The 276,046-nt window shown below is 40.5% G+C and overlaps 3 protein-coding genes across 10 annotated transcripts; 1 reads left to right on the top strand and 2 right to left on the bottom strand.

Annotated features, from left to right (window-relative positions):
* Positions 1 to 1,140: 1,140 nt before the first annotated feature.
* On the bottom strand, positions 1,141 to 38,891 carry REEP3 (receptor accessory protein 3). Its single transcript, XM_086752549.1, has 8 exons — positions 38,824 to 38,891; positions 20,616 to 20,688; positions 16,071 to 16,147; positions 15,437 to 15,557; positions 13,994 to 14,107; positions 6,639 to 6,786; positions 4,570 to 4,721; positions 1,141 to 3,780 (listed from the first exon to the last, which is right to left on the bottom strand). Exons 1-8 carry the CDS (start codon positions 38,853 to 38,855, stop codon positions 3,724 to 3,726), a joined length of 774 nt encoding a protein of 257 aa, XP_086608675.1. The 5' UTR covers positions 38,856 to 38,891; the 3' UTR covers positions 1,141 to 3,723.
* Positions 38,892 to 57,866: 18,975 nt separating this feature from the next.
* Positions 57,867 to 225,232, top strand: JMJD1C (jumonji domain containing 1C). 7 transcript variants are annotated; one of them, XM_086752792.1, is made up of 27 exons: positions 57,867 to 58,019; positions 113,664 to 113,828; positions 167,571 to 167,684; positions 184,996 to 185,101; positions 189,921 to 190,045; positions 191,288 to 191,431; positions 191,550 to 191,742; positions 191,830 to 192,788; positions 193,407 to 193,505; positions 196,269 to 196,441; positions 196,772 to 198,981; positions 201,947 to 202,148; positions 203,640 to 203,854; positions 204,879 to 205,031; positions 207,860 to 207,949; positions 209,111 to 209,238; positions 209,420 to 209,633; positions 210,118 to 210,332; positions 210,781 to 211,059; positions 211,440 to 211,608; positions 212,028 to 212,118; positions 212,224 to 212,354; positions 214,701 to 214,823; positions 215,862 to 216,001; positions 218,299 to 218,475; positions 223,837 to 223,968; positions 224,328 to 225,232. In XM_086752792.1, the coding sequence occupies exons 1-27, from the start codon at positions 57,867 to 57,869 to the stop codon at positions 224,415 to 224,417; spliced, it is 6,990 nt and encodes a 2,329-aa protein (XP_086608918.1). In that variant the 3' UTR covers positions 224,418 to 225,232. The 7 variants fall into 7 exon arrangements, with proteins under 7 accessions (XP_086608918.1, XP_086608913.1, XP_086608916.1 ...); XM_086752787.1 differs by having other exon boundaries at positions 191,830 to 193,505; XM_086752790.1 differs by lacking the exons at positions 57,867 to 58,019; positions 113,664 to 113,828 and adding an exon at positions 162,277 to 162,533 and having other exon boundaries at positions 191,830 to 193,505.
* Positions 225,233 to 232,835: 7,603 nt separating this feature from the next.
* Positions 232,836 to 249,336, bottom strand: NRBF2 (nuclear receptor binding factor 2). 2 transcript variants are annotated; one of them, XM_086752122.1, is made up of 5 exons: positions 249,159 to 249,266; positions 245,928 to 245,982; positions 237,105 to 237,189; positions 235,486 to 235,526; positions 232,836 to 234,376 (listed from the first exon to the last, which is right to left on the bottom strand). In XM_086752122.1, exons 4-5 carry the CDS (start codon positions 235,507 to 235,509, stop codon positions 233,663 to 233,665), a joined length of 738 nt encoding a protein of 245 aa, XP_086608248.1. In that variant the 5' UTR covers positions 235,510 to 235,526; positions 237,105 to 237,189; positions 245,928 to 245,982; positions 249,159 to 249,266; the 3' UTR covers positions 232,836 to 233,662. The 2 variants fall into 2 exon arrangements, with proteins under 2 accessions (XP_086608248.1, XP_086608247.1); XM_086752121.1 differs by lacking the exon at positions 245,928 to 245,982 and having other exon boundaries at positions 249,159 to 249,336.
* Positions 249,337 to 276,046: the final 26,710 nt, after the last annotated feature.

Here is a 276,046-nt window from a genome sequence, read left to right as displayed (position 1 = left end):
TTAAAAATACGAGTTCTGGAAAAATGTTAAAGGATTGCATTTGCACATACACATTTTTGTAGAAAAATACTTAAAAATACCAGCTTCCCATTAATAAAAGCAACACCAAAAATAAAACATCTTTTGTCATGAATAGTGTGTTAAATGCATCCAGCATTCACTCCACCATTCCGTTTAACCAAATTATCTTCTGCTCATTTTAAAATTCATTAGAGTTTGCAAAAAGTATCTTAGGTAACATTCAGTTACTTTCACATAGCAAAGCAATCAGCATTAAGTAGCTAACAGTGGCAATTACCTTGTAATCAGAGTCTGGCCTAACTTTATTTGCAACTGAGGCCATCAGTTTAATCCTGATCTCAAAACATGTACAGTAGCCTCTTGCTAAGAGCTCTGAGTCAGTTCAGATATATTTTGGAGAAGCTTGAAACCTCTGCGTGATGTAACAAGAAATACATACTCTCTTTTAAAGTACCTTGAACCTCTAAGTTTTTCTTCAACTATTAGCAGTCCTGGTGGTAGCAGTCAGTCAATTCTCAGGAAACACTGTTCATAAGATCATATAATTAGACCTGAACTACACTTTACACTCCAAAACCAGAAAGAATATAAAGTTAAATTTTGAGTTTTGTTTGACATTTTTCCAAGAAGTTTACTGGCAAGAGCTAGACAGATCACTTTCGCAGTTGCTAAGGCAGAAAAGTTTGAAAATTCCCTGTACACCAAGTTTAAAAGATTGTGTAGTATTTCAAAACCAAATTAAAATCAACAAGCAGAGAGAAATACATATGATTGTGCTGAAAGCTAATCATGCCATTGTGCCCTGCCAAGCATCAGTCGACAATGAACAGCAAGAAAAAAAATTAAGATAATAGAGTGAACCAGTTTCAGGATGAATTCAAGAAGCAAAATCAAGCTGTCAAGAAAAGAATTTTGCAGTAGGATATCAGACTAAAGAAACCAGCTAGAAAAACACTGGAAATTTTACCACTTAAGACAGTATCTGAGAGAACACAAGTATACCTGTATGCAAAGAATAATGAATATGAATAATACTGCCAGCTTTCCTAGTTCCATGCATAGTTCAGAAAAAGGAGAGTTTATTTAACTTGCTAATGAAGTAGTGGCAAAGGCTAAGTCTGCCAGAAGTTACAGCCTCAAGTACATAATGACACTAAGAGCAACTTGAGGACCATGAGTGTGGTAGAGCCTAAACTACTCCGATGATCTCTAGCCCTGGAAGCGTGAAAAGAACACAATCCCTGAAACCGGCTCTACATGAACCTGTAACAGGAACTGTAATTCTGAAAGAAGGGCTTTCCCTGCTCCTTCATGCAGCATTCTGATTTGTATAAAGATGACAATTTTATTGCTATGTTCACTGATAAAACAAACATGATGAGTTAAAGCAAGTGGCAGCAAGTGCTCAAAAAGGATGCTCAACTGGAGAGTAAGAGTTAGACATTCCACCCAAGGCCCAAGTTAATCTCATTTTCAGAGAAGGGAGAGATGAAAATACAAAAGCCTCAGTTGCCTCTAACATCTCACATACCTTAACAGACAGACAGCCTTTCCCTACACCCAGGGAAACAGATAAACACAAACATTCCTGGGGCACAAGTGATGAACCACAGCCCATGGAGGCTGCCTTTCTGACCACTGCTTCCCCCCCAGACAACAGCTCCTTATAAAAACTAGATCACAAGTTGCAGTTTTGGTTATAGGATGGGATTTTAGCACTGTACTCATTTGGGGGAGAGCAGCCTTCCTGTCTTCTGGTACGAAACTGTATCTTCAAGTAATGCAAGCTTCAGCCTTTTAATCACATAAGGACTGTTGCAACTTCTTCCTACAAACATTTAAGTTCCTCAGAGATGCTAAAAGCACTGCGTCATCAGTATTGCTGTATTTGACCAACGCTTTGCACTTGACTTACAAGTGCCTACAATACCAAGTGAGTAACGCAATGCCAATACAGTCCAGCTGCATTGCTATGCATATAGTTCACAGCCTGGCCCGAAGCCTACAGAAGACTACTGAAAACACCAGTATACGTTAACCAGCTCCTAAGCGCCTACCAGCAGTGAACCCACTACAGCTGTAACATAAAGAACTGCAGGAGGCCCAAACCTTAAGAACATGCTTAAAAGCGCTGCAGTAGACTTGCAGATGACTGTCATACTTGGGGGACAGTCTAAGGATTGGAGTCCAAGATCCAAGGATAAGAAGGATCACATGCCACGTTGTCTTCAAGAGAAGTAACGCCACTCCAAGTTATAAAATACAAGTGGGTGTTTCTGTCCCTGAATCCACAGTAGAAATGTAGTCACATAAAAAACTAAAATCAGCCCCATTCTGAGAACTGCAGAAAACAGAGCCAAAGGAGACATCAAAAGTCATTTTGACAAGTCCCTGCCTTGAATGACATTCCCAAGTTAATCTCTGCGCAAACAGTTATGCCATGGGACTCCAGGTTATAAAATCGCTGACTAAATCAGCTAGACTTTTAGAAAAAGCTATTTGTACATAAATATTTTAGTAGTAACTTTTGCAATAAAAGAAAGTACTACACAAACCATCTTAGAACCCACATATGATATGAAATATATACACACACACACATATATATATTCATTCTTAAAGCAATGTAGGGAAAAACCAAACCAGGGCCTGAATAATGTATCATACATGCCTTCCTGTCAGCATGATTTGTCATACACAGCTGAGGGGCTGATCAGATCCTGAGGCCTATCACTGGAATGGCTATGTGTTTCACTTACCACAATTTTAACCAAAGACTGACTTAAATTATGTTACATCTCTTTAGGTGAAGGAGGAAGACAGACACAAACAAAATAACAAAAGAAAAAAAAACCCTCCACACAAACAAAAAACCACATAGCCTTGTAATACATAGAAAGGCACCTGATAATATTGTTAAGTGTTAGCAGGAGTTATCTACAGCATCCTAAGTGTACTCAAGCTATCAAGATGAATTAAAAAAAGATCATGAAATACAAGAATTGCTGGCATTCAAAAGATAAGTCTAACTAACCTAAGAAGTTACTAAAATGACATGTGCAGCTGTAAATCAGTAGGAGTGTGCAAAACTATACACAGTTCTGCATAAAGTGCTAAATGTACCCCCTCAGTTTGCACCTATTAGTATTACAGAAGTTTAAGCTTGGCAATATTATGCAAGGACGACCGTATCTACCTCATCTTTCCTTTTCCTTCCCCACCGTCATCCACTGTCCGTTGAACTGTACATTTTTAAAATTACATAAAGGCCTTTTCAGGAATTGTAGTTCAGAAAAATATTTCAAGCATACCTGTCCTTCCATGTAAACTTGGGGACACTGTGGGTTCAATTTTCACAAGTTTCAAATACTTACAACTTCTGCTAATTCAATTGGAGTTGTAATTATTTCTGTCTGTTCAGTACCTCTGGAAAAAGGCTGTTTCCTGTTACTCATTTAACTCCCATTTAAGGAGTGCTGAAAGTCCTACTATAACTTGTCCAGATTTAAGCCTAAACAATACGCAATTACAGAAAAGCAGAGTAATACTTTATCCAACCATCTAGGTTCATAAAACCAAGTCCTACCACATCTATTCATACATACACATTATAGAAATTACACACAGATCTTTAACACTTGACGCACTGAATTCAAGTTATTATAATACAGCAGTTTGTCTTGCAGGCATTGTGCAATACACCTAGAAGTACACAGCGGGTCTCTTCTTTACTCTGTATTTCAGTGATCCATACCGTATCTGAGAGAAAAAAAAAAAGAAATTATAACTTAACAAAAAGCTGAGATCTATTCAGGCAAAAATACTATTTACCTTTCCACTAATCCAATCTAGTAATCATCTTTAAGTGTGCTTTGGACACTCCACAGATTCAGTAAGATAATCTCCCTACGACCGAACGAGATACAGTTTCAACAGAACTCAGCAAGAAGGGCAAGTCTCAACTGTTTTCCCAGAACTACCCAAACACTTTTGAGATTTCCGTAAACATTTATCCTGAAGTATCTTTAAATTTTGTGATACATTCAAATATAAAACGCTTTGAATCCTACATAGTATCTTCTCCTTGTGGGTTACAAGTCAAAGGCAGCCATATGTTTATGAGAACTAAAAAGTTACTCTGAATCTTCTTTAATCCATTAAACAGCAGATGTTTAAGTTTGGAAACCAAGACACTCAAATGCAGACAACAATATCACTATCTACACCCCTTCCAGGTGAGCAGTTCCTGGAATCTGGGCCTGATGGTATCAGAATTAGCATTACAAGCACAGAGTCTATTTCACCTCCTCCTCCCTTTTTCCTCACTTGGTTCTTTTCATTAATCTATTTCCCTTAAAAACCCCAAAGTACAACAGCTCAAAGCTTAAATATTGTTACCACATACTTCCTTCTCCATTTAGCATTCTATAACCCAGCTGTCATTGATAACCTCTCTAGGATTAAAGAAAAAACCAAATTTCTGCATTACTAAAAATGTCAACCTACATTGTAAAAACAAACTCAATGCTTAACAAAAATTATACTTGCCTCTTTACGGCCTTTAATCGTTTTCACAGATTTCATGCTCTGAGTTCTTCGAAGGCCTCTCTTAGCAAACATTTCATCCTCTGAATGTGTTCCCTCCATCTCTTCATCTGTTTTATCATCTCCAGGATTTTTTTCCAGTGGAGTTTTGTAACCTTTAAAAAAGTTTTATAAAAATGTCTAATAAGAAGTAGCTATAAGTTTTAAGTTTTCAAGAAAGGTACGAGTTTCACCTTTTACATGTATCCTTTATTCTTTTAAATATTATCAGTCTGCCAGCTGTTTCAAAACAGCAAAACATCTAGTCTGCCAGGAGCTTGTTACTTATAATTCTGCCATTTTTAAGTAACAAGCCATTTCATTCCATAGATGTGTAATGCAGTGGTCTCTTAATTGTCAAAAGTTAAACCATCAGTCTGCTACCATCTCCTGCTTTACAAGGAACTGCAAAAGCCTCAGTGGTCATCTTGAAAAAGTACTTAAGATTTTCAGCCACAAACCCCACAGAAGAAGGGGGCTGAACTAGATGACCTTTAAAGGTCCCTTCAAACCTAAACCATTCTATGATTCATAGGATCTTTCTTCATACTTGCATACCTCTCTTCATATTTAATACCAAAGTTCCCTTTAAGATCGACACATGTCTAAAGTACTGTTAAGGCTTGTTTTGCATCCAGCAAAAACAGGATCAAGATTATTACCAAATATTCTCACTAGAGGGCGCAAATGGCTTAAAAACACACACTGAAAAAATCCTTGGGGTCCAGAAAGCCTCAATCTCCTTACAGACATAGCAGAACACCCTGGTTTGTTCTTTTTTTTTTTTTTATTCTCTAATGCTGAAGAAACTTCAAAGAACACAGAAGAAGTGTACACTAGATTTGGGTCCCAGAGTAGAAACAATTAAGTTCAACCAGCTCTAAGAAAGCATTTTGATATGTGAGACCGAATCTCAAAATCAGGAGTTATTTACAGAATGTAATTTGTACTTAAGTAATTTTTTTTAAATTGAATTTTGAGCATTGTCAAGCTATTTTAGGTAGATAATTAATACTCTCTTACTGAGAAATAGCCCCTGTACAACACCTACCCTAACATCATCCCTAAGGCAACTCTTGAGGAGTTAGTTCCCAGCTTTCTCTCTGAGCAGTACTCCCTATCTTTACACCGACCTGCCCTGGCTACCTTCTGGGCTCCATTAGCAATTCAGCTTAAGGCCATTGAGGTGGCCATTTATTCCTCAGAAACACCATGGGCTACCACGCAATTCCTGGAATTCCTTGTATTCCCCAAGCACCAGCCCTCCCTGAAATGGAGGGATAAGAATAAATGACAGGCTTGGGTGAAAAGGCAAGAAACAGACCAGAGCTATTCATTTAGTGTGAAATATTCACCACTCTACATTGCAGCCTAACCACTCCAAAAGGTGCGACTGACAGCCTGCCACTGAAACCTTCCTTCAAGCATCATAGGCCCAACAGCAAAGTGATTATAGTAATAATTAAGAATATTACATATAATGAGACTACTACTAATAAAATATCTCTGAAAAACATTTATTGGTCACTGCTCACCATCTTTTAAGTGTTGATGTGCATCAGCACATTATGACAACTTAATGCCTTCACTATTCCTATCACAAGCAATTTCACATTTTGAACTACCATTACAGATCTACTGAACTCATTTCCATTAATTTTCTCTTCCTATTTATTGAGCTTCCATAAATTTTCATGTTTAACTTCTTGTACATTTGTCACAGAAAACACCACTTAATCACATTTTTTTACTTTCAATTAACCTTCACTTTGGCAAGTAATTCTCATTCCTAATTGGGAAAGATAGCAGCAATGAGTACAGTATGACTACACAGCTAGTGGCTGCAAGAAAAGAATTCAGAGACCATTTCTCAACTGTCGTGATGTATTTTGCTCATGTCAACCCTGATCAAGTGCACTGGAATTCTTTGAGGCCTTGTCCATTTCTAAATGGGGTAAATGTGTTCCTGCTTTCTCACTTTTGTCTTCAGTGAACTGTTCTTTTAGCTAGAAAAAAAAAAAACAGACACTTACCTGAAGATTCACTTGCAGACGCTCTGGTTTTCTTTTTTGCTTCTGGTAATGTCTGATAGGGTCTCTGTCCCACTGGCTCATCTCCTTGTATACTAGTCAAGTCATGCATACTGAAACTTCTCAGTTTCTCAGTTATCGCACCTTGACTCTGAAATACAACAACAGTATCTTTCAGAACAAAGCAGAGGTTTAGCTTTCCTGTTCAAGTTGGGTTAAGATGTTTAAGCCCATGCTTTCTTGTTGCACCACAAAATTCATAGAACATAAGCATGCGGTAGGTTTACATCTGCTTTAAGTACTGCTTTTACTCAAGCTTAACTGTATCCTGGACAAAAGAAGTATAGATAATCTAACAATTTCATTACAAGTGTCTCATTTTGCTCCTTTAATCTGAGCAAATAAAGGCTTTTTGGGTGAGGGGAAGTGTTTAAAAGAAAACACATCAGAAATGCTCCATTCACTTCAAACGCAATACTTCTCTAGCAGTGCTAAGTAGTATGACAGTGACTTTAACACTTCTGTTTTAAAAAGAGTAAATAAGTTCTCAGTTATTTTGTATTTTACCCTCTACAAATTTGAATATGCATAAGAAAGGGAAAAAAAAAAGTGTTAAAATACACTCTGTAACATTACCTCAGGTAACCCAGAAACTGGCAGCACTACAAAAGCTCTAGTTGACAGAAACTTGAAACCAGAAATGATTGAGGTCCTGCCTGGACTACAGACTAGCAAGTTCACTTACTAATGTAGCTTTACTGACATAATACCAACCTAAAAATCTAATTCTTTCTATATGGGACATAGAGAAAGTTCCCCTTTGGAAAGAAGGGTCATCAAGCAGCTCTTTCATCTTACACTAGATGATGATATTATTAAAGAATTAAAGCTTAATTTATTGTATAAGCAACTAAAAGGGCAAGCACATTACTCAATGTCATGTTAAAATAACATAATTCTTCCCTCTCTGGCAAGTGAGGCAAAAAAATAACCGTTTCAGAGGAACACTCACAAACCTGTGCATGAATCACACTCCAAGCAAGGATTCAAGATTTTGTTTCATTCTTACAAATGAAGCTTTTAAGTGAAATTCCTCATTTGAGCATTATGTTAACTAGCAGTAACAGAAATCTGGGGACTATTTCACACACCTTTCTCCGCAACATCACCAGCCTAAGGCAGTTCTTGTACCACTGGCCACAGCCATTTGTTCCCACTCTTGTGACAACAACTGTTTGGAGACGGCAGACCAGCACACTAAATTATTCCATGTTAAAAATAGCCATGTAAAGTGAAGAGACAGTAGAGTGATACTCCTTAAGCTTGCATCGCCACCAAAGTGGGGGGAAGTGGCTGAACCCTAATATTAGTTTTTTAATGACTTAATACATTAATGCATTAATACAGCATATTAAGCTAAGAAAGTGTGCTAGACAGGCAAGAATGTATTTTACCAATTTTTACACCACCATTCATATATTGTCACTAAAAAATAACAAAGAAACTATTTCCTATGAGAGAAGCAGAAGCCTTTACTGTTCTAGCTCTTCCTACACATATGTAGCATGACTGACAGTTCTCAAGAACACAACTACAGCTTGCCTTTGAGTTGAAATGTACTACTGACACTGTACAGTCTGTATAAATTGTTGTAAAAAATTCTGAAGTTAATTTTATTCCCTAAAATGGCTTATTTAAGTCAGGTCTGTCCTCCCTTAAGGCAGGAATCCTGTCCTTCCACTACTTCAGTTCTTGCTTTTAAAACATTTGCACAGTAAACCACATCAGGAACCAGCTATGCCTGAGAACTAACAGTCAGCTGTCAGGACACTAGAGAAGAGAACTGGAGAGACAGGACTGCTTCTTTTGACAAGAAACAGCTCACAGAATCTGCTATAACGTGTAAGACCGTAAATGAGTCTGCATCCACTGCTTGAAGAGCTGCAACTGGACACAGGTCTCAACCACTGAACACTGATGAATGCAAAAAATGGACCCAGTTGGTTCTCAGCAGAATCCTTATGAATTCAGCACAACTCCACTCACTAAGTGTGGACATACCTACCATAAAACAGTGACAGAAGCTGGATTTGGCCAGAAACAAAAGTATAGAAAGACACACTTGTGTAACAGTTGCACAGCAAGTTCATTCATCATGTGATGTACTACAAAAAGACATTTTGAAATTGTACAAGATAAATTAATTAAGATTATAATTAATAACATGCTAAGAAGCATTCACATCACAAGCTTCTATCTCCCCTTCCTCTGTAGATATGGAGGACTAGATCCAAGCTGGGAGCAGTCAGCCTTATTTTTCAGTGCAGCTTTTGGATACAGAGTTTTATTTTTCAATGGGGAAAAAAGTCCAACTATGTGCCATAAAGTAACATTGTGCCCTTAGCCAAACTGCACACTTGATGAGGTTAGAGCTCCCGTGGAGCGCGGCCTCATTCAGCGAGGACATAACGGATTCATACAATGGGCCCTTCTTTCCAAAAGTACTTGCCAAGATGGAAAGTTTCACTCAAGTTACACACAGCAAACATTAAGAAGTTTGAAAGGATACATATACAAAGAAGAGATGCAGCACACATGCCTGAGGGTCACAGTAGGAATGGAGGCTGCAGAACCACTGCTGTACTGAACGGTCATGGTCACACATTATACTTCATCCTATGCAGGTCCTCCCCACAGTCTCCCCCCCAGTCTCCTGTCTGAATGCGGTCTCCATCCCACCCCTAGGAAGGTCCAGTCTCACTAAATCAAGATTGATTTCTACTTATACCACTGCATAGGACCAATTTCAGAGTGTTTGGTGTGGGTGTGAGGTTTTAGAATTAAAAAAAACACCCACACACCACTGTGCTCATACAGCACTTAAATTTTAGGAAGATTCTTCCACCTCCCATGCCCAGAAGCAGGAGATAATTGCTTTCTGTCAAAACAAAGCATTTCCTGAGGACGTGTGTTACTATCAGCTCAGAATGAATGTCTGGCAGAAAAATACTAAATACTCTCTACTGCAGGAAATGCAAGAGCAACATTCATATTTACAATATTAATGCATTAAAAGCTTTGATATCCTTTTTGTAAGTTCAGAGAATTACTAGCCACAGCTTCAAAGAAAGGTGTGTGCCCACAAAACAAAAGGCAACAATGCAATTGCAGGTAGAGCTGAATGGGGATCTCCTGCTTCCACGCTCACGCCACGGGTACAGCAGCAGCCATCACCTCGTGAGCTGCTTCTTGGGGCTGTGTGTGTAGCTGGGGAGAGAAAACAGCAGAGCAGTTGCCACCCCTGCAGTGCTGTCCCATTATCTCAACAGTTCCTACCAGTAAGGAAGAAAGAGTGGGCTGCGTCCAGCCCAGAGGCTGCCAACTAAACCACACCACAAAAGACTGAGGCACACATTTCCAATTACAATGCAGGCAAAAAAGCAGAGAACAACTTCAGTGCTCAAATTTCTATGTAACAAACATTAAAGAGATGAACTGTGAAGTTCATGTTGTCTTAAACAAAACACAAGTCTTGAAGAATGATTCTGCTTATTTCTTCAATAGCATTTCCTGAAACATATTAAATGCTTTTTGGAGACCACATCCATTACCAGTGACCAACGTGAAGCACTAATGTAAGCTGTAATGGGTTTCTAAATCTAGGTTTTGATAAATATAGCCTACTTAAGGGACTCCTCTTGAGACTACTTACTCTAGTAAGCCATTAGTATGCTGTTTCATCAGCTGACCGTCATATATGAAATGCCCTTCTCTATTTTGTTATGGAGCATGTATTTTTATAGTATATGTACTTAACCCAGGGAAGCTGCTGTGAACAGGCACCACAAGATATGTCTGCCTCAGGGACTCTTTTTTGGTTTTGTTGTTTAAATTGGACTTGCACCTCCCTCAGTGGTGGCTTGCCTTCATTGGACAAGTTCTCAATGGACTCTGCATCCACAGAGCTGCTCGGAGCTTTGTGGCTGCAGAGCTGCCGTGTGCAGCACCCACATTCCCAGCTGTTCTCTCCCCGATCTGATCCAGGCTGACAGGGAATGACTTCTGTTCCCTCTCAACCTGGAGAGGGACTGCTGTCCTGTGAATGACCTCTGCAGCGTGCCAGGCAGTCCCAGCAGGGAGGAGGAATGAAAGCAATATCGCTGGTGAGCTGAGCTGCTCATAGTGATACTGGCTGCACACCATCGCTGGCTGCAAGATAACCTCCTTCCTCTGCCATGCCCTGAGTGGGAAGAAGGGGAAGTCTAAGCAAGCCCATTAGAATAATATTCAACCAGCAAAAAGACAGCAGATTCGGGATAACTGAAAGGCATGCATGAGACAGCCCTCAAAATGTAATTTTTTAACTAATACTTTACAAATGAACAACAACTGTGTGATCTCATAAAGAAGGACAGGGCATTTCACAGCTTAATTAGCAGCTGTCCCACACAAAGTGATATAGAAACCAGTTTTCGCTACTAGCTAGAGAAATCAGAACTGATATGTCGGTAAAAATTGGAACATACAAGTAAATGGCATCTCAGAAGCTCTGGAAAGCAGATGCATCCAAATACAAGATACACAGGTGGAACTTAGTGTTGTGGACAAAATTTCCACAAATCCATATACTGCTGAGCTTAAAGAGCTCCAACAGCTTTCTTATCATTAAAGGCACCTTGTTGCTGATTCTTTTATACTCTGAAGAAAATATTTATTAGTAAACTGTAAAAGTCAGCCTAGACCATATTTCATCTCTGAGTCTCCTGAAATCAGGATTTTTACAAATATTTGTTTTCCTAAATTAACATGACCATAATACAATTCCTTTTTCTAATGTTTGCTATTTAGCAGGTTTTGAAACACTGAATTTTGTACAAACAGTGGCTAACTGGTACCAGCTAAAAATATCACTACAGGAATGTAAGCTGTATGCCATTACTCCTATCAACTACATTTTAACTTAACTACAGTGGAGCAGGTTTCTATCTGTGTCAAATTTCGGAAGACTGACCTAGCTGGCTGCTCCAGCCTCCCCTACACAGTCAACTAGTCTTTCAGTACTAATCCTCTATTGCTTTGACAGCACTTGGAGAACACTGCTCTTTCCCACACTTCATCTTGAAAATATTCCAGAGAGATCCCAAGCATATTTACCACCCTCCTAAAGTCAGCATAAGCAGACACTGTACATCTTGGACACTTTAGTGAACAGAAGCTGTCTTTGGACCTCCTCTTGTGTTTAATCTCCCACATTCTCTACTCCTTATTTGAGATCCGGTATGTCAGAATAAGTATGTCTGCTCCTAAAAAAAAAAAAAGGAGGGAGGGAGGGTGATGAAAGTGTGTCTCCTTCCCATCAAAACTGATCCCACTAATAGGATTCCATTCCTGAAATCCTATAGCATGCTCCACTAGCTCATGCTGAAGGGATAATCTTTTCACCTGCTGGAGGCAGCAGTCAACTCTTGAAAAACAGGGAACAAAATCAAGAACACATGCATTGTCTCCATTTGCTTGGATGGAGCAGTCACACTCAGCTTTTTGGAATGACAAACTGAAGAGAGCTTTAACATGCCAAAATAAAGATTTTCAGAGAGTTTCCTCTTTCATACCATTTAAAAATCATGTCTATTTTAGGCCTTTGGTATGGTGATGGTTGTTTTGCCCAATCATCTCATCTGCACTGAACTAATTCTGTACAAATATTCATGAGCATGTTCAACAAGTTTTAACAAATAGAGCAGGCATCTTGCCAGTCACAGCTGAATGGCAATGAAATCTAAACACAGACATTTAGGAAAAAGTTATTCATTATTTCAGAAGAAAGTGGGTGGAGGTATTTGTAGGTTGGGGATTATTTTTGCAATATTTCTCTAACACCATAAGGATTAACGAGGAAATACCCAACTTTAGCCAGACATTCAGACATAAGGAAAACACATAGAGCATGAGTATCGTTACAGGTGCACGTTGCAATAAATTACGACTTGCTGTTTGGCAAAGAATTTGAATTTTAGCATTTAGCATAGTTCTTAAATTTTTCCCCAGTAGAGTACTTAGAGGCTTGGCTTGTTGAATTTGTTTATTTTTTTTAAATAACCTATTTTCACTCTGGACACTTTTGTTCCGTTAGAGGTGTACTCTATTTCATACAAAGTTATCATTTCATGCCTCAAGGCAACACTAAGAATTTGAACAACAAGAAGAGAACTAGTGATCCAACTGCATCACATTCTCAATATTTTAGGCTCATTACATCCATGTTTTAAAACAAAAAGTGGTATTTTTACACTACCATCCACATACATCCTTAAAAAGAGCGAGACTAAACAAAAAAGATATGCATTACTGTTTTTTCAAATCTTTTTGAGACAGCATTTGAAAATGTAGTTTTTCAAAGTGCCTTTGATTTATCAAGCAAGATATTCACATACAAGCACAGAAATTGGAATGCTAGCTGTACCTATTTAACTTTACAGCTAGGGATCTCTACATTGTTTTCTGTTATCTACTTACAGTGTTTAGGTTTTCAATCCTGTTACTATGAACACAGCAGTTTCATTTATTCCCAGGGAGACATTAATCCTGATCACCTGAAAACTGTCGTTTAACTAGGACATACACATCTTACCTTCCATACTTTTTTTTGTGTTTTGGTTTAAGTGACTATTAAGTAGGATACACGTTGCTTGAAGTTATACTCCTTTTCATGGGCCACAGGTTGCTTACAATCTTACTTAAAAGCTTGTATTTTTTTTCCTAGACCTAGAACCCTGTGAAATTCAACTGAAGGTCGTGAGTTTCGTAGGAATGTAATTCGGGAACAACCAGAGATTACTTTATGATTTAATGGAAATTACATGACAAAGCAGGAGTATGCTAAACAGCGATATGCAAGCATATGCTTAGTATATTAATTTAATAATTCAATCAACAAGTTGCAAACAAGTTAATTGTGTCAAGCTAACTTTTATCTGTGGTAGTAATCTTTCATGCCTTACTTCATATGTGGAGTTACCTCAAGTTGATTGGAGAGAAACAGCAGAAAAGCCAGAAATCCTTTAAATAGTTTGTTTACCAACAAGAAAGCACAGCAGAGACAGAAAAGAAACAATGGTCATCTCTACCAAAAGCCGGCACAGAAAACTGCATGGTATCTTTTGAATTACAGTAAATTGATCCACATAATTCAAGAAAAGCCATCTTAAACAAACATAGTATGAGAAGGACTTAAAATTTGTTCCAGGTTTTCAATACATATGCAGAATTTATCTTGTTGTTTAGGAATGGTAAATGTTCAGTATAATTACACTGCTCTATATCAAGGACAAAAGCAATTAATGCAAGCAGAAAGTTACCTTTACAGCTGCTGTCACTGCAGCAGTTGCTGCCAAATTCAACCCTTGCCTTCCAAAATTAACCATGGTCTCATAGCCTCTTTCTTTGGCTTGTACGATGTACTCGTCAATCTCCTAAAAGGAAAACATAGTTAAATTTTAGAGGGCTGTGCATACAAGAATCACGTTACCCCACAGCATTATCTTTCCATCAACAAAAGAAGACGAAAATATTTAAGAAAATATTTTATGGGACAATTACTCTTGCCTTTGTATACTTATGTTTCATTCACTTATACTCTCTCATTTTTTAATAAATTGTCTGGTCAAACACGAAGATAAAATAGATCTCTGTTGTCCCACTCAGAAACATTGCAGCTACATAGCAAGTTCCTTACAGAGAACAAGTTTGACTTGTCAGACATAAGTTGTTCAAGAAATAACACACGAAGATGAAATCAGAGCACTCCTTAGAAATGTAGAGTCAGCTCAGAAAGAACTTCTGAAGCCAGAGCTTTGACATAGTTAAGTACCAAGGACAATACAGTCATGACATTTATTCCCAGCTGTGGTAAATGCCTGGAGCTGGAGATAAAGGCTTCAACGTAGTCCACAACAGCGAGCAGACCATGGGGAAAAAAATCCCTTTAGCTTATGAAATTGCATACGGTTTATAGTTCAACCTTCAGAAGGCCAAGACGACCTTACTGTTCATATGAGCAGCAGTCATGCCTGCTACTTGTTTTGCTTAGTAAAGGCAAAGCCCAGCACTGACCCTTATGAGTCCTATTTTCTGTACTATGAGATTTTTCAGCTGTAGCCTTCACACATCTTTGCTAATTGCTCTCTCTGCACATCCAAACAGAACACTGAAAAAGAGCTAAGGAGATCTGTGGCCCTGTCATACTTTGGCTGAAGTTAAATATCCTTTAGCTATGTACTGTTCAGGTATTTTCTGTTGCAGACTGCTCTTCCATTAAACCGCAGTAGAAAATCCCTCCTGTCTTCTCAGTTTGCACACCAGATAAGTCATTGATGTCACTTGTCCTGAGAGGTTTTATTACTAGGTTATGCTAGAAAAAAAAATAGTAACATGAAGAGCTGCTGCTAAAACTGCATTCATGCTTCTGCGCAGAGTGTATTGCACGTGTTCTTCCAGTAGAAAGTCAAGCTGCATCACTTCCACTAAACTGTGCTCTCCAAGGTGCACCAGGTAGACTGGAGAACACCAGGCTCCCTCATGTTCATAGGAAGCAGCACATTGTCTGCTCATGCAAGTTAAGAGAACCATCTATATATATACATGGACAGTCATATGTATTTGCCTCTTCTAGTCCAAGTTCATGCTGCCTGGCAGACTGGTAACACACTGATCTGCTTTCATCGTGTATCTAGCAACAGTTAGTATTTCAGCACATGGTATTTCCATACTGGGCATTAAAAATATGCGAAGTTATGTCTTACCCTTTCTTTAGAAGAAAGAAGTGGGTGGAGAAGTTTTCTGTAGATTAAACTTGCCCCTCTAGTATATGGGGAAAGCAGCCAAATAACAAAAGCTATCTTCAGTTCATAGTATAGTGGAAACCTACAAGTTAAAGGTTGCATGAAATCAACAACTGCAGTAAGAAAATGCACAGTAATTTATCATCACGAAGAGATCTCTTGAAAAAGCACAATTACATATTAGCATATGAGATTCTTCACATACAAAAGTTATATTAGACAAAAATTAAATGAGTTACAGATCTACTGATTTAACATTTTAATTGACTGTATGGTCATTTAATGGAAACAGTTAATAAATGTGCTTTGCACTGTACATTGCTGCACAGAGAAATCAGTCCTTTTAAAAGAGTTCCATTCCCCTGTTCAGTTTCTACAGCAAAGGTGGAAGTTTCATAGCCCATACTTCCAGTGACAGTGGACAGCAAGCTTGAAAATAAATGTTATTTGTCACATACACTCAGATCTTTTCCTGAAAAAAAAAAAAAAGCTATTGACAAGCACAACTTCTTTATAAAAATTAAATCATTACAAATCAAAGAACATCAGAAACAAATATAATTTCATTCAGACTTCATAAGAAGCAGGGTCTTACCAAGAGACTGTTAGGTCAGTTACTGTTTCAGAAACTGTATAAAGAGCAAACACAATCCAATACATCATCCAGCGAACCTGAAAAATAAAACATCATCTTGAGTAACAATTTTGATTTCACCTTTCACAGAATACACTATACACTGTACAGTCAGTTCAGAGCTGACAAAGCAAGACATTCAACAGCATCTTGGTCTGCATCAACCAGGTTTCAAATGGCATTATATGAAGGTCCGAAGGGTTTTCTGTTCATATGTAGAACTGGTGGCAGCTGCAACAAACTAAGTGAAACGGCTGGGTCACAGCCTCACCTAGGCTGACTTCACAGACTTGATTCTGCCCCTACAAAGCTTTAGTGATAAGAAGAAAAAAAAAAACAAACACTGCAAAGAGTCAGCAGATTACTGTAAATATAAAAAGCAATTCCCCCTATAGCACTAAAGGATATTTCACTCTTCCACACTCATCCATATGTTTACACCACACACACAGAAGTGAGCGTTAGTAAAACAGGTAGCCCGTGCTTTCATTTCACAACATAGAGTACTCAGCTATACTCTGCAGTCTAGTTCTACATGTGCGCTTAGCATTATGGTATTAACAGTAGGACAAGGCAGGAAAAAAAAAAATCATTTACATGGAAATTTAATTCTACTCATATGCCAAGAGCCATGAAATTCTTGTTAATAAAAGAGCTCACATGTAAGCATCTTAATGATTCAGGGTTTTATATCTATATAGGCTTTTTTGGTTTGGTTTTTTGTTTGTTTGTTTTGTTTTGGGGTTTTTTGGTGGTTTTTTTTTTTTAAGATTTACACTATATAATTGTTTTGAAATGAGACAGTGCTCTTAAAATACAAGTTTTAGTTCTGTTTTCTAATAGTTAACCAAATCTCTCATTTATCTCGAACATTTGTTCAGATTTGGTTGTCTAAACTGATTACCTCTTTCAGAATAAATATTATAGAAGTGGTTCCATGGGTGTCTTCTCTACAATACACTGCATTTGGCCACTGATATTTCCAAAATAGGTCAGTGCAAACCACCACTGGTTATTCATACTAACTTAACGCCCACATGTTCTTTAAATTCCAACATTATCTATGCTAGAAAAAAAAAACAAAAAAGTTTAAAAAAAAAAAAAAAGAAAGAAAGAAAACAGAAGAAAAGCAATACCTGCAACCAAATGCAGTAACCTCACGTCATTTGCAATATACAGACTCCTAACTCTTCTGGTATACCCACAAAGCATTAAACACCACCTTTGTTAGACACTAGTTCAAGTCCTAAATTCATAGCACCCTCTTTCAAAAGAAGAAATATATATTCCTTCCTACCAAGTATGTGGCTCAATTTAATCTTCACTTTTAAAGCAAACTTTTTTTGAAGTGGACTTAAGTATTCAAAACCTAATGCTACACTGCTGCCTATCTCGTAGCTGTGCATTATGCTTTAAAATCACTTCCTTTGTCACAACTTGAGACCCATTTATCTTAAACGCTTTTCTGCATTTCAATTTGAAAAGAAACTCAGTCATGTGATGACATTCTTCACTTCAGTCTCTCAGAGGATTTAGATATTTCAGGCTTGAATAAGCTAAAACAAACCTACACAACAGCTGAAGTCATCTCTGGCAGGCCATGTGACACTTAGACTGGTGACCCTTCCATGAACCAGAGTCAACACCTGCATAAAAATAAAATTGACTTCCACCTTTGCCCCATCAATCTAAGCATGATGTAACGCAATTTTTAACATGCCATGCAAGATTGAATTTTTTCCCCAATATATTTTACCCAGGTTATTAATTCTTTAATCAACATCTATTTATCCAATTAGGAACAACAATAGAAGTGGAGTTTCTCTTGGGCTGTTAGCAACAGTAAGAAATGCTCTGCAGAAGGGCACATGAGATCTGCCAGGAGTCCTGCTGAGGCCTGGGCAAAGATTCCCAAAAAACACACATCAAATCATATTGTACTACAACTAATGCATTATGTATCAAAAGCATCCCTGACAAATGAACCTGAGTGTCTTACAGTTGTTTTCATCCCAGGAAAAAAAAAAAAAGCACACACACACAAAAAACAAAAAAAAACCCAGAAGGTCATATTTGACACTGCCCAGAAGACTATCATCTACTTAACTCTTAAAGATGAAGTTACAGAAGCTTTGATTGAGTTTTGTGGGGTTGTTTTTTTTTTTTTTATGTTAAAAGGGTGATTACAGATTTGTTTTCTTGAGCTTTTTTTCTGCCATCCAAGCATTAAGCTCATCTTTGTTGGCTTTGGCTGAAGCACATCCTTTCAAGTTAGGATTTAGAAGCTGTAATTTGAGAATATTGGTTGTTCAAACTTCTTAACTATGTTTCTGATGCTTATTACAAGCACTTTGGTGTAACACAGTGAAAAAAACTCCTCAAAGATCTCAGTCAACTCCATTAAACCAGGGTAATTACAAGAACAAATAAATCGCCTCAAAGGCACAGATCCTAATTTCTAGAACTAAAGTGTTTAAGTCTTTTAAATCACCAAAACCAGCAACACTTCCCCCCTCGAGATAATATCTGAACAATTTGCAGCATTGTGACCGTCACAGCAAGTCAAGACGTCTGTACTTTTTGCTTGTTTTTTAATGGTGGAAGCAGCAGCTAAGTTAAAAACTTGACTGGTATAAAGCTCCTGCAATCCAGGAGACAGAAACAGATGGCTCCTGAGCCACACATAAGCCTGGAAGGAAGGTGTGTTTGGGCCATAACGTGACTGGCAGCAGAGATGTGCCAGTTAAACCTTCACCCTCTCTGTGAAAGAAAATGACCCAGCTGGGAAGATGAAAGCCACGAATCGTCCCTAAAACCTATCTGGACACTCAACCCAAGCAGCAATGGAGCAGCAATTCACTGACTAAATAGCGTCATTCCCTGCCCATGAAAAAGTGACTGTGATGAGTCTCATTCATCTCAGCCTCCTGAACATTTTGTATGCAACTGCAAATTCAGGGACTGGTCAAAGACCACAGGTGACTGAAAAGCAGTGTTTTCAAACTAAATGGAAATACGCAGCTGGAAAAATACAGTTCCAGGTACTACTAAAGGTTGTGTAAGTAACAGGCTTCTCTAAAAAAGGATGCCCAAGACAGACAGCTAGGTCATAGCTAACTGGACAACTGAGATAAGAGTCAAAATCTCAGCATTCTACAGACATTACTTTTATTTTTCTAGACAACATATTGCAAGACACAATGGTTACCTCTTCAAGTGATTTCTTGGATTAGAGTTCAAAACAGCTATCCTCTACTTAGCCTGTAGATCCCTTTTGAGGGAGCAGGGAGGAAAAGCGGATTATAAATTCTTTGCATTATACACTTTCCTGACATGGTAAAGTAAGCACGAGACAGGAAATTCTTCTCTTATTTTTGATTATTATTCCTCCCAGAAGCTTAACTCTAGCAGGCACTACCTGTACGTGTACAAAAAAAAGCTCTAATCAGCTTGTACATAGAAACCAAAACAAGTATGAATATGAGGTCCACTTTGGAGCCTTGATGGAGTGATCAGGCTAAATGCAAGGCATACAACGGGAGAAACAACATCTACTGCAGTCTGCTGCTACAACCAAGTATAAAGTGGGGCCATCGTACCTCCAGACAGCAGCATTAGGTCACAGCCACAGCAGCATTAGGTCACAGCCACGGCTGCCGAGTTAAAGTAACCGGTGGCACTGACTCCATCCTGAGTCAGGCAGCCAAGTTAAGAACAAGGTTCAGGACACAATATAGCTTAGTTGCCAAAATCAAGTCAGGCTGCCTCTTAAAACAGGGAAGTAGCTCAGTGACCTAAGCTCCTTGTGACTGCAACTGGGTAACATTCTTGTGGTAATGCTCATTGCTCACATTGAAAAGTAAATAATTTAACAGATGAATTCTAAACTGCAGTAACTACAGTAATTAATGTTTTTCTCCATCTTACTGTTCTGTTCTGCTTCTTTCTTCCACATCGTCTTAGTCAAATCTTTTCCTTCCCTGGTTACATTTTTCCTCCTCTTTGAAGAACAATAGATTAACCAGAGCTACCCTTTTCTCAGGTAGATTTTTAATCCCCTGTTGAATTCCATACAGTGACAATTAAACTGCTGCTACTGTGCAAGCAGCCACTGATAATCAATTTGTCATTGTTTATACTACAGGTGTTGGAACAATTAAGAAACCTTTTTTCTACCCCTCGCCCAAAAGGGCATTATTTTGGGCACTTTGCCAAAATGCAGACAATATTTTAATACTTATGTTTAAAAGTACTCCTAAAAATATCTATATACAACATAGCGTGTTGGACATGTTTCATTCAAGTCCACGAAAAGTCTGAGAAACCTTAATTTTATCTCTCCAAGCAAAATCACAGGATTACCACTACATTCACTCAGGTTTTGTACCTAATACTCAGATAAATGAATCAAACTTGCATAGTATTTATTGCACTCCATAATGAAAATTTCACAGTTGTATGTCAGAAGAGCCATTTAATTAAGCAATTAAAAGGAAGGCAACTTACATACTCCTTCACATTTTTTGTCTTCACAGCTTTGTATGAGTAATATGCAGGATACAGCATCCCAAACACCAGCCTATTGGAAAATAAAAAGAGCTTTAAGAATCTGTTATACTATATATGACAAAACAGTGACAGTATATCATTAGAGTAATGCAGCCAACTTAATATAAAAAAATCCAAATCTCTAGCTTGTAAAAAAAACCCACCAAACCTCACAATGTTATAGGTTACTTGGAGGAAGTTTAACAATACTCAAAAAATAGAGCAGCATGAACAGAAAAGGCTGTATGCCCTGAAGAGAACAAACAGTAGAACTGCCTCTAACAGATAATGGTAAACTAGTAGCTCTTCTGGTTCAGCTACAAGTAAAACCAGTCCTGCGGTCTGTCCATACCAAACGACTGTTTCCACATTGGCAGTGCTATCACACTTAGAGAACCTCTACCAACAGCAGGTAATCGGAATCATCTACTTTCATCAGATTACTAGAAGATCCTTCAAGAGCAATTCTAAGACAGCAAGATGAGTTACATCATTTCATCTCCTTTAGCTAGAACTCTGCAACAGCAACACATGGAAATGGAGGCAAGTGGGAATTAATCCAGTTTTGCTCAGACAGACAATTTCTGCTAAAATTCATCAGCAGTAAAGTGCAAGCAGGGTGAGAGGGTGCCAAGCGATCCACGCTGAGAGCAGGATCAGAAAAGAGATCTGCTTTAACACAAGTTTGTTACAGCACAACATTTTCTAGTAAGAGTCTTGGCCACAGCCTAGTACAACAGTTCTTTATGAGAAACTGAGCAGCACTAGCTGCTATCTCCTTGACAAATGCAAGGGCTCCATACTTTTATTTCACCAGCTTTTTACAAGTCAAGCAATTGCCTGCCCTTCGTTCCAGCTGGCGAAAAGCAACAATTACAGAGAAGTCTGGCTACATCTCTGCAGCACCACTTACAACCGGGTCAGGACCGTTACATGGGGGAACTTCATACTTTTAAGGATATCCATAGATCTTCTAAGAAAGTTCTGAACTCTGAAGTAATCTAGCTTCTCACAGTTACGCAACAGAAGATGCATCACATGTTTTTTTTAAGTAACAGTCCACTGGGGAGAGATCTGGCATGTAAGATTTCAACTCAAGTGCTTGAAGTTTACCGAAGTAAAAAATAAACTCAAATTAAAGGCCTTACAATTGTGTCAGGTAGCTTTATATAAGTGGTTCTACTTACAGAGCCACTGCAGAAGACTGCATGACGCTATCAAGCTTTACTGTTAGACTCAGGAAAGAATACTAAGAACTTGTAGTCCAATTTACTTTTTTTTTTTTTCAGGCAACTACTCCAAGAGCCTTCCTCTTCTGCAAGACATTATTTACAAAGACTACCACAAAACTCCCCTAGTACACAAGACAACAATGTAAGTTTGAATTCAATCAGTTCGATAAAAGACCACCTTCTGAGCACCACTGATACGTAGGCAGAAGTCTTCTGCTTGGTAGGAAGCCAATTTAGAGTACGACAGTAATCTCCAACAGTTAGCATATAGCACATAAATGAAAAAAAAAAAGAATTGTTAATAGCAAGGTGAGATACTTTCTTCGACATCACACATGCGGGAGGGTTTCTTCATCTCTGTTGTAAGACACAAACACACAGTTACTCATGGAAGGAAGCCTGTTGCAGGGGCAGGGTGATATTGGCAGCAATACTAATGTTAAGGTATAAATATTGAAATGAAAAAGTGTAACTGGTGTACCATAGCAGCAGTTTAAAATCTGCATGCTCAGAATTTTACAATTCATGCTATACTGGAGTTTACAGAAGACTGATCCTGAAGCTCCTTAATATGTATAGGCAAGCTGCTACTCCACTGCAGCAGAGCTTATGTACATGTTTCAGATGTTGAAATGCCTTTTGAAAGAGTCCAGATTACTTGAATTCCAGTTCATTATACTAATCTATAGAAGCCTATCTAAATACAGCTCTCCTACAATCCAGAGACCTTTCATCCTAAGGCCAAGAAAGGCAACAGCCAAAAACCCATCAATGGTTTTATTCCTCCTAACTAGGGGAAAAGCCTGACAACACTTCACCTAAACATGAGATCCGGAAACAGAAGGAATATGAGACCAAACACCCTTCATTTTTATTGAATTCTGTAAATTTTATAAAAATAGCTCCTCCTCTCATTTTTGTCCCTGTGGAAAACTGTTTAGTATCTCATCTGCTCTAATGGTTCTCACCTTTCCTCGTTCTTCTGGCTGAAATTACAAACATTAAGTATCAGAGATAAGGAAAGCCTTGTTAATTCTATAACATAACACAGACTTTATAAGGGCAGAAATTTCTTTGTTCCAGAAAACACACAAAAGAGGTTCCCGAACATCATAATCGCTACCAACTGCCAGACAGCTGCATAATTACATGTCAGTTGTTACTGGTCATCTATGCACCTCTCCCAAATTCTCAAAAAAATAGTCCCAAGTTATTTAAATAGTTACTAGTAAGTAGCCTGCATGTGTAAGTTTAATGCTATGAAGCATATGAAAAAGAAAATTTGAGCACCTGAAATATTTTTCGTCTATACTTTTCCACTCCCTTTACTGCCAAGTAGCACCACTTCTATTAAAAAAAAAAAAAAGACCTATTTTAAAATTTAAGCAGCAATTTATCCTCTGAATAGATCATCCTCTAAAATCTGGTAGAAACAAGAATTGGGACAGAACAGAATTTTGAGAACACTGCTTCGGAAACAAATGATCTTCAAGCAGAAAGCTTATTACAGTAACAGTAAGAAGATCATAAAGCTAAGCTCAAGATAGCCTCAAGTCAAATGAGAACACTTGCACAAGACAAATAGAGTAAAGGTAGCCAGTCTTCCCCTGCTAGCAAATATTCATGTTACTCAATAATGGTCCAACTGAGAGTCAGACCAATCCCTATTTCAGTACTCACTTTTTTATTTTGAAGATTCTTTTTCTAGAAGTCACTTTTGAAGCCAAAGAACAAGAAACTTAACACCACAATGTATCATTACTAGTGTTCAATACTGGTGTAACTTGTTCACTAGAAGTGAGTAGGTAGGACTAAAATGAAAGACATCAGCACATTTAGCCATTAATAATAGAAACCAGTACTGTGAAGTTTTTATCTCCTTGCAGCCAGAGCTGACATTTCGAGTACAGCATGATGTTGCTGCCAGCTCTGGCATCACTACCTCCTTCACACTGGCAAAGTCATCTAGCTTTAGTTCAAACTAACAGGCAATTTAACAGTAGAAAAGCCAACTTGTCGGCAGTGAGTGTAGTTGAAGGTCAGCAAATTCACTTTTACCCTTGATCTATACATGACAGATTAGTATACGGGCAAACAAGGGACTGCTCCAGCTGACTGAAGCAGAAACACACAGAACAAGAGCAGCAGGGAGCCTGGGCACAATCGGTATCATGGACACAGATAGCTACAAAAGCCGAGCATTTTCTAATAGTTTTCCTGTTGGCATCAATACCCCCTAAAATCTCGAAGTTGTTAGCAACACCTACTGCTATGCTTTAGTGCATCCCTCCTCTGGTGTTTCTACAGTAACTGTACCAGACACTTCAAGGATGCGTCCAATTATTCCAAGGCTTTGCAAATTCAAAAGCTTATGTGTTATTTTTAAAAGTGCGGTTTGTATTTCACACTAGGTATCAGCACACTGCACTAATGTAGTGGACAAAAATAAAGCCAGCTTCCACAGATGGAAACAGATTTCAGCCGAGTGCGATGTCATTTATTTTACTGGTAGATATATGGATAATCCTGCTTACCAATGTAATTTCACTGCCAGTTGCACGCCCAGCTATTTCAGTTTTTCAGCTGTACTCAGCAACTAACGTAGCATTCCTTTTTTGGTACAGCCACTTCCTCCACAGACATTTTGCTCATTTAAAGAGAGAAGTTTGTCAAATATACTAGGAGATTAAGATCAAAAAACAAAGCAAAAAAAATAATCAAGAAGCCTTGAAATTTGAATAAAACAACGTACTTGTGTATCCATATAGCTGTACTAAAACAAACATAACCTGCTGCCTGTATTATCACATAATCTACAGTCTTACAGTTTAAATAGCTTTAAAGCACATAACTATTTGAAAAATTCATTTCCGAAGCAAAGCAATTGAGTCTCCATTTGACTGACAGCTGAAAAATCAGCCGCCTGTACACACATTGCTCTGGCACTGAGCACATTTAACCTGGATAGTAAACAACTCTAAACGTAACTTTAAAAAAAATAAAATAAACAAAAAACTCCAAACAAATGAAAGCCACCAAGTTGCTCAAAAACACTACTTCCATCCAGATTCCCAGAACACTAAGCCATTAAACCAACAGTGCATTTAAGACTTCAGCCTGTTCACATTGCCAAAGAATTGCCCGAAGCAAGGAATAGTGTTTGGCACACTTTGTTCTTTTGTTCCCCTGAAATGCAGAAAGACAAGAGCCACAGGTGTTGCCTTACAGTAAAAGCCATTCAGGAAACTCGTTCAGTTCGAGATACCCGGGAGACAATGCCATTTGCTAAGCTCCCTTTCCTTAACAAGTTTGATAACCGAGATGGCACCGATTTGTCCGCCCACTGACAGATGGACGATCTTGGCAGAGCCTGATACAGAGTCAGGCATTTAATGCGTGCATCTACAGTGGAAACATGCACCTACATCCTGAAGGACTACTTGACAGCATTTGGCAGGCTGGAGAATAAAAGAATCCCCTCCATCTCCACAAAACCAGGGAAGCAAATACAAGTCTCTCATATACTTCCTAACTTTGTTGGCCATGCAGTCCCCCTTCCCAATACTAGTCCTTACCTGCAAGTTATGACACGAGCATCTTCCATTCCTGCCATACACACACACAAGCTTTTCTAAGAGCTGGTCAGACAGCATGGAAATACCAGCAGCAACGCAGATCATTCCCAGCTCTGTGTCTGGTATGAAAGCCTTACCTGTACTGCAGCATCTATGCATAAACTCAGTCTGATGTTGTCAGTATTACTTTGCTTCTTTATGAACTGTGATTACTATTCCATGTTATGGTTAGCGAGTTTAGTTTAAGCAACATCTCTTTTGAAAGGGAAGTTTGCTAATGGAAACTAAATAGCAGAATGAAATCTAGTCTGACGAACAATGCTCAAGTCTTCAGCTGGCTGTTCTTGGCTTCAGAAAGGAAGATGCAGCCATACTTCTTAACAATGCATCCACTGACATTTTAATCAGCACATACTGGAAAAGCATAAACATTAGATTGTATGCTACTCATACTTGTAAGCCACTCCCATAAAATATAAGCATTTTTTTTCTATAAAGCAGTAAGTCTAATCAGTTATGCACTAAATTATAACTGCTATGCATCTCTGTGTGGTACCCTCAAGCTCTAAGTAAGACATAAGGAGTATCTGTAAGAACCCTATTCAGGAAAAAGAAAACCCTGCAATTAAATGGAAAAAGCAAGACCCTCAGTCATGCCTGCCAACACCCCGAGGGTTACAACTGGGTAGTAAGTCCTACACAAAGCCAGCAATCTCCTAGTTTTTTTCATGTCCAAACAAACAAAAGCTCACCCTGGCATTTTTGTCCTCAATGTTTTTGAAAGGCACTACACTAAACAAAGTCCTTCTCTTCAGCACCTACCAGAATTTAGTTCCATTTTGTTACAGGACAACATTTAGATATACAATACTACTTGTAACAATCTACATTAAAAGACTGTGTATTCAAGTAATTACAAAGAATACACTTTGACCAAAATGCCAGTCTGCTACAGAACAGGGGAGCAAGAGGATAAGCTGGAATACTGCTTTGACTTACCCCAAAACAGGGAACCTGTTGCCAGATACTCTTCAAGTTCTCTCAATATGGAATATAGCCCTGCCTGAAGCTTGAAATAAGTCTAAAAAGAGCAGACCAAAAAATTAGGGGGGAAAAAAAAAAAAATCTTCTGTAAGGGATGTTCTGTACTGGAATCTGTGCAGAAGTACTGAGGTACTTATGGCCAAGATATATCAGTAAGACTGATCGCTTATTCATAGACTCACCAGGTTTCTCTCAGAGAAAACGAAATTTAGATGCCACGAAAACATCCAAATCTTAAACTCATTTTCTCTGCAGAGACATTTCTTTGAGTCCAAAACAAGAATTCTTGTTTCCTGCCGTTACCTTAAGCAAAATTCACCTATAAATGCATCCTCCTAAGAATTCCCATGTCTTCCCCATATTCTCAAAAAGTGTTTAAAGTACTGGAAACTTTCATTGCATTTTCTAGGTTGCCTGTTACTCATTCTACTTGCTACTACAAAACCCTAAATAACACAACAAAGATCAGAGAGTCATCTTAATTAACAATTAACTTGATACCTGCACACAGATTAGATCAGCTATCTTCTTCAGCGAGAACTAACTTTGAATTTCCAACTGACAGCCTACGAACGGCTTATAGTCTATTAGTCTAGTTCAGTCAGCCAGCAATATACCCCAAACAAAGTCCTTTGAGTCTCACTCTCCCAGAAACAAACCTAGTGCATGTGTGTTCTAACAGCCCTCTCTCAGGGGTGTGTGGTAGTCTGGAACAAGGTACTGCTAAAGAGCAACTCCCAAAGCAAAATCCAAGTTATTTCCTCTAAGGAGTCAGCCTGGAAACTGTCTTTCACGTGGACAAGCTGCATCAGTGCTCTAAGACCACAGCTTTCCCAGTCACACTCTTCTCAGAATTGACATGTTATTACTGGTACACAAACCCTTTGAAACAACTCACCTGTAGGTCACATACAGTGCCGAAGTACCTGGGGAGAGGCTATTGTGCATCAATGTCACTAGAAGAATCTATGTCTATGTCTGGAGATGCTATCTAAAACTTGTCTCCAGGACTGACCAATTTTTCTTGTGCTGTTGGATACCGCAACCACATTTTAACAGAAATGTATAAGCCTGGAGATACCATCACCACGTCATTAAAAACAAAAACCCACCAGAAACCTCCCAGCTCTCAAATTCTGTTCAAAACATACACTAAAAACGCCCAAACCCAGTTGTACAGAAAACTCCAAAAATCTAGTACTGGAAAGCAAAATAGAAAACATAGCAGGAACAGAAATAATTACAAAACTCTTAGTCAGTTCTCTGCATGCCTATCTATTCATCACTTGATTTTAACATGTTGGACCACTATTGTAATAGCATCCTGACCATCCCTGTACTATTTCCTGTTTACGGACTTAGTAAGCTCCACCACATGCACAGAACAGTCAGCAGGTGAGCTCATAACTTCCAAGCACCCACATCGAGGAACTGAAACAAGATGCATCTATCACACTTCCACACAATAAAGAGCAAACACTGAACACCTTCAATACAGAGTAACCGCAGGGAACTTACATCTTTCACCTAGCTCTTACCTCAAGCTAATCCAACCCTGCTGCAAGGAGCAGGGACATCTCCAACCAGATCAGGTGGCTCAAAGCCCTGTCCAATCTGGCCTTGAATGTTTCCAGGGATGGGGCGTCCACCACCTCTGCAGGCCAGTGTTCCACCACCCTCAGTGTAAACAGTTTTTTCCTTATATCCAGTCTGAATCTGCCTCCTATTTTAAAACCATTACCCTTCAACCTGTCACAACAGGCCCTGCTAAAGAGTTTCTCCTCATCTTTCCTATCAGACCCCTTTAAGTACTGGAAGGCCACTGTAAGGTCTCTCCAGAGCCTACTCTTCTCCAGGCTGAACAGCCCCAACTGTCTCAGCCTGTCCTCATAGGAGAGGCAGTCCAGCCCTCTGATCATCTCCATGGCCCTCCTCTGGACTCACTCCAACAGGTCCACATCCTTTTTATGTTGGGCGCTCCAACTGGACGCAGTACTCCAGGTGGGGCCTCATGAGAGCAGAGTAGAGGGAGAGACTCACCTCCCTTGACCTCTGGCTACGCTCCTCTTGATGCAGCCTAGGATGCGGTGGGCTTTCTGGGCTGCAAGTGCACATTGACAGCTCATCTTGAGCTTCTGAATAAGTCATCTTCCTTCAAATCTACCTTAAATAGTCCGTGATTTCCCCCTGTTGCTGTGACTGTTTACCACTGGAAGCAAAGTATTTGTGGCTTCACAGCAGCCACCTGTGGCATCAAGCAGGAGCACAACTAAACACTGAGAACTAGCCAATAATTCAGAACAACTGCATCTACATTGTATGCAGCTCTTAAGAGAACCTGGCATGACTTCGTTCGAAGAAAAAGATGTGTCCTTGTACTGAACTGTGCTTTTCTTGCAATGATTAGCAAGGACTGACAGCTGGATTAAAGACATCAGTCTAGAACAGACCACTTGACTAATTTGGGTTGGTTTTTTTTTTTTAGGTTTTTTTGTTTGTTTGTTTGTTTTTTTTAAAAAAAGGTCAAACTAGCTCCAGTTTTCAGCAGATATTTCCTATTTTTATTTAGTACATGCATGAGTAAGCTTACTCCATGGAGCAGGTGAGCAATAACACAATTAAGACCACAATAATTTTTTTGAGTTTAAAGTTGATACATACATGGATGTTCAAAGAAACTGTAGCATAGCATAAACTATTTTAGGTGGCTAGGCTTTAAAAGTTTACATAATAAAGGTGATTGACAGATAAATATATTTATGAGCTTCCTTGTTTTTGAAAAAGTGCTTTATACTTACTACTCTCAGAGGTTCTACAACCTACACATAGTTTTCATGAGCAACGTGATCCTCTCAAGTTAGGACACTTCTGATGAGCTCCTGAAAGACAGCCCTAATTTAATGCAGATGAAGTGCTGACCAAGATTAACAAACATTACAAATTCAAGAATGAATGTTTAACTTTGTCAGGAGGTTTAAAGTCACATATGCATTTGTTACTTAGTTTCTTGGCTTTGATAAATTGAAGTAAAAAATCAGCAGCTCTCTTACTTACCTACCTACTACTCTTAGATTTGTGTCCAGTGCTTTCAAAATAATTTTGTAAGCTTCACAATTTTTTATTTAGGTCTTAACTTCTGTATAATAATATGAAGTCCTTCATATCAAGGATACTCTACAAGAATCTGGGAGAGACCTTGCAAACACCTTCCATTTTAATCTAACCACTACGCTGACAAGTTGTTCATTACAATAACTTCAACTTACTCACGTGAAGTCAGTGATCACGTCTTTTCAAAGGTTTCTATACTCCATGCCACAGTAAATTTTGAAACAAGCAAAGACAGATGGATCTTTGGAGAGCCAAAGCTAGCATAAAAGAATAAAGCAAATACTGTCATCTCAATATTGACAACTCCTACACATTTTTAAACACATTTAACAGTCTTAAAGCTTCAGTTCTTGGAGATCTCAAGATCTCAACCCTGGTGAAATGACCAGGTAAAAATCAGATTTGCAGATGAAGATCTTTTATCCAGTACAAAACTGGAACAGAAGCAGTAACTTAGCATAACTGAAGAACAGTAATACTAATTAAGTGATAAAAGTTCTGCAGTTGATAGAAACAAACGCTGACAAAAATACACGACCCCACCTGCAGAATAAAACCCAAAAACCCCCAACAAAATACATTCTCATCACAGCAACCATATTTAATGTTTAAAGTAGCCTCACTCATTAATGCATCTAAGTCCCAAAGCAAGATAACTCAGTATTTTAAGTGGCAATTACCTCTTTCAGTGATAGGAGAAAATATTTTTTTTTTTGTTGCCTGAAAGGATCCAGGGCCAGCTTTTTCTTTCTTAGCACTAACCTGGGCATATTTACCATAAGTTACATCATCTTCAATTGAGCTATGGAAGTCATGATGGGAAGCCCGTGCATAATTGCACAATATAACATCCAAGCCTCAACTGCATGAGATGGGGAGATATTCTTCGTATTAAAGTGTTCAAGTTTATTTTCTCTATTGTCTCAGCAGCTGCATAAAGAAAAAGTGACCTGACATACCCAACATGTGAACTATGGAAGTTTAGTTATCTACTAAATCTGTTATTACTGTCTATGTTGGAGGAAAAACAGTTTATACCCTCTCAAGTTAAGACTATAAAGTCATGCTCATTCTCAACCACTTCTAGAATCTAAAGCTTTCTTCAGCTTTGGAAAATGGCTTTAAAGCAAACTACTGCACTGAGGTTTCTCATTCTGGCCTCTGCCATCACTTACAGTCTAGCCTCATTCCCTCCAATACCTCAGAATACCATACAGTTAACAAAAAATGGATTTCTACTTGGATTCTTACCTTGTCAACTTTGCTTTTCTACCTTACATCAGTCTGCTAGAGACTTTGGAGAATCTCACAATTTAAAATCCACACTCATGCCATTGCTTGCTGCTCTAAGGGAGTTATCTTCTCTCAACATTTCTGGAGCACCATCAACATCAAAGTAACTGGCTATAGGAAACTAACATTTAACATAGGAGTGGTCCCAACTAAGAATTGCTTCTCCTTGTTGCAAGGAAAACCACATTTTATTTTGGGTCAATTTTAAGTGGAAGACAAACCACACTGCACATAACCATACATTCATCCTATGGGTTGCTTTTTTTTTTTTTTTTTTACTAAAAAAAGTCCAACACTGCTACAGGCCACACTATGTGGACTATTAATCTGGCTAGCTGGTTTTAGAGAAGAAAGTGAAGTTCATAACCAAAAGGCCCTGAGAGCTCCTACTTAATTGTTACAGATCGTAGAACCGAAGGGTGTTGTCACATAACAGCCTCAAGGTTCTGCCTCTTCCAAGAAAATGGTACAAAAAGACAAAAAGTTGAGCAAAGACAAAAGTGTAACCACACAACATGAACTCTTGAAGTAAAAATTAGCCTGTCCTACCTCTTCACCAGACAGCTACTTTTTTTGCTTTTGATCATCCTAAGTTATTTACACCTCAAATTTTGCCTTAAGGTCCCTGATTTCAAACAATTCTGTTAATCTTATGACCCAGAAGATTATTTCTGAAGCCTCTTAGAGCATTCAAAAATCAAGCTTCCCAATGTACACAGGAAAAGGCTGCTTCTATGAAATCTGTATTTGGCCAGTACTGTTGACATAACATCTGGACTTGTCATTCCAAAGTATATATGTTTCCTCAATTATAACCAGTACTCAGAGAACTCTGAATACACTGTTAGACACCAAGGCAAGAAGTGACAACATGCAGAATCTCCAACAAACTTATCCATGTAGTTGTCTTAGTAACTTAACCTTAATGTCAAAAATACCACGCTAAAAGATACCTTAATTCCCTCCCTTCTGAACCTCAATAATTTACTGGTCATCTTTAGAGACTAATGCATTAATAAAGTAGTTTGAGGGGTAAGTATAAAAAAAAAAAAGATAACGCATACTATGTTAATTAACCAAAGGTACATTTTAGAGAGAAGAATTCCACTAACGTAAATGTGCTTGATCAGTAACATGTGAACAGGTTAAATACCAGGAGATAGAGAGGAAGTACAAGGGTGCCTTTTCACAAGTGTCATTTGCCAAATGGAAATGGAAGGTAATTTGCCTGATTCACATTATCCTCGTTACACAAATGTAAATTCCATTTTGTCTCAAGCATTCAAGGTTAACTTTTATTCAAGAAAAACTACCACTCAAAGTCCCATATGTAGACTAGTAAAACCTACACTCCTTATATTGTATCTATGGCAAACTAGTGACTGCCAAAGCAGTCATTTAAAACACATATTTTATGTTTCTGTGGATATATTGTCTTCCCAGTAAACTTTAACCTGTTTGCTGCTGAAAAAGGTGAATAGGCCAGCTTCTTCTCTGGCTTCTAAAACAGTCTAATAGTAAATACACTTCAGCTGAGTAATACTAGACACGCCTTTAGACATAAGGGAAACCACGTGTTATAGAAAAAAAGTCTTGGTCTGGGAAAAGAGATTAGCAGATGAAAGTCAATAATAAGAGCACAAAGCCAAAGAATTAACTTTTTTTTTTTAAAAGAAAACATTGTAGTTTGAGGTAGTGCTACTATATTATCAAAACATCTTTAAGCTAGCAAGCACTTCCCTCAGTCTCCTTTCCATGGTTTTGATAAATGAGTTATAAAATGGGATGGGATATAAAATGGGATAACAAAACCAGACACTGGTAGGAAGGCACAAGCACAAACTGTTTTATGGTTTTCCCCTTCCAGCACTGCAAGTTCCAACAGCTTTATTAGCAGAAGAAAGCAAAGCATTATGTTAGACTTCTCACTTCAGGAAAAATTCTGCTTTGTGAATGCTTGCATTTAAATGCTGGGTTAAAGGCTTTTCAAAGAAATTGCACTTAGTTTTCAACATCAAATGCAAGTCCCATCTGTCTTCAGGATATGTGAGCAATATTTCAAAGATGATAAAAGAGGGAAAACATTCATCTAGTTAAACCCACTTCCATGTCCACACTTGCAGACTAGCTATAAAACACAACACAAACAGAAGTAACGCCCTATTATTCTGTCAGTGATAAATTAAACTGGAAAGTAACAGTGATGGCTGACAAAAGCCTCAACACAGAGTTTGCCACTATGGGGCGTTTTATTTCCCCCTATGTCCAAAAGTGTCTCATCAGACCAGCTATTCAGTGCCACTGAGCGCAGTCACGTTTAAAGTCAGGCTGGTGAGCAAAAAACCTGCAATAATCTTTCCTACCTAGACTCCTATACACCTTGTCTCATTTGTCCAGTCGTAAATGGTTACAATCTAGTTTCCAAGTCTTCAAAATCTTAAAATATTCACAACAGAGAGGTCATATTATTTTCAGCTGCAATATTTTCTCCTCTAAAAATCTAATACTTCTAACAGTACAGGTTTTGAAATTCGAAATTTCAAAAGCAGAATAAAAAGGATCAAAAAGCTTAGAGAAAGTCTCTTTACACATGAAGCACCAGAATGGGAGTTTTTGCCAGACATGTTTTTACATACATTTGAAAATAATTTCTTATCAAAGATTAAAAGTATTGAGCCAAAGTAACTCCCCTGCCCCAAATATCAGAATGTGGCTTGGGGTCTTCCCCAGCCTTCCACGAGTGTATCAGGATCTGGCTCTACATACAAAATAACCAAGACAGACAAGCCGTTCCATCCAGGTTGCGGAAACGCTCAAGAGCCTAAAATACGCTCGGTAAAAGCAGAGATTGGTCTGTGGAACACGCAAGAGGGGAGGTTGTTTGTTTTAATCAGAAACATCCTTGCGTGCTAGATCATGCAGTTCTTGGTATTTCTTTATCTACAATGCACAGGACACAGATGTGGATTTCAGCACGCTTTGTAACAGAGTACATGCCAAGATCATTAATTAAGAACATCAAGCTCCACAGTACACCTCTGTTTTTAGCAAGCTTAAGTCCACCTGCCTGCCATAGGCTGTGAGCACTGACCACACATGCTCTGCAACCTGCACAATCCCATAAACATAGGAGAGAAAAGAGCAGGTATACTGTGTAGAAAACATTAATTTAAGGAAAGGTGTGCCAGGAAGCAGTGGGGACACTTATTTCCAAGAAATTGTCAGAGCTAGTCATTTTGAATTGCACTAACTTAGAGAACAGGTATGACGAGTTGTTTAGTGAGCAGACGCTTTTTGCTGTACATATTAGGATTGCTTAGCTGAGAAGCCAAACTATTGGAGAGAAGTGCTCCGATGAGTTCATTGCTCAATTATGTAAATGATTTTAAGCTTTCACACAGACAATACACTTAATCCGTAGACTTATATATGCTCTATGGATTTCAACCTATAAAATTTAAGACCCTTTAAAAAATTTGACACCTTGTTCGATTAGAACAGCTGCACTGTTATTACTAGAAGTAGTTTCACTACAAGAAAGAATAGGCAGCAATGTGCAAGTGAAGAATGTAGTTTCAGAGTATGCTTTAACCAGTCTAGTCACATGCTGATGCCAAAAGCAATGCTGGTTTCATCCTGTGACTTTTCATTCTTAACACAGCACTTACATAGCAACTACATGACAGCTGCATGAGCTGGTGCAGTTTGCTGCAACTAACAGATTAACCTCTTCTAAGCCTATTCTCACTTGACTTGACAAAACAACCAGACTCACCCTGTGGCGGCACAACCTTTGGATCCTGTGGAAAGCGAAGAACGAGGAGAGGGTGAAGGGCAGGCTGGCCCCCTCCCAGCAACAGGACAGTGAGAGCTGTTTAAGCATAGCAGGAAGTGCCAAAGTTAACTGATACATCGTGACTGATTCTTTGGCCTTCTGTAGCGAGGCAGACGTTTCAGCACATCTCTCCATCTCAGTCACTCAGACTGGGTCAGCGACTCCTTTTTCCCCACAGGTGCAGAAGCAATTTATAGGCCTTTAATCTGGAAGGATACCAGTAACAATACTATTGCCTACCTTCAGGTCACCTCCTGTGTGCCCCAAACAGTCTTTGTTCAGCTTAATGTAGTTACAATTATTATGTAATATCAGAATCAGTAATGCTTGTTGATTCTTTTACTTGTACACCTTTTGCTCCTTGCAAGGCTCTAAAATGGGAATAGGCATAAGTACAAGTAGACAGAAAAGTAACTACTAGTACCCAAGACAAGGAAATCCTCTGGACCATTACAACTCTCCCTTCCAACGGTCATGACAGCTGACCAACTTCACAGAAAACAAAAACAAACATGAGGGTAGAGAGAGCATTGCAAAGCAACACAGATGGGGGAACTTTCATTTTTAAGTGAGGAGGGGGGAAAAGTTAACAGATTACAGCAGACTGCCTGCTTTAACAGATTGCAAGAACAAAATGGCCATCTACTTTGTATTTAGGATGCTTCGCATCTTTCCTTGGCACAAGAGGATAGTCTGATCTCATCCATACCAGGCTGTGACTGACAAGTACTCAGCGTGTTTACTGTTAAATACTGTTTCAGCAACTGATGTGTACACAATTGCTCAGACCTTACAAGCGAGAGAATGAGCAATCAAAGCAGACTCAAAGTCAGGCACAGGCTCTATTAGAAGTTAACAAGATGGGCAGCCACAAATTGAAAAAGCTATTCCCACTGTTGAAGACTAAGAACTTGCCAAGGTGTACCACTTTGAGAAGTTTTCTAAAACTCTGAAAGAAATTACTGTCTTCTTGTTGGTTTTGGAAGTGAAAAGAAGGAAAAATCTTGCAGTAGGCATTCCAAAAACTGCTGCAACATCCAGTGTATTTTAGGATTAATAATGACCTATACTTACTACAGCAGCACCTCACAGACACAAAACTTTAAAATGAAAAGATGTTTTAATTCTGTGCTTCAAGTCTTCTGCTTCTTGACAAAAAGGAAGACATGTAATTAGTATAAGGTACTTCACATGTCTAGATGCCAAGGTATAATAGCATTTATAGACCAAAGGCAAAAGATTTCATTAAAACAAAGTTTTGCCAAAAGATTATTTCGTGGAGAACTGAATCTGAACCACTCCTTGTTTCCTGTACATGACTCTGAGACAATTAATGTGTGAATTCTAATTCTCTACCAGCTCCATGCCCTAGTTCCTTAAAGCTTTAACCAAACTATTTTAGTGGAGTTGATTAGCCCCAAATTCCAGACTCTGAAACTGAATCAGGAATCAGTTTGCTTGGGACATACGTGTCAAAACAAGTCCTCCATGTCAAAAGTCAGCAGAGGGCACTGTGACACACCTACAAATTAATACTTTGCTGCTCTTTTAGCCCTGAGAAAGAGTAGATCAGTCAGGAGAGGAGAATTCTGCTGCAGCCAAAACTGCTGCTCCTTCCAATCACCAGTCAAGACAAAACGTACGCCTGATGGGTCCCCCCACACAACAACAAGGCTTCCTGGACTTGCTACAGACAGCACAGGACATCCATAGCCCTCATACACAACAGGAAGTCACCATACCAAAATTAAAACACTACATAAGTAAGAGAACCTCAGATCTTAGCAGCTACGTGGTGCTTAAATATATTTTAATCTTTCCTGTGGCGTTTAAGGACAAGGTAGTATACGCCTTCCGAACTCATGACACACAAGTCAAAGAAACAAAGCCACTGGAACAGGTATGTCTGGAAAGAGACCAGGAAGGAAAATAGATCAAATAGAGGAAGATAGCATAATAGACACTGAGAAAAGAGGACAAGGACAGTCTCAAGACCACTGAAATTAACACCTCTTATATCACACCACATCTACTTCTGTGCTGCTTCCCACCTTCCTTTTCCACACAAATGTTGCTCTATAGAGTAAAGTTTAGTCTTGAAGCTGCCCAAGTCCTCACTGAACACTTTTTCCCTTCCTGGGAAGTTGAACACCAGCAAACTAGTTAAGCCTCACAGCTAAGAAACAAGGACATAAGAAGGTAGAGAGGATTTATAGATAATATTAAGGACTTTCTTTTTTTTGCAAAAATAATTAGGGCACATAATTGAGTGACCAATGGCAACCAGAAAACCAAACTACACAGAACTGCACAATATGTTGTCCTTTACTGCCTCTTGCAATAAATCTGTGGATAGCAGTAGTTACTCTTTTCATTCCCTGGGCTATTGGTTAGGCCCATAGAGGACTTAATCCTCAAAAGGCAAACAACTCTTAGCAATTCATTTCCGGGAAAAAACAACTAACTTCACAAGAATCCGGCCATTAGAAATTGAGGTGCTCAGCATCGCTGATACTACCCTTACAACCGATGCAGTCTAAGTTGTTTTAAAATAAGAATGTTCTGATTGGTGCTTTTATGTAACAAAGTAGAAACAGGTTCAGCAGCTACATTTGATGTTCAGAAAGTAAGTGTATGCCTCTTCCCTCTACTGCTGTGTATTGCCCATGGAAAGACGACATCGACGAAGTGCACAAACAGCAATTCTTCCTACAGCCTCTCTCTTCCAAACCAATGTCATCCTTCGCCAGTCCTGGAACGTGATGCTCTATTTCACAAGTTTCAGTTATCTCAGGGATAATAAGTCTCAGGGAGGGCAGGGAGAAGGATAAGGACTGCTCTTATCGAGGTGATTAGACTGCAGCAGGAAAACGTACGTGTATGAGAAGGCTTCCTGACAACAAGTTTTCAGATGAAATTATACCAGAAAGCTTAAGGGGGATGCTTGTCACCAACAAAACAGGGAAATCCTATTACGCCTTACTTTGTGTCATACACTCCTGCTACATACTTTGCACTAATTCAGATGTTTGTTGGACAGCTTTCTGAGCACATTCACTTCACTTGCCTGGCAAAAAGTCACATACAGCAAATCTCGGCTCAAGTGACCCAGTAAACACTTGGGCCCCCACAGTCACAGAGCTACTCAGCAAGGAACACGAGGAAGACTTAGTTGCTCAAATATCACTCAACATTTACTAGGGAATATTATTCAAATGAACAAAATAACCCATCAGTTTCATGAAGGAACAGTACAATGCCTAAGAGAAAAAGACCAGAGGTTGCAGTGTTTATACTCTTTCTCAAAAAGAACTTGGACAACATGTAAGACGATGCCTCTCTGGTTGCCAAAAACTCAACTTTACAAAGACCTGTACACAACAGCACCTACAGTTTCTCTCTTCATCAGCTGATGACCTATACTCACCACAGACCCGCATTTCACTCTCCCAAGTGCTCTCCTAGCCCTTTCAGCTCTGCCACAAGAAGCTAAAAAGGAAAGCAGTTACCAGACTTTATACGTTAATTTGGATCGATTTAGAGACAATGGCACCAGTGGACTTGGCTCCTTAACTCTACAGCCCTGGCAAAGCTGGAGTTACAGCGGGAGACACACCGTGTGACCGGGAGGGACGGCCTGCGCCCACCTGGAGCCCGGCGCCACTTTTGCGGGCGCTTCTGGGAACACCGGGACCGGACAGCTCAACGGCCCCAGCCTAGTGTCCCTGTTGGGCAGAACCGTTCCCTTTCGAGGGGGAGGAAGCGCCGTGAACTCATTAAATTCCTCAGAGTGGAGCGGTTTGGTTTAACACAGCACTTCGGCCCAGCCGCCCCCCCCCGCGCCACCTGCGCCGGGAGCGGCGAGGCCCTTGGCCTACGAGCGGCTCCAGGGGCGCGCAGAGCACCCACCCGAGGGGGACAGGGCGGGACGGGGCGCCGCCTCCCTCCCGCTGCCCCCCCGCCCCACGAAGCCCCTGAACCGCCCAAACTTCGGGCGACGAGCCGCTTCCCCCCGCCGCCGCCGCCGCCGCCGCCGAGGGCCAGCACTGCCCTCTCCCCCCAGGCCCAGCACTCACACAACGGCCCGCGAAATCATCCAGGAGACCATCGCGGCAGCGGCGGTGGCCGCAGCGGCGGCAGCGCGTCCCCCTCAGCCAGCCGGACCCCGAATGGCTGCGGCCCCGCCTCCCTCCCGCCCCATTGGCGCGGCGGCTGCGCGCATGCGCCCTGGCGGTGGCGCGGGCACGGGCGAGGCGGGAAGGAGGAGGCGGGAGCGGGCGCGCGCCCGGGGGCGGGAGGGAGAAATGGAGGTGGCCACCGCACCCCGGCCCGGCCCGGCCCGGCCCCACCGCCGTGCAGCAGTGCTGGCTGTTTTCAGAGTGACAGGTGATGACAGCCTTTGCGTCGGGCCGGAGATGAGAGGAGAGGAGAGGGAGGAGGAGAAGAGGGAAGGAGACAGGAACAGGTATAATTAATTAAGAATGCAGCAAGGCACCCTTTCTCCCCTTCTCTCCCTTCCCTTCGAAGCACAGCGACCAAGTCTAGCGAGAAAGGCAGGTTGGGACGCTTCACCCCTCGCCTGTGCCTTCTCCTCACGTTCCCTACGCGCCTGGGTCCTCTTTGCTGTAGGACCGGGCAAAACATTCGCTTCCCACTTCCAGGTGGCCTAACTTGGGCCTTGCTGGCCCGGAGGGTGCTGGAGGGGTAAGACGAGGGCCCAGGGCTTCAGCCAGCTGACAGGGCCCGAAGCCCTTCCCCTCAGAGCAGAGCTCCCCAGGGCTCGGCACCCCGCGGCAAGGTGCTTCTCCTCCAGACTTGTTTACTTGGCGCCAGAGGCGGTCTAAGGACGCGTCGCTACCTGGGCCACGCAGACTGCTACGTGCAGTTGATCCAAAACTTCAGCTGACCAGGAGGATACACGTGGGAAGGATTAGTGCCCCTGTGCCCTGTTATCTTTGTTTCTTCCCTAGACACCTTGTTATCAGCCGCTGCCCAAGGCAGGACACTGGGCAAGGTGATGCACAGCGTGACCCAGTCCAGAGACTCTTGATGAGCTCATGGTCTGGCAGGTCTAGACATGCAGGAGAAGCTGACTGCTTGCGGATACCTTAGCTAACCCGTTGCAATCCATCTCTGCATACTAGCTTTACACTTCATGCAGAACTGTTTGTACCCATAAAAGGGCAATATTTTACTGAAGCAGACTGCTTTGACTTTTCTCAGAAAAGGAGGTTGTAGGAAGTTCTGCCCATACCATCATGGGTAACATTCAACTTTACTTTTCTGATACTGACAAACATAACAGACTGATACTCGAAACAGTAGATGCCGATGTTACTGAACGTGCCGCTCGGCAGTTAAGGCAGAGAAAGAGGAGGTTACTATTTTCCACGCCATTACTTCTGACTCTCATGGTGAATGACATGCCAAGGTCAGCATTACAATCTGTAGGAGAAATTAGTTCTTATTCAGATGAGAGGTGAGAGGTGAGTGCAGGATGGTTTCTGTTCCACAGGGAAGTGCCAGAATTCCTCATCTCCTTGAACCGGTAAAACTCAGCTACAGGCATTTTCACTCCTCTGGAGCCTTCAAACACCACACATACAGTCAAAAGGCTAGAGGTGACTTGAGACAAAAAGAAAAGGTTAAATAAACAAACATGGAACATTTCAACAATGACAGTGTTTGAAAACTGTCACTATAGTTATATACTGTGAAATTCGATGCTTAAAATGGGAAAGTATACAGTAAAAATAAACTTTATTTTTACCACACAGGGATTTGGGTCTTGAAAATAATGATATTGGCCATCTTGAGTCCCTCCTCACCTTGACCTCTGTAGGGGTAACCGATGCAGAAAGAGGTAGAGAGGAATTTGTTTGTGGGCAATTTAAACTACACCACTCAATGTTATTTTTGAAACAGGACTAACCTGAATGCATTCTTCATTGCATTCAATGAAGGGAGAAATCTGAACCACTGCTTATATGCCCCTTGAATAACAAATCTCTCCAGTGGTAGACTGTACAATGCAAACTTCCACAGCAAAGCATTCGAAATATAAATTTCTTGGAAGAGATTACATTTTGGACTCCAGTTCTGTAAACTCCCGGGCACAGGCAGATCCTGCTGCCTGCATAACACTCCACTGAGGTTCGTAGCATTCCAGTCCATCTAGAGCAAACTGCAAGATGAGAGCTCTAGTTTATAGCATATTAAATAAGCATACAATGGATTTCTTTACTGCAAGCAATTGTGTTTGATACTGTCTCAGAGAACCATTCCAGGAAAAGACTAATACTTTTCTTTTTTTTTAACTGTCCAACATGGTATATACATTAATTCCATAGCTGCGTATTTTGTTTCATATGGAGTATGTTTAAGAGAAAAACCACTCTTTATTTTGTGTAAAGACATTTATTTTTCTTGCATTTGTTGCTATGGCAATACTGTCTCTGGTGGAAAGCTAAATTTACATTTAAAGAGGCATTTTTTAAAAGGTAAAGGCAGACGGCTCCTAAGAGTAATTTATCTTGCTAAGAAGATTACATTTTATTTCATATAATGTTTTGAGACTTAATTCAGTGCAAGAAGCTGGGTGGCATTTGCTGGGCCCCCAGGAGACAGGCACAAGGATGCCACATGGACTTCCCTGTGTTCCAGTTCACACAGAATGATAATCCACACTCCCGCATGGCAGAAACACAGGGAGCGGCGTGGCCATTGAATCCATGCCATGTACTTATTCAAACCTGGGGTGTCTTACTCATATGTCTGTCTATTTTTACGTAAGGAAGAGACTTAGAGCTATCTCATTATAGGATATTTTTAAGCCCCCCACAAAAGCCACTTAATGTAGTTAAAAGTTGCTTTAAATAGTTTTAACTGTTTGGAAAATCACTTGTAAATGTCACCTGCCCTCAGTTTTCTTTGGTGTAATACAATGTAATGTATACAAACATTAATGTTTAACTTTCACCTCCTTTACAGATAAACAAACGTTTTTTTTTCTACTTTGCAGCTGTGAAAACAGCAATTGAGCAACATTTAGGAAGAAGACAGCTAGCTTCTGACAAAGCTTTTGATGCTGACTGTGGGATTTGTGGGATTCAGTCCCCTGCATTAGGAGGATGAGCTCCCCAAAACCAGCACCACTTTCATGCAGCTCCCAAAAATGCACACATGTTAATCACTGTGCTGGGTTTTTCTTAACTTTGCTGTTTTAGATTAATATATTCTAAATAAGTCTCAAATATAGAAGAATTTGGAATTAGAAAAAAATTACAGAATTATTTCAGTTACTGAATCATTAACAGAGATGTTTGCCATTTTGGAGCCAGAATACCGTACAGATGTGTCGTAGTTCAGCCCCAACGGGGACCAGACTACGCAGTCTCTCTCTCACTCCCCCCACTCTCCAAGAGAATAGGAGGAGATTTGACAAACAAAAGAAAACCAGGAAAAAAAAAACCAAACACGCGGGTTGAGATTGAACAAAAAGTAAATTTAACAGTAATGACAGAAGAAAACAAGAGAGTGATGGAACACAAATACAGTATAATAGCTCACAACAGATCTCCACATCCAGTCTCTTCCAACTAGGAGGGCCTCCCTTCAGCACCCTCCTCACTTATATACTGAGCATGATGTCAGATGGGATGGAATAGCCCTTTGGCTAATTTGGGTAAATTAACCCCAGCTGTTAGCTAATTAGTTAACTATCCCAGCCATAGGGGCTACCAGCTTCAGTTCTCCACCCAGCTCAGGTAAATATTAACTCTATCCTGGCCAGAACCAGGACAAGATGATACCAGTTTATTTGTTGAAACAACAGGATACAGAATGGGTGAAGACGACTGTTTCTTAGAATACTCTAAGCTGGTGTGATTCCTGTAACTGATTATTGATGAATGTGGTTGAAATTTACCTTCAAATTGAAATTATCTTCAAATATTTTGACTCTTCATGTATCTTTCCCATCTACAAAGTGACAAAGGTAGGCTCTGATCACCAAACAGCCCAGTAGTTTACTGCCTCAATGGGATTTCATCTGAGAGTGATCATTGGACAATACTGTGGACATTTTATGAAATCAAAGCAGCTGAAACTTTTGCGCAAAATTCTGCACATGCCACCTCTTGCTCATGTATGTGTTCCAGCCTCCCAGTGCAGCTTCTTACTGGGAAACGTGGCAAAGCTAGCTGGTGTCTAACACAGCTGTATCTGAAGTAATTTTTTACAGTATAGAGACAGACAGTACATCAAGAGGCTGTAAGTTTTTTTTTTTCAGAAATATGTTTATGTGAAATTTATTAACATTCCAAATTAGGAACGTGTAGCATCCAAATTAATGAAAAATGGAAAAGTAAAAAGTTTAAAATGGGTATTTTGCTTTTTTTTTTTTTTCTGGTAAGTTTAACCACTGTTTTTTCTCACCGTTTTATTACACACACTCTGACATTCCTTTTAAAGCTTTTGCTTCTATATTAATGAGTAAAATTCTTAGGTTTTCTTCCCCTCTTGTTAGCCGATATATCTACAAAGGCAAAGCCCGAGAACTCAAACAGCAACACAATGTTTAATTAATGGTTTGGGGGGTTTCTTCAAGTCAGTTTCCTGACTTGTGCGGCCCCGAATTTTAAGCAATACAGAACTTGTAGTTAGAAAAAAGGCATCTAGCTGGGGTGGTAGGTTGACTGAACTGCATAGTAGAAGGAAATCTTTGCAAGTCGAGAAGTTAACAAATACAAGAACAGGCCCAGAGGTTTTTTTTTTAAGAGTACAAAAGAATGACGTCTAGCATTTTTCATGCAGTGAGCTATAGGTTAGGGAAAGCAGATAAGGCCAAGACAGCACTGAAAGAAATCCAGAACAGCTCTCCTGTAAATATAAAGCCAAACCATTTTCATCACACTAGCACTAGTGTGTTTTGAGTGCAGCAGAGTATAACATAGCCGGGCAATTTGGGCAGATCTGATTGATCTCATTAAAAGTATAAATATTAAAAAGGTACTCTGCTTTTTTTTCTTTAAAGAAAATTCATCATACTGTGAAAAGGCTTATTGCGCAACTGCTGATGGGTTGTATTAGTTTTTAAAGACTGGATGCAATGGGTTAAATGGCTCTGGTTCCTTGTTTCATAGCAGAAGCATAAGAGCACCCATTAGAATTTTTTTTTTCTTAAGGGAAACGTGATCTAAAGAGGAAGGGGAAAGTTCAGAGTGACTCCATCTGAGACTTGTTCACCTGGCAGCAGTCGTATGGCCATCCTACCTTATTGCTTCTGTTTGGAGTGGAAAGCATATGAGATGCAGCCCCGCAAGGGCAAGCAGCAGCAAGAGAGGAGCTGATTTCCAGAGCATCATCAGGAGTACCTGAGAGACTCTCACAAAGCAGCAGTGCCATACCTATCCCTTCTCTGCTTCTGTATTGATAACCTATAGATAGAAAGGCTTTTTGACATGTATTGCACATGGACCTGCAAACATTATTCTGTAGACAAGTGTAACCACACACCAGGGACATAGACCAGTGCGTCTCAGCAGGGCAGTCCACTGGACAGATTTGAATAGTTTATTTTCCCTCTGTTCCCAAGTAGAGTGGCATTAAAGCTGTTAACTTGTTCAAAAGCTGCAGCTGAATGTTACAGTAAATATATGGCTCTCCCATGAGAGCGAACCCATTTTAAATGATGGGCTACACATACTCTGGTATCTGATGATCCACCCTCTCTCTGTGTTTTGAAATCTATGTACAGAGACAAAGACCAAAGCTGTATTATCCCTTCCTGTCTGGGTAATACAATCTCAGCGATATTCCATCACTGCTTGTGATGCATCACATTTAATAATTATAGCAATCTGTTGGGAGATATTTTTTTTCTAAATACACTTTCTGCTTTTGATGTTTCTGATCACTATAGAAAGCTTATGCTATTTTATAGTCTGCTGACTAGGCTCATATGCACACCAGCTGCATTTTATCAGGGAACAATGTTTGCCTTTTGAACTGGCTGATAGATTTTACTTAAAATAAAGAGGAGATATACATTCTTTGGCAACACTTAGAACCTTGTTCAGCACAATATCCATTGCAGCAAGTCATAGCCTCCAGCTAAACAGGGCACCAGCCCATAGCCATCAGCCCAAGAAAGGCAGATAAAAAAAAATCTTATTAAACAGAAAGGACAGCAAGTTTATCTGCTGCATAATAAAACCAGGATCAGCCCATGTCATTTGGGCTAATGTTTTGTCCTACCTCTTCCTGAAGCCTTTCAGCAATAGAGATTGCACACCTTTTCTAGGCTACTAGTCCTTCATTATCCTGCTAGGAAGCTTTTCCTAGTGACAGAGTTAAGCTGAGTCAAGGGGTATTCAGGATGTTTTATCCAGTCTCCCCCAAGCATGGAAGGAAACTTGTTAATTTTCTTTTGCAGCAAATTCAAAATGCAAACCCAGTACTTAAGCTATGACATCTTCCCTTGAAGAAGCAATCCCAAGTATCCAACCACTTATGGCACATTTTATGGACCTTTAGATTCCCTTTATTACATCTAACTCATTGCTAAATTGCAGAGCCCAAACCCACACACACAGAGCTCCAGGGGAGCCTAATCAGTACCAAGAACTGAAGGGCCACATCATCTGTTATCCAGCAAGTCAAAAGGCTGCCAGCAAAGGACATGGAGCTATCAGGTTTCCCTTTCCTTCTTCGCCAGGCCAACACAGCATGATTAGCTGGGAGAGCAACTCAGCTGGACCACGGCCATGAGCCAGGACAGCAATTCCTACGTACAACCAAAAGTTTGTCTTCTGCCACTTGGCTTCATTATGCCTTCCCCATTCATCCTAAGACAGGTCTAAGTCAAAACTACTGACTACCAAGTGCATTTAAGGAAGCTGTTTTATTATATAATATCCTGATTTTCTTTTTTTTTTCTTGGAGCAATGTGTTCTGTCTTTTTCTCCCAAGAATTGTCCTCTGTCTGCATTCTCCCCTAAATTGGGGAAGAGATCTCTTTTCATAGATCTTAAAACTGGAAGGGAGTATCAAATAATTTCATCTGACTTAAACCCAAGACAGAAATCATTCAGTCATGTATTGTGTCACATAACCATTGTTTTCTAGAAGGGGTGCTGCCAACAAAGGATATTGATTTGAAGGCATCAGAACACTAATTTCTTTTTTTAATTTTAATAAGTAAATTGTTTTTCCCTATATGAAACTGGGCACGTGCTTTTAAACTTTGAATTTGCCTTTAGTTTCCAGTCATTGGTTCTTGCTGTGCTCTAAGTGATAGATTAAAGAGTTCTTTCACACTCATTATCTTTCCATGAGGATTTATGCATGCTTAACTCAACTTTCAATCTCTTGACAAATTAAACTGCAAACTTCTTTAAATTACTTTTTCTAGTCCCTAAATGCTTTATGGTAGATTTCTAGCTCTATCCCAAATTTTCTCCAGCACTTTCTTATACTGACATTGTGACGTGATTTCTGTTCATTCTGCATGACTTTGAATGGCAGAAGATAATAAATTTGCCCACTACCTTTTAGTCTCATTAATAGAGGTAACAAAGTGTTATCCTTTTAGCCACTCTGTCATATTGGGTGCTCACATTCAGTTTTTTGTCCTCTTTGATCCAGGCATCTTTCTTGTGTGCCGCTTCTCAATACCCTGGCTACCAGTCTGAAGGCTTTCTTGATGTCTATGTTTAATACAGCAAAATCTACTTTGCTTTGAAGAGCCCAGGTTATTAAGGATGCTGTTCTCCCTTGCTGGAAGTTAAGAGGGTTAGGATAAGGCTCCCCAGGAATCTTCAGCCACCCAGGAAAGGGAAATCTGGGACAAATCCCAAAGGCATGGCTGGATAGAAGCACCCTTGTGTCCTCACTCCTGCAAGCAGCATGAGGATTCAGCAGCCCACCCTGTGCAGGCTGACTGCCCTCCCTTATACTCCCCACCTCGGATGAAGACTCTCAGGCTTATCCTGGGGTCTGAAATCAAAGCTTAAGGTTTCTGTGACATATAGCATAATCTGTGACATATAGCACAATCATACAGAGCGTGCAGGTAGATTAACAGCATCAGGACCATCAGCTCTTATATTGTACTCGACTTCCAGTTTACAAAGCTTCTGGAGGCAACTTTCATTTCCACCCTGCAGGAAAAACATACTTGCTTCTTACTATAGTGTGACTGAAGACAGCACTGCAAGGAAAAAGTTTGGCTTTTTTGTTTGCTTGCTTGTTTAGCATTAGTAAAATTAGCAGATATGCACAGCAAAATATTTCCATTGGTCCACAGGTCCCATACTTTAAATGGAAACCATTTGTTTCTGCCTCAAAAAGAGCTTTCCCACCTTCTGTGGCAATGAAGTTACCCTTCAGTCCTTTCCTCTGATATTTAAAGAGGACAGGACCAGCTAACAGGGTACAGTTCTATGTAGTCGTGTATCCTTAGAATACAAGTGCAAGCTGTTTAAGACATTAGCAATAATTTTCAAAGGCCTGAAGCCTCTCTGGGGAGCAGGGAGAGGCTTGTGCAGGAATTTTGCGTACTGCTAGAAATCCCTACGAGAGTACGTTACACTGTACTCGCTTCAAGAAGGCAGCCTGAAGATGCATCTCCTACTAGGAACTCTGCCACCTTCTCTTTCCAAACAGCATTTTGGTTGTTAGAAAAGTTGACTCCGAAATGGAGCACAGACAGTCTTTCAGCTTGTCTAGACATTCCGAGTGCTGAATGTTTAATGTCCTGGTATAACATAGCTGGACTATAGCAGTGGAAAGTGATGAAGGCAGGAAAAACAATAGGCAGAACTTCTGGTTTAACAGGCATAAATACACTGCTGCTGTAGCTGCTCTGAGCTGGTAGTCTGCAGGAGGCTAGAGAGCAATTATCTACATTATGCCGAGGGAGCTCTGTCTAGACAAATCAAACCTCCTTCCCACAGAGGTTTACCTTTTTTTTTGCATACCCCTTGTCTCCCAGAAAATGCTAGAAAGAACTGTTAGCCATCAAAAATTGACACTGAAAAGCACCATCCAACAAGCCGAAGATGGGAATCAGCAGCAGGTATGTTATAGCTTCCTTTCCCACCATATTCCTGTACGGACACAGTTCTCCCGCATGCTCTTTTTTCATCCTGTCTCCCACATTTTGGAAAACAATCCACCAAGATACAGGAAACCAGGAGTAACACACAGGAAAAAAACCCAACCAAAACCCAAAACTGAAGTTCAATCCAAAATTCAGGAACCTCAGCAGCTGGTCTCTGAAGTACTTTGGACCACTAACTCCACAAATGATGGACGTTCAGCAGTTAAGTGTGTTGATCAGCTGAATTAAAAAACATGAAGTCACCTTTATGGTTTTGAGTAGCTGTGAAGTTTGCATGGCTGACCCACTGGGTTCTCAGATACAAATCAAGTACCCAAGTTCCATCATCTTTGGCACAGAACAAGCCAATACAGCTAATGCAAACACCAGAAGGAAGATATTAGTATCTTCCCTTACTCAATTTCCCTGTGGATGAATTGCATCACAACTGTAACTGCCACTAAAATCCCTGTATCATTGACTTCAGTCTTCAATTGGATTAGTGGTTACCACCAAATGTGTGCTTTCGGAGCCTTTTTTGTGTGAAAAAAAGTTTACTTAAACAACATGAAACGTAAGTGTTAAACTGCTGGGACAGAACTTGGAGCATTCAAAGCAAGCTAAGACATAAGAAAACTGGAGTCATCTTGAGGCTCTGAGGTGGTGTTTATTATAACCATTTCCTTGAACTTCCATTTCATCCTTCTGTTGTCAGTAATTTCAGATGAGAAAGGCAGTGGATTTGCATTACATCCGGGCATGTGATAATCCTAAATTACGGGTTTAATAAGAGCCACTGGAGGCCTCTTCCTGTAAAGGGAACATCATTCTCCAGCCCAGGACATCAGTGCGGACACACAGGCTGGCTCACTACCCGCCCTGGACCTTGACCTTTCTGAATCATCTCAGAGTTCTGTGCAGTCATCTAAAGTCTACTTCAGGTAAACAACATCACCAGGATTACAAAGCCAGCAGAAATGACTTGCTGGCCTTTTCTGAAGTCCAGGTTACACGTAGTGCTTTTAGATACAGACTGGCTTGTGCTGGGGTAGCTTCTGCACACTGTATTCTCTCGTTGCAGTGAAGATTGCAACTTGGATGTTTTATAATTTGAAGACATCTTTCTTTAGGTGTGGTCAAATAATAACTATTCCCATATAGTTATTGCTGCAACTCAGTAGTACCAGAGCAAAGTTCTATGGAAATGGCATTTTGATTAGAAGTAAAAAGATGACAGAGAGCAGCAAAATAGAGGACCCAGACATGAAACTTTATCTTCAATTACTATTCCTCCTTTTGCCTCCCTTCAGGTATTTCCAATAGGAGAGCTAACTAGTATTTTGGCCTATTGCTCTTAAAGCATAACCAGAATCTAAATATGGAAAGGGGAATACAGGACTCCCTCTGGCACCCGTTGGATTCTTGGATTTAGGACCTGATAGGGAGAGCAAGCGCATCTTCAGAGCGCTCACTGAAAGGAGGCAGGTCTCCTGCAGACCTGGACAGTCTGTGTCCTGCATGCAACCACCTCCACACACCTTACCAAGATTTCCTTTGGCAGGTGCTGCATTAAGTGCATTTTTGAACGTTACAAATCTGTACATCCTAAAGCAGATTGTTCATAAGGATTCTTGCATATTGTCCTATAAAATATATGGGATAGGACCAGATAAGTGTTTGTACAGATAAAAATTTGAAGAGACTATTTTATTAGATTTATAGAAATTTCAGGTCCAGAAGTCATGTGCAACGGGAAAATAACAATACAAAGAAGTGTGAATGAGCATCGGCTGCACTGGGAATAACAGCACTACCCACGACTACCGAGAGCTGAGTACATCTTTCTCCACTAATCCTTCTTACCAAGAATGTTTTTACCATCTCAGTCATGTTTACTATCAGGCAGTGCTTCAGCTACAGCTTCTCTAAGTTTTGGACCTTTACCTGCAGTTAGGACTTATCTCAGGGAGAGGGGTAACTCCCTGGTTGGTACACTAGAGCAGCTGGTCTGTGCTTGCGTCCACAGAGCTGATTTGCTGAAGGCAAGAGAGATACCTGCTGGCTGAACTTCAGTGAAGTAGACTGTGAGAGCCAATTTCTGCTTCTGCCTTTTCCAGTCTAGGGTCAAGAGCACTATGGGAGCGCAAGACACATCCTGAACAGCGGCAAGGATGCAGACGTAGTGAGCAGGTAACACTGCTGGGACAGGAACCCAAGGAAGGTATCTCTGGACAGAGAAGTGGATGCCTTTGGCACCACAAAGTCAATAATGAGTGTATAATATAGACTTGGTAATAATCAAGGTGTTATTAATACAAATAAGAGTGGCTGCTGGAATATTTTCTGAAGATGGAATAGAGAAGAAGGAGCCAGTTTCTTCTCAATAGTGCCCAGTAAAAGCACAAGAGGCAGTGGGCACAAAATGAAACACAGTAAATGCCATTTAAACTTCAGAAAAGTCTTTTTCCACTGTGACACTGAACACTGGAACAGTTTGCCCAGAAAGACTGTGAAGTCTCGAGTCTTGGAGATGTTCAGATCTTGACTGAACATGGCCCTGAGCAGCCTGCTCTGAGCAGGAGGGTCAGAGTGGACAATCTCCAGAGGTCCCGTCCAACCTCAACCAGTCAGTGACTCCAAGACAATCTCTTCATTCAATTAAGTGGCTCAGCAACAGGCAAACACAATCTTCTGTTCCTAAGTCTAAGAAGATGAGCAAGTCTCTTTTTGTCTCTCTGCTTATGTAGGTCTGCACCTTTTCAAATTGCCATTATAAGATGTTTCATTAGAGTTCTTGTAGTAAGGGCAGACTTAAATCAATTCCCTTTCCAGGATCAATTTTGAGCACAGCCTGAGCAAATGTGACAGACAGACAGACCCTGTAACGCTCCTAATGAGAACAGTAAATTAATCGAAGTCGTTACTGGTTCAGTAGAAAATTTGTGATAGTTTTAATTGGGATAACAGTGCCAGGGAAAATAAGAAAGTCATGTTGCTTGATCAGCACAAAATCAATAACGTCATTTGTTTACATCCTGTGCCATACAACACTATGAAATATTAAGACAATCCTTACCAAAGAGGTAAATATGGTTAAGTAATAGCTATTACTGAATTGCAGGACACAATTAACACTAATTTGTTAGCCTTTCCTGACACAGAAACTCAACAAGACGGGCAGCTGGAATACAGGAAGGAAACCCTTGTATGGTTTTTAATCCAATTTGGAGCCAGTTTGGTGGCAGGAGGAAATAAGAACGAGCGTCACACAAAAATTGCCAGCAGAAAAGTTTGTTAAAGGATAGTTACAGGTTTAGACAAAGCTGATATCAAACAATTATGCTTAATGATATGAAGATATAGGGAAAGTACTACAGTTAGATTAAGAAAATGCAAAGGAATTTGGATAGCAGGGTAGTAGAAGAGTGAGGCTAAGACAGATGGAAAGAAGTAGTCGAGGAGAATGGATATTACAGAAACTTATGAAAAGAAAAGTTAGCAAAAATAGCTTTTTAAAAAGTGATTATGAGCTTTCCTTTCTACCTCAGTTTCAGAAAGACTCAACCACCTTTCTGGTTGTTTTTTTTTTTTTTTCCCAGACAAGGATGTAGCCGTAAGTAATGTTGTCAAGCAATTTTCCCTACCTAATGCATAGTTTAATGATAGCTAAACTCTGCTGCTTCTCACCTCAGCTTTAGAGTTTTTCTAGACCCCGAAGCTTCCCATCAAGGTTTTGTGTATCACGTAGCAGCATGCCAAGCCATTTCCTTAGCATCACCATCACCTGTTTTAGTTACGTTGAGATAAGTATTGCCAACATCCAAGTGGTTTCTGTCTAAAGCTGCTGTCAGCAAGAGCCCCTGCTTCTGAAGAGGTCACAACCCCAACACAACACGTACAGAAACCAGAGGTTCAGGAGGCAGAAACTTACCTGGATGACAGCAACAATACCAGGTCTTTGTAGTGATTTCTTAAAGATGCATAAGAAGCTTTGAGATAAACATTGAGAAAGTTATGGACAGAGCACTAACAACGTTATAAGACTTCTGGCTCCTGAGCTGGAGTTGTTACAGGTGCTCATGGCCCCCACACCTTTCCCTATTTTAATCTTTACTGCACAACACACTAGTGATTTGCAGTGATGATAAAATGCCTGATCCACCTCTCGGTTAATTCAAAGAAGATCTATACATTTATTTCAGTGCTAAATATATCCCATTCTTTTCATCAGTAAACGTATCTACTAAGGAAGATATCTACGTAAATATCTTCCATCCCACACAGACGGAAAGTCGTCTACAACATTCTGGGAGACTAGCACATCTGAAAACTAAGATAACAGTCTGCCATAGACAAAATAACTGCCTTCACAGGGGAATTAGTGGTTTTGGGGATTTGGGAGGTGGGTGCGTTTTTTTTTTTTTTTTTTTAAGCTGTTGTTCTGCTGCTAATCTTAGAAACCTACGAAATGTAAAAGCCCAGGATAGGAGGGGCTGGACTGAGCTGGGCTGGGCTGGACTGGGCTGGGCTGGACTGGGCTGGGCTAGGCTAAGTTGTCGTGGGTTGGGCTAAACTGGGCTGGGCTATTTTGGGCTTGGCTGCGTTATGCTGGGTTGGGCTGGGCTGGGCTTGGATGGGCTGGGCTAGGTTGGGCTACGTGGGGCTGGACTGGGGTGGGCTAGAGTGGGCTCGGCTGGGCTGGGTTTAGACTGGGCAGGGCTGGGCTGGCTTGCGCTCTGCTGGGATGGGCTGGGCTGGGCTAGGCTAGGCTGGGTTGGGCTAGACTGGGCTGAGCTGGGCTAGACTGGGCTGAGCTGGGCTGGGCTTGGCTGGGGCAGGGCTAGGCTGGACTATGCTGGGCTGGGCTATGCTAGGGTAGGCTGGGCTAGCATGAGTTATGCTAGGCTGGGCTGGGCTAGGCGACTGTGTATTTAAAACAGATACGGGGTGCTCATGAGGTCTGTTTTGCTGGCTCAAGTGTAAGACAAGGTTAGATTTTTGTGAGTGACAAGAAGGAAGGGAAGAATATGGATGTGTTAATATCTTAGGATGTCAGCAGGCTTCTGAGGAAGGAAATGTACAAAAGGCCATATTTATTCAATTTGTTCAGTCATCTTTTGGTGCTACCTCTTTAACTGGAACAGAAAGAAATGTTCCAATTGGAGTGTGCTGTGAGTATTCATCTGTTCTAGGCTACAAATTCACTGTGAAACATCAGACAGAGGCTCAGTAGTGCTCCTTCCTGTTGTCAGCATTGATGGAGTGGCACCCTGTGAACTATGGTGTTTTGTAGTGCAGATATGGCTGAAGTAATTCACAACTGCGGGAAACTTAAATCTCCCTCCTTTATGTGATGTAACAACAGCCGGGATGGTATCGAGGAAGCACTGAAGGCAATACCTGGGCACGGTGGGGTGCTGCATTCACCTGTAGTGGAAATACTGCAGTAAATTTGCAGCTGTTCTACCAGTGAGAAAGCCAAGACGCAGGAAAAGATGAGGAGTGGTCAGTCAACAGCCCCAGACAGAGTTGTGGCTGGAGACAGTCAGTGATATAAGTAACAATAAATCACTGTATGGGATGTTAGTGGTAGAGCTGGGGAGGTAATCCCATGAACCGCAGCTCTAACTGTCTTGCACCTTTCCACCTATGAGCATCAACCCTTGCTGTCATGCACCTTTGCAACTGCATTAAATAGCTGTATTGAAATAATCATATTTTCCTGCTGACCCAGTGCTCAAGGACTGCCTCACCACTCAAAGGATTATGTTTTCAAGGAAGATGTTTTTCATAGGATGCATTCAGGAAAGCCCTTGGACTCTGTGTAGAAGATAAGGTAAGACAGTTGGAAATAAGAAGTTAGCTTTGTAGTAAAAATAACTGATGTTTGAGGAAAAAAAGATTATCTCTTGGCTATGAATTTTGAAGTTAGGAAACTTTTAAACCAAATGATGCAAGATTCTATTAAATAGAGATTATTAATTTTCTGATGCTGAACCCTGGAAAACATTAAATGTGACTTTCCAAATTTCTGAGGAATTATGAGTTCAGAGGAAACTGATACTTGCTATCTCCCAAGGAAAGATAAAATAGATCTAAAAGTATACAGCACAGAATTTTAGGAAGAACTGGTTCAATATTCATCTTGCTTAAGAGTTGTGACAGATCATTTTGCATTCCTCTCTCAATTTTCCTTCCTGCAAAGTGGAAATAACCATTTCTAAACGTAGTATTTATCTGTATGGAGAAGGTGCAATTACTGCCAATACAGGCTGTGCTATAGTTCACCCTGGAAGTTAGGAATAGCTCTCAGTACAGATCTTCATTTTGCAATTGACCAATATGTATACTTTCAGGGAAGTGGGACTGAAAATATTTGTGAAAAAAAACCCCCACCTTTATTTATCAATCTGTGTGATTTAAAGGATACTGTTAATAAACTATATGCACGACAGCCTTTTCAGGTGATGAAATGCCCAGCTGAAGTGGGGTATATAGCCATAGAAGCCATTTTTTGATGGTATAAACAGCACCATCAATATTTTTTCAAATATAGCGAAAGATGGAAGATGTAGTGATGTTCTTGAAATCGTGGAAATAGCTTTTCTTGCTGCTTGAAGGTTCAGAAAGCTGAGTCTTGTTTCTTCCATCTTCCTATTCCCATGCCTTTGTGGCAGGACCTGGTTGGCTCTTTCAGGTGGTTAACGTTGGTTCAGTGTGCAATTTGAGGGAAAGAGGATGTACCCAGCAGGTCATATCTAGTGCCAGTGTTGTTTTTCCTTTGTTAGGATGGCTGAACGTTTTTACTTTGCCTGTACATCTTGGTAACTGAACTGATCAGTCATTGTATATGCTGCCAGAGCTGCACTGTGGCCATGCAGGAATGCAATGGGGGAGTTTGCCAGCTGTTCGTTTCCCAGGAAAAGCCGTCCTTCCCTGGGGCTCAGACTAAAGGCATTTTGCTTTGTTTGTTTTTTTATTATTATTATTATGGACTTCACCAGCCTGAAAGTGTCAGCTGTGTTTTGTTGTTGCCCAGGGACACCCGTCTGACCATTGCTTCTGAGGTCCAGGAGAATGATTCCTCTGGCCTTCTTGGAGTAATACATGAAAAGAGGCTTCCTTATTGTCACTTTCTTCAGAAGATGCATCAATTCATGCCATCCCTAATCCTTTCGATCCTGCCAATTTTGGTGCTTTGAATTTTCAGTTCAAGTATTGCATAATATTTACCATGAAATAGAGGAGGCGTTCCTTTGAAAAGGGAGTTCATGTATTGGTTTGACACCTGCAAAGGCTTCTGAGAAAGGAGTCCTGCTGAAGTGTGATAGAGCACAGACTGCCTAAAAGTTAGTCTCTAGGCTATATTCAGGCCTTGGGCCACAGCACCATTGCTTTATGTTCTGTTGCAGCCGAAGGCTCTGAGTTGACTTATCCACATCCTGAGCGTTTAGTGCTTTCCCAACTTCCAGCACTTTACAGAGAAACAAGGAGAGAAGGAGGAAAAGAAGAAGGAATGGGTAAGTCAACAGAGGCCAATAAAATAAGCTACTGAATACTGGAAAACGTGTTCAGGGTCTCTTGTACACTGAGCCACCTGAGCGTAGTAATTTTGATCTTCCTAAAGCACATACGGGTAACAAAAGCTGTTCAAAGCTGAATAACTGAAAAAGAGAGGAGAGCCGAGATGTGGGGTGACTGGGGAGTGAAGCTGCCCTGCTGATATGCCAAGGCTCTCCCTTAAGATCTCTTCTGGTCTACATGAAAAGCTGTCTGGGAGCAGCGCTGTGCTCGGTGGTGTGGTGGGGAGCTGGGCAGAGGTCCTGCCCTTCTCACTTGGCATCTGAGAACCTGCAGCTGACCACGGGAATTAATGCCTAAACATTGATGTTACTTGATTTTACTGATATTTTCAGGTGATAACAACTGTAAAAGGATACAGCATTGAACAACAGTCTTTAGTGAATTCTAATCTATACTAGAACATAATTTTGGTGTCAGGACTTTGTGATACAAATTTTTGGAAGAAATTAAAAACTTGATTTCTAATATTTTGGTATTCTGTGATAAATTCACAAGTCCAGTCTATTAGAACCATGTAACTTGAGTTTTTTTGTCATGTTTTATGGTTTGTTGCACACTAATGTGATCTATTTAAGTGTACAATTCAGTAGTAATCTGAAATTACTCTTTGGCTAAACAAGAGGGAATCTTATAAAATGATAAAGAGCTTTGATATGATTATTATTGATTTAGTTGTCCTTGTCACTTTTCTATACTCCTTATGAATAACTTCTCTGTACTTACATAATTTTTGCTCATTCTGCAGGACTGCAGGATTGTTTTGTCGGTGGTAGCCTTACCTTGAAACGCAGATGAAGATCTCATTTAGCTCAAACGCACTGTGGTTTCCTCTACAGCTTCGAAGGAGCACACCTCCGTGCATCCCAGTCTGCTGCCAAAGGGGTGCTAGGCAGCTGTAGGTTCTTATATAAATGTTATGTCTCCTAGGTTATTCTAACGCTATGAACAAACTTGTCATGGTGAATGATGAATTGATTGTGTTTTTAAAATTTCTGTTAATTAACTTGCTGTACTAAAGTTATTTGTTCCACTGAAATACACGGGAATGCGCTAAGTTGGTACTCTTCATTTACTGCTTTTGCCTCATGGTCTATTTTTCAAAAACACGCTATTCAAATTTGCTTTCTAGTGCTAGATGAGAGATCATTAACCCGCCCTCTTGAAAGCAAGTAAAGAAAGGCAGGAGTTCATGAAAGCTGCACCTCTAGATAACATGAAGGAAAAGCTCTTAAAGCACAAACGTGGCATTACTACAGCATGACTGCAGGCGATTGCAGGCTTCATGGAAGATGAAACAATAGACCGATAGCAACTGCTGGAGAACACGGCTTTGTTATGGGTTACCGCCAAGCTGTCGATGGACGTGCAGGTGAGTCTCTGAGCCAAGTGCTCCAGAACTCTCTGTTCTCTGCATTCAGTGGCATCACGTTGTGTCTTCTAGGTGTGAAACTTACCCCTGCAAGAGCCGACGAGGACTCAGGACATGGTGCATTCCCACAGGGCTCAGGACATGGTGCATTCCCACAGGGCTCTCTGGCCGTGCTGGGGAAGATGGATGGTTGTCTTTGGCCAACGAGAAGGTAAATGAGAAGGAGAAGGCCCTGCAGGTGGACAGGCCTATTCCCAACCAACCTGTGGAGGTTTGGGAGCGCAGGGCTGCCGCTGCCGGGCTCCTCCAGCGGTCCCCCCAGCCCGGGGGCTCTGCACCGTGCACCTTCAATAGGGTGCGGGAGGGGCAGCCACTTGTCGAACGGAGGGGCAATGGCCCAGCGGGGCTGCGCCTGAAACCCCGCCGTCGGACGGGCGTGAGAGGGGCGGCAAGCTCTCGGGGCCGGATCGCCCGGGGCCTTCGCCGCGCCTCCCGCAGGCCGGGGCGGGGGGTGCAGCCCGTCTGGCGGGGCGGGCAGAGGCGGCCGGCAGGTGAGGGCCCTGCTCCGGGCGGGGGGCGGCGGTGGGAGGAGCAGCCCACCGCGCGCTCCTGGCGCCACCGCCGGACTCTTTGCCGCGCGGCGGGGGCGGCCGCTCACGCCGCTCTCCCCCCGTATCCCGCGCGCGGCTGCCTGGCGGAGGGAGACGGCGCGTGGCGCCGGTCGCCATGGCAGTGGGCTGCGTGGGCGGAGTGGTCGGGGCCGCAGCGCGGCGGTGAGGGAGCGCGCGAGCGAGCGCGTGCGGGAGGCGGGAGGGAGGGAGCGCGCGCCCCCGGCCCTCCCCCTCCCCCCGCCCTTCGGTGTTTGTGTCAGGCGGCTGCTGGCGGCGGAGCGGCCCCCGCGGCGCCGGCCCGGCCGAGGGGCGCCGACCCAGCTCCGCCGCTGAAGCCGGAGAGCCCCGCGCCTGCCTCTGCCCCTGCTCCCGCGCCCTGCTCCCGCCATGGGCGGCCCGTAGAGGAGCGGGCTCGGCGGCTGGTGCGGTGCCTGCGCGGCGGCGGCGGCGGCCATGGCGGTGGCGGTGGAGACGCGGCCGGAGCTGGTGGGGAAGCGGTTCCTGTGCGTCGGCGGCGGCGGTGAGGAGCCTCCGGAGAGCGGGCGCTGGCGGGCCGGGGTCATCCGCGCCGTTTCGCAGCGGGACTCCCAGAGCCCGGACCTGGCGGTAAGAGCTGCGCGCGTCCCGGGCCGGGGTTGAGGGGGGTGGGCTGCGGCGGGGCCGAGGCGGCGGCGCGGGGCCTGCGGCGGCGGGGGGCCGCGGGCGGGCCCGGCGTGACACAGCCCTTCGCCTGGGGGATGGTGTGGGGGGGTGCGTGTCAGCGCCCCGGGGGCGGCGGGGGCGGCTGGCGGGGAAGCCGGCGCGGTCGGGGGTCGAGGCGCCGTTCGCCTCGGCGTGCGGCGACGAGGACCCAGGCCCCCTCCCAGCCCCTCGCAGCGGAGGCGCGGATGCGGCTCCCGGCCTTGCAGCCCAGGAGAGGGCCAGTACCCGGCCTGGCTACCGAGGGAAAACCGCTCTGCCCCGGGAGCAGCGGAGCCCGGGCCGGAGGTGGATGCGGCTGTGCTGGGGGAGCGCAGGAACCGCCGTGGTGTAGCACCAACTGACCGGCTCTGAGGAACTGGACGCGGTGGCGAAGGCGGTCATTGAAAGAATGTCATTGTTTCCCCTCCTTTTATGTGTGCTGTCACTGTTTTCCTGAGGGGTGTAGGAATGCGCGGAGGAGCTAGGGTACGTTCTGCTGGGCTCAGACGCGCTCTCACTGCGGGGGGACCACGACCAGGATTTCCCTGCGTTAGTGCTCTGAGCGCATCGTCTGTAAAATGGAGTTTTATTGTACTCCCTGGACTTGGTCGTTGTTTTATTTGCGAATTCTGTCGTCCGATAGAATTACGTTACTGCTGCGGTTGTCTCTCCTTCCATGCTTTTGTGTTATTTGCTGCTTCTGAAAGCACATTTAAAAATATCAGGACTATGTAAATGGGTATTACGTAGGCTGAAAAAAAGGGATCACTGAACTGCGCTGGGCAATCCATATTGCTGCTGGGAAGGGGCAGGCATTCACAGCCAAACATGTTTTGGGGTGGAATGTTGCTTTTTTTTTTTTTTTTTTTTTTTTTTAACTCGTCAGACAAACCGTTGCCTGGTTTCAGAGGTTATTGATCGCTTGGTGTGAGAAGTGTGATTCACAAAATTATGAATTCTTGCTTTCATGCGTCTCAGGCTTTAAGCTGTGTTTCAGAAACAGAATGTAAGTGACACTTGAAATGCTACTTTTTTACTATATCATGGGTTGGCTTTTTTCCACTCTCCAGCTATAATTCCAGTACGTGCCATTCATCCCCTTCTTTATGAAATGGCCTGTGTTTTCAACCTTTGGTTATATGTGAGAATCGTCTAGAATGTTGTATTTTTAGAACCTATTTTGGATGTTATTCTTTCAGGGTAGTATTCTCCAGAATCTATATACAATTATGGAAACACTGAGTAACCTTTAAGGAGATATTTACGAACATTTACAAGTGAGAGCCATAATTTGTAAACTCTGGGGGCAGAGCTGACATAAAGAGAGAAAGGGTGCTAAACGAGGCGTTTCAGGGGTTGTATCTGTTATGTTAAAGAGGTAATGTATACTGCCTATTGTAAGTACTCGCGCCTCTTCCTAACTTTAGTATCTGAGTGTTTTTTCTCTTGAGATACTCTTTCATTACAATTCTTGATAATTTAAGGAAGAACTGTCATGTTGTGGCTGGTTTCTGAGGCAGGATGACTAAGGGTATGCCTAACGTGTGTTGTGGTGGAGTGGTGTTTGGCTAGACCCAAATTACCTGAGAAGCAGGATGGGTGCTCCAGCCTACACTTCAGCCTGGGTGCAGTGCAGTGCTAATGTGGCTATGTTCCTTCTGGTGTTCGAGGTAGCTACCCAGCACTGCATTATGCTGTGTAGATACATTCCTGATCACCTGGGAGTGCTGGAAGCCTGGGAGGGTTTTGGAAGTACTGTCTAGGTCTAACGAGTCCCAGACTAGTCCTTAGCTAATGGAACGTCGTTCGCCCTCTAAGTGCAATATGTGCTTTTTGTGTTATGTGTTCTTTGTCTCCAAAGCACAAGCAAGTATAAATCACAAAGGGAGTGAGTAGAGGAAGAAGAGATAAGGTTTCTATTAGCAACAGGTAGTTTCTGTGGGTTAGGCTCTCTCTTTGTGTTTCTAATTAACAGTAACCTCTGGTTGGTATTTGCTAACATGGGTATCCTCTTTCCGTGCCCCTAGTGAAGGACAGGGACATTTTTCTGTTAGCCCTGGTTCCACATGTACTGTCTGAGATGGAGCAAGTGCTGCTCCTATCCTTCCATGGCTTTCATTTTGAGGTGGCCATCCCTATTAATAGCTCCAGACCCCTTCTGCTGCTTGTCAGTAGAGTGAAATTGTAATTCTTGTTGACAGTTTCATTGCTGCCCACTGGGTGCAGCAGAAAAATGTTGGAATTGAGTTTTTGTCAGTTTTGTGTGTTTCTGGTCCCTCTGAGTGGGATGGATGTTGCAGAAATACTGAAGATGCCCTCAGCCGCAGGCAGGGAGGAGGGCAGTAGTGGGCATTTTCACAATGCTTTGCAAAAGACCAGAACTGAGTTGCCTTTTAATCTTGGCTTCGGAAAGAAGTATCATTTACATTACTTTTGTGTCTTCTCTACCTTAACAAGTGTGAACCCTTCCCAGTCAGTTTCAACCATTTTAAGAGCAGGGAGAGATCTGAGAAAAACTGTTTCCCCCCAGTCTGTGAAAGCTGATATCTGAGGGACTGGGAGAGCCCTCCTCCCAAAAAAAACCCATAAGGGCAAGGAAGTCACAGCATTTTGTGTGCTCCTCCTGGAAGGAAAGAGGTGATCTCCAGCTGGCCAGCCAGCATGAACTGAGCTTCAAAACAGCTACAGCGTGTGCTGCCTCTTGCTTAGCACCATGCAGACATCGGTAGGTGATGTGGGATAGAGCTGATGGTACGTGGGTTTAAGGGTACAAGAAAGAGTTGAGCATTAACAAAAGCATGAGAGCAAGCGTGAGCATTTAGATATGGGAATATAGGGACAAATGGAGAGTTTTATGAGGTGAAGGATCTTAGGGAGACATGGGCAAGCTTAGAGGCAACTGACGTAATTAATGTTAAGTGGCCACAGGGCTTGTAGAAGCAAATCTGCAGGAAGCCAAGCTTCATTAGTTCTGCTGTAAACAGAACTACTCATTAAATCAGGAACTCCAGACCTGGAGGCTGGACTAGATGCTCTCCACTGGTGAGCAGACAAAGGAAGACTCCAGTTTTCATATGCTGCTGAGTTAGTTTCTTTATTGTATTTTCATAACTAAATTAATGAATATTTTCAGAGTTGAACTTATTATCCTGCTAAGAAAATGAAGGAAAGAATTTAGTTATCCGGTAGCATCTTCCTGATAGGTCTCTCCTACTCCATGAAAGTCGGTTAAGTTGCTCTTTCCTTATGCTTTTCATGATTGCAGGGTGCCTGATACACAGTCTCTGGGTTTTTTTTTTTTTCCATAAAATGGGTTGGTTTATTTATTTTTTCCAACAAAGAAAGAGAACAGTATCGACATGTCTTTTCTCTCACTATTTTATCCAAACTTTGCCGCCTTCTGCTCTCCTATTAATTTATCGCTAGTGGGGAATATGGTGAAAACAACTGGCCCTGGTTGCAGGTACTGTTGGATTTGTGGAGGATGAATGCTCTTGCCGTTACATGCAGATCTTTCTTCCCGGGATTTGGAATCCCTGGCTCTTTCCTTAGTCATCCTGTAATGTTTACCAATGTTTAAAACGCCTGCTATACAGGTACAATGTGTACCTGCAGTTTATTCCAGTAGCTTTCTTGATGATTTTCTGAGTCACAACTTGATGATTAGACCTCTTGATCTTTCATTCTTGAACATTCCTGTTGCATGAAAAGTGTTTATTTAAAAACAAAAATACAAACAAAAAAACCTTCATGTATCTATTTGTGTGTGTGTATGTGCCTGTGTTTGACTAGTCATTGAGAGAATGTGGCTTTCTGCTTAAGTAACAGTGGGTGCTATAAGAGGAAGCTGGGAACTCTATTTTTCCTTACTGCTAACTGCCTGGAAAAGCCTGTGTGCTGCTCTGATTGCAGTGATAACTTTGGGCAAATAAAGAAACGGCAGGGAGGAAAGAGGTGGAGTCAATGCCATACGATATTCCTGGTCTTTGCTGTCCCGTAAGAATTGCTTTCTGGGCCACAGGTTGCAAAATGTCCATTTAGTTGCTACTGCCAAGTTTTGACGTGGTGCTGGTAGAGGTGTTTGCCTATATTGTGCCTAAAAAGTCATTATTTAGGTGAGTAAATTTTTAAAAATATAAATCAGATTATTAAAGTTGTTTCACTTACAGAGTTCTGTGAATTTTCATTGTCCCGCAGAAGTATATTGAATACAGTCATATATTCTACTGTGTATTTTCTCCACATGAAAGAGAAAATGGAAATAAGCTTTTAAACACATGATGTACAGGCCTTAATAAAAAGTATGGTTAAAAATTGCAGTGATTGATAATTGCGTATTTACTGATGTGTGACTTTTGCTGCCATGATGTCCACGGATTGGAATACAAAATTAGGAATTGAGTACTTTGGTCGTCTTTAATGTATTACGATAGGGAGATGCAACATTTAGTCGTACGTAGGGAAATAAATTATGGCAATAAATTACAGTGGTGGATATCCTTCATAAAAACCTAAATATTAGTGATAGTTTGAAGCAGTTGTTTGATTTTTATTTGTGTTAAAATTAATAAGATATAGTTGGGGAAATAATACATATATAGTTTCGGTAAATTGTCTGTTTTTGTTACCTCATCTTTGGTAATTTGCAAACAAGGAATTGTTAAAAATTCACTGTGTCTGGTAAAACCATTTGAAGAGAACACTGGCAAACTGTGTGTCTCTTAACTGAATTTGCCCTTGCTTAACAGTAAATTGGAAGTTCACAGAACGTGATGGAAAATAATGAGTACTGTAATAATAATAATTGTAAATAATTGCTGATAATTTGAAAATAAAATATTATTTGATCTGCTGAGAGTTTTTCCCTAGAAGATGAAGTTACATTTGCCTTTACTGTGTGTGGAGCTGCCTTTACCCAGTGTTTTTATGACCTGTAATTGTTTTAATCTTCCTGTTTCTGCATTCCCAAACTTTCTAAATGTGGTGTGGCTTTGTCATACAGGCACAGAATTGCACTTCAGTCGGTTATGTTTATTTTCTGGCATAAATGGATTTTTAGTTCAGTGTTTTGCATTGTCTTCTGTTTTCCTTTTACTAAGCTGGTTTATAAGGAGAAACTGAGTGTATGAATTTTTTACATGAATTTGATCTGATCTGTTTAAAATAGATTTTTTTTTTTTCACTCCTTATTTTAGAAGTACATGCTCTGCAGCTTTTACTTGTTAACCCTGAAATAAGCTGGAAGATGCAGAAATATGCTTTAAGCTAGTTGTGCATAGCTTGTTGGTGGTTAGTGCAATTTAAAAATACTACACATTTCTATACCAACATCTGGGCTAAAGATGAAGAGCAAACTGTTGGTGAGGAGCCTGTCGCGTTCTTTACTCCAGCTATTGGAGATGATGCTAAAAACACGCCAAAGTTTATCATGTCACTACTACCTCTGGATCAAGACAAGGAGTGGAGTTGTAGGAGAATTTTGTGTGTGTTTTGAAGTTGGTTTGAAAGGAGTGGGAGAAGCTCAAAATGCCACTGGAATTTAGACTACTTTCAGTTGTTTCTACTGTTCTGTGTCAGTATTGAAGGCAACAAGAGTTTTGTAAGTTTTGGTGCATATCAGCCGGGCAATCTTTTCTTGGCTGAGCAGTAAAAAAACCTTCCTGTTTCCTTTCTGTGTTTCTAATAAGATTGAGCTTGTCATCCTGTGCCTGTGAATGTCACCTCATCTGTCTTCTAGAGTCAGTTCAGTTGGTGTTCAGGAAGGAGTATCTCTTTCATAGTAACTTGACAAAAAGATCAAACACAGGGATGTTCCTATGAAACTGACTGCAAGGATTTGATGCTTTATATTCTGCCCTTCCCTCCTCTTTGCTTTTGTACTAATAGAAACTGGAATATGATGTAGATCAACAAGTAAATAGACTTACACTGATGGATTTTGAGGAACATTTATTTGATTGTCAAGATTGCAAACAGAATTTAAGTGTCCCGAGCAAGGGATTAATCAGTTTATTAATTTGCTGCATAGTTGCAAAGTATGCAGCAGTGAACGAAATAGGGAAGAAGGAAGGTTTGATCCTAAATGTAAATCTTTCAGGAGGTTTTAAGATATATCAGGTATTTTCTTAATCAGAAAAGCATCTGCTATTGCCTTTTATGTGCCAAGCATACAAATAATGTATTAATTCCACAGTTGCATTACATGAAATGTTTCTTGTTCCAGAACTATATGTGACTCTTGGGAGGTGTCTCAAAAAAAACAAGGCATAGACATCTTAGAGTTTTAAGGAATGAGTAGTAATTTTATAGCAAGCCGTTCCTTCTATGCACATGGCAACATCTCAAAACCCACTTGAGAACAGCAGAACTGTTCTTTAATGTCAGATTGAGCAAATTTTAAAAGTGATTCTTCTAAAATTTAGCTAAAAATAAGCTCAGCCTTCTTCGGATCCTACTGTCGGTGAATTGTAGAGATGCTTGGTTCCATCGGTGATCTTGAATTTCTGCTGGGATCAGACTTGACCTTCACTACTGCCTTTCAGAAGGGCTCAGTAAGCTGCTTGTGCTGGAAGAAAGTAAGTATTGGTCAACTGAGAAGTTTACCTGAAGTTGGCAACAAGGTGGTTGTCTTGGAAGAGATACTCTTATTGCCCCCGTTCCTGCTTTGAGGACTGACATTCGGTATTGCTGCAGGGATTATTTCCCTCCTTGCCCTACTAGGTAGGGACTGAGGCCTCTTCTGCTCGTAACCAGCTTGTTCTTTGAAGCTGGTGGAGAATTCTAAGCTAAACTAATGCTGTGTTGCTTCATTACACTGACTCATCTGGAGAGTTATTGTTGTTAGTTGATGTTATTCCCATGTACTACTAACTTGCATGTTACAAGACAGAGTGAGAGCAGGGGAACCAGAAGAACCTTGGGGTGTGTTTTGCTTTCTAGTCATTTTCTTAAAAATATATTCTTTGATTACTTAAATTATTTTACTTTTACTTTAAACATCTGTTACTGCTTTTCAGAATTAAGTCGAATGGAGCAACTTAATCTGCTCATGAGGAAGTTGCCTCTGTGTACATAGAGAAACTGAGTTTGAAGTAATTTGTGTACCATTCAGAGCTTCATGGGCACAAAAGAAACAGGGTAAACATTAAGGCTTTTAGCTTGACCCTCCCATGGCAACATTTTTAGAAGTTTTGGAGACTGTGGTTCCACAGACATTTCTCTTGGTGGCAGTGCTGGCTTAATTTTTTTAACCCTGAGCAGTTTCCTGATCCCTTCACCATATGGCACCTCAAGCAGTTGTACTGAGGCTGAGGAGGTGGTATGAGATCGATCAGAGGCAAATGGCTGAAGGTAGGAGCGGCTTAAGCTGGCATCGCTTCCAGGATAAATATCTCTGCACCACGGCCTGAATTAAGAAGTTGGAAACTAGCTTGAATGTCTTTGAGAGTTGCAGTTACTCACTGTAACTAGTAAATGTGTCCTAACCTGCTCAGCTGTAATGCAGGCATTTTGTACTGCAGATGAATTAATGATATTTATTCAGTCAGTATGAATTTATTCTTTCACTTGAATAAGAACATATGTGTTCAAAGTAACTCGTAACATGGTCATTTGATGCCTGTTGATGCTGTACTTACTTGCAAAGGCAAGTTTTGGAAGTATAGATGCGAAATCAAATGCTTTGAGGGAAACTTAAGCATCTCTATGTTAAAATGCATGCACCTCTGTTGCCTCAGTAACATATTGCTTAAAGTATTTCTGCATAAATATGATGATCTTCTTGAGTGTTCTAACAGCTCTGTAGTTAATGTAGGTGTTGAAACGACTGCAGTTAGGCTTCACTGCCAGTGACTTCCTCAAGTAGACACTCAAGTAGACACTGGAGTTAGTAGTTGAGCTGACTCACCAAGATTCTTCTTTTTTTGGCGAAGGGAGCAGTGCTCTTCAGTAAAACGATGGTTTAAAATCTGGAGTACGATTGCTCTGTGAAAGAGAGCACTTGCGGAGTCACTGCCAGGTGGCCCAAGTCAAGTCTCTTTAGTCCAGTATTTCTGGCGAGGAGTGACTGGAAAGCAGTATTTTGGAGGAGTGTTGACAAAGATGGTTTGTTTTGAAATGGTCCTCCAGTCTGTGTCCTTATTTTTTTGCTCTTCTTGACTTCTCTTCTTTCCTGAAACATACAATGTAAATTTACTACCTTTCAAAAACAAACGTAACAACCCAAAAGCCAATATTGAATGGACAAAGAAACTTGTTTGGATAGTAAGGTGAAATATGTGATCTAAACTGTTCAATTAGTATAGAAAAATCTTGGAGAAGGTGCAATGGGAAATCAGTAGTGAATTGTTAGTCTGCAGTTTGTCATTCATCTGTAGTAGTTCTTGCATCCTAATTTTTCCTGAAGCAAAATGCAAAGACTTCAGTTTCGCAGCCTCGGTCATCATCAAAGGCAGGAGCAAATACACGCAAGCAAGGTTTAGTGTGAGCAGTTTGTAGAGGAGAGATTAATGACTTTTGGGCTATAGACCCACGGTGATCTTTAAAGAATTAGGAGCTAGCGGTGGTTTAGTGCCGACATTACAGTCAGAAATACAGAAGGTGATGTAGTTAAAGACCGAGTGTGAGTTAGGTACTGTGGTCTAAAGAACTGTTATCATGACACTTTGTGATCGTACCTCTAAAATTATGGCACATAGCTGTACTTCCGCAGTGTTTCCTTACGGTGATTTGGAGCTCAGGGACTTCATCCAGCAGAGGTCTTTGGGTTGTGTAGCCCTTGCTGGATTTTTCCTAAATGAATTTGTGGGAAACTTTTTTGAATCCCTGTGAACTTTTCAACATCCTGTGACAAAGAAGGGTCAGGCTTTAACTGTGTGTTAAAGCAAGATTGCTTGCTGTTGTTTCAGACATACTTTGGCTCCAGTGTGAGGTACAAGTCAACAGTCACCCCTTGTTTGCAATTTACATACCTCTCATGATTTTATTAGCTCTCTTGGAGCATATAAATGTGGCAATTTTCCCTTACTGTTTCTTAACCTGAGGGACTCGGAGGTATCTGTTCTGTCAGTCCCTACCAATCCTGTCCAAATAAATATCTGCTTAAGCCAGATTATTCCCAAGAGCATGCAGTTTGTTATCATATCTTGAATGGCTATGTACACTGAGATGCCTGTCTTCACATTGTTTCCTTTCTGCAGGTTTGTCTGGATAGATTTAATTTAATACTGTCAACTTGAGTTTTAATTTTTTTTCCGGAAATAAGTAACATTTGAAATGAATTTTAAATTGTAAAAATTTATTTCTCCGCTGTTGTATATTGATGGCTTTTTGTTTATTTCAGTTATGGTAACCAAATTATCTATTGAAGGTGCATTTTTATTTAGTATACCCAAGTGTTGGTCAGACCTTGGTGGTGATGTATTTAGTAACAGTTAGGCAGTGAGTAAAGCTTTAAAAAAAAGAGCAAGGGGAGTAGTATTGTAATACTTCTGGCTTGCTAACTATTAATCCAGGTGGTCTGTCCTATACATACCTTATCCTTCTGTATGCTGTTATATTTTAAAATTTGTATGTAGGTCAGAACATGACGTGAATATTTTTAGACATTGTCTTGCCCACTTCTTAGTTTGATGGGTAGATTTTCTGTATAATGAAGTACTTAGGTCCTTCTGCATGATTTTTAGGAGATAATAAATTTTTACTCATTGAAAGAAATTTCAATATCTTTGTATAAATGTAAAATATTTTAAGCACTTTGTTACTTTGTACCATATTTTTCCTTTAGAAATTTGTAGTCTAGATTAATCTGTTCCTTTTATTACCTATAGCCTTTTACAAAACTTCAGGTTAGTGAGAGTCAAGCTTAAGACTACATAAAATGTAAAATGAAAAATCTTGTTTGATAAATTATTCATTGACTTACTTTCTAATTCCATCAGATGGTTTCTTTTGAAACAGAATGTATTACTTTCATAAGGCATTGTAAAGATTTTTATGTTTTAAAATGGAAAGACTTGGCTTTCTGTTGACACTTGGAAAAATGGTTTGCTGACACAACTTTTTTTTTTTTTTTTTTTTTTTTTTTTTTAGTTCTGTAATAGTTTCTTGTCCAGGTGAAGTGAGATGTGTATGTACACTTCAGAATATTCTTTTCCTCTGTCAATTTTTTTTGACATTGCATGGATTTTCTGTTATCTAATTTTGATTATTTAAAACAATATTTTTAGCTTTCAGGTACATTTGAGCATGGCTCACGTTTCAATAACTTGGTAAAGTTGGCTCACGGACTGTTTTCAAATGTGGTAAACAATAGAGATTAAGTCTTAAGTTTGCCCATGTGTTACTTTTCTGCTAAAATAATAAGCGTTAAAGAGCTAAGTAATGACAGAACTTAATAGGGCTCTTCAGTTGATACCTTTGAAATGGATGAAGTCGGTATCTCCAGAGGGATCTTAGGTTTGTTTGCTGAGGTAAAAGGATTGCATTCAATATCCTTCAATGTTTTTTTTCTAAGATGTGTTTTGTGTCATGGTAGTCTACCCATTTCTAGGTACTTGGAACTTCACTAGTGTTTCTGTTCAGGAGTGTTTACTGGTATATTTGAAATAGTTTAGTGCTTCAATGGAAATGAGCAATTAGTTCTGTGTCTCTGTTTTTCCTTCCTTTCTTACAGAAGTCTGGTTTTGATCTAGAGTTTAGCATGCCTAAGCTTTAAGAAATGTGTCTTCGGTTGAGAAGAGGACAATGTAAGGATGTGTAGAATGGCCCTTAGGGATATTAGGACTGACTTGGCCAGTATTTGGTGGGGAGGAAGAATGGAATAGTGCATACTTTAATTTGTTGGGTGGGTTTTTTTTGTGGGTTTTTTTTTGTGGGTTTTTTTTTTTTTTTCAACCCAGAAAACCTTTTGGTTGATTCTTGAGCTTTTTGTGATCAGTGCTTCTCATGGAACTGTATGGGTCAGTCAGCAGAGGAGGCAAGGAAAGAAGAGAGGACCATAGTGATTTAGAGGTAGAAACCTATGCACAGTTTGATATAAACTGACAAAAGGAAAGCTCTTTCTGTCTGCACAAAAGCCAGCATCCCTTTCTGTGAGGCTTCTGGCTACTGAAGCAGTGGATCTGTTCTCTAACACAAGGAAATATTAAGAAATTTGTGAAGAAAAAAATGGTTAAGTTGAACACCTGAATTGACAGTTCACTCAAAGCTAATGGTTCCATAAACTCAGAAAAACAAAATCTCAAAAAGCATTGATTATTTTAAGTCAGAAAGCAGAGGTGAAGCTGGTATTGCTGTTCCACTAATCATAGCTTGGGCCGTGTGCAATTCTTGTTACTAAGGCTGTCAGTTTGGCATTTCTCAGGGCAGTTGTAGAACTGAGCTTTTTTGCGGTTCTTCCTAATTGCTTTGTTTCCTTCCCTTCCCAGGACTTAGGGGCATCTACTTGTTACTTGTCAGATTTTCACGGTAAGGGAGACTCATTTGTAAAGTAGCAGGCATGTGCTGCTCTTCCATTGGACTGCACATACAGAACAGAGAGCGTGAACTCAAACCTTACTTTATAGCAAGGTAGCTGGGGTAGATAACTGCAGACTGACAGTCTAAGTACTGTGGAGAGTAACACAGCAGTGTAATTCTGGGAATTGGGAAGTTAGGTCTTACAAACTGCTTCCTTAATACGTATTGTGGTGGAGGGAGATGTTGCCTGATACTGTGGTAGGTTTGGACTACCTGTAGGTCACAGAAGAGTGGTTCTGAGTGTGTCTGAGCTAATGCAGTCAAATTGTCTAAGAATATCTGCTGCTTGGTTGGCTGCCCTTTCAGCAGATTTTTAACTAAGGCTGCTGTTGAATTCTGTTATGAGAGCTCAAACAGGCAGGTAGCCTTGATGGGTATTAATTTATCAGATGTCTAGTAAAGTGCAAACTCAGACTGCAGCTTTATCCACCCTCAGGCTATTCAGACTCTCTCTACAGTGTGATCTTATTGTCTGACCAGTGGAGCTACAGAATTAACCTTTTCCTTCGCTGTGAAAGGGTTGTTTTTTTTTCCTTTGGGGCTTAGAAGACAATGGTGTCTAATATGTGAATGTGGCAGGAAAACTACTTATAATTAATACCAGGTACTTTCTTCACTGCATCACTTGGCTTTGCCTACATCCTGTACCTTTCTTTTTTGGGCCTGTCAGCTGGGCAGTGGGAGCACAAGGTTTGGAACTGCAAATGTGCTGATTAGGCAAGCAGCTGGCTCACCGTCAGTTAAGTGTATGGATTTGTTTTGCAAGCCTCTTGTAAGACCTTCATGGGTGGACAGAAACTTTGAGATCTTAGGAAGTTTGGCAGTAGCATAAAGTTAAGAGGGAATCCTGACTGGAAAACATGCTTGAAAAAATACAAAAAAAAAAAAAAAAAACAACCCAAAAAAGCACAACCCTTAGAGACAGTCGTAGAAAGTAATTAAAAAAAAAAAGATATTGTCTACTAGTATTGACATTTATGGTGATAAAAAAATAGAGGTATTTCATAAGAAAATGAATATATCCACTACAGAACTTGAAAATTGCTGTTGTAGTACTTGGACTGTGGAGTACAGAGGACTTCACCTCTGCTATGTTTTGCTGGTATTGTTGGTTGGGAGAAGAGAGCTAGAGTTGTGGGTTCTATGGTGTACAGCACTTGTAGTGGTGAAGGCTGTTAGGGTGAGTGGTAATGATGGACTGAGGGTAGTAGATGCTGTAAATTGTGCTTTGAAGTATTTTTCTGTTTCTGTATTGGTAGCTTGTTTGTAGTCCTTTTAACTGTTTCACAAGACTTTACTAAAATTATTTAAAATGAAAATACTTGCTCAGATATTCTAATGAAAGATTTTACTAACAATCTGGAAGAAAATGAAATCCTGTTTCAGCAGAGTCATGCCAAATGGGTTAACAGTTTGAAGGGTGGTTAGCCCGTGACATTGGGTCAGACTTGCAGTGGTTTATAACTTAAAGTTGGTGTGCTTTATGGGAAATGCACAACTAGGGAGGAAAAGAGACAACAAAAATTTTTCTACGGATTGTAATATATAAAAATAAATTACAAAGAAATCTTTGAACATTTTCACAGAGCAGTTAATATCATGGGCATTCCAATTAAAAGGCATTGTGGAGGTGCTGTGAAATGAATGCTGTAAAATAACATCCCTATGCCCCTCACTGTGTTCTGTGTTTTTTCCTACCTTCTAATGTTAGACATAACAAATAACCAAGGTAGCCAGTATGAGAAGATTGGCAGTCGTAAGTGTTATGCAGGGAGAAGATGGCTTACTGTCATGTAAGTATAGACAGGAGAAGATAAGACTTTTCTTTCTGAATGCGTGAGTTAAAATTATTGACACTGCTTTTAATCTTTTCTCATCCTGTGCAAAACTCTCCATCTGATGTTGTCTTAGTCGTGTTTAGCATTTCCTGTTCCCTACTTACCCCACTGATGAGCTGTGTTTTAATTTCTCCATACATCATAGAATCATAGCATGATTTGGGTTGGAAGGGACCTTTAAAGGCCATGCAGTCCAAACCCACCTTGCAAGGAGCAGGGACATCTCCAACCAGATCAGGTTGCTCAGAGCCCAGTCCAACCTGGCCTTGAATGTTTCCAAGGATGGGGCATCCAACACCTCTCTGAGCAACTTGTTCCAGTGTTCCACCACTCTCGGTGTAAAAAATGCCTGCCTTGTGTCCAGTCTGAATCTACCTCCCTCTAGTTTAAACCCATTACTCCTTGTCCTATTGCTACAGGTCTTGCTAAAGAGTTTCCCCCCGTCTTTCCTGTAGCCCCCTTTAGGTACTGGAAGGCCACTATAAGGTCCCCCTGGAGCCTTCTCTTCTCTGGACTGAACAGCCCCAGGTCTCTCAGCCTGTCCTCATAGGAGATCACATCTTTTATTGCATCTTTCTGTGGTCAGAGTACTTCAGGCTTCTCATAAACATCTTGTCCTGTCCTCACAGCTGGAAGACTTCCAGTAAACCTCCCTTGTCTCAGGCAATAAGATATTGTCCCTAACTAATAACTTCCGCTTTAAATGTGAAGCTCAAACTACTGAATCTTAAAAAAGACATCAAGGCTACTTCTGTTAGCAGCAGGTGGTTACACTGGTCTGTTTGCTGTTTGGTTCTTAAGGTGATAAATGGAGCAAAGATTTAGTAGTGGTGTGTTTTTGCTGAAGGTGATCTGAAAGATTGTGAGGGTTAACTTTAGGAATGAGTTTGTCTGTAAGTGATTCTGTTTGTCTGAAGGTAAGACTGGGATGTTCTCGGGTAAATAGACTGTGAATTGCATGATAAACTTCTGCCAAATCTCAGTGCTGGAACTGCTGAGATTACAGTTTCTGTGTGTTTCTGTGTCCATGCAACTCTGTTTACTTTGTAGGACACTTTTGACCAAGACCTCACTGTGGTAGGTGCTGTGCAAACACAGAGCTAAAATTGTCTGTGCCTCAGAGTTTATGAAATCCGGAAGGACAGGGAGCTGAAATGAGGCTGTAATGGTGTGTTGTTTGTGTACAGCAGCCTAACCTTTGGGAAATCTTGTGACAGAGGAAAGGTAGGAGAGCTTTTTGAGGCATATAACAAAGTAGCTCTACCACTGTTTCTTGGTTGTGTGTGTCACACATGAAGGATAGTGTCCTCGTTCTGGCTAGGATAGAGTTAATATTCACCTGAGCTGGGTGGAGAACTGAAGCTGGTAGCCCCTATGGCTGGGATAATTAACTAATTAGCTAACAGCTGGGGTTAATTTACCCAAATCAGCCCAAGGGCTGTTCCATCCCATCTGACATCATGCTCAGTATGTAAGTGAGGAGGGTGCTGAGGGGAGCCTCCTGCTGCTTGGAAGAAACTAGGTGTGGAGATTTGTTGTAAGCCATTATACTGTATTTGTATTCCATCACTCTCTTGTTTTCTTCCCTCATTACTGTTAAATTTACTTTTTGTTCAATCTCAACCCACGTGTTTGGTTTTTTTCTGGTTTTCTTTTGTTTACCAATTCTCCCCCTATTCTCTCGGAGGGTGGGGGGAGTGGGAGAGAGCCTGTGTAGTCTGGTCCCGATCCGGACTGAACAATGACAGATAGCCAGGGGTAAAACTCAAAGGTTGAAACATTTGGTGTGGAGGTTTTTTTGGTGGTTTTTGGTTGTTGGTTTGTTTTTTTTTTTTTTTTAATTTAAAGAAGCCAGTGACAGAGGTTTTGATCAAGTATGGATCAGAAGCAGGACTTGGCATTTTGTAGTTTAGTCTGAATACGCTGAAACCAAACCCCAGTTTGGTTTCTGTTCATAGAGAAAGGAGGCAAAATGATGTAGAAAAGACAGATGCTGTCATTGTGACATAGTAGAATGATTGTTGTGTAGCAGCATTGTGAGAGGCTGTGTGCAGAGCAGTGTTCTATGAAGTCCAAAGGAAAAAAACTATGTAATAAGTGAGGTGAGAACCGAGGTATAACTTAAACATAGGTCTGAGGGTAAGGACCTCGGAGCTGATAGAAACAGTATTGAGACGAACACTGAAAGCTTTGTCTTAGCCACATTGTGCTTGAGGGTGCAAACTAGGCAAGTTAGTGTCAGCGAGTGAGTTTAAATGGTTTTTGTGACCCTAACCATAGGGTTGTTATAAGTAGTCTGATTCAGCTCCTATTTTAAGTACATTCCGAGTTTTTTTTTCACTCGGCACAAAGAATGTATTTTTCATTTCTATCACACATGTTCTCTTTTTGTGGTATGAACTTGGGAAATCATTTTAAAAATGGATTACACTAGTGACTTTTAAATGTGTGCAGACCATTTGTGGTCTAGGAAACTAAGTGGTAAGTGGAATCAGGGTGCCTCGATAGTATTTCTAGTGAAAGTTTAACTGAATACTGATCTCAAAGTTTGAATGCTAACAATAGCATTTTAGTTCTAAAGGCTTTGGAGTCGCTTTATTTGAATGTTTTTCTGATTATTTAGTAGGCCTACAGTCCTTGACAGCTTGATGACAAGGGTTGGTGGCAACTTCAGTTGCCAGAAAGCTTTTTCATATATCACTTGTGATGTGAGTTGTGTTTTATGTTATAGATGTGGCAAAGGCCTCTTATTTTACACCTTATTTTGGAGGTTTGAATAATTGAGAATGACAGAGGAGTTGAGTAATAATCAAATTAACCTGAATTGCCTAAATATGTAATAGCTGAGATTCTTTTCTGTGAGGAACTGACCAATTTGTCAAGATGTCAAATTGGTCACAAGCCAAGCTAATCGCTTCTGTGGGTTGCATCAAGAAAGACAGAAGAAATGCTCCATATGTTCTGATTTATATTCATTCAGTTTTGCCTAACAAAATTTTAGGTGTTAAGTAGGGTTTGTGACACCTTCTTGTTTTAACATCTCCAGCCTGTGAAAGTGGTAAAACATGATGAAATCAGGACCATGCTATTGTTAAATGCCCTCATGATTTAGTTCTTAATTCTTCCACAGGAGGACAGCCTTAGAGTTGCCAGGGGAGGCAAAAGTGTTGGTGTGCTTGCAGTCCTCTGAGGTTTAATGCCCCTTGAATTGGGAGGGAATGATTATCTTAATTTGATAGATTTGGAGCTACTATGAATATTTTATATTGACCAAGTTATGGGAATGCTTAGCTGTGTGAACATATTGGTTTAGTTTAATGGGGAAGAGGAGGTGGAGATGTCTGGGGAAAATAGGCAGGAACAGAAAGAATTCTGTGTCTTGGCAGAGAATTTGAGTGCTGTTAAGCCAGTGACTCTGTCATCCATTTTTTTTTTTTTGTTTGCTTTTTTTTTGACTGCTTTTGTTTTTAATGAAGCCTACAGGACTGGTGTTGTTCAGAAGAACCAAAGCTGGATATGTAAAAGACTTTTTTTTTTTTTCATTTTCAACTCCCACTCGCAAGAGTGGGTTGTAATAACTGAAGGATTCAGATTAAGATGTAGGAGTCCTTAAAATGGGTGTGCCTGAAAAAATCTAGATAGCCTTAAGCATCATCACCATATGTTAAAAGAGTTTCTCTAGACTTCTCAATTTTTCTCTCTTCTCTGTGCTTAAATAAAAATAGGAAATCAGTTTGGTCACGGGTTCCTATAAAAATCATCTAAAGTATCAAAGCCAGTAAAAAATGTAGGTCCGCTAGGTGATGAAGGGTACTAATGGTGCTTCTCACAGGGTTGTGTCAAAGAGCACAGTCAGAGGAACGGATGTATGGATATGTTCTGTTGCAGCACCTGGGTCCATGGAGGTGGATGTGCTGAACTGTGAGTGGGAGTGAAAGCTTAGTTCCGTAACGAAACCCAAATTCTGTTTTTCTTCAATTCACTACTCAGAGAACCAGTGAAGTTTTTGTGCCTTATCTTGCTGTGATGGGAGGGAATCCGCCTTCGTAAGGGAAAGTCTTCATGAACTGGATTTGTGGTGGCTTTTATATCCTCTGTTTATGGTATGTGTATATGTAGTAGGCTGCCAGTTAGAAGGGCGACTGAGAAGTGAGATCATCTATATTTGGCAAATGTGAAGAAAAAATAGCAGCCATTGAAAGATGGACATTGTTGTGTGACTGTATTAGAGTGTAGACAAACCAAATTTCAAAGGTAGAGAAAGTATTATTAAATATTTTGGTGTAGGAGGGGAAGAAACTAGGACAAGCTTTTCGACATCTAAATCTTTGTCTTTGAAGTGGAAACGACGGGGATGAGGGGATGGGAAGAGGGAGTGAAAAAAGAGCTAAAATAAGTTTATTTTCCAAGGAAAGAAAAAGAATGTAGTTTAATGCCTGGGAGATGAAGAGGTGAATGGAGGGAAGTAAAATTACTGAGTTTATGGCACTTGATATCTACTGAGTTCATGGTTTTTTGATATTCAGTGAAGTTGGTTCCCAGGCTCATTTTTTTGGAATAAGTTTTGTGGGTTTCCCTTGTGGATCAGGGCAGTGAGCGCAGAGGTGGTTATTTTTTGAGTGATGTCCCACCCTGGCAGCTGGCTATTTCTGGCCTTTGTAAATGTCTCTTTAATAAGCTTCACTGTTACAGCGGCTGCTTAGCTTCCATTAGGCACGTAGTATATTGGATGAGGAATGTTGTGTTCTGGAAAGTGCAGGTGCAAGATCCCAGGATTTTGATGTCTGTGTTGCAGAATGTGTTTACTGTGGTGGCATTAGATGTGCTGGCAAGTCATTGTCTGGCGCTAATGTAGCTGCTAAGCTCTGGGACAGCAGCCAGCTTAGTGTTTTGTGAAAAAGAGAACTCTCTAAAATAAAAACAAAAACATAAACTGATTTATGATCTTTTGTACTAAGTACTGATCTTTATTATCACCATCAATCCTGCTCACAGTTTAATCATTTGTCATCTGTTGACTGAGAATTTTAACAAGCCATAGTTTGCAGTAACTTGCAGGTTTGAATGCTCAGGAGCTGCTTGTATTTCTGTTCACAGGTCACTATGTCCAGCTCCTTTTTAATGTTTTCTTAGCTAGTCTTTGCATACCTTTCTTCCAGGGTTGGTTTTGCTTATGTAGCACTCTAGGCTAATAAATCTGTTGCCAGTTGAGTACCAAAACTCTTGAGTTTACGAAGGCAAATGAGCTGCTGCACTGCAGATGCAAGGCAACTGCAGATCCCATGTAACTGGTGTTTACTGGTTTATTCTGTTCTGGTTTATTGATGAAACTAATCATAAAAAGGAAAATCTAAGGGGTTTTTTTTGTGTTAGAAATGTCTATTTACTCATCGATGCAGGGTGTAGCACAGTGAAGTCCAAAGCCATAATCGGTGTTCAGCGCTGCGGACAATGCAAATAATCACTTCAGGTGATTTAGTAATAACCATCTTTTGAATAATGGAGGTTATGAAGCTTTTTCCTGTAGGTTGTCTTGCTGGGTTTTCAATATACATTTAATGCAAATGTGTTTTCTAGACAAGGCATTTAGGCTTGATTTGAAGGTTCTCAGTAGTGAATCCATCTTCCATTGTTAGTGATTAATCATTGTTATTAAAACAGCATTGTATTTCCAATTGAGAAGCACAACAGAGAATTTGAAGTCCTGTGATTCCCCTCTCACTGCTCTATTGCATGCTACCAAGTCTCTGTCTAACGTTATTGTGAGTCTCGCTTTTAGTACTTCAGCCAAAAGCCTTATGATTTATGGATGGAAAAGTCCATGAGATCTTGGAATCCTTCAGTGCTGTCCAGAGGCAGGCTTTCAATACAAAAGAGATGCAGCTGAATTTTAAAGTGAATCACTTTTTGTTAAAGTACAGAGGTTTTTGAAAGAAACAAAGCATCAATGATAACTGCTAGTGCTGGATTTGGTTTTCAGAGTCTGCTGTGCTTAATGCCGCTGAGAACTAATGGAACAGTATTGCAGCCTGTTAGAAAGGAACGCAGTTGCTCAGTTCATCTGGCACTGTCTTCCCTAAACTGGAGCTCATAATGGGGCAAAACATCTTTATCGAAATAGAATGTACATGTTTGCTGTTAAGACTGACTCTTGTCCCAGAGCCTTTGTAATTAATTACTTGAGGATATCAAGTTATTAGCATTCTGCTAATGAAAAGCTGTCTGATGTAGCATTAGGTTTTTGTCGTGTGAAGATGCTCTCTAGAAAAAGTCTGAGGTGCTGGTGGCTCAGTATTATCACTCCTCTTCTCAGCAGATGATTTGTTTGGATCATGAAAATACATCTTAACTTCACAAACAGCAAAGACAACAAGAATTGCACACCCATTTCATGGAAAACTTAAGTATCTATGTGTATATATATAACTTGGGGACTACTGACTGTGCAGACATTTTAATGCTGATAAGACAAAGCTTCCTTTTAGTTTTAGGTAGAGAATAAAGATCAGTGGAAAAAAAAAAAGAAAAAATTGGAAGGAGCCTCAGTCATGACTTTGTAGTAGTAGTCTATTTCTGTCTGATGTTTTCATGTGAAGTATTTCCTGGTAATATTTGTAAGCTCAAGTCATATTTCTTTCTCTTTGTTAGTAATTTGAGTATATAGTACTCAACAGATTTTCCTGCCTATTTTCAGTGACTTTTCAGCACTCTTCTGCATCCTCCTCCATTTTTAGCATGTTTTTAAAAGTGTGGATATCGGAGATGGATGCAGTACTTCAGCTTTGGTTGCAAAACATATGTTGGATAAAGTAATTTTGTCTTCTGTTTCTGATGTTCCCCAAGTTTCATTAATTTGGCATTGCATTACTCAGAGGAGTGCTGCCCTGCTACAATCAACTGTATAGGTCATGATCAGGACTATTCATGATCATAAACCATTTATCCACTCCCAACATGAAATTTTTCCTGTGTTTTTCCATAATTATCTCCTGTAGTCTAAATACAACCTTTCTTGTGTTTGGATCCATGACTGCACTTCTCTATTGTGGGTGCGTTAAAATTTTGACAAACAGTCCCTGAATGCGAGGACCAAACATCAAGCTTGATCCTCCCAGAGGGAGCCTGCAAGCCCTGATGTGGAAAATTCTGTGTTCCAGCAAACATGGACTTGTGAGCAGTGGGTCGTATCTTCTAGTGGAAACAACTCTGGGGTCCCAATTTGGACTGAACCTCTCTGAAAATATCTGAGCACCCACTGTTAGTCAGCCATAAGGGCTGAAAATTGCCTCCTTGTTTCTGCTGAACCCCAGACTGGCAGAGCTCAGAGCAAAGAGTAATTATCAACTGTCTCTCACTAAGGCAAGATGTTGTAAATGGTTGTTGTCTTTTCCTATGTCTGTGAAAGTTGGGCTACAGGCTCCTGCCGAGTTCCAAGTTCAATGGGAATGGGAAGACAGGAGGAAAAATGTTACCAGAATGCTTAACTTCAAGTGTAAGGGAAAAAATAACACTATCCCAAACACTTTGAGAAGTTGCCAGCTTCTGTTCTAGAAAAAGAAATGGAACAGTGAGCTATGCTCGTTTCTCAGGCCTGAGAAGGAAGGGGGTTTTCTGAGATTTGCTAACATTTACTTTTTTTTTCCAGGGTTTTTACTTTTACTCCCAGAGGTAGTGAATTGCTACATTGAAATACCCAAATAAAATAAAACACCAGAAAGAAGCAAGCTAATACTTAAGCACATGCAGCATTTTTTTTGATGTGGTTGTAACTCCAGATTTATTATCTTTTTTGTTCCACTTCTGTTCCAGTAAGTGGACCACCCTCCTACTATCTGCAGTTTTTGTTGTAGAACTGTCCCGCTTGGCTTTCCACGCTGACATTTCTTGGTGTGGCTCTGGACGCTCTTACAAAGTTCTCTACGTATGTTTTTTATTTCTCCATCTCCAATGTATTTGTTGTATGGTTACTTTGGAACCCTCTTGTTAATGTCTAAGTTATTTTTTAACTTAAGAATGTCACTAAAAATCTTTTGTTAATGGTTCTTTACCTTGTTATTTTCTGTCTTTGTGCAACACCCATTTGTGTGGACAGCTTTCTCCACTCTTTGAGAGGCTGGACAGACCAGGACCAGCTGTGATCAAATATGCCCTTCTTAGAAAACACATTTCGAACTAGGAGACCCCCCTCATTTGGGAAAGGAGAGCATGTAAGTGATGAGGCCCAGCACTAGGGCTGGACTCAGCTTGCTTTTGCTCTGTGGAGCCTGTGAATGCGGTGACAGCAGGGGAACGGGACTGCACAACTCCAGCTCTGTGAATGAGCTGCAGCAAGGACATGGTGAGAGAGTGGAGGTAACCACAGCACTGAAGTAGCTGCAAAAGCATCCCCACTTTTCTTCAGTACTGGCATTCTCACCCCAGTTTGCTCTATACTCGTCACCTCACAGCTCTGAGACGCTTGGCATTACCCATTGTATATTCTGACAGTAATGTCAGTGTGATCCAGCCCATCTCCCTGCAGACAGATTGCAGTGTTTTCCTTTAGCCCTTTGTCCTGTCGTTCTGGAAAACAGATAGCAGTTACTCCTCTGTCTTACCGAGGAAGAGTGCATCTGAAAGGGCAGATCAATATGCTTTGAAATGTCTGTCCAGGGAATGGGAAGAAAGTGAGATCAGCTAAATAGATTTGCGAAGATGTGAATAGACAGCTCCACCTAGGCCACTAGTGTACTGAACATTAAAAACAAAAGAAACAAACAAAAAAACCAACAACAAAAAAAAACCCACCCAAACAAAACAACCCCTCCAAACCTCAGAATAAACGAACACCCCTTCCAGTTGGCACTCAGCAAAATTCTCTGCTATGCCTTACTTATTAATACATTATTAACTGCTTACTGATTGGCACTTTTGTCAAGTGAAGTGGAAAGAAGTTGGAACCACTGTCTTGGCATAGGAGGCTGGCTTTCAGAGGACTCTTTCCAGAGGAAACTTATTCTCATTTCTTCCTAGTGAAGAAACTTTGTTAGGTATGCATGACTTGCATTTCCTCTCCCTCCCAGATGTTACTGCAGCCTAAGAAAGATTTGTACTACGCTTTATTGAATATTGTCTGGAAATGGTTTGGCATAAAACATCCTGTTTCAGAAGGACCTACTTCTAAAATGAGTATTTAACTAGAAGAAATCTTTGAATTTTCAGACAGCTCTCATCATAGTAAGTGTTGTATTGCTGGAAAGATGTGCTGTGTAGTGTTCATGTAAGTGTATTAATTTCTTACTGAAAGTGAGATTTCAAGGTAAGGATTCTGAACTGTGGAGCTATTACTAGTATACTGTAGGACAGCGGTCTCATATGCAGTTGTGATTTAGTAAGCTGTACCAGATTTCAAGCTGTCTGCATTGCAGCCTTTTTGTTATTAATAGTTAATGATATTCTTCTCTGGCTGTAAGCAGATCCTTGCTTTCAACTGGCCCTTCCCCCCCTCCACACACACACACACACACACACACACACACACACACACACACGCCCCCAATCCTTAGGACCTTACATTTTGTCCTCTTACCTGAGGGCAGGGGGAATAGGTACAATTGCTTTCAGAGCTGGTTTGTAGATTGTCTGAACAGATTTTGCTTGAGAACAATGCGAGCTGCCCTCTCAGGTCTGGTAGGCTTGCCTTGGCTGCGATGCTGGCCTGTAGGCATGCTTATCATCCAAACACTGATCATCTTGCCTGGCAGTGCAGTGCGCTGGCTTTAGCCTGCTGATGACCCTGGATTATGTTCTTGTTCATGACATGTCTGCAGTGAGTGCAAGGTTCCAATTATATTTGCCTTCAGGCGGTTCTTGAGATGGTGGGGGGAGGAGAGGACAGGGAAGAAGAGAAATCATTTGTGTAACTTAGAAAAGTCTTTGGAAAGACTGTTTCAGGAAGAAATCTTTATTTGTAGCGTAATCCTTATCTCAGACTTGTAAGTCACAAATACAAATAAATACAAAATTTGAGACTACCTCTTTTTTATTTTTAGGTTTTTTTTTCTTCAAAAAAGGAACACTGTGCACTTGATCTGTTTTTGTTTTAAAGATAATTTAAGGAGAGACTACATCTCTGAAAAAAAGACAATTTTAATGCCTTGTAGTTTAGAAACAAACAAAATAACAGAACCCTGAAGAGGAGCAGTGGAAAATGCTTTATTTTGCCACAGGTTTTTCTCTTTTGCTTGTTGAATAGTGTCACCAAAATGGCTTGGCCAGTGTCTTTTTTTTTTTTTTTTTTTTAACCTCTGTGCTTGCCTGTTTTTTCTTCAGTTTCAATTTACTTCAGCTTTGCTACTGCTCTTACTCATAAGCAATCTCTTTCAAGGCCTGAGGGCAGAGAAGGCGTGAACTCTTCACATAGCAGTGAATGGGTGATATTGTCATGCCAAATGCATGACAACATAAACTATAATTGAGCCATCAATAAGACTTTGGAAATGACTATTCATAGCTTGTCCTGCAAACAGATACTGAAGGAAAAAAGATACTATGTTTTCATTTACAGCAACAGTCCCTGTAAGTTCAATTTGTATTTTCAGATAGAGTATTTTCCTACTAAAAGTTTGAAAAGCAATTTGTGAAGAGAAGGACTTTCCAAAACTTTTGATTGGAACCAGTTGGTCATAACTTTTATGTTACTGTTCAGGCGACTGGTGTAGTTCCTTATTTGTATTTTGAAAACTGACTTATATAGAGTCATGTTTGATGCTCTGATTTCTCCCCCTCCTCCAAATATTTTCATTCTTACACCTAGAAGCAATGCAAAATTTAGAATTTTCAAAAGTGAAGTTACTGTCTTTGCTATTACTGAGTTAACCGTGCAGTTAGTGTAAGTGAAGTGTCATTCTTGGCAGACACCCATTGCATGGGAGGTTTTGGCAAGTTCTCACCAATGATACACATAAAGGATTTTATGTGGAGTCTTCATGTCATCCTGCTGTTCACAAGGGCATAAAGGGCATTTTTAACTTGCAGTGTGTTCTGCAGTGCTTGGGCAGAGAGTTGGAGTGAACTCATTGTGCTTTGTATTGGGAAGGTTTGTTCCTGTAAACAGTGGCTATAGCAAGTGTTGTTTCTTCGTGTAGTTTTGTGTGAATAGCTAAAAAGGAGTAGCCTTCTGGTTTGTGGCAGTGTACTGATTTAGTGTACTCTGTTCAGAAGAGAAATCTGTGTCACTGGTGGGCCACAAGGAAACAGCAAGATGTCTGCAAAACTAAATTGCCTCTCTATTTGAAAAATAATCTAAATTTGATTAAGGTGCTCTCTGGAAGATATAGTGGATGCTGTTGGTGGTCCAGAACATTAGGGAGCCTCTTAAAATAAATAATTAGGCATAGCCAGTTCTCTCAGTGAGATTTTCTGGACTGTTGCTTTTAGTAAGCAAGACTCCATCTCTGTTTTAGGACATTTGGAGTTTAGAGGCAGATTTCTAAGGGAATATACGGAGAAGGCAAGGGAGCCTTAACTTGAACACAAATATCTATAACCAGCATGCCCATTCCAGCTCAGTGGACCAGAGTGACTTTCAGAAGCTTCAAGGTGTTCTGTCAAAAGGGTGCTGTGACTGGTGGTTTGATGGCTTTAATGAATGCCATTCATGATTACTTTTTTTTTTTTTTTGTAATGAATGATTCTGTTTGCTTTAAGGAGAGACAAAGCATCTTCAATATTAGAAACTTTATCCCAAGGACAAAGGAAGAAAAGACCTATTAACTGCAAGTTGCGTATTGTGTTGACTAAGATTAAGAAAACCTGATCCTCTCATGAGTGTTTGCATGTGCTTTGATGTTGCAGACATCAGTATTACAGTCACTGTGTATTTGGAATTGCCAACAAGAGAGTGCTTTCTACTTATTTGCGGTGCATTAACTTGTGACACATCCTAATCTAAACCAACTTCGTTCAGCAGTAGAACATGCTAGTGGCTTTTTACTCTGAGCAGCTTTAATTGGTTCCACAGCTCTCAATATCTCATTTTGATGTGTGGCAAAAAAGTAGTCTACTTTTCTGACTTTAAATCTACCTATAGCAGTACTATTGTTAGCTTTCAGGCACAGCAGAGTGTGAGGCTAGTGATACTCGTTGACTGAGGACTTGTGACTTGGGAGAATGTGTGGCAGTAGAAAGTCTGGGAAAATTAATATTAATGCAGTTAGAATGTTAGAGTGATGAAATGAGAAAGAAGCTTTGTATCTCAGCACTGAAGACAGATTAATAAAAAGAAAAGAGGAAAAGAACTACTACAGTGCAGTACTCGAGTAAGAACTGTGCAGCTAAGTGGCTCAACTTAGAATATACTTTGCTTGAGAACTTTCTTTTCCTTGATGCTCTTTCAGGAGGGGAGGATCTTAAAATGCTTCTCTTTTAAAGGTCTTAAACCCATTTTCTGTATGTAGCTACCAAAGCAATTTTTTTTTTATGGTTGCCTCAAAGTTGACTCGTAAACCGAGACTTTATTCATTTGTTTTCAGCTATGGCCTTGATAAAAGGAGTGATATCACTGAAGTAAAATGAGTGGTTCATCAAAGTTGTTTCTTAGCCCTGTCCTGACAGAGATCTCAATGTGCAAATGACCCCTGTGCTTTAACTTTAAATAAGAGGACGTTAAAGGCTACTAAAAAGAGCCAAGAGTCTTTAAATTATTTTAGAAATGGTGCAGTCCTCCCCACACCAGTAGACATCATCCCAAATGCCTTATTACTACCTTTCAATCAGCTGCTTAAAATAGAGTAGTTCTACCATGAAAGATGATACTTTAAAGCTTGCCAAGGATCTGTGGGCCACATCATCTTCTGTTTCCACATCATCACACCATGCTAACCACATAAATTGGATACCTTCCAAGGGATTTGAGTATGTTTACAGTACTCTGCAATTCTTTCTAGCAGTCATGGCAATTAGACATTAAAACAACAATGCATAAAAGAAGTTTTATCTTGTAGGCATATAGTTGTCTATAAGTTTGTTTTTGTTTGTTTGGGTTTTTTGTTTGCTTGGTTTTTTTTCTTCTGCTTTTCTCCTGTCTTTTTCTCCTCTTATTTTCCAGGCAGAACAGTTTATTATTAAGCTGTACTAGCAAAATTTGCTGGGGAAACAATCCCTGATTCCTCTGTCAAACTGACAAGGAGCTTGATAGCAAACTTTGCCGGATTGTTCTGGGTAATGGTTAATTGTCAGAGGAATGCTTCTGTCTCTTGGTGTAGCAGATACTGGCATTATTACAAGGATAGATTCTCGATTAGCAATATTTTGATATTCCCCAAGAGATAATAAGTGATAATGCAGTAACTCCACTTGGAACAAATTTTTATGTAGTGCAAAACAGGTAAAACTGTGATATGGTTTAAAGACTCAAATGCTTTACTCATTGCAGATGTTTGTGGTTAAGCAGCTGACAAAATTTTATGAGCTATCTGTTGGTAGCAAAGTCTGTAGGTGTAGTTATCCATTGACACGAAGATGCCTGAATCATCCTTTGTTGGAAAAGTCACTTGTGATTTGTTTTCCCTAGGGACCTACAGGTCAGTGTTAAAAGGTCAAATATGGCTGTCCCAGTCTGTGTCAGTTTCTACAGTCGTCTTGGGGTTCCAGAGTGTGAAAGATTTTCATCAAGACACGTTTCAAATGCAAAGCTATTTGTTAAGCTTATAAGCCACCCACAACCATCAAGGAACAGATGTCATTGCATGCATTCAAATGTGCACATACATGATATTACTTACAAGGGTTGCATTGGTGCATCAGGCTTTTTTTTAAAAAAAGTAAATGCAAGACAGTTTGTTTTTAATGGTGAACAAAGTGAGAAGAAATTTGTCTTGGATATGTATTCACTCTTTCATTCCCTGTTAGTCATGTGATTGATTATTATATTTCACATGAGCTTTTGTGAGAAGAACCAACCAGTTGCAAACATCAAGATCCTTCCATCTGGTTCTGTGTGGAAAACTCAGATTTCTTGAGGAAGGGCTGGGTGGGTCAGTGTTTATGAACACGGAGGTAAATAACTTGTCCAAAGCAATCCATGTGTGGGAGTGATTGGTTGTAAATCTAAAACATTTCATGTCTGGTGGAGAGATTGACAAATTAGTTAACCTTTTTTTTTGTGGTAGAAACTCTGGTTCATAAAACAGTCTTTAAGACAGACTGTTCTGAGCCTGGTGCCCCTCAAATGAATAATCCCTCAAGTAGATGTGTTGCTTCTGTTATTCTGACAGGAGAAAAGGCCCAGTGTTGGTTGTGGATCCAGGCTAAACTGGTGTGCTACTTCTTTTACGGGACTGTTAAAGGCCTGAGTAATCTCACTAGTTCTGGAACAGCCTCACTGCTCGTATTTGTCAGACCTTGTACAGCAAGATATCTATGGTTGTAGTGTTATTTTTTAACAGGGTAACAATCATACTTAAGATTTCACAAATTGCCTGAGAACCTCTCTTTCTACAGTCCAGAGTGCCTGTCTCTTGCTTGTCAGACTCAAGTGAAATGATATAGTCTGATTGTTTGAAATGCTGTATTTGTGTAGAGCAAGATCTATTTGCTTAATGCCTGAATTGTTTTCTTTTGATTGTAGGAAGAGTAGTTTTTGGCACATGCTACTGAAGTAGATCACAGATTGAGGCATAACAGTGAATGATATCAACAAATGCACCACTGTATATTGGAAGTTGTTCAGCTAAGTCTCAGTTTGTCTTTATGGCTTCAGTGAGGTCCCTGTGGTGAGGGCTTGGAGAGAGGCTACGTGGTCTTCGTGTCTGCACTAACCAAACAATGTGCTGACGGAAGCACTGAGAACAGATGCAGTGAGAGTTAGCTCTCTGATCTTTCAGCTGAATTTCTAGCTTCCATCTCCTACACGACCAAGCTGCTAAGTGAGAGTCACATGCATAGATACTTGAGCAAAAAGCTGTTACTTAATATAACTATTGTACTTAGAAATGTTCCGTACTTGCTGATCCGGCAACTTGCCCTCTGTTCATGTCGCTTGGTTTTATTTGCACTGGGGCCCATGTGGCAGCGTGGGTTGCCTTGACCCTTATGTGCTTGAGCCTGAGAGCGTGAGGGCAGGGAGAGTGCTTGTGTGACCCCTAACGGAGGCTGCTGAAGAGAATTTCCTGAACTTATGTTGAATGTGTACTTTTATTGTGATTAGGATCCACATCTCTAAAAGTACGTGAATTTTAGTTGCCACTTTAGCATAACTTTGAAGTAATTACACTGTTGTGTAAATATTTTTGGCAGAGATGAAACAGACATAAATGTTTGTTTCAGTGTTTCAATAATTTACTGAAACTGCGGAAGTATTGTTATGTTTTCATGTGTTTTTTTTAATATAATCCTAGAATGTGAATTCAGTATGAGTGTACCTGAAGAATCCTCTAGTAATTGATATTCTTTATGCCAATAAAGCAGTTATGTTGCTTGCTTTAAGTTATGTTATTTAAGAAGTTTAAGCTCACTTTGACAAGGAAATATGGTCTGGTCCCTGGAGGTTGTTTAGTAGATGTGGTAGATCATTCTGTTTACAAATTCATGTAGCAAACATTGACAAATTTCTGTTGGTAAGGAGCTAAAAAACCAAAGAAACCTTGAACTATAGTTGTTTTTGTTGCTGTCCACCTCTGGATTTCCATCTTCCCACTTCTCAATGTTAGCGAGTGCTTTCAAAAGAAAATAGTGTTGCTATATAGAGTCCTTTCTTGATGAACTCTGCATTTATCCAGTTCTTTCCAGTTACATTTGGATATATGATGTCACAGAAATGCAGCATTCAAGCACAGTGGATTTAACTTGTTTTGCTGGTTTAAAGTCATTCTTGCCTTTCACAAGCAAAACCTGTGCGTGTTTACTCCTTGCTTACTTCTGTCTTCTAGCATGGGCTTTCCAAAACGTGTTTAGTTCTTTCCGCTTAAAAGACGAATTCATAGGTATTTTTGTAGTCATATATTTTGTTCCTGTTGACTGCTGTTGCGTGCCTGTGTTGATTCCTAGCTGCAGGAAAATCAAGCTATCAGGAGGCTATCTTTGTAGACTTTGCTTTCAGCTCTCAAGTAAGGTAGTTTGCAGACTAATGCAGTGATGATCTAACTTTAAAATGCTTGCTTGACCTAATAATAAATTCCATTTTTTCATCATAAACCTATTGTTATTATGGATATTTTTGTTCTCTGGGAGAAAGTTGATCGGTAGTTTGTCTGACCCATTTAACTGTTGGAAGAAATCTGATGCCTGACTCTTGCCATTTTGGCAGTCTCACAAAAGGGCTAAATCATTCTGCGAGTCCTCTGTATGAAAATACCTTTCTGCACAGATAAATTAACAAGCTACTGCAGTATTTCTGGATCTAGTACTGCTGCGCAGGTACGACATTCCTAGGTAAAGAATCCCTAGTCTCTTCAGAGGGAAATTTGCCAGGCTGTTACCAGACTTGCTTTTTTTTCCTTTCTTCCAGAGTTTCTGGCTTTCTCAGGCAACATCCTAACCCATTTAAAAATATTTTAGGCTACTGTGTCTGAAGGAGGAAGAAAGCAATGTGTTTTGTGTGTGTGCATGTGTATGTATATATATGAGGTGACCAGGTCACAGCTAGCTGTTTGATGTTTTTGACAAGAGGCAATGTGTTTTAGATCATACAAGATACCTTTTTTTTTTTTTTCCTAAAAGGCTGTAAAAGACACTCTAGCTACAGAAGATCAGGTTTTATTTTACCTTTTTTTTTTTTTTTTTTTTTTTTTCCCCCTAAGAAAGTGTTTAAATCATGACTTTCATTGTGCCTCATTTTTTTCTTGGCAGTATGTCAGAAAAACTGACTGCAATTATTTAAAAATTGCCTGAATCCCTCTATCACCATGTCAGTGACTGTGCAGCACAGAGGGGCTGTTGCTTCCAGCTGACCCCCCGGCTGCTGTCAGCTCAACATGCTGTCCTAGCGTTGATGTACTGCTCACATGCTTTGTGAGATCACTGTTGGTTTTGGTTGACAAGTCCTTTTGCCTGCTTGAAAGGTCATACTTGAATTTTATTAGTTAGAGGAGCCTGTGAGAGACTGTGGAAGATGCTCTAAATACTGCTTACATGTCTGCCTTGCTGTAGGTTTTGATGTTTTACAGTGGTTTGATTATGTCTCAAAAAAAGAGTATTTGAAGTGAGTTTGTGCCTCTCCTGCCAAGTACAATCATTCACCAAGGAGCTTCTGATTCTGGTTTTTTTAGTGTATTTTCTTGTGTTATTGCTCTTTAGACATCCTCCTTAAAATGATTAATTATATGAACTATATCCACAGTCTTCTGGAGGAAAAAAGGTGGGAGGTTTTTTTTCCCCTTCAGTTGGCGCAAACATAATTTTAAAGGTCTGCTCTCTAAAAGTATTTGAGTGTCTGGCCAAGCGTTTGTCAAGAATGCAGAGAAACTCTGTTCTGTCCTGCTTTATAAATGTTAACGTAGGTGGGAGGCAATTACTAGGTGGTAGATACACTGTCCTGGAAAATGGTTATATAGTAAAAGAAAGGTTTTAGACCTATTATGCTGAGTGTTTTCTCATTTCTTTATCAATTTTTACAGGTGTTTCAATTTGTAGTAGCATGGTTTGAAGTAAAGACTACATAGTGTAATAGTGTAGTACGTACTGGATGTCTAGTAGTGCATAGTCTGGTGTTGCTGCTTTAAGTCTATTAACTTTAGTAACAACCACTCCATATCTCCATGGGTTTGATGGACGAACCACTCGGTGGATCAGGAGTTGGCTGGATGGCCGCACTCAGAGTGGTGGTTAACAGTTCAATGTCCATGTGGAGACTGGTCACGAGTGGCGTCCCTCAGGGGTCCGTGTTGGGCCCGGCCCTGTTCAACATCTTTGTCGGCGACATGGACAGTGGGATAGAGCGCACCCTCAGCAAGTTCGCCGACGACACCAAGTTGTGTGGTGCCGTCAACACGCTGGAAGGGAGGGATGCCATCCAGAGGGACCTTGACAGGCTGGAGAGGTGGGCCTGTGCCAACCTCATGAAGTTCAACCAGGCCAAGTGCAAGGTCCTGCACCTGGGTCACGGCAATCCCAGGCACAAATACAGGCTGGGTGGGGAATGGATTGAGAGCAGCCCTGAGGAGAAGGACTTGGGAGTGCTGATGGATGAGAAGCTTAACATGAGCAGGCAATGCGCCCTTGCGGCCCAGAAGGCCAACCGCATCCTGGGCTGCATCAAGAGGAGCGTGGCCAGCAGGTCGAGGGAGGTGATTCTCCCCCTCTACTCTGCCCTGGTGAGACCCCACCTGGAGTACTGTGTCCAGTTCTGGAGCCCCCAACACAAGAAGGACATGGACCAGTTGGAGAAGGTCCAGAGGAGGGCCACGAAGATGCTAAAAGGGCTGGAGCGCCTCTCTTATGAGGCCAGGCTGAGAGAGTTGGGGCTGTTCAGCCTGCAGAAGAGGAGGCTCCGGGGAGACCTGATAGCGGTCTTCCAGTACCTCAAGGGGGCCTACAAGAAAGATGGGGATAGGCTGTTCAGTAGGGCCTGTTGTGATAGGACAAGGAGTAATGGTTTTAAAATAGATGGAGGTCGATTTAGATTGGATATTAGGAAAAAATTTTTTACGATGCGAGTTATAGAACACTGGAACAGGTTGCCCAGAGAGGTGGTGGAAGCCCCATCCCTGGAAATGTTCAAGGCCAGGCTGGATGAGGCTCTGGGCAATCTGATCTAGTCAGGGATGTCCCTGCTCCTTGCAGGGGGCTTGGACTAGACGACCTTTGAAGGTCCCTTCCAACCCTAACCATTCTATGATTCTGTGATTAAACTAGAAAATTGGGGAAGTTTCCAGACTTCATTGTAAAGAAAAAAACACATGTACTTGAGAACCTCATTTGCTGTGCTCATCTGTCTTCCTAGATAAGAATTTCTTCTTTTATTTAACATTTAGGGTCACTTTCCCTGCCCCTTCTCCTCCAGCTCTACCAGCTTCTCTTACTGTCAGTTTTGGAGGATTGTACTGGTGTGCGCATCTCCCCATGTCCTTCAAGGGCAAAGCTCTCCAGCAGTTTGTCACATCATGTTTCTTTCAGGTTTGTGTTCTTTTTGCTTCCAGTGTGGTGTTAGGGATGCTTAAGTATTTCCATGCTTTTGTCTTGTCTGCCTGTCCCTTCTCACTGATATATGAATCTCTGGACTGTTTTCAGTGAAATATATGGTGCGTGAAACTATGATAACTGAAGACAACTTTTTTCATAGAGTATTCAATGAAAACTTATGTTTGGGTAAGTCCAAATTAACACTTTGTATACAAAGACGCAGGGAGCTCAGCGGGTGATGATTTAATTTGGTCATAAACCAGTTGTGGAGGGTCATGCACATACTTGAGCCACAGTGCGTGCTGTCATACCCTCTCCAGTCTAGGCTGAGGAAAACTACAGGATAGAGCGTTGTGGAGGCAAGAGGCTTTGGGACGTAGTAAGAGTCTGTTATGGGTGGGAACTCCAATTTACAGCTCCGTAGGGTATTCAGAGTGATATGATGAGAATATATTTGGGAACATAAGAAACCACACGTTTGTCTTCTGCTTCTGGGGAAAAAAAGTTAGTTCTTTTAATAAAGAAAAAAAATAGTTATAAGAAAGCAATGAGTAGTGTGGAAGGTGTGTCCCTGTATAAGGCACTGTTAATCAGAATAAAAGTGAAGCAAGATCTAATCTCTAAAGCAGTTGATGTATGTGATGTGGAGAATGTAGTTGAGATAATTTTTAATACCTGCACCCAGGTAGCATGGCTCTATACTGATGTGAAAAATGTTATAGAAACTCAGGTTTTACTGTTTAAATACCATGAGAGGCCTTAGGATGTGTAATAACAAATCAGAATTGGAGACTGCGGAATATGTTCATAATTCATGAAGTCGCAGCTGTCAGGTGATGACTAAATCACTTTTAGAATTATAGCAGCATAAAACTGAAATAAGAGACTAAACAATTATTAAATGAGCACAGTCCCCCCTTATATAGAGTATTGTTTTTCTTAGATCTTTGATATTTTCTCTGTCAGGTGGAAGGAAAATTTAAGTATTTCATTGCATTTCATGTAAGAATTAATGACCTGGAATACATCCATAGTGCTTATTGGGCTTGAGCTATGCACAAACACAAGCCGAGCAAACCTGCCAAGGTAGTGTTCATTGTTGTGTATGGTATACCTTAGTATTTGTAACCGTGCTGTTATTTCTTTCAAGTGCTGAATGTTAAAAATTTGGGAAGGTAGACTTGGAAACGTCAGAGTAAAGCTCCCTACAAAATGCCTTGAAGTATTAATTCTTGAAACTTGTTTCTTCTTTCCTTTTTTCCCCTCAACACGTTCACATTTAGCTGACCATATGATGCTGTTTCGTCTCAGCTCATTTCTTCTGTGAAATTGTACTGACAGGCCAGCTGATAGATGAATTAAATAAGAAGTTGATGATTACTGTTTGTAGGTTTATGTGGTGCTACTCTGAGAAATAATTGAATGCTGCCTTTAATGAAGTATGGAAAGGTGCTAATTCTGGGAGGTAAGAATAAAGTGACTGTTCTTGTCAGATTTGGTAATTGCAGTAATCTTGCCTGTCTATCAAGCAATCCTGAATATGCTTCCGTTTCTAGAATAAGGGAATTGTCACAACACTAAAACTGGTGAGATACTTCACGGGTATGAGATGAACAGCAGTGATTCAAGAAGTTTTACATATTAAAAAAAAAAAAAGAAGAAAAATAAAAAAGCAGGCTGAGTGTTTCCCCTCCATTTTCTCCTGATGAAGTACTTGAGTGGAAGAGCCTATCTAGCTGTGAAAGTAAGTAGCTGTTGCTGTAGTTTGCTTTCTTAGTCTGCAAGAATGTGGGTTTGATACTGGTAAGTCCCTTCAGCCATTGGGTTGTAGGGGGGTAGATCTGTAATTCTTAGAGTTGATCCCTAATAGGATGTGAATATAATTAGCTATAATAAGTTTAACAATTATACTCATTCAAGAAATGTCTTGAAGATATTAATGCTCTTCAGTTACACTGTAGCCATTGCTAGAGGGTATGTCAGCTGTGTTTAACCTCCAAGATGTTGGGAGCTTGTCACCTCCGTGAGGTTATTAATTGACCCTGCAGGATCTGTGAATTATTGGTCAGATAATGATGCCAGAGCAGGGATGAGGTTTGGCATTTGCAAGCTTGGGCATGGTAAAACCTTTTCCTTGCATTTAATAGGTTTATTGCATTTGTGCATCTGAAGTAAGAATGTATTCTTTGTATTGTGTGAACCATACAAAATGATAGTGCAATTTCCTGATCTGCAGAAGATGTTACATTAATCCTCTTTTATCTCCAGTTAAATAAGAGGCACCATGTGTATGATGGCGATTTCGACTGTACCTGTTGGCATTAACAGAGCAAATGCGTGTTCTGCTTTCTGGATTCTGCCTGACTGGATATACAATCCGGGCTTTCTCTTAGTTTCTTTGGTAGTTTGGGGACTTCAGTGGCTTTTATTTTTTTTTTTCTATTTTTCCATTCTGCGTTTTTATCTTCCGAAAGAGTAAATTGGTCTAATTGTTACATTATGTGGCATGCTTGATTAACTTTACAGACTGCTGCTTTTGTTTTTGCTAGCTGTTTAACTAGAAATCTAACTATTGGTACACTCATGGGTTAGAGTGTATTTATGCTTTCTAAATTGATTTATTTTTGATACTTCAGTTAAACTTCCTTATAACTGAGTATTTGTGCCCTTGCAGGTGGGGAGAGGAGAGAGTCTTGCAAATGCTACATGCAAGAATATTTAATGAAACAAAACTCATAGAGTTAGCTGGCTGCCTAGCATGCTTCTCAAAATGTTGAAAAAGATAGGAAACTGAAGTGCAAAAAACCTGCAGGCATCTCTGAGATAAAAGCATCTTGGCAGCTTTAGTTAAGAGTATCGTTTATGTCATTTCATGTTGTTTTGTATTCTTTGTTATTCCAGTACAAAATGTAATTAAAGATAAAGACTGCAAAATGAAGCACTGAACTATCAGGAAATGGTAATGCTATCAACTCAGCTGAATAATCCTGCCTGCCACACTTTGTAGTTTTAATGCATTGCAGCAGAATCTTAAGAACTACTAAGTTAAGGTAGAGAACTTGATTGGTGATTTAGGATGCAGGAAGAATGTAAGAATGTAATAATTACCCAAAAAACTGGAGTAGTAAAATCATAAACTTCAGAATAGCATTTTAAACAGACTATTTCATAGCAATTTTAACAGATAATTTCAAGGAAAAGGAATTGGCTGTGTCTGTTGTTAAAGCTTGCGTTTACCTGACTTTGCAGTTAATTACAGTAAGCGTAATTAATAACATTTTAAACTTATAAAGGTTGTTTTGTAAGTCTGTGTCATGTCATCTGTGTGTTATGTCCCGGCCCCGCGCCCCCCAGTCTTCCTCCAGTAAAATGCTTCCTTTGATTCTAAATTAGTGACTTGACACAAGCCTTTATGTAGTTCTCTTCTGGCCATTTCTTTGGCTTGACCCATCTTTCACACTCCATGTAGGCAGTGTTCTTACCCAGTTCATACAAAAGAAAATACCTAAAGAGAGTATTTCTGTTAAATAAAGTAGACTTTTAACAATTCGGAGGGTCAGACTGGCTGGCATGTGATAGCTGTTTTATGCATTCTGAAGCTATAAAGCAACTGGAGAATGCAGGGTCGGTTTAGACAGATTTACAGCTGCTTTGCCTCATGGACTCAGGGCAACAGGGCCCGCAGTTTATTTTCGTTCTTGATGTTTTGTGAACTCCTGAGTTTTCTCATTTCCTTTTTTTCATGCTTCAAATGCGTATCTATTTCCTCCTTCTGTGCATCCATCTTGTTGGCTAATTCAGATGCAGCAGGTTTGAGGATGTTTAGGACTGAGATAAATTTTTAGGGAAAGGATCCTAAAAGCGTATTTCCCTTCATTGTGCCTGCAACTTCTCATTTTTCAGTCTGATTGAAGTCACAACTGCCTGAACAAAGATGGCCACTACTTGCCTTCTGTTTTCGCTACTGGGAAAGAAGCCAGTTGCCCCCAGGGGAGAAAGTGACTTCCTATCTGTAGGAATATAGATGATGACTTTGAGAAAGGATGAAAGCGAGGTAACAGTTATTCTTTGCTGAGAGGCAGCCTATGGCATCCGTCCTTCTGAGAATGTAAGTAAATGGCAGCTGTTGTGGAAAAAGGGCAATTGTTTTGAGAGGTTCTCTGGAGAAAACTATTCTTCATTCTCTGGGAGAAATTCTTCTCCATGGGAGAAAATTTGCTGCTAAATCAAAATTTCTTCTCACAGCCTCTCCATTTCACTAAATAAACTGTAAGATATTTATCTTAAATATACATATGTGGAGATAATTTGGGGAGCAATTCTGGTAGCACATATTTAAATAACATTTTACATCCTTTGAACTAGTGAACTTCTGAGAACTCTTGAAAAAAAAAATCCATTCAGTATAGAATGAATAAGCACTTTAATTCTGTATGGGATAGCTATAGTTATGCATGACTGGAAGCTTTAAATTTTAGGTTTAAGTACCGAACTTCTTCCCAACTATTTGAAGCTAGAATAGCATATGTCTAATGGTGACCTACTTATGCTTTTCTTGGATTAGTCATTCACTATACAGCTCTTTTGGAAGCAGAGTTTAGGCAGCTGCTCTTCCTCTCTTATCTCTGCTTAATGAGTAAATTTGTGACTTCTAGTACAGTTCACTCACTGGTACAATGTGACATTGCGACTCAGGTGTGTTACTGAGGTATGTTACTAATGATTTCAATAATTTGCTTCTCAGTGGATTCCCTAAGAGCAGCATGAGTGACCCACGGTAGAGTAAAGCAGAGCAAGCTGAGAAGTCTCTGGATGTGCACTGCAGTGCAGAGCAGATATACTTGAGCTGGGTTTAAGCTGTCGTAGCCACGGTAACATGGAGTTCACAGTAAGTGCTTTGGCAGTTAGCCTGCACTCATAAAACTGGTCTTTGCAGATCTGCTAGCTCACTTCTAACATCTCTCTTTCTCATTTGTTGGCTAACATCCAAGCTGTACAGTAAGTCAGTAAAGGTAGTGTAGGTGTGCTCTGTGCATGCAGTTTACGTTCATCAAGCATTACAGGCACTTGCTGTCTTAACTTACTGCTTTGTGGGGTTAATATTATTATGTCATCAAAAACCCTCTGGAAACTGGCATTAATGGCTTAAAGTCTCTCTAAGGTGGAGGTGGAGCTACATGTACTGGAAAGCTGGAGAATTTAACCCTGTTTGATACATTTCAAAAAGTAAGTTCTGCTGACTGTTTATAATATAGTTCTGTTTCAGTACTGAGAGAGAGTTAAGCATGCCTCTGTCCTCCCATTTGTAACAGTGTGAGTAATAGGAATGCCGTGCCAATACTCTGTCACACGTCTGTGTGGAGATGTGAACTAATGTAAGTAATTTGGGCTCATGTATATTCTATATTTGCATCTGGCCAGGCTACTACTTAGTATGATATTTGTTTAAATAAAAACTGTACTTAACTATGTTAATGCAATTGGTAATATTTGCATATAAAAGCACCCAAATTCTGCAAGCCGTCATGATTATCGGATATTATTGATCTATGAACTTTATACTGAATTGCTATTGAAGTATATGTTGTTGCACTTCCCTTAAGGGCAATATGCTGCTTCTGAACATACTTTGAAGAAACCTCTTTGTAATGGCAAGTTGTATATACCTGTTGGAAGAAACATTGAGCGTGATAGGAAGTTTTATTGGTCATTGCAGTCTTCCCTGAAGCATCTCATACAGAAGTTTGTTCATTTTCTTGGCTTTTCTCGAATGGAGAGATGGTTGAGAGGTAGAAGGGACAGCTGCAATACTGATGGGCCTTTCTGCGGCTGCTTTGTAGTTTTTTTTTTTAAGTGTGACAAAACTCTGTACCCTTACGTGTCCCACAAAAGTAGGATCAGCCTAAACACTGACAGCTGGATGAGGCAAGAAATAATAATGAAAAAAGTCGCTCAAAGGAGCTGAAGGCATTTTTCAAAGATTGAGTAGAACTAGTAAGAAGAAATAACTCTCTCCTTGAAATATTCCGTAGTCCAATTGCTATTCAGCTTTAATAAAAAAAGTTTTGAAGAGTGTTTTCTTTGAGAGACGTATTTAAATTAAATTGTAGTAACTTCATTTTTCTGTCTCAGATAATACCAACTTTTATCATGTCATTAAAACTTCCTGGTAGATATTTGTAGAAGCAGCCTGTGCTTTTCTTGTTTTGCTGCTGCTGTCACAAAACACCACTTTCCAGTGAGCCTGGTCTTCCGGGGACCCTTGTCCCATGCCTGCTTGTATAAGACTGCCGTACAGTCCTCTCGTTTCACACAGGATAATAGCTTCTCTGACCCATGGTTGGTACTGATTCCTGGCCTGGCAGCTCTGCTCCCATTTGCCGAGGCAGTGGTCCCTCTGTAAGAGGGGAGCACTCGTTCACCCCAGGCGCTGGAGTTGGGAGGCCATTTGGTAGCCCTGTCCCAGCTGTGGCAAGGAGGGCTAGGTGCCAAGAGCAAAGCTGTGAGCACCGTGGGGCTGTGACTGCGGCATTGCACAGCAGGGGCTACAGCACAAGGCTGTTGGCTGTGTTGCGACATGCTTACCTAGTAATAACTGTATTTTGTAAATGGGATATTGCCTTTGTGTAGGAATGCCCCGTGACCACACCACTGCTGTGTTAGCTGTTGAGTTCAAAGGAATGCAGGAAAATATTTCTGCTGAATTTATTGGAATGTCTAAGAACTCCTGCTTCCCTTCTGTTACCCATGTTGCATCTGAGGTTAAAATGGATTTTGTTTAACAACAGCAACATGAAAATTATAAAACAAGCCTAAAATTGTACTTCAGAGATCAATTAGTGACACACAATTATAAAAAAAAAAATAAAAAAATCCCTGAATTCCATCAGGTTTCTTTAGTATTGGCCCTTCTCTCCTGTGTGCAGAAGGCTTTTCTTGTAAATCAATACCAGATTATCCATATATAAAATCATGTTTTATCTGTAAAAATAGAACAAGCTCAGCTTTTCAGCAGCATCGGAATCGATCATTCATTTCTTATGTGTAGGCTCTTGCTAAAGCGCTGCTTTTATGGCATGTGATAAGCTGTTGAAATACAGAGCATGTTGGTTTTAGTAGGAACCAGCAATTCCCTAATCTGTTAGGATATTGGGATTATATTTCTGAGGTTGCTTAGTAAGGATTTCAAGGCAGAATTTTATGATTTCAGGCTGTTTTTTAACTCTAGATCTGTTTTTAGAACTCAGTAGGAGTGGGGTTTTTTTGAAGTCACCAAGTTGAAACAAAGCCACCAAATGTGTGAATGTTCAGTTTTATGAAACTTTGTTTTTATGATGATTAACATTTATATAAAAAACCCTTTTGTTTAAATATACACTTTTTTTCCCCTCTGTAATGTTTCTCTGTATGTGGTATCAGCTGCATAGTATTTAACAATGTGGAAAAATGAATTGACATTAAGTAACTTGGTTTCTCCTATAAAAAGCAAAACTAGAATAAATCTTAACAGCCGTTGCCAGGTAGACGAGTACTATGTGGCGACAGGAGCAAGGACTTTGCTGGTAGCGCTTTGGAAGATTTCAGCCTGAGTTTCTTTGCTTATGTAAAACAGTGGTCTTTGTTTGGCACTTCCAATGGTGCAGGGAGTGTTGTGTAGCTTCATTGATTGGTTCCATGCAGTGGAAATCTGACCTTTAGCAGATGTTTGAGAAATTGCCAGCATTCAGAGTGATCAACAGACTAGACAGTTTTTTCCTTGTTGTGTCGATGAGAACCTCTGTTAGATTAGTAACGTGCGTGACAATATTAAGCTTTTAAATGATTAGTAAACTTTCTGAAACAAGGCAGATTTTCCTGCAGTGCAGAGCTACATCAAGTAATCTATTTTGTTATATATGTAGTTTTGTTAATAGGTTAGCTAATACAAATATTTTGATAATTGAAGTGATGTGTGTGGTGTGGTGTGTTTTTTTTTTTTTTTTTTTTTTGGTAGTAAAGACATTTAGATTTTATTTAAGTTTTGATTTATCTGTATTTTTGTAAAAAGGTCAGTTTTACCGTGCTGTTTCAGCATCAATTTAGGATACATGCTTTCAAAGAAAAAAGAACAAGCTTAAATGGTCTGGGGAGAGGGAGGCAGCAGTGAAACATATCCCATCTGGAGCATTTAGCTTGGAACAGGATGTTGCATGACTCCATGTGAAGTCTGCTCTCACGAACAGTATCCTAACTAATGTAGGAGATTCAGCTGCTTGGTGGTGGGAGTTTTGCATGAAACGAGGTCTGTTTTCTCAAAAACTACAGGAAAGAGGTGGGACTTAAAAAGAGATTTATGTAATGAATAACTCAACAACACCAGCACTTGCCAGATTAAATCCTTTCCTGCAGGTGCTGGCTTTCCTCAGAGCTCTACAATTGTTTTTCAGTGTGTTGCGTGTAGGAAGAAAAATTATTTAAAGGCTTAGAGGTTTAGTATTAAAAAAATATAATGACTAACTTGCCTATTTCTGGTTTTAAAGTTAAAAATCAAATAATTGCAAAAGGATTGATCTTGACTTTGCATTAGGTATCTTGCATACTTGCGTGCTTTTTTGCGAGGTGGGTGGTGTTTTTCCTTTGCTTTTTTTAATTAACATCTTGGGTGCAGAAAGCATATTAAGAAACTAGCCTGTCCTGAAAGCAAGGGGTAGTCTTATCTGAACAACCAGTCCTGCCATTGTAGGCTCTTGGGCCAACTGTATCCTTTTGAAAATCAAGGTTAGAGAGGAAGGGATGTATGTGGTGGTAAGAGAAGCCACACACATTAGGAAGCCTGGAAATCTTTGCCCTTTGCTCTCAGTGCTCAAGAACACTTAATTTTTCCAGTGCTGTGGAACTTGTCAGGTATGTTTCTTTATGATTCCCATGAATTTGTGCCAAAATTCCTTGGCAACTCAGCTTGGTATCTAATAATCTATGTTCCAAATCATATTAAGGTTTTTTTTAATATATGCAATATTCTGATCCCTTACGAGCAAAACTAGAAAAGCTGTCCTTGCCTGTATGTAGTGCACTTAATGTTACTTGTGAATCTTGTTTATTCAGCCTTCATCTCCTGATCTAAACATGAGGTAGTTGGAAACAGTAGCAACTCTTACTGATTCTCTGAGTGGGTTGGATGTTTGTTTCTGTGTAGTTCATCAGTCATCTCATCCTGTCTACTCTAAGAGACATAAGAAGGATTTTAGCTGTGGCATTCTGTCCTCACTCTTTTTCCATGCAGTAACTGGGGAATAAAGCATCTTGGCCTTACTGGTTTTGTTGCAAGAGAAGTGCATGGGAGTAAAACATGGTTGGTGTGGTTTTTTGTTTTTTTTTTTTTGTTTGTTTGTTTTGGTTTTTTTGTTCGTTTGTTTTTTTTCTTTTCCCCCCTCCTCCTCCATGCAGTTATTTTTCATAACTACACTGAATAAAAATACTGGTATATGTGTTTGTCTGCAATGTTGAGAACTATTATCTATTCCAAGTATATTGCACTTGTGTGATTGCAGACCTTGGCTATGCTTAATACTCTTAACAGATTATGGTATGTGAAGTATTTGTATCACAGTGAAATAAATGTATCAAAAGCTGTGAGAAAGCAAATAATGACTATTACTTTCAAAAGTATTTACTGCATATTCTTTTAATTTATTGCAGTATAAATATTTGTTGACAGTAGAAGACAGATCTCCATCTTGCATTTTTGTCTTGGATCTAAAGTGAAGTTTCACATGAGTAAGAATTGTTCCTTTCTCATTCGCAGTAAGTTTACTGCAGCACAAGGTGTATTATACGTACAATTTACAAGGAAATGAGACTGATCGTTAGAAATAACATGCAGATTTTAAGTAGTTCCTACAGTGAAGCAGAAGGCAGTTGGTAAACAAGGTAGAAACCTTAGTTGTTACTCCCTGGTGTGTTTTGAAAACACATTCACTTCTTTGTCATTATCAATGAATACTTCAGTTATCCTACACCATTAAGAGTTCTGCAGCTGGTGACTCCTTCAATCAAGGCTCCTTCTTACAGTGTTTGTTTTCTTGAAGGGAACACTTGTGTCCCTTAACTTGAACAGCAATTTTATTGTTCGTTCCCAAGGGGAATGGCAACAAGCATGATTTGAGTATGCTCTAATCTTCTCCTGCACTGATTTGCCATGATACAATAGAATTGTCAAATGCAATTTCACTCAGGGAAGGCTGTGGTTGCTTGAGTTACCTCTGTTAGGTCATAAAGGCTCTACTTAGTTACTTGAATTTTTTCCAGAATTCTTATCTGTGTTCTGTATAACTGTAAAGGTAGGTGCACAGTCTATTGGAGTTCATGGCGTTTTTTTTTGTTTGTTTGTTTTGAAGATGTTTCCTCATTCAGAAAAGTTGAAGGAGATGAGATGTGTTAATATTTGTTACAGCAAAGAACTTGCTTATGTTGATATATTTCTTTAAAGATTCTCATTAAAATCTAAGTTTAAGTGATTATCAGAATTACAAGGAGATCCTCAGAAAACAAATTTGTAAATCCAAAATGAGTGCTAAAAATCTCAGGGAAATTGTGCTACATTTTTTTTATATAGCAATGATTGAATCAGGGGATACATAAAACTATATTGTGATTTTTAAGTCAGCGAGGTGATAGTGGGGGAAAAAGGAGGAGATGAAGAGTGCCAGTCCTCGTATTTGTACTTCAGGCTTCACATTTTAATTGTTCAATTCTATAAAGGATGTAAGTAACTTTTATAAATATCAGAATCAACACAGTAGGTATGTTTATCATATGTATAATTTCTAGCATTAAAAGCTGCCTTGGACATATAGCAAGCCTAATTTTTTTTTTTTTTTAAATTCCGGAAACTTGCACAGATGGTGAGCAAATTATGAACAGTTCTGAATTAATGCTTGTATATTCTATTCTCTGCAGCACGCATTTTGAATTTCAGGGAGAGTTTTTTTTAGTTCCCATTACAGTCTATGAAATCATTGTGCATAAACAAACTTTGTTTTAATTTATTGTCATCATCTTTAAAATGGCATTTATTTGAAAATGTTATCTTTGCTGTTGTTACAGGGGATATCTATTCGAGTTTTTCACTAGTAAGTTACCCAGAGATAGCTAATGCAGTAATTAAGGTTATTCATTTGGTTCATTAGGCAGCTTCTGATGCTTATGCATTGCCAGTGTTTTGTTCTTATGTCTTTACTTCTAGGCTTAAGTGTTAAGGCTTTGATTGTGTTATCTGTTGGATCTGTTGTTCTCATAGTGTTATCAATGGATCTACTGTTCTTCATTAAAAAGATCTGTGCAAGAAATTACTAGATGAGCAGAAAATGTGTAATATTATGTTACCTTAACTTTTGAGTTAGAGTACATTGGAGACTTCCAGGACAATTTCTAAATAAAAGTAAAAAAAAAAAAAAAGAAAAGATATGCTTTAAGTTTTGGTGGGGTTTTTTGTGGTTTTTTTTTGTTTGTTTTTCTTTTTTAACAGGTCATACTATTAAGGCAAAAATTGTAAATATCTCTCTGTAGTTTGGAGAATTGTGGTACTGAAATAAATTAATACTTAGGATATTAAAGGCTGAATGACTTTCCTTACATACTTGAAGTTTTGATGCAGGACAAAAAATAATGGTAGATGGGAGAGCAAAAGTATCATCTGAAAAACACTAGTAGCCAAACATTGAGAGAGTTTTCATGCACGTATCGTGAATGACTTCTGTAACCTTAAGTGCTTTCCACCCCTATATTCCTGAAGCTTTTATGAATCAATAATTCTATTTATTTGAAGCAGTGCTTCCTGTGCTGTAGCCTTAGCAGCAGCAGCAGCCACAACAAAGTGGGCAGTTGTTCAGAGGAGCCAGTTCTCTTTCTGTGATCCAGCGTGGTTTGTATTGTAACACCACAGTCCCACCTAAAAACCTGCTGACATTAAATCTCAGTTACATTTAGTATCTTCGCTTACATGTAGTATCATCTAAGCATGCAATCACAAAGAATTTGTGATCAAAACAGACAATACTAGGTTGAAATGACTGTATTCCTGTTCTAGAGTATGAATGCTAAAGCACAGAAGTTGTGACTTGTCTGCTGTCGTGAATTGAGTGCAGACACTCCCAATGTAACATCAATGTCTAAAGGGGTTTTTTTTGGTTTGTTTGTTTATCAAAAAACCACAAACGGAACGACTGTTAGAAGACTTTTGAAATACATTGACGAAAGGTAAGTATTTGGTTATGTTGGGACCAAATTGTGCACATTACTAGTGATTCTTTGTTCTGATGTAAAACATCTTCAGATTGTGAAATGGAAAAGATTGCCTAATTTATTTACGGTGCCTTCTTTATAGTTTGTGTATTATTTATAGTTATAGTTTTTTTTGGTCAGAAATTTCAGATCTCTGTGACTGAGGAGTGGCCGTTGTGGCAAGGAAGAGGTTGAGGGTATAGATTAACACAGTTGGAAAACCCAGGAAGCCATGTTTACTTTCTTCTTTCTGCCCCTAAAATGCCACTTAGTTTTGGCAGGATGTTTCCTAATGTCTTGTTTGCTCATGTGCACCACCAGCCCTGGTCTTGATCTCCTTTGGCGTTTTTAGTAATACTTGGAGATATCTCAGTTCAGAGTTAGAATGAACCTTAATCGCAGTTGGTGGGCATTTATGCACTGGTGTACTGGGAACTGTAATGACCCAGTTCTCGATACAGAGAGACCGCCCTGCGGTTTGTTGTCAAACAGAAAAATAAAGGATGATCATATACACCTAGAAAGTTTTAATCCTTTGAAGCTTCAGCCTGTGAGTACAGGTTTTATTTTTCTTTTCTAATGCTGCAGTTAATCCATAGGAAAGAAGTAGACTTATGCAACTTTTTTTGAATACTTTGTTAGCAGGTGTCTTCAGGCTTTTAGCTACATCAGATTGTGTAAGAGTCTATTTTTGAATCAGTGATGACTCTCCAGTATGAAGGACTAGACAGATCAACAATGCAAAGAAAATAGAGATATGGTTTTGAAAGATGACAGAGGAGATTGAAACTCAAAGGCTGGAATGCTAACAAGAAGCTGTCTCTCAAAAGGGTCATTCAGATTGCGAGATAGCACTGAGTACAGTCACAACACTAAAGGAGAGAACTTTAAGAATTCAGATTTCCAAAAATAAGAATTGAACACAACAGCAGAAGTGAAATATCTCTGCGTCTTAGCTGGGAAGGACTTAGAAACTGTCTTCATTATACTGCTTAAAGGTGGTTTAGGCAGGGTTAGGAGAAACAGTTTGCAGACTGTAGTTATAGATAGCACTTTCTGTGGAGGGAAGAGGATAGTAAGTTTCTTTTAAGACAGTAAAATGTTCTGCACTGATAAGAGATAAAGCTTTAAAGTAATTGATACAGTAACACTACACTAACTTCCCTACTCAAATATTGTAGTCCTCTGATGAAAGAAAAAATATTTGGAAAATACCTTCTGACATTTTAGTGGATAATCAATGAAGTAGATAAATATTTCACTAAACTTCTTTTAGCTTTCAGGATTGTCTTGATAATTGTAAAGATTTCTTTTTTTATTACTGCTACTATTTTCTTGTCTACTTTAAGATATTTGTTTGGTTGGCTTGTTGTTGAAGGTGAATAATCTTGGTTATAAGAGCAAATATTGTGTTGTTATGAGATCACAGAAAATTACCATTTTGTAGTGGGTAATAATTTAGAACAGATACAATATACTGTCTCTTTTTAGTATCTGAACTTTTCTCCTGGTTTCCTGATTGCTCTCTTAATATATTTCTCAGTAGTTAATTCCTGTAAGCTCACCAAAGAACAGCAATGAATGGTGTAAGGTTGTCTGTATTCTTGCTGTTGGTATGAACTAGGCCTTGAGAAAACATCTCTGGTACAAACGAAATCTACTGACCGGCTTCCTCTTGAGTTATCTTTCACTATGCTAAAGCTTTGCTGATGTATTCTTGGCATCTCTGGCTTTTTCTGATAAAAAGGAAATTGTTTGTGAGCTCACCTCTGTTTTGTTTGGCCTGGTGTCTGGAAAATGATTTGGGAACGCAGAGCCACTGCAAGGTATAGGTACCAAAGGTGCAGGTATCAGAAGTTTGTAGCGAGCTCAGACTTTGGGGATGAAGAACAATAGCAAATCACAAATTATAGTTAGGGAGTTACCTATTCCTTTCACCATGCACTTTAATTCAGCCTCCTGTAGTGTTTTGTGTCCGCTGACAACCTGCTAAACAAACTTTATCTTCTTTAACAAGCCATTGCTCGGTGAAAATTGACTGAAATTCATTAACATTTGACAATTAATAATTAGTATTTCAGATTCTTATCTCCATTCAGTTGGTTTTTGGTCAGATCTTCAAAAATGAGATGTATACAGTTTTGTAACAGCGTAATCTTTTTTGAATTTAGACTTAGCAGTAATGATTCCTTTTAAATGACAGATGTTGGTGGTCTTAGTGTGACGTTAAAAATGTGCATATATGCACGTATTAATTGCTTTTAACTAGCCAGCTAAATAGTTATTTTTTTAATTGTGTTTTTCACCTTACCTAAAATCTCAAACATATGATTCAAACACAAAATTCCCTCTATTTTTAAACTGAATATGTAGGCTTTCTATAGTATGTATGCTTCTTAACAATTGTTTTTAGAAATTAACATTTAGAAATCTAGATGTAGTAAGAGAAGTTTCCTATGTTGTCTGATGGCAAAGAGAAATTGAAAGATTTTTTTTTTTTTCCCAAGCCTGAAGGACCAGAAGGTTTTTCTGTAATGTGTATATTTTAACTAGTTGTTGCTATGATTCAATATTTTATGCTTTCTTAAAATTTTAAGTCACTTCTATTTTTCATTTTGGATGAATAATTCAGTGTATTTTTGACATCGAAAATATTTTTGAAATGGGGTTACTTGACTTTGGTTTCTCTCTAAGTCCAGTACAGTCATGATTTAATTTTTGGTTTGCGTGTAACTTGATTTTGCTGTTAAAATCTGAATTAGGAAAAAGATTTGCAAAGTAGTTATGTCACATATTTCAAATACCTAACTGACTCAAATAGCTTTTAAAATAAAATTTCGCACTCCTGTGGATTATCTTTTTAACAGGGACAAGTCTTTTTTGAGAGACTAATTTAAAACCCTAAATCAAATATAAGAAGTATAGTTTTTTCCTTGCAATTCAGTGTAGTTCTTTTTTTTTTTTTTTCCCCCTTCAGAGTCTCTTTAGAGTATGCATTCTAAATTGAGGGATGAATGTGTGTGTTGTGTAAATTGTTTTTATTTGTTTTTCTAAGATTATACTGGAGCATCTGAGTAGGATGCTTTTTTTTATTCTGTTGTCTTCCCTGCAGTCTTACTTTGTGCTCTATGTGATGTGCTGGTTGCTTAGCAATCCAAGCTACAGACTGCAGCAGGCTGTTGCAATAGTACTGGTATCTTTCTTCAGTTTTGCAACGATTTTTCTCAGCATTTTTTCTGCAAAACCTACATTATTGTCAGTGTTCAAGCATGCATTTCAAGGAATGAAGAATTACAGTTATTAAATTAACCATAAACTGTATTTGTAGATCACTTGTATGTTTGTTTCTCAATAATGTATCTTGAGACTACTGTTTGCTTGAAATAAATAATTGTAGGCCTCTTTGTGTTTGTAGAATTTTTGTGTTTTGAAGCTTGATGTAAGGAAGCAACCTTGAAAATTCATGTTTATTGAAGCATGTATTTGCTGCATCTGGTCCTGTTCCCTCCTGCACGTGGCATATACTTGACATGTCTTCCAGCAAGTGTGTATCTCTGAGATACACACAGCCTGCTGAGAGAGCAGGACTGCTGAGAGAGCAGGACTGTCTTCCTTATTCTTCCATATATGAAGTGTACTGAGCAATGTTGGCAGTTTAAGTATGGCCTCAGCTTGAGTGTGTCTGTCACTGTGTCTCGAGCAAGCATACAGACTCCTCTATATAGTTTGATAAATTTTGAACAGATGATCCTGAGGCTGTGGATTGTATTTTTTTTTTCCTCAGTAATGAGAATAGTGGTTTTGGAGGGCTTGACTCTTTGTATTTCGGAGGAGTTGTAGCTGGATGCTGTTATGCAGAGTCCTTTACTGGTTTCCAAGCAGTAAGCGTTGGTCCATTCCTGCTGGACAGACCTAGAACCATGGTGCTGCGAAAGAATGAGATTTCCAGGCAGTTCTGAAAGAACAGAGACTTAATACGCTGCAGATAATGAACTCTTTTGTACACTTCAACTTCCCAGATTCTAACTGAGGGCTGCTTCTGGGATAATACACCTATTCCATTTTCCTTTTGAATAAATAGAGAATTTAACTCTTCAGAGTAATGAGTATGATGTTTCATGGTAGTAGAGTGTGTCAAAGGAGATTTAATCCTTGAGAAGTTGCCCTTTTGACTTCCACAGCTCATCTGAAAGTAGCAGGGCTTTCTCCTTCCATTTAAGAGAAAATAAAATTTTCTGCCATTAAATGTTTGTTACTACTTGCAAACTTCACAAATAATTAACAGATGTGCAGATTTGAATATTGGTTCAAACAATTTCATGGTTTTTCTTTAAGTGCTGAAATAGTGTAAAATAACCAACACTTAATTTTTCCCATCTTCTAAGGAGCTTTCAGTGTTCTTCCCTGTAAAACATATATCTGATTCTACAGCTGTTTTCCTAGTGCTCAAAAATTGTACGCGGAGCTCTTGCATTTTTGAGACAAGCTATTATGTTCCTTAAATGGTGGAAGAATAGTGAAATTCTGATTAATAAACATATACCAATTTTGTCAAGAACTTTTTCAGGTCTTCTAAAGACTTACTGTGGCATTGTGCGTGTCTATGCACCCCTGCTAAAAAAATACACAGTACCTTTCTCAAAAGTCAATACTTTCTTGTCTACAAATACAAGTGAAATTTTTGTACTTACGAAATAATTTGTCTAATTTGTGGTAAAAATGCTGGCTATTTTTAAGAATACATGGAGGTAATAAATCCCACCTTTTCATCCTAAAGAATGTCATAGTTCAAGACCAATCTATTGCTATTATTCCAACTGTTTTGGATGTTTTTAGACTGTATTGACTGATGCTAGTAGTTTTCAAATAATCTTTTTTTTTTTTTCCTGTACTGTTTTGCTTAAGGAGTTTGTGAAATGGAAATGTATAGCATTTCAATATATAAAGAAAAGAGCATGATAATTCTTTTATGAGTTCTTTTTAATGTAGAGCGACTATGAAATGTTATTGTGAAGGATTGGGGAAATTTTGGTAGCACAGAAAAACATTGCAAGCCCTTTATTAAACAAAAACCCTACTGTTGGCTTTGGTTGCTCTTTCACTGTTTTTCCATGCAGAAATGGGTACCACTTGTGTAACACAGTAATAATTTTACTGTGTTAAGCTGTTTTGCTTTATAGTAAATTGTTCTTTGGTTGCATTCGGTTAGTTAAAGATACATTTAGGAAGACTTGACTGCTGGGTAGTGCCATTTCCATCAAAGAAACAATCTGTAAAAACCTGAGAAGGCAAGGATGTTGGAAACGGGATGGGAAAATTAAGTTTTATAAAAACACTCTTATTGGCTCCATTCTCTGTATAGTTAGCACTAGCTTTAGTTTATACCAGTCAGATGCTTGGCAATCGCATCCATCTCAATAAGTAGCTGGAGAAGTTTTTCTGAGCCAGTATACTTTGTTTTAATTTTCAATTAATATAATGCTAAAAAAAGCCCACCGGAGCTAAGCAAGCTGCCAGAGTTGTGTGGGGTTCAGATCTGTGGAAACCTTGCTGCCAATTTCAAACCTGCATTGCTGCCGATGGTGGTTTGGTTTGGGATACCCAGACTCACCGGGCAGCAGCGGAGGACACTGGCTGCTTGCTTGGCTCCTTGTACTTTCTTTTCTGAAGGCAGATTTTTCTCTCAAAAGCAGTAAACTCCCAGTTCCCTGTTTCCCTGGCCAAGAATAAACTATTCTTAAACAGCCTGTAAAATGTATATGCCCTAGAATGAAACTTTGTGGATTGCAGTTGATGCTGGAGAATATGGGGAGGGAGTAACTGACTTGGACTTGTTTTAATTTGCTGATTTGAGAATTTTGTCCTGACATCTTGTAAGGTAGTTTCTGATTCTCTTAGTTACTCTGTATAATTTGAAGACATCAAACAGGATTTTTTTTCCCCTCTGATGATAGTACCAAGAGTTTTTAAAACTCCCTCCCAACTTGTAAAATATTTTTATTTATTGCCATTAGAACATGTTTTGGGTTTTTTTTTTGTATTTACACATTTCCAAGTAAATTTCTGCTAAATTTCTTACAGAGTTCACGTTCTTGTATTTACCTGACCATTCATGACAAGGTAGGAAAATTGACAACTAGTTTTTGATGCTTGATTACCTGCTAAGAGTTTTAGGTGTATCTTTTAAGTTGTGTAACTAAGACTTTTTAATTCCACAGATAGTTTTTAGCACCTGAGTTCTGAGTTCTCAACTCATCTAAATGGTATATAAAGTATATATGTGTTATAATTGCACATGGTATAATATTCTGTCTCGTTTAATTTAAAGACGTTAGGAATGAAACCCAGTGGGATGTGCTCTGGGACTCACCTTGAATTCAGTAGCCAGATTTATGTTGATGAAAGACTATTTGATGTGGTACAGAAGAGTTTTCTTTGCCTTATTAAAAACATCTTAAAGATTGCTTTATTTCTTTCTAGAAATAAATATTTTGCTAACAGTCTTTAGATGATAAAGGCTGAAACTGTACGGTCCTCCCTTAGGAGAGAAAACAGAACTTGTATCTGTTAAATACATATCAGGTGTATGGATCATTTTGGCACACTGGGCTAGAGACTTAGTAAATAAATACCATACAGCACTCTGTTTCCTTGTTACTAGAGATTACTCTGCCTTAAAATGACACAAGTTTTTAGTGATTGTTGTAGCTGTATTGTCTGGGGCTCTTGCCAGGGCAAACCTAACCTGAAGTCAGCCTTTGGACTGTTAAAGCCACAGTTGTCTTCAGCTCAAACCAGCCTGTGAGCAACATGTTCGCTGCTATAGCTTCGGGGGAGTTACAAACAGCATCCACCCATTCAGGTGGCTTCAAGAAAGTGGGTGGTGCGTGGACTACGATTTTTAGCATTGTAAGTCAAATTTACTGGAAGTCAACATTGCTTTTGTGACAGTGTAGAGTTTCAGGGTTTGTTTGGTCAGGCGTATTTATTTGGAGCAAAAGTGACTGGAAGACTCTGGATCGCAGTGCTGCGTTTGGAGAATTTCACCACGATTGTTGTGTTTTGGCTTTGAAACAGCAATATTTTGTTGCAGTTGTTTGGCTGACTCAATTGGAAATTAATTTGTTGTCTTGCTTTATTTGGAAAAGTATGCTAAAAGCTTATGTTGCTTCCTGTTGGAAAGTAGTAATAAGTTACGAAATTAGCACGCTAATGCCAATTATAAATATAATACCATCTCAGTGGGAGTTTCTCCTTTTTATGCAAGTGAATGCATACGTGGTTAGAAGACTTCAGCCGCCCTGGGAACATGAACTTCTGTATAGCTGACAAGGCAGGGAGGCAAAATTTGGCTGAAAAGTCTCAAAATCAACATTCATTTTTAGGGAGGCAAATGTTGTAGAGTTTCTTACTGTACAGAATTTTGTCAGTAAAGCAAGAAAGATTAAATATTTTTAGCCTTTGCACTCCTTAGGGGAATCTGTCTTTGGTTCTATGTTATATTTTGTTGGCATAGGTTGCTGGATTGCTTCCTTTCCTCCTCCTCTCCCTTTTTTTACTCCCTTTCATAAATTGTGCTGCTGGGGATACCGTTCTCTGTGCGGTAGGTCAGTGTGCAGAGAAAGAGGAAGCCTGTGTTCTTCAGAGGCTTTACTGTTGCCTTAGAAAAATTTGTAATGTATTTTCCTGATTTAAGTATTTCTTAGCAAAAAAAAGAGAGTGGACGAAGGATTGGGCTCTGTGTTTTGTCTGTGTAGTTTCTGCCTTTCAAAAATGAACTTTGAAAAGCTAGCAGATAGTTAATAGTCTTGGCATTGTAACTTGAATGTGGTGGAAGCTGGCAGAAGTAATTCCCAAGTAAGGTTGTGTGTGTATCGTACTAGAGGAGGGAATATGGTGCCCTGGGCAATGGCAGACTGGCTCTATGCCACACTCCATTCTCCACTTTTCTTGGAACTGCTCCTTTGAAGATCTAATTACACAGTGCCAGGAGACTCTAGAGATAGCTCAGCAATAACTCCCACTGTCGTTGCACCGGATTTTGGTTTATTTGGGGTGCAAAACTTGCACACAAACACTAGATTATATCACAGTTATCCACAAGTTTTGGCTGGCGTCCAGAAGATACAGTATGTTTTAGTGTGGTGGTTTTTAAACTGCTAACTCCGGCTTAGACTTATCTGTATTTTCCAAAAACATTTATTCACTTAATTCCCCTTGCCTCCTTTTTTTTTTTCCTTCTGTGTGAGGTCTGGTGCTTAACCTCTTACACAGTGCTTATAGACTACTCAAGTACAATATCTTTCCAGATAATAAAACTATCTGACCAGTCCAGAATAACTGAATGGAATTTTCAGGAGGAAGATGACTTTAGAGAACGACTGTGCTGTCACTGGAGGTTGTCTTTTAAATTTTGTGATTTGATCAATTTCAGAAATAAATTTCTCTTTACCAGAGTTCAAAGCAGCTCCAAATCCATGATACTGCTGCTAAGATGATTTGAGATACTATATGCTTTCCTGCCAGTGCTTTAAAACAATACTACATTTACTGTTAACTCTGTTTTGATTAAGGAATTATTATTCTTCAACTTTATTAAGTATTTTAAAATTAGTTTAGAGAAATTAAGTTATTAAAAGGCACTTTTTAGTGAAATGTGTCAACTTAGGATTTTTGCTTTTGAGGTTTTGCTGCTGTTTTCTACTTGTTTTGTTAGAATAACAAGTGATAGCTGTAATAATGAACAACTGAGGTAAGAAGGTAATTTTATATACAAACTGTTCCTATAGGGCCGATTTTAGTGTCACTGCAAAGACTAGCAGTAGTTTCCTGATAGCTTCAGTGAGTGAAATAGGCAAAGGGGAAAGGGAGAAGAGTAGTCGCATTGATGAACGAGGTGATACAGACATGGAGGATGACTGTGATGAACTGGGGAATTGAAATGTTGGAGGAGTGGCAGCAGGCAAGGGGCAGAAATTGCAGATGTTGAGGTGGTGAATCCAGAGGGAAAGCTCTGCCTTGGGAAATAAAGGAGGAACAGTGTTTAATGCAGTAACTGCCTTCCGCACACTCGGCCTTGACCCAGCGATTAAGAGCAAGCAAAAAGAAAATGTGTAGTAAGATGAGATGTGAGATAAGAGGTGGAAAGACCAGTTGGCTGTGAATATGATATTGGCGATAACGAGCGTGCGCGATGACAGGAACTGTTGGGTGTCAGCCTTTGGTAGAGGGGTGGATGAAAAGGAGTCGGGTATGCGGTGAGTGATAGCTGCATTTAGTCTGAGCAGTGAGCAGTTTTTGGATGTTGTGAGGAGAGGAAACAGTGGAATAAATGGATAGACTGAGTGTGGCTTGACAGGAGAAGAAACTTCCTTTTTATTTGAACAGATTTTAAGTGGAGATGCGATAATGGGCTGTCACAGAAGAAAATGTCTGCAGTAAATTACCTATGTAATCTGATGCTTTGAAGAGGAAAGGGGAAAGGAGTGTGTAGGAACAGAATAGGAGGGATTAAAGATTTTATGGGTTAAAAAGAAGTATCTATTGCAGGGGAAACGGATGATGAATTTTGATACAGGAGTGAGAAGAGGCTTGGTGCAAATTTAAGTTGTGTACACAAGGGAGAAGGACAAGATGAAAAGGAGCCCTATGTAGTACACGATTGGAAAGTGTGAGACAGAAAGTCTAGACGAGGAAGTATGTTGCAGGCCTAAAATTAACCAAAGTTAAAAAGAAAAGAATATTTCTGTGACAGTGATTTAAGTTCTTAGAAGCAGATAGAGGAAAGAACTCCAGCTTCAGAAGTTGCCTTGGGTGTGTCTGAGAGCTGAAATTCAGGAGGGTAGCAGAGCTTCTTCCCTTCTTCTCCAGTTTGTGTGACAAGCAGTGACTTTTTTTTTTTATAATGCCAGCTGTTTTTTTCTTATTAATTTTCTCATAACCTGGAAGAAAAAAACAATTTATTATGTAGATGTTTTTAAAATCTTACATTCTGTAATTTTGAAATGTAATAGTTTTAGAAGAGTTTGCGTGTGCTAATGCAGATAGCTTTTGGGTAGGCTTTTGCTGTTGACTTCCCTCTCCCCCTTACAAGAGAAGACAAAAGGTTTGGCTCATTTAGCCTAGTGAACGCAGCTGAGGCAGGGTGTGATTTTTCTCTAAGAATGTGTCGGGGAGAGCTATGTAACCTACAGGACAGGGATGGCACAGGATCAGATAGCTGCAAACTGGCTCCAAATTAATTTAGCTGGAAACAAAAAGTGTGGTGTTTTGTTTTTGATCCCCCCCACTCTCGCCAAAGGAGCTGAGATTCTAGAAGGACAGAAATGGCAAGAAGCTGAGCTACTTCTGTTAGGTGCTGTGTGTTGGGCTTGTTTGGAGTAGCAGTGTCTGCAGACTCCATAGGTCCTTTCTCACTCTAATCCAAATGGCGCTTTTTTTTTTAATCAAAACAATGGTTCTTTGGTTGATTTATGTTATATAAGTGTTTGAACTAAGAATGAGAAGTATCCTTAAAAGTTATTTATGGATATGTAAATAGCTGTATGTGTTACTTGAATGATACTAGTAAATACTTAGTGTTGTCCTTTTCATTCATGAGATAAGATACCCAATGTTAACAGTAATGTTTTCGCAAATGTAACCCTCCTCTCTTCAGCACAAATGCACTGCCAAGAAAAATTTCTTCTGAGGTGCAGGAACTGATTATATAATTTCAGTGTCATGACAGTAAAATGGGTAATATCGAGCTCTTGCATTAAATTTTAAAACACATGCTTTCAAAAGTGCATGTAGATGCACACATGCTGTGTATATGTAATAATATATGTCCTTTCCTGTTCTTAAATTTCCCCAGGTGTATGTGGAATTTGATGACCTTGAATGGGAAAAGCGAGAATGGGTTAAAGTTTATGAAGATTTTGCAGCCTTCTTGGTGGAGTACCAGCTGGTCTGGGCGAAAAGAAAGGACCCAAGCCAGACTCAGGGATCAAAGATCAAACAAGTTCAATGGCCTGCATTGGTAAGACACTTGAGCAATTGCATTTAATAAACTATTTCCATCTGTTTAATTCTGTCCTTAGGAAACTGTCTAGGTTACTTAAGTGGTGGTGGAAAGTGGTGAGCATGGAGGAGGAGGCGGGTAAGAAAAGGATAAGAAAATACTAATAAAGCACTTTTATGATGAAAGGGTGGGAGTGATGTGATAATAGTCACTCATCTTCCTTTATGAATCAACTTAGAGCACTGTAGAACTAGTCTCTGAGTGACATAATAGAACTAATGGCACTTTACATAGTCAAAGCATCTTACAAATATAAACTTAACAGCAACACATCTTGCTGCTCTGTGGAAGATTGAAACTGAGGTGACAAATAAACTCTTAAGCTTGTGATACCTGCTTTGTGGGAGTTGAGTGTATCTAGAATTCAAGTCAGAGTTCAGAAAGATGAGAAAACTGAGCAAAGATCAATAAAGTAAGTGATAATTACTTGCCTGATTTATGAGATGATACTTGTGACTCTTGTTCTCTCTGGATTGATGTCCAAACATTAAAGCTACAGAGAGAACTGCTGGGAGTTTTTGTCTGGTTTTGACATGGCTTTAGATAAATGTGATGAATACTAAGGATCTGATGAGATAATCTAATAAGCAATGGACATTTGTTCCTCTTTTCTTCAAAGAAACTGGTAGTGCTGTCAGTCTTCAGAAGAGCCAAACAGGATATTTCATGAACCTACTATATTGCACGTTTTGCTTTGTAGAGACTAGGGGAAGATTTTTCACAGATGGACAGGTGAAAGGGAGCTCCAACAAATTAGTCGAAATTGTGAAGAAGGGAAGTCCTAGATCTATTTGATATTAAGTTTAGTATCTGTAACTTCAGTCTTGGACTTTTACAAATTTTTAGTCATAATGCCTTTAGAAGATAATATTTTTTTTCTGAACTTTATTTGTGTTACATTTAAATATTCTTTGCATATTCTGATTTCTGAGCACTCCATGAACTTTCTGAAATGCTGTTGCGTGATTATCTTTCTGGAGCTGTAGTTGGAACAGCCATGCTGAAGGTCATGAAACAGGCTGTTCAAGAAAGCTTAGTGGTGGAAGAGATGCATAGGTGGTTTAGGATGGACTTACCTCCTCTTCAGTTAATATTCCTACTTCACTCACCTTGAATGTCTTTGCTGATTTGCCAAGTTAACTTTCTGGATGTTCAGGCTGTTTTGTATATTTGCTTGTGCAGGCAGATTTTTTGTTTCATGTTAGTATATCCTTCAACAAGAATTTTTAGTTTTAGGGAGTTATGTCATTTGGGGAGTTTTTATTATTTACTCTTTGAAGACACTCATCTGTCCTTGATTTGACACGGGTATTTTAAAATCTGTTAGCAACTTAGACCTTAGTATCTATGTATTCTACTATTTGACATATTTTTAATCTCTTCCTCTATGATAGAGATCCTTGGGTTTAGAACAAGTGTATTTCTAGAAAGTATTCTAGTCTGGCTGCTGATCCTGTCCCCAGGTTAAAAGTGTCTTTGCTACTGTGTGAAAATGTTTTAGTTGCACCTTTCTCTGAATAGAGAATTTTTCAAACTTGTGCTGGTTCAGCAGAAGGCAGGAAAGTTTTGTGTTTTTTGGTTGTGGTTTTTTTTTTCCTTGGTTTTTTTTTGTTTTTTTTTTTTCTTTCTCCTACTACCTCTATCTTTATTCTTTTTTAGATTCTTGTTTTAATGTTTATGTTCTTTAGGTAGCTGATAGGCATGAGAAGGAAGGATTGCAAAAGATCCATCTCCTGCTTTTACAATTAAGAACTGGAATATATAGTCCAAAATGGGGCTCAAATAGCTTGTCAGGTCACAGTTTCCAGATGTTAAAGATGGCACGTTCCTAGCATTTGTACTTGGCCTGTCTACAGATGTTCTAGCAATTGTTTTCTGAGTCAAACCCTCTTGTCATCCATTCCAGAAAACCCATATTTGATATTAACTCCAGTTAGAGCAGATTCCTTCCATAGAGACCTCCCAAAGTTCTGCTCCTTATCAATAGCTGCACTGAGCATGCCAGGCCTTGGGGACACGGAGGGTGCTCAAATTGCTGTAATACTTTTATATTTTGTTTCCAGACTATCTGAACACTCTGGTGTAGTGGAGTGGATGACCTCTATGAAAGTTTGGGGTTTGAGTTTTTTTTTTTTTAAAAACAAAACTTACTAAAAATGGGAAAGCAACGGAAAAGATGGTAAAAATTTTTGATTTGCCAAACGAGAATAGGATTATCTGCGCTTTTATGTGAAATCCTGAGTGTGAATGTAATAATGCACACTTCTTGGAAAAGCTGAGTCTTGCTGTAGTCATTAAAGGAAAAGTCTTAAGCTTTCCCGTGCATGAAGACAATATTGGAAAAAATCATTTATGTACTTGACTGTCTTGTCTTCATATTAAATGCCAAAATGAAAGTTTCTGGTATAACTTTATTTTGGATGCTAATGTATATGGAACAAAGCTATATTTAAGTATATTTTATGTAGTAGTACAGGATCTTTGCCTTCAGTGGAGTGAATGGAAAGTGCTTGTTTATTTAGATGGTTATCTTCTGTTCTTCTCTTCTTTGATCAACATACTCTATTTATTGTATAGTATTCAAACCTGATCAGAAGACAAGGTCTGTAATTTCCTGTGGGGCTTTCTCTGGGCAGTCATCAGTTTAGTATCTGTGTACTTCACAATTACTGATTTTATTTTATTACTCAATTGTTTGATAATCTCCACTTTATAGATGAAATTGGTAGAATGCAAGTTGGTCAGAGATGTTTGTGTTTTTTTCAGTGCCTGAATGCCTGAGATGTAGCTCTTGAAAGCACAGCGTCCATTGATCTCATGTAGCTGTGCTTTAAGATTTTAGGCTCTTATGTCAGGTGCTGAGAAAGTGAGGAAATTAGAAGTACTGTCTCTTTCTCATTGTTTAGAAACAATGGCAAAGAGGGATAGATTATCCCCTGAATTCAGTTTCTGAAGGGAGGATAAAGGGAAGGATAGATTATCCCCTGAATTCCGTTTCTTTCACGATGAATTGTAATTTCTTTTAGTGGAGTTCCTGCCTTGTTCATACTGACAGTAAAAAGTTGACCGTAAATGAGCCTGGAGTCCTGTTGGCAGCGACATGCTTTATCGTATCAGGGTCACTCTGATAACATTGGCTAGATACCTGTTTCTGGGATACTGTGGAAGTCTGTGAAAAAGAGAGGAGGTATAGTGCCTCAGCTTGTTCGTGCTGTAATCAAATGCTTTTCCTCCTTTTGAGATGATTTTCTGGAAAGAGTGGAGAACTTGGCTACCTTGCTGGCAGGTGTAATTGGAAATCACCCTGCATGTGGGGTATTTAAAAGCATGGAAGATAAGACTATCAAAAAGCATAAAGAAGTGGCAATGGTGATAAGTGATGTCAGCATAAATGTAGCCTAGACGTTAGGGAAGGGAGTGTTTGCTGAACAAAGCTTGTTGTTTCCCCAAGTAATGGAGATGCTGTGCAGATGTCAATGCAGGAGAAAACTTATTGTCCAAAGCATAGGAAAAAAATATAAGATTTTGAAAACTTTAAAAAGTGTAGGTAGTAGAAGTGAGTGGTGTGTCTTTCCACATTAAGGGATTAAGAAAAGTAGCCTAGATAAAGTGTTGAAATTGAAGGCATCAGCTTAGTTTGGTAAACAAAGTGGGTGTGTGTGTCACAAGGATACTGAAAGAGGGGAGTGATGGGCTCAAAGTGATGGGCTAGGAGAATTTCCAGTACTTCAAAAATGAGGCACAATCGATTTTTGAATTCCTTAGGAAATAACTTCGGAGCAATTGAGATGATGGATAAAACGTTTTGATCTGTGGGTGGATAAGAATAGTTGTGTTTTAGAGGAAGTAAATTAATCTTTCTGATGTAGAAATAGTTTGAAGACTAGGATGTTAGAAATCAGTGATATAATCATGCCTATGATGTAGTTCAGTCTGAAGCCTTAGGAGTATCAGCAGCCAAGAAGAGAGATGGAAGTTAGTGTGTGGGCAGTGTGGCACATTGGAGGAAAGGTTTTAGATGGACAGAATAGAATGCTTCTGTGAGATGTCAGTTTGAATTTAATTACTATCTCTCTAATTGCATCTTAAAATATCTAGCAATGAAGTGTAGAGGGAGAAAAAGAGGGAGGTAAGGACAGACGCCCCTGGAGATATTTTAGAGAATAATAGAATAATATGGAAGAAAAGTTTAAGGTGATAGACTGACTAGGGGAGGAAACTGTGGCAGGAACTTAGATAGCAGTTCACTTTTTCTCAACAACGTCAGCTTTATATGTTTAAGGCATATGAGGGTGTCGACTGAGTGCCTTTCCTTAATTTTTTTTTTTAGGAAGAGAAACTTCAGTAATGTACCAAAATGAAAATTTATCATTGAAGGTGTGCAGATAGAAATGAAAGAAGTGAATTTAAGACTGGCATTTTAAGTGGTATGTTCCATCATCTTGGAAAGGAGATAAGGAAGAAGGGTAATTGAAAATGCAATTAAGATTAGAGGAGTTAAAGATGAATAGATTATGGCAAGTTTGTACTTTCAGGAAAAGGAGCTAGGAGAGTACAAGAGGTTGGAAAGAAAAAGATTAGTGTTGCAGATAAGGAAGACAGTGCATTGAATGGGAGTGCACATGAGAAACTTCAGCATTTGCAGTAAGAAGAAACTATTGTAGAACAGAGGAAGGAAAGTATTATCTTATTTTGGCTTTTTCCTTTTGGAAGAAACTAGCAGTCTTGTGCAGGGTGGTGATCAAAGGAGGAAACAGTTTAACTCAGCCTAACATGACGAAAAATGGGACTGGGGAATGGTTCCCTTAGCTGGCAGGGCAGAGCTGGGTGCCTGGGAAGATAATGTACCTGTGATGGGTATGGGTGACGGGTCAGGGGTTTTGCATGTTCTACTGGATATGATTTGTTTTGTTAAGTATGTGTTGCCTGTTGCTATACCTATAAATAAAACAGTGCTGCTTGTGAATTCAGTATGAACTAATAAATAATAAATCAGAAGAATCCATACTAATTCTGTGTTGGTTTGAATATCAAGTGCTTCGCTAGCTTTACAGTACTCACCTTGGTCTCAACTGATGAAAAGGTCTGCAATAACTGTATTGCTCCCAGTTTTAGTCCTGGCATCAAGGGAGAACTGGTTCTCCTGCAATTGTATATTTCTGAAGAGTGTGTGTGTATGTATATGTATAAAAACTAAAATTATTTCATTAGAAGATATTGAATATGCTTGTCTCCTGAGGTATGGTAGCTGCAGGAGCAACTCAATCTCCTCCCTCCCCCCAGTAAAAAAGGAGCATGTGTCTGTTTGCTTGTCTATTTTTCTTGGAACGAGTGAAGTCATTGCTAAACCAGTGGCTTGAGAACAGTCTTTCCTGGGACTCTTTCCAGCGCTCTGCAAGAATATAGAGCTTTAGCCAGGCTTACAACAAAACCAGGGACAAAGAGTGGGTCTTCATTGGCAGTGACTAACTGTCTTCCACTGTGAGAATCTGGAGCTGATTTATGGCGGACAGTGCCAGTGGCACCTGTGGGACTGCAGGCCTTCAGTCTGACCGTCATGCTAATGAGGAGGTTGTCTCACAGAAGAATGAGATGAGGTTTGTTCTGGGTGGTAGTGGGTGCGTTTGTTCTGCTTAGATGTGAATGAGCCCATATGTTCATGTGCAGACGGAGTGTCAGGGACTTGGTGGTAAAGTATAAGAGTAGAAGTGTTCATGGACACGTGGAGGATCAGCTTGTCCTCTGACTTTATGTAGCCTTTTCCCCCTCCTTTCCTGCCTTTCTGTCTCAGCTGTCAATTGCAGAATCCTTTTGCTTGACTGCATTCTGCTTCAGCTGGCTTGATTGTGTTGGATTATAAAGCAAATACTTATACAGTGCCAGTTTATTGGCATTTGTGTCACAATTAAAGAAGAAAATGTACAGCTTGTACAACAAGCTTCTATAGAGCTTCCAGAAATTCATGGGTCAAATGGACAGAAAGTAGAACAGGTCCCTTGTTTGTTCATGTTTATACTGTGACGCACGACCACTTTTTCACACTCTCAAGGATTTGTTTTTTTCCTTGTCTTGATAGTCTGATTTTAGCATTTCTGAGTAAGTTTCTCTTTAATATATTGGCCCTATGGATCAGATTGATCCCCTTCAAAGGCAGGAGTTCCTGTGAATACTGCTAATATTCTTCCTGCATATTCAGTGACTTCACTGCAACCTGTTCTCCTTCTGCACAATGGAAAACAACAATATACATTGCCAGTTACTGTGATTAAATCTTCAGCAGACACTCAAAATACTCTATCAGTAAAAAGAAGTAAGTTCACAAAGGATTACTGTGTATATGGAAAGCAAGGCAGAGAGAAGACTCAGTCTCCTGAGTCCTAAAAATAGGTAAAAACTTTGAGAATATATCAAATTTGAGGGGAGGAAGCTGTAGCTTCCAGGGAAAAAAAAATGAAAAACTAATAGTGGGTTTTTTTCAGGCTCTCCATTCCCTGCATCAGAATTCTAGCACTTGTATACCTTGCTCATCTAGGGTAAAGAGGAGATACATACAACAGAGGGGAAAATGCTTGGAAACTGTCAGCTTTGTGGAAAAGATTTAAGACACTTTAGAGCTTGGGGAAGAGAAAATTTAAGTAACTGACTCAGCAGAGCATAAATGACCTGATTTTTGTTGTATTGTGAAAGACAGTAACATGCAGAAACAGCACTTGGAGATGGTTCAAAGATTACTTTGCTGGAGAGTATGTTACTGTAATATTCCCACAGAACATAAATGTCTCAAGCAGTACCACATCCCGCCTGTGTACTTTGGCACTTGTTTTTTTTAAATTACTGCTTACTGGGAGACGCTGCTCTCTACACAGCCTTCTAAGCAGAGGCCATTACCTTCCCAGGACATGCCCCAAATGAACAGCAATAAACTGAAATCTGTCTCCCCAGATGCTCTGTTGTGAAATGTGGGTGTTGTCCTATGGCTTCCCACTCTGTAAGTGAGTGACAGAGTAGGAAGCCTCACTGCAGTGCTGACTTGTCTGCAGCCCTGCTACTCTCTGCACTTTACACTACCGCATTGTTTGTTCCAAAGTTTTTTTTGCCTCAAGGTGTTGGGTAATGGCAAGGTTGTTTGGGTTATTTACTTCCTTCTTGTTAAACTTGCACTTCTAAGAAATGGAGACCCTTTTTATTTGAAAGGATTTAGTTTTGTAAAAGCATACCTCCAAATATATAAAATACATGAAGTATTTAATATATTTCAAGTGCTAGGCTAAGAATTGGTTTTAATGTCAAATTCATTTACAAGAGTGCTACAATTCCATACAAAACAGAGTGTTTTCTAGATTTTAGCCTTAAAATAAAAGTAAGCACAAGTCATTTTAATCACAAGGGCCTGGGAATTGCCATTTTGGCAGCTTCTCCAGAGAAAGGTGGTTTAGTATGTCACAGCATCCTGGAGGTCTTTCTCCTTCAGGTTCTTTCCTGCTGGTAAAGCACTTCTTGTTCTACAAGGATTACACAAATTAAATAACTAGATATTGTTTAGCATCCTTCAGCTGCAACACTAAGCAATACTCCCAATTGAGTGTGCCTCTGTCATGTGCACCTGCTTGAAAGACAGACAGCAGTGAAATGCTGGTAATAATTTGTTATGTGTTTTGTGAAAGGCATAAAGTTTCTCAAGGTTCCATATTCAAGCTAGGCAGCTGAAGCAGAGCAGAGCAGCCACAGCTGCAGGGAGCTCAGTGCAGGATAACTGCTTGTATATTATTGGTTTTATAACCGGTGCTGAAACCTGTATTGGTTCAATATATGGTTATATTCCTGATGATACCCTAGTCAGCTAGATAGAAGTTAGTGTAGATTATAGTTAGTGTATCTGAACTGCATTCACACTTCCAGCTTCAGTGTTGACCTACTCAGCAGCTTCATCAGGTCTAAAAGCACAGAGCTGTGCTGGGTCCTCTGGAATTGGCTGGGAAGTCCCAAGTCTCTGATATTTTTGGTTGTAGCATTTATGAGAACAAATTTTAGATTTATGCTGACAAAAACAAATGGCTTTGTAGTTCTCTAGATCATCTGAACTTCTTCAATGAACTAGAAGGATCAGCTCCACTTTGGAGTTAGAGTAGTGAGTAGAATATAGGCATATGGATGCAGTTGGCTATTTCAGCACAGTGTTTTTGAAATTCAACTTCCAGAGCTTGGGCTTTGGAAGAATGACTGAATGCCTGCAGTGCCTTTTGTGTATCTCTCTGTCTGGTCACTCACAGTCTATTTGTTACTGTTTATTTAAATTACGATTTATATTATAAATGTAATGTGTATGTATATGTATGTGTACATGTGTGGGTATGTATTTATAGATGTGTGCATATATAGAGATATGTACACAAATAAAATATTTTTCTCTATATATTAAAAACATTTAGAAAAAATCTCCTGACTTATACCTGTTGAGGGACTGTACAGTGAGGGAAGGATGTCAGCGTGATACTTGTCCTCCAACTGAATGGTGGCTGTCCAGAATGAGGAAAGCTATGCCAGAAGACTTCCAGCCATAAGCAACTGCTCAGTGTTTTTCTTGTGGTGGCAGGGGGGAGCAGCTGGGCTTTACACCTGTCAAATCCACTTGGCAGCTGATTTCGAAAGCCACCCACTGTTAAAATCTCCACTACTGCTTCTCTGCATTAATGACTTGTCAGCTGTGCGGTACTGAAGCACTGCTCTCTTCATGTTGACTGGGGTAAGATGAGTTATGGAAGGTGTAACTAGAGTTTTACGGATTTCTTGTTCTCCTTTCCCAGAATTCCAGCAGCTTCTTCGGAGTTTCATCATGAATCCTGTAATGTGCTGTATGAAGTCTCAGTATCCCCCTTAAAGGTGTAGCAGCATGGAGAACCCACCCGAAACGCGAAGCACCTTTTCTGAAAAACTATTTCAGTAGTTTGTACGTTGCTGTTTGGATACATATGACTTCATGTGAATAGAGTCTGTTCTCCTACAGCTGAGACATAGAAACTTCAAGTCCAATTAACGTTTGAATGTAGTAAAAATGCTGCAGCCAGATCCAGACACTGCATTGTGCTAGGTTAGGGTGTAAGTTCTGCATTTTGCAAAGTACTGTGAATCTGAAGGAAGCTGTTTTGATGGTACTAAAAGTATGTACTTCATCTCCACCTGAATTTTGGTTATTGGCACATAAACAAGGCAACTATTTCTTCTAATGTCTCCTTTTTGGAGTGATTCCACAAAGCATTTTTGTCATGTCATGGTTGCATCGATTTATTTTACCCTGTCCTCAGCCTGCCACAGCCACAGAACAGGCACCCATGAAACAATATTCCCTTGATTTCTGTGAATTTCTTGTAGCACTTCATTTCTTTTTACAGCAGTAGCAGCAAGTCTTGACATTCAGTATGATCTTCCACAATTTTGAATAACCAGAATAAGTGATGGTGTGGGATCTTGTGTTAGTAGATTCGAAAAGAGAATTGACAGCATGGATTGGGGAGAAGACACAGAGGAAGATGTTTTAGTCCTTTGAGCCCTTGTGGTGTAGAAGAGGATATTAATATTTGGGATAACAAGGAAATTGAGTTGAAAAAAGGATGATTTCATTACCTTGTGGAATGAATGTGATACTAGTGTTGCTGGTTAGGTGGTTGGGAGGCTATTGTCTCCTTTATATGATTTTGACAGAGCCTGGGGAAAAAGTGTAATCCCACCTGTGCAGGGCAGAGTTGGAGCTCAGTACTGCTATGGTAGTAATTTTTAAAGTGCTTCTGCTTTACAAACAGGTTATAAATGAAACAAACCAACACCCTAACTTCCTTTCAGCTCAATCTGTTACAGATAAGGTTTCACAATGGATTTAACCAGTCTCTCATTGATGCTGAAAGGGACAGTGCTGCTGCCTTCCCTTTTGATACTTTGGCTTAAAACCTCCTAAATTTCAGTTAGATCTGCAAGCTCTGTCCCCTGGAGTGTGTACACACACTCATGCCCTCTCCTTCTGCGTTCTATAAAAGTACTCTACATTACTGGTTGCACTAAGCTCTTGTGAAGTAAGCAGGGATTTATGTGAGAATGAAGTGCTGTTATTTATTACTATTATACATTGTCTGTACTTGAATAATTTTGATCACTTCTGGTTTATTATGTATTTTGATTTCATTCTGTGCTCTTAGGGCCCTGCATTTGAGAAAAGATTTTGAAATTAAATCTTTATAGTTATCTACTATTAACAAATTTATTTTGCTGGCAGACGTTGCAGGCCTTTGGTTACACTAAAACAGACTAAATTGAGTACCTGTAGCGAAAGGTTGTCGTCTTCACTTTTTCTTTGTCATAGGTGCTAAAGCATTATAAATGAGTTCTGCATGATATGTTTATCATGAATGATCTATGTTTTCATATATGAAAATTTTTTTAGACCACAAAAGGTCAAATTTCCACAGCCAACCTCATACACTGCTTAAGTTGTTCTAGCGATGATTTGATGTTGTCCATCTAGTAAGTTCACATTTTTAATTTATCTTAACTTCTAGACAGTAAACAGAGCATAAGAAAGAAGTTCAGGAACCAGCCTGTCAGCTTCAGGTCTTTAACCTGCATGAGGAGGCTGGCTAGGATAGAGTCTGTATTTTATAGCTTTAGTATTCTAAAATTTCTGATAACTTTTTTTTTTTTGGACAAAATGACCGTCATTCTTATTTTCTGAAAAACACACTCTTAAGTAGTAAAACCAGTACATCCTCTGTTCCTGGCTTCAGTTTCCTGAAGTACTTGCCAGTTCCTTTCAGGTGTGTGTTTCTGAACTTCATGTTGCAGTATTTATGTCGACACGGATTTAATTGGCATTTTTGAAGCCCGTTTCAGATTTGGTGGCTCTGCATGTGCCTCAGCCAGGCAGGAGGAATAGAAACACTGGTTGGCCTCAGGTCATGCAACTTGTGACGAGAAGAATTATGATGCGATTAGGCAGTAACCACAGGCTAATTAGAATTGTGAGGGAGTTGTTGATGGGGAGAGAAGGATAGAAGGGGAAGCTACTGAAGGCATAGGTTTGTTTCTTCTGCTGAGCCGTTTTCTTCTCCTTTTTTTTAATAAAAGAAAAAAAATACAATTTTTACTTTACACACCGCATCCAGTTATTTGCAGTGGGTTCAAAATCCATTCTCTCAGTGAGTACGTAGAGGCCGGGGCTGGGAGCTTATTGTTGTATGACTTCCTTTCTCGTACCCTTGGCTTAACATCCTTCCAGCTGCTGGCCAAATTGGGAAGTTGAGTCAAGGGCTAGAAATGGCAAATACACTTTAAATGGCTTTTTAAAAGAAAAAGCAAAAACTTAAACTGAAAGTTTCTGTTTCTTTTTGCAGTGCACGTTCTGTTAGGATGATGTCAGTCTTAAGCAAATTATGAACAACACTGAAACTGGTTTTTTTTTTTTAAATTTTATCAGGTATTAAGAAATACCTGATAAATGGCTACATATCTGTGATTTTTACAGCACTTCCACTTTTCTACCTTCTGCGTGGAAGATTCACATAAATTGGGGAAGGACACACAGTGAAACTTGATTTTCTGTTTGTGGGTTTTTTCCTATCCTGTCCCCTCATCCTTGCAGTAAACCTTGGGGTTACCTCAACAGTAGTTATTAGTAATTCTTTAAGATATTTTGTCTTATTTAGTGTGCATTGCATGTTTAAAGCATTATGACATAGAGTATCTTCAACAGCAGAAAGTGAATCAAGAACTGTAATTGTAGGGCTATATAAAGTCTTTAGGAACCATAACAATTTCAGAAAAATATTAATTAGACTGACTTTGTAAGCATTCAAAATAGTCTAGTATTGATTAGGGAATGGGTCTTTGTTTGAAAATAATATCCTTTAGCAGTAATTAATATTTTACTAGAGAAACATAGCTGACCTCATCTAACCCTGAGTAAGTCTGACTTCTTATTTACAGACAGGTGAATTATTAACACAATTAACAAAATAATGTTTATTTTTTGTCTACTGACTGTCATAGGGTCTACACCAGTCATGGTCAGGAAAAAAAGTGTTTTATTAAGGGTTTTCATCTTCTATTAGCTGCTTTTGTTTTCTATTTTGTTTGCTTTATTAGAAAAACGAGGTCCATTAGTTAAGCAGCCGTTAGAAATTTACATGAAACCTCTCAATATTCAATTTTTTAACAGAACTGTTAAAGAAAAAAATTGTTACATATAATGCATCATTCTGAAAAACTCTTGTTGAAATGTTTCATCAATTTTGAGTCTAAGATATTGGGTAAGTACCTAATTTCTTTTAATAAATGATGCAGAATTGTATTCTGTTCGTGGCTTTAGTTTCAGATGGGTTTGAAGAATTCTTACATATTTCGTTGAAGGACTTTGCTGGGGTTTTAAATCCATGTGCTAAATTGCTACAAGCAATTTTTTGATTTTGATTTCTACGGCTAACTGACTGGATGCCTTTGGAATCGCTGAAACATTTAGCTGAATCCTGAAATGAGCCAAACAGTACTTTTTAGTGTTGGTTGATAAATTTAGCTATTTTGAAAGTACAAATATAAAGCTATATATTAATATGAATACAACCAAAATCATTTTATGTGCTTTATAGAATTTTTTTACATTGATTTTACATTTAAGAGTGTAACTGGCTTTTTAGAGAACGACGTTCCCGTGTATTTTGATGTAGTTGTCTGGAATAGGCTGTATCTGTTCTAACCAGTGTCGTGGTGAGGCTCTGTTACTAAACTGAAGCCTGTTGGTTTTGTTCCCAGTGTTTGTATATGTCCAGGTATGATTTTGCTTATAGTACTTTTACTGTTATAAATTATTATACTTTTAATACTTTTGAAGTATTCGATATGATTCATAAAACTTTAAAAATTGCTTTTAAATTTAAAGCCAATTTCTCTTTTATATCATGATTATCTGAAGTACTACAGAAATGCCAGGGTATATCTTTGTAGCTTACAGAAAGGATAGTTTGAAGATGCACCAAAACACATTCCCCTTCAGGAGTCTTGTTAGTAGTGGATTGTGTACGTGAAGAGGTCTCGACACCTCTGTAAACTGCTGCTACAAATTTGTCAGATCCTTACTGAAGTTTGAGGCAAGATGCTAACTGTTTTAATTCTGAAGACTGGGCAGCACCTCTGGCTTCCAGAGCGTTTCTTTCTGTAGATTACGCAGGACAGACCTAACTGAAACTGGTTTACTTTTGGGGTAAGAAGCATTTACAAGGTTATTTGAGAGCTGGTAAAAAATTCGCTATTGATCCTTTATTGGCAAGTAGAGTGATACGTATTTGTGTACAGTCATCTTCTAAGACTTACGGTGTAATTAATTTATATGGAGAGAACTAGAAATATTTGGGACAATTTATTGATGATTGTGGAGGAATTAAATTAAGTCAGATAAGTCTTTTGGAACTTTGTCATATTGGAGACAATGCAGAACTAAAATGGAATTACTGTGTGTATTTATTTCTCAAGTACTTAGGGCTTTATGGATGTTTTCCTACTGCTGGTAAGATAATCGCATCTGTCCTGTGGAAATAAAAAGCAAGTTACGGCTTTGAGATTGCATCGGAACTTGTTTATAGCGAACTGTGACTTCTGTCAGGCGTCACACAGAATTGTATGAACCTCTACTAAGCGCTGTTGAGTTTGCTGATGAAGGTAGCTGTAAATAGCAGCAGCATCTGATTAGTCAAGACCTGTGCAGTCCTCGCAGAATGATGCATTTGACTTGATTTGCAGATGAGGGGATTGCAATGAGTTTTATAAGCCTGAACAGTATGTGTAGTGTATAGAGAACCTGTTGTGACTCTTTCTTTTCCTCCTCCTCAAAATGTGATCAGGTAGAAATGCAACTCTGCTGTCTGTCGCAACGTGCAGCAATTTGTGTTTCCTTTAGACATGCATTGTCTCGGATGAGCTTTTCTTAGGGAGGAATTTATGCAGTTTTCCATATGCTCTTTTACTAACAGTTTTGATTCTGTCCTTTATATATATAAACCTGTATCTTGGCAGTTAATCTGCATATATAAGCGCTGTGGTATTCATACTACCAGAAGGTTATGCTTATGAGGGGCTTGATGGCATTCCTAATTGATCATATGGTTTTTCTACGATAAGCTCTTTTCCTATGTTACTATGAAAATACCCAATGAACTGTGATTAATCATATTTTGGCACACAACTGAAATTACTGCCACTGCTGTAGAATGTCAATTTCAACATCTTTGGCTGCTGCAGTTGCACAATCTTTTAATGACGGATGTACTTGGAGTTCCTTCAGTACAAATGACATTATTGGCACACATAAGAGTGTATACCAGATTATTTATTAGAATAACCACTGTACCCTTTATTGGGCCTTTTAAACCTGCCTCTGAATATCTAAGCCAGGCTTCCTTTCAAAGTGGCAAAATGACCAGTGTCATATCCTGAAACGTTTCAAAAGCACGTACAAAGTACAAATGAAAGCAGGAAGGGCGACTGTTCCACACATCCAGGCAGGGGAGGTTAACGCTATTGGATGTCATTTGACTGGTCCTGTATCTGGCTGCCTTTTGAGAATACAGTGCATGACGTGTTAGCTACCAGGAGAATTAGGAAACTTAGTCATTCTATGCCTGCCTGCCCCAGGTCTGTTTGTGTTACTTCAAGCAAATTTTGGATAGTAGAGTAGAAAGACTGGCTTCTTCACTGATTTTAACAGGATTCTAAACACTTCCTTTTATATATTCATGGTATTTTAACATATACTTTAGTATATGTATTTACACTGTAGCAGTGATTTTTTTAATATATATTTTATTTTGAATCTTATTAATTTAATGATATGAAGAAAGGACAGGTCTGTTACTTAGCTATGGATGTGGTTGGCATAGTTTGTCTATGAAAGGTAGTCAATAGCTGCTTACTTGCTGTTGGGGAACTACTTTTCTTTAACGTACATGGACCTTTTTCACTGGTTTTAACCAAGGTCTTAGCCTATACATTGTGAATTTAAAGCACCAGCTGCAGTTTGCTTTCTCAGTGCAGTTTCAGTATGGTTATTTTAACTAACATAATCCAGATTTTTACTAGTTGCCTTTGGATTTTTGTATTTGAAACAAACTAAAAGATCTGTTTATTTTCATAAATGAAGATGGGAGATAACAGGAAGATTATTGCAAGATTTATAAAACACAATAAATTCTGAGTACTGTTGTTATGTTGGCCAGCAATAACATTTTGACTATAAAAAGTAAATGGAGAAAACCCAGTTACTGTTTATATCAAATTTGTTATGGAGAATAAGCCATTAGGCCAAAGCAGATACTTGCTTCTTTCTTGAAATTCTGTTTTCAATCATGATCCAAAACTACGAGGAGCCAAAGAATATTGTTATCTGTGTATGCCGGTAAAAACAATAACGTTAATTTATCAGAAACTGAGGCTTATTTTCCATTTCCAAGGTAGACATGAGAATGTGGGTATGAGCTACCCACAAATGAACTGGTAAGCAAGGATAATCAGATTTTTTTTAAAGCAATGTTGTCTTCAAACAGCTGTCTCATCAGACTAGAGGAAATAAGTTTAAACTATATGTAAAAGGATTTTTAATCCTGTTTATTTTCAACTGTTTTAATTCTTGATCAGTTGTTTTAACATGCTCTCCAAGTCACTTGTTCTGCACAAGTTGGTTTTTTTTCTACAGTATTTCGGATGTCCTGTGTCAGAGACTGTAGCTTGACTCTACCTTCACTGAAATCTCCCCCTATCTTCCCCCTTCCTCTGTGGCTTCGATCAGTTCACCAGACCATATTTCTGTCTCTTCTGCTATGCAGACAAAACCTGTGTTCTCTTTGTTCTTTACATTTCACTTCTCATTGAACTGTCTTGCAGGTCAGTCACCCTCTGAGGGATGAGATTGTAAGTGGAGGAAATAACGTAGTTCCTGACTGCGACCAAGTGATGAAATTCTTTAGCAAAAATTTCTTCTTTATGCTGTATGTGAGGAAAGGTCAGAGTTTCCACCACATGGACAGAGACTCGGGGGTGTTCTGCTTTCAGTTTAATGGAGCAGTTTACAGATCTGAGTCATTTCTCCAGACTCAAGCAAGCAATGATTTGCAGCCTGTTAATACTTTTCGGCTCAACTTGCAACCATGAAGGCTGGGAATATAATTTCATTACTGCGAAGTCATTCTCTTGAGTAGTTTTGTGGCAGGAGGTGAGTTCAGTTGTGATTTCTTCTGATCTGTAGGGACAGAAATAGTAAAGATGACTCCTTCCCACTCACTTTGGCTGATTTCTGATTTTGCTAAGACTTCAGCAGTTGTCTAAAAATTTGGCTGTACATTATTATATAATTCTTCTTTTGTCTACTGGGATTGCTGCTCAACTCAGAAAGGAGGATTCAGTCACTACTTCGTTTGCCTCCAGGATGCGTGCTGCTGGTATTGAGACAGGAGGTTGTATCTCATTGTTTTGAAAGGAGATACCATCAGTATCGGGATAGGTCTGTAAGCAGTGGAGTTGTCTACTTGAACTGCTTGTGTTTGGTTCCAAGCAATGACTGGTACCTGTTTTAATTCTCTGCTGTTGTTTGATAACAGTGTAAGCAATGTTGATGCTTCTAGAGCTCTCTGAGGGGCTTGTGTTGGGATGGTGGCTGCTGGCAGGGAACAAAGGGAATTGGAAATTCATCAGCAAAGAATGAAAAAAAAAAAAACAAAAAACAAAAAACAAAAACCTGGATGTGAGGGGAACCCGGGAGACAAAGCAAACATGACAGTGTAGTTGTGTGGTTTACCATTTCTTCTAGTTGTTTTGATTGTTTTTTCTCCTGTTTCAGCATCAGCTTTTGTTTGTCTAGATTGAATGTCTTAGCACTTAAGGCTCAGTCACCAGCAATTGTTGGTTCACTCTTTTCCTACCTGTAGCCAGAATGAGTTATATGATGAAACATAGCTTTTTCATGCAAGTGACTGCCAGGTTGTCATCTTCCAAATTTAGAGAACTATTGCAGGAGCTCACTGGTGTCAAAAGGGGGAGTCTTTGTTCTCCCTGTTCTCTTCTCTGCAAGAGGAGACTGAAGGTGGTTCAAACAATTCTGTTCTTTCACCAGAGCACAAAGATCCTACTTGCTGAGATAAACAGAATCATAGAATATCTGGTGGTAGCTGTTGTCTCCGGTTTACCTTTAAAAGGAGGATTACTGCTGCCACAGAAGATTGCAAGTCAGAATAGGATGGAGTCCAGTGGGTTCTTCCTTTTGGTCCTTTGTGGTGATGTTTTCATGCAGTCATTTTTGCCATTCTTGGAGGAAAGGGTGAGAGAGAATCTCTTGCCTTCATTCCAGGTGGAGTGTTGAATAGAGGAGTGGCTACTGAAAGGAGTATGTATGTTTGTTTGTGTAGAATCACAGATTAAACAGTAATGTACAGAGTTCATCGGAACTCTCGGAAGAAAAAGTGAAAGCAGGAAACCCTCCATGTTACCTCTGTATAACAAAGACTAAGGAACTGGAAATATGGTCACATACAGAGCAATGTTATAGTTTCACAAATTCTTCACTATATAATCTAGGTTTGAGGAATCTCTGATCCCTTTTATACAATGCCTACAAATTCCTTGCTTCAGACACATGTGATGCTGAAGGGATAAAACTGTTCAACTCCCTTCTCTTCATCCGCAGTTCTCTTCCTCATTTTGCTAGGTCTTATGCAAAGATCTATTTCACAAGACTGACTGTATGGAGGTCATCTTGGCCAGATTGGAGATGTTCTCCATGTAATACAGAGAAAGCTTTTCATTCCCAGTATTTTCCAGCCCTTTAGGAACTGAGCAGGGAGCTGCACAACCTCTTCTTAAGTGGTTTTAGAAGAGGTTAACCAGATTTCTGAGGAAATTCACAGATGTGTATAATGATCTTGTGATGAGTTTCTTCCTGTGGCCATAACAGATAAAAGGTTCTTTGGGCCACACTTTTGAATCCTGGGCCCCTAGTGCGGTTTGCTGGGGCAGTGTGTAGAACATGCTCTTTGAGTTCAGGTATAGAGCTTAGAGTACAGACAGCTTGTCCTTTGCCATCTCTTGATTACTAGAGCTTTGTCTTAAAAAGAGTGCTTCTTAAAGCCTCTTCTCCTTCAAGGCTTTTCATTAGCTTCAAATCTCCCTTCTAAAAGCCTTCCCCTTGTGGGAACTCTGGTTCCACAGTCTGCTGAGAATTCAGCTTCAGTAACCTTAATTTTGTAAAGAAACTTGAAACCATAATAGTCTAGACAAAAAAAATAAAAAAGCAGACATTACAAATGGAGACATAACATGTCAGTGTGCCATTTGTTCCTTCTCTCTTATTCCCTTTACAATTCCAGAGAGCCGTTTGGTATTTATTCAGTGTCCTGGATTCTTGGCCCCTCTCGTGCTGTTCAGCTGTTTTCGTGGTGCTGGTACCTGCCTTGTATGCAGGGTGCAGGCCCCACTTATAGCTGTTTTCCATGTGAGTCAGTCCAGGACAGTGGAACAGAGCTTTGCTTTTTATGTGGAGTACAGGATTTTTAACAACAAATATCTCCTTTAAGTAGGCTTTGTTATCCTCAGAGGACAGGATGTTTCAGTCGTTCACTCATTCTCCACAGCTCCCTTGTTGAAGTTGAATGCCATGTTCCACTATTGCCTCTTACAAAACCACGACAGTCAGTCAGGTGAGAGAACACACAGTATGCAGCTGCCTCCAGAAAATGCTTCACTAAAGTGGTAAAGCATGCATTTACATCAGAGAGCTTGTTTTCAGTCACCTGACAAGGGTGCAGTCTCCATGGCTAAAATGCAGGCCTTTCCCCCGTGTCTGCTGATGTGCCTTTGTTGCAGCTTTGCTGTCTGGCTGGTAACAAAGCTGCTGGAGGGCCTTCAGTGAAAGGAAGGTTGTGGCTGCTTGAGTAGTTCTCCCGTCTGTAGTGCTGTCCCTGCGCAGCTGGAGAGGCTGGCAGTGACTCTCGCTTGCGGTGAGTCGTGGGTGACTATTCTGTGATGCTCTCGGGTATCCCGGGACGGGAGCTGACTCCCCACCAAATCCCATTCAGGGCTGATGGCACCGTCTCCAATGTGCTGTGCTCTGACACGTTACAGGAATGAATTGCATTTTTGGGAGGAGCATTCACTGGAACTTTAAGAGCTTGAATATTACCACAAAGCTCATCACACTCCTGTGATGCTGAAGACTGTATTTAAGCCTCTTGTTCATCTTCAGTTTGACAGAAGGAGGACCGTTTTGGGTGGGATAGAGTTAGTTTTCTTCCTAGTAGCTGGTATAGGGCCGTGTTCTGGATTTAGGATGAAAATAATGTTGATAGCACACCGATGTTTTAGTTGTTGCTGAGCAGTGCTTACAGTGTCAGACTTCTCAGCTTCTCATGTCCAGCCAGTGAGGAGGCTGGGGGTGTACAAGAAGCTGGGAGGGGGCACAGCCAGGACAGCTGACCCAAACTGGCCAAAGGGATATCCCATACCATATGACATCATGCTCAGCATATAATCTGGGGGGAGTTGGCTGGGCTGCGGTGGCTAATGCTCAGGGACAGGCCTAGGCATGGATTGGCGAGTGGTGAGCAGTTCCATCACTTGGTTTCCTTGGGTTTTGTTTCTCTGTTGTTTTTCTTTTCATTACTACTTATTATTATTATCCTCATATTTCAATTATTAAACTATTTTTTTTTTTTCTCAACTCATCAGCTTTCTTACTTTTAACCTTCCAATTCTCTCCCCCATTCTCCCAGGAGAGAGGAGAGGACGAGTGAGCTGCTTTGTGGGTGCTTAGTTACTGGCTGGGGTTAAACCATGACAGCCCTCTTAGGGTTAGCACTCTTCCAGCTATTAGGAAGGAAATTAACTGTATCCCAGCTGAAACCAGGACATTATTATTTGAATGGGAGGGGAATAAATTACTTGGTGAGTATAAGCCATTCTCACAAATACATTATAGAGGTTAACAGGTTTTTTTTTTTTTGGAAGGTATTTTTCTTGCATATTGACAATTTCTCTGTGGTTTTGATGGCAAAAACATTTTAAGTTAATATTTATTACAGTGTCTTAATTTGACAAATTTCTTATTAATTGTAAAATCAGAAAGAGACAGGAAAAGGCTCAGTAAACTCAATACCAAAACAGCATGATGACTTACCACATCTTGAATTTATGGAGTACAAGTTGGGGAAAGGGATTAAAAACCACAGAGAGATTTACAAGTAGATATGGAAATAAATGGATATTTCTGTTTATCAAGCAATGGAGTGCTAAAGGCCTGTAAGTATTGGTGATGCAGCTGACATCATCCTTTAATGATAACTTTTTTTGGGGAAAAAATGTGTATTAATGGATTAAGGTACAGATCTCAAGTATCACAGGAGGAAACTATTGTAGCCATGTAAAATGCACATGCAATTATTTGATGTTTATATTAATACTGATCTCAAAATATATTTTGTCCCACTTATTTATTGCTTTACCAGAATAAAAAACCCCACAACTTAACATCACTTTTAAGTTAAACTCCTTTCTAGTGAAACCTTTAAACTCTAGACAGCAAGATCAATTATTTTAGTTTCAGAATCTGCATTATACCATAGCAAGGGACTAATTAATCTTTTATAAAACTATCAGCAGATAAAAGGACTTGGTTTAACTCGTGGATTTGTTTTTTTCTTTAAGAAGGAAATTAAAGTTAGGAAAGGCTGCTCTCTCTGGATGACAGTATTCTCTTGAAAAATGCTGCAAGTGATAGGTAAGCATGTAGCAGCTATTTTGGGAGTGGTAATGAGCAGTGGAAATTAATACATTTTTCATGACTTCTTTCCAGTGCTGTAGGTTAATGGAGTCGATAGCTTCTCTTTATTGTAGAACCACATCCTGTCTGGTTGAAAAGGATGGGATTATTGGCCAAGTCTGTCTGTCTCTGGCTTTCTTGTCAAGACAGGAACTGCTTCATGCTGTGCTGTCTGACAGCGTTGCTGAAAAGCTCTTCTGTCACATGTCCTCCTTTCTACCAAAGGCATTGCCTCCTTTTCTGAGGAGTCGAGACAAATGTTAAGTTCTATGAAATCTGAAGGTGGTTTTAACAACTTCTGATGTCTGTGCTTTCACCACAGTAACAATCAGTTGACGCAAAACACTGGCATCTGTTTACCTTACTTTGTTGTCAGGCATCTCTGATGTTTCTTTTGGGTGCTTACATGGTCAAAACGGATGTGTGTTTTTACTGAAGGTGGTAAATTTGAAACGTCCTTATGGTTGAAAGGCAAGTTGCTATTCGCAGAGTTATACTAGAGCTTATTTGCATGTAATATTCAAAGAAGAGCAGACTTAAAATTTACTGTCTGCTAATGTTGATCTGTTCTTCTGATTTTGGCAGAGTGCTGTGTATGAATCATATTTAATGGCACAGGGAAGGCACTGCACTCTGCGAGGGAATGAGGCCGTGCGTATTGCATCTGTTTGAGTCAGCAGCCAGCGTGTTCTGCTGCAGCTCTTGTCGGAACAGTCTGGAGGTTATTTGAGGGTACAGTGAGTCACAGCGGTGCCTTCTTCACTGAGCATTAGTCTGCAGGGTGACATGCGTCTCTAGCACAAACCTCTGTTTGTTTGGTTCAAAGAAAATTATTTAATATTTAAAAAGTGTAATTACTTGAAAAAGATTTCTGGTTATAGGGGGGAAGGCCCCTATAATATTAGTATATCATACTTCTCAGTAGACAGGGACTCATTTGCAGGTGGAAAGATTTTGTTAATGTGCCCAAGGTCTAGCCATTCCGTTTTTACAGGACTTGCACTTTCTTTAGATTAAAACAAATCTGGCTAATATAATCCCTAATACTGTGTACAAACTTGAGCTGAGTAGATAGTTCTTTAAATTCAAGGACAGAATAGGAAGCATAAGTATGAAATTAATTATGCGTTAATTCTGGTTGCAGCCACCTATCCTGTACAATTCTGTGAATAACAATGCAAATTATCCCAGTTTCATATCACCATTATGGGAAAACCTATGAGCAGCTGAAGCGAGAAGTACTGTAATTTCTCTTATTAAAGTGGTAAGAGCAGTGAAAGCAGAAAGAGGCCAACTGGGATTGACCAGGCGAAGGGTTTAGTCTCTAAAAAAGCATACTTCCTTTCAGAACTAAAAATAAAACCTGTGAATCCTGAGTACCAAAGCTTATCTACCAGATAATTATGAAGCTTATTTACATAGTCTTTCATCTCCTTCTAGGGACTGGTCTGAACAGTCTTCTGTTAAAAACTGTTCCAGCTTCTGTGGTTGCCTTGCAGCACAGGTTTTTAGGCTTATTAGCTCAAAAGGCATCTTACAAGGTAGGTTGGTTTTGAGCAAGGTCTCCTTGCTGTTCTTTGGCAGCCTGACAGAGTTTCTGGTTCCTCAGTTACTGGGAGGAACATAGCTGTTCAGCTTCTGAGAGTGAAACACTTGGTATTCAGTTTTGAAAGCTCAAGAATATCCTCATCTCAGAGTAGAGTTTTGTTTTAGAAGAGAGTATTTTGTATTTTAGAGTAGGAGGATACATGTAGTTCCAGACAGGGGCCCCCATGCCTGCTGCTCCTTTCATTTGCTTAATTTGGTTAGTTAACGAAATATAAAAGTTCAAATTAGACTTATGATCTTTGTGGGACCAGTATACTTCCACATGATGGAGTTTCTGTAATATTGGTTTCCATTTTGAGTTTAGGAGATCACAGACCAACAAACTCATACTTTTATAGACATTCAGGTTGCAAAGTCAGCCATTGAAAAACTGGAAAACACTTTGTTTTCCCATGTGTGGATGAGGCGGAGGATTAAGTAACCTATGCAAATTTTTAGTCCTCTGTTCCTGAATTTGATTTTTTTTTTTTTTTACTCAGCAGAATAAATGTGTAATTCAAATTGCATATGTAATGAAAGGATGACTGTATGCCTAATATTCTTTCTTGATCATCTTTCAAAATACAACTGATAGATGATCCACCAGTTTCTCTGTCAACAGTGTAAGAAGCCTAGTGGAGAAGTTTGGAGCCTAGTGATTCACTACACATTTTCCATCACTCTGAGTCTAGAGTATTTTCAAATTTTAAATAATGCAGGTGATCTGTCTTTATTCTCCCTTCTGCTCATTACCCTGTGCCTAGTGCTGAGAATTGTCCAGAACATGCTTATTCCTAAAAACTGAAAAGTTTACTTAGTAGCTAGGATGGGTAAAAGATTAAATAGAAAATGTCTGTGGAGTTCTGCAAAATACCATGGTAGAATATGGCAAAGAGCATTATATGAGATGGAATTTAATAACTGTGGCTGAGACATAGTTGATTAAATTTCATGTTATGTGAAATACTTTGGAATGTCTTTTAGTTATTCTGCATAAAAGTATTTAAAATATTTAAAAAGAAAAAGTCTAGATTTTTACCATATTTTTGTTGCACTCAAAAAAAAGGCAAAAAAAGCTGAGTACCTTGATACATGGTATATTAAATGTTAATCAGGAATTGAGTTCTTCCGTTCCATCATGGATGCTATAAAAATAGAAATGATAGCTATCTTTTTAATATAAGCATCACTTTTAAAAATATTTATTTTAGATCAAGAGTTATATAAGGCTTATTCCTAGTACTCCTCCTGAAACATAATTTCTGCTCTACTTTCTAATGCCCAAAATAGTTTTCCGGTTAAAAAGCATTAATTACGAAGACAGTTATACCTTTTTTTCGTCCTTTGTTTAAAAAAAAAAAAAAAAAAAAGAAAAAATCATATCAGTAATGCTGTGTCTTCAGATGAAATACAAGTCAGGTCAATTGACTGGTTTACACCAGTATAGCACAGAATTCAAGCACTATCTTAAGCTCTGAAAAGAAAAAAAAAAAATTATACTAAAAACCACTGACAGAGAATAAACTACAACACCCACGTCTCCATTTTTGTCCGGAAAGGATTTGTTGATAGATGCTTGATGGGATGTTGCGATTAAGAATGCACTCTTACAATCTAGAACCTTATAAATGCTGTCTTTAAATGTTCAGGAAACATACAGGAAATTTTTCTCTTCCTTGGCTGAAGTGTTTAGGGGTCTTTTGTATGATCTTGAAAATAATATCAGTATATCTTTCTCCTGCTCAGTCTGCATTTTTATAAGCTGCTTTGTTGGCAAACATCCTTTTGAGCAGCCTCAGGAAGTATTTTCATGTGAAGTTCACCCAAGGCAATGATTCAAAATGCTGTTTTGGTGTTTGTGCAGGACACCAAGGCAAAAATTTATCAACACACAAAGACTTTGTGAAATAAAATATTGAAACTGGAAAAATATGGCTTTTTCTCTGGTAGCAGGTACCAGATTTCTGGTGGTCTGAAGATACTATATGCTTGCAGATTTTTGTTCTAAGTCACAGTTGGTCTACTGTCTTTCTAGAGTTGTACCATTTTATACTCTCTCTCCTTATAAGCCTTGTATTCATCTAATTTTGTCTGTAAGAATATGAAGATTTTACAGTAAATTTAAAATAAAGCTTTTGTATAGCAAAAATTATTTCAGGTTTTTTTTTTTTAAATGCATAACAGAAGTGCATTTAAAGTGTTTATCTAAGCCATCTTTGTAACTACTGACAGTAACAAGAGAATTATAACCATTACTACAGCCTTCTTTCTCAAATAATACAGATCTTACAAATGCACGCTTGTTTTAGGACCCTAGAGAAATCTGTTTTGTTATTTTGGCTTGTACCCATCTCCCAAATGAGGCACACATTGATTTCTTACAAATGTTGATAGTGTCAAGTACTAATGGAAACACAATGTTCTGGTAGATCAGCTGTTAATCTAAAATAGCATTATTTCTAATTTCAAATGTTTATGAAATTGGAATTCCGTAAAATGAAGAAATTCCTTTGTCAAACTCTGCAGTTTGATGTAAGCCTCTCTGTGAAGGTCTTTAATTCAGAAATGCATTGATGGCATTTTGAAAAAAATTATTTTGGTACTGCAATACTACTAGCCCTCTAAAATAATTAAGTCTAAATGCACACTTGATTGTTAAACAAGCATTTTAGCATCATTCTGAAGAGCAGGAAGTGGTCATATGCCCTTAATTGACCTTAACTATGGCTTACTCTTTCTGTCTTAGTTCTTGCTCTAGTGATCAGCTGAATAGCAGCAAGTGATAGAAAAAGCAAGAATAAGGACGAAGCAAAACCATAAATGATGTCACTGTGGAAATTAACAGTGCATGTCTGTCTGGCATAGTGAGTGTAGTCTGGTTACCTCAAGGATTGTAGAGTAGAACTGTAAAAGTAGAGGGTCAAAAGAAAGCACTGAGTAGGTAGTAACTTCTCAGGAGTCTTAAAGAGGCTTGTGTTCTCTAGCTTGGAAGAGGGCTGATGGCGGGGGGCAGACTTTTGTATGGCAGTGGGTGCTGCTGAGATAGCACATGGAAAAGGATTGCCTTGAAGTACTGATGGATGTCGGGTGAAACATTGGAACAGCAGGTTCACAAGCAAAAGAAGTACTTTACCCACAAAGGGAATAATAAAGTTATTGCCCCATTGCCCTTGCTGCTGAATGCTGTGCTGTGGTGGTAAAACATGTACATGGATACGGCAAGCGGTTATGCTGACTCAGGGAGAGAATGATGAAATAGGATGTGGACTCTGGCTCAGGAAGTCGATCTGTAAACTGCTGTTTGCCAGTAGCTGCTAGATCATTCTGTGTGCCCCTTTCCCTTTTCAAGGGAGGGGAAAAGTTGTAGGGAGGAATTACTGATACCAGGTGGTGATCTAGTCTGACCTAGCATCACTGCTCATGTTGTTGTGAAGGAAGAGATGAGAATAGCAGTAGTTAGCAGTTCCTTCTGCTACTATACACCACTTAGACAAGACTTTGTCAGCTAGCTTCTTTAGGAGATTGTTTTATTCCCCGCTGCCCCTCCCCCTTTTAGGTTTCTGATTTTTTTTCTTCTTTTTTCTTCTTGTAACATCCTTTCATGTGGTTTAGGGAGCTATATGTGGTCAGAGAGGGAGTTATGCTGTTCCATTTTGACATGCGTTATTCAAGTCTCTTTCTGCCTTCTTGGAAATTTCTCTTTATGCTCTCTTGTGCTCCTGCGTTAAAGGGAACAACTCTGTAGTGATTTCATCCTCTTCAGTGAAGACAGGATAGATTATGTAAACAGCACAAAGAAATGAAGCTGTAAAGTGAAATTTCTGGGCCTTGCCAGTTTTCTTTCCCTCCCCTTACTAGCATCGAAAGTTGATTAGCATTGCTTCAGCAGTCACCTGGGTTGTAAACTCCCATTACTGTCCCCAGCCCCCTTGTGACAAGCCGAGCTTTAATTCCGTAGTATTAGCTGCCACGGGTGCCCGTGGGTATTTGTCAGCCTAAAGGATTCCTTACCTATAAGACTTCAAAGCATAGCATGTATCTGAGAGTGGCTTTCTGACAAATAAAAGTTTCATCCAAATCTTCGTTGACCAGTTGGAAGTGTACTTTACGAGGAAAAAAAACAAACAAACAAAACAACAAAACCAACCCATACGGCAAGACAAAATAATCTGTAGTTTTCAGTTTGTGATTTTCATAGTTTTGGCAGGAAATCCATGTAACCTCTGTTTGGATATGACTTATTTTGGGCTTTGGAAATGTAAGGTAACTTTTCTTTTCTAGTGTGAATTAGTCTATGCAAGAAAAAAAAAAACAAAAACCGCCAAACAATAAAGCTGTTAGTGAGGTTTAGCTTCAAAGTCATAGTATCTCAGCTTGTGTTGAGGGCTACCACTTACATGTCTGTGAGGCACAGAGATAAACCCAGTGTTTCATCAGCTCCCTGACGGCCTTGTGCGCACAGGGCCTCATCAACCTTGGGCACTTTGTATGAAAGAGTCTTTGGTTTGAATGTACAATTATCCAGTGCTGCTTTGGGTGCCTTGGAAAGAAAAGTGGAGCTACTTGAAGACAGCTTCTGCCATCAGTCCCTGTTAATAGATGCATGCAATCAGCTGCTTTGCAACCATCAGAAAAAGCGAAAGAATTAGTGAGGCTGCCAGATGAAGAAGGTACTGGCTAACCACCTGATCACTGCGTTGGCTGTGACAAAGCCTTGCCAAAAAAAGGCCTTGAAATCTCAGGTACTGAGAGAATTTATATGAGGAAACAATTCTTACTTTTGAAAAAAAAAACAAAAGTTCAGGGTAGTACAATAACACCACGCTGCCACAAGCTTTGCTGAGTAACATCTTTTGTAAGCTGTTTTCAAGGAATGGTAGTGTCTGATCTTTCTATATGCACTTGTTGGCAGTCATCTTCAGCCTTCATCTACCCACCTGAATGTTCTCAAATAACAGGAATATGGATTCAGCTTTTATGTTGTAGGTCAGTATTTTGAAGTCTTATCTATAAGATCTAAACTGAGACATGACACAGGCAGTCCTCAGTTACACTTCCATACTTGAAAAATCCCCACACAAATCTGAGCACCTTCATTGAAAAAATATGCTACGAGTACTACACAGCACCTGAATCCTGCCTCTGCATTTAAACACTCTTCATTTACGTGCTCAGACATACCATGTTTTCACTGTTTAGGATTTTACATATGTTATGGTGGAGGGAAACAAGCTTTCATCATCTCAGGTGGGTACAAGGTGCAAATCCAGAGACATTTAGGTAGAGCTTTTTGGGTGACCCTCAAGCTGTCTCCCGTGCCAGAAGCCAGGCTGTGAAGTTCATGTGAGGATCTGCAGGCTACTGTGGCGGGTGCACTGAGATCATCAGTACTGGATAAACTATACCAGGCACTTAAAATTTCACATCTTCAGTAAGTAAACATCCACCTGGCATGCTTTATGTTTTCTGATAGTAGCATGAGTGTTTTGATAGCAACTCTGCATGTTGAGACCTGTAATTAAAAGCTCCTTTTTTTCAGCCTCACCCCAGGCTGCTTTTGTCAGTGAGAGCACCTCTCATGTTTGAGGTTTCTCAGTTGGGGTAATTATCTTTGTGGGGCTGGAAGAGGTTTCTCTGAACTTAGAGAAACATGAAGTGATGTTGCAGGTTGTGCTTTGGTCTGCTACCTCACACCTGCAGTTTTGAGGAAGACTGAATCTTTATTTTTTTTTCCTTTAATAATTCTGAAGAAAAAACATCATGTTTAGAAATGAAGTCCTGAAATGTGGTGTGAATATAACAAATACAGGGACATCTGCTTGCTTCTTCAGAGAAGCAGAAGCAGTAGATTGGGAAGTTATAAGAGGAACTATATACTGCAATAAAAGAGTAAGTGTCAAAACACATGACTTCTCAGGGAGCCTTGCCAGCACCAGTCCAACAGAAGACTTCTTGTAGGAAAAAGAAGTGTGCAGTTGCTCACCAGCCTAGCCCAGGACTTTCTGGCCTTTGCGATAAGGTTAAGATTTTCTCACATCAAAAGCGTGCTGGTAAAAGGGATGTGAGTTTTTGATACTTGCAAACAGAGGAGGGCTGTTGATATGTTTAACATAAGGGCCCTGTGATACTGTCTCCACTTTCGTAGGAGAGAAGCATTTCCTAAGGCCGTTGTAGGGACCTGGAGCAGCATGTGACCCTACAGTGATACGCAGCAGCATCAGAGCCTGGCTGTAATGCAGGCTACGCGTACTGGAGCAGGTGATGTGGAGCAGCACGTCAGGCGGGCAGGGTGTAGTGCCCTCTCTGTGCACACTCTGGGCATTTTCTCTGGACTGCTGTTGTTTCACCCTTCAGATGGGAGCTCCTCAGGAGCACGCCTGGCATGGATCTCTCGGAGGTACGCAGTTTGTGTTCCCAGTGCCACGCAGGGTCGAGCATGGGGTTTTGTTCCTGACTACGCTCTGGTACCAAACTAGCAGGCTCACACAGCTGTGGCTGCAGTTCCTTCAGTCTGGCTCTAAGGCCGTGTAAATACATGGGCTACATCAGTCAGCTGCTTCAGCTGCCTTTATGTTATGAGCAACTCGAATGTAAATAGATGAGCTTCATGGATAGACTCTTGCCGATGTACCACAACTGTTTTAAATCACTTCTGTTAAAGAAAGTAGATAACCTACAGGTAAAATAATCAGAGACAGAAGTTAGTTTCTTTCTGATTGCTTATGATACAAATATACGTACACAGTAAGCTTATTTATCCAGTACGTGCAAAAAAATTAATCTGGTTACTACTTCTTCCCAGACATATGTTAGTTCAGTTCTCAGTACAGGAACAGATCTTTTTCCAGGCATACTTTTCTGAGAAGCATCTAATCATACTTAATGCTCTTCAATGCAACCCATCTTCTTTTTCTCAATCTAGTATGCAAGAAAGTCACTCGTTCACATACATGATTTTTAGATAGCTAAATTGACGATACAACACAATGGGCTTTTTATTTTAGTAAGTACAAGGATCTTCTGCATAATTTTTTCTTAGTTTAACCATTAAAGAGCTAATATTTACTATAACTTGGTGGTACCTAGAATAAAACATATTATGGGATAATTTTATTTCTAAAAATAAACCTAATGCTTATTTTAGTGTTAGTTCTGACTGGTCCCATTTCACCCCTTTTCTTTGTAAATATGATAATTTGAGCATGTGATTAACAAACAGGAATGCAGCTGAAATTGATGGTCATCTAGGCTCCACTTCTAATGTGGGAAAAACTCTAGTAATTTCAGTTGTCCCAATGTGGTAACTGTTGTCAAAACAGACTACTCATGGGAAATCCTTTTGCAAAACTTGGTATAAAAATCTGTTTTCTCTGGATTAAATGCTGCCCTTCACTGAAGACTGTACAGACTTCAGAGCTGATGGCTGATGCCCTCTAAAATTCAGTACTTTGTGTTGTGGAGAATAATGCTCATTGTTCTAGTGCAAGGGTTTGTTGTTTGTTGTCCCCCCCGTCAGCTGTAATAATATTGTAGAGGTAGAAACAGCTTTTGTTTCCAACTGAGAAATTAGTAAACCAAACTGCATTAGACCATCAGCCATTGTTAGATGGTTGAGGTAGCCACAGAAATGCACTTCTTAGCAAAATAGTGTTTCTAAAACATAGCGAAGTCACATGGAAAGCTTCATGAGGAGGTTGTTTCGTGAAGCAGTCTTTTTCCCCAGTGGAGCGTGGTTTTGCTGCTGACGTGGGAGGTAGGAAAGAGAGGTTCAGATTCCTGATTCAGAGCGAGGAGTAATGAAAACTGCTCTGAAGCAGACGGAAGAGGTTCTTGAAACTGAGCTTCCCTTTTCAAACGTTAGCATTCCTCTTCTCCATTGCCTGCTTGTACAACAGGCAGAACAACTAACAAGTGATTCATAAATGCTAGAGATGCATAAGTTGTCACGAAACAGCACTGATATTCAGACAGAAATTGTTTAATATGTTAGCAGATGTCTTTTGCTAATATATAAAACCTGAAGGAATCTAGACTGCGTAACTGTTCAGGAACACCCTCTGACTTCCCCAGTCCACCCCAGGCAACATGGAGAGAAACCCTGGAGTAAATGCTGAAATGGCTGCTTTGCAGGTAATGCAGAATCTGGTTTGAGTGCTCCTGATAATCTCTATCTTGAACTTAGCTGTCAGCAATTCTTGCCTATGCTTCTTAATTCCTGAAATGACACGCAAAATATGTGAAAGTATATTTATCTGAGCTGCATCCCTTAGGAAGCATTCATAGACATCAACCTTTAGTGTCCTCCTCTTGAATGAGAGCTTGGTTTCAAAAACATTGCTGAGAATAAAATAGAAGAAGAGAAAAGTTAATTCATTGCACTTTCACAGCTGCATTGAATATGGCCCTTGAATACCCACAGCACATTCTGGTAAAGAGCGGTGCTGAACGGGGTGCTGGCACACCACGGTTACTGTGGTCTGGCCGGTTTCTGCTTTCCAGCCACGTTGCTACGAAGTGGTATGTGGAAGAGCGGCTGTGCCTCTGCCCTCTGCTTCCGGCTGTGCTCTTGCTAAAAGGCAAGTTATGGTCTACCTTCCGTGGCACACTATCTCCCCAGCAAAGTTTGCGCAAATGTATGTATATATTTTTTGCTTTTCCATCCTCATCAAGCTACTTTGGTCCTTAAAACACAATTTTAGCGCAGTGTTAGCATTCTCTGTTTGGAAAAGCTAGACCGTGCAGCAGAATGCCACCTTCGATAAAGTATGCGTTTTATGTTATTAAAACTGTTATAATTTAGAGTTCAGTGGGATGTGTCTGTGCATCATAGAGAAGGCACTTTTCCAAAAGGTCTGAGTTTTTACATGTGAGAAGTAGAGCTGCAAGGTATTACCAGGCTGGAGAAGAAAAAGAATGGCTTTCACCTCTTCTCTAAAATAATCCTATCTGAAAGAATTTATACTGAAATTGGAGTTGGCAGGGTGGTTTAGCAAGAAGGCAGACAAGTATTTCAGTAACTTGCCAATGTTCTGCTAAATGTTTAAACACTTAGGTAACAGGTCAGTTCCTCTTCATGGCTACACAGCTGAATGTTAAGATTACATGTGTGTTGCAAACTATTGGGAATTATATTTTTTTGACCTAATTAATTGTCAGGATCCACTCTTGTGGCTAATTCATTATATTTTATATTAATCCTTTTTTCCCATCCTACTGCGTATGTATAAATCAAAGTAGTTTCTAATATCAAGTCCATCACGCTTTTCATAGTGCAGCTTTTTTGAATACTGCAGCTTTGCTCAGCAGGTTGCATTTTTTCCTACTTATCTGTCCTAGAGGATCTGGTGTCTGGTAAAAATGGAGATGAAAATAAATTTAATTTATTTGGAATGGAACATCTGGAGTTGTTGCATGTTTTAGGTACTAAATAAATGAGTTAGGGTCACATTGACTATTTTTAATAAATGCAGACTGGATACATTTCAGTGACAAAGAAAATGAGACTGAAAGACAAAAATGAAGTAGGAGTAATTTTCATACATAGTCTAATTTAAAATACTATTTTTCACTTACAGAGGATCAGCTATCTAAAGTCTGTGTCAGTGACCAGAAGGAGTAACTGAAGTATAACTGAGTTTAAGGGCTATGAAAGAAAAATCCTCAGTATTTTTGTGAAATAATAGGTGGAGTAAGGCTTGTGGAGGAGCTAATATATTTTAGTGGATTGAAAATATAGAAGGAATTAAACTGCTAAGCTTTAATAATGCAAGTTCTTCTTCAGTTCTGAAATAGGAGTGTCAATCTTCATCCTTATACCTTAATAACTACAACACTGCCACTATAACAGATATCTAGTGTCACTATAATATTTTAATTCATTTCTGTTCGAAAGATCATAAATAAAAAGCTGATAATGGAATTAATAGCTTTGTCCTTTTAATTTCTTTAAAGATCTAGAACTTAACTAGTTAAAATTTCACTTTCTAATTTCATATACTTCTCATCTTCTACAAGATTAGTTTTCATTTTGATATTATAATTACGGTCAGTACTCATCGTCATTACATATAAATTTTTTTTCACTTCACTTTCTGTTGCCACCAGTACTCACATTCAGGAGCTTCTGCATTGACTTCATACAGAGTTCTTTTGCCCTTCAACTGAAGCACGTAACTAGCCTCAGAAGAAAGGTGGTACTTCTAAATATAGAAACCTAATTTAGATTTTGCTGTGACAACTAGTGGTCCATTTCTTTTTCATTACAATGATGAGGTATTTATTTCTGAAGTCTGTTGATATGTTACTTAAGTAATCTTTTTAGCTTGAAGAGAGAAAAAGTTGCCAGTAGGGGGGAATGCACAATTCCTGTGAAGATACTTGAGTTTGAGGATCTTCCACAGGTAGAACATCTCTGTTCCATGTCACTAAACTGGGTATGTATTTTCTTCTGTCATTAAAACCACTTGATAGCCACTTAGTACAAAGCATCTTTACTTCTGCTGTAATAAACTCTAAACCACAGATATATTCTTCTTTATCTCCTTTCTTTTCTGTATTAGCAGACTTAGAGAAACTCAGGTATAACTTGGTTACAAAGAAACTGTTTCAAAGACTGAATAAATGCTGTGAGAGAAATATGAAACATTTCTAAACAGGTATGCCAGAGCGATTTTTTTTTTTTTTTTTTTTTTTTTTTCCCATAAGGAAAGGTAGGTCTAAAGGTAGCTATGCTTCTTCCTCAAAGTTCTTATCTTTTATATTCATTGGGAAACATCCCCACTTCTTTTTTGTACCAGAACAGGTTTTCTTTGGGGAAAAAAAAAAAAGTTATGTTTTTTGCTTTTTATAGGTTCAATGGCTATGTGATTCACAGCTGGGATTTTTGACCAGAAATGGGTCATTCATTTTATAGATTCTTCTGAAGTAATTCAATGTATGATGTTATAGCACTCTGAAAGAGAGGGCGGGGGAGGAGTGTCCCAGAGAGTCAGTGCTTGCCTTGTTGTTGAGCTCCATTTGTGAGTCTTGGTCTGAAAGAGGTCTCTTTCAGAGAAAAACAAAGTCCTGTCAGAGAGAGTTACTCTTTTGTTCCCTCAATACCTAACTAATGTAAAGCTTTTTATTGTTACTTCGGGGGTAGGGAAAGGACTACAGTTCTTAAAATCATTTTACAGATATGAGAATATAAAGACCAAAGGGAGGCTTCGTTTTTAAACTTCCATCCATCGGTTGCTTTATATCTTGAATAAGCACAGCTTGAAGGTATTTTGAATAGGGGTAAAAAACCCATAAACTTTTGAACGATCCTAGATTTGATACTGTTACCTGATGTATTGATAGTTTGGGCCATTTTTGGCCCAAAGGACAATGTTCCTCATCCTCGCATAAGCATGCTGTCTCTTGCAAATGGCAAAAGTACTCAGAGGTGATACAGGCCAAGAAAGAGAGGAAGGTGTCAAACAGAACAGCATGTAGGGAGAGTATGGAGAGTGCATGGGTGATTTCTGCTTTGACATTGTGGAGAAAAGGTAGTGCTTTTAGAAAAAAAATACCGCTCCTTGCAGTTGATTTAGGGGAGGGGGAGTCCCCAAAGGAGGTCTGTTTCCAATGATGGAAAGAAGGTAGTGAGGTAGAGAGAAGCTCAACTCCTCTGCTTATCATTTAGTACTCAAGGATTTTACAGAGCGAAGCTCTGTAAACCACCAGTTGGCTGGCTGGTTTTGTGGCTCAGGTACAAAAAAAAGCCGTAAGTTGTCTTGGTAGAAAAACAGAGGAATGTTGCATGGGCTTTCTAGGTGTATTTCCAGCTTCCAAGGAGGATGTGTAGTGGTAGTACACAGAGCTTTCTATTCTTGTTAATCCATTGCCAGCTGTTGTGCCCGTTCACTCTTTCTTGCCCTTCTGGTGGTTCTTTTCCCAGCCCCTGTGCCTTCTCCGCAGTTTGTCTTCCTTTTCTCTAGTGCTGGGTGCCAGCAATAGGGAACACTTTCTCTTCTTAAACTCTGAGGCCGTGGCCCTCGCTAGTCAAGAACAGTGATTGTCAGGAAAGGAAACAGCCTCTTGCTTGCAAGCATTTCTGTTAAACATCTGTGAATTTTTTTTTTTGTTTGAGGCCTCTAACTGTGCCAAATTTGGATAGACAGCCATGGGAATAGCCAGAGCAGACATCTTTGACACATCCAGTTTGTTATAGAGCATTGAGCTTTTAGCAGAGGTCAACAATATGACCCTTTCCCGAGAGTTTGGGAAGCAAATCTTGTTTTTTGCGGATCAGTGACTAGTGTTTGATTTGAATGTAATTTATGGACAGCATTGGAACTTGAGTGTGAGACTGATTCCTACTGCCAACCACAGCTAACTAAATGAAGGGTTGCAATTCTTTTAGACAAAAGGTTTCAAAAATTGAGCAGCTGATAAGTAGTTGTTGTGTAACTGGTGAGTATATCAAGGGAGTTTAGTGTGCATCCTTTATGAAGGCAAGGACTTGAAAAAGATAAGAGTCAAGGGAACAGTGGAGGAAACCTGAAAAATGGCAGATTTAGTAAAGATGACTAAATATGGTATGCATGAAACCACAAATACAGTTCAAAAGTGAAGGGGAAAAAAAGCGAGGGGGAAGGCTCGAGATGGAACTAGCGATGAGGCTGGAACTTAAACCAGATCCAAGAATTAAGAGAAGGTTCATGTGGCTGAGGAATTGCAGACTTCTTGGTGGGACTTTTGATGTTGCTGAATGGGAAGATAAGGAAGAATGAGAAAGATCCTGAAGGGATTTGAGTGGGAGTGGGAAGGAAAGATTCCATCATTAGCCTTCATGATAGGATAGACGAGAGCAAATTTTCCTACCATGGTGGATTAGAGATGTGCATACCATACTGGAGAAGACATAAGAGTAGATGGTCTGACAATTTTAAGTGGAGTTATGGTCCCTGAAGGAGAGAGCCCTAAGGAGATCACTTTTACCGCTAGGCTCTACCCCCAAGTACCTAGAAAAACTGCTCTTAGAGAAGAAGGCTAGTGCAACTGCTGGGAACTTCAGTGTAAGGAAAAAAGCTTTGACCAGCCTGTGCAACTTCCATTCAGGCTTTAGCTTTCAACAGGCGGCTGTCGGGTAAACCTTTGTTTCTGTCTCAGCACATAGAGAAGTGTCAGCGGGTAGAAGACTAGTACTAATTGAGAAGGAAAAGAGCTCCAAGATTAAGGAAAATGATAGTCAGACATTGCAGCTAGGGAAAGGTTTTCACTGGATAATGGGATGTGGTTACTAAGAAACAACTGAAATGTTGTGTATACATATTGAGAGCCTGGACAACAAAATGGAGAAATCTGAGCTTCTGACGGAGGTCAGGATGTGAAACATCGGAGTATCAGAAGCATAGTAGAATGCTCTTAATAACTGGACTAAATCTATTTAAAGCACTTTGTGCTGTTCAGAAATAACTGAACAAAAGAAAAAGTTGTGCACAAGTAATTATATGGTAGACTAGAAAAAATACCTTGGTGTGAAAAGGATGGACCAAAATCAGTTTGGCTCAAAATCACTTTGGAGAAAGATGACAGAAGGACTGAGGAATCTGTTGTTAGCCCCGGGGTTAGACTTGAATAGGGATAGGGATCTCTGTAGTGTTGTTAGATAAATACTGCTTGTTATGAGGTGGTTTACTTTCCCAGGTAGAGATTAGAGAAGAAATGACAGGGCCAAGGTATTCCTGGATGTGATTGCTGGCAAGTTTCTTTCTTAAATTAGTCACTGAACCAACAGGGAAATCAGCTCCAGGTTTCATTTTGAAAAGCAATGAGTATATTCTAGAAAATCATTTTGGATTGAGGATTCTGTTTCACTTTATGCTTAATCAGCTGTTGAAAGAGCTAGCTTCGCTCTTTCTGCCCCTGTCTAGCTGATCCTAGCAGTCACGCAGCCAAGACATGAGTTGTATCAGCAAGGTGACTCTAGCGAAAATTAGTCAGTCGGGGTGGGGGGTGAGCTCTGAGGGATCTGGCTGCCGGAGGAGGTATAGAGCCAGCGTTTGGGGCTGGTGAGGCGTCCAGGCCCTTCCCATTCAGTGGAAGTTTACAGTTAATTAGATTAAGTGGAACTTAAAAATTGCACCCTTAGTGATCATGAGTTGATTCAGTTTGAAATATGTTAAAAAATATAGGAGAGTTGGTTTGGCATTTAAGTTTTGAATCTTAGCGGCAAATTTAAATATGTAAAGCTGATCACAGGTGCAAGGAGCCTGCGGACTCAATTTCTTTAAGTTACAGATATGTAAAATTTGTCTGGAAACCGAATCCCAAGTAAGGATGAGCTCTCCTGGTCGGCAGACCAAAATGGATGAACAGCCAGCCTGAAGATATATAGCAAAACTAACACAGGGATCGTGTGAGCAATCTTGCAGATTATGAGAGAACTAATAACAGAAGAAGCTTTTTTTATAGTGACAAGGGTAGAGAATAACAATAATATACAACTAAAACACTGAATATTTTTGGCTTAATTTTCAGTAAGGATGATGGTAACTATTGAGGAAAAGGCAAGATGCATGATGAGAATAAGAGAATGGAAATTCCTACAACCAGAAGGAATTTAAGTATCGTAAAATGCTCAGACCAAGAGAAATTTCCATCTCAGAATTAGGAAAGAATTAGTGCTGATTGTATGTAACTATTTTAGTTAATCTTTCCTTCAGGGTGGTACCAATGATTGGAGAAAGCAGTGCCAACATAAAGAGGGGGAGAGGAAGCATTACGCAGACAATTAAAAGACTATCAGTCTGCCCTCACAATATATAAAGTTTTGGAAGACATTTTTTGGGGGGGGGGGGGGGGGGAAGAATAATCGAGGACATGAGAGATGAAAAAAGATGGAGTAAAATATAATATGCCTACTTCAAAGAGCAAATTTTAGTCACCCAATACCTGTCTTTCAGAAGAATTCATTTTCTAGACAAGGAAGGCTAGCTGGTGGCCTTCAGGTCAGGCATGATATGCCAGACCTTGCCCGAGGTCTGCAGGTAAATCTTCCTGTTCAGCGCCATCAGCGGGAATCCGCAGGCTGGGATTAGTGTGGATGGGGGAAGCTGGTACCTCACAGCTCTCAAGCGTGCCAGAATATTGCTGCCAGGGAGAGACGTCTTGAGACTCTTCCTTTTGGGCATTGTAGCCCTCAAAGGACCAACCGTTTGTAGCTGTTGAGAGGAGCTGCGAAATAGGTGATATTGGTTAGAGAAGCTGGGCAGAGAAGTAGATGGTGTAATAAAAGCAGACTTAAATATAGAATTAATTTGGGCATGTGTTTCTAAATGCTGTTTTATTTGGGAGAGGTAAGTGATGCTGCAGATACTCTAGAATCATAAGACTGAAAAAGACCTTGAGATCATCCAATCTAAAATAAGGCCATTGAATCTTGTTGTGTCTGCTGTAGAGATCAAGAAATTATTCCTTGCAGCATCCTGTTTTCGTAGCTGGAGACACACCCAGCTCTATTTTCCCTCAGAGTCTCTTCAGTCTTTATGCATCTATGGTATTTTCCAAAACTGTGCTCTTTTTATTGCTCTATTTTGAGCACATACCTGTCTTGAAGAACAATATCCAAAACTCTGCTCTGGCTCTTACTCCAACTGAGGCTTTATGGATGCTGAACACAGGTTGTACTAACATTCATATATCCCAGTATTGCGTTTGCATTTTTCCAGCATGATACCGTTAACTCGTAGCAGTTCATAGACTGAACACAACCTCTCTCTTTTTCTGTGGAATTTCTCCTTAGCCAGTTGTTCGCCATTCAGTATTTCTACTGCTGACTTCTCCTGCCTATGTGCAGTGTTTTGCATGTAATTTTTTTTCAGACCCTTTTTTCAGTTTGTCTTTTCGTCCTCCAATATAATTTGCAGTCCCACCAAGCTGGTGGCTTGTCGATTTAATAAATGTAGTCTCTGTTCTATCATCTGGGTCACTAATGAAAATAGGGAGTAAGAGCAGATCCAGTGTAGGTGACTTTGGAAACTGTGTTCTAGATGTGCATTTTGATAGTGAGCTAGTGGTGATTTCTGAATGTTTCGTTTGGTTAGGTTTATTCCTTCCGTTTTCTTCATATGCATCTATGTTAGTTTTGTTTGGGCCCAATCTCTTTAGCTTGTGTATGTGAATCTCGTAGGAGGCAGTGTCAAAAACCTTATTTAAGTCAGGATGTAGATCTGCTCCTCAAGTCTGCTCTTCTATTTGTAAAGGAAATCTGCTTTGACATAATACATTATTTTTTAATTCATACTGAGTTTTACTCATTGCCTTGTTTCTTTTAAGTGTTTACAAGTAGACTGGTTGTATCTGCTCTGTGTTTCTTCCCCTTCCTGTTAATCATGGGCTATTCTTGTAATTAGCACCTTGAAAAGCTACGTTATGGACATGCTTGAACAAAAAGGTTGGTCAGCTTTGTTCTGAGGCAAGAAAATGCAATTAATATCGTTCATCTAGACTTCTGGACTGCGTTCCATAATAAGTCAAGTGATGAACAATCAGAGGAAGATGGGGATTAGTAGCATGAACAGTAAATTAGATAGCTAACACCTCATAAGCCAGTTCCTATGTGATGTTGAAATAGGTGGAGCAGTGTAGTGGTGAAATAGGTCTGGCTACCAATAGTTGTTCACACATTTTGGAAATGACTTGCTTGGTGTTTTCATTAAAATGTTTGGATTAATAGATTAAATTATTAAATCAGTAGACGGTGCAGAATAGGAGGACCCCTTAACACAGAGGATGAGGGGTTTTTATGCAACTAAAATTGAATGTCCTTGAGAAACGAAGTAATAGAAATGGAACAAAATTTAAGTGCGTAAAACACAAAGTGGTGGATTTAGGAGCAGATGGCAAATGTAGATGAGAGCTTATCCAGCGGAAGCACTGGCATGGAGAAGGTCCGGGACTGCTGGCCAGTCAGGGGAGGGCTGTGAGCCTGCTGTGTGATGCTGAGATGATCGCAGGTGTGACTCTGGGACGCGCGAGACATATCTTACTGGAATAGAGGCATGTAGTGTCCCTGCACAGCTGCCCCCGAGAGTGATTTTAAACTAACATACGTAATTCTGGACAGCCGTGCTGGAGGAAGAGAAATTCAAACCAAACAGGATGCAGAGAAGGATGATGAGGATAACCAGGGTGTAAAAGTACAATCTAACATGAGAGACTAAGTGGGAGTAGATAACGTAGGCTAGTAACATTGTTGTGTACGCTAGTATGGGAGGAATGAGGGAATGTAATTAGTGCTATAAATAAACCTTGGAGGTAAATACTACTGTCTGATAATACTATACAAGTGGATCCAGAAGATCCTGAATTCACAACACAGGCCTGAGACAAATTTGGAAAAAAAGCAGAGGGGTACATCGTTTCTTTCTAACATCCCACTAAGTTTGAACTTGCAGAATAAATGCGTTTCACATTTAGTGGGAAACTGAGAAGTGAGACATATTTGTGTGACCTTTCAGGGACCCTAGAGAAAGGAGATGAACAAGATCTGGATCATTTTTATTTTATCTTTAAACTCACAGCTGTCACAGTTTGAAGATGAGTGAATTTATAAAAAGCAGAAAACTTGTTATCTCAGAGAGAAATACTTTTGACACCATCTGTCCTATATTTTCCTGAAAGAAAAAAAAATTGTCTGTCCATCAAGGTTGCTGCTGGACAAGCATGTAGGAGGGCAGATGTGAGAATCTAAAAATAACACGGGGGGGGGGGAATCCATTATGATATCTAGGTTATTTTAATTTGTTTACTAGACAGACTGATGGTGTTTCAACATTATTTCAGCATTACCCTGATGCTGGGATCTATTGACTAAAACCTCATCTGTTCCATCAGACTTATTATCAAGTGTAAACTTTTAACCTCGACTTCTTGGTGGTTTATACCTATTAGGTTTTTGTCTTTGAGAAGTTCTCCCAGACGTTTTATACTAGAGTCAGGAATCAAACCAATGTATTAGCAACTGCATTTCACTGTAGGAAGTCTGACAAAGTCACAATATGATTATAAAACAATCACAGCAGAAAAAAAATACTGCTTGTTAAATGGTATTTCTGTATTCAGTCTGAAACTAGATTGTATCTCTCCCTGCTTACATGACACACAAAGGTGAGGTGAACAATCTGATAATTTTATTTGAGGAGTATATACTAGCATGTTGTCTCAGTAAGGTGGAGCTTTTTACAAAGATAATTAAAACACAATGCATCGATGTTGCTTAATATTTAAGTCAGTGTTCGTAACTATGAAAATATTACTTTTAAGGCAAGATACTCTTGTGCTTTAAGTGTACATGTTTAGGATATAAAAAGGATGTATCCCAAAACGCAGAGAGATGTCCAAGTACGACCTTACTCCCAACAAAGTTGGACTAAGAGAGCAAAGAGGCACTGAGTTCAAAACAAGAGTAATTCTCTCCCGCCCCAAATGGCCTTTCCCTATTAAAGGAATCCAGATTTAGTCAGATAGAAAGCCTGCAGAACTGGCAAGTGGGGTTCCTGATTTTTTTTGAGACAGTGGAATTACAAAAGGAGGAAGGAATAGAAGTTGTAGCCTTGTAACTATTCACAAAAAAAAAAAAATCCACATTCTGAATATATTGTAAATTGAATGTGCTTATTCCACAATTCCATGTGGCAAACAGTAAAATACACTGCTGTCAGTATAAGGGAGTAAATGTAAAGACTGGAGGAATAGCCTTGAGGAGTCTTTTGCTTCTCAGAAATGGAATCCAAATTTATGTATAACAAGTCCATTCATATGATAATCTGAAGCAGGTATTTCCCTCTCTCAGCTTCTCCAGGATGTGTTCATCTGAAATACTGCTCTCTGTTCTTGTTATTTTTTAAAAGATTTTTATACTTCACCTTTTGTATGTTTTTGAAGCTTTTGTTATTTCAGATAGCTCTGAACAGGAGCTCCTATTTAACATTTTTTTTTTTTCCTGATCCCAGCTCTGTTTCAAGAGCCAATTTTACTCCCTGTAGAGACTTTCTACTTAACTGAGTTGTTACAGCCTACTCAAGTGACCATTTTATAGCATGATGTCAAGAATATGTTGCATGCCCTGGGTGTGGTGTCAGGCATATGGGGAGCATTTGCTATTACAAGAGTTGCTTGGATACTGTCATAGGGCTGTGGGAATGGAAAATACCGGCATGGGTGCATTCTCAGCACTGCTGTAACGGAGGAAGTGATGCCTGGAGTGAGGCTCCCTCGGAACCGCACCCCATTTCGCCTCCCCAGTGGAGCCGGTGGCTTGTTTCCAGGAGACGGCCGTGGACCGCAGAGCCTGCCGGCAGCCTGAGCAGCCAGGGAGCCTGAACTACAGTGGGAAGCTGAGCTTTCCGTGGTGAGCATGCACCCGAGTTGTTCTGGAGGAGAGGAAATAGAAAAATGCAAAATAAAATACACTCCATTTAAAAGAGACAGGAAGCTGACTAAGCTGGTTAATAAGATGCCTTAGACAAAGGAAAGAAAGAGGGAGTGGCAGGGCAGAAGAACTGAAAAAATCAGCAGAATTGGGAAAAAAACAGTGCTCTGGAAATCAAAGTTAAAAAGGATGTGAGGGGTGAGATGGAAAAAGGTGAGGCAGGGATTTAATCTCTGGGGAATAAAAACAGAACGAACCTTATGAAAGCTAGATCTGGGTGACTCTCAGGAAGTGAGATGTGCTTCAGAGAGGCAACTGGGAATGTAGTAGGAGAGGGGCAGGAAATAGTAGGAGGGTGAAAGGTGGAGTCCTGTTCTGTAATGGACCTCAGTTAGTGGGAACTATGAGAGGGATGCAGTGCCGGATACTGAATCAGAAGAGCAGCAATTCAGTGGATGTAAGAAGCCTGAAGCTGATGTTCTCAGGTTGTTTTTCTGGAGGTGAGGCTGGAAGGAGGCTCAGTAAATGAATATTACATCAAATAAGTTCAGGGGGAAAAGTATGCAAGAACGTTGTGAATGTTCGTGATAGGATTGGAAGAAGATAATAAAGCCAAGAAATGAGTTGGAGGGAGTTTGGCATTATTGTGAGAGAAGCAAGAAGACTGAAGAGGCGTGACTACTGAAAAACATGGATGGCACCCAAGTTAAAAAGAGTTCGATGAATATTGCAGAAGAGTGTGGGTAAGAACATTATGCTCTTGAAGCTGTTGTGCTTGCTTTGTGGAAGGCAGAATCCAGTCCCAAGGTTAATTAATGTTGTGGCACATTACCACGACACTTGGAAACCCATCTGATAGTCCAGGATTTAATTGTACAGAACAGAGTGAAAAGGGTTCCTTTCTCCACGGAGTGAAAATTTGAGAGTAAGTCAAGGGCAGATATAACACACAGAGATGGGCAGATGGGAAATGGGAGGCATTGCTTATGAGGGAAGATGAGGGCTCCATAAAGTAGTGGCCAAGCCATTGTCAAGGTTTCAGAGGTCAGTGCAGCAGAGAAGAGCTTTGAGGAGAAAATGGAAAGATGAAAATGAATCAGCTTTGAGTATTGCCAGTAAGCTGTTCCTGAAATTGATAAATGAGTGATAGCAGGATCGGGAGACACCGTTTCTGAAAGTGCAGTTTGTGATGGGGCTGCTGGGGGAAGGAGTGCTGAGTGGACTTTGTGGGTTGGAGGTGTTTGTGACAGCATTTTGAGTGGATCTAAGCACATATGCATTTATTGAGGCCAGGGGAAAGGAGGCTTCAGTAAACAAAATGCAGGATGAGTGTAGGCTGGTGCTCTGAACTATGAGGATGGGTAGAAAAAAACGTGTTTTATAAGCTCTATAAAAATATCTGCAAGAGTTTCATGTAACCTGGACCTAGAAGTGAGAGAGAGAGGGTCACACATAAAGATTACACTGATGTTACTGGACTTGAGTGTGTGGCAGGGTCACAGCATTTTTGCTCGGGTAATGAAGGGAGAGGGCATAGGAAAACAGAAGCCTGTTATAGTGATGCTGGGCTTGAGATGAGAGGCATCCACAAAGGGCTGCCTGAGAGCCTGCTTGGTATTTTGGCTTTGGACATAAATCTGGATTTAGAGCACTGTTCTGTAGGTTCCAAGTATGAGGAGCTCTATCTGTAAATTGCATACTGCAGAGGCTAGGTAGAGAGAAAAATGTCAACGACAGGCTGCCAATGGAAACTGCATTGTAGGAAGGTGTAGAATGGGCTAGGAGAAAAGAAGCTAGGAGCAGCAATTGTAAAAAATATATATATATATATATATATACTATTTAGGTAGCTTAGACCTGAAAGAATGAGTTGAATTTGTACAAAGGATTGGAGTTTTGTAATGGGAGAAATAAAAGTGACTTAGTCTAAAATTATTTGTCAACATTCAAAATTTGTAGTTTTCTAAAGTTTTCAGATCACTTAAACACTGGCAGTGAACTCCAGCAAGTAAGAAAACTCACACAATACTATTGTTTGCAATGATTTTTTTTTTTTTTTTTTAATGCCATGGTTCTGTTTTTTCTTTTACCAAGATTATTGGCTGCCTGTTGCAGCAGGGACACCAATTCAGCTACAAAAATAGTGCAAGTTTACTAACAGAGTTTATTCCCAGAGCTACAATTACAGTACTGGTATGGGGATGAAGTAATGGGGAAAATTGCACAGCCATGTTCATGCATGCAGCATTAAACCCCATGGTGCTTGCCCAGGGAAGGACAAAAGTGATTTTAAAACTTGATTGAAAATATTGCAAAGATAGAAACCATATTTTATAATTGGATTAGTTTGAAACATACTGTAAAATGGGTTCGCGCTGATATACAGGTATATGTGTTGTATGGTTGCTCGTGTTCCTCCATGCATGCTGATGTATTCAGCTTCTCAGTTTTGAAAAATTATTAAAGATGGCCTGCTGAAGTTTTTGCTTGTGCATATGACCCCCAGTGAGATTTGCCCACCTCCGTAACCTAAAAGGAGAGTTTAAATGAAGAATTTGCCAAATGAACCAATGCCTAAATGCCAGTTACTCTGTTTTAAGTGTTGCAGCCTTAGTAATAATGATTGTTTCACACACATTAATTCCTCCTTTGGACTTTGGCTTCTGCACTGAAGTCCGCCGTTTGAACTCAGTTGGTTTGCACAAATACGTAATCAGAAAGTTAATTTCTCCACTAATGTGAGACTGTCTGTAGCTCTGCTCTTACACGGTATTACTTCTGCAGGTGTATTGCTATGAAACAGTTCTGCTTGCTAAGCAAATGTAGGGCAGCACACACAGGAAGAAGATAAGTAGAAAAACGCTAATTTAAATGATGAAGACTGAATTAAATAACCTGCATTTGTTTTAACATTTAAATATTTACTCATTTGCAATATTGACATTGTGCCTCCCTTGCCAGCAGCACCGCACACGTGTTCTCGGGTGCGGTGCGGGGAAGGAGGGAGATTTGCAGTTACGGGGTTTACTGCCTTCGAGAACCGAAAGAAGGAGGCTTACAGCAGACCCTCACCCCGGTCTGTCTGCTGTTGTTTCCCGGTGTCCTTGCCGTATTTCTGGCAGCGCTCTGCCCAGAGCCTCCCAGAAGGGCAGTGACTCACGGCCGGGCGCTGGCTGGAGGCCAACACGCAGGCACAAGGGCTGCAGCTGGCCCTGGCCCCGGCCACCAGCCGCGCAGCGAACGCCTCTGTGTCGGGGCGCTCGAGTGAGAAACCTGCCAGCGTTTTCAAGGGGAAAAATAAAAAGAAAAAAAAAAGAGCAGCCCTTGCAAAACCGTGCCAGCACAACCCGGCGTGCTTTCCGCCTCAAAGCAAACAAAAACCAAACTGAAAACCTCCAACAGAGGAAAGCAAAGCCATACACCACCTGGAATTTTTCATCTCTAAAAATACAAAACCTGCAGTATTGCTGTCCTCGCATGCACGTCCTGAGCCCGAGCCCGGAGTGTGCTGCTGTGGTGTGCCAGAGGAACGCTTTGCTGTAGTTGAAGTTACGGCTGCGATTTTAGGAAGGGAGCGTTTGCGTTTTTCCATTGATTTTCATGATTATCTGCAGGTCTAGCGATTATCTGCAAAATAGGGCGCACTGTGTTACCAGTAATACATGTATCCTGTGGCAGCGAGCCAAGACAGTAATTGAAGGTCAGGGATTGTTTGCTGAGTGCAGTTCAGTGCGCTGCCTGATTCCATAGGGGACTGGCAGTGCCAAAGAACAAAGGCAGCTCTGTTCTGCAAGCTTATAGCATGGCTCCTTTGACAGAGTTTGGGCCCAATTGTGAGGCGAAGCAAACAGTAGTTGGAAGCATTGCTAAAATAATGTGACTATTAAATAAGCCACTCTGAAGTGCAGTATTTTGCAAATGTCATAACCAGGCTTGGATAGCAGCATTTTCCATAGGCTTTGGGACTCTTAAGACAGTAATTTTTAAAATTGTTATTTAAAAATCAGCATTAGTGCCTTTACGTGGCAAATCTCCATGTTTTTTTAAGAATACACACATATATACTGTGGTAAATTTAGTAAGCCATAATGATGTAAACGTTGTTTTATGTTGCCCTAATGTACTTGACATTAGCAATTGCACCAGTAGCAACTTCCTTATTTTCTATGCTCTCAAAAGGTGTTTTCCCACTTACTAGATTTTTACTGAGATCATCTTTAAGTGAAACTCTTGGAAATAGAGTTGCTGGGTTACTATTCCCCGCGTAGCTGGTGCCACTTGAGAATTTTTAGCAAAATCCCTCTATGGTAATGACTAGGTGGTGCTGTGCTGGGTATTAATATTCTTTGTTACTAAGTCGCAGTCTATTAATAAAGCTCTGTCCAAACGGGCAAACTTGCCTGTCCTCCAGACGGTCTTGTGATTTGTATTTTCACAGTGTCTGTCTTGGATGTTATTAGGGATGGCCTGCTCTGACAGTTGCACTCACTACATACCGCACAGCCATCACAGCGCCATTAGTTTAATAGTAGCATGTAATAGGCATAATTCATTTGTTTGCCCTTCCTGAAATAGCTGTTAGTGTTTGGACTCTTACTCGACTAAAACAAACCCCTGAAAGAGTATGAGAGGGGTACAAATTTGATGGTGGTGGTAGTAGTGGTGTGTTTTCGGGATGTTCAGTACTTCTTGGAGGTAATCTAAAATGTGCTTTACAAAATTGAAGATCATACATGTATAGAATTAAGTTTGGAAAAAATACTTTATTTCTTGACTACTTGGCAAAGTCTGAGTTCAAGATATTTCCTTGTGTCAGCTACTACTGATATCAGGTCAAGTTATATTTTTTAGGGGTGGTGAGGCCTCTGAAGAACTGAGTCGGTGAAAGGCTGCCCCGCTCACTTGACAAGCTCCCCTCTTGCTGTTTGGTGGTAGAGGATGGGCACGCTTCTGCACCGAAAGAGTAAAGGCAGTGCAAACTGTGGCCCCAAACACGCAATAAGGATGCATTTTGGTTTCTGCTACTGCATGACCTGTCTCGGTACTGGGTGAAAGCGGCTGAGGTGGTATTCCCCCCTACCTCGGGGCAGGTGGCGTGGAGAAGAAGGAATTGGAAGGAAATCAGGTCAAAATGGCATCACTAAGATGTTTGGTTTAATTTTTTTCCCTGGAATGAGAAAGTGCAGCCCCACTGCAGTCTGGCTGGGGCAGAGGGTGTGTTTTGGGGGAGCAGAGGGGGTTAGCCAGCCCCATGTTGTGCTGGTGGTGAAAGAAGGCGTTTCTCTGGCTAGCCCCGAGGGCAAGCAGATCTGGTGAGGGGCTGTGCGCAGGGGTGCCGGAGCCGAGAGGAGCAACTGTCCGGCCTGGGTGGTCAGGAATAGATGGGGGCTGCTCAGGGCACCGCTGCCGTGCTGCCATATAAGGCTGCTCAGCTGCCTCGGGCTCACCGGGCTGGAAGGCCGCTTAAAAAGGAAAATCAGTACCCCAAACCGCCTCTGCTAGTGTGTCCCTTCAAAGCCAAATCCAGTTCTGCGGTTACGTGGTTTGAGTCTAGGCAGAGTGGCCTACAAAAAGCGTGTTCAGGTAGCCTGGTTCCTGCCCCGCTCGTGCACGTGCCGTGTCAGGAACTGTTGTGGAAGAAAACCAGTTGCCGGAGAAAGGTCCATGGTGGGTAGAGAGTCTTCCAGTTCAACTTTAATTTTTAACTGTACTTAGGTATTTCATGATTTCAGAGCACAGTATATTATAGCATTCCAGTGCACCTTTAAGCTTACATCATTTGGAATAATTCAGGATGAGAACAGGGAGGTAGTCATGCATTGATTTCCCATTCTTGGCAAACTACATGCTTTTTTTTCCCATGAAGTAAAAAATGTACAGCTGTTTATGTTTAAAGGGTTTGGAGGAAATAAATGCTTCCATCTCAACCTCCCTTGTGATTCCCCACCCCCCCCCCCCCCTTTTTTTTTTTTTTTCCCTATCTGTCCGTGCTTGTGTATATCAGCTAACCTCAAGGAATGCCTTACAGCCATTACTGCTAAATTTTTGTGTGGAAACCATTTTCTCATTAGTGCACCACGCACTTTTTTCCCCCTGGACTTTTCAGGTGAATTATGTTTTTATGTAAACTGTAAACAACTAGTTGGTTACTGCCATTAACTTCTGTTCAGCAGTGGGAAAACACGTTTTCTGGGAGTTTTTGTCATCAAGGAGAAAGTAGGTTTTGTGCTCAAGGCTAGGAAATTGCGCTTGAGAGCGTTTTGCGGCAGTGTATGGGCTGTAAATACTCGGGGGCTTTTTGGAGGGGAGGAAGGACGTAGCCCATAACCGGAGTCTCAGGGTCCGCGGGATGCTGAGCCTGGCGCAGGAGGGGGCTCTGGGCCCCGGCCCAGCTCCCGGGCCGCCGCCACACGTGGCCCGCGGCTCCGCCCCCGCGGGACGTGGCCGCCTCCCCGGGCCGCGCCTGCCGAGCACCGCCCCTTTCCGCCGGCGTGCTCCGCTCCCGCAGCTCCCGGCGGCGCGGCACGGCTCGGCTCCCAGTAGCACGGCACGGCTGGGCTCGGCTGCTCCCCGCCCCGGCAGAGCGCCGCCATGGCCGGCACAGCGCACCGCGTGCCCGCCCTTATGTAAGCGGCGGCGGCAGCGCGCCATGACCCAGCAGCGGGGACGCGCCGGGGCCTCTGCGGCGGGCCCAGCTGCGCGCTAGCCCGCGCCTGCCCCACAAAGGGCGGGCGGCGAGCCTTCCTCTCCTCCGCCTCCTCCCCCGGCGCCGCCGTCTCCGCCCCCGGCGCGGCCGCCCGGCCCGACCCGACCCGGAAGCGGCGCGGCGAGAACCATTTTCCTTGTGAGTTCAAAGGCGGAGGCGGGTGCGGAGGTCCCGCGGGCCGGGCCGGGCCGCGGCGCGCCGAGCGAGGTGCGTACCGGCGGCGGGGGCGAGGGGAATCGGCTGTGGTCCGGGGGAGGGGACCGGGGGCTCCTTGGCGGGACGCTATCCTCCCCCCCCCCCCCGACATTTTAACTTTCTGAGGGTCGCTGGGCGTCTTTGTTTGCCCTCCAAGGCCGCGGGGGCGGAGCGGGGCGCGCCCCCCGCCCGCTGGGGTGTCTTGGCCTTCGGCCCCCCGCCGTGTGCGGAGCGGCGCGGGGCGGGGGGGGGGGGGGGGGAGCGTGCCCCGAGCGGTGCACGTGACGCTTCCGCGGGCGCGGTGGAGCGCGCGGCGGGTGAAAGCGGGCAGTGTGGCGGCAAAACGGGCTGGGGTCGCCGTGAGTACCGGACACATCCCTGCCCCGGCCCGGGGGAGCCGCACAGGGGCGGCCCCCGTCCTCGCGAATAACGCAGTTTAAGAAACCGGGGTTTTGAGTGTTTTGGGTTTGTGGGTTTTTTTTTTTTGTGAGTGAGGTTCAGTTTATCTGCCGTTAACCCCCGGTGCTGAACTTCAAGGGCTGGCGGCCCCGCAGTTACAGAGCGTGCTGCCGTGTGCCCCCCCCCCCCCCCCCCCCTTTTGTTGATCTTCCGCTCTTCCCCGGTCGGTAATTCTGCCGCTGAGTGCCAGCCATGGCAACAAACGGGCGTTGGAACTGAGCTGCAGCTACGCCGAAGTTTAATGATTAAGTGTCATAATGAAAAGGTGCCAGTGCTTGCGCTATTGCAGACTAAACAGCGAGGCCGGAGAACAATGCGTGGAAAAGTTCGCTGGACAGCCAGTATAAATGAAGTTTACGTGATCTTTTCTATTTTTGTGGTTTAAAGAGGAAAACCTATAAAAACGTCACAGGTTTTAATTTAAGGATAGCTTTCTTGAATAAATTTTTAGCTTTTTAAAAGTCTGCTGTTTTTACGGTATCAATTCTTCTACAGATTTTTTTTTTTTTTTTAAAGGCAAATGCAGTACGTGTGCATAGGAAAACATGCTTTTACGGGGGCGGGGGGGGGGGCAGGCCGCCCAGCCGAGCCGGCGGTGAGCTCCAGCGAGGCGAGTGTGCGGTGGTTGTCCCCGCGGGAGGAGCGGGCGGCAGCTGGGAGCTGGGCTGTAACCCGAGCGTGCGCGGCCATGAGCTCCGGCTCTCCCGCGCTGCCAGCCCCCCGGCTGCCGCAGAGCTGCGGCGGCTCCCGGAGCCCCGGCCTCTGCCAGGGAGCTGCCTGCTCACCGCCTCCCCAGCTGCTGCCTTGCCTCAGGCAGAGATAAAAAACGCACCATATGCTTGCTCAGGACTGCTTCCTCGGGAGAGCGGAGCCTGTGGTTGCCACAGGGGTTTGGAAACGGTAAATAAATAGATGAGTTGTGTTACTGGGCGTTCGAAAAGCAGTCAGAGAGTAACGCGCTGTAGTCACGAGCATTTGGTGAATGCCATCAAATAGTTTTAAGATTATTTGCTGTGAAGTGATTGTACTTAGCATATTTGAAAAATTTGTTTGGATTTCCAGAAGGAAACCCAGTTTTTCTTCTCGGTCTCAGAGCTGTGCCAGATCCCTCCTGTAGGGAGGAGATTATTTCTTACATGAGCTGGAGTAAAATCATGGGGAGATGGGGGGGGGACACACAGAGTAAGAAATACGTTTTATTCAGTACCAAGGAACTTGGTAGCAAAGCAACCAAAGTGTGTGTATGTGTTCCTGGAGCTCCCTTTGGCCAAGCAGTGGGAATTTGGTGGGAGAAAAGTGGGAATTTGGTTGGGAGAAAAGTGGGATTTTTTTCAAGCAGCCACTTAGAAGACTGCTGAAGTTGCATGTCACTTAAAATTGAGTGCTTGAGTCCTTTGCTTAATTGTGGTCTTCCGGGAGATGGTAAAAGGAAGCTTTATGCAAGTTTGAAAGGGAGGTTTTTGTTTGAAGACTTTCGTTTTTTCCTGGTTTCAGCCAGTATACCTGATTCTCCCTAGAGCTGTCCTCCACTTTGGGAACAGGAGGAGGGAGCACCTTCCTCTGAAAGCCTGCAAGGAGCTCGTTGGACCTTCTTACATCTATTTTCATGTTGTTACATGCCTCACATGCTTGCCTCTAGTAGCTGGCTCTTGCCTGCTGTGCTCTTAGTCTGTTTTCCTTTGTGCATATGCAATGCGTGTTGTGAAGTTTGGTCGTGTCTTCCATCTTTAAAATTTTTCAAATCCCTAACCTGTCCCAGTTTGGATATCTCCTTGGTGACCTGCCTGTCTCCTGGAGCTGACGGAGCCTGGACTTTGCTTTCCTGGGAAGGTCGTCTTTTTTTAAAGGGTGGGGTTTTGTTGTTCTTTGATAGTGGGAATGTTCTCTAATAGTATCTGAAAAATCTCAAGTTGTGTGCAGCTGAGCAGCCATCCGTGTATGAGGAGGTGTGTGACATGCTGTAGTTTTGCTTTATTTATTTACGTATTTTTCCTCTGTGCTTGTGGGATAGCCTGCATCCTCCACATGCGTATTTTGGGGGCATTGACCTGTCTAGAGGCTTAGATCTATGAAAGCAAATGAGAAGGCATTGCGTTTCTCTTCTCAGAATAATCACACTCACAGATCTATATTTGGAACTGGTTCTTTTAATACCAGCAATAAGATAAACTGGTGGCTCACACGTACCTTAATCTGTAGTGTTGTCTGAATCCTGAATGATAACTGCAAGCCACATTCCACATGGTTTCGTTGCGGCTAATGATGTGGTACGTCCTGTTGTTTGTAGTCGGAAATGTGTTTCTTGACCTGAATAACAGCACAGAAAGTTAGAAAGAAGCCAGCGTGGAAAAAGTAGAACAGTGTATGCAGAGATGCGGGGGCGAATTAAGAACTGAAAGACTACAACGTTGACTTTTTTTCAAGAAAAGTTTGTCTGCTTATGAGTTTATACACTCAACACTTTGCAATTCCATGATGTGAACTCCACCCTCTCTTAACTCGAACTATTAGCAATACAAGATCCATTATAGAGAAGTGATGCAAGAGCAAAGGCCCTTTCTTAACTATTAGAGGTTAAATAATTATTTACTATTCAGACTCTGTAGTTAGCATATTAGATATTCTCCTGCCCCTGCAGCCCTTTCATCTAGTTACCCTGCTGTTGAGATGGCTGACTGGCTGATACAGTTGGGTCTGGTGTTTTTTTTTTTCTCCCCCCCCCTTGCTTGCATGAGGAAGAGTAACAGCTGAAGTGAAACCTGAAATAAAAGGGAAACAAGAATGCAGTACATTAAATCTGAGCGTTTGTAGAGTTGGATATATTTATTAGAAAATCTTACTGTCTCCAATGAAGTATTCCCTCATTTGTTTAGTAAGTGCCAAAGCTGAAGCTCCAGAGCAGCTTGGGTTATATTTAGCCTAATCACAAGCCAACACCTTTGTAAAGTAGGTAATGAAGTCTGATAAAACCTTGAGTGCATCTCTCAGGAGCTGCCTGCAGACTGGCTGAGGGCAGGTCACTGACTCTACTGCTGCCCTGCTTAGGCGGCTTTTGTCAAGCTACAGGGATTGCTTCGTGCCTCAGTTTCCCCATCTGTAAATCGGTGGCTGTGATCCAACCCTCCCCTTGTAAGTACTTGGGATCTGTTACTGTGGGGTGATGCATGTGAGCTAGTCATGTCCTGTTGCGATAGCGACATCTCACAGATGTCAGTGTAGCATTTGCACAACGCTTCATGTGGTTTGACCTGCCCTTGTTTCTCTTCTTTGTCTTTTCCTCCTGCATTTTAAATTTAGAATCAGTCTCAAAGGGCTTTTTTCTTTTCCTGTTTTCCCTCATAAAGGTTTTTTTTTTTTGTCCTGTAGAATAACTTTCCTCTATTTATTTTCTCTATCCCTTCATGTTTTTTGGCTTTATATCCTGCATGTTCTTTCTGCCAGTCATTTCTTTTGTTCACCCGTGCCTTCCTCTTGCTGTTCCTGTCTGTCTTTAGAGCGGCATTTTCTCTCCGTTCTATCCGCTGGGATTTCCTTTTCACCTGACTCATCGCCTCTCAGTACATCCCTGCTCAGTCACGCTCTCCTTGCGCTTCTGTTCCAGGAAACGCGGACAGCAAGTGAAGGGGACTGCCTGCTCGTCCCCTTTCTGGGGAGACCTGCTGAAGTCACAGCTCCCTCCCCACTTACATACTGCATCCCGCTGCATCTGGAAGAGGCACGGTGCCTTGGGCAAAGACTGTATGGGGGCATCAAGAAGCCTGTTATTCCCTGCTGCCCTTTCTCCATGCTCCCCTTTCTCCATGTCTGGCTTCTGCAGTGGGGCCGGGAGGTTTCCTGCTTCCTCCCACATGCTGGGGAAGCGGTCAGGGCCTCGCCACTTCCCCAGCACGTGGGAGGAAGCAGGAAACCTCCCGGCCCCACTGCAAAAGCCCCAGGACCGGGCACTGTCGTCTCCAAAGCCATTGCGCCGGAGCAGCCGGTTGCTGCAGAGAGGAGCGGCTGCGGGGGCGGCAGGCAGCAGAGTCAGAGCAGATGCAGAGACAGGCAGGGAAATGAGATGGTTGACTCGAGGCAAGGTGAACGATTTCAGAACAGGAAGGGGGGGAGCGTTTTCACGTCTGCAGTCGGTTTCCACTTCAGCGTCCTTAGTGTAATTACCACTGTGCTAGCTAGTCCTGCAGGCAGAAGGAGAGGATCCGTGTGCTGAGCTGTATGTTTAAGAAATAATCGTGCTCCTCTGCTTTCAGCTTCTGTGGTAAATGCTGTTGCTCAAGTACAATGAGGGAAAGGAAGAATGTATGGTGGTGTTCCCGTTTCTAGCTGGTTTTCCACCAACAGCACAAAGGAGAAACAACAAAACGCAAAATCTTCCTTTCTTGTATAATTAGTAATTGTTTCTCTGTTTTAACTTGTTTTGATGGAAGAATTACATCAGTGTTTATACGGTCCTGGGGATTTGAAGTGTTGAGCTTTTTTAAATTGGTTAATTTTCTTTTCTTTTTCTCTTTTTTTTTCCAACAGACATTCAAGCCCTTGGTTGGAAAAAGTGTATACAATTCAATTACTGCAGTAGAATTCCTTGTGGACAAACAGCTGGATTTTATAACTGAAGATAGTGCCTTTCAGCCCTATCAGGTAAGAAATTGGATTAGTGTGTAAGTACTGTCCATTTAGCTTAGTTAAAATCCATGTGTTTATTATTAAGTGCATTTTACAGTCAAGTTCTGTGTTAAAGCAACAATTTCTTATTGACTACTGGCAGATTTTTGCACATTTTGTGAAATATTATATTGGATACCATATCTCATTCTAGTGGATATGATTGTGTCAAGGAGTACTATGCAACTGATATTATTGAACCATCTTTTAGTTAAATACCTGACCCCTTTAAAGGTTAATCAGTGTCATTAATTGTAGAGCAGATAAAAGATAATATTCATCCTTCTAAAGCTGGGCTTTTGTTTCTAGGTCTTTGCACTACTACAGTGATACCTGACTTTGTTTTTTTGAGAATGAATAGCAGAAAATATTAGGTTTTTTAAAAAGAAAACACTTCCTCTTGCTTTTGTTTCTAAGCCTGCTAAAATTTCCAGTATCCTTTATTTTGATGCCTTTTTCATTATAAGAAACATATTAATGTATTAATGTGTGTGTATTTAAAGAATAAGAGAAACCATTATTCCCCCCTGCCCCCCTCCACCCCCCAAGGTCTAAAAATCTCTTCTGTGACAAATAGAAAAACATTTGATACTTCAGCTTGTGCTGAACTGATTGCAATTCGAATAGCCATAAATTCTTTCTTACAGCTGGGATGGTACACTGCGGTAGTACAGAAATAGTACTTTGAGACTTGGAATAACAGATGGCCCTGAATAAATGCTATGTAATTTTGTCCTGACACCCCTTCTTCCCTCCTGCTTCACCAAGATGGTTTGTTTTTTTTCCCAATACCAAATATAGAGCTAGAAAAAGAGAAGTGACAGAGAGAAAATCCTGGGGAAAGGAGAGGGAGGCTCATTGCGTGGAAGTGCTGCTGCTTTTGTGTGTCTGTGGTGGGGAAGCCAAACGAGTTCGACAGTTTTTGTCAGGGTGAGGTTACGAGTTATGACTCGAGCTGCTCGAACAGGTTGGCTCTGCCGCAAAGGACAGTTCCCACTATCAGACCCCACGCTAGTGCCTTCAGCCTTCTAAACCGGCACAACCTTGATTTTCAAGAACGGGAGAGGGGAAGAAAAAAAGTCTGTGATGTTAGTGAGCTGAGCTGGATTAGCCCAGGGTGCAGTGAGTGCTGTGGCTTCCTCTAGGGAGGGGGGTCAGGATGACGCAACGCAGAGTGGGATATCCTCCTTTGGCAGCAGCGACCTCTTAAATCAGCTGAGCCGTGAAGTGCAAATTCACCCTGAGAGTCCAGCCGCAATCTTCCAGATTCATTTTACAAAGCAAATACTTGCGCTAGCGTCTGTCCTTTGCCTGAAATCTATCAAGATCATGTCTCTGATAACGTTCATTCCAGTAACAGTAATCAGTCTGCTTTTGGCAATGGATCATTTCTTACAAGATGAGCTGAGCAAAACAAATTGAATATATGAGAAGGGCTGCCTTTTGTAAAACAGTCCTATTGCCAGGCCTGGCTGGCAGTAATATAGCCATGCTATGTGCATTTTAGGTCCTTCACTTCAAGGAGTGTTTACTGATGCAGTGTTAGACACAGAAGCACTCTTAATTTGCAGGTATGCTTATAAATCGAAGGTGTTATTTTTGAAAATGTGGCATGAGAACAGCTGGCTTTATAATATCTTGGTAGATAATACTGTAATAAACAGCATTAGGAACTTCAGTTTTAAGAGGTGTTGACCAAAAACTGATAAAAAGCAGTAGTTTTTGTAAAATAGTTCCAGATACAAGCTTGGTCTCCCTGACTCTTGGCCTCCATTTCTGACATGCAAGGGGCAACTCTGTGTGAGAGGTCAGATTGTTTCCCTTTCTCATGGAGCAAACAGCTACCTGTTAAGCTGAGGGATATTGCTTTTAAGTACTAAGGCATACAGAATTTGCATCTTAACTGAGTATTGCTCAGATCTCAAATGTAGATACATAAAATGACATTGAGCTTTCATAAAATTAAGATTGCTTTATTTGAATGATTATAAGATGGTTTAGAAATTACTTTCACAGGCATGTCTCTTTGCAGGGCTGGCAATGTCTCATTGCCAAGTTTTATGAGTTAATTGTACAGATAAAAACTTTAGTGAATGATAATGTCTTTAAGAGAACAGAAACTATTTTTTTAAAATATGCTATCTGAATTGTGTACCAGCAGGGTGTTAGATAGGAATATTAACTTGATCATTATGAGACTGTTTTCTCCTGAAAAATACCTGAAGTGAGAGGATTGTCTCTATTAATTTGTTTAGCTTGTTGTTTTTTGTTAAAGCTGGAAATCACATTCCTAGCTTTCAGTCACGTAATGTAAAGTAGTTTTCACTTGTACCTTTGTTCTGGAAGGCCTTCCTTTGCCATGAAAACAGGTTCTAGATAAATCTTTAGTAAACTTCCTGTGAAAATCTGCTTTTCTAAAAAGAAGAAAAAATGGCCTTTTTGCTCCCTTGTTTGGTCTGGAATACTGTTAACCTGCTTTTGAGCAGAAGAGAGAACTGAGGAACCATTCTTTGCAGAGATGAGTTAACTTTGAGTCTTTCTAAGTGTGTTTAATTTTTGATTTTAAGCTCTCATGGCTGTACGTTTTCAATATGAAGTCCTTAGAGACCATCGTGATCTAAACACTTTTTTTATTGCATTTTGCTTTTAGTTCCCAAAATTCCAGTACCTTTCTGCCAAAACAAACAAAGTTTGAATCTGTGTGGGAAGAGTCCATTTCACTTCAGATACAATTCTTAACTACTGAGTAATTTTTCCCATCGTTGCATATACTTGTAATGCTAGTAATGGACAGCAGACGAGCATTTGGTATGAATTCTGCTCAAATGAGTTCTGATCGAAAGATGTGGTGCTGTTTAACATAACTGTTGGGCTAAATGCTTTCATGAATAAGGTGGTGCTGTCCAGTTTAAAGGTGACAGCTGCTCAAGGCAAAGAAAACAGCACGCTTGGCATCCTTTTAGTCTTGGCAGGAAAAACTAAAGTTTGAGTAGGCAAAGAACTGTCGTTACCAGAAGTGGTTCTTCCAGAGCAAGAGTAAAGAGACTTTGGCAGGACTCGCTGGGGAATCGTGAATCACGGATTCCCATGCCATGTCTGCTCTTTACTTAAATAAACATGTTTCAATTGTTAAGAGATTCAGCAACCTTCGTAAGAGCTAGATGAATATCATTATTAAAATAGGGTATGCAGCTGCACTATGCTAGCCTTTTTCCATTTTTTCGTATCTTCATAAAGTTTTCTATAGCAAGTATTAACACTTGTCACTTGTCAGTGAACTTGTTCTTTTCAGCTGCGTGTGCTACGTGGTTTTTCTTTTCTCTTACTGTTGTACTGCTTTGAATCCTGCCCTTCTCTGTAAAAATTCCTTGGATTATGTACATTTGGTGCCTTAAACACCAACCTACAACTTGTTTCCAGTGGCTTCTATCTCTCTTGCTTCATAGAGGATACAAATGGTATTATCTCTCTACGTGAAACGTACGTGTGTCTGAGAATGACTCATTCATTGATCTGAGATGGTCAGACCGTTTAGTCATGTAGTTCTTTTTATGGTGGTGACAAGGGGATCTTGAGGAGAAAGCAGATACGAACATTCGCCATGGTATCTTGCTTTGCTAAATGAACGTTATGTTCCTTTGCAGGAAGTGATAGACATAAAATTTACAACATGCAATTTTCTGTGTCGCACTAGTGTCTGTCAGAAATGTAGTCTTGAAATGTGATGTTTGAGTCAAGCCCTTAATATTTTTCTAGCTTGTGTTCACAATATATCGTGTGATTAAGTAAGAATTGACAAATGAGGTGTGTTTTATAGTGGCTTTGCTATAGATTGAAAATGAACACGCTTTCAAATATGTTTGTTATTAAAATATTTTAAGCAGAACTACAGTAAGCCTACACAAATACAAGTGTGACCTAGATCAGATATTTAAAACTGAAATGTTTTTCTGTACTAATAAGTTACTTGTACTATTATGTGTCAGCTATGTGTCTGTTTGTTATGATAGACATAATAAGTTAAGCAGCAGCAAAGCTGATCATGCCTTAATTTGTTTAGGTATTGTAGTTTACTTGAAGGACTATAGATGGGGATTGAAGCCTTAAAGCTCAGCATATGGTATGTGTGACCTCATCAGTGTGGTGTTTTTGTCTGGGTGGTGTTTGGCAGTACCCATCACCGGCACCATTGGGCTGAAGTGTGTGATTCTGCTGTTACTGACCGAAGCAGCTGGAGTCGACTGCATTATACTTTGGACAAGCAAATAAAGAATAACAAAAAGTGTTTTATATTGTGCGTTTCCATAATAAAATACGCTTATGGAAAGACCTGCAAAGGCTCTGCTTTGCCCAAGCAGTTTGTTTCAGCTGTGTGTCTGGGTCAGGCAGAGCAGGGTGCATGATAGATTATATATTTCCAAATATATACACACACATTGTGTGTGTGTGTGTGTATGTGATAATATGTGCCCAAAAGATTTGTGAGCACACAGCACTGGCACAAACGTGCACAGCTGAGCCCGGGCAAATTATTCAAATTAAGTTCCTTTACAATCATTAAACTTCCTGCAAAGAGGGTATTTCACCACTCAAGGAAGGAAGTGGAAGGGTGTGCACACCTCCTGCGTATTGGGTTTATAAAAAAAGAAAAAAAAAGACCCCTGGTAAGAATGAATCAAGAACACACTTTGGTTCTCTGTGGTGGAATCTCTCTTGGATCCACCCTACTTATTCGCATTCTCCTTTAGAACAGCTTTTTCTTTCTTTCTTTGTTGGTTTTTTTTGTGGTTTTTTTTTGTGGTAAGGTCTGCCTGTCTACCTCTGAGCTGAAGGTTGCAGATGTAAAGATAGGACAGGGAGAAATCCCATGTGGGTGGTGACACAGGCACAGTGATAGGTGTGTGTACTTTGCTCTTTTTCTAAATGTGTGTTGCACGTCTGAGAGCTGTCAGGTCAAATGTCTAACGCACCTTAAAGGTTGTTAAAATAATAACAATAAACTTTCTCATGGATTATGAAATAGGTACCTCAGATTCAGGATCTAATACTGTGCTAATCTTACTTGATCTATTACAAATTCAAGTTCTGTATGCCATGAAGTAAGGCTTGAGAAAGGGGCATTGTGCGACTCTGATACTCTTCTGTGTGTTATGGGCAGACATCGGGTGTTTCAGGCCTGGATGCTTTTGGGTTTCGTGACTTGTTTGCTCATAAGAGCAAGCCAATCGTGTAGTGAGGCTTGAGTAGTAACAACACGGACACGTGAAAAATTCTTTGAACATCTTGAAACAGGGATAAATAATATTTTTCTGTCTGCTTTTTAAGCACCCCATAACCATATAGTGCACTCATCTTTCAGACTCCTCTTACTTTAAGCTTCAGGTTTAAAAATAGCTACTGCAGCTGAAAATTGCTTTTCCCGTAAACTTCTGCCTCCACTGACCAGGCGGGCAGGAGGTTTTGGGTTGGTCCCACCCTTTGAGGTTGACAGAAGCAGCTTGGGAACTCCTGGTGCCGGCCAGCTGGTGGCTGTGGCCATCATGTGCTTGCCTACTGCTTTCGTTTCCTCCACAGGCGACAGAGGCACACACAGCTTTCTGCGTCTTTAACCCTTCTCGGCATCGGTTTTAAGAGCCATCTCTATTCTTTCCTGTATCTCTGGTGTTTGGACCACCCATAAGCAGTCCAGCTGGCTTCTCTGGCAGCGTCCTAAAGAGCAATGGTCTAAACAGCTTGTTACCGACACATCTATGTTTAAGCGTACGGTTTCAACGTGAGGGGAAGCAAAAGGCTGCATCCAACTAGAAGTGGGTCAGATGACTCATACCAGTCCTCCCTCCCTGTTAGGCATGTGGGACAGAAGAAATGAGGGAGGAGAATTGGCATCCTCCATTTGTAGAGTCACAGGCAGATGTACAACATCTCTCCTAAGCCTGTATTTGTGCCTCTCTTTGAAAAACAGCTGCTTCCCGGAGGACTTGATCTGTCTTTATTCTCAAATAGCTGGAATAAAATTGAACCTTTCTGTTTTACCTTAATTTCTTGAGAAATAAGAACTTAAGTCACTTTTTTGGTTCTCTCAGTGAGATTTGACACAGGAGTGGAGTTCTTCCAGATCTGACAAGCCTTAGGGAAAGCAGCAGCATGGACTGAAGGCAATCAAGTCAGCAGGCGGGTGGTATAGCTGCTGTAAATAGTGTGGTTCCTCCAGGTAGTAGGAGTAAGTTCAGGTGGAGCTGCTGAAGGCCATGGGAAGGTACACGAGAAGGAAAGGAAAGAGTTGTGAGATCCCTGGAATAAGCTGAGGTTGCTACAGCTGAGGTAGGTCTCGAGTCTGTAGGAAAATAGTTCCCTTCCACTGTCGTAGAGGAACTTATTCTACTCTTTGCACAATTTTTTAAAAAATCACAGTTGGTTAAATGGTTTGACTTCATTACTCCTACTCCAAGAGACAGCATTGAAATAAATAATTTTTAAGTTAGGAATTTGAAACAGAACAGACAGAACAAAACTTGTTTCTTCTTTGAAGGAGAAGATCACATCTTTTCACTGGAGTATCTTAGTAGCTCTCCAAAGCAGTCTTGGAGAATTTATAAATCCGTCCAGTGTTTCTGGGTAAAGAACTTCCTGTATTTGATCAGAAATTATTACTTTTTTTCAGCAGTAAAAACACGTGGAAAATACCACTCAGTAGTAAGAGAAGGGTGCCACATCCTCGGTTCTGTGTTCTTAAAATTTCCAGTCTTCACATTTAATTTGTTAAAAATGAAAGTGTAAAGTATTTCTCTTATGTTCTTGTCCACACTGTTTTCATAATCCAGACACAAAATCAGTTCGTAGAGAAGTGTGTTTCACTTCTTTATAACCAGATGGTGCTTTCCAGTATGTTCTTTCTTTCCCAGTTAGTTGCTCTATGTTGGGATTGGGAATCCATAGTGCTTTGGGGAGCTCTGAAGCGTGAATGAGGGTAAGATCCTGCAGTCATTGCATGGCAGTGCAATGACTCTTTCCCAGGGAGGGAAAAGAGTGTGCCTTCCTGCATTTCAGTTAAGGGGGGAAACTTGAGTTTCACTGAAATGTGTTCTTACCAGAATTAAGCTTTAGCTTGATGTGGTGAACACCGTAGCTCATTTGATGAAGTGCTCATGGTTTTGTTTGCTTTTGTTCGTTGTGATACAACATTGCTTTCTTCAGGGCTCCTGCTCTATACTGACTTGTTGTCTAGGGTTTGTGCTTTGTGAGAACTGCCCCATCGCCTTCAGCAAGCTGCAGTTAGTAGAGGTAGAGAGCTATAGCAGTTCTGGGAGTGTACATGGCATTCCTCTTCCAGGCCAGATACCTGGGGAGAAACTAGAGTAATTTTATACAATTTTTTTTAAATTAAAACCAAGTATGATTCTTACTATTTTATTAGACATTGGAATAACTTTACTAATAAATCAAAAAGTGTACTATTTGTTTTGATGTAGAGGACTTGGTGTACAGTGTATTTCCTAATTAAACTTCATTTCTTTTCAACAGTATACTACACAATTATATGTACTTCTAAAGGTTTTTTTACTGCCATTGTTTGTAAATACTGATCCTCCTCTTCAGTCTAGCAAACATTTCCTGTCTTTGAATGGAATCAAAATTAACTATTCCTGGTTTTTCACTGCATCCCCCTCTACTTGTTTGTGTCTGCCAGCATTACGAGGAGTAGTATTTTAATTTACTTTTGCTGAGCAAGTAAGTTTGAAGCACAGTAGTTTCTGTGCATCTCACAAAATACTCTGTATGTTATGATTTTAGTAGTGAATTTTAAGCACACAATTTAGAAATTATATTTCAACCGTAGAGGCTGGGGTTTTACCCAGTGAGAATGAATAGATAAACAGAAAAAAAAATTAAAAAAAAAAAAAACCAACACAAAAAAAAAAACCAAAAACCAACACAGTTAAAATCAGGGAAAGCAGATTTCAGGTTGCATGACACTTAGTGGCTGAAGTATGGTGCTTGACAGGCACTCCCCCCCAACCCCGTCCCCCAGGTTGTGTAATTCAGTCTTGAATTATGTTTTTAACAGGAATTTTTTTGGTTCTATATGCTAGTAGATTTATTGACTGAAAAATATTGTGAAATAGATGATCATTGTATCAATTTTAAACGCTGAATGGCTTTCCTAAGTTTACCCCAAGGAGCTTATTGCAGCAACAACTGAAATGTTCCTGTTTTCTGATTAGCAATTTAATCTTTCCTCTTTGCAAGACCATTATTCATCTGTTCTATAAAAGGCATGACAACTGCTTTCTCTAGAGTTGCAGAGAGCTGTAGTGTTAATCCAAGTATGATATACATCCCAGCTGGTCAGACCTCTGTTATTTATAGGGAAAATTCCTAAAATGGCTCCAGCAGGTCAGAACGGAGCTCTTAGCAGGAAAAAAAAAAAAAAGCACGCGATGATGGCTGCATTGCTTGTGATACTGTCTTGGAGCAGAGACAGTGTTTTCACATTTGCACAGTGGTGGGCTCCTTGTTGTATGCCGAGCCAGAGGGTTGGAGAGTCTCTGCACCATATCCCTCAGACCAGAGGAATTTGTTCTTCTGAATGAAATTCTGCAAGAAAATGTGTTAATTGTTTTCCCGACCCAGATGTGTTGCTTCTGCGCAGTGCTGCCTTAAATCCTATTAGAAATGAACTTTGAGAAGTCCTGTGCAATTAGAGTGGTACTCACTTAAAATGTGAGAGAAATGTGTTTTATTCTGATCTACTTCCATGTTAACAGCATGTTGGCCAACGCTATTATGTAGTGCTATTCTAAGAAGCACATTTTCAAACAAACCTGGGAAAACCAGTTGAAAATAAAACATAATGTAATAGTAATTAGGTGGACCAAACTCCACTGAAGCTGGCTTTCCAGAACATTTTGAAGATAGCTGATGTATTCTTTCCTCTTGACAAAAAAAAAATGGTTAAGATGTTTTTATTGTTGGGAACGATTTGCATTCTACTCGTAATTCTCATGAGTTACGGCGGGAAAGGAGCTGGAAAGTTGTATGTTCCCAGAGCTCCTATTTGGCAAATACAGTTGAGGATATTTGCAGAGGAGACTGGGTAGCTCTGCAACTGCTTGTAATCTAAGTTGATGGTAGTTCAAATTACAGAGCAGAAGGACATTGACAAGAGTGGGATACTCTGGTGCATGTTTCTAGGACGTGGTGTTGATCTAGGAGCTGTCGTCAGCCTGCCACGTATTGGACAGTGTTCTACAGTTTTCTTCTACAGATTTTAATTGAGACACCTTTGCTCTTAAGTACAGTAAGCTCTTAGTTATCAGTAGTCTTGTCAAATAATGCTGTGTTGCTGACTAATGCAACTGATAAAAGATTTGATGGAGGTAACTACCATGAGATAAGAGACGAACTATCCGGCCTCTCATTATCTGTGGTGGCAGCGTACAGCTTTCCAAGTTTTGCCAGTTCAAGCTGCCGCAAGTAACTTCTGTCCCTGCTGCAAGGAAAATGTGTCTTCAGTAAAATGGTCAGTCTCTGAGCAAGAACTGATGTCTTGGCTTGATTTCTGGGGGCGTTAGACTGCCTTTCCAGCAGCCCAGTAGTTCAGACAACTGGTGATCAACAGAACGTACTTCTTTTTTGCTTAAAGACACTTCCATCCATGCAGCTTGTCCTTCAGCTGATATGATTTGGAAAGCTGTTAGATGCCTTCTGAAAGCTTTTCACAATTCACAGGGTGTCTGTGTCTCAGTTTAAATTTTAATATCAGTGTGCACAAGATTTTTCTCTGATCTATTCACTTAGCTGCTCTACTTGTTAGCATCAACTTCACTCTCCTAATTGCTTGCTTCAGGGAAATGTCTGCACTTTGAGGTTTCTTTTCCCATAGTGGCGTTGAGTTGCTTGGTAAGTGACTCAAAGGCTTGTTTCAGTATCACCACATGACTTGGGAGTTACTGGCTGAGTGGGGTAGGACCAGTACTTCCTCCCTCTTTCTCTTAGGAGTAGATAAAACAAAATGCAAAATTAGGACAAAGTTGCATATTGCTGAGATGGTGGTGATAAATGTATGGAGCCTGCAGTGAGGAAGGGGAAGGAAATGAGATTAAGTGGAAAAGGAAAGAAAAGCAAATGTATGACTGTGTCATCAAAATGAGGAAGATGATGGACATGGAGCAGTGCCATTCACTTGACCTTTCATTCATTTGTACATGGAGAAGAACGTAAGTAGTACAAACAGTCACCACAGCACTTTTAAGTTAGACACCCACCAGGTTTGTGAGTAGGAGCCACTTGTTTAGGAAAGTCTTCAGATGCTGAAATGTGTCTGCGACGCTGGGAGAGTGCCTTTCTGACCCGGATTGTCCCAGCTGCTCAAAAGAGAGTGTGGTGTAACCTGTGAGCGTCTATTTTGATTTAAAAAAAAAAAAAAATCTTATTTTCAAATGCAAAACTATTGTAGAGGTCGCTGGAGCAGTTTTTAGGTTATATTGTGACAGTGTCTGCCTGGCCCAGGTTTGGTTTTGTTTAACCATTGGTGGCTGCTTGCTTCCCTGCTGCATTCTTATTCTGTATGCTGCTCTCGTTTCCCTGCTGCCTTTCCGTACTAGATTCTCATCTACAGATACAGGAATAATGAGCCAACTTGTAAAAGGCAAGTTTTCCAGCATGTCCATTTCACCTGTGACATTGGAAGTGTTATAGTAAGGCAAATATTTCTTGTTTGTTTCTGTGTTTGTGAGTTAAAATCAGGGAAAATATTTGACTACGAGTCAGATTTTTTTTTTTCCTTTTTACTTATGTTACTAACTAATATATTTTCCATAGGATTATCTTTTATATTTTTAACATAAATTTTCTAGTACTCTTAGGGATGTGGGCTGTTCTTCTAGAACAGAATTAATTGGCACAATAATGCTTCTTCAAGCCTGAAATCATGACTTGGAGAAGCGCCCCTGGTTCTCAGACCTGCTAATTAAAAGGCTAAAATCAGTGTCACCTCTTTAATTATGGAACACATGAAATGAGGAATGAAGTAGGAGTGTGTAGGGAGAAGTATTAGGCATAGGGAAGAGTGGGGAGCAAAAGGGAAGTTGTTGCTGACTGAGAGACGTTAAGTTTACTGACAGTTGGAAAATTACTAAATTTTTAGTCCTCATCTTTTTTTTCCTTGTGGTTTTAACTTTCTACTTATAGAAACATACTTGTTGCTGTTAGACACTGAAAATAACCCCTAATCTTAAATGTTTGTGGTCTCAAGTATCTGTAAACATTTGTCCTTTTCTGAACAATGCATTCAGAGTCCCTTGAGCCCCTTGTTGGGAAGGGATTAGTTATCCCTGTGCTCTCGCCTGGCCTCTGCGCGTAGGGAGAGTGTCACTGCCCGTCCCTGCCTTTTCCCATGCGGCGTGCCTCGGCGCACGTGTGAGCAGGGCTGACCTCAGCTCGACTTTGTTTCTGGTTTAGGGGTCAGGGTTGTGCCTTCAAGCTTGACTTAACTGGTTCAGATGTAGCCCAGCAGCTGCCGGGTTTGAATGAGGTAAATTGTGACCGTGCGCTCAGAACAGCAGAAAATAGGTCAAGTGTGGGTTGGGTTTACATAGAAAGCGCTAGCGTCGCCTGGTAAGCCTAAGCCTCTTCTCTCCGCTCAGACAAAGCCGTTTAAGGTAAACTGGGAAGTTACCATCTCCCCAAAAAACTTTCTAGCCTTCTGTAGCCTCGGTGCTTCTAGCTAGCGTTGCTCTTCATGAGAAGCCAGGAGTGGGAGGGGGCCCTGGTTGCAGGGGCGTGCGGTGGGTCGGGTCGATGTATTCCCCCCAGAGCGGTCCCTTCTGGAAACGCGTTTTGCTGCCTACTTGTGTGGAGCAGCACAGCCCTGCATCCTTCAGCGCCTCTCTGACCTCCTGCCCACCAGCTGTGGTGGCGTGGCAGCTGGGGTAGCCTTTCACTTGTCAGAAAGGAATAAGAAATACACTGTTTACCCGCGGTTTATGCATGCGTCTGTGTCTAGCAGGGTGGGTGAAGCAACAGAAGATCTGCATATTTTAGTCATAGCTAAATTCGATGATTTCCCGTTACGGTTTTGGTGTGGTCCCTGTGGCCTTGGCAGCACTTTCCTTTTGATACCCAAGAGGGTGTCAGTCGCTGCCAGTTTCTTTGTGTTCTGGTTCAATTCTTATCTTTTTGCCACAGGCAAATAGGTCGGTGGCATGGCAAAGGGATGCTACCAATTAATAGGTGATGTTGTTAAGATCTTCGTTATTCGACCTGTCCAAATTTTATGTCACTGTTTTTGTTTTGTGTTTTTTTCCCCTTGCTTACTCTGTTGTCAGACAGGACGATACTAAGATTGAGAGTTTGTTTAAAAGTTAAAATCAGCGAAAGAGATTACAGATCAGTGATATAATCAGATATGTCAGGTGGCACGGTCAGTGAAAGATAAGAGGAAGAAAAAAGAAAAGGCTAGTTTTCAAGGAATGAAAATAAGGAGAGAATTTTTTTTTCAATGGGAGAAAGTGATCTAAAAGATATGACATTAGAGGACTAGTATAAATTCTCAGCAGTCTAGATTTTAAAAATAATACTTTTTGCTGCCACTGCTCTCTGTAGGGGCAATTGGTAGACACATGTTGACTTATCTTGTTCCTTGTTTTTCAGACTACAATTTCAAAGTTGAATTTCTGTGCAGCTGAGGTTCCATGCAGTTGTAAAAGTGATTTTGTGCAAAAAGGAAGGAACAAAAAAAGGTGGTGGGCTCATTTTATAGAAACTCCTTTTAGGATATTTACTCATCAAACAAAAAGAAAACTGAAGGTTCAAGCTTTTGACACTTATCTCTGAATTTTTCACTTGCACTATTTGAATTTAAATGTGGCCCCTCTATCATTAAAGTACTAACAAAATGTTTATTTCCATGTACAGCACGTACTGTGTAAGCATTGTAAACAGGACTCAAGTTGGTTATGTACTAGTTTTCATTTAATTTGTGTCCTAAATTATCAGAAAACCTCTAAGCAGCCAGAGGAAGCTACAGTTAATTAAGCCACAGATGGTGAGGACTAATGTGGTGTTGACCTTTGCGAGGGCTGCAAAATCTGCTTAGTCTTTCTCTGTAAAACACTAGCTGAAATGAGTTCCTCCTGATATTAAAAAGATATCCTTGATGCAGTGAAGGCAAATGCAGAGATACTGTGGCCAGGGAAGACGTTTTCTCAAATAAATGTTTCCAGGTTCTAATGCATGCTGTGTGTTGAGGCTTGGTCTTTCAGGGTCCTGATTTAAGCCTTTCTAGTGCCAAAAAGCCACTGATTTTCCAGGACTGGTGTTCCTGGAATGCATATTGTCAGTTCTGCTCTTCTCCTTCACTGAAAATGGAGAGTTGACAACCGACTGGAGTTTCCATACCCTCCTATAAGCAGCATGCAGGCTGTGTGATTGGGGGTAGGGGTAGCTACTGGAATCCACTTTTTAGTTGTTGTTTTGAGGCTCAGGGTTTCATCTCTTGATGTATTGTACTCATTTCTGCCCCTCAAGTGTGTGAGGAATGACTTGGAGAAGTATTTAAAAAGCTGAGGAAACATCTTTCTTCAATAGTGCAAGCCTTGTTGGGATGGTGGAGAGCTGTGGAAATGTGCGTGTGTTCCCACGACGCAGGCATCTTAACTTGGTGGTGTGGTCTATAGTTTCCAACCTCTTCCATCATTTTGCACTGGAAGAAAGAAAAGATACACTCAGAAAAATGCTGGATCACTTTGTTATTTGGGAAAATTTCATTCTTTATTCTTCTCAGGAGTCGAGCGTGTCCTCGGCAGGTGAGAATTCTCACCTAGAGAGACATGCAGACAACTCAAGTATTCTTTGGATAATTAAGCAGAAAATGCACTCTACCAGAAGTGAATTCCTCTTTTGGTCTGGAAAGACCGAGGAACAGTAGCAGAGATCTAAAAAACCTGCCATAGGTTGGCAAACTTCTGATAGTCATGTTGCTTCGTGTGACTATTTTCCAGAAGGGCGGGAAGGATTATCTCGACCATATCTTTCTAGACCATGCGCCCTTTGTCTTCTTCTCAGTATTGCATATAGTCGTTTGTGGAGCGAGGGGCACTGCAGTGTGAAGTACATAAAGAGCTTCTTACGGTGGATATAAAGAAGAAAATTGCAGTCCCATTTATTTGCATTCTGATTTGCATTTCATAAGGATTTCAAACCATTTAACATCCTCCTGGAGGAGGCATTCCAGGACTTGTGGAAAAACTGGTCTAGGAGAAGGTGCCATACTTACTTTTGTGAGTGAAACTGCTTCCGAATGAGGAAAAGTCTGGAGCAAAATCCTACAGGATATTTAATTCTCCTCTGGATTAGTCTGTCAGTCTTGCTACTTAGACCAAGAAGGAGGGGAAAACTGAAGGTCGTAATTGCCAAGGTTCAAATCTATAGACAGAGTTATTGTTTCTTGAGCAATATAAATACAGAGTAAGGAAAAAGACAGGGCACTGCAGTCATCTGCTTGTTTTCAGAGCTGGGAAAGGGAAGAGACTGCAAGTCATCAGCCTTGCTTTTTGCCCTGTCTCTCTGTTTTTGCCAGTTTGTGGTGTGTGCTAAAATTGTGTGCTGAAGGGCATCACTTTATAGTTTAACACATTATGCAATTAATTTCTGGGCTTTCAGATGTTCAGATTGAAAATTAGTGGTGGGAAAAGGTCAGTCATGGCACACATAGATACATAAAATATGTACCCAAAATAATAGAGGTTTTAGAGATTTCAGGAACTTTTTTTTAGTATCTTGATACTGAGCTTCAGATGTCAGTTACAATTTTGCTTTGCTGTAGTGATATCTACTGACCAAGGTATAGCATGTTCATGTCTGTAAGCAAAATGCTACCTTTTTTTTTCCCCCCAGTGATTGATGATACATTAAATGTGTATTTTTTATGTGTCTGTGTATTTAGAAATCTTGGCTTCTCTTTGATGTCCTCTATGTAGTCCCAGTCAGACTTGCATCCGGTTTGTGTAATAGATCTTTGACCTCACTTGTGCCTTTTGTCGCTCTTCTCTGAGATGAGCTCATCTTTCTCTTAGAGTGAGGAAAGAGGTACAAGCGTTCACACTAAGTGCTCTCAGTCAAAGGTACTTGTACGTTGTGGATCTGAAGAGGAGCTAGAACAGAAAAGGTTCCTGTCTGTAGGACCACTGGTATCTTCAGTGTCAGGTTCAAAGAAGGCATAGATGCTTAGGAAGGATTTGAAATCCAAAAGAACAGGAGCAGTGTGTGTTATCCAGAAACAAATGAAAAGTGGCTTACAACGACATAGAGACTCAAAACTTTGCGTGAAGAACTCATCAAAGTAGAAAAATGTTGAGAGTAACAGATCTGACTTCGTGGTACCTAATCAATGTGTATAGTCTTGAAGATAAAAATTTTTATAGATGAGACTGAAGGAATTATTAAAAATACATGAGATCTGCACATTAACTGCATTTTTAAGTCAGCCACACTTCCAGTAATGCAGTGCCTCAGTCGGTTGCCTAGGTCTAATGCTTGTGGATCTGAGAGGGGAGATTTTTGTTACAGGAATCTCTTGCAGCTGATGTGAAAGCAAGTGTGTGGGAAGGAGGACAGATGAATGATCATCACATAGCTCCAGTTCTAGGGTCTCTTGGGTTCCCCTGGCAAATCGTTCCCTGTTTGCAGTGGTGGTGTTGGTCCTGTATGTAGGATCAATGGAAAAATGGACTTGCACAGGAAAGTACATCAGCTGATACCCTTTTTAGATTGCTTTGGGAGAGGAAGTGTGTTACTAGTCTGCCAGCCTTGATTAAATTTTGGTGTTGACCCTCTCCTGCCTCTGATAATGCTAGCAACATACTTGCCTGGTTGGTGTTTTTAACCTGATGGTAGAGGTCCTGTTGATCTTCACCTTCACCTTTACTGTGTTCCACTTTGCATGTATTAAAATGATCATCTTAACCATTCCTTTTGGATCTGAGGTATTACTGTTTTCAAAAGCGTAAGGAGAGAGAGTAATTTTCCCTAATAACTGAGGCATTGATGCGTTCTCCATAATGGAGCACAGCAAATCTTCAAGTGTCAGGAAGTGGATTTTGGGTTTGAAATAGACATCCTGTGATCAGTGGGTTAGCAGGACTAATCTCATCCAGATGAATAGAGAGAAATTGTTTATGTCACTTGAGGGCCTGGCAGCAGTGTACGGTTCCCTGAGTGTTGCTTGTATCTTTATGTTCTACGGCTGGAGCTCTTCATAATAAATTGTGAAACATCAAGAAACTTGTTGGAGATCAAGGAAAGAAATTACTTGATCTCAGCTGCAGTACTGATAAAACATTTTACATTTTGTATGTGGAGAATTGCTCTGATTATTTTAGCTGTCTGAAGTTCTCTTGGCACAAATGAATGTTCCTGCAGCTCACAGATTTCCGAGATCGTCTTCTGTATGAGGAGTTGCCAGGCTGCGGTGCAGCTTTATTTCTCTGCCACAGCCTCGAAGGCAGAAATAGCAAGATTGCTCTGAAATAAAGGGAAATAGATATTCTAGAAGTCTAGAGAAGAATGATTATTTAAGCCATGCTTTCAAGGATGCAAACCAGATTCTGTGCCTAGTTTTTCCTTGTTAGAAGGACAGTGCCACCAAACATGTCTTAATTTCCCAGATTATGTCCTACTCTAGTAGTGAAAAAGATATTTTTCCAAGAGAACTGAATAATAATAGAAACAATAAAAATTAAAGCATGTCTTATTTGAAATTAACCTGAATAACAAAGGCATATGTATTTGAAAATCAATAATGATGTTTCTCTTAGAATGTTTGTTTCTCTCAAAATACAACTCTCTTACGCGTTATCTTTGTGGGTTTTATATCTATGTTTATGCTCAATGTGTCCATATTAAATTTTAGAGATACAGAAAACCTTTTTTCTTTTTAAAATAAATTTAATCATTATTTAAACAATTATTTCTGCATACATGTAAACATTGAAGTCTTTAGAGGGCAATTTTAGCTTGAAGTAAGGCAGTATTTATGAAAGTGTGATCCTATTAATAGCTTACAAGTCTGGCCACATGTGGGATCTGACATACTGTGTTCCCGTGAAATAACTTCTAGCACTAGGTTGCACTTTTAAGTTTTTTCTAAAAATAACACAGGGATTTGTAGGCAATCAGTAAAATTAGCATCAAACTACTTAATATTGTACTCTAAAATACGTCTGGGAAAATAAACAGAAATGTTACAAGTAAACATAACATATGGTTCTTTTTTTAATCTCTACTTTAGGACGACGTAGACAGTCTAAACCCAGTTCTCAGGGATAACCCGCAGTTACATGAGGAGGTAAAAGCCTGGGTAAAGGAACAAAAGGTTCAGGAGATTTTTATGCAAGGTAATTATGTGGGAAAATGTGTTATTTTTATTGTGTGCTAGCTAGTTTAAGGCCAGTAGCTGTGTGGGGCTCATCCCATAGCATCTGTGAGATAATGGAGAATATATTTCTAACTTGGAAGTTATTTTTTAGAAGTATTTGTTAATTACAGACAACAAGACTATGTAAGAAGCTGTGCATGACTTCTTCAGACTGTTCTTAACTTGTTTGATGTCTTAGTGATGACACCAAAAGCTGAATATCGTTAGTCTGAACGTAGATATTTTGTGAAATTTCTTGTGAAAATAAGTGTGTATGAATGGCAACCACACATCTTTTAGCATGTTTAAAACTGTTCTGTGCTCTGTTAGTGTTACTGTTATGTATGATAACCTGTCTGTGCTAGTAGTTCTTCACAGTTCTGTCACAGATGAGTACTTTCAGATCCCCACTCCACACTCCCGATTGAAAAGTGCCTTTCAAATCAGTTGCGATGTCGTAACTCGATTCTAGTGCTGGAGTGTTGCAGCAAATGCATACGTCATTTTTACACTGTAGATACAAGTTACGTGAAAACTAGGAATTAGAATAAATTATTTTGGCTCAGTCTTGCTGATAATAAAAATACTATATGCGTTTGTAGAGTATATGCATTTGCAGTGTATTTTCATTAACTTTCTGCAGAACTGATAGGCAGCTCTACAGAGGCTTTCCTAGCAACGAGGGACAGAAACTGACCACGTGGGTCTGGGTTAAAATCCTCACGCAAACAGTAAAGCAATTTGAGGAGAAAAATGCTTAAGCAGTCGTTCTGTAAATTAGGATGCGGAAGGGAGCAGTAAATAATGTGATATTATAAAGGTGGTGCTGAGGTTTGCTTGCTGTCTGATTTCTTTGTTAAAACTAAGATTAGAAGACCAAAGTAATATGGTAAGTATAACATTGAAGTTAGAATTAAAAAAACTTGTGTCCTTCTGTGGAGTTTTTAATTTGACTAGATGTGATTTTTCTTACGGGCCACAGAGAAATGGTACTGAAAAAGCAGCGCGTGGAGTTGTGTAGATAGTAAATTGGTGTGTCAGTGTTAGTAATTTTACGTTTTATCTTAATATCCTCCAATAAAACATGAGCTACTAGTCTCTTGATGAAATTTGCAGCGAAAACTGAATTGGGAGGTGATGTGGAATCAAATTAGGGATGTACGAAAAGGAAACTAAAGTTGAGCTTGTTTATTGTATTTCATTAGAGTAATAATAATAATAATCAGACAATTGCAAAAGCCTCTGTGTACACTGGTGCAGAATCAATACTTGAGCTAAGCCCCAGCAATATGGAAATAGCCATCTAAATGAAACTGCAAGCATCCACACAACTCATTTACATTCCATCATTCCAGGAACTGTATTTTTATCTTTATATAATTTTATATAATTTCTCAAACAAATATTTGGATGCTTAGAATGCAGAAATTAGGAGATTTTAGGCAATGAGAGGAACCTAATCCAAACATCCTTACAGAGTAGCTTTCCCTGTCTAAGGAGAAGCTACAGTTAAAGTCCACTTGTCCACCTGATGTGACACAGCGTGGCCCGAGGGGAGATGCGCTTCCTCGGGCAGTGACGTGACATCCACCACGAGGGCCTTTGCAAGGCCACCACCTCGGCCTCGTGGGACTGTGGTCAGCCAGCAGAGACTGCCGTCATGTTCTCCTGGGGCGTAATCTGCGCCTGGTCACAGAGACTTTGTGTTTGGCACTAACCTTACAGTGGCTTAGGGACAGCCCTCTAGCGCTGCTAGCTGCTGTAATCTCGCCGTGTTATTCCTCCTCTCTGCTCCCCTGCCTTCTCTGGTTTTCTTCACCTCCGTTATTGCCATTTGCCTGCTCCCTGCAATTTAAGCAACGTTTGCAGTTCTGCCTTGCCTGGATGCATCTATTAAGGTTGCTACCATAGTCTCTTACTTCATCCTCTCCAGAATTTTTAGGATTCCACTTTTTTCTTGTTGCCTGTGATCCTGAAGCTGTCATCTTGTATCTCAGTGTTTTCTACTTTGACTGTCACCATTAAAATGCATTTTTATCTGGAGAAAAAGGTTAAAATCAGGTTCCAAATGTTTCGAAAGAAACATGCCAGTTTCAGGGGGGGGGATTTTAGTCGAAACTGGTCCTGTTATTTACAAGAATGAGACTAAAGAGAAAAATTGGCCCTCATGGCCTTTTCTTTGGGCAGCAGTCACAGCAGCATGCTTTGCAGTAGAGATTGTAGGTTTGGCAGGAAAGTAGTTTATTCCTTGTTTAAAAAAAACCAAACTCCTCCCAAACTTGGCCAAGTTGAAAACTTTTGGGGACAAATAAAACTAGTTCAGGGAACATAGTGAAGTGTCTTTGCTTTTTAACAATTAAAATCTTTCTTCCGATTAGATGTGTTATCACTACAATCTCTGAGGCTGCGTGTATAATACTGCTGTTGAAACACTGAGTGTGCTTCAGCCCTGAAGATACTTCCTGATAGTACTGCACAGGCTGTTTCAACAATGTGTAGCTGAGCGTGATTCAGCCAGGGGACGGGAGACAAAGCCAGGCTTTTCCTGTAATGGCTGCTTGTGGCTGGGCTGGGCTGGGCTGGAGCTGAGCTGTCCTGTGTCGTGTGACCGCAATTTAATCTTTCTCCTTCTTCCTGACACCCCAACAGCATGTAAGGAAAAAACCCCTCACTGTTTTTAAAGGTAGATAAAGTCTCTTAAAAATAGATAGGATAACAGCTGGGATGAAGGGCAGACACAGATTAGAACAAGGAGTAAGGGGGAAAAAATTGGCACTGGGTCAGTGCAGAAGAATGTAAGAAAAGCTGGAAGCTGATGGAGAAGGGAGGATGGAGCTTGTAAACTGAGAAGACTGGGAAAGGACTTGGAAGCCAGTGGCCTGGAGTTGTAAATGCTAACATGAGACAAGAAGCTGGGGAGAGGCTGGTTCTGGTTATGCAAGAGACAGAAAGTCATTGTGCAGTTAACAGTAGGATGCAGGAGAGGAGGAGCTGGGAGAGGAGAGTAGGAATGGGAAATTTGCACGGAGAGACACAAGCAAAATTTTACTGAGACTGTCTGAACAAGGCAGAGCTATGGGACAGCCGTGAAAAGTTTGAGACACGCTGGGTTGGGTCAGACAGCCAGAAGTGTGGGAGCTGAGCCGGAGGCGTTTTGCAGGGGCATATGGAGTAAGGATTGGAGAGAAGCCATCAGGAAATGTGTCCCCACGGGAACCCCGTCTGGTCCAAGACCAGGAATGTGAGACACAAGCTTGTAGATTCTTCTTCTTTTTCTGCCCCTAGATATCTGTGATTGACAGTGCCTGTGCTGGCACACTTCTGACCCTTATCTGTGCAGCTGGAAACGTGCTCTGGGGATGAGTTGATGCCAGTGACTCAGAGCGTTTACTGGGTCTCAAAGTCTCAGTTGTGCAGTGAATGGTGTGGATGTGAGTGAAAGAAGCATGCCATTGCATGGTGTTTCTGTTTACTAGCTATTTTAAAACCTAGGTAATCACATGCAAAAAGTATTTTAAAAAGTCTTGCTGAGGTTCTAAAATTAAACCCTAAGACCACTTTGAAATGTCTACATTATTACTGCTTTTGCACTTCTCTTGATCTCTCAAATGTGGACGTTAAAAACAGTCCTTGTCACCCACTTTCATGAGCAAGGAGTGTACTGGACCCAGTCGTGGGGAGATTTAACTAGAGAAAGCTGTAGCCTGCGAGGTCCCTGGCCTATTTGCTGCAGATGTTTGAGCTTACTTAATGTACTGGGCAGGGATTGGAAAAAACTGATCTTTAGGAAAGACAGGGGAATTCTGGCCTCGCCTGTGTGGTTGAGCAACTAGGCACTCTTAAATCATTTTAAGTCAGGGTTTTTGTAGGTTGTCACTGACTGGTTTTACTTCCGTTCTGTATGCCTGACCTTGGGTTTGGTTGCAGAAGTAGCAAAACCCACACAGATGGAACTGAACTCGGTGGCAGCGTTGCTTGGTCGTAGAAAATGCTATATAAACACTAAGTGCAATGAAACTCAGGGTCCTCATGATCAAGTGAGACACTGAACATGAATAAAATTGTTGAATCTTAATTTCTGGGTCTTAAAACCAACTATATACAAAGTAAGTACTGTATAGCCCCACCCCCATGAGCTTTTGGAGCTGGTCTTTGCAAAGGGACAGCGTGTGTGGGTTTCTTTGCAGTTAATACATTTGAAAACAAGAACTGAGGGCTTCATAGCGTGTGTGTTTGAGCGTTCTGTGTGGCCATAGCAGGGACAGGATCACTCAGATGCCTTTCCGGCTGCCGTAATGGAGAGAAGCTCTGTGGTCGCTTATGGGAAAGATCTGGCAGATGCAGAGCCTAACCACTGAGATGTAAATCTTCGCCAGCAAAGCATCAGGGCATGTGACTAGCCTGTTAAATAGCTTCTGTATAACCTGCTGCTGCCACTTTCCAGCCTTTCAGATTACTTTTCTGTGGTTGCTGTTTGTAGGCAGGAATTTTCCCATCGTTTGTCATCATGGTTGCAGAAAGATTTAGTTAGATAAGAAAATTGTATGTTGAAAATGCTAGCAGAATTGACCTTAAAGCATTCTTTAATGTACCATTTGCATTTCAAAATGTCTTCCTGAATAAAAGTAAAAGCCACAGGCAGTGCTCTGCCAGCGTTGGCTGCAGTTTGCTGCCCATGCAATGCACACTGTATTTTTGCTATGAAGCTTAAAAAACTAGGAAGACTCATTTGTGCTGTTGGGTTTTTTTTTTTTCCTGGATTCCTCAATGTCTTTTTTTTATTTCTTCCCCTTCTGAAGGTCCGTACTCCTTAAATGGTTATAGGGTGAGAGTGTACAGACAGGATTCTGCCACCCAGTGGTTTACTGGTATCATTACTCATCATGATCTCTTCACCCGCACTATGGTTGTTATGAATGACCAGGTGAGTTTGGTATGTGATACTGGGAAAACAAGCATCAACTAAACTACACGCTGCGAGTTTTTAACTTTTTTTGTGTGCTACTCTGAAATAAGCTGAGTTGTTCCGTTCCAGCAGGGCGAGTCTATTACTGTGCTGGAACTGCAGCCTGACTTTGCATAGGACTAGCAGTTAAAACCTTCCTGAAGCTGAACGTTTGTGCAATGGTATAATTAGTACCAGTCCTACAGTTTTGCTTTTCTTCTGCTGTCACTGTTTGACTAGTGGAGCCTTTGAAGTGAAGCGATCTAGTTTTAAGAACTAGTCTTCCCTGTCAGCTCTGTTGAGAATTTCTTTTCCCAATGCTGAAATCTTTTAGCACTGAAGTAGCAATTACTTTTCCAACCAATTGAAATATCCACTTTCCACAATTTATCGAATCAAGCATTTACTGCAGCCCTAATTTACATTTACTGTGGTGGATTTTATTTGTGTTTCTGAAGTTGATGTTAGAAAAAGAATTAGTACTGATATTTTTAGTGACAGTAATGAATTCTATTTCAAGAGATCATAGTAATGACTCAACATTAATATAGTGAATGACCCGTCTGCCTTGAAATGACTGACAAAATCATGTGTGACAGTAAAAATTTAATACTAGCCTAATGCTCAAATACATTATTTCCCTTCATTTGCTTTAATTAATTTTCCCTAAATACTTTCTTTTTACTTTGTGACACATTGGTTAAGCATCTAGTTAGCATTTCTTTCCTCCTGAAATATCCCTTGCTAGTAACACTCCACCAGTTTTAGAATTCTTCTCTCCAATCATTTTGGTTTTTTTCAGCAGTTTTGCTTCTGTTGGAAGCAATATTGTAATCTGCCTCTGCAGTTTATTTTATAGTATATTAAATACATTTCATAAAATATTTGTATATTGTAATTGTTACTTAAGGGTTACTCTATGAAGAGCTCGGTGTCTTAATTTCAAATTTACGGGTCAGTGAAGTGGAGGAAGGAAGTGGGCGGTGCGATACTTTAAAAAAAAATATATTTTTACAGTCATATGTAAAGACACATTTGTTTTGGTTTTACTCTATTCCCAGCCTTTCTTAAGAGTCATATATCAGTTCTACTTGTTAGAAATATGTAGACTTTTCTCTGATTAGGCGTTAGCACACAAAATAGAGTGGTGAATACTGATACAGAAGATACAGATTGGATTGACTTTTTTTTTTAATTATTTTTTTTTTTTTAATCAACCAGGTGTTAGAGCCTCAGAATGTTGATCCTTCTATGGTTCAGATGACCTTTCTAGATGATGTTGTTCACTCGTTGTTGAAAGGTGAAAATATTGGCATCACTTCACGCCGACGGTCTCGTTCCAACCAGAACAGCAACACAGTCCACGTAGATACATTTATATTTTTACCTAAGTATTTTTGTATACTGCGAGTATTAAAAATACATGTTTAAAATCACTAATCAAAATTGCATTTAAGTCCATTAATCACAAAATTATTTTTAGGGTCATTATACACGTGCACAAGCAAATAGTCCCAGACCAGCAATGAATTCCCAAACTGCAGCGCCAAAACAGAATTCTCACCAGCACCAGCAACAGAGGAATACTCGGCCAAATAAGAGGAAAGGCTCTGATAGCAGCATGCCTGATGAAGAAAAGATGAAAGAAGAAAGATACGATTATATAGGTCGAGGAGGTAAAAGCAGTTATTGGAAAGGGAGGGAGAGCTTCTTAAAATCGTATTAGACTGCAAATGTGATAGACATGTTTTTATCTTTTGCAGAAAACCCCAAAAACAAAAGTAAACACTTCCTTAGTAAAAGAAGAAAACCTGAAGAGGATGAAAAAAAATTAAATATGAAGAGACTGCGGACAGACAATATCTCAGATTACTCTGAGAGCAGTGACTCAGAAATTTCAAATAAAAGATTAACAGATTCGTCCTCAGAGCAGAATTCGGAAAATGAGTTAAAAAGCAAGAAGACTTTGAAGATAAATGGAGAAGAAGGAAAATCCCAAACTATTGAGGGAGTAGAACAGACACTAACAGATAGGCAGTCTCCATGGGATGAAATACAGGAGGATAAAAAACACGAAGAGACAGAGAGATTGAAGTCATCCGTCTTAGATCAGCAGGAAAAATCTTCACTCCGTGCAGCAGAGCAGCCAACACCTTATGAGCAGAATGCCAAGGATCCACATGTTCAAGAGTGCAACGCAGAAAAACATCATGCTGCAGAATTAAAAAATGAGCAGTTTGTACCCAGACCTCCTACTCCAAAATGTGTTGTTGACGTTACTAATGAAAAAAACTCTGAAAAGGAGAGCCAGGATAATGCTGCAAGTACCTTTGGTTTGCAGACGGTTCAGAAAATAGAATCTCACAGCAGCGATTTAAAACAGCAGTTTGCAAATGCAAATTTCCTTGAAGCAAGAAAACAGGAAGCTGATCAAAGTTGGGTTAGCGGTGTTGTTAACAAAACGGATTTGATACAACCTGGGGTTGTAAAAACGTTACCAGTAAACGAACACTTAAATCCTGAAAAAGAAAAAGTGCAGTATGGCTCGTTTATGTCTTCGTTAAATGTAGCTTCTCTAGCAGAAGAGAGTAAACTGCATAAACAAAGTCCAGTCCCCGATTCTGTGAAGGCAAAACCTAGTGCTTCAGTTGATCATCCTAAAACAAAGTCACCTGATGTTAAGCCTAAATTCACCCAATCTTCTGATACTGTGAAGTCTAAGGTTAGTTCTCAAAACAGCCATGCTACTGGATTAACAAGGTCAGCCAATAAAACTGATCATGATTTGCCTAGGTCTAGTTTTCATCCAGTTCCAGCTAGAGTTAGTGCTCTAGAAGCTACTAAAAGTCCTCTTATCATTGACAAGAATGAACATTTCACAGTGTACAGGGACCCCACTCTGATTGGACAAGAAACAGGAACTAATCACATTTCACCTTATTTGCATCAGCATAATTATCCTCTGCATTCCTCATCCCACCGAACCTGTTTAAATCCAAACGCTCATCATCCTGCATTAACTGGTTCATCCCATCTGCTAGCTGGGTCTTCAGCTCAGGCTCCCTTGTCCGCTATTAACACTCACCCCCTTAGTACCGCCTCTCACCATTCTGTTCATCACCCTCATCTACTTCCTGCAGTGTTACCCGGAGTGCCTGCTGCCTCCTTGCTGGGTGGCCATCCGCGACTAGAGACTGCTCATGCTAGCAGCTTAAGCCATTTGGCATTAGCACACCAGCAGCAGCAACAGATGTTACAACACCAGTCTCCACATCTTCTTGGACAAGCTCATCCTTCTGCTTCCTATAATCAGCTAGGGCTTTATCCAATTATTTGGCAGTACCCAAATGGAACACATGCTTACTCAGGACTCGGTCTGCCCTCCTCCAAATGGGTCCACCCAGAACCTCCCGTTAACGCAGAGGCTTCCTTGAGAAGGGTAAGTTGTGCTTGTTTCTTAATGACGTATTTAGCCAGGGCTGCTATCTCCTACTTAGGATTTTCTAGGTACAGACGTGGTGGTTTATATCACACCCAGTGTGTGTTGATGGTGGGTTTTTTGAGTAGGCGCAACACTAACTGGAAGCAGAAATCCAGTAGTAACCGCTGTCTCGCAGTGGACATCAATATGGCGTTCTTCCAGACCTTGATCTCCTAAGTATTTTAAAGAAAGACAGAATAATTTGGTTTTAGTTTATGATCAGTTGAGTTCAACCAACTGGTTTGGGACCTCGAGTCCGCTGACTGACTATCTGCCACCTCAAATGATGAAAACTGTTAGGTAAGTTTAAATACTAAGAGAGGCAGGACAGTTGTCTTCATAGTGAAATTTCATATATGCTTGCTAGATAATGGAGAAAGACTGAGACAGAGGGAGTCCTGAACCCGGTGGGAAGTTCTGAAGAGAAATACTCCAGCATTTATAAATCTTTCTTGCGCTCTGCACCCGTTTCTCTTGTCTTTACACCTGTCTGCGTACCCCTCTCTTGGCATATTTTTTTCTCCCCTTCTGTTCCTGTTAACACACATCACTGCCTTCCCATCTGCTTTCTACTCCTCTGTATTCAAGTCAGGGTGATTCCTCTGTCTGCTGCGTGTAACCACTGAAGTCTCAGAAGAAGTGGTTTGTGTTTTTCAGCCTAGCGCCCGGTGTGGTGGCGGTGTTTGGCAGGCAGACGTGGCAATTACAGGAAAAGTTTTCTCAGCTCCTGCAGGATTGGGACACGACATGCTCATTGCAGGCACCTTAGAGGAACAGTGTAAAATGAAGCATGTGTAGCGCAGACAAAAACTTTGGAGAACTTTGCTGCCAGCTTCAATCAAACCTCCACGGAGCATGTGCATACTGATTTTCAGAGGCTTACAACTTGGCCTAATTTGGGCAGATTTTCACAGGGACCACAAAAGGCATGTCGCTGACAGTGGTCTTTCTGCCAAATTGTAAGCCTTTGCGTCAAAGCTTGGAGTTTCTGAATGGTTATAAAGATTTTTTTCTTCTTCATTATGAGAAAAGCTATTCTTCCTCAGCCTCATTCTTGAGAAAAGCCAAACCATTGTGGCCAAGTCTTTCCCAAACAGTCAGTTTGAGTTGGGCTTGTAATATGAAGTCAGTTTGATCTAAAATGTGATAAAGTCAAATGCAGCAGAGAAGAAAAGCTTAAGAGAAAACTATAGGTGGATTTATCTTTTCGTGTTGCTGCCTGCTCCACCGCATGCTGAAGTCCATTTTGAAGAACTTACAATAGACTCTGTTTTTGCTCTGGCTGCCTGAAGTATGCAGCCCTGCAGACCGAGGCACGTAGCTTTTTAATTATGTTGATATGTGGCAGTTGTCTTGTGGTGACTTGTCTTCTGGCTCTTGCACTGGAGGCTTTTTTTAAAATGCGTCTTAGAAACCGAGAAAGGGTGTTTCCAAAGCCAGTTGTCATGGATGCCACGATCGCAGAAAGGGATCTGTGTTTCAGCTGTAACAGGAGTAGCAGCAGCCCTCGGCTCAGGGCTGAGCCGTGTCTGTGTGTGTGCCCCCAAGTCCACCTTTTTCCTACTTTTTCCTACTGCAGGTGGCTTTGGCAGCTCCTGTCTTTGGGCTGGGCTGTAGGTGGTTGCAAGTGGAGTCACAAAGCTGTTTGGGCAACGCTTGGTGCTCAAGCAGATGTTCCCCAGCCCTTCTAGGGAGAAGGTGGTGGGCCTTTTTTGCATAATACTTTAATACAGCTTACAAGCGATTCGTGGGAACTCACCACAGCGTTGGGAACTCCTGGCTTAGGAAACGCATGCGGTAAAACTGTTAACGCAAACCTATGCGGTTGCTTTAAATATTCAAGAAATCAGAACTTCAAAGTTGTAGCACCTGCAAATCTATTCTGTGCTCTGTGTGTGTCATGAGAGCTCTTGGCTCCCCTTCTGCTGCAGCAATTCTCAAGTGAGAGTCGCCCATACTGGGGAGAAGGAGAGGGATGGGCTGGTAAGGAGCAGAGGAGGGGAAGAAGTTCTGGCCAGTGCCAGGATTTCAGGGTGGAGCAGCACCAAGAGGCTTTGGGGTGCGCATGAGAGCTCTGCTCACTCTTGTCCCAGTCCCTTCTTGGCTTCTCCCCAGCACCTGAGCACCCCTTCAACAGAGTGTCCTGTCTCTCTGGTCCTCTGCGGGAGTTTCTTGTAAGCAGGTCTCAGAGGAGAGAAAGAAAGGCGAGAGAGATGGAGAATACATCTGTCCTTTGTATTGAGATCTGTTACGAAGCTGAAGATGAAATTGTTTTCTAGAAATACTAAACTGTATTTGTCTTTTGAAATAAATACTTCCTGCAGTTCCTTGAAGGGCCAATGGTCCGTTTACTGGTAACTGAAGTGCTGTCAGACTGTTGCTGGTTTGCTGATTTTGATGAGCTTGAGGAGCTATTCTAGAATTAAATGTTCATGCTGAATACTTGAAAATTAAAGGGTTCTAAGAACGCTTCTGAAATCTGTAAGCTATTTTGTATGCCACAGATCTGGGAGAAGTAGAATCAGATGTTCCAGTTGATCAAAAAGTGGATTAAAACATTGGATTTTATTTACTGTATGTGCTTGATGTTGAAGTATATTACTTTACTCTGATCATTAATAGGACTTGACACAGTAACTCTTGCGGTCCCATGATTATTTTGAAATCTGATTTTTTTTTTTTTTTTTTTTTTTTTTTTCCCTGTTTGGTTGGTGTTAACAGAATACTCCCAGCCCATGGTTACACCAGCCCACCCCGGTGACCTCAGCTGACAGCCTTGGTTTACTGAGTCACATTCCTGTGCGACCGTCCAGTGCAGATCCTCTTCGGCCTCTCAAACTGACAACGCATTCCAGCCCGCCACTGTCCAAAAGTATTGTAGAGCATCACAAAGAGTAAGTTTGCTGTTTAACTCTGTGTGAGGGGGGACATTTCAGCAGCTGATGATGTCTTCTAGCTTCCTTTCAGTTTATTCGTAAATGTAGGTGCCTGTAATAGAGAAACGCTTGTCAGTCTGCTGCAAAATAGACTCTGCCCTGTTGACTTACAGTGGTACTTGAGTTCTTGAGTCATCTGAAGACTTTTGAAAAGTGTACCTAATATAAAGAAAAGTTTGTTTTGTGTTAATAGATAACTTTGTTCGGAGCATGGGAAGAAAGGTCTTCTGTTCAGCACATTGCACTACATTCTGACTAAAGTGTGTCTGCTTAATCTTTTTCAAACAGAGATCTGGAGAGGAAAGCGTTTATTGAACCTTTACGTTCCGTTACAACCGCACCGGTAAAGGCGGAGCTAGAGCAAAGCAGAACGCAGGCAGCGAAGGAGAGCCATATGCACAGACATTTTGCAGATCCAATGCTGAACCAGCTGCCAAGGCCGCCACAGGAGACTGGAGAGCGACTGAGCAAATACAAAGAAGAACACAGACGGATACTCCAAGAAAGTATTGAAGTTGCTCCTTTTACAGCTAAAATAAAGGCACTGGAGGGAGAGAGAGAGAATTATTCCAGGGTAACGTCCTTATCTTCAAGTCCCAAAAGCCATTCAGTAAAATATGACAAAGACGCTGAACGCTCTGTGTCAGAACTGTATAAAATGAAGCATTCAGTTCCACAGAGTTTGCCACAGAGTAACTATTTCACAACCTTGTCTAACAGTGTTGTAAATGAACCGCCAAGATCGTACCCCTCAAAGGAAGCTTCAGGTGCATATGTTGATAAGCAAACTAATTGTCCTTCAACAGCAGCTAGTCCCCAGTCTCTCCCCTCTTACATTTCTTCTCTTTCAAAACCTCCACCTTTAATTAAGCACCAGCCAGAGAGTGAAAGCTCTGTGAGCAAGATACCCGAGCAGCTTTCGCAGTCAGTGCAGTCTCACTCAGTAAATTCTTTCAGAAGTGACAGCAGGAGCCCTACTCACTTGTCAGTCTCATCTTCAAATACACTCCGGAGTATGCCTGCCTTGCATAGAGCCCCCGTGTTTCACCCCCCTGTGCACCAGAACCCGGAGAAGAAGGAAAACAGCTACAGCAGCCTTTCACCTCCCACTCTGACCCCTGTTCAACCTGTTAATGCTGGTGGTGGCAAAATACAGGAGTTGCAGAAACCACCAACTTTAGTACCTGAGCCTAAGGAAGCTCAGGCTGTTTACAAGGGCGCTTCTGAACAGAATTTATCAGAAATATGGAAGTCTGGTAACGCACCAAATAATGAAAAAGTAGATTGGCACGTTGAAAGAGTAAGTGGAAAGTCACAGTCCGCTACAGCATCTGTTATTGTGCGTCCTCCTTCTAGCACGAAATACGATAGCGTACCGGTAATGCAGTCTGCTTCCAAAGACAGAGTTAGTGAGAGATCTTCAGCTGTGACAAATCAAGCAGATTGCCTGAAAACAGCGGAAGCCAGGGAGACTGGAAGAATCGTTCTGCCAAATATGAACTCAGACAGTGCTCGCACACAGTATGAAAAGAAATTTCCAGCTGTCTCGCAAGGCAGCATTCCTCGTGCTGTCACCCCTACGACAGCTATGATCTGCAGTACCAAAACGGATGTCACCACAGCAGCAGCAACAACTACCAGCGTGTCCAGCTGGGGTAGTTCAGAGGTGACTTACTCCTTGTCGAACACGGTCTTGACCTGCACGCCGCTGGAGTGTCCTGCCTCGAGAGCAGCTAGTCAGGCTGTGGCGCAGACCCAGGAATGCAAGGTCAGCACTCCAGCTCCGGTTACACCCACCGCTGGCAAGACAGGCAGCGCTGCTCAGCCCAGCTCGGGATTCTCCGGCTCCACCGACTTTGTCCATTTGAAAAAGCACAAGGCAGCGTTGGCTGCAGCTCAGTTTAAAAGTAGTAACACCAGTGAGACAGAGTCCAACTCTGTAAAAAATCAGACATTTTCAACCTCTCTCTCCCTAGACAGTGCTATCGTCTGTAATACAATAAACAAAGCGAACTCTGTAGGCAGTGGGCAAACTTCCCAGACGAGTCAGCCAAACTACCACACTAAACTGAAAAAGGCTTGGCTAACAAGACATTCGGAGGAAGATAAAAACACTAATAAAAAAGAGAATTCAGGGAACAGTGTTTCAGAAATTATTAAGCCATGTACTGTCAATTTAATAGCTTCTACATCAAATGATTTGCAAAATAACATAGATAGTAAAATCTTGGCAGATAAGTTTGCAAAGGAAGATAAGCACCCTAGGAGAAAAGCAAAGCGAACTTACGAGTCTGGCTCTGAAAGCGGAGACTCTGATGAAAGCGAGAGCAAGTCAGAGCAAAGGACTAAACGGCAGCCCAAGCCAACTTACAAAAAGAAACAAAATGATTTGCAGAAAAAAAAGGGTGATATGGAGGAAGAAGTAAAACCGAATGGTGTTCTTAGCAGGAGTGCCAAAGAAAAAAGCAAGCTGAAGTTACAGAGCGGCAGTAACAGCAGTGAGTATATTAATCTGATTTGGAAGAGACAGACTAATGTGAAGTCAAACAGAATGTTAATTCTGGAGGGTTCGTCGTGCACGATAGCTGGGAAAAGAGTTAAAAGAGCATGCTTGTGTAAATGAGTAGGCCCAGATTTATCTGCCTTGAGGCCATTTGAAATATCCTGGTTTAAGAAATTCGAGATTTTGTATATGTGTGTTAACAAACTGGTTCTTGGCCTAAAAATAAGCAGTAAACAAACTGGTTTGTGCTGTCTGTCAGAATTCAGCAGACTGGTGCATATAGTTGTGCCACTTGTATTGATACTTTTTTTTTTTTTTTTTTAAGATCTAATGCATTTATTTTTAGAGCACTACTGGAGGGAGAGGTTCTCTATTGTTGAACTTTAATTCATCCTTTGATCAGGGAGCCAGAGGCAGTTCCTTGAGAGCCTGATGCCACTCTGTTATGATTTGGATAAAGTAATGACGGGTTTGGCGGAGAATCATTTTACACTCCTAGCTAGCATGCCTATTACATGGTGTTAACATCCCTCTTGTTTAAGGAATAAAGAAATTTAGGGAAATACAAATTTCAATTTAAATGAAATGCTGTAGCACATAGGAGATTGTAACTAGATTTATCTGAAAAGAGAAACTGGTCTGCCAACATGAGGGATTTTATTTAAGAACTTACCTTCTTTTTTTATCCCAATTTATTCTTCTCCAAGGACTATTCTTTTGGCTTTGTTCTGCTTGAGTATGAGAAAGTCTACTATTTAATTACTTCTCACAAGAATTTTTAAGTACAAGTAGTAAGAAAATGAGTACTGCTCCCTGTAATAGCATTCTCTGGCTTTTCACTGCGTGGTGGCTAAAGTTACTCCTCTGGTGTCTGAGAGTACTTGATGCCGGAGTTGTACAGGGTGCTGGAAGTGTTGCCATCTGTCTGAGGTATTCTGGCCTGGGTCCAGTGGTAGTAGTATTACTGTTTTGGTTTGTGTTTTTTTTCAACTTAAGGGAAGATCAAGGAGAACATGCCTGTAGTGTGTCTCTGAGTTTCACTTCTTAAAGTGAACTGTAAATAGATACGTGTAACATAAGTCTTTATAACCTTTGTATTATTGCAAAATATGTTTTTGTAGGTTTGCTGTAGAAGGATCGCTTACTCAGTTAAGGGAAGGCTGTCGCTTCTTGTTTTGGCTGGTACCGGAGTGTAAAAGTGGTCTATGGTAATACGTCATGGAACTTAGGTTGGGAAATGGGTAGGAGTTGGTATTACATTCCGTTGTGAGTGGCACAGCCTGTGTCCTGCCCATTAACAAGTTACGCCTGTCCTGTGGTTGCAGCTTCTTAAGCTTTCCGTCCTCTCCTGAAACCTGCTAGACCTGGGGTCTTTCTGTCCGTTTCTCCTACTTGACAGGTTAAGTAGGTGAACATTTCTGGTACTCCTGTTAGTTTTTCTTGAGGACTGTTAGTTTTTCTTCAGGAAGCTTCGTTACAGTTTCTGAGAGCGCGCTGGTCAGATTTTCTTAAGGACTTTCCACAAAGGTTTATACAAAACCATAGTCAAGCTTGAGGAGCTTTCAGGAAAGAGCAGGTCCCCATGGGATGGCTGCCTGGGCTCCCCGTGGGCAGCTGAAGATAACTGTGCTTCAGGATCTGGGCTTGGTGGCAGTTTCGCAATGTGGGTGGTGTCTGGAAACTGCCAGGGTTGAAAGCTGCTTTGTCCTCATGCTGTTTGGGAAAGCCCCAGGAGCCTGTGTGCTAGCCAGAGCGCTCAGAGCTCCAGGCTGCAAGGCTCCCTTCTGCGAATGAAGGCATTTTACAGTCGTGCAGGCGTTGGGGGTCTTCCAAGTTCCTGCCCACAGAGCTTGAAGTCTAGTAACTCCCAGATGACACCCAATATCTCTGGTTCCAGGGCAGAAAACATTGTTTTGGACTAGCAAACCTGCACTTTGGCCTGTTCTGCTCTCAGGTTTTACTCCAGTTACACTCATGCTCCTTGGGTGAGTTGGGAGTGCATTTTGTTAGGCCATGAACCGAGGCGTAGGCAGTCTGTCACTTGCAAAGTTTGCACAAGTCATCTCTGGCAAAATACACATCTGAACCCAGGTACCAAGTCCAGAGTTAGCACCCTGACCTCTCTATCATCCTGCGTCAGATCCCTGTTTACAGGACATGAACTTTAAAGAGTGGTGGTAGATGAAATGATAGATACTTGGGTCTTTCTGCAGATGAAGCTCATGCCACTTCTAAAAGCCATTAAAACTGTTAAATAACAGCAGAGTTCCGTTTCAAAATGTGTATGTGAAAATTGCCCATATTACTCAACAGATTTGTTCCTCGTGTTACTCAGTGTCAGATCTGCTGACTTTAATGTCGAAAATAGAATTGTGCTGCTTAGCCTTGCAAAGCCAGTAAACTTGACAGAAATTAAATGGATTCTGTTCTTCCTTGCGCCTGATATTTTAACATGAAGTTCAGATGAGTTACATGTGAATAGAGCTGCTCTTCTGTAATCACATCTGTAACCCTCAGCAAAAATATATTTTGTAGTAGGATTTTTTTTTTTTTTAAGCTCTGTTTTCGTTCATTAAATTGTTGCCTTTTTTGCACGCATTTTCGCTTGAAACAATTCAGGCCTTTCTTGGGGTGTTGTATTTCTTTGCTTGTTTTGTAAGAATGAGATTATGAAGATGTTTTTAGCGGACTATTTGGTGAACAATACACCTGATATAAGAGAAAATACAGTGACCTAGGTGTTCCTGGTAGTTCAGGAGGTAGGTAACTGTGCTCCTGCCTGTGTAAGTCTAATTGGTAGCTACGCTTTTTAAACTTCAGTGCTGACAAGCAGACAAATGAAATAATGAAACTACGTTATGCGGGTAACAAATGTATTTCCAGAAATGTTGACTGATCTGGCTGGGTTCTGCAAGTAAGGGCTGCCACTGCCTCATCTGAAACTCTCCTTACTTTTGCAGCTGGTATACCTCGCTCAGTGTTAAAAGATTGGCGCAAAGTAAAGAAGCTGAAGCAAACGGGAGAGTCCTTCTTGCAGGATGATTCTTGCTCTGAAATAGGACCAAATTTGCAAAAGTGCAGAGAATGTAGGTTAATAAGAAGTAAGAAAGGAGAAGAACCAACTCACTCACCAGTGTTCTGTAGATTTTACTACTTTCGGCGGTAAGTACAGCTATTTTTCTGATAATGTGGTGAGTTAGCTTTTAAAAATAATACTGACAGAGGACTTGCATGCTTGAAAGCTTATCTGATTTTTCTGGCTCAGCCAGTCTCCCTGATAAAAGACACCACCTGATTTAACAGTATTTACATTTGTATTTCTTATTTCTTCTGTGGATTGACTTCATTGCTGTTTAAAGCTTTGTAGCAAAGATGTCAGAACAGCTGCCCAGTGTACCTTAGGCAAGTAAAAAATGCAGCACATCACCATTACACAGGTGTCTGACATTTGAAGTGGGATATTCAAAAGGCAGGCTTCAGTTATTCTGGACAAGTTGTACAACCGCAGAGGTGCACTTACTCGCAATTGTTCTTATGCCAATATACGGTGGGAATGCTGCTCCAGGTTTTCTGGGAGTTTTCTGAGGACAGAGGAGTTGTGACCTGCTTTTTCCACAGTTAATGGCCAATCAAGGAAAACTCACAAGTCGGGAGGAAAATCTCCCAGGATGCAGCGTAGTGTATGTGGTGCAGGCAGCACAGCTATCGAGACAGAACAAAACCAACTTTAATTTCTGCGTGGGCTGTGTTGTCAGTATATATCCAGCTTGTTTTGGACAGGAAGTTGTTCCCTAGGTTCGGTTTCATTTTTCATAATGAAGCTTTAGTTACAAGACTTAGTAGTCCTGCAAGAATCATTTCAAGGTTGGACTTGGAATACCTTATGTGTAAGAATATTTGCCTCCTAACGTGGCAATGTCAGAGGTTTGATATCCCCCCTGCCCCAACCCTGTATAAAGGAAAGAACATCAGTGATAAAGTTTTACCAACACTTTAAAACACAATTATGGAATTTTAAAATTTGAATGTTTTGAATATATTGTAGTAAATATAGACAGCAGTTTAATTATTTTCTTTCTGTTTAGATAGTAGGGCTTGAATTGTAAACGGAGTTTGCACTACTGTTGGAAGTCATTATTGTAACTGAAAATCCATCATTTCTTCTTGTTCTTTAAATACATATTTAAATGTCGAAACTCCTGTTTTCTAAGTCTGACAGCAGTAGAACAGAAAGATCTATAGAATATGAGTGAGACTGAGTGAGTGCTGTCACAGACACTCCAAAAATTAAAGGTGAGGAATAGGTGGAACCAAACTTTGGCAAGAAAAAAAAAAAAGAAAAATAAGGTCATTTTCCTATCTGCAATTTTAAAGCAGTAATAAATGTTGCAGAGAGAGAATGAAGAGTAAGCTGGATGCAAAAAGAGCCAAAAAAGTTAATTTTACTTTTCATGCTTCCTCACATGCATTGTTTTAAAGCTGGTTTTGGTAGTAGGATTTATTTTTAAATTAGAAAATAGGGCAGGATGCTAAGGAAGGTAAAGAAAACTAACTTTTGCTGTAAGACATAGGCAGTATGGTAAATTAGCAAGTAAACTGTAAATCACAGAATACAATTATATATGCAGTTAAACTATCTGTTTTCATTTTTAGGTTATCTTTTAGTAAGAACGGAGTGGTTAGGATAGATGGTTTCTCCTCTCCTGATCAGTATGATGATGAAGCACTGAGTTTATGGACACATGAAAACTATGAAGATGATGAACTGGACCTAGAAACTTCTAAATACATTCTAGATATCATAGGTGATAAATTTTGTCAGTTAGTAACGTCTGAGAAAACAGCCATGTCCTGGGTGAAAAAAGACGGTAAGAAAAGCTCAGATGCTCTCAAGTGTTCTGCAGTTTTGCTCAACTGTTTGTGTTCATCATAACCCATTACTTCCTTTTCAGTAGCTCACCTCACCGAACTGTCACGTTGATTTTCCTAAGCTGTTTCTAAGAGGGTATGTCGGGAAGGGGCAGGGACCTTCCTCAGTGGGTCAGCCCATTCCCCCTCCCTGTGCTGGTGGCTGTGCTGGGCCAGGGCTGGGACCGGGGCCAGGCTGCTGTTGGGACTGGAGCAGTCTCGGTTCCCGGCTTGGCCTCCAGCTCTCCAGCCAGAGCAGCCAGCTCCAAGCCAAGGCCTGCAGCGAGCCAGGTACCGACTCCTGCCAACAGACGTTATGTTTCTGACGTGTCTCCTTCCCAAAACAAAGGAGAATAGTGTGACAGCGTGGGCCCCGTGGAGCATGTGCTGACACCATCGCCTCCTCCCCACCAAAGCCACGTTTAGTCTGTCCTTCTGGCCCATGGCAGATGGGCACAGGCTGGAAACGGACTGGTAGTTCCACTAATTCCAGGCAACGTGAGGAGGAGTTGGAAGCAGAAGTAATAGCCAGATCTCCAGCACAGGCACCTCCCTCTCCTCCTGCTGATTTTAACCATCCAGCTCACCAGCTTGGCTGCCCTTGAGATTAAACACGTCCCGTAGGCAGTGAGGTGAAAAGCCAGCTCTCTTCATTGTGTGGGGTTAAAAATACATGTTAAAGATGATCTTCGTACTTGCAACCCGCTCCTGTTGAACAGGAATATTCTTTCTGTATTACTTTGGTCTGTGGTTTTGGATGCTTTAATTTCTTTGTAGTGCATTGATAGTAGCGTTGATGGGGCTGCTGTGTAGTGCAATTAAGGGCTTAGGTGTTGATGATGTCTTTCTGAAGGATGACTTTCCTGCCCCCACACTCAGTTGCGTCTGAGGGGAAAAAAACCAATGCTTCATATATGAAGGCTGTTCATTCTGTGCTTTGCATTTAAATTTCAGTCCTTTTATTCTGCTTATTTTGTATTTCAGCCAAAATTGCGTGGAAGAGAGCAGTGAGAGGAGTCCGTGAGATGTGTGATGCATGTGAAGCCACATTATTTAACATTCATTGGGTCTGCCAAAAATGTGGATTTGTGGTCTGCCTGGATTGTTACAAGGCAAAGGAAAGAAAAAGTTCTAGAGGTCAGTTCTTTATGAACTACGGTATTGTATAGGCTGTTTATTCTCATTTGTGGCAGAGCTGCTGATCCACTAGTGTAACTGCCTTTCTGTAAAGTGTTAAATTACTACTTGTGTATTTTGGTTTCTCTTAGATCCTTTTCACCTCCTCCTTTTGTCAGTAGATGCAGAATCAGTCATTCAGAAAGCAGCTACTGTGGAGGCTATTTTAGGTCTTTGTCCACTTTTCAGTCTTTTTGTATGAATTGTCTCAGCTTGCTGGTGCCTTGCCCCTCAAGGTTAAATCTTGTTCTTCAGCTGTGAGACTGGCACTCCGTTACACCTCCCTGCTTTATGATTGCTCATGGCTGTTAAAACTTGCCTTGATTTGAGTGCTTTCCGGAGTCCTCCCTTCAGAAGTACGTGGTCTGTCATATTGACTTAACAGCCTAATTTTTTCTATTATAAAAAAGAAAGGTGGAGAAAAATACTTCGGATAGTACTCAAAAATGAGTGTTAATGGAGGTTTCACAGTCCAGCTGCCTACACACATGCTCGGTTTAACCTAATTCCTGTGCTTCAGTGGAAGTGTCTAGTTTAGTCTGTAGTGAGGTAGAACAGGGCTGACTTACAAACATGTGATTTCTGAGTGACCCAGCCTGGTTGCAATTGAAAGGAGGACTGGCTTGGAAGATCTGGTCGTTCAGCACTCGGCGGTGACATTGGTGCTCAGGGTGCTTGTTGGAAAGGACTGCCCTCCCCTGGGTGGCGGGCATTGTGCCCTGGCGCAGTTCTGTGGTCAAACACTGCACCGGGAACTGATTCAAATATCATGCTGTTCTGAAAAGCATTTCTATGTTTGTCATAGCAGCGTAATGTCACAGATGTGAAACATTAGTAAAATACAGTTTAACTGTTAGGTGGCAAATCTTTAGCAAATGGAGCGACTCATCCACTTTGTCCTTGGCTTGCAGTGAGAGGCCTCCTACACTGTGGTTATAGGATGTTCCCAGAGACTTCCATCAGAGCATGAATTTCCTAGGGAACCGATGTCGATGTTTTCCAACACCGAGAACAGTCGTTAATGCTTCAGTGCTGGAGGCTGCTTCAGCAGCTCTTAACTGGCTTAAGTCTGTATGTGTGCATCCCTCTGACGTGGCTCGGGATATGTGCCGAACATTATTTACCCTAGTGGGAACACGCAGTCAGAGGCTTTTTATAGTGTACATGTTAACTAGCCAGGAAAATGTTAGTAAAATGTCTTCAGAGCTTGAAAAAGTAGTATACAGAAGCAGACTTCTTTTCAGTCCTCTAACAGGGAAGACTTTCTTCTTGCTGTCCGTCACAACGTTACATGCAGAAGCAGAAGTATGATAGCTTCCCTCTCCGCACCTTTATTTCTAACGGTACTGTACGATTCGTGTGAACTCTCTCCTCTCCTTTGGCAGTCTTACAAAGTTCAGAACTACCCACCCATCTCTATAGAACAGCACTTTATATTACACCATTTTTCCTGGAACTGGTAGTTGTTTTCACAGTTGCTAAATGTAACGGAGAATACACTGGTTTCCCCCTGCTTCAGCAGGAATCTCGGAGGTTTAAATATTCCATATTCAGATATTTATCGGAGACTTCTGTCATTACTCCATGAGTGAGTGGATGTGTGTCGTTTGTTACCTTCAGACAGTTTGTGGCACCATCAAGTGGAATGCTGTGTTATGGCATTTCAGTGATAAAATATGTTAAGTAGTTTTGGTTTTTTCTTTGATTTGTGTTCGTGGACAGTTACATATTTCAATGTTTTAGGAGTTACGAAAACTACAAAGTAGCTAACAAATCTAGTGTTTATCTGAAAGGAACACTTGGTACATTGTGTATCTATTACAATGTAAGAAAACAATGCTTTAAATGTGCTAAATGCTTCCTTTAGTGTACTCCTTAGTTTACACTGCTAGAGCTGAGCAAACTAGTAAAAAGACTTGAAGAGTTTTTTAAAACTAACAGTTCAGTGGATAGGATACAAGACTGAGGGCTGAGAGAGAAATTACATTTCTTTTTCTGCCCCAGAATCACATAGCAGGTCCATGACCACTTGGCCCGATGTTTTTTGCTCTTGTTCTTCCTCTGTCTTGTCTTCACACTGCCTATTTTTCTGTCAAGGACAATCATCCTGAGACTTTTATAGAAAGCTTCTCCTGCCAGTTAGGCTCTCTCTGCTGCTGCAAATGATTTGCAACCAGTACATACAGACTTGTGGTTTCATGGTTGCTTTGATTTGACATAAATCCAGGATGCAGCTTCTCTCTCCTTTGTGCCACCAGTAACATCAGTGCGTGGTAGGCCAAAGCAGAGAACTGATTTGGTTAAAGGCTCATCTTTTTGGCTTGTTTGTCCCTCTCTGGTTGAAGACAGCCACTTTCAGTTGGAGCACGGATTATGTCAATTTAAATTAATCATACCATCGTAGCCTAATTGTATCTCTCTTTGGTGTTGGAATTCATTGAAGGAGTCTCACTGGCTCAATAGCAGCTGTAAAGGATTTCAGCTTACGCTAAACTGGCAACTCACTAAATGTAACAAAGGGAATATGCTTCAAAACTTTGGGGTTGTTGGCAAGGGTCTGTGTTGCAGATGCGACTGTTTCAGATTTCAGCATTGTTAAAACTCTTCGTTCTTTGTCTTACTGTGAAAAGTAGCTGTTGTATGCAAATCTTCTGTCACGCAGGGTACCAGGACAGAATGCTTACAGTGTGTGTAGAAAACTGTTTTGAATTAAAACTAATCTGAAAAATGTTAGTTAGCTCTGTCTGTCACTGTAGGTAAAGTAAACAGTTGGCAATGCTGTTTTGCAGATAAGGAGTTGTATGCCTGGATGAAGTGTGTGAAGGGACAGCCTCATGATCACAAACACCTGATGCCAACACAGATTATTCCAGGCTCTGGTAAGACCACCTGCGAACAAGCAGGATGTGGTTTTTTTCCCCCTGGTCTTTCTATGAAGAGTTGTTTCTTGAAGTTTCTCATTTTCCATGTAAAAATCTGCAAATTGTGTCGAATCATCGCAGGAAGGCAAGTGATTCTGGGCAGTTAACAGCAAGGGGCAGGAATGATGAAGAGAGAAAGAGGAGTATGCTGACAGATGTCTGAAGCGGTTTTCAGGACAGGCAGTATCAGGGTGTTTGTTTTGACTGTTTTATACCTTTTCAGAGCAGAATAAAACAGCCAGAATGGACTTAATAAGTCTGACCGTAGCTGTTTCCAGAATGTCATAGGACAGTATTGCCAAGGAGAGTAATGTGGCAACAGTTTTTTGGGAATTTGTTTTTCATTGTTTTCTGTGCACTTAGGTGTGGTTGTTGTTAGTGCAACTTTACTTGTGATCTCTGGCAGCGTTGATGCAGAGCAGAAAGTAGAAAACTCAAATGTGCCCTTAAACTTAAGTAAATTCCCGAATTATTTTAAGCTGGAAATACAGACCCAGCCATTATTTTATGGGTTGTTGCATGTTAGTTCACGTAGAAGTGAAGGTTGGTTAGATTCCGTAATAAATTAAAATTGTGACATTCCCCAGAACAGGTTTCAGACTGAAACTGGTTTTAATTTTAAATTGTGAAGTGAACCACTCGTCTGGAAACAGCACAGTGAAGACTGCCTACATAACATCAGTTTTGTTCTTCTGTGCATACCCATTACCAAACAGCCTTAAATTACACGATCGCATACTAATTTTTTTGTCAAGATGTGATTCACTTCAGTCTGTAGTTTGATGGTTTTATTAAATGAAGCAATGATGCACCCGTGGAACGATGTGGAGTAAATAAGCTGGCTGGCTTGGTGTGTGCCGTGCAATGGGAACGCAGAGTGGAGATTAGATTATTCGGAAGAGCAGTGTGCAGTTATTTAGGTGAAGACCTTATCTCTTTCTGCACAAGTTTTTAGCTAAACTGGACGGTCTTTTTGAGTGTTAAATTTAGCATTTTTAATGACTTAATTTTTAAAAGCATTTTGGAGATAGCATTTTAGCATCACTGTGTGTATTGTAAAGAGGGTCACAAAATAATGATTGAGAGCTGCTGATTATTTTCTTCTTAATTGTCTTCTAGTTTTGACAGATCTTTTAGATGCTATGCACAGTATTAGAGAAAAATTTGAAATTAAATCCCATTGTCAATGTACCAGCAAGCAGAGCACGCAAGCTGGCAAGCTCCCTACAATGAATGGTGTCTCTCAGGTGAGTCTGAAATGTGTGTATACATCACCGTTTGTTCAGATGTTCTGATTCGTGTGGATTTTTATATTTGAATAGTACCAGTTGCATTTTAATTTGTGTATATGATGGTTAAATGCTGGCCTTGTCTTAGAAATATATTAAAGCATAGTTAAATGCTTAAAAATAAATCTGTTCTTTCTAGGTTTTGCAGAATGTCCTTAACCACAGTAATAAAATTTCTCTGTGCATGCCTGACCCTCAACACCAGAATACTCCTCAAAAGTCCGAGACAAATGGTAGTACAAGTCCAAGGAGTGATGTAAGCACAGACAGCAAGTTAACACCGCCTGAATCCCAGTCACCGCTGCATTGGTTAGCTGATCTTGCAGAGCAGAAAGCCAGAGAAGAAAAGAAAGGTATATGTTTGAAATTGTCATACCGTGCCCGTGGCTTTGGGGACCAGTGATACATAAATGAATTAATTGGGAATAATTCACACAGTTTTATGTTCCACAAAAATAAAACACTATGTTCTTTTCCATATTTATTTTAATCTTGAAACTGCGATGCCTTCTCCTGGTGGCATCCGAATCTGTTACCCAGAAGAGCCACTAGTGGAACGCAGGTGTAATGTGGCAGTATTTCCAGCTACAGCATCTCTCATTTGTGACAGGTACTCACTCAGCTGCATGTCTGAGATGCTGAGGAAGGCCTTGTCATGGTCACACTGTTTGACTGCATTTTGAAGGATCTAGTTCATCCTCTGGTGTGTTTCCAGGTGAATAAAGTGCTAGTGCTACAGTATATTGCCACCACTGTAAAATGCAGGGTACCAGTGCTCTTCCTGTGGCTGCATCCTCATACAACAGTGTAAACTTCCAATGGTTATTTTTGTTTTAGAGAACAAAGAATGTCCTTCTGGAAAACATTCAAAGGAAGAGAAAGACCAGGATAATTTGGAGTCCCCAAATTGTAAAAGCTCACCTCCCGCGTCCCAGAACAACGAGCAGGGCTCAACCTTACGCGATTTATTAACTACAACAGCAGGCAAACTGCGTCTAGGTTCTACAGATGCTGGGATTGCTTTTGCTCCTGTTTACTCTACAGGAACAGCAGTAAGTGTGTTACAAGACTCATGGTTTTTATATCAGGATTTGAAAATCTCTGTCATTTGTTTTGGTACATTGTAGTTAAAGCAGTCTGATAGCTGTACTACTTTAAATACTAATTTGTAATTAGTACTTTATATGGACACACATATTTGCATTAATGTTTTAATTGTTAATATACATGTAGTGATAGCTGATACATACAATGAAGAGTGTCCATGAAGTTCGATAAAGTCTTCACCTGACAAAGTGAAGGACGATCCAATATATTGAGTTTTGTAATAACTGTATTAAGTTTTTCCATGTGAGAATTCATGCAGTTTTCTACAAAGGAAGGAGATCACTGCTGGCTTCTAATTGGTAGTGAAATGTTGTCATTCTACCGCAGAAGGAATTGCGTTAACTTTATTTGCTTTTACATTATTTAAGTGTACATTTGTTTGTTTGCTAATAGAGTGGCAAGAGTGGAAGGACTATGCCAAACATTCTTGATGACATCATTGCTTCAGTGGTTGAAAATAAGATTCCACCAAATAGAGCACCAAAGATAAATGTAAAATCTGAAATAAAAGATGAGCCAAAGGATGACAGAAAATGTACTCAGGATGACTGCAGTAAACTGTACAGTGACATTCAGTATTCGTGGATCTGTGATAAGCATGTTTTGTGGCTCAGAGACCATAAAAACAGCAACAACTGGAAGCTCTTCAAAGAGTGCTGGAGACAAGGAAGGGTAGGTATTGAGCCATTCGGTCTGTGAAGTGACTTCAGTATGAGCTCTGGGGGAGCTGTGTTAAAGGGCAAATGTGCCTAACTCCATGTTTGAAAACGCAGTGGGCAAAAGCTTGTCAGGCATAGCCCACATGTGAACCTAGTTTAAACTTCAGTTAACTGCTAATAGTAAATAAGAAATTACCGTTAGGGAGATTGCAATTCCAAAGAGACACGTGTATGACATCTTGGGTCTAGCTGCTGTCGGAGGAGGTGCTAACAGCTCAGTAGGGCTAAGGTTTTCAGTGTGTGTTTCACGTGGATTTGTGTTCCAGTGTAACTGAAGCAAGTGTTTACTTGTGAAAGGATAAGTATTGATTTTTAATTTTTTTTTTTTTACAGCCTGTTTTAGTGTCTGGTATGCATAAGAAAATGAACTTCAGCCTGTGGAAAGCTGAGTCAATTAGTCTAGATTTTGGAAACCAGCAAGCTGATATCTTGAATTGCAAAGACAGTATTATTTCAAACACCAATGTCAAGGAGTTCTGGGATGGTTTTGAAGATGTTGCAAGTACGTTACTTCAAATGTGTTGTTCCATTGATTCTAAACACAGTCAATGTTAGAAACTCTAGTTAAAAATATTCTTTATAGATCTTGAGGCTTTGAAGAAATGTGACTTTTAAAAAAAACCCAAAACTTTAGGTAATCTGTTTCCAGAAATTGTGATGGAAACTTGCATTTTGTACCTTTTGCAGAATTAAAGATGCACTAATATGCCAGTGAGATCTGACTAAGAAACCAAACAAATGTCATTGTTTCTTAACTAGTTAAATTTGTTTTGTATCATTCTTGAGTCTTGAAATGAATTATCTCCTGTTTTATGGATAAAATCTTTATAGACAGGTTAAGAGTTCAGTTACGTATTTTAGTTGAATAAAGTAAAGCACCTCCACTGTATTACTTTTTAGTAATTTCTATGTTACTTGCAGAACGGCAGAAAATTAAAAATGGGGAAACAGCTCTACTAAAGCTGAAAGATTGGCCTTCTGGTGAAGATTTCAAGGCTATGATGCCAGCAAGGTATTGGAGTTTAATATACATTCTAAAGTCAATCTGCATGCTGTTGGTTTTCTCTCTATGTAATGACACAAATTCCATTACATTTTTTGTTCTTTTCTCCTCCAGATATGAGGACTTGTTAAAAAGTTTACCCTTGCCTGAATATTGTAGTCCAGAAGGAAAATTAAACTTGGCTTCTCATCTGCCAGGATTTTTTGTCCGTCCAGATTTGGGACCCAGACTATGCAGTGCATATGGTGAGTATGCTCTGGAAGTGTAGCAGTTAAGCAGCTACCTCTTCCCTTAAGAGTGTGGAATATCACACGTTACAGTGCTTGACAGAAAGGTGAGCTTGCTTGGAGGGTAATTGTTCACTGAATTGAATGTAGGAGAAATGAATGACTTGCATGTTAACAGTCCACACCCCTCAGGCATGAGAGTTTATTTACTTCTGCAGTTCTTTCTATCTCCTCTTGTGCTGTTACAGTCCTCTGAAGCTTATAAATGGTTAGCTGCTTTTACACAAAGACAGATCCTGTCTTTAATAATGCTGTATGACAAAATACCTCGTGAAATATTATTCTGTTCTTCATAATTCTGATCATAAGTAAATCTCAGCATATTTCTCATAATTTCTCTTTTTATTGTGTCCTGTACACTCAAAAACCTGTGTTGTAGTTCAGCCCTGATCAGGACCAGACTACGCAGTCTCTCTCTCGCTCCCCCCACCCTCCCAGAGAACAGGGAGAGATGATGTAAGGAAAACGGCTCGAGGTTTGAGATAAGGACAGGGAGAGATCCTTAAAGTTACCGTCACGGGCAAAACAGACTCAACTTGGGGAAAACTGTTCATTTATTACTACAAACAGCAGGATAATGAGACAGAGAACAAGATAACCTCCCTCCACCCCTCCCTCTTCCCGGGCTCAACATTCTCTCTACCACCTTCCCCGCCGTGAATGGCATGGAGGGGGAAGAGGGAATGGGGGTTGCGGTCAGTCCACCACGCGTTGTTTTACGCCGCTGCTTCATCGTTGGGGGAAGAACTCGCATTCTTCCTCTGCTCCAGCGTGGGGTCCCTCCCACGGGCCACAGCCCTTCATGAAACTGCTCCGGCGTGGGTCATCTCTTCCACAGGGTGCAGTCCCTCCAGAACAGCTGTCCCAGCGGGGCCTCCACGGGCCACAGCCTCCTTCAGGCATCCACCTGCTCTGGCGTGGGGTCCTCCACGGGCTGCAGGTGGATCTCTGCTCCTCCATGGATCTCCATGGGCTGCAGGGGGACAACCTGCTCCACCATGGGCTGCACCACAGGCTGCAGGGGAATATTGGCCAGGAGCCGTGTTACTCTTCCCCCTCCTTCTTCACTGACCTTGGCGTCTGCAGCCGTTCCTCTCACAAGAAAAGTTCTTCACAACAGGCTGGCAGACACATCTCAGGATCTCTTCACATCATCCAGCTCATCTCCTCTCCACTTCTTGCAGCCAGGCCGGGCCGAGTTGGGCCCAGTCAGCGCCTGGTGAGAGGCCAGAGGGTGAGGCCTGCAAGGCCCACGAGGCTCGCGCCTCCCCCTCTGTGCCTCTGCCCCCGTTCACCTGCTTCACATTTTCTCTTTTTTTTTTTTTTTTTTTCTTTCTTTCTGTTTTTCCCCTACTTAAATACGTTATTGCAGAGGCGATATCACGGGACATTCTGCTACCAATCGGCTCGGCCTTGGCCAGCAGCGGGTCCGCCCTAGGCCCGGCCGAGTCCACTGCACAAAGGGGAGCGACTTCTAGCAGTTTCCTACAGAAGCTGCCACCGTAGCCCCCCCTCACCAAACAAAACCACAACAACCTGTTTAGAAAAGGTTGTTCCCCTCAGATCTTTTCCAGATGCTCCTTCTTTTGCAAACAAATTTGTTCAGTTCTGTTTTACAAATTGTCGTAATAAAACAAGAAGTTAGTTGTAATCTGGCATGGTGGCTTTGATTTTTAAAAAGTTCTCTGGATGTCCTTTGAAAGAAATGTTCATGATAGTGATCAAGGCATGAGTCTGAAGAACTGAGTAATTGATGGCACTCTCATGTAATGCTGCTGCAAGTCTTAGCGTTCTGAAATGTCCTTTTGACTTCAGCATGTATGTTTCCACCTCTTAGAACTAAAATTAATTTTCTGTTTTGTTTGGGGATTTCTTTTGATTAAGAACTCAGCTTACAGCCAGGCATAAAAGTGACACATTTTATTTGATAACCATGTGTATTCGTTGTACTTATATTCTGCCTGAACAGCCTGGAAGGTTAAAGGGTTGGGAAGGAACGTAGTGGTCAAGAATTGTCTTGGATTATGGTGCTGAAATGTTTTTTATTCTCACACAACTGCTGCATAGGGACTAAGGGATACCTCAAGGTCTCTGTTAAAAAGCAACATTTTCTTGTTTAGCAAGTGAAACGAAAGCGTGTTTATAGTTCGTGTGTCTCAGTATTTTCACATTAAAGCCCGTACATAAAATGTTCTTGTGATGCTTAGTGTACTTCCAGAAATTTCTTCTCAGTTAGGTGTTGCGCCTTTCTATTTGAAGGTGAATATGTAATACAACAAATCTTCGTCTTATCTTGTAACATAGGTGTGGCTGCTACTAAAGACCATGATATAGGAACCACAAATCTCCATATTGAAGTTTCTGATGTCGTAAACATCCTTGTTTATGTTGGCATCGCGAAAGGAAATGGAGTACTTTCCAAATCAGGTAAAGGGAAGGTCATTGTAAGAGGTGTAGATGGGTTTAATGATCTGCCACTTTTAAAATTGACACTCTTCTTTGGAAGCAGATGAAAGATGTCCGTAAGTACTTGCTTAAACCTGGGAGAGTCTTTGTTTTAAGAATTTGCACACACATTAATTCTGCATAAAATACACTGCAGCTCATGAATTATGAAATGGTATTTCAAACTCTTGTTCACTTTTTTTGCCATTACCTGTAATTGATGTACCATTCCTGTGCTGAGGCTGGCAGAGCTAACAGAAGTGCAGGATGAAGGATTTTCACTGGAAGCTGTGGTAGTTCTTAACAGTTATGTCAGGATGATGTATTTGCCAAACCTTCTGTTTATTCTGCTCCCCCTGGATGCACTGTGTTTGCTCTGTTGAACTTGGACTAACTTAATTTTTCAGCACTGGAGAGCTTAATGTTGGTGTATGTTAGTCGTCCATATGAGGTTTATTGCTTATGTGAAACAGTCTTTAAATCACTGAAGTAGTTTTGTTTCTTGCCCCTTATTCTTTTGTCTTCTTACTCCATAATTGGCAAATGTAGATTTTGGTTGTGACTAATAGAGCTGCAGGAAGGTTTGCTGTCTTGGATCTGCTTTGTTTTCACCTGCGTGTGCACTGAGTTAATAGCAGCAAAACTTCAGCATATTGGGAGAGCTCTGGCTTCTAGACCAGCTGCTGCAGAACAGCATGCAAAGCACTGCTGGCTGCAGGAAAACAGCTTTTTCCTCTTTTAATTTTTTGGTGCTAGCCCTGCTTGTTTATTTCGGGTACGCACATGTGTTCTATCAAATTCAAGAGATGTAAAAATGTCAACATTTTTAAAGGTATTTATGGCATTCATGTTCTAGTAACTAGTTACAAACACCGAACAAGAGGATCACTTGGGGGCTTCTGTTGTATTCAGCAAACTTCTATGTGGTCAGTCTCACAGAAGAAATTCAAAAAGAAAGTGTTTAGTTTCAATTTTCCCTCTGTCTCACTTCTAAAAAAAAATATTTTTGTTGAATCTTAGGAGTTTTGAAGAAGTTTGAAGAGGAAGATTTGGATGACCTTTTAAGGAAGCGGTTGAAAGATTCAAGTGAATTACCTGGTGCTTTATGGCACATTTATGCTGGCAAAGATGCTGACAAGATAAGGGAGTTTCTGCAAAAGGTTAGATTTAGAGTAGTTGTTTTATAAAAATAATCTAAGTAACTGGTAAATCAAAGGGGGCTGGCAAAAAACACAAACCCCACTCCTATGCTTAGGAAAGGGGAGGCAGCAAAAGACGTTCCTTTGTAGCACATAAGATAAATTATAATTGACCTGCTACATGAGTCAACAAATAAAATATGTAACATGATACATACTCTTAAGGAGTTGCAGGTAGCCTGAAGACTCTGAAGGCTCAGGACGGCATGGAGATCTATCCTTGTGCTTCTCTAACATAAAGAGTAATTCTATTTTTTTAGTATTGGCATTTGTAGGATAATGTTTTTTCTGTCATTGATCCATTCTTGCACTATCAGATGCTGAAATTTTTGTGAATTGTCCCGTGCAAAAAGCCCTGACCTTGCACCCCAGCAACCACTGATCTTCATAAGGATTCTGCGTCACGTCAGTTAGCTCAGAGAACATCCCTCGCTCTTAGTGAAGTTGAAAGCAGTGGGGGATCATGTACCCAAGGGCAGCAGGCTGCTTCCGTGTTAGCTGCGGTGCAGATCCTCCTCTGGCAGCATGCAATGAACAAGTTAAAGCCGCATCAGAACCTTTCAGGTCATTGCTTACCATGTAGGATGAATACCCGGCCCTGGGCCATTGGTAGTCATCAATGGCATTAAATTTAGAGATACCGTCTTGGAAGCAGTTTTCTCTGCCCTGTCTTTAGCATGTTCTCATGTTCTAGAAGGCAGTCTTGATGGATGACATAGAAATTCCAAAATGTCACTGAAGTGGTTGCTAAGGAAAAGAAGTCTTCACTGTCTTCTACTGTGGGAAAAAAATCAGAAGAATTTTATCCAGCAAAACCGAAGGGGTCCGTAAACAGACTAGAGGCCAAGGTCTCTACTGTGAGCAGGAAGAGTCTAAGAAATTCAGCAGTAAAGATTCTCTTGGACAATAAGGCAGTGTTTCCATCTCAGGGCAGCTGTCCTTTGGTGACTCAAACATGTACTCTTTGGCAAGCTGAACTGTGGGGAGAAATGAGCACTGTTAAACAAAATACAGCTAATTCCAGGAGATTATGAATTACACAGCAAGGCTTTTCTGTTCATTCAAAAAGTAGATGCTGGTAAAGTAGATGGTGGCTTTTCAGTTTGGAAAAGAGAGTTGCAAACAAAATCATGAATGCAAGGGAATAGGTGGACAATGAGTGTCATTCAGCATTTCTTCTTTCAGAGCAATTAAGGGATATTGCGAAACTCTTCCAAGAGCAGCAAGTTTAAAACAGAAGCACTTAAGGCGCTATGCAGTAAAGTTTGTCATTTGCTGCCACAGCTTGCCGTGGTACCCAAAATGAACTGTGTACTGCTTGTGTTTTTGTGTGCTGGCATTTCTGAAATACTGAATTGGAAATTAATGGGCGACTAGGTCATGCCACCACTTTGCCTGCTGATACGAGAGAAAATCTCAGTATCTCCTTTAGTACAGAGGATAGGTGATAACACACAAGAACAAGAGTTCCAAGCTCTACCTCACATAATTTTATCAATATGAACAAAATTCTGGTTTTAATGAGATAATTATCTCCTGGGTCATGACAGATGGCTTAAATATCTGGTTGGGGGTTTTAAGTCACTATGAGTTATTAATTAGCAATTGATTAGGGGTAATATTTGTTCCCCTGTGGCTAACTTGATGAGGAATGGTTGTTGCAGTTAGTCTGCTGCTGTCAGGAAGTATTTTTTTAATGTTCGTAATTTTTTTGAGATTCCTTGATGGGGTGGTAGGAAAATCGAGTTCTTACCACAGAGTGGTTGAGTTCGGAAGGGGACCTCTTGAGGTCTTTTTTTCCAGCCCTGTGCTTGAGCAGGCTCGCCTAGAGGAGATTGCCCAGGACCATATGACCCATAGTTTTATCCACTGCTTTTTCCTGAGCTGAGGTTATGGTCGTGCCCATCTATGTCAAAACTGAAGATTGTAAGCTTGAGGAATTGGCAGCGTAGGAACTCCTGAGGTCAGATTTTATTTTCTTGCTGAAAGACATCACGCAGAGAGCGTATTGCTTATTAAATAGATTATTGCCCCAAGTTCTTTAAAGCTGCATATTTTGGAGTGGGAGTTATGCAGGTGTCTTCAGTTCAGCGGGACTTTGCAGTTCCTTTGAGGTTATTTTGAATCCCCAACTAAAACTCTCATTTGGCTATGGGGAATACAGCAGTGTTGCTACGTAAGTTAGGTTTACTTGCAACTTACCAGCAAAAGATTCAGCTTCTTTTGAAAGTGACTTGAGATCTGTTCTGTACTTCCAGATAGCAAAAGAGCAAGGCTTAGAAGTTTTACCGGAGCATGATCCGATACGCGATCAGAGTTGGTATGTGAACAAAAAACTTCGCCAAAGACTTCTGGAAGAATATGGAGTAAAAACCTGTACGGTTATTCAGTTTCTTGGTGATGCTATTATTCTACCAGCAGGAGCACTTCATCAGGTAATGTGCATCCGTTTAAAGACACGCAGGATTAAATGACATAAATACAATAAAATAACTTTCAAAGACAAAACTACATCTGTACTCAAATTAGATTTTATTTTCTGACTGGTAACTGTTAGTGTATAGGAGTGTATAGCAAGATACATCTGCTTGGATAGTTGACTAGCCAGTGCTAATACAGCACCTTGAATGCTTGAAATAATGCTATTCCTTTTTTCCTTTAAAATGAAAAATGAGCAGACTATTATTAACCACTTTCTTCCAGTACTCATTTCATTAGCAAATTTCTAAATAAACTGGTGTTAGTTATGGCAAAGGTTAGTATTTTTTTTTCTTCTAAACCAAGAGTTAACAGTACCCCAGAGGGGCAGGGAGAGCCACTCAAGCAGATGAGAATACCTGGATGTCAGGCGTCCAGGTATTTGTATCTTCAGGCGCAGGAGAACTGCAGAGATAGTGTGGGTGTAACCAGGTGTTTCTGTGACAGGATTTGGAAGTTGTTTTCCTGCTCCACATTAAGTTCCATTTTACACAGAAGGTGCATTAGTCACCAGGAGTCATTATTGTCCCTTCAGCAGCTTTCCTTACGGTCAGAAAGAGCGATGGTACCTTTGCAGCGGCTGGGCTGCTGTAATTCTTAGTTACATAACAAGTAACGGCCAGTGGGGCAGTTCTGGAGAAACAGTATGAATTTGTGTGGCAAGCTTCAGTCCTCTCCTAGCACATAGGGTTTGTTACTTCATTTTGATTGGTGGTTGGTTTGGGTTTTTTTCCCCTCATAGTCTGCAAACTATTTCTCCTTGGTGAGAAGGAGGAAAAAAGCACAATTGTGTAGACATGATTTTTGGGCAGTTATAGATTTATTTGTTTCTTCACTCCACAAACCTTTTCCTGTTTCAACAGGAAATTGAGCCTGCTTTCTTGCTGTCTTGCCAGCTGTCAAGCACCACTAATTAGGTAGCTGACTATCCAGGAACGAGGACCATCCCTACTCTGCAGTAGGGGGTTGTAAACCATCTTGCTGTTAAAGATTTATTGTTGATCTCCACCCGGGTTCAAGCGAGGCCAGGCCTTGCTGAAGAAGATGCTATTTGGTTTCTGATGTGCAGATCAGCTTCCAGCTGCCGCCTCTTCTGGGCAGAGAGGAAGCAATGGCTTACCATGACCAGGGCAGCGGAGTCTACTCTGTGGAAAAAAATACTGGGTTGTAGTGATGACAAGTGTTATGTCCCTAATCTGTCTGCTGGCTAATTCAGTTGCTGGGGCATTGGAAGGAACAGTAGCTTACCTGGACTGGACTCCTTTATTGTTCCAGTGAATCTTTAGATGGGTTTCACATGGTGCTATGATAACCCTGGATGATCGGTGTGGATTTTTTTTTTCCTAGCAAAAGAAAGAAAAAAAAATCCAAATGTAGATTACCAAATCTTGGGTTGTTCTAGGTTGCCTTCCCTTTACCGTGTCTCCAGGGCTTGATGTTGCTTCACAAAGGTGAAGGAACATCTGGCATGGATGTTATTCTTAGCTGTTGTTAGGCTAAAGCAGTTAGGACTCCCAGAATTGGGAAGGTTTGTGTTCCATCCTCCAGTAACCTTACTTTGATCTCTTGAAACAAGGAAGATAGCCCAGATAGAAGAGTGTGAAGGGAACCCACAGAAAATAACAAATATACTGGGAAATCTGTTTTATGTAACATGTGGCATTATACAAAGGCATACAGAATATAAAACATGGAGTAGTGGGCCCGTTCCAGGCTTCCCTGCAGTTCATAGGTTTAAGGACCAAAAATAAGACCACTCTTACCTTTATCTCCTTGGCTTTAAACTCCAGATTGCTTTTGAAGTGGTAATATTCTGGCTTCTGGCACCAAGGAGTTAATAACATGATGTTTTTAAACCTTAGTGGGTGAAGCTGAGAACCTTTTCATCTTCAGTAAGAAGTTCCTGTGAATCTGCCACGTAGGAGGAAATGAAAGCATCGTGTTCTTTCATGTACGTGTACAGTACTCTCTATATAGAGATGCATAAATACTGACCTTAGGGAGCAGCAGCAACACCACGTATATACAAAGCACATTTAAACACTTAAAAATAAGTCTGAAGAGGAATGCATACCAGGTTAAGTATACATGTTAAGTGTTTCAGATTTACATGCACATCATGAATCTTTAGTAATTAAAACTGGATGAGAGTTGATACTAAATTTGGTGGTAAATTACCATTTTTATTTTTATTTGCTCATCAGTAATGTTTGGAGCAGAGGAAATGAGGCTGAGGGGAGGCAGTTAGAGGGCCTGGCTGCCTGTGATCACTGCATAGTGCAGCTCAGACACTTCCATCCTGGAGCCGGTTAGGATTGTTGTCACGCCGCTGCTTCTCATGTGCTGGTCTAGAATTTTACTGCTCTAACATGGAGGAGGTTGTGTATTGTATTGTATTGTATTTCTTCTACATGTTCTCTCTTTTTTCCCCAGCTTTTATGGATTCATGTCTGGCTTTTAAAGTAACTTGTTCTTAGTACTTTACGGTATCATAAAGCACTCTTCTTGCTTCCCAGGTTTCCTTTCCTCCCTGTGTACTTGCAGACAGCAGCATCCAAAGTCAAACTGTTCCAGGGGTGTGGTGGGAAGGAGAGCCTCTCCTGTGAGCTGTGATGGTCAGATTAGCCTTGTCTGTACTTCTTGTGCAGGGAATTGCTCTCCTGGGGGGAAACCAGAAATAGAAAGAGCGTTGGACTGGTCTCCTCTGCAGATGCTTCCCAGAATGTACCATGAGTGATGCACTGTAGGATTGTATCTCCTTTCTTTCTTGGCTGTATGAATAAGGGAGCTCAGAAACATCCCCTGCTTTGCTAACATCTGGGCCTTGTTCTCTCTGGCACTTGTAACAGCAAGCCCTCAGCTTACCTTGGGAACTTCCCCAGCTAAAAAAGGGTGATTTTACTGTTCTTTTGAATGATTCGCTCTTTCTGCTGCTCCACTCAGGCTCATCCGTATCACAGTTGTCCTCCAGGGGTGCCCCCGCTGGTTTTAATTTGGTGACTCCAAATTTGTAAAATATTTTAGCAATAAATTGAAAGCTAGAAGTACTTGAGTTGGTGATGGAAATGTGTTGTTTAGGCTACATGCAAAACTTGTTCATAGTAGAACAGGTTATTATAATGTTTTTTATAGTGGTATTATCTTGATTTAAAAGCAGGATTATATATTGTAAAATAACATGCTGGAGGTAATGCGACATCCTGGCGGTGTTATGATAAGAATGTAGGGTAAAGGTCTGGGAGTTGTGTATGCAGAGCTGCTGGGCTGAGCGCTGGCCCGGGAGCCAAGCAGTGCAGGAAATGGCTGATCCACAGCGTAAGTCAGGAGGGAGGCGGCAGCGTGGCGAGGAGCCATGGCCGTGGGGGTGGATGTCCCTTTCCTCCCTGCCTGCTCACCTTTCCCACCCTGGCCTGGGTCTGAGGCTTTTCCGATGCTCCACCCATCTCCTGGGCCCTGCTGGAAAACCTCTGTTCTGCGTGGGCTGAGGGCGAAGCTGTTCTTGCAGTTCAGCTGGAACTGGCACAGTCGTGGGAGTGCTGTAGTCATCGCCCCGTGAACCTCAGGGGAGTTGTTGCTAAACATACTTACTTATGTGTGTCATTGTATTGGCTTGTATTACAAATAGAACTGCCTGCAGGCTGTCAGCGGGGCATTCCCGTGTTAAGTACCAAACCAGCCCAGAAAAATCTCTCTTCCCCCCCCCGAAGACTTGCACGCTGGTAAGATGGCCCTGAAAGGGAAGGAAATTAAGGCACAGGAGAATGAAAGATCTGAGGGCAACAGAAATTGCCCGTTCTGTAGTGTAGGGAACAGGAATCAGTAAAATCTTGTGTCGGTGTGGAGAAAGTGAAAGAGTGGTGAGGGATTTGCGTGGGGTGGAAAGGAAAACAAGGGCAGGTAGAGACTTGAAAGAGTTGAGAAGCCTGTGAGCTTCCGGGGGCTGGAGCCAGCAGCCTGGCTGCACAGTGCAGAGGCGTTTCGGCCGAAGCTCTAGGAAATTCCCTGAGCGCTGGTGGGAGCCTCGCAGTGGCACTTCTGCAGTTGCTTCCTTGCTCCTGGCTTTCTGCTGTTTGCAAATTGTGTGGCATCAGGAAACCCTCTTTGTCTCCGGAGTGGATTCTCTTTCAGTTAATCTCCAGGAGGGTAGGGCCCCTGCGATTGCGAGGCTGCAGAAACTCCGTACAACACTGGTGTTGAGCTAGGGGTTACCCTCTGGGATTTCATCTATAAAGGGGCAAGCTGACTTTACCACATCAGACCTGGGCAGTGGTTTTGAAGAAGAAAATATTTTTTAAATGAAGTGCTGTGCCTCAACTGTGTAGACCCCAAACATATTTTGCACGTCAGGTATCACAATGAAAATTGCAGAGTACGCATTAAAAAACTCTAGGTTTTGCTAGGCTTGAGCTTAAAATATGCAGATCATCATCAGTACTGACCAGGATGGGACTGCTCATTTGCAAGGATGGCAAAGGCAGCCCTTCTCCACTTGGGCTGGCTTTGTAAGTTTGCAGAATTGACGTTGCACAACTTTATGAGCAGTTAGAGTTTGGAGAAACGAGGTTTTTGACATGCTGAAGAAACAGCGTGGTTTCTAAGGATTTAGGGGTGAAAACCTGATGCTGGATGTTTCTGAAGAGGACAAACAGGAGCTGGTAGTTGGGTGACAACCAGGAGGCGTTTTTTCCTTTCCCTTGTCCTCCCAGTACGACCTGGGTGGCAGGAGATGGTGTCCATTTCTCTCAGTAGTTGCCTCTTATCAGTAAAAAGTGTTGAGAGAAAAAACAAAAGTGCTTTTTTCTCCTCACTTCTGAACCTGTCCCTTTGTTCATGGTTGTTTTTGTTGGGTTTTTTTTTTATTTTAAGTATTTTCACTGGCAGTTACTTTTCCGCAAACGTGGCAAATTGTGCCTGGCAGAATGCAAGCTTCCAGCTTGTCTGCATGGCCCACAGAGTCGGGTCCTGCCGGGCAAGGCTGCGCGGTGCTTTGCAAATGGCTGTGCAGCAGTAGTGCCCGTGCAGCTGGTAAAAGGGTGAAGTAGCACCTCGGAGTGCGTTGAATTAATGTCAGAGCCGACTACAGGAAGAAGCACGGGAGCAGAGGCAGATGTGCATTGTTCAAAGTGTAGCTTTTGCCAGAAGCTAACTTAGATAAGGCAAACACGCTTAATTGCTCTGTACATAAAACGTATAAAGCCACCCTTTAGTCTGATAAGCCTGTGGTTTGAGATCTCAGGGCCCACTCTTTGCTCGGGTATCTCTGCCAAAGAATAGCTCCCGAATACTAATCATCAGTCTCCTCTTGTTATTTTGGATAGGTGCAAAATTTTCACAGCTGCGTTCAAGTCACTGAAGACTTTGTGTCTCCAGAACATCTTGTACAGTCGTTTCACTTAACGCAGGAGCTGAGGCTGTCTAAGGAAGAAATCAATTACGATGATAAACTGCAGGTAGGAGATGAATTCTGCTCGGGAAGCTGTTGCGAAGGCAGGGCATGCTCGGGCTCATTGAAATGCGGAGCGGTGCGTGGAGCTACTTCCTCGCTGCTGTTCACACAGAATAACAATGAGCAGCAGCACGAATGCTGGGGGGGTAGATGCCTCTCCCTTGAGTTGCTGGTTTTATTTATTTCACCTTACGTTTTAAAATGTGTAAAAAGGTGTTTCCTTTTGCACTGGCTGGATGTAGCTGTCTGTTTGTTTGTTTGTTTTTCCCCATCCGCTAGGCTTAGGGCTGAGTCCTAAACGCAGTTACTTTGCAGAGTTCCTTAGTTGTAGGCCTTACTAAAATCTGTTTGATGTTCTTGCAGGTTAAAAATATCTTGTATCACGCAGTTAAAGAAATGGTGAGAGCTTTGAAGATTCACGAAGGTGAAATGGAAGATATGGATGAAAACTAAGCACGCTCTGCTTTTTTGTGTTAACATCAAATGGAGGTTATTTTTTCTAATACGTGAACAGTATGCACACTAATTTAAGCTTCACAAACCATCAGTGCCAAGAAAACATGGTCATCGTATTTACTAGTTAATGACACTGCAACGGTAGAGCTTCATATCACAGCCACTGTGATTACGTGTTAGACTTGCAAACAATTAAGCAGCATTCTGCTGTCCTGTATTATAATGTACATGAAGTTTGTGAAATGTCAAAAGATTTAAGATGATGTATTTATTTTTGGAAAAAAACCACAAAATTCTATGCTATATTGTTGATCAAATGTAAATGTGACTTGTACAGTTTGCTAAAATAATTCAGATATTTTTCACTACATTGAGACAGTTACTGTGAGAGTAGGACACAAACACCAGCTATTGCCTGCATTTGGGATATTGCTGAGTCCGCACAGCAGTCATGTCATAATCTGAAAATTACTGCCAAATAATTGTAAACTTTGTAAAATATAAAGTATATAAAGTAGATATGAAATACAGACACTTCAGTATTTTATTGAAGCTATTCAGTGTACAATTAAACGTTTTCAAAAGGTGTAATTTATTTAAAAATTGTCTCATTTTGGTAAAATTTATGTGAACTTTTAAAGCTAAATATTAAACTTAATATGCTATGTAAATATATACATATATACATTCAATGATGTATTTTTTTAAAACATTGGCTTGCTTTAATTTGTTAAAAGTGCAAGTGTTACACATGCTTTGTACATTGAAGTTGAAAGGGGTTTTACATTTTCCATTAAAATGACTTTATCAAACGTTGTCTCCTCGTGTTGGTTTTTTCCGTTCGTGGCCTGCGTCTGGCAGCCCGAGCCGTGCAGTGGCGGCGAGATGTGCTGCGGGGCTCCTGCCCTCTCCGGGTTGGAGAGAGAACTGCGAGGGGAACCGCGGGAGCGCAGCGCAAATGGCTGAGCAGAATTCCAGCTCTTGTTGAAGGGTACATGGATTTAAATTATTAAAACTATTCAAATGTTTAGATATGCTCTCAAATGTTGGGTGCAGCTGTTAGCTACGTCGTGACATGTCTGAAAGGGGACAGTGACAGCCTGGCTACTGTTCCCAGCCTGACACAGTCAGACCAGGTTTTGGGTCACCAAAAAAAAAAAAAAAAAAAAAAAACCCCAACAAAAAACCCTATATAAGTTATTATCAGAAACGGTGAAAAGCAAAAGCAATTTCTGGTTCCAAAAGTAAAGTTACTTATTTAGCTGGTTTGAAAACTGGAATTTATTTGAAGTTGCAAAGAAGTATGCTGGGCTTAATGTTGCTGTGCTTGGCAGTTGATTCTCAGCTGTGTACTCGGTTCCACACAGCGTCTTCCTTTGCACTGCGTGCAGCACAGAACTGGAGTGTTTGCTGAGGGTGCAAAACCTGCCAGTGGACGTTTGCTTAATGACAAGTGGAATTTAGTCACACATACTTTTTTTTTAAGTTCAGGATATGTAAGCGAGTGAATTTTAATGAAATCTAAGTATTCCCCCTCCAGCTCAGTTTTGGTGAGGTGCTTTTAACATTTGTGAAGTTTCTTGAAGCTACTGTGAGATGTGCGTTCCTGCTGCAGATGGTCGTATCCCCCACCTTGTTTTTTTTTCCACACAAAGAGCAGCTGTTCAGGCCTGGGCCTGTCCTCGCAGCTCACTCCTTGTGCTAGGGTGTCTCTGTACTTGTGGGGAGTGGGTTGGTTTCCCCTGGATCACTCGTGGAAGGTGTCATGTTGCTGTGTCTGTCCTGGCCAAAGCCTCGGGCTTCCTGCTCTGCCTGTTCTCAAAGGCGTACTGGTGCTTTACTGTCAGGGACTGCTCAGCAGGTGGCACCCAGTGCTCCTAGGTCTGAGCTTTAGTGCCGTCCCTTGGGCCCCCGCAGGGCACTTGATGGCTGCCCCTGTCACCCTGCAGCACTGACATCCTGGGGGGAGGGATCCTGCGTCTGCCTGTGAGGCTGAAGAAGTTCGTGCCTCCTCAGGTGGTAACTGAAGGAGTTGCTGAACAGAGGCGAATTTGTATTTCCAAGTCTGAATATTTAAGTTCTTCCTTTGTGACCTTTTTCCTGCCACCTTTGTTGCTGAATCCTTAAGTGTGTGACAATGTTGTTAAATCTGTGAAAATGTGGGTGAAACGGACAGCAAAGCAGCAAGAGACGTCCCCAAAAAAAGTCTGAGAGTTGGACAGGATTTTAACACAAAAAGTCTCATTTTGCAGAGCAAAACTGCTGGATTCAGGCTGCAGTGTTGCAGGGTATGCTGCACAGTCACTAGGGTGAGTAGATCTTCACTGTTTTCATAGTACAACAAAGATAAACTGAGAAATTAGTTTGACCTGCATAAATGTAGTTTCACTGTAGTGACTGTAGAGTTTAACTGTCCACTCAATTTGTTTAGTAGAGTTCATATATAGTAATTTGATATGGTAGTTACACCAGATGTGTAGTTTTAAAATTTTGTGCTTCGTGAGTGTATCTGATGGATTTGCAATGCATAAAAACATAACCTGATGCATTTTGCAAATAGCTTTGGGAACTGCTGCACTTGCAGATGGGACACATAAACTGCCCACGACGACGACAGCATTTCCCAGTAACTGATGGGAGGAGAGGAAGTCAAAAGTGAGTGAACAAGGAAAACGTAGCACAAGCTGAGCACAATGAGGAGTGCTGTAGAGCCTTTATTGCCATCAACTTGAAAAGACTCTGCAAGTTGCATGCTGCCTGCATTAGCAGACCACAAGAAGTTGTTAAAGGTAATGCCTACTCCAAATACTACTACAAGAGGCCAAAAATTCTGGGGTTTTTAAGTACTTAGTGTACCAAATTCAGCTTATCCAGTGTCGTAAGACTTCTGGCTCCACCACAATGAAGCCTCCCATACAGGAAATGGAAGCAGGAGGTCACGCTGGTGTTGTGATTGCTGCCAGTGTGACCTGAGATTTTCATAGCTGATGTCTGAGACTGAAGAGTGGTTCATGGAGGGGAGGTGGTTTTTTTTGAGGCTGGTATTTCCTTCTCGACCATTTCCATGTTCTGTGAGGCATTACTGGGCGTGTTTTTTTCCCATCTTCCTTTCCTAAAGATTCTCTAGGAGGTTTTCTCAAGGCCTACAATCTCAACTATTTTAATATACCCAAAATTATTCTATGAGATCAGCTGAAGCTGGTTGAGTGCAGGAACAGTGTCAACTCCTAGAACAAGAATATGAAGTACCGTGTACCACCTTGCTATTGAGACCAAGCTCTGTTTTGATCTGCTATGCTCTCCATGAAACTCTGTCCTTTGAAATTTCATGTCTCAAAGTCATAAAAGCTGCAAGCCTTGCTCTCCACAACCCCTCTCCTTTCTCTCACCTCTTTCCAGCTCTTTACCATCATCCCCACCTGCTGCACCACTGTACAGTAAAGGACCATGGCAATTTTCTTTCTATCGTAACTGCAGAGGTAACTAATGAAGAGTAAGTAGTTAGCAAAGAATAAAGTGGGGCTGCTATAACCTGCAGTATTTCAGCATGGATGGACGGCTGTGTACGTGGCTTAGCTGAAACAGAAGTTACTGGATTGCTGGAATTGCCGGCAGTGAAACCGTGGTCCCCATTACGCAGGTCAGATGTAGGGGGTTATAACAATCTGATTTTAAAAATCTATTTATTCTACTTTTCCAGCTTCACGGAAGTTGCTCGTATCTGTGTGTGTAAACCAAACCCCCAGCTGATCAGCACTGCATTCTCATGCTCTCTGACCTCTTCGGTAGGTGGTAATTTTGTTTGTACCCTCTCCCGTGACATCCTGTCAAGCCCTCTCCTGCTCGCACAGCTGACAGCCTTCCCCACCCTGTGCCTGTAACTGGGAATTTCCCTTCCTTCTCCCTTCCACAGCCACCGTCGCCACGTTCTGCTCCTTTCCCAAGAAGGATGTTTGCGCTCTCCCCCACATCCGTGCTGGATGAGCTGCCTCTCCCTGTTGAGACTCCCAGACTAAGGCTTTGCTGTGCTTTCCCCTCCTAACCCCCAGCTCTGCCCCAGACAATGTCCACTCTCCACTGTGCTCCCACTTTCCACCTTTTGACTTGCGCTTTGTTAGCAGGAGTGCCACTTTGCCTTCCCCGCCTTTGTGTTCCCGTGATGCATGTGCCCCAGGAGGGCAGGGCAGCACTCCGTGTCGTGGGGGCTCCTCTGATGCAGTGTCCACTGCCACATCCCTTTCTTTCCATCTCAGCAGGGCAGCCTAGGAAATGGACCAAGGAGCAAATGATCTGTAGCGTCAGCAGCACAAACTCTGTACTGTTTTCATTTGTTCTTGTAGGTTTTGAAAAGGAAGTTACGATCTATATATAGCTAGTAGGAAAATCCTGCCTCACAGCAAATTGAAGACATGTTTTACCTGATGTGTTGTGTGCAAACAGTTGCATTTTAAACGTGGGCCTTTCTAAAGCTAAGTGGTAGACTGAAGGATTTTTACTGCTGTAAGTGAACGTTTCTGGTCCCTTCCAACCATACCAATACAATATATTCTTGACACAGATGCCTATTTCTTTTTCCAGTCCCTGGGCATGTGGTTTTATCGTAGCTCTGTGCTTCCTTAGTGGAATTAAAGAGTAGGGTTTAGTAGCTCTGAGGCAGGAAATCCTGTATTTTCATAGCTCTAAGGATCTCATATTGTTTGATCTCTGTAATACCTTAACTCCTGCAGCAAATGGGCCTGAGGGAATGCTTCAGATGCTTACAAGACCAAAAAGCTGGGTAAGTTTAGATTACTTCTGGTAAAACAAACATGGGAGAGAAAGGAAGTGGAGGAAAAGATAGCCATAGCTCTCAGCCTTTAGGGAGCAAAGAGCTTTTTTATACAGTTGAACTCCATTGGCCGTATACTCAGACAGAAAGGTCTGGCAAATACCTGATTCGTGGCAGCCACACTACCACTCTGATTCCTTTTTGACAGTTCTACGGATTGATTTTGTTTTCTACTGTATTTTTAGTCCAATTCAGTAAGGTATTTTATCAGCTGTTGTGGCTGTACTTGCTTTTCTCCATCAGAGAACCACAGAACAGCCCAGGCTGGAAAGGACCTCGAAAGATCATCTAGTCAAACTTTTTGTGGCAAAGGCAGCCTGGGTGAGGTGTAGTCCCCTCCACTGCAAGTAGGTCAACAGGAATTGCAGATAGCTAAGGAGCTGTTGCTTATGGGAGAGGAGGCAGGAGTTTGAGGCCACAGTTCCTGAAAATGGAAATGCTCTTAGAGGAAGAGGTCACAAGATCTTCTTTTCCCTTTATATAAAACCAAAATGTAAAACCCAACACTTCTATGTTTTGGTTTTAGTTGTCATTGTAAGTAGCAACTGGTGGTGCAGTCTGCAGCTTTTCTTCTCAGGAGACTCCACGTTGCTTCCCAGCTGCCTGCCTTTGGTTTCTCCTTCTGGGGAGACAGAGCCAGAGACTGGGTAATTACAGTTTCTTTTTGCAAAGCATATGTTGGCTATATACAAGAGGGATAATATTTCTGTGTTCCAAGACAAGGGTGGTTTCTGTGGTAAAGCAAAATCTATGAATAGAAGTCAGTGTCTGGACACATATTTAAAATTGGTTCTTGGTGAGACACTTTGAAATCATAGAATCATAGAATGGTTAGGGTTGGAAGGGACCTTCAAAGGTCATCTAGTCCAACCCCCCTGCAAGGAGCAGGGACATCCCTGACTAGATCAGAATCACGGACCACAGAAGCTTTCAGTCCTGTCCAGTATGAAACAGCACAGATCAGACTCGCCACCCGTGGGAATCTCTCCGTGTACTGTGCCGGGCTTGGTTACAAGCTGCATGACCACCGATACCTTACTGCTTTGTTGCTGCTGCTGCAGTTTATGCAAAATTTGGTACTTTCTGCATAGTATTCACATACTGCACCTTTTCGTTATTCTCGAGAGGCTCAGGGAGGAAGCCAGTTAAGATGATGATGGGAAGAAAGGGGAAGCAGGGCTCGGGGTGTCAGCAGGAGCCGTGCCCGAGTTTCGGTCCCACCAGGTGGTGGTCGGTGGCAACCAGACACTCGGGAGAGCGGCAGCGGCGGCCCGCTGCTCTGCCGGCTGCTGGCCTGCAGGAACAGAGCCAGGGAGTGGGACAGGGCCGGCAGCCAGGAGGGTGCCCCACTGCTGCCCACGGGGCTGGGCACATTCGCTTGTGCAGGAGATGGCAGAGGGAAGGGGAAATGCAGCTAACCAAGGGAGGGAACCTGAACAGTAATGCCAGCTAACCCAGGGGGGCAGGGGAAGAAAACTGAGCGCTTCTTTTTATTGTTTCACAATGCCAGACCTCAGATGAGCTGAAAGGCAATAATCATTTAAAACAGTCTTGTAAACTGTAGGGGCACAAACTAATTGCTGACAGACACTGGAGAAGAATCTCCTTAGATTTAGCACTATATATCTTTAAAACTTGTCCTCTAGTGGTGAGTATTCTCTATACAACCTTTAATTCTTTAAATGGGACTGCGTGAAAGTCAGATTTAAGAGTTCCTTACATGTAAAAATTAAAATATTTTATCTTATTTCATATGCTTAGCTTTTTCCCTGGAATGTAAAGTATTTTGTAAGGAAAAGTCATTATCCAATGGATCCTCAGCTGTAGGACATTTTACAAATGTCCTATGCTGCTGCTGAAAGGGTCAGTCCTACCTGGTCCCACCTGTCTGTCTGTCTGTCGGGTAGGTTTCAAGGCTGGCTGACCATGCTGCTGTGTGGAAGGGAAGGGAATGCTGGCAGTGCTAGGGCTCTCCTCTCTGCAGCAGCATACGTGTTGTTCACTAGGCCATGGTCGGACTCTTTACTGCTATCGGCTGCTCCAGGTCTATTACACAGAAACAATCGGCATTCTACATCACCTAATGCGGCTTGTGTAACGCTAGCAGTAATGCTAGCAGTGCTTCTACTGCAGCTCGGAACTCCTCTCCTATCAAAGAGAACACTGCATCCATCCTCCTTTTGCATCATGCATGGGAGTGGAAAACTCTCATACTAAGCCACACTGACCCAAGTTTGATTTCAGCTGCAGTCATGTGTTGAGCAGGCAGACTACAACAACAAACATTTGCATTGCAGCACAAAGAAAAGTGTTAACACCACTTTCAAAAGTAGCAGCATGGAATTTTGTCCCTACTTGCCTCTCTTCCTACAGAGAAGTAGCTTCCTTTGGATCTGGTGTTTTGTTTATGCAGGGACATGTTTTGTTCATGAAGGGACACTTTAGTCTTAAAAATCAAAGGTAGAGCTTGCAATTTTCCTACCTCCCATCTGAAGAATCCTGACTCTTCAGCAGAGGTAGCCAGGCTAAAAATTGGTTCCTTCTCCTATAGCTGCTGTTTGCAGAGACAGCTGAAATATCTGTCTGTAGCTGACAGCTCTGGGCTATCTACCCTTAGCAGTGACATGAGATAGGTGCTTAAATAATTTTATTTCCTTCTTGTGGGCACATACCATTTTCTCTGGTTTACTTACATGAATAGAAACATTACTCTCCACTGCCTTGTTACTTGTACCAGCCAGGCAGGTGACTGTGGAGAATGTAACTCTTCTGAGAGCAGCAGCTGGGGCTGACCTGGAACAGGTTTCCTCATCACAGCTGTTCTGTGAAGCCATGTGCTGAACTGCTCCAACTGAAAAATAACTTTTTTTTTCCCCCAGCAAGATTAATATCCTGCTACCATTCAGCACAAGGGACCTCTGCTAATGAACTTGTCTTACCTCTGTTTCCATAAGCTTTTTCTAGCCTCCAGTCCCTACTCTCCTTCAAGCAAGCACAGGAGACACCAGGTATACAGAGGTAAAGGGAGAATTTGCACAGCAGTGAGGCTTTCTTGCTGCACTTCCAAGTCTATTCTGTAAGAAAAATGTACCCTTAGAAAGCAAGCTGACCTTGTAGCAACACAACAACTTAAAATGGGGTGGCTTGCTGCACCGAACACTTTTCATTAATCAGTAACAGCTAACGTCAACTAATGCCTCCACTACACATTGCAATGCCTCAGTTGAGGTAACAACCCAGTGCAGGGGCAGGGCTGGCCAATGCTCTGGGGCAGGGCACTGTCTGACCCACGCTGGATGGGTGTGCGCAGCTCTCACAGCACGGTTCGTTCAGCTCCAAGTAGCCTGTCCTTGAGCAAAACCATAGCGCTGCTTCCTCTGACACTTAGCGCTCTGTAGGTGTTAGAAGCCAGCTATTAGCCAAACCACTTCACATATATGCAAGGCCCTCTGAATTCATCCCAGCTTTCTTGTATTTGCTGGGCGATGAACACAGAAGTTCAGCTCTACCTGTGTACTGTTAGTATAAATCTTAGTTTTGTTTTGTTTTTTTTATACTCTGCAACACTTGTAGAGATTTAACACACATTTAGTGTCAAAACACCTTGATTTTTATTTTCATATCCTTTTTGAATCAGGTTAAGCTGTAAACAATTTCTTTTTCAATCAAATACTGCCAGCTAGAATTACTTCCATTCATGCATCACTGAAAACAAAAAGGGTATTTTTCCTTAAGTATAGATTTTTTTTTTTAAACAATGTGACTTTATACAGAAACCAATAGCTAGATTCAATGCACCCTGATTAGTTATGTAAACAGATAACCCAAAAAAACTTGTCAACAGAACTAATAAGTTGGTTCCTTCATAGAATGGAAATTAAAATCTCTCCCAACTTGAGGTTAACATGGTCAGGAGAAAAGAGTGTGGCACATAAATCCATCTAGGAAGTGTATAAATTGCACTGTATCTGAATTAACAAAGTTATGCATAATGAAATGCACAGTATAAATTCATGCTAGAAAGCATTTTTCAATATGAAGTGGCAGCCAACTGGCAACCATAACAGTTAGGTTCTGCACCATCATTTATGGCATTATAGATAATAACTATTACCTATAGCATATTTTAAAACCCTGAAGAATTGTGTTACTTGAAACATTCTCCAGGCAGTCATTTGGTTTGAAACACTGGGAGAAAGACTAAAGAGCTTGCCATCTTACACCAATTACGGTACCTTTAACTTTTATGAAGTAGATCAGATATGATGTGTATTTCACAGTAACAAAGTTGCTTTAATGCCTTTTCTCCAACAGTAGGATTGTGTTAGATGTTTCTGCCCTCGGCTCACCAATGTCCTGGTGGTTTTCCCTTTTCTTAAGTTTAGGTAACTACATTGAGCACTTTTCCTGTTTTTTAACTATTCATCAGTCCTTTCAGTATATCTTCTGAGAGTTCCAGCAGAGGGAGTTCAGGGGACGGGATGTCCAGAGGTGGAAGGTTGGGTATTGGAATGTCCTTTGCCTTCCCAGCAGTTGCAAACTTCTGCCAAGTTGCAGCTGAAGAAGTAGATTCTGGGTGTTGTTGCAGACTCCACAGTTCCGACTTCTCAACAAAGTCAGCATCTACATCCAGCTCCTTGTCTACTGGAGATTTTTGGAGTCTAGCTCTTTCTGCTTTTAACTGCTTATTCTCTCTCCTTAATCTCTCATTTTCAGCTACAAGAAATTCTATGTGCCGTTTCAAATCGGCAATTTTGGTTGCCTGCTCTTCTATTATTGTTTTGTCATCTTTTGGAGCTTTACTCCCAATACATGCTTCTACTGGCTCCTTTTTCTTCTGAAGCAGAAATAATAGCGTATCAGGGTCCCTGTCAAAGACACCCTGAATATCCTGTGGATGCTTCTCTGTGGAAAGGCTGTATTTCTGAGTAACAGGAACCAATACGTTTTGATCATCAGAGTCTTCAGCAGAAGGCTTATAAGAAGTCTGAAGATGTGCAGCTATTTCCTTTTCAGCATTCTGCTGGGCTTTCAGCTTTTCTTCCCTCTTTGCCCTTTTCCACCTCTCCTGGATGAGCAGTAACTGTTTCATGTGACTATCCCTTTGTAATTCCAGTGATAGCTGAGCCTGAGTAAGAACAAGATTAAACAATTTAATTGGTTGATCCCTAATCCTACTTGAATATTCACACAATTTACACGCATGTGTATATTTACAGAAACAGCATCACAGCATGCCTGAGGGAGGGGGAGGAGCTTTTATTATTCCGATACTAAATCCAACAAGAAGTGATCTCTGCTTGTACAATGCAACAGATTCAGATATCGCCCAAATTTAGCGTAACTCCTGGGATTGTGAAGGAGTGAGTTAACAATTGGTCTGTTTGTTTGTTTGTTTGTTTGTTTGTTTCTTTTTAAGTCACTGATAAGGCTATGATAATACCTCTGAGCAGAAGCACTAGGAGTTTAACTGACCTATGACCAACACCAAGAAGAAAGATTCACTTTGCATGCACAGCCACACTTTAGCTGAATAATACAAACTATTTGTATGCTTCTGTGATGGTATCTGTGTAGATATATTAATAACACAACACTAAGCAGAAAAGTGCTGCAACGATAGATATGGTCCCAAATGATTCAGCCATATTTAATGAAGGGGGTGGCACGGTGGTTAATAATTCACAGGAACCACCTGGGTAAGAGGCTACTATTTTTCTACAAGAATGACCCTTTGGAGTAAAGGCAGATGCCTGATCTCCAAGAGTTGTTTGCTTTGATCATACTGGCTAAAAGCAAAGCCTGTTGCTATATAAGTGCTGAGCAGACTACACTGCTACAATCACAGATAGGTTTGTGCAATGATTAAGGAAAGGTGTAGGTTCTGGAGATGCCCCAGTCAAGATGAATAAAACCAAAATTACATACTGTAGATGAGATGCTCAGCTTTGTGCCTCAGCAAAAGAGCCTAAGTGTCTCACAGCAAAAGTTAAATATGAAACAATTTTTATCCCCTACTTGAAGAAGCCTTGCAGACTAGAAACCATTGTTGGTGAACCCTTGGATGGGTTAGTAGTTCTCTTGTCCCCGCTCCACGTAAAGTTGTAAAAACTCTCAAGGAAGACTAGCATCACTACACTTCTAAAACTCCTGGTGCAGTTGCTACGGGTTCAGAAAGCTATGCAGAGGCACACAGAGCTATGGCTGATTCTGGCATCTGCTGCACTTTGGTCTCACCTGCTCGGACTGGGTCAGCTTCATAGCGTCTGTAAGGTATGCTGCAGAAGAGAAAATTGGGAAGTATTTAGGACAGGATAACAAAACCTGAATGTTTGCATAAAAGCTAAGAAAAGACTTCAGACCTTCAATATTCTGAATCCCCACATAAAAGCAGCAGTCCAGAGGCATAATATTTACCAAGTTACAGTGGCTGGAAACACCTGCTATTTTTCAAAAGCCTGAAAAAAATACTGTAAGATGATGTAATACATGCTACACCCTTCCCATGGCATCCTGTTGGCTCAGGTTGTTCAAATTTGTTTTTTGGAGGAGGACAGCAGCCACTTCTAGAAAGTCCCAGAACAACCTTCCCATGAAGGGAAGAAACATAGCTAAGGACCAGACTTTTAAAATACAAGCATTTAAAGACAAAATGTGGTAAGTGAAATCCTCTTGTCCACAGCACATCAGTATTATGAAGTCATGCTTTTAAATTACATTCTTGATGAAGATGTATAGTCCATAGCTCCCCACTTTTTTCATCAGCTTCCCCTCCACGCCAGAAAACGTACTGGCTTACAGTCAGAGCAGCACTTCAGACTTTCAGCTATCTTGCTAGTGCTGAAAATTACAAGATACAAGAAATTTTTAATGAAATTCTGAAGGATGTAAGATAATGGCATAGAATCATCAGACGAAGAAAAGAAAGAAACATTCAATGCATTTCTGGCTTTTGTCTTGGTATATGAAGTGAAGGAAACCAAAAAGGAAAATCTGCTTATTAGAATGTAAGTCCTATCCCTCGTTGCTCTGGGTATTCAGAAATACCAAAGAAACTAGCAGTTTCTCATTCTATGGGATTTTCTAGTATTTATGAATGGAAAGTGAGAATGCCTGGTTTCTAGGTTATGATGTTCGGAATAGCCACTTATTTTGTCCCCATACAAGCCCTGTCACTGGAAATGTTCTAGTTGTTGCACCAATTAAGACCTCCACTTTCTTCTTCTGCCAAGCAGTTGCTACATTGTCAGCCAGCTGATGGACACCAACACAAATAATTAAGCATGACTAGTTAAACGGACAGGTAAATGCATGACGTCTTACTTAGGAGAGGCTGTCAACTGCAGCATCAAGGCCTGTGATGCAATCTGCTGTTTTGCTAGAGTCCTGGGAAAGCTGGGCTCATCACCTATTCTTAGCTGTCTTAATTCAGACATTAAGAAAGGGAAATAAATCAACGTTTGTAAGCAAACATTTGTCAAAATATTTCCTTTAACAACAGAGAAAGCAGGTGACTTCAGCTATGAAAGCAGTGAAGAAAATATGTGTAAAGTGAAACCGGCTTACATCAGGGCCCCAAATGTAGTTTCTGCATGACACGAGGTGTTGGCTTCATCTTGAGTCAAGAACTCCGTTCACAGCGATAACCACCCCCAATCAAGACAACTTTGGAAACGTCTGACTTTAGCTACTTATATTATAAAAAAAATTTCCAAAAGGATGCTTGATCTGAACTGAAAAACAAATTCACATTTTAAGAATAAAATTTTTGCAGGTAACTAGATATTCTACTTACATGAAGCACGCAAATGTAGACACTGATTTTAAGAGCTGGAATGTGAAAAATACCTACTCACCAGCAGCTTTTCTGTGACAAGAAATTGCTTCTTCATATTTCCCTGCTGCCAACAAACGGTCTGCTTTTCTGCTCTGCTGGTGAGCCTTAAAATAAAAAGAGCATTATATTAATGAGGATTAACCGACAAATAGTTATACCCATTTTAAAAGTAATCAGTACATCTAAGAAACCTGTCCTGATTCCAGTTCTCAGGCTCTGATCTGCTCCCTTCAAACTTTACAATTTGATACCTTTTTAAATACTACCTTACAAGAATCTGTACCATACAGGTAAGAAAGAAGTTTGTTAATGCAGCAAAGATGATGCATACACAACAAAATCCTTTTGAAGCTGTTCCTCAGAAAGTACATGTTCTCCTTTATAGGCAGGAATTCACTATAGTTGTGTAAAAAGACCAGCAGACCATACAAAACTATGAGAAGTTGTAAGTACTTAGAACCAGTTTACCTGGCAGAATGCAAGATATTTTGATTATGTTACAGCTTACAGCTGATTTAACATTTTCTGCTGCCCCACACCCAAGAGACTTTGCCTCTTAGGTAAAGAAATTGCAAATGATCTTTGGGGTTTTGTTTGCAGCTTACACGAATTAACGGAAGCAGCATAGCCACAGTTAAAAGATACCAAAGTCATGTCGTTGCTGTACAACAGTTAAGTCTACGCTAATTTTTGTAAATCACTAAGGTAGACTAAGGATGTTGCTGAAAGCAAGCAATTGATGCAAGTATTTGCATATGGTCAGTGAGAAACAGTATTGCATAACCAGCACTGCAACATTTATGAAAGCAAGTCTTTTTGTCATTAGTACGAGACATCAATATAAAATTTGGAGGTCCTTCCTCCAAGACAAGCTATGTAATATGAAAGGCTACAATCACTAACTGGCAAGGCTGTCAGTAACACAGACTATTCCCAAGACTTCTTTACTACATGTTGAGTTTTAAGTAAACAGACATTAGGTACTGGACACTGACTCTGTGAAGCAACACAAAATACTTATGAATCTGAAAAAGTGTTTGCCTGTTTCTCTGTTGATTATGTTTCTCAAGAGAGCCTTTATCAAATCCATGGTAAAGCCTGAAATCTGTCTCTGTAATTCTGTCTCTAACCCATACAAATTCTCTATTGCCTCCTTTCACCAAAATAAAGGCATAAAACATGTCAGACTTCAGATGTTCAGTGAATACAAGTCACCAACTCACTTTAAGCATGTTCCAGGATCAACATTAAAATGAGCGCATTTGTTCATACCCTAAGATGCTAGAACAGCTAGTTCCCTACAGGCCTTAGGAATTACACTTTTCTCTGTCTCCTGCGGTCTTGGAACAAGCATTGAAGGTCAGATAATCCAAACAGAACAGTAACATGATTCTATCAGGACTAACATGATACTTACACTAACATGCATTTTACAAACAAGTTCCAAAATGCAGATCAATTTCTTTGCCATCTTTGTCCTCTGAATTGACCTATCACCTACAGTGTTACAGTAAGTTCAATTTTCTACCACAATTTTAGCATCTACAAAACCACAGAAGAGAATGACTTCCTCAGGAAACACTCTTTTGGGCAACAGCTGTTCTTAAGCAATCTATAGGAATTATATCACTGCATTTAGACATTTGGCTGTTCTAAAACTGATTTCATATGTTAATATTGAGTTATAAAAAAACCCCACCAAAATGACACAAAAACCTCTCCTTGATTTTTCACAACAAATATTTCAATTATATTATTCTTCCTCATCTTCATTCAATCCTCACAGTATTGTCAGCATTCCCTGTTTCTTCTGCCCTGAGGTTAAATAATCTAAGAAGAGAAAGTGTTTTTCTACTGGAAAATAATCTATTTTATGGCCTTTTTCTATGGGCTCCTAAAAACGAGATATGCTGGAAAGATAAACCTATTTCCCATGGGAATGAGCAAATGGTATCAGCTCATACAGAGCCAGCTCCTCTGTTATTCATGGCAGCTCATCTAGCTACAACTTAGCCATGTTATGGACATAAAAACACCCGAGTTAGCTCCTTGCAAAACAATTTTTCAATAAATTAGTATTGATACAGCTGCTTCTGAACTGCACAGGCAGGTCTAAAAAAACAGGGCAAGAGGAAACAGGGTAGCTAGAGACAGAAGAGCTAAGAAAGCAATTCAACAAGCCAGGGGCTTGGTTCTATTTATTAGTTTCTGCATATAAGAACTTACAGAATCATAGAATGGTTTGGGTTGGAAGGGACCTTTCAAGGCCATCCAGTCCAACCCCCCTGCAAGGAGCAGGGAGATCTCCAACAAGATCAGGTTGCTCAGAGCCCGGTCCAACCCGGCCTTTCCAGGGATGGGGCATCCACCACCTCTCTGGGCAACCTGTTCCAGTGTTCTACCACCCTCATTGGAAAAATTTTTTTCCTAATGTCTAATCTGAATCTACCTCCCTCTATTTTAAAACCATTACCCCTCGTCCTGTCACAACAGGCCCTACTAAACAGCCTCTCCCCATCTTTCCTGTAGGCCCCCTTTAGGTACTGGAAGGCCACTATAAGGTCTTCCTGGAGCCTTCTCTTCTCCAGGCTGAACAGCCCCAGCTCTCTCAGCCTGTCCTCATAGGAGAGGTGCTCCAGCCCTCTGATCATCTTTGTGGCCTCCTCTGGACTCTCTCCAACTGGTCCATGTCCTTCTTATGTTAGAGTCTAATTGCTCTCAAAGGTTATTTTCATATGTTTTAAACTACTGGAGCACGACCTTACTTAAATCACTTAAGCACATGCAGAACATTTGAGGACAGTGAGTTGTTATTTGATCAAACAATTACATTATTTCCATTGTCAATTAACTCCCAGTGAAGCTGAAGGGAGTCTGAAGAAGTTGAACTGACCATCAATAAAATTAAGAAAACAAAAGTCCAGAGAAGCTAGCAAAAAGAAAAGGTAAGACTCTCTGACTACAAGGTCAAAATGCCTTTCTGGCTATTATGTCAAAATATACAGATGTCAGGCCATCTTACTCTGATGGCAGAGCAGCAGACTTCCACTCCAGTGGACACAAGAGGAACTGCAGCAGAGTATTAAAAAAAATAAATATATAAATCAGTGTTTCAGCACAGCCTTGTGTGACAAAGCTAGGTATTTTGCAGTCAGTCATGGGGGAGGAATTCCTCATTTTGTGTGTTTTCCTGCCAGCTTGACAAGGAAATATTTGCTCATTTATTCCACCCTATAAGTGTTTGCTCCAATTAGTTGATTTTGCAAGGACTAAGGAATTTCTCCCATTTTAATGGTAGGTTATTCATCACCAGTAGTAGTAGAAATTAGTGGTGCTGTTTCCAAGCAGCAAGTGATGAAGCTACAACTGAAGTACTTGGATGCTTAATAGCCACATATTATGAATAAGCGTCTACATCTTGTCCAGTCTGCTGGTTTATTCTTAGTGCTCAGTTACACTTAGCCACACAGCATCCAACCATTGTTAGTAAATCTATTTTGCACTCAGAGTGGCCTGTATCACATTATAAACCTGGCAATCAAAGAATTGCTCTTATATCACAAAGTGAAAAAAAAATGGCTCTGAAGTTTATCCCTGGTCTGATGTCATGCTAGAGGAAGGTGTTTACACCAACAACTCTGGAGCTGCTATCCTGGTTCTCAACAGATTCAAGCAGGACTGCTTTCGCTTTGGTCCTGCTACTGTGATGATTACAGAAACATCTGCTGCATAACTGCAATGAGTTTATATATCTAATTTTTATTTCCTCTTCCAGTTGCAGTGCTGGAAATAAATGCAGGATGTGGCGTAAGAATAATAATAAATTATTAACAAGCTATGGATTGAATGGGGGAAGCAGTTTGACAACTTCTTCCAGACGTCCCTCCCAACCCAGATGAGCAGGAATTCCCAATAGGCTAATGGACAGGTGTAACAACTTGCCTCTCATAAGAGGAAAAAGGTGTGAGTGAAGGATGACCAAGCTTAAAAGCTTCTTCACCCTGCTCCAACATATTTGTTTCTTAAGGGATGGGTGTATGCCTTATTGTGTTACCTGAACCACTCTGGATCAACTACAGAAGCAGGTAAGCTAGACAGCTTTCCTCCAACTTTCCAAATGTATTTGAGATGTTAAGGGATGAGACCTGCATTTATAAGTTTGTACTGCTGTTCCAAAGAAATGTTCCTATTTGATTCTCCACCCAACTAGCCTAAACCATTGCCTAAGTAATCTCTGAGCAACAGACTCAAAAAATAACAAAACTACGCTGTAAAGCAGCAATGTGGGCCTCCTCTTTGCCTAGAGCTTGTTTTATCAGCCCAAAAGTTAACACCCAACTTTTTTTTCCAGTATAAACTAGACAATGATGTGACTGCAGGCCACATGAAGAAATGAAGCTATAAGGCCCACCTGCCAGATTTCTTACCGCTCCCTCAAATGAAAAAAGGAAAAACGCTAGTTTTTGTTTTAAAGATTATGCACCATTACAACTTAAGGGATTACCACCATACCATCCTAGCTTAGGCTAGTAGAGAAAAAAAAAAAAAACCTGCTTCTTTTCCTGTATGATTCCAGTTAATGGAAGAGTAACGGGAAAAAAAAAAACTGCTTGATCCTACAATATTTTTAAAAGGTAGATGTAGTACTACTCATTTTCAAATAAAGTAAGTCTACTACCCTCTCCTAAGAGCAGTAATTTGCAACAGTTCTCCTGTAGCTGAGATAGGTAATCTTGTGTATGCTTTGTTTTTCTTTGTTCACCTAATGGGAACAGCTCTTCACTGGACAAAGACTTGCACAAGATGTTAAGCTTGCAGCCTTATTTGTTTGTAAGGGACTCTCTAGAAAGTGATATAGAATCATAGAATCACATGGTTGGATGGGACCTATAAGATCATCTAGTCCAACCATATAGTTTAATATGATTACGAAGCACAGACTACAGTGCCTTACTTACTAAAAAAGTTAGAAATGAAGGCAGGAAAACCGAGCTGCAAAAATAATGGGGCCTGAGGAAAGCAAAGAAGTTCTGTCTAATGTAACAGTTTGTAAATATTTTAAGTTAAACAACCGTTTGATGTTAACATGTTTTATGCTGTGGACTGTGGATACGAGTTATCCTTGTCAGAAAGGATCAATACCTATGCTCTCTTACTGCTGAAAGCAAAGATGAAGGCATTTTTTTTGAGAGATGAGGGCTTTATTTGGGAATTTGTTTCCTCAACAATACAGAGCTGTTTTTTGAAGAATGTATTTAGGAGAAAGGAAGAGTCAGAAAGTGCACATTGCATTGCTTCCCTATTATACAAAAGAGTGCTAAGTATCTTCCACATGGATTTTTACAGCAGCAGGCCATAAAGGGTGGATGAGGTAGTGTGCTATTGTTCCCCTCCAGCCCACAAACACTCTGGCAGTGGTACATGCACAGAAGTCTCTTTCAAACCCATTCTTACCAGGAAATAGTGAACTTAGAAGGGTTTGAATGCGTATGTCTGCATATGCATTGAAAAATTGAATGAAGAGAGAATACAAGTGGAAAACTTGATCTCAGAGATCCAAGAACAAACTACGGCCATCCATTTATTTTTTTTTTAATTAAGAAAAAAGAGTGCAATCATGATGAATAAAACTCAGAGTGCTTATGGAAAATGCTTGTATTTACAGGCAGTTACACTAAAAGCAAAAATAATAGAGTTGTACTGTAACTTATGCTAAATAATGGGAATATATTTGCCACTAAGCCTAAAGAAATGTTAGTGTGTAGCTTTATCAACAGAAGTAAGCTCCCTTAAAAACACTTCTTGTGTTCTGTAGAGAAAGATAGAGTTGACTGAAGGAGAAAAAAAAAAAACAAAACACCAGAACCCATTGTGGCTGCTCAAAACCAATACCACTGGCCACATGTGAGCTCAATTTTTTGTCTTTGAAAGCTGTACTTAGCAAGGTTGACAGAACAATGACTCAACTGTAAATTACAGGTTAGTGTGACTACAGAGGAAAACAAGTATATGAAACTCTCATGGAAATATATTCTCAATATTTAAGAGACTCCTCACTCACTTTGTACTGAACTGTAAAGATGCTTGCTTGTAAGCAATAGTATTAGAAATTAAGTATATGGGCAGACAAGCAACCAGTTGTTTAGCCAACCAGCATTAATTTACTGAATAGCTCTAATTGACTACATGTGTGTTGCCAACCTATTCCAAATTTAAGATAAAATGGTTAGTCTGAGTTCCTCACCACACAAATGCAATTAAGAGATCTGGAATGAAACCAACTCACATTCACACTACTCAGGTTAGGTGGGGTCTTCAAAAGTCCATACAGACATAGCTGCAGCTCCTTCTCTGATCACCTGCAACTTCATTAAGGTGTGGTATCCTTTTACCTAATCCATAGTCAAATCAATCTCATTCTCTTCCTTTTCATCTATTTAGTACGAGAAAAGCACTAAATGCTCCAGCTTGCTTGTCAGGGCTATTTTGTATACCTACAGTTCTCAGCTGCTTTGGTAATGTTTTTCTTGTCCCCATATATAGTGCTGCAGCTTGTACTACATAAGTCTTCCTAACTGGAGGTTATAAGCTAACTGAGAACAGTCCCACTGCCCTGATAATAAACACAAACAATCTGGGCTCCTGTATGCAGCCCTACACCACAGGGCTCAAGCTGTTACAGCAACTGAGCTACCCCTCAGTAGGGACAACTGAATCATCACAACAAACAGTCCAGTAAACGAACTATTCCAGGAGCAACAACTTCAAACAAGTGGAGCAGAAAGGCTTCAGCCATTACTTCAGTGTGCTGCCTCCCCAGGCCTCTATGAGACTGCATGGCTCAATGATAGGCATGTGATGCCAGGGTGACACAGCAGAATGGCACTGCTGGTAGATACCCAAAAAGCATCAATACTAGCAAGGAAATAATGCTTCTGTCAACCACCTGCTGCTTAGCTAATTATGTTCTTGACTGGGAGCTACTGCAAGTTGTTATATGTGCAACATGGAACAGTTTTGTGTCGTGCTTTAACAGTAGTTATGTGACTGAATACAATATTGTTGAGCTTTTCCAAGGAGGCTATTACTGATCTGGATACTCAGCTGAGTATTTGATGCATCACCTCAGCACCTCCACTTTACTTAAACAGGTACCCTGCTGCCTTTGTGGGTTCACACCTTACACTTCCCTTAGTTGAAATGAACAGCCCCATATAGATCATGTTGTTACTGGGAAAACCAGGACCAGGCTTCCACCACTATGGTAAAAATGGACTTTGTGTTAGGCATAGCTATATAATGATACTTACACTTCTATTACCTAAAAGCTTGCTTTCTCTTGTTTGAGGTCAGAATTCAGTGCATCTGCCTTCCTTTTTTCCATTTTTAGATTGGAAGAGCAAGTATAGCAGCTTTCAGGTTAAGCTTTATTAGAAAAAAAAAAAAATAAATCAAACTGGATCCAGTGGAGGTTTCTGTAGATTAACATAGCATTCCTGGTTTTCCAATCAAATAACAGAGGTGCAGGCTGGCATTAAGTCTCAAACACATTGGCCCATGCGGTTTAAATCCTTTGGTCTCTGGTAAACTTTCATAGATGCTTTCCATTTTCTCCTCTTATTCTTCCATATTGCATATTTATTCTGCTTGTTATTTTGCTGTTGTGTGGATGTAAACTTCTAAACCATTTCTTAAAGTAGAGCATTAATTGGCTTGCACTGCAATGGTTGCTACCAAACACTTACAGCATTAATAATAAAAGTTTCCGTTATATGTGATTCTTGCAATATATCTTTTATTGTGCTATTCTCACTCTAGCCACAGGTCCATGCTTTCTGTTTTTCATCAAAAGAACAGCTCTTCAAGCAGAGTTCCTTACCCTTTAAGAAATGTATAGGCAAAAGGTATTCACTACATTTTGGGTTGTATTTTATTATAAACCACATGAAGTGCTGTAACCTTGTAGGAAGAATACAAGGTAGAAGCTGTACGGCTCCTTAGCAAATAATCTATAGGAAGATACTGAGGTATTAAAGTGGACTCCGCAGAGTTACGAAGTCCTGGGTGTCAGACTCTGTTCAATGAGCAAGTTTCCCTTTTAGTCTCTTCTTAAGGTTGATACTATTTGTGCCATGTTTTTACTGTGTTACTTCCAAGCTTCTGACGGTCAGCAGGGTGCTGTTGTGATTCTTAACTGATACCTTTTGCTCCTGTACCTTAAGGTTAAAATTATTGCTGAATGGGAGATCTGAATTCTTTGCCTAAACCAGATGGCAGTAGGAAGCGCCCCTATAGTAGGCAGCACAGAGAAGCTCTTAACTGTATTTTTCAACAGAGCATCTTTTCTTATGAGACTTATCTTCATGCTTTTGCAGTAAAAGTTTTAATCTGTTAAAGAATGTGGAAATGTCTTGTTTTACAAGTAATCCAGTGCCATAACAGTGCTAACTGTTCAGCTGCACTAGATATCCACTATATGGTTGCCTGCAGGTGCAAGGACCACACTTAATCCCACACCAGTTTTAAGTTCCACAGCACAACCTAAGTATTTTATTTGTAGGGTTGAAGAATTGGCTTCCCTATTAGTAAAAGCATAAGGATTAGGGGTTTAACCCCCATTCTTTCAAGCTTAGATGATGTTTCTCATCTGTGAAGCACACAGTACACTAAGAAGGGAGAGGGCAGGAAGGAAAAGGGCAAGAGGAAGAGACAAAATGAATGCTCAAGTATCAGAGCTGCCCCAAAACGCTTTCCCATGGCTCTAACAACTCAGATGATGCCAACAGATTTTGGAAAAGTTGAGTTCATTCCTAAATGAAGTATCACTGGATACAATTAATACCTTGAGGACAGCTCAGTGGAAAAATCAAATCAGCAGTTAGTATTGTAGCACAGCCCTAGAAAGGTTAAAAGAAGGAAATATGAGGTTAGACTCAGCATGATTATTTGTTAAGCATGCAACAATGGCACAGAAGGTACATAAAAAGATAAAAATAACTTTAAAAGGAAAAATAAAAGGAGGTCTGAAGAACTAAAGGCCAAATTCTAAAAAGATAGGTCCATTTCTTGCTGAAGTCATTGGACCTGAAGGTCAGCAATTAAAACTTCCATTAAACAAAAAATTATAGTTTTCTTTTAAACAGATCTGAAAAGCAAATCAGTATTTGTTTAGTGCCATCTACAGAAGTAAATCAGTGAATGAGGAAAACCAAAATATAATTAAGTTTAAGAAAAATAAATATCATTGACAGTTTAAGGCATTAAGACCCAGATGCACAGAGATCAAATACTATTTTGAGGGAAACATAATTCAGAAGGTAGAAAAAGAATGTAATGAAGTCAGCAGAATGTAACAAGGCATGGCATATCACCTCTAATTAGGAAGGCTAAGCAAAAAGTCAAACATATAAACAATAACTGAAACTGAAAGCCATCAATACAAGTGATAAAGTGCAGTTTGTGTGCTACGTGTTGACAGAGAAATTGAGACATTAGGATACTGCAAAATTACTAAGGATTTTTTTTGTCAGATCAGCTCCGCAGGAAAATCAGGACAGTATCCATACCTTCCAGTAACTAAGACTAGATGTTCAAAGACACAAGTAATGTACAAGTTTTACAGGAGAAAGCAACATCCAAGAACGTCAGTAAATGCTAATGAAAAGCCTTAACTAAAGAAAAAAACAATTTAACAAAAATTAGCAAGCCATGACATGCTGAAAGAAGGAAAATACCTTGTACTTAAGTCATTGCTAGCAGATAAATAAGCCTAATGATTAGTGTATCCAAAACTACTTTGTAGTTTAGGGGTTGTTTTTTTTTTGTTTGTTTGGTTTTTTTTTTTTTTTCCTCTTCTCCCTGATGGTTTCGCATCTTTGGAAAAAGTTGTGCTTTTCCAATCCACAGGAACTACACTTGGGCAAGAGAAGAGATTTATAGGAGAAGCAAGTAAAATACATGATATTGGATAGAATCAAAAACTTAAATGAACATTCTTATATTGGAGGTTGCCACCGTCCCTGAATATTGCTGCAAATCTGAAACTCAGCTGCAGAGGGGGACTGTGAACAGGAGAACTTTGCAATACTCTAGTTACTCCTGTTCATGTCCTTGTGAAAATGTAGGCATGGTCTAATCATGGTACTGTACCCATTCAAGCTCTTGTTAAGAGTTTTAATGGTGCTTGACACAACCTGAAAAGATAGGTAACTTCTTTGAAAAAGACGATCCATTACTATATTGTGCAGCAGTTTCAATAAAAGTTTTTTGTATTTCCGAATACCCCTTAAAAGTGAGTAGGACCTTACGCACAAGCAACTTCATAATTTTCTGTACAAAGCTACATAAAGCAGCTCTTTTCCTGTATCATCCGTTAGGCAGAAGTGTCTTGATTTTATTGTTAGCCTGATGCTAGACAGGTGTGGTAACCGTAGACTTCTTGTCATGGTCGGAGGATCATTAACCAGGCTTTACTTGTATTCTTGTCACTCCTCAGTAAGTGGTCTCAGTAAGAAACGCTACTAAATGGTGCTATCTGTACTGCCACAGAGTTGCTACTTTCATCCATTTACTAGTGAATGTTCAAGTATCATCTTCTCCTTAGAAGCTCATGCACTAAATCTACATTTTAAAAGGTTTTTACAGGGTCTGTGAAATAGCTGTAGCTTATCCCTCCTGTATTACTGTGCTGCAAGTTTGTCTGACTTTAAATCTATCATATCAACAAGTTATGAGACCTTTCTACTTCCTGTTGTTCCTTATTTCAATCAGGCTTCCAGTATACTGAGTAAAAATGTCTGAGACAGCATGATGCAGACATATCCAGAGTGGTTGTGCGCCATCAGTTCAGATCTAAACAGACCATCTTCCTGCTCCCCTGCCAGCCCTAATTCCATGGGTGGTCTGCAATGCCAATTTTACAAGGTGTTTTGTTTTTTTTTTTTTGAAACTAGAGAGAGCAATCCAGAAATATGTGACTGACTCTGTATGGAGCAGACAAGGGTTTGTCTGGGCTGACACCAAGCTGGAGAAAATAAGCTCTGATTAAAAACTAAACTGACACAAGTCTGAGGTTTGCATGGCAATGTCTGAATTTCTGGATCAAACTCATTCCTGGAAGCACTACAACTGTACTCCTGGTGTGCTGCTAATCGGCATGCTTGCTAATTCCTGGCTAATTGGACTGCTGGACCAAAGCTGGTTTTCTAAGGGAAGGCTCTGTGTATCACCGCATCTGAGTCAAGATACAGCTTTGACAAAACCCACAAGGCAGTGGAAAATTAACTGTTCTTGACCCTACATCTTGCCTATGTGACAGAAATCTACCAATTTAGGCTGTTTAAAATCTGATTAGGTTTTGTGAAGAGGCATTTTTCAGACCTGTGTTTCAGTTAAAGTTCCTTAGAGATTTGGTTTAAGCAGAGTAATTACTGATTTAAGATTTAAAAGTATTTCACTTTCTCAGTAGTGCACCCTGATAAGTCTCTCAAACTCTTTAAAGTCACATAGATACGAGCTGTGCCATCTAAACATTTCCTTCCAGAACTTCCCTTGTCGTGTGTTTGCGGCTCGGGCCAGATTTGACCCCCCCGCCCCGATCTAAACATGCCGCTACATGCACCCCTGCCTTGTTTCCCCGTCTCTGGTGCTCCCGGGCACGGCGCAGCCCAACTCCCGCCGTGTCCCGCACCGGGATCTCCCGCGGGGCAGGGCTGCGGGCCCTGGCCACCGCTTTCCCCGTCCCTCAGCCACCGGACCGGGCTGCGGCGAGCACAGATTTCCCCCCGCCCCCGCTTTAGAAGACGCCTCACGTCCGGCTCGGCCCCGCTGCCCTCCAGCCAGGCCAGGGGCCGGTGCCGCCGCGGCAGGGCCTGGCACAAGCCCTGAACAGGTGCGGGGCGGGGGGGGGGGGGGCAGCAGTGAGGGCCCTATTTACTGTCCAAGTCGCGCTTCTCCGCCCGGTTACCCACCGGCAAGAGGGGCGGGGGTGTCACCCTGTCCCGGTGGCGGGCAAAGAGCGGCGGCAGGGCCAGCTGACAGAATCCCCCTCCCCGTCCCGCAGCCGCGCGCTCACCAGGTTGAGGGGCCCCTCCATCACTTCCATGGACGGCGGGGGCTGCGGGCACATGGGCGCGGAGGCGGCCTGCTCGCCGATGCCGCCAGCCCCCACCGCCCGGTCCCGGCTGCCGCTGCCGCCGCTCACTCGCGCGTCCCCGCCCCGGCGGGGTTGTAAACACGGCGCCCGCTTCCGCCCGGCCCCTACCGGGCGCCGCCTCGCGAGAGCCTCCCGCCAGGTCGCGCGAGACTGCGGGCCAGCGTCGCCGGGGCAACGGGCGCCGCTCCTGGCCCCGCCTCGAGGGCGGTTTTCCCGCCCGCCCAACGGCCGCCCTCGCGCCGCCTCGAGGGCGGTTTTCCCGCCCGCCCAACGGCCGGCCTCGCGCCGCCTCGAGGGGGCCGCTTTCCCGCCCGCGGGCTCCCCGCTGAGGGGAGGGAGGGGTGGGTCTGTACGGACGTAGAGCGCGGGCGCGCAACCGTAATTTCTTCCCCCCCCCCGCCCCGCGTTTTTTTTTTTGTTCTTCTTTTCCTTTTATTCAGCGCTCCATGTGCTACAGGTCGTCGGTCTGTAGGTGTGTGGGGTTTTCTCTGAGGAAAAAAAGCACCCAGCACGGTGAGGCAGCGTGGCGGTAAAAGCACCCATCGGCGCAGGGCGGTAAGGTCGGTGCCGGTACCAGAGAGGTCACACAGGCAAGCCGCAGACACGAATGACAGCGGGAAGTGGCCCTACCCTTGCAAACGTGCAAAACCAGCTCTTGTCCCGGAGGGCTTAGTTCTGCCCTGAGGTGCGTTATCCAGTGCAAGCAGAGGAGGTGAGGGCCGGGCTGTTACTTCAGCCCCGGGCGCAGAGCTGGACTGGAGGGTGGCCGGTTCAGCCCTCTCCAGGAGGAGAAGAGACAGCTCTTGCCCTTCCTGGGTCTTTGTTGCAGGAATTGCGGTGTATGAAGAGAGGTGACAATGACAGAGACATCAAAATCACAGCGTCACCGTGTATGTGCTAACAAGATAGTAGTATTAATTATTCAAAATAAACTTTCTTGAGGAAGATCGGCTAAGCAGGGCACTGAATGACAAATACGCTGACCAGCTAACTTACTGAGCATTGTGATCATCCTTATCCATACAATGTTGTGTTTGATTAAGACTATAAAGAAGAAAACTGCCATAAAGGGATTTTGTATTACTTTCTTAGATGGTATTAAGGATGGCATGAATTCATAGGAGCATGGCATTAACAGACTGAAAGGGGAATGAGGGCAAGAGAAAAAGTGGAGAGAGAAGTGGAGAGAAGGTAGGGGGGAAGACGAGACACTTAGAAAACAAGAAGTAAAAAAGCTAATTAGCAGCAAGTAAAGAAAGTCTGGGATTTCCTTTGTACCCTTTGTAGATGTGATCCTCAGACATGAGTGGCGCCTGTGGGTCTCTGAGGGAGCCTACATGCCCTGATAGGCCGTAGCTCTCAGCTATGCCTGTGCTATGAGGACTAGCTTGGCAACACAGGAGTGCTGGCGGGAGTTTTCCATCAACATATGTGGCTAGACAAGATCATCTCTTCGAGCAAGGAGCTTCCAAAATATACTTTGCTAGTTCTTGTTTTTGTTTGCCAGAATTTGTCTATCACTTGGTTTAATTATATGTTGCCAAGTCAGATCCTGTGTAGTCCAGAGTGGTTTTGATCTAGAGCCCATTGATTGAATAGTAGATAGGTGAAGTTGTCCTATATTGGTCATTGAAGGTATAGGTCAGCCAGGGTGAAGAAGAAAGACAGCTGGCACTTCACTGCCGGTACTCACACTCAAATATATAAATATGAGATGATAAAATTCAATTGTTTTGCTGTACCAAATTGTGTGTTTTCCTTCCTCTTAGCTCATGGACACACACTCATGAAGAGGTAATGTTTGTCTGTCATCTGTAGGAGTGTAGCTCCCATCTTGACCATCCCACTTGGTCAATGTTCCTCTTCATAATGACAAGCTCTTCTCTAACCCTTAGCCTGTGCTCCCTGGCCTTTTTCTCTCTCTAGCCAGTAGTGCTACAATAGGAAAAAGTCTACCAAAGGTCTTTACATCTGAGCACAAAATTTGGTTTTTCAGTTGTCAATGAAGTTATACTGAGTTAATGTGTCACAATTTACTGATTCTCTTGCATCTGAACGTGAGATCTTGTACACTTAGCTCATTGATTATCCTTTGCTATTCTGCATTAATCCAAAGGCACATTTTTATGGTCTTGCTAAATATAACATAGGATGAGATTTTAAATACAAACTGTTATTTCTAGCCACTATTCTAACTCTGTTTTTAATCTTTGGTGACTGAACTGCAGATTTTAATTTAATTTTTTTTTTTTAATTTAAACTATATTGCTGATCTGTTTGTGTATGATTTTTAATTTTGCATAAAATGACTCGTTACAGGTAGCTGCATAGCTGGTTTTTATTATGTGCTTATCAGTTCTCTGTAAATCATACCAATTTGCTAAAATAGATCATTAGGTCAAACGCTTTCTTAGAAATAACACAAACGTGTTCTGAGAAATGTTTTCCATTAATCCTGCTGCTGGCTTAGGAAAGGCAATTTAATTTATTGGGTTTTAAGAGACAGTCAATGTTCATTTAGAGACACAGAATCTTTAGTGGAAAAAGGAATAAGATGCTGGGCCAATTTACCACTTGTGGAATGGGAGGTAAAGGAGTGAGGAATATTGTATCAACAGAACAAAGGTTTTAGGAGCCGTGTTGCCAAGTCAAGCCAATGTGTTACAGTGCCCCCGTTGTTCACGTAACCAGCAGTGCTCATTTCTATTCTTCCAGCAAGGCTGGCAGTGACTGTAAGCCCCTCTGGGGAGCTGGCCATGCCTCTTCTCTTCCAGGGACTGTTAACAGATGCTTAAATGGGGCACTTTCCTTGACTTGCGTGCCAATGTTTTGTTTCCTATATCTAAGTCTAATCAAAAACTGGAGGCAAATAAAAAGAACCTGACAATATTACTTTTTAAAATCTCATGTTTTAAAACCTGCTAGTGATACGCAGGATTTGCCTCAGAACCATTAGTGTTGCCATTTGCAATGCTGTATTTAGTTTCTTGTGTGATTGTGGTCCCCCCCCCCCCCACCCCCGACAGGTAGGTAATACTTTTGGACTTTGTCAAAATGAAAATTATCTTTGTGCCCTGGTCCTTCAAGAAGCATTATGTTGCCAGTTCCTGAAGCGGTGGTGGAAACGAGTAAAACCTGTAACGTTATCTGTGTAACATTAGTTGCAATGTGAAATAGCGATGTTATTGCTAGTTCAAAATGTGAATTTGTATGGAATTTCTTCTTTACTCAGAGAATAGTCTTGGGACACTTTGTAGATTTTTGTCTGAAATTCCAAGATCCTGGAGTGCTGGATGTCACCCATTCATTCCAGATGGTGTGCTAGCCTCCATTGCACTGGACTGAAAATGGCTACCATTTCCTAGCAGTGTCTACAGAGTTGTTCTAAGACATTTAAAGTTGCCCTCCAGAGAAAACAGAACCATAGTAAATAGTCTACTACATTATCTGTAAACTCATCAATGAAAACAGGATTATTATTTCTTTTCACACCCTTTCTGTTTTGTATGTTTTGCTCTTCCCTGGGGACTGCATAGGGATAGCATGTTGACTGTATAAGTATAAACTAAATGTTTGTCTAAAAGAAGAACTATTAAAATGTAGTTCTGGGCAGGATGTGCCTGTCAGCAGGAAGCTTCCTAAAATACCCTGTGTTTTAAGAGTGGAATTTTAGAGTAGGAGGGAAGTGTAGAATTGCTATTTACCTGTCTGATGCTGCTTTTGACACACATGATGAGCCAGCTTCATTTGACTGTCACCTCCTTAGGAGGCAAAATTCCTCAGCCCACACTTTGCTTAGCATTGACTACTTCTTTATTTACTCTTTGTGCCTTTGCATTTTATCTGGACTGTGCATTTTCAGTTAAGCTCCAGTTAAAGACAAGCTTCTCAGTCATGGCATTGTAGGAGGGCCCACAGAGCCTCCCACACAGTGCCTTCCTCAAAGAGAGATGGGGATGTCTGTTTCTTTGAAGAAGCACTTTTGAAACAAAAGGGATTCCCCTATGCCTCTGACAATTAATTTCCCACCACACATGTACAGAGCCATTGGACTGATGGGCCTCCTTCCATTTGTCAGATTTTTCAGAATAACCGGATTTCAGGATCTTCCCCTAGATGTGCCGTGTCTCTGGGTTGCCTCTAGGGAATGCCTAAGAGGAGCTGTAGGCAAGGCTACATGAAGGAGGGCTTTGACAACTAAGGCTGAAGGAACCTCTTTCAAAGAGCTGGGAGGTTTAGGACAGTGAAATTTTGGAGAAGGTAAACTAAATGAAAATCTTTTCCTGTCACTTTTCCCTCTTCTTTTGTGTTTATTTGGATTTTGACTTCTCAAGGTCCTCTGTGACCTTTTCCCTTGTAATAACATGTGGTCAGCAATCAGAGCCAAAAATCAAAAGGGTGAGTCATTAAAATGGGCAGAAAACTTGCAATTGGAATGCCTTGGCATGAGAATTAGTTTCTGAAATAACTCAGCACAGCTTAGAAATTGCCAACTGCAGTTTGGCGCTTTCCTTACCTAGCAGAGCAACTGACAGAATTAGAAACCAGTCAGATTTGCAGCGAAGAAAGAACTGGTGAGTTAAAAAACAAGAGCACAACCAAGACCATGTCTGAATAAATTTCCAGTGATCTGTACATAGACCATTTATTGAGAAAGATAAGGAAAGAAAAACTAAATTTTCATAATCCTGATTACATGCAGAGGATTGACCCAGATGCATGATTTTAGCTGTATTTATTATATTTAAACACAATGTATGCCTTTCACATGTGTTTACTGAAGAGAGGAACCACAACCATTTAAATTAAATATGTTTTTAAATATTACTGTTTTAAAAAAAGAAACTATTGGATTCCTGCATGCTAAGAAGTAATGTATATGAGGTGCTGTAGAATTAATTAGGTCTCTTATTTCTGTTTTAGAATCAAGAAGATATTTTCTCGTTGCTTGCAGAATAAAATAGCTAAATCCTCTGCTTAGATCTGAAAGTAGTTTTGCCCACAGCAATCGAACTAATATTTTCTTTATAGCTCGTTCTCTCTGCAAGCTTTCTGCTGCTTTCATTAGGCTTTAGATCAGGTTCCAAGTAACTAATTATATTTATAGTGTGTTTTTTTTTTCTTCTCTTCTCAGTACCACTAATTTAGGTAAAGGAGTTGATGGGAATTGTGAAAGGCTAAGTAGTACTCCTTTGCATTACTTTGTCCAGGTGCAAGATACCAGGAAAACTGTGTTTGTCTTTGTATTCATAAGCTCTCAGTATTAAGCTGAGCAGAAACTTTCATATTTTCAGTATTTTGTGAGAGCATAATGCCGAACAGTTGATATACTGACTTTTTCCCTTGCATTGACTAAGGCAGACTTATTTCTGACAGCAAAAATGGGGGTCAGAAAGAGCTGGCTGTTTGAAAGTGGTGATGGGGAATAAAACTTGGGTATGCGAGGATGTCAATGTCTTTCGTTGTTTCATACCCCATTGCCTCAAGTTTCTTCATACATATTCTCTCCTACAGCTCTGCTGTAAAGCCACCAGCCTCCCTTTCATCACTTTCCCACTCTTGCCACAAATCTCCTCTCAACTGTAGCCCGTATTTCCCCAACTCGGATCTGCTGCTCCACTCATACTCATCTTTGAAAGGGCCAGTGCTGCATCATTGCTTCTGTTACTGCCTTCCTAAATGCTGCCACTGGCAGCTGAGTAATGCTTCTCTCAGCTGGCCCTATCCACAAAAATAAAAGACTCTTCAGTTTTGGTTTCTGGGGATTTAAAAAACTTGGACAAAAATAGTTTTGTTTAGCAGCTTTACTTTGCTAAAGGATATGAAGGGTCTATTCTTGCATCACGAGCACTGATTCCTTTCTCTTTTTCTAAACTGGCTCTCCTATCCTAACTCCAAAACTGTGTTTGTCTATCTGGACAAAAAATTATTCCCCTCCTTGCCCATACAAATTGCCTCTTTTTCAAAATCCAATGAACATCATTTATCCTGAGTTCTCAGTCAGAAATTTTCCAGATTGTTTTGTTTTTCTTCTCTCAAACTGAAATGCAAAGGAATAGGCCCATTTCAAGTTGACTTTCTGACAAGAGGTCTGGTATTTGACACAACCCTGTAGACTACAAGGCTATGTTGAGTCTTTAAGAGCTGGACCTTGATTTTAACAGGCTCTAGCGGAAGCCAGCAGTTTTTTGGAGGCCTGAGCCATAATATCACGCTCTGTGATCTGAAGTTTACTGAAGACCTCGAGTTACCTTCTTTATTTCTGATGTGTTTCTATTCCTGAGAAAAGCAAGAGCTGCAAGACTGACTTATAACATACTCATTCAATTAATCAAGTGAGAGTGAATCAAACCTTTCCAGGCAATTTTGTTTGAAGTGTCTGCACTCTTCTCTGCATCGCATGAGGTGCCAACACCAGTGGGAGTTTGCCTGAGGTAAAAGCTGTGGGTTTGGATGTATTCTTCCATTTTTATTAGGTCTTACACTCACAGGAATTTTGTGCTTTTTAATCTTGTAACTGCGCAAAACTTATCTGTCTATGGAGGTAGATAACTTAGTGGTTTGCTTTAATTATTCTCATAACTGTTCATATTATGTTATATGAGCTAGTCACACTTGAAACATTCCAAACCCACTTTTACAGCAAGAGGTGTTTAACCGAAATCCTTGTGCCATAGCTCTAAGCAGTATGAAACCAGTAGCTCTACTGAGCTATTAAGATGCATCAGTAGTCAGAGCTCTGTTCCAGTTGGTCATTAATTTCATTGTATCCATTTTAGTATTTTAATTTCCTTTTCCTCTCTCCTTTTATTATCTGTACAGTTTCCCTTAAAGTACTTTATATGGAATGACTTCTAGCAAAAAGCAAGATGTCAAAAAAAAAAAATTCCAGCTAAACACCTTAAGTATTTATTGATCTTAATATTCAGAGTATCGCTGCAGAATTGAGTAGTATTTATTTGGAGTGCATGAGTACTGAGATTTCCCTTGCTGGTAAGTATGTGCACATAATACAAAGCCATCTTGCACACCTTATAATCTTTTGAGACAAGAAAATCCCAAGAAAAGGGATTGAAAGTGAAACCAGGACATTAAAAGGCAAACAGATTTGGCAAAGGCCTCGTGGCAAGTACTATGCAGTGCACTACATGTTTGAATACAATTAAGCAGGACTTGCGCGCTATTTCATATACTCAGAGTAAAATCCTGTGACATCTGATATCTTGGCATCAGTGTTTACCAAAAAGATGTTCGTATGACAAGACTCTTCATTTCTGTTTTTAAGGTACAAACTAATGAAAGAGAGCTGTTTAATCTGCACATGGGATTGCAATTCTGTGCAAGCATAGTCATGGATTATAATGATGAAAGTTCAGCATTAAGCCTGAGAATATAAATTTCTAGGAGCTCTAAATTCTTGGGAATAAGGTTTTTTCAGTACAGGTTATTGCTTGAATTTTTTTGTTACAGTCTTCTTTCAGCTAGTACTCTCTCCAGTATTGGTATTTAGGGTTCATAATTCAGCTTCTAAAGGCTTGTCTAACTCGCATAACAGGGAATTTATTCTCTGTGTAAATAACTTGTTCATTGTAAAAAAGAATAATGCCTCAAAATTCTAAGTTGAGTCTTTCTGTTACGGGGAGGGGTGCAAAGAGAGAGATAGATGTCCAAGGCAGGCATAGGATAATATAAGCAAATCCCATCTTGCCTTTCACTAGAACAGTAAGTGTAAGTAGATAAATACAATTAACTCTCTTTCAGTTTCAAACACAGCAGCAAAAAGCTTGTGTTTTATTTTCTTGCTGCCAGTTAAAAATGCGATGTAGAATTATTGCCAAATACGGGTTTCAAATTTTTGAACGAACAAGTTCATTACTGACCTAAAGCTGAAAAGAAAGCTGCTGTCTGCAGCAGTAGAGGCACATTCTCAGATTTTCCAGGATGAAACCATCTTACGTTTGCAGATCTAGGCGATGAACACTAATCCCCGTCTGTCTCCCTGTCCACCTTCTGCAAAGCGACAATAGCGTAATTTGGGTAAAAATGAACAGACCAAGTGTGTTCCATGTGCCTGACACTTGGCTTCTCAGATCATAGCAAAGTTTTAAATAAATAGAGTTATTTTTTCCCAACTGCAGTGAGGAATAATGCTTTTATTCACTACATAAGCCATCATCTTTTGGGAAAGGCCCTTGTGCAGAGTATATGTTAATCCATGCTCTTGAAAGAATAAGACAAGTTACAGTAGAAGAAAACAAAACATTCATATCAGTTACAGACACTGGAATACTTTTGATGGATCTAATATTCAGCCTTTAGCTGGAAGGCAATTTTAAAAGAACCAACTAGTTAAACTTGAGATACTTTTATTTCCTCATAAGATTTACTTCTCTTCCTTAATCTGTAACTCTCTATAGTGAGTTTCTCTAACCATCAATATGACAATCCAGCAATATTGCCTCATCAGTCATGATTTACTTAATGTTTTCTGAATTTAGTAATATTTGATTAAAATTTAATGTGAACATATCATATCATGCCACATATATTATTGCATCCATTAATCAGGTAACCATAATAATGAAATGTCGGAAGATTGGATGAAAAAGGAGCTGAAGTCTTTGATATATGTTTGGCATGGTTTTGTGAGTGATTAACGAAAAGATATCCGTCAATTGTGTAAAGCTTCATTAATATACATTTACAATCACCTATGTACTGTATCATCAAATATTTTTAACCTTAGTTAAACTTGATTTTTTAATTTACTGAATGACACTAAATATTAATAATCCTGAAAAATATATAGTATTCTATTAACTCTCATAATACCAGAATGATTCATAACATGTCTTAATGTTTTTGTAACAAAATATGTACTAAAAATATTGTCAGAGTTAATGGATCAGTTTTGTTATAGGTAGAATAACAAATGCTTTATGCACGGCTCTATAAACCTCAAATTACACAATTGTATTAAAATAAATGTCAGTCAGTATTTCCATCTACTTTTTTAGTATGCAAAGGTAACATATGACCTAATCTTGCAAAGCATGTACTCCCGTTTGGTAGAGGAGGTACTGAAGACAGTAAGACTTGAGTTCATCCTTGTAGGTATTTCATTAAACACATAAAGACTTTCCAGGTTTAAAAACCCCAACCTTTAAATCCTTAGGCTTCTTCTCATGGAGCAAGATAAGGACATGTTCTCCAGGTAAACTTTGAGAGATATTTCATTGTTTTCCTGATATTTGTGGCAAGAAGCAATGAAGGCACTGATGCTATAGCCTGGATCTGTGTAGGACATTCTTTATTGTGCGATGGATCTCAGTGGAGCTGTTTGTAGTGGCAGGAGTGCACACATGGATCTTTAGCAGTGTGTATTCTTGCACTCAGAGCTGGGTGCAAAACAGATCAGAACACAGGTGCTTCATTTGTAACATGCTGAATGTTCCCTATGTCTTGTGGTATGTTGTATATGACATGAAGCGCACTTACAGTGTGTTCTGGAGTCCCAGGTTGAGAAGCTGCAGCTGTTGTATGACTGTTATTTGCCTCATATCTTCTCTCACTTTTGTGAGAATTTAATTTATTTAGTTTCCATTTGCAGATTACTGTGAACCATGGAGAACACTATCATTTTTTTTCACTGCAGCTGCAGGTATATAAGTACATTTTCACTCTACAACAACTTCAAAACCCAAATATCTTAAAAATATTTTCAGAACAGAGGTGCCACATGTTTTTTAACATGACTTGTGATTTTGAAATGTAGTTGGTTGGAAGCTGTACCCTGATCTCTGAACGGAAATATTACAACTATGGAAGGCTGCTTGGAGATTATTGTTGGGTGGTGTTAATCTGCATAAGCACTGTGCAGTATATCAGCATCCAGTCTATATTTTTATCCCCCAATGTCTTGTCTTCAGCTGATTCAAGGATGATTTCTTCAGTAGTGTCTAGTGAGCAAAAGCTGATAGCAGTCATAGGCTACTTGGATAACAGCTTAGTTCTGAGCAAGGTGGATGAGTGTACCTGTCAATCTACTGATAAAGAGCGTTAAAAACAGGGCAGGATCTATGACTCTTGTAAACTAAATTCAGCCAAAATAAGCCCATGCAGCTCAATCTGGTTCCTATTCTGTTAAGAAAAGTGTAACTATGGATTGTAGAAAAAATAATGAGGCTGGTTACTACCAATTTGATATGAATATGTTAGTAAACAACCTCACTGAACACTAGCCTCTTTTTCCCTCTAGCCTGCTTACATGGAGATTGACAGAGATGTAAGTAAAATCATTATTAATCCACCTATAGATAAAATGATCCACTCGTGCTGGCAATGTTTTCAATACATTTTTTACATTAAAAAAAAAAAAATAGATGTGAGTCCGCAAGCTCTGTATAGTGTTGCACTACTTATTTCACACCACTTTGTTCACATGCTACCTTGAGCACCAATGGTTCTCAGCATATGTCTTGAGTGTGCAGACTGATGAAGAAAAACACATTGTGTACTTTCTTTATGTAGTTGTGAGGAAGAATCAAGAAGACACAGGGTGCAGAATTCTTTCCTGGGTTTAGGTGGACTTCTGAAAATGAATTTGCTTCTAAGCTACTGTCAGTTAGACTAGCCATAACTCATTTTCTGTGGCTGTTAATCCTGCCTGTGAGGGGGTTGGGATAGTCATTTTCTTTGTAGCTGAAGGCAGGAACAGCATCATAACAAAATAATGACTTTAGGATAAGCCTAAATGGATGAACTGCAATTGCAGTTGTCCTTCAAAATTAAGAAGGAGAGGACAAAAATGCAGAAAATATGATCTAAACTAATATTACTTTCAGCTTCTGTGAGTGCTCTCTAGCCTAGGACCTGTAAAGGCTTGCAAATGCTAAAGCAATGGATGTTGAAACATCTGTATTAAGCAGTTTTTTATTCACATTTTTACAGGTAGGGGAATCAGAAGAACTGGATACAAGTGTCCCTTGTACAGCTAGCAGGAACAGAACAGTAAGTTGTACCTCAGAGACCTATGCTTTGACTTTTAGACAATGCAATTCCTCACTATAATAGCACATTGCACGTAACATACGTTTCCAGTTTTTTTCTGTAAAGTATGCTCTTTTCCTTCACATTGACAGATTTGGGATAGGAGAAAACCCATCAGAGATTTGGTGGCTTTAAACAGTGTTTAATCTTTAAATCTTTAATTATAGCTGGATGAATGGTGTCAAGTGGGAAGCCATGGATAGGAACTCCTAAAACTCTATAGAAAGATTCTATTTTGGTAATTTTTTTGGATGGAAGGGATGAGAAGAGGCTGTGTTTGGGAATGTGGCAATTGCTGCAGAGCACTTAGTTATTTCCTCCTAGTAGCATTTGTTTTTTTGGAAGAGAAAAATGCTGAGATTATGCTACAGCCTGGAGCTCTAGCATGTCGATGAGGTAGAAGGCATCCAAATAAATTAACTGTTGTTAGACTCTGATTCCAGTGACTGGGATTTTAAGTGGTTGAGGAAAAAATAGTCTAATGTATTTGGAAAATTGTAGTCTGTTTTGGCAAAAAGGAAAGTGAGCAGATCAGAGCCTGTTTCGCATGTCATTGAAGTGTTTGAGAATTTGCCTTCTGCTGAGATGGAAGTTTATGGGATGAACTCTGACAGTTCCTTGTTTTATGCTGCTGGATTATGTAAATATTGGTGTGGGGCTTGAGGAAAAGGCAATGTGAATTTGCCAGTGCTAATGTACTTGTCCTTTTTCTCTGCAGCAGTCTCGGATGTAATGAAGTTTTGCAAATACTTCTAGTTATTCCTTAATATTGTGGAGGCACAAAAGGGGAGGGGTGTTGTTTATGGCAGACAGCAGCTTACAAGTTGAGAAATATTTGCTCATGTTCATACTTCTACATTTTTGTATTCAGATCCAATGTCTCTCCGGTGGGCCTGTGAGAGTGATGGGCAAATGCCACTTATGCTAAGCTTTGGATGTGAAGATGTACTTTATTCTTTCTATTCCCTTCCATTTTTAGAGACTTGTACATTGTGGTTTTCAGCATGGTATTTGAGACCCTACTGGTGCTTTAAGCACAGGTGGTTTGTTCTCCTTGCACTTGCAACTAACTTGGAGAGGAACTGCATGCAGCATAGGTTCTTATGTGCAGCATAGGTTCTTATTTACAGCATAGGTAGGGCTTCAGATTGGTGCTGTAGGGTTTTTGTTTGTTTGGAAATGAGGGTGCTGCTGTGTGTAATTGAGGGAGACGAAAGGTCACTTAGCAGAGGGCGATTTAGTTGGGATGATTCGTAGATAACAATTCCTGCTGCACACTGAGAACTGGCCATTGAGAAATTTCTGTCTCTTCTGTACACACACACAGCCACTCAGTAGAGGTCCCTTTGTGCAGCACTGAGCTGAGTTACAGTACCTGAAATTTCAAATGACAAAGGAATCTTGCTGTCAGACTCTCTCTACTGAGCTGCTGATACAAAGGGCTGTGGGAGGCGAGTAGGAACACCAAAAGCGTCTTCAATTGTTATCAGATAGCTGCTCACAGAAAGGTCTTCCCAGAGTTTGCTGCATAGAAAGCACAACCCACACATCATTGTTATTCATTTGTTCAGTTTAAGAGGCTTGTTTTTCACAGATGTGCTCTTCCTGTTTGGCATTTGTAACTGAGGATTGTTGTTAGTTGAAGAAAAGTGTCATCCAACTATGAATTGAGACTTTCAGCTGATTCATGAACACCTTTGTTAACCACAACACAAAAAGGAATATGGCTTAGTGTGAAATGTAGGTTAAGCTGTATTTCTCCCCCAGTATATGATACTGCTCTGGAAGGGTGAAAAAGAACTCTTAATTAACAGTTATGCAAAAATTTCCTGCTAATTTTTATCTAAAATACAATTAGTAAAGTAGTTAGAAGATGGAGGTAATTGCTATGTGTTAGCCTCTCTTAATCATATGGAGCCTATATATAGAGAGAAGTATATATAGGGATTTTAAAATAATTAACCAAAATTGCTGTACATGGCAAGTGTACATCTTTTAGTAAGGCTTTCATGTCAGAAAATTGGCCAGACATATTAAGAAATGGCAGTAGAACTTGGGAAAAGGGGAGGAAGTGAATTATCTCAGAATAATGGGACCAGAGCCATTCATGGGTGTATAGAAGATAATTTGTGGAGTTACATTAATGTGAATCTTGAAAGTTTTGGTATCTAAGTGAATGCTACAGCCAAGGAGCATGATCACAGATAAGTAGGTGTTTATTGTTGTTCCAGGGAATAATGATCTGAGTTATTTCTGCCTAGGTTTTCTTCAGCATATAGGTATAATCTCATTTCTAGCTTTAGTAAAAACATCTAGATTTTTTTTAAAAAGTAATAAAGATGCTTTTAAAAAGTAGTTTAAAAATAGTTCTTCATACCAAAGTATAACTGTGAAAACAGTTCTGAATTGTCAGGTCTCGTTTGACATACCAGCTTCCTTTTGGCAGATGCATTAAATGCGCTCTCTGACAGTCCCAGTCACATCTGTATCTGGCTGGGTGCTTCATCTCTAGGAATTCACACTCTTCTGAAACAACATTAGACATGAATCTGGCTACACTTCAGACAGCTATCCTTGCTTAGGCCTTATTAGATCACAATGTCATTTTAAATGGTAAGGATTTCTTTTTAATCCATAAAGGTTGTCCTAAACATTGATAAGTACAGGGAAAGTCCTCATAATTACAACAAAAAGGCTAAATAACAGCATTTGCCCATACAAACTATTAAGTGCAACTTTGCAGCAGAATGAAAACCCAGCATATATCTTTTGAAAACCAGTTTACTAAATTAAGTGTAAAATAATTATTCTGAATTATGTAATTACCTTTCATTCTCAGGGTTTTTTGTTGTTTTTTTTTTTTTGCGAGATTATTTTTAAACCTAATATCAAAGTTCTGATTTCCTGTACCTCAGCATTGTCAATACATCGGAGAGAGACATCCAAATGGGAATCAAAATTATGCACTCTGTAAACTACTACTGTACTTAACATTGAGTGGTCTGGCATTCTTAGAAATCTTCCTTTTCAGTGAAGTTATCACTAAGAAGCCAGCAAAGCACTTTTAGTGGTATTGTGATGATAGGTGTTTACTTGGAAAGAATGAATGGAAGAGGAAAGAGACATCTGGATGGTGTTACTTCTGCAAAGAAAATATACACACTCCATCATATGGTAGAATTAAGCACCAGAGTGACTTCTGATGCTATGCAAAATGTGGTTGTTCCTCAGCACATTCAGTTTCTGTACTGAGACAGTATTTTTGAGATCTCTTCACTACGAAATCCAGACATATCACATGAGTTGCTCTCCTTCAAGACTCTGAAGATGACTTGGTTCAGACTGGAGATTTACAGGGGCAGAGGCTGTAATCTTCCTGGCAGCTGCCCCCAGCTAATGACCTCCTGTCCATACTGGGAAGAAGGGCACTGGCAGTGCGTCCTTAGTTCCAGTGAGTCCTCTTGTTACCCAGCGTGGGGTGTAGCTGCTATGCTTCCTTCCCCAATGTCCACAGTATGTGTCTGGGTCTCATCCCAGTGCAGTGTAAGGAAATAGCCTAGGTGTGCTCTCATGCTTTCAGCCCACGCACAGGCCAGGATGGCCATGGGACTTGCCATCCTCAGAACAAAATGTGAGACCTCTCTTTGCATTAGCTTTTCCCACAAGGACTTTCCCAAATGTGCAGAGCAACAGGGAGCCCCAAAGCAGTTTGCCTCTTCATCCCTTTCCAAAGTCACCTCCTTTAGGATCATCTTGTAATGGGGACTGATTGCCTGTTTGATCTTGGCGAGCCTCAGTTTCATGCTAAACCACGCAGTTGCCTTAGGGTCACCACAGTACACCTGTGACTAGGGTATTAGTGCATACACTGATGCCTGCACAGTGTCTGTTCTGTAGTTAAACACCTTAAATAACCCTTGGAAATTATTCTGGCTGTATTCAAAAGTCGTAGCCTAGCAACTGCTTTTCTGCTTTTTTTTTTTTTTTTTTTTTTTTTTTTTAACCAGTGAAGGAAGTGAGTTCTAATCCTCTTGAGGGTGCTGTTTATTAAAATTTCCACCATGGAAATTACAGAAGATCTTCCTCTTTCCCAAAACAGTTCTGAACTTGTCGCAACAGAAACCCTTCATTTGGTTGAGATGTTAGAAATAGATGTTAGAGATAGAAAACAAAGAAAGCTTTCTTTTTTTTCCAGAAACCGAGAAAATATATAAGCATGAGGTTTGTTGCTGCATGTATTAAATAGTGGCTTTACAAAGTAAGGTTAGATAGGAGATAGGCTGTTCGAGTGCTCTATACAATGGGTCAAGAACCCATAGTGAGAATAAGGGTGACTTGTAAATGTACTGCAGTCACATTATCAAGATTAAATGGGATTGCCTGATCAGCAGTGTGGTGACAAGGAGTTAATATTCCTTAGCCTATTCTGGACTGCCCTTTCCTGTGGTCCATGAGGGCTGCACTCCATGGAAAGCAATCTGCTTGTAGCCCACATTACTGGAGCAGGGAAACTAGACAAAGGTTAACTGACTTTTTACATTTGACCATCTTAGAAAAGGGCAATTATACAGACTTTTTTCTTGCTGAAGGTGTATGTTCTCTCTTGTTCTTTGTCAATATAAAATGTCTTGTTAATATAAAATGTCTTGTTAGTATAAAGCATCTCTCTACAGTATAGGCATTTAAGTTTCAATCCATTACAAGACTTCATCCTGGTCACAGCATCTTTGACTTCAAAAATGCTTCTGTTTTCATGAGGAGTACACAAAAAACTACAATTAAATCTGAACCTTTGTGCTTTACTATGCTGCACTCTGAGAGGCTTCCTATGCAGACAAATATGTACATGGTTATGTATCTTGAAATTTGTCATTTCACACCTGAATTGATGATGTTGAGTCATTTTCACTATCTGTGCACAGTATTTAGAACTTAATTGTATTAATGATTCCTTTAATGTCTGAGATATGGAAGCCAATTAGAAGTTCTTGTGTATTTTTTGCATGTTTTGGTATTTGACCAGTTAATCACTGTTTTTAATACTCACCTTCTTTTCTATAGTATTTTATTAATGTTCCCTATTGCAGAAATCATCCATTGATGTTCAGTTTACTCACCATATTGTAACTGTTCTTCCTCTCTCTCGCACTGTACCTGTTGGCAGTAGGTTATTCAGAGACTGCTTTAGGGAATGAGATGCCAGAAAAAAGTAGTGAGATAAAGATGTAGTGACAAAGGAAATTCAAATGGTCAGTGGTCCCTGTTGACTACTTTAATTGGAGACAATTACATTAATCATATCTACAGTAACTATGCTAAGTATCAGTAGTAGGTTAATTTTATAAAATTGTAGTGATTATCCGTTGATAGCTGAGCCATGTCCAAATGTATAGTAATAACCTTGTTACTCTGAGAGCTTCTCTTGTAACTAGGCTGGCCTTTTTTTCCTCCACAGCACTAACAGTATGTACCCAATGTGTCAACCCAGACAGGTTTTAGATAATCCTGTCAGTAAAGGTAAAATAGGAGTAGCTATGGCCCTGAAATAAATGTGCAGATGCACACAGATATGCAGCTGTAGCATGGAACATGGTCACACACACAGCTTACTAGACGTTGCTTCCCAGTCAGTGGCAGACCCTATCTGGCCCCAGATACACAGACCTGTGCCAGGTCAAGGTACAAATTCAGTATTTCATTGTGAAAGCCTGACAATTTCTGGGCTGGGAGATGAGGAAGGGCACCAGAGGGCAGTTTCTCCCAGCTGTTGCTGAAATATTTAGTCATGACACCACACTTGCATGTGTGTGCCATAAACACGTAGGATGTAAAGTATTGAAGGCTCTGGCCTTGCTCTGACAAAATATCTATGCTAATCCCGCTATTTCTCATGCTCTGAGCCCAAGACCTCACAATGAACTCGTGTCTCAAACTCACCACCTGATGGTCTGTAGGTTATAGTGCATAAATTCATGGAATGGTCCCATCTTGCAGCTGAGGCTATAGAGCAGGAGAGATGTGATGGCATGTATGGCATGATGCTATGGCTCAGGCCGGAGTACTGTTCAGCTGGGCGTAGTATCCAAAGGAACCGTGTGAGGGAATACACTTCCCAGCTCCAGCCGAGCAGAGCGATCCCTTTTATTGTGTCACCTGACAAATGACCTGCTGCAGGTGAGAGCAGAAGATACACGAAGAGTCTGTGTTAGCTAGCGCTCAAGCTTAAGTGCTTATGTGGTTACTGATGTTGCCTATCAATACTCCAAAATAGTGTTGAAGCTCCTTGGTGTTTCAAGCCCACACTATTCCACCCCTTGTAAGCCAATGCCCAGGGAAAAATTATTCTAAATCCTCCCATGCCTAAATTCCTGATTTAAGTGGAATGAATTGCAAAATTGCATGCAAATGTTTTCCAAGATTAAAATTATTTTTATACAATGAAACATTTAAAATATTATAAAGTAACTATTATAAACTAACAGTATTTTAAACTAGTTTGCAACATGAGAAATACAAAAATAGCACATTGGCTAGTGCTTTAGAATCATGGTTTCTGATGGGCTTTGCTGTTCAGTAGCTCAAGGGACCACGTCCATTTGGAACAAGAAGAAGCTGATGTGAAGCACCGTGACTTGAAAAGCAGAGCAAAAGACGATCATTGAATCCCCACCAGTCAGCAGAACAGGGATGCTGGCTGTGTGTCGCCAAGAGGGAAGAGGAGAAAAATCTCTCTCCCTTGGCAATGGTTCATGCTACTTACCTGGAACTGGGCTTTCCATTTGAACATCTCCATAGCCGCACGCTAGATGAGCGCACAAGATTAAAGGAGAAATCTTGTTCTGCCATTTCAAGAGCAAATCTGTCATTTTCACGACTTGTCTTCATAGTACAAGCATAAGTGAAATTTTATAAATGCTTTTCATTTTAATAATGAGAAGTTTATCTGAGTGAAGAAAGGCATTCTTAATAATAATTTTACTTTTTAAAGCTGGAAAAGGTAAGAGAGGAATATGCCAAAGGCCATATCAATGGAATGAAGGATTCGATGGTCCAGCCTTATCAATGTTACAAAGCATGGGGCAGGTACTTGTGTTAGAAGCAAACAGCATCAACTCAGTATTGGTCGAGTCATCTTTAAAAGGGAGGTGACGCAGTGTAAATGTAACAGAGAACCACATACTCCTCTAAAATGTTTGAATTTTAGAAGAATCCATTAACCTGCATTACAAACAGTTACAGAGCAAAGTGAACCCCATTATTGAAAAGTATGCTTTGCTGGTTATCCCTGTATTGACACAAGTCATCACTGGATTTAGTATATAGATACCACGTAAGAAAGATTTTTAAACCATGTGCAATTTAATAAAAATGTTTCATGTAAAACCATGAACTGAATTAAAAAAGAAAAGAATTATGTCCTTGAAGAGGTTGTGAAGAACAGAAAACTTCACAAATTCTTGTGTTTAACATTACTTTTTAATATCCTTGCATTAAAAATGAATGATTACTTTTTAATACTACTTGTAACCAACTATCCCCTACCGTATAGATACATTTCTTGTATGATTTTATTATATGCTCAATAATAGTACCTATATGCTCAAATTTCTTTTGAATATAAATTATTGGAAACAATATCTACCCTAAAGCATCTTTAATGTCATTATAGATGGGTAGGAGTAAATTAAGCGGTATTTAGCCACCAAAGTCTTTAATTTCATTGCATTTGAGTAGGAGTTAGACATTATGAGGTCCAATTAAAAAAGTCACTAATGTTTTTACATCTGAGTAGGAGTAAATTAAACAAAATCACTCCTGAGCTGCTAATATCATTTTAATTGAATGTCATTCAGTTTCTAACTGCTGTTACAACACAGTAGATAATGAGTCAAGCTCAACAAATCATCTGAGCTTCCAGGTACCATGGCTACTAGAGGTGAAGGCAGAGTTTAGGGATGGAGATGGAAACGGTTGGAAGTTAGGAAGCTGACAAGAATGATAGCAGACCTGACATCTCTTGGTTGATGAGACCTATGTTCATCTAAAAATATCACCCTAACAAGAGCTAATCTAGCAAGGCTGCAAGCCAGGTCATTATTTCTAGTGTTCAGACATTAAAAAAAAAAAGAAAAAAAAGGAAAAAAGCATTTATCCAGAAGATGCGATTTACAAAGTGAACGCTAGAAAGGCTAATTCCATTTATTCACATCTCATGAATAATTCATTGCTTGATTTAATGTTAATCTTGATGATGAGACAATAGTGAAACAATACTAGACAATATATAGACTTAAATATGTGAAAAATAAAAAATCATATCCTATCACAAGCATTATTATTTTTTGATCTATAACAGATAATATAGCATTTTCCTCATACCTGGAAATCTGGAAATCTTTTCACTTCGGTAAATAGCAGGTTTAAGACAAACTGTGGCACTTCATATGGAGACTGTTACAGAGACTAGAGTGAAAAATATCCTTCATTGCGACTCAAATGACTACGAAACAGTAGATATTTTCCCCAAACAGCAGTTCAGCCCAGTACAGAATGCTAGCAACATCAGGGAAAACTGCAAGGTTTTAAACCTGTTGTTAATTTGTGAGCATCAGATATGCTCTGATGTTGCTGTATGTGTACATGTCTAACTACTAAAAGCAAATATTCCTTTAAATTATGCATTTAATGTAAGACTTGAGAGATCAGGATCTTCTGAATGAAGCTCAACACCTTGTTCCAAACTCAAGGCAGATGTTGGCTTTGTTTACAGTCACACGCTTTCATTCGGCCTCTGTGATCAATTGCTCCTATCTCTTTGCAGAAAATGGTAAGGGCAAAGATGTCATTATGGTCTATGTGTGCACATGTATCTGGAGCTGCTTCTTGCTCATATTATGTGTTCAGAAAGTCCCATCAACTATCGCTTGGCTATGTAATCAAAATAATATAGAGAGAAATTTACAGTTCAGTCTGTTTCTTTCTTATATATGGGACAACTAGAGGAAGTCCACTTAAGCAGATATGATAGACTTGCCTTTCCTCTTACCTCTCTGCAAGACTGAGGCCCAGTCAAAGGATCTGAGACATACTCCTCGTTCTTCCTCCATGGGTAGGGAGAAAGTCAGGGCTGCTGGACGGGGGAAGCAACTGCAGAACTGCAAAATGTCTTTCCACGGGCTAGAGGATACCCTGTTATAAAAGGATGGGTTGCATGTAGCCACAGCAGCCCCCTCTTCCTCAGGGATTCTCCTGCAGCCCTTGTCTCCAGATAACAGCATGTACCAAGGGAGCACAGTGGCTAGAGCAGTCACAGGAGAGATGTCTTGTGGCTTTCCAGGATGGAGTTCCTTCTGTTCTCCATCTTAAAGGTTAGTTACTTAGCCCAGGACTGCTAGGTAGGTTTGAGGTAAGTTCCAGCAATGTGCTTTTGGCTGGGAGCTGTCCGTGTTAATATTCTGGTAATGAAAACATTGTGCTGGAACTGATCTTGTGCCAATGGATGATTCTGAAAATTGTCCAGGCTCTGAGAGCAGCATGGGTCTGTGGAGGTAACTGCAGAATTTTAGCTGTAGGATAGGAAAGTTACAATTCCTTCTTGGCAGAAAGGACAGAGTTTCCCAGCGCCAAGGACACTGTCTTTTCCGCTGCTTCAAATATGATGCTTTGACAAAAATGACTATTGTCAAACTCTGCTTCTTCCTAAGTATTTCTCTCATTTAATTGTGAGATTCTCCATTGACTCTTTCAATTATAGCCTGCTATGTGTCAGTCTGTAATTCTAGTATCTTTTACCTGTCTTGCAATAAGTAGTGTATGTCTGACTAGACATTCTGTACAACTTGAAATAAGTGGATGAAGAAAAAGTAACTGTCAGTGGATGTAAAGAGGGAAGCAATCCACTAGACTCTGGTGAACCTCTCAAATGAAAGGCTGGAGTTTGGGTCAGTTCGGGAAAGAGGATAGGAGGTAGAAGTGTTCATTTAGGTAGATTTTGCTTTTAGAACTGATTTTCAAATGAGCAAATATGAGTAGAAATTCCTGCTCAAGATTCAAGTCTGGCTGCTTTTTGCATTCACTTTCCATGATGTGGAACACCAAGGAGCTCCAGTCCTGAATTTTGGTTTAGTATTCCCAGCAGGTAAGAGAGCAAGCTCCATGAATCAAGACTTCAGGCTTTTATGCAGGGTGTGTGAAGAAAAGTTTGAGATTGAGCGTGGGCTACACTCTCTCTGTAAATATATTGTTGCAAACGTGCTCTGGGACATACCAAATTATATTGTTACTTGAGGGAACAATGATGAAATGTTTTGACATAGTCTTTTGTCTTTTCTGTGTAGATTGCACTTGAACATGTTACAATCCGTTTTAACTAAAATGTTACACAGGTTGGTTGTGTCTGTGAAGTTCTAGTGATAGTACTGCAAAAATAATTACTAAAAAAACCCTTACAGCATCTACTTGGGGAACTCTAATGACTCCTGATGAACTTAATGACTTCTGTCATGTTAAGATTTACTGAGTAGGGTAGAATTTTAGTTATTGAAATGCAACGATACAGATCTCACTTTGGAATACTGCTTAATGCCATGTCTGTGGCTAAGTGACAATTTGTGAAACATTTTGCATCTGCACGCAAAGTTGCTCTCTGTGTCTGTCAACCATAGAACAACAACACTTCTTCAAAGGCCTAAGAACTATTAATTCAGTATTAAAATATTAGACCTGGATTTTACTTTCCTGAAAAAAAAAGAAAAAATCTCATTGCAGTCGTCTTTTGCCATTCTTCTCATTCTTCCATTGCACTTTCAACAATCTGGAGTCTAAGGGGTTTGTGAATTGCATGTAGAAGCACTATAGAACCAGTATGGGTTCCCAGGTGAAAAACAAAGGTCTCTTACCCACACAAGTAATGCTAGGGTAGAAGATTGCATGGCTGACACTTCTGCTTGCAAGGAGAGCAGTTTAGTTCACTGAAGAAAATTGTTACGGTGTAGTAGAAGATACAAGTAATAAATATTTTTAGGTTTGGTTTTTTTTTTTTTCTCATGTCAATCCTGATTTGAGCACTTGCTTCCCTGAATTGCTTTTGGTTGGTCAGGGAAAGTTCCTTAGCTGTTCCAGTGTCCACTCTTCTGTTTTAGCAGTCCATTTGGAGGCTTTTATGTTAAGCTTAAAAAGGTTAATCAAAATCATCTTTTCTTTCAAATAGCCACTTTAAATAAAAACATATTTCTCAAAAATCTCTAGGTGTAGGTATGGTTAAGCATGTCTTATGTAAATTTAGATTACTAGATTACTAAGGAATCCACCTTTTGCTTCATGTTGCTCTTATAGTCAAGCACTTATTTTCCTATCTCAGAAATATTTATATCCTTCATACCTGAAAAGTCAAGTTTTGTTCAGAGTGTGTTAGTTCAGAGCTAAGGAACTCTTTTCCCCTATGACTGGAACATGTAAGCTATTCTCAGCATGTAACACGCAGATACCTCTGAAGTGTGTGGGCACAAAATCAGGCAGAAGAGCTCTTGAAAATGCATCTGGTTTCAAACAAGGAACTTTAATTTTTTTCTGTAACCATAAGTTACGGAATTAGTTTGATGGTAAGAGTTATGTTTACAGTGTGTTCTTAGTTCTTGCTTTGAAGTGTGGCAGTAAATGTAAAAATCAAACTACTCGTTGAATTAATCACAGGTGAATCTAGTTTGACCTTTTGCAAATGGCAGTACATTCGGTGCTAGCTGAAGGCAGGAATGGTGATCTTCAGATTGCTGTTTGTTCACAGAGTTAGAAGGAAATCACAGAACTGGCTCTTTATACCCTCTGTTCAGCCACGGCCTGCAGAAAACTGAAACAATGAGGCACTGGGGACTTTGTGCCTGAACCACCTCCCCTGTAAAACTGATGTGCCAGGGTTGGAGAAGTTGTACTTGTTGCAGGTTCTGCACTATTCTGACAGGTAAAAAAAGTCATTACAGGTTACAATATCTATGCCATCTGCTGCAGGCATTCAGTTTGTATATATTTCAGAGCTCTTACAGCTGGAGCCACATTAGGCTAGCCTGAGTTTCACCTGGGCAGTCTGGATGTCTATGTGCCTATTTACATTAGAGAGAAATCTGGTCTTAATGTGAAGGACCCAGAGCTGGTACTTTTAAGGAGGCGGAAGGACTGCTAATTCCTTTCCCCCAAGCTCTGCGGTCCTTGTACGCTCCTGCTTGGGTGTGGGCAGGCTGGCATGGCAGTGCTGCCTGTGACCCGTTGTCCTGGCTGAGTCTCAAAGAAGAAGAGATGTCGCACCTCTGCCTGTGTAAGCAGCTAACAGTTGTAAGTGGAATCTTGTATTTCTTTAGGGATGTGCTGGGGAACACAGACACATACCACTTACACCCTTACATGGGTTTAAGCCTAGACAGATCAAGCAAGTTCTCTGCATATTCGGTTGAAGAAGAAAGATGCCCTCAGAGTACAATTTACAGCATTTAAGTCAGATGCTTAAAATTAGACTGTCTCTATGCATCTTGGTAGCCTTTGTCTGTATTTTGTATACCAACCTGAAAACCTGGATGATAAGAATCTAATGCTTCCTGAGCCTGTGGGCAAGACTGGCTAGATGATCCACTGCATGGATACTCACACGCAAATGCACTATGTTGTTCTTTCATCGGCTCAGCCAGGGAACAACAGGACTGACATTTGTGAAGTCTGCTGCCCCTGCATCTCTGTCGGTCCCAGGCATGCAGCCATCAGAAGTACTGCTCCGACAGTACTGTTTTGCTTACCATCTTACATGATCGAGAGAAGCAAAGTTTTGCCTATAATTTGCTACATGTTTTCCTCAGCAGTCAGGAGTTTGCGATCAGCTTAGAGTTTTATATGATTTAGTGGTGACTTTAGATTTAGAGATCCAAAAACATAGAAAAGAAAGAGAAGCTTTTTGTGCTTTTGTCCTGGTGTACTTTTAGAAGTTGCCTATTTGTACACCTTTAGATAAAGCTGCAAAATGACCTTTTAAACTAGAACAAAACAGAGTACAATGTGGAGTAGTGCATTCTGAGTACAAGTTAGATTAAAAACCAAATTATTTAATTAAAATCAATAGTATACCACAGATTTAAATAGAGCTTTTTAGAAAGTAGGTCACAAGCTAGAGCTTCAGATTAGTTTAATGACTTGCATAGGAAACTATGAACCTATACTTTAGATATTTTCTCTCATAGGATCTCAAATTTCACAGTTTATGTGCCTGTGTGATAAACATGAATAGATGCTGGTAAAGGGACATCACAGTGCAAATACTGTTTTCCTTTTTATGAGTTTTAGATAGATTAATTCTCCTTCAAACTATTAGAAGTTGAGTTCAGGAATTCAACAACTCAAAAGAAATGTAGTTGTCAGAATAGTCTCCAAATATAGTCTTCCCATGTACAACACATGAGACTTAACTATTCTGGCATCCAGGTGGAATGTCTGTGGTTCCTTGGTATAAACTGAGTACAATAAATCACTTTTAACATTTTGTTCTGAGTATCCTGAATGTGTTTAGAAATTGTTGGTGCCAGCTGGCAGATTGCTGATGAGGCTGAATACATGAGGCTGCCATTCTTTCAGTGTTGTTACAGCCCCACTGTTCCTTCATCCTTTCTTCTCATCCCTGTAATTCAAGAAAGATGCTTTGTCTGCACCTTCTCTTGGCTTGATTTTCCCAGGCCTGCCTGTCTTTATGAAACTTCACCTTTCCCGCAAATTTTTGTTGTAGGATTATTATTAAAAAAAAAAAGATCAAATTCAGGCAATTAGTTTCTTTCTTTTCCTAGCTAATTGCTTTTATGTTAGTCTCACTAATCCATAAGTGCCAGTAGTCTCTGAGATACTGGGTCTCATTTAATTTCCAAAGAAGCAGAAGAGAGCTAAAACAAGAAAATGTCACAGCATAAACAGACAACAGAAGGGAAGAAAAAAAACTAGATAAAACAGTTTCTTATCCTCCTGCTTTACATTCATTCACTCAGCAATATCACATGTAACATCAGAGGATTATAATCTTTTGAAACTTACTTATCATAAGGAGAGTGACAAGTAGATCCCCCTTAATTTGCACAATTGCACAAAGTCACAGAGCCTGAGGAGAAAGGATTGTCTTCCTGCTCAGTAACTATTACAAGGTTAAAGGTCCCATTGTTTGTAGTAGAGGCAGTCAATATTATTTCAACATTTTTATTCCCAGAAAATGCTAGTATGAAATTGAAGTTGGGTGTTTTGGTTTTTTTGGGGGGGGGTTGTTTTTTTTTTGTTGTTGTTGTTTGGTTGGTTGGTTTGATTTCTTTACAAAGCATGATTTTTAACCCAGTATTTGTTTAAAAAATATAGAAGAAAATCTTGGAAACTGTGGAAATGTTTCTTTGGGTATTTTTTAATGAAAAGTTACATTTTTAGTCCAAGTGACTTTTCACTTAGGAATTTTAATGGCTTTTTAAAAATCGAAGTGAAATGTTTAAAAAATCTTGAAGGATTTTGATTGACTTAATCTGTGTTGTATCTGGGTCTCCATTTGTGGAAAGTTTCATCTTTTTATTCTGATTCCATTATTTTCTAAAAATAGAGGGCATATTGAAGAAACTTAAGTATTATAATTTGAACCATTGAGAGGAAGAGCTAATACTCAGACTTGAAATTATATTACCCCATTTACTTGAACAGGTAGCAAAAACATTAGGATTTTGCACAAGTTCTAGTTCATAGGAGAACTTGTTGATAAAAGTAAAAAAGTCTCAGGTTATGTATATAGGAAGTTTCACTGAGAAAAGAGGAGACCAGAGAATCAGAAAATTATTTCCTTGTTCAGAGGCACAAGACAGTGCTGACTTATAATTTTTGCTTTTTTAGAAAGGTGCTTCCATTAGCTTCCTAGATTAACTCCAAATTTCAGTGCAGCAAATTTCAAATTTCAGTGGATTTGCTTTTCCTTTAAGAAGTGAGATAAGCTTTATTGTTTCCTACCAGTTAAATGAAAGACTGATCAATTTTATCCATCTCAATCATAGTTAGCCCAATCCCTAAGTAATTTGATAGCCTAAGGAAAAAACCACAAGAAAGGAGAATCAAAATTTTGGACCGTAACATTCAGAAAACTTTGACAAAAGCACTAGAACTTCAGATTTCAATCATTGCCTTTTATAAATTAATAGTAGTAATAAATTATTTACAGTTAAAAATCATTATTAAGAAATTATTGTGCCACTGGAGAAATAACCTGATACTTTTTTCTATGTCAGAGACTTAGGTAGGAAAATTTCCATTTAAAATAAAACAAACCAGACTATAGTGTATCCTAATGCCTTGGGATACAGTAGAAGAAATGAAGCAAAATGGCTCACTGTCAAAGTCTACAGCACCATGTTGGCTGAAGCAGAACTCTGCAATGGGGAATTCTGCTTTCAAGTTATTACACGATATAATTCAGACAATTTTGAAACATAGGTTTTAGAACTTGTGTATATGCTTTTGCTATTTATTCAGGAGATTTATATTGTGTCATGCTAACCTGATAGTCATAGGTTAATATTTGAAATATCATTACTTCAGGTTTTATATATACTGTAATTGTCCCTCAGGACTGATATATCCTGTATAAACAACTTTTACAATAATTTAAAAAATCTGAATAAATAATTAGAAGAGATAGTTATGAAGTTTTAAATAAAATATTTTCCTTTCAAAACCAAACATGGTGAAATGGAAGCTGTATGATAGGTTGATTT

The sequence above is a fragment of the Chlamydotis macqueenii genome, chromosome 7 (assembly GCF_036417535.1).
Source record: "Chlamydotis macqueenii isolate bChlMac1 chromosome 7, bChlMac1.mat, whole genome shotgun sequence".
In the NCBI taxonomy this organism is placed as follows: Eukaryota; Metazoa; Chordata; class Aves; order Otidiformes; family Otididae; genus Chlamydotis; species Chlamydotis macqueenii.
This window is presented reverse-complemented; position numbering and strand designations above follow the sequence as displayed.

What these genes read in the sequence shown, in the direction of transcription:
- REEP3 (XM_086752549.1), bottom strand. Translation starts at nt 38,855, where the DNA reads ATGGTCTCCTGGATGATTTCGCGGGCCGTTGT. An exon ending in CAAAAAATGTGAAGGAGTAT is followed by an intron (nt 16,148 to 20,615) that starts GTAAGTTGCCTT and finishes TTTATTTTTCAG; the next exon opens with GTTCGCTGGATGATGTATTG. An exon ending in CAGTGACAGCAGCTGTAAAG is followed by an intron (nt 6,787 to 13,993) that starts GTAACTTTCTGC and finishes GTTGTATTTCAG; the next exon opens with AGTCAAGGTGCGATAACTGA.
- JMJD1C (XM_086752787.1), top strand. Translation starts at nt 57,867, where the DNA reads ATGGCGGTGGCGGTGGAGACGCGGCCGGAGCTGGTGGGGAAGCGGTTC. An exon ending in ACAGAGCGGCAGTAACAGCA is followed by an intron (nt 198,982 to 201,946) that starts GTGAGTATATTA and finishes TTACTTTTGCAG; the next exon opens with CTGGTATACCTCGCTCAGTG. An exon ending in ACAGATTATTCCAGGCTCTG is followed by an intron (nt 207,950 to 209,110) that starts GTAAGACCACCT and finishes ATTGTCTTCTAG; the next exon opens with TTTTGACAGATCTTTTAGAT.
- NRBF2 (XM_086752121.1), bottom strand. Translation starts at nt 249,212, where the DNA reads ATGTGCCCGCAGCCCCCGCCGTCCATGGAAGTGATGGAGGGGCCCCTC. An exon ending in TGGAGGGGCCCCTCAACCTG is followed by an intron (nt 237,190 to 249,158) that starts GTGAGCGCGCGG and finishes TTTTATTTTAAG; the next exon opens with GCTCACCAGCAGAGCAGAAA. An exon ending in AGCTGACCCAGTCCGAGCAG is followed by an intron (nt 234,377 to 235,485) that starts GTGAGACCAAAG and finishes GTTCTTACTCAG; the next exon opens with GCTCAGCTATCACTGGAATT.